The sequence below is a fragment of the Hemicordylus capensis genome, chromosome 6, assembly GCF_027244095.1.
Source record: "Hemicordylus capensis ecotype Gifberg chromosome 6, rHemCap1.1.pri, whole genome shotgun sequence".
In the NCBI taxonomy this organism is placed as follows: Eukaryota; Metazoa; Chordata; class Lepidosauria; order Squamata; family Cordylidae; genus Hemicordylus; species Hemicordylus capensis.
Window position 1 is genome coordinate 96,004,701 of NC_069662.1, and position 238,261 is coordinate 96,242,961.

Here is a 238,261-nt window from a genome sequence, read left to right on the forward strand (position 1 = left end):
TGTTTGTGACCCACAGTAACTTGCCTCCTGGTATGAAGGTTGTGGACATCACACAGTGTCTAGGTAGGCAGTGATGGGGAGGAGTCAGCTGTCATGGTGCATGTTGGCACGAATGATGTTGGAAAGTGTAGTCAGGGAAGTCCTGGAAGCCAAATCAGGCTACTAGGTAGTCTAGGACCCCCAGGGCAGCATTCTCTGAAGTGCTACCTGTTCCATGCGCAGGGCCAGCAGGGCAGACAGAGCTGAGGAGTCTCAATCCATGGATGAGACTGTGGTGTCAGGAGGACAGGTTTAGATTTGTTAGGCACTAGGATGCATTTTGGGGCAAACAAAGCCTGTACAAAATGGAGGGGCTCCACTTGAACCAAGACGGAACCAGACTGCTGCTCCTTAAAATAAAAAAGGTCACAGAGCAGCTTCTAAAATGATGCCCCTGGGGGCTGCCGGCAGGAACTGGGTGGTATCTGGTTTGGCAAGCAAAATCCCCTATGGTGCGAGAGTGCAAATGTTTCAGATAAACCAGAAGGGGACAAAGTACACAATTTGTCCCCCACAAAGAACACAGGGCTGTTCTTATATTCATTCTCACTCTCTTCCCCCCCCCTCCACACACACACAGACATATATACTTACATACGTGTATGTATACACACACACACACACACACACATACATATATAGCTGTTTGGGCCCAACTCACACTCACTTGCTTACTCACTGAGATCAAACATCCAAACCAAAGCATGAAAGATAGAACATGCAATTTTTGCAGGTAGGTTTCAGACCTCACCCACACTACCAAAAAATTGGGAAACCCTGCAAAAATACATTAAGTTCCCAGAAAATTATCTCATTGGGAAAGCATGGGTTAGGATTAGCATTAGGGTTAGAGTAAGTGTGTGGGTTAGTGTTAGGGCTGGGATTGGGTCAGGCTTGGGGGCAGAGTTAGGATTATTGTGAGGCTTAGGTCTGAGGGTATAGTTGAAGTTTGGGTTGGTGGTAGGGTAAGGATTTGAACAAACCTTTGCAGTTTTCTCATGTAGTTTTACTCATATAAAGTCTGGAGTTTGTGCCACAGGACACATGCTTGCAAACTGCAAATGTGTGTTTGTGTGACCTTCTAAAACAATGAGATATCATCCACCTTGCAACTGTGGTATAACCCAGTCAATCTTGCCTCTTAGCATCCAGCCTCTCCTTTGTGTTTCAATCAGAAGTCGGACCTTATTTTTCTGGGCAATGTTGTTGTTTCTGGGATTGTCCAGCTGTCAGCCACACAATGGACTGCAACAAGAAATCTTGGTGCAGGCTTATTTTCTCGCCTTCCCTAATGATGTCACTTCCCGTATATTTGCTAAGAGGAGAGATAAAGGGATCACTTTAAGGACCACCTCCTTGCCTATTCGTATGAACATGCAAACATATTAATACGATCAGGAGAGGCCTTGCTCTGTGATCCATCACTGTCGGAATTGGCAGATACATAGAATCTTAGATTTGGGACCTTACATGTCTTGTAGTCCAACCATCAGCATAAGACTGCTGTGATTCAAAATAATATTCTCTGGCCACAGGTTTACAATCTAAGACAAGTCCATAAGGAAAGGAGAAAAGAAAAAGCAGAGGAAAGAAGAAAGATACTGTAAGTTGAGGTGCCAAAAGAGTCAGTAGAACAAATATGTTTTCAAACGCTGTTTAAACAATTTCAAAGAGGGAAAACTCCAGACGTTGTGAGGCAGTGTATTATAGAAAAAAGGAGCAGCAAAAGAGAAAGGCGTTATCTTATATCGTGAACTCAGAGACGCTGATCGACCTCAGTCCAAGAAAAAGGAAGTTGAGGCCATGAGGTCAGAGTCCCCATGAGTGTCTATGACTCACCCATCGTACAAACCAATAACAGATCCTATCAATAAACTGTGAGTTATTTTCATCTGTATAAGTAGAAGTTAAGCCTGGCTGATGAAATACCTCTATGATTTTGTTGTTGTTTGTATTTGTATTTCTGTTTTTAGGCACAGCTCTGCAGTCTTTTATCACAAAATTCCAGATCTAGCTTGCAACAGTAACTAAAACTTAATTCAACAGATTGTTTCAGTTGGCTTATAGGAATGGTTTCTTTGATAAATCCTGTGACATGTAACTATTAATATAATATAATAATAATAGTAGTAGTTCTACTATTATTATAGTACACTATTCATATAGTAGTAGTTTGTTTAGTTCAGGAGATGGTTTGTTATTAAGATGCCTGATGCAATATTCTTGAATTCCAAATCAGACCCTGTTTATGCATTTGATGAAATTGTGAGGTTCTCACTGTCCTTTGCTTGCAACCATTACCACCTTGTTCCTGATAACATTTACAGCCATGCAAGCAAGACAGCATGGCTAAACTGGATTATATGGTTATATACTAGTTCATCATCATACTAGTGATGCCTGCCCTACTATGAGATGTGCTACTAGCCTACTGCATAACCACACCATCCACTCTAACCAAATTGGTGAAAGTTGCAGACATTACCAGGTGTGATGTAGGAACAGCCATGGAATGGTGGCAACCATGTAGCTCCTACCTAACATATAAATATAGCTTCAGTTCCCGTGCACTTGTGCTATACTACAACAGTTCCAATTGTCCCAATATTTCAAAGGGCCAAAGGATGGTCAGGATGATGGTTTCCTACATGAAGGAAGGAATCTGTCCAGGCCATACTCACCACCATGCCTTTAATTCCTCTTCCCACTATGTTTTAAAATGAAAATGGTAGTGTTCAAAAGAAGATTGCTTGTGAATGTTTTGAAAAGGCTACCACTAAGTAGCAGTTTGGATTTAAGGGATTACACAAAAATATCACAGAAGGAAGACCAGCATATCCTTGAGTGGATTTGCCAAGCCATCATTTTGGTCAATCAACTGTATCCCCACAGCTATCTGGAGAAGACTGAGGACAAAGATTCAACACAGTACATTCTCCAGGTTCACTCATTGTGTGGAATGCAACCTTGGATAATTGGTTTTCCTAAGGCAGTACTTAAAAAAAAAAAAAAGCGAATCAGATTATAAGAGCATGCCCAGAATCCCAAATGCTATCTTGAATTCTTGGTATAATACACACAAAGAGGTCAGCAGTGCATGTTACATATACAGGGCATTCTTCACACAACGGACTTTGCCATGAGTTTGAAGTTGGCCCCTGAAGTGGATATTTTTAAAACCCTGAGTATAAATTTGGCTACACTCTAACACACAATGAAAAACCCAAATTGTGTGTGAAGGGCTCCTTGAAAGCTCGCAGGGACTTCAGGGTAAATCCGGCCTCTATGTGAATGCATATCCTCCATTCTGGAGGAGATACAAACTAAAAGCCCTGTGTGAAAATCTCCCAGCAAGTTTTTCACACCAAGCTTCATGCCTTGGGGTATCTGAAGAGCGAATCTGCTTTGTAGCAGATTTGCAAGATGTATATTTCGGGTTAGAAAATTGACAGTTCCAGGAGCATAAGGAGGCTGGTGGCGGCCCGTGTACAGCCGCTGCCACAGCCCCCTGACCCCGCCCCTCATCCCTGACATCAAACGCAGGGGGGCAGCTATCCACGCCCCTGTGTCTAAAGTAAGATATGTGGGGCGTGGTCTCCCTCTCAAACAGGGCTGTGTGGCCCCATTTGGAAGGGAGATAGTCCATGCTGCATTAGGCAGCGTGGGCTGGAGCAACGCTCCCTGCCTTAAAGGCAGGGAGAGCCATTCCGGCCGCGCTACCAATGCAGTGTGGGCCGATTTCTCTCCTACACGGGGCTACACGGCCCTGTTTGGGAGGGAGATCGATCGGCCCTGCTGCATTGGCAGTGAGACCAGCGCAGCTCTCCCTGCCTTTAAGCCAGGGAGAGTCACTCTGGCTGTGCTGCCCAACACGGTGTGGGCTGATTTCGGCTCCAAACAGGGCCCCATGGCCCCGTTTGGGACCAAAATAATGCCCCCATGTCTGACATCAGACATGGGATGTGTGTCTGGGGCCACCCTCACAGGCCCTGATTGGTGGCAGCCCGGGTTCTTTGAACCCGTTCACCCAATGGTGGCTCCGCCCCTGGACAGGTCACATCATTGTTGGCTTGTCCCGCACTCCCTGCCACACTCCCTGCAGTCTTTCTCCTATGTGTGTTCCCACGGTTGGTTTCAATTTTCTCTCTCCAAACAATCACATCCCAGGAGGAGGCGCGAGACGCCTGCCTTCAGTATTACTTTTTTTTTTAGTTTGACAGTCAGTGCTACGGGTATCACCATTATTTCTGAGCCTGGTTCAGTAAGCATCGTGTGCTGCTTGATTTGGAAAAGAACAGTGCAGGGGGTGGAAGAGAGGGGGGAAATGTTCAATTTCGAAAAGCAAAAGCAGCAGCAACAGTGGCAGGCAGCAGCAGCCTGCGGCAATTAATATTGGTGCATATTTGTGCATGCATGTGTATGTGCCTGCACATCATCTCCCCTCCATGCCCCTGCATTTTCAGCTTCTCACATTTTAAACTCTATCCTGATCTACAAAGCTAGGAGCCTTTGAGTCACCACTCCCAGCCTTAGCCTTCCGCCCGCTCCACACCCGCTCTTGCTTTTTGCAAAAGAGCAAGTGGGGCGTTCGCGTGTGTGTGCATAATTGACAAGATCCCTCCAACCCCGGCAAGGTGGGAGGGAGGGAGAGCGAAAAGGTTTTGTGTTGGGAGAGGAGGCCCATGGCCTCTAGCATCTTCCCCCCACCCCCTACAGCTCCCGGCTGTCTGCTGCGTGATGACTGAGCTGTCAAACTTTCCTTTGTTGACACCTGGGTGGATTTACAGAAATCCATCCAGCAGACATTTAAAAACAACAACACAAAAGTGCAAGTAAGCCAAATTGTCAGCAATGGCCCCTCCACACTTCAAAGGAAAATGATAGGTTTTCTTCAAAAGCCACAGGAAATACAGGATTTTTTAAAGCCAGACGTACTTCGGGCTAAGCCAGAATGTCCAGCCTCAATTCAGGGGGAAACACAGTCATATCTGTACTGGTCCATGATAGCCCACAGAGAGATTGGGTTAAATACAACTAAAATGTGGACTGGCACACTCCAATCCGGAGTGCATTTGAATTAAAAGCCATGTATGTAAAGCCTCCAGGTGAACATTTTAAAATATTGAAGAACAAAACAAGGCTTTGAAACAGGATCTGGTGGCCATCAGAGGGAGCTCTAATGTCATCAGTAAAACACAAACATCCAATGTGTCAAGGAAAAGTATATTAACATTATGTAGGTGTTCAGGAATTCAGTGTCAGCTTAAATGCATGCCAAAATGTTAATACATATGGAGCTTAAATGAAATCATACTAAATTTATATACACTGCTTCTCCAAATGGCCAAGGATAAAGCAAAAGAAATAAAATATATTAATATTTATTAATGTAATATTTATGTCCCATTTTTAATGGTGGCTTTCAATAAATTAAAATGTATTTAAATTTAGATTTTAAATAAGACTGCCATGCTGCAACTGGGATCAGGCTTTTGAGTGTTGGGTCCTGGGACCATGGAGAGGACTGCCTGTTGGTTCAACCAGCCCTGAGGAAAGGGTGTGGTCTCAAATAGGCATGTCAGATTCCAAAGCACGAAAACATACATTAAAGGGGACAGAGGCGGCAGCAGGCACAGGCAGGCAAGGGGAATCAGGAAAATTCAGCAAGAATTAGGCAGTGGCCTCACTAGCACATAACATGGGACTGAGGGGCCAAAGGATCCACTGTTCCATCCCCCCCCCCCACACACACACACTTATCTGTCCATATTCAGATGAAATGGACAGGAGCCAAACTGCACTCAGGGAGACTGCAGAGAGGCGGGGGAATTGGCTGCTCAGACTTCCTTCCAGCACGAAGGACAGCCCCAACAGCCAATCACAGCCAGAGAAAGGAAGGAGCTTCCTCCTTAAACTCCGGTTTCAGCCAGTGCAGTTCTGTATTCCGATGTACAGCAGGCAGCTGGAAACCCCAGGTATGAGCAGCAAAACTCACTACAACCCAAGCTTTCAAATTGGAGTTTGGCAAGTGAAACCTCAGGTTGCTTTTCGGATGGGACCGGGGTTTCACACATTCTTACATACAGGTTTGTCAGCAACGGCTCCTTCAACACCGTTTTCCCATGACATGCTAATGTGGCCAGTGTCTGCAGGGGTGGATCCAACAAGAAATTAAAGGGGTGCAACAGGAATTACTTTTCTCATTAAAAAAAATTTCATATTAAAAATATTGGGGCTTGGATTTTCTTTCTCTTGCAAATGCACTATGCAAGGGGTACGACACATAGTGTGTGGAGAGCCACACATAGCCACACATAGTCATGCGCTGCCTTCTATCACCTTGCACCCACCTTGCACCAACTTCTCCCACCTATTTTTCTCACTCATTCCCTTTCTTCCCCCCTCACTTAAATTAGCTGAATGCACTACTTTGTACACCAAAATACACTCAGAAAAAGATTGATTTTTTTATTTTTATTAAAAAAAAATAGAAGAAATTCTGAACGACGTACCTGCCGATACCAGATTTTGCATGGACAATCCTACCACACTCCCCTCTTCCTCTCTCCCTTGCATAGGTGTTGCTAGATACTTAAAAGATCCAGGGCTTGGGCCCACAGCACCTACCTGGTGCCCACAGCCTACCCACATTTTGACAATTAAACCCTTTAATGCTCTCTAAAGATATCCAACACTCCCCTCCCCACTAGTTTGCTTCACTGCTAAAAATCAATCTCCTTTTTCTCCTGCATCAGATTTCTTCTACAATCAATACCTACACAGTTGAGAACCAGTGTGGTGTAGTGATTAGAGCATTAAGACTAGGATTCGGGGACTTGCATTCCCCATTCAGTCATGAAACTCACTGTGGGACTTTAGATGAGACACTCTCTCTCTCTCTCCTCCAAACCTGCCTCACAGGATTTTTGTGAGGATAAAAGTGGGGAGAAAGTACAAGTACACTACCCTGAACTCTTTGGAGGAAGAACAGGATATGTGTCATAATAAGATAGATGTATAAATGTCTATAACACATACATATTTAGAATGACTTTTACCCACATGTACTCCAGTCCTAAACTTGCAAACTCAGAAGCAAATTTAAATAGCATTTTTACACCTATCACAGTACACCTATCGCAGTTTGATCTCTTCTATGAACTACATTTAAACAAAAAGCATATGCAACTATAGTGTTTGTCAATACATTACAGTATATGTACAGTGCATAGTGTGTTATGCACTGTACAGGTTATTTGGACGGAGGAGCAAGCTTTGATATCAGGGCTTCACAGAGTTTGGTAGAGCAAACTTGGCCCTTGGAGTCCATTGACAATGCTCAAGAAGCTGGTTCTGCAGCCTATATGGCACCTTGACCCACATTGCTCAGTCTGCTGGGTTGGGCTTGCACTGAGACCAGTGCACTGATGATGCAAGAGGTACCAGAGCCTTTCTCCTGGAAGCTCTATACTAAAAACAAACATTAGCAGTCCAAACAATAGATGCAGCAGGGAGTGACCAAATAACAATAATTAAAGCAGTATGCATAATCAAAAATGCTATACAATCATAAATACGTTATTGAAATGTGCATCTGAACCATAAAGTTTTTAGTTCATTTTCACTTTTATATTCTGCTCTTCCTCCAGTGAGCCCAGAGCAGTGTACAAAGTTATGGGAGCAGAGAGTTATGGGAGCAGAGCTGGGCAGTGCTGGGGACAGGAGCGGTGAGAGGTAGCTTAAAAAAGTAATTACCAGTGATACTAGCTGCACTTATAAGCCCCACCTGGCATCCCACACTGTGGCTACCCCAACTACAGTACTCACCTGGCCTCTGCGAATGCGTGATGGCTATTTGTGTGGTCAGCATGGTATTGCTGACCACGTAAATGGCCAAGTGCATGCGCAGAGGTCGGGTGAGTGCTGCAGGTGGGGAAGCCACCATGTGGGATGCATACCTGTCAACATGTCCCTATTTTCCCATTCACATGGGAAAATAGGGACATGTTGGCAGGCATGGGGGTGCTGGGCAGGGCGCTGCTGCTCCTGGCATCTTGCAGATGCCAACGGTTTTTCTGGCAATGACTTTTTAAAGGTACCTCTTGCCGCCCCCGCCCCGTGCCACCCTCACTGACCTCCTCTGCCTGTGAGATAGGTTAGAAATAAGTTATAAGTGACTGGCCAGTTTCATAGCTGAATGATGATTGGAACTGGGACCTCTCCAGTCCTTGTTCAACACTCTAACCCCTACACTATGTTGGTTCCTAAAACACATGCTTAAGGTGATAGACAAGTATACTTACTTAGCAGTAAATTCCATTGAACTTAGTGGGGCTTACTTCCAAGTAAATACGCTTGGACTGCACATCTCTCTCACTGAAATCAATGGGATTTAATGTTGGCTGGATTGTGACCTGGATATGGCTGAGCTTTATTACGAGAAAAATCAAACTCTGAGAAATGACTTAATTATCATCTAAAAGAAATATTTATTATTTGAATGGTGTCTACATCTTAATGTATTTGGCAGGACAAAAGACCAAATTAATGTCTTAACTAAAAACACGGAAAACACAGCAGGTATTAATCTGCCCCAAAGTATTTAAATTACATTGGTTTTGAATGCTTCATACAGAGCAGAAAAAGCATCGGCCCATTAATTTCTACTTCATGAGCAATTACATTTCTCATTTTTTAAAATGATGGTTCTATCATAAATACTTTTGTTTCAAATGAGGCAGATTAACTGTCCTATTTCAATCCGAATGTGGTATTAGGATACACCACTGGAAATGCGCTCCCAAATCACAAAATTGCATAAACAGTTTTCATTACAACTTCAGCTTTAAGCGTGTTGTCAAGGAATTTTCCAGGTTTAATTAGGGTCCACAACTAGGGTCCATATCCTGTACAAAGACTTCCCTTTTAACAAATCATCCTTTTAAAAATTAAGGTAGGACTGCTCCCAATATTTCATTATTATGGCCTCACTTCAAATAATATTGAAGATTTTACAGACATGGTTATACTCCAATTCAAAATACAGAGGCTCTCCAGATGAGCAGTGTGGAAAGCCTTACCGGGCTCTGCAGGGAGAGCGGGCTTGGCCCGATCCATGAGACCGGGAGGCTTGTTTTAGCCTCCCAGCGGGGGTCTCCTCACGAGTTGGTGCAGCGCCACAACATGGTGACTCACGATCGGGAAAACGGGGTTAGTGGAGTACTCGTTTAAGGGGAGGGCTTCTTTGGCGGGCTAGTCTCCAGAGGAGCCTGGTGGTTTTCATGATGGCGGGAAACCAGGAAAGGAAAACTCCTTTAGCCCGGTTTCCCCCCCATCATGAGAATAGCCTCAGAGTGTGAAAAAACAGATACCTTTACAATTTGTTCCTATGCATCTTTTCATGGAAGCAAGGCCCACTGAGATTAATAGTGCTTAAACCCAAATAAATTAGTACAGGATTGTGTACACTTGACTGCATATCTGTTACCAGAATACTGCATATCATGAACAGAACTACAAGCAAGCGTAGAGTAACACTGAGCACAAACTGTCTTCAGCTCAAAGCTTATATGACAGAGACTATAGATGCTAATTGTGGCTTAGGATCTGGCGTAAGCCCTGTTCTGCCATTGCTGCAGTTCTTGTGGAATGCTGCACTGGCATACCTGTTGAGGGCCCAAAAAAGGAAATCTGAGCTGGATCGTGACATGTTGACTTATGACAAATTCTATGCCCCCTCAAGTTTCTGGACACAACATAACAGTACGCCTTCTGAAGTAGTGCAAGTAAGAAAGCTCCCATTGAACTCAATGGAGAGCAGAAACCACTACCATCACTACCACTGCAACCACCCTCTTCTGCTTCACACACACACCCCAGCCCTCTTTACCATGTGTGTTGAATTTACACTAACTTTAGAGCCAATTGCAACACACCTATTCTGCACTGGCTGCTGATATGTTTCAGGGCAAAATACAAAGTGCTGGTTATTACCTTTAAAGCCCTGAACGGCTTAGGTCCGAGTTATCTAAGAGAGCCCCTTCTTCTACATGATCCCCACCACATGTTAAGGTCATCTGAGGAGGTCCGTCTCCAGTTGCCACCGGTTCATCTGGTGGTGATGCAGAGACGGTCCTTCTCTGTAGCTGTTCATGGGCTGTGGAATGCACTCCTGGCAGAAATTCGTAATTTGAGATCATTGCTGTCCTTCAGGAGAGCCCTTAAAACCTACCTATTTGGCCTGGCCTTCCAGGGTTTTAAATGATTGACTAATTATTTTAAATTGTTTTAAATTGTTGCCCTGATTTCCAGGGCTTGGAGCTGTTTTATTGGTTTTATTGTGTTTTAATAGTTTGATTTTAATTGGTAACTTCTTTTAATTGTTTTTATTATGCTGTAAAGCGCCCTGAGCCATTTTGGAAGGGCGGTATACAAATCAAATCAAATAAAATAAATAAATAAATAAATTCCTGTATATAAACCCCTGATAGAAAAGCCATCACTCAGATTATAGGGCATGCAGCATGGCCACCTCTCTGGCCTTGTGTTCTGCATACTTAGAACACACAACAATTAATGTTGGTGATTCAAACTGTGGAGAAAGGGCACTTTGCACAAGAAGGGAGCATTTGCACAAATAGCCTGCTGACTTCAGATGTATAGGAAGATCACTTTACTAGTCTTCTCAAATCCCTTCCATATACTGTGCCTCAGGAGTACTCTAGGCACAAATGCACTTAACTGGATCTTCTACTCTACCATCCCAAACTGAGGATGCAAAGACTATGCACCCTACACAGGTAAATGAGGGGCGGGGGTGGAATATCATGCCTCAAAGTATTACTGCTGCAAATGACTCTCCCATTTCTCTTCTCACCTTGAGAACTGTCAGCTGATTCCAGTGAAACTATGTTTGCTGTGCTAATCATTTTTTTTTTTTTTGCCTCAACAGTTAGGAGCAGTATAGAAGCATGCAGGAGACCCAGTATAAGTATCTTCAAATCTTGTCCCAGGGCCCCTTCCAACTTTGCTATGTCTCTGAGTAGCTGGATTGCTTCCCCTCTCACTCTCTTCCCCACATGCCTTCCACCAACAGATTTTTGTGTTGTGCTTTTCTCCCCAAACAGAACAAAGACTGGACTTCCACATACTCAGGGCCTGGCAAAGCCCACATCTTGCTCTGCAGCACTGCCTAGGGGCAGAGTCACCATTGCACACCTGGGTTCAAAGAACCAGGGCCGCCATTTCCGTGGAGCTGCCCCCACAGCTAAAGCCACGCCCCTGTATCTGATGTTAGGCACAGGGGCATGGTCAGATGTTTGCGAGCTGCTTCAGCCAACGCTGGGATTCCAGCCTGGCTGGAAGCACATCTCTCTCTGCTTTGAAAGGGGTGCCAGCAGCGGGGTGCACCTTCCATGTGCTTCCAGCCAGGTTGGAATCCTACACCGCTAGCACTGCCCAATGTCATCCCAGCTGTTTATCTGTAGAGATGCTAACCTACTTGTTCCAAAGAAGTCCCTGCAAATCCCATGACAGACAGTTCTGTAATAGGTGCAGCCAGACCCAAACAACACTTGCTACTCTGCTGTTTGTCATGCAGTGTGTAAAGGCACAGGAGCCGTGCTGGACTGCCAGCTCCATGCATCGCTCTGCCTTTCAGATTCTGCTCCATTTTTGATACTGTTCAATAAAAGCGTTCACATTATCATAGTTGTAGTTACTTTGCTACCAGGGGTTAGCAGATAGGACTTCCTTAGCTGTTTCTTAGCTTAGCTGACCTCAGCATGGGACTCTGGAGGGGAACTCCGAACTGCTGCAGAATTTGGAATCACACTGTTCTCTCATTCCATGAACAACATAACCCCTGCGGTGGAGCAGGGGGTGGGCAGGTTCTTCAGGACTCACGAGCAGCTGGGTAACTGTTGCCATGCTGAATGGGACAGTCAAGTTGGAGTGGAAGAGGGATTGTCAAGTGCTGCTGCATGGTTCAGCAATCAAGCCAATAAGCATGCTCCTGCTCACTGCTCCAGGCAGGTTGCAAATGGGCCACCCTGCCCTCCTCCCTAACCCCACCCTCCTGGTTAGAGATCAGCACTGACCAAAGCAATGTCCACTTTGCCCTTGTCTTGGGGCCAGTGTGTGCCATTCCTTGCCCTCAGTTTTGCCAGCTCTTGCAACTTGCTGCCACTGTACTCTTCCTTCCAGCACAAAGTTCACCCACCTTTGGTGCTGGGGAGAGTGCACATCAGTGAACGGCAGGACTGGTGAAACTGCATATGCCAAAAGGCCGGGGGGGGGGGCAGGGGAGAGAGTTATGGCATCAGCACCAGTCTCTGACCTGAAGGCAGGACTAGGAAAGAGAGGATCTATCCGGACTGGGAATACAGGTACAGCAGTGGCAGCAGAGGTGAAGTGAAGCAGGTAGGTGACAGCAGCAGCAGGGGGCAGGACTCACACTCATTTCTCTGCCCCATGGTATACATGCCATCTGAGGCTGTCATCTCACTTTGCCCCATGGAAGAGCTTCCCCCGGCATCTATGGCTAGATGAGATACATTGGCTCCTGCAGTGCTCCCTCGGACTGCTCGAGACACTGTCGTCTCTCAGTTGTGGGGACACCTTCCAGCCCTTTCCATTGTCTATCAGATCTACAGTTTACATCTCTGACCATTTGTCCATTAGATCTGTGCTGCTCCATGGGGTTAGGACTCTATATGCAGCCTCTGCCTTGGACTGAATTACAGGCAAGTTGCTGGGTGTCTGTGTGAAAAAAATCCCTCTTGATACACTATCATCAACTAATTGTAATTTTCTTAATGGCAGCTAAATTCAAAATAACACAAGGCTGGAAAAGAAAAAACACTCCATCTATCTAGTTCAATAGAATTAAAGTAAAACACTCCATCTATCTAGGACTAGTTTAATAGAATTTGGGATTTTTTAATTATGGATAAGATCTCTTCACAGAATAAAAATAATCATCATCCAAGGATGAGTTTTTACCATGTTGGATTCCTTTATTGAATTGCATCAATACATTTAAAACAACATACACTAGACCAGACCACTTGAAATCTATTTTTGTTTATTAAAATTTTAGCAACATTTCATAAATATGCAAAACATTATAATATAAGCAGTTGGTATAATCAGTGGTATTTGATAACTTTTGATTTGACAAATCAAAAGGTTTGTTTGATAACTTTGTTTGAAAACTCTTTTGTATTGCAGTTTTTAAAAATGTTAACATCCCATAATGTGTCTTTCTTCTATCTGTGGCTGGGTGGCTAGAGAACTATTTTGTAGGTTGAGCAATAAGGGTTTGAGACCTGTCTGTTCCTCCTCTTTTGGTTTCCACATGGGCATTTCTGGCCAGGCATGGAAAGGGTATGCCTAGCCTTAGTTTTACCATTTCTCCAGCTAGGCTTGAACTTGTATTGCCTGCTTCCCATTCTCAGTGCAGTGAGCTACAAGCATTTTGCCCTGCCTGACTACAATTAGGGCTCCTCTTGTGTCTTGTCCCACTTCCTTCCCTAGCAAAAATATGTTTTCTTGGAGATGGACATTGCTTCCCCAGGGAGATTTGAGCCCTTGCTCTTGGGAGACCTCACCTCTGTGCTTATTGCACATGTTCCTGTTCTCATTCTGTTTGTTTAATGAGCTGAAAAAGGTAGCTATTGGTGTGTGTCAGTGGTATAAGGAGATTTGAGCACACCTCTGTTGGGGCCCTGCTGCTTCTTTGTTTCTAGCCTCCTGCTGCCAGCGCCACAGTAGGTGATACAGTAAAAACTTCAGTGGTGTCCTTGCACAATTGTGTTTTGGAGTGGTGTTGTCTTCTGTGTTCATATGATGTGGATGTGTCCCCATTGCCTGGATGGGTTCCTTCCATGCCTGGTCTACATGGAAGCAGGGATGGCATGCCATCCTATGGTTGGTACATGCTGGAAGTGTTGTCATGAACCCTGAGGGGAGTGACGGGCAGGACTGCACCTCCCTGTGGTTCTCTTGCCCTCCATCCCCCCCAAAGCCTCCCCCAGCTCTTGATTTCTCCTCCCTTCCTATTCTGGATCCCAGCTATATTATAGTGAAATTAGGACAGCATAACTGGGGAGCTGGTATAACCAGCATACACGATTGCCAAGCCTGGAGTGGAGCTGTAAAACTGCTGGGAAACCTGTAACATTAATATAAACAAAAGCCTGAACAACAATTGATACATTTTAAAGGACAATGTGTAAAAAAAACAACCCATAATCACCATCTGTTATTGGTTATTGGGTTGGTACTGGTTGGTATTGGGTTGGTACCAAAGAATACATAGAGATGCAAAAATCCAGACCCTTTATGGCACCTACAAAACTGGTGCCTGGCAACCTTAGCTGTTGAAGGTTATGGCTTTCAGGCAAGCATCTCTTAACTAAACACTGCCTGAAAAGAAGGCCATATAGGAAGAGGAAGTCAGTGATCAAAATGAACAAATAGGTTCTATATCCTCTTACTGGTATACTCAAGCCACTATTTTTCTCTCCTTCTAGTATAGCTTTTAGAAAAACTTGCAGGCTCCTAAGATCTACAAAAAACAACAACAAGTGATTTCCCTGCTAATACATCTTGTTACTATTGAAAACTTGCAGTGAAATTTATGTGTCCAGCTGCGTTTGTTTTAAATCTTCAACAATATTTACACTAGTTTAATTAAGTATTCTTCAATCACCAATGCCAGTCAATGATCTTCTGTTTGTTTTCTAAAACAGAGCACCGAATGCTGCTTCCTTCTTCTGCTAAAATCACACCCTCAATTCCTTCCTTCAAATCTCAGCTCCTTTCTTCCTTTTCAGTGAGAAAATGAGCAGGCAGAGGCGTAACTATAGGGGGGGCAGGGGGGGCACGTGCCCCGGGCGCCATCTTTTCAGGTCACATGGGGGGCGCCGCCATGACCAAAAATTTTTTTAAAAAAATTTAATACAAATTTCTCCTGCTCAGTGCAGCAGCGCTGCAGCAGTCAAGGGAGCGCGTCGGTGCCCCCTCCCCCATGAGCGGTCCCTTCCACGCCGCCCACGCCCCCCCATTGCTTTGCTTGCGGCCAGTCAGTGGCCTGGCTTGGCGGCAGGCACCTTTCATGCTGCTCACTGCGCCTGCCCTTGGCTGAGGCTCGCTCGCTCTGTCGCTCGCTTAGTCTGGAACAGCCAGAAAGAGGCCCTCTAGTGGCTTGCCAGCCAGAGGGTCTCTAGTCAGTGATGCACGCATGCGCGACTCGGCCGGTGTGCCAAGTCGCGCTGTGCATGCGTGCGGTGCGTCCGTCCTCCTCTGTTTGCCTGCACGTGGTGGCACGGTTGCCGTCGTGGAGGTTGCTGGGGCTGGGGCTGGGGCTGGTTGCTGGGGCTGCACTGCAGCAGGCGCAGGCAGGACGACGAGGACACACACAGACACCCGCACGGAAGAAAGGATTCGGCGGCGGGCGGGCGGGTGGAAGCAGCAGACCAAGTGTCAGGGTGAGAAATTGAATGAGTTGCAAAAACTTCAGAAGCCACATGTGGGGGGAAAAACATATTAAAGAATCAGGCTTTTATTTAGCTGCCCAACTATGGTTCTCAGGTGCCTAACAGGTATTAATGTTTGCATTATACGCTCCTCTCTCCGCCCCAAAAGAAAGAAAAACAATCATAAAGATTCTTTGGCACTCAATCTTAAATGCATGCATGTATATGGAACTGAGAGTCAATTCCCACAGCCTGGGTGAGTTGACTCAAGCAGTGTAACATAGCTGACTGTGCATTGTTACAAGGTGTTTCAAGAGAGTTTTACTATGAGTTCTGCTTGCTGGCATGCTCGTTTTTGCACTGTGAAAGCTTGCCTTGTGATCTCAGTTTACGCTGAAGTGCTCCTATAACAGCTCCATCTCAGAAAAACCTGCAGTGTTAGCTTTAACAAGTGCCTGTGGTATCCTGCTAAAGACACAAAGTTTGGCAAGAAAAATGGGGGAGGGGGTTATATGCCAGGACCTTTGGAGATATTCTCTTGCTTGTAAGGAAAAACCAAAGTATAATGTGGTGTGTATCATCAATCATTGCATCATAATTCTGTTGTTTGAGATACAGGCCAACTCCACAGGGTTGTTGCTTGTGAGGAAAAGCCTAAGTATAATAGCAATAGCAATAGCAATAGCACTTACATTTATATACCGCTCTATAGCCGAAGCTCTCTAAGCGGTTTACAATGATTAGTATATTGCCCCCAACATTCTGGGTACTCATTTTACCGACCTCGGAAGGATGCAAGGCTGAGTCGAGGTGTGGCGGGGGGGGCCGCAATTTCAGTGCTTGCCCCGGGCGCCGTTTTCCCTAGTTACGCCTCTGTGAGCAGGACAAGCAGCACGGTACCATTTTGCGTTCCTTCCTCTGGAAGGGACATCCATGGAAGGGGCTGTTAGCTGGACTGCCATGTTGTCCTTGAAAATTGGCCCACATTTCGCTGCCTGAAACAGCCTGCACAGTAAGGCTAGTTCTATCAACAACAGGGGCCAGATTTAAAGCGATATTCTTGTTTTCGTAAGTGTACTGTATATAAAGAGCTGTTAACTTTCTGAGAGAGTAGAGTTAATCAGTTGCTTCTTGGAACAAATGGTAGTTTGTAGCATGCACACATACATGCATGCACGTACTCACAAACTCTCTCTCTCTCTCTCTCTCTCTCTGACTTCTGGAAGAAAACATGTCCAGCTCAGGAGAGAGGGGAAAGGAATTTGAAACGTGGCATAAATCAAGATCTCAGATTTTATTGCTCAGATTTTATCAGATTTTATTTGTGCGGGGATCGAGAGTGCTGGAGTAATCTTTTCCACACCCAACTAAAAAAGAAGCTATTGTCTCTCAACCTCTGAACGAAAACATTTTCCTATGTTTCTCAAATATTTCAGAACATGATACTACATGTAGTAGTAGTTGATGTTCTAGCACACTTTGGGTGTGTGCAGAACAAACAGGTTTAGTATGAATTTCTGGTTAGAAATCTATGTTGCTGAAGTCATTTTCATTAAACCAAATGCCTTAGCAGTGTTGTAATATTGTTCTTTCTAACAAAAAAAAATTCTAATCAGTATCAAAACTGACTCAGAGCTTGATCTTACACTCACAAACACTTTTTAAATCATACACAAACCTGCTGATTTTCACAGAATGTGTCTCAGTGTCTAAATAGGTACTTTGCCTGGACCAACTGGTTTAAAAAAAACAGGGGAAATGTTCTCCAGTGATACATTCTTTTTCATGCATATATGTGCATATAAAAAGGGTTAGATGCAGGGGCGTAACTATAATACAGCAAGGGGAGACAGTTGTCTGGGGGCCCACTGCCTTGGGGGGAGCCCAGAGGCAATTCACATGACTGACTCCCCCAGCCGCGCACCCGCCTGGGCTTCCTTCAGGTGTATTCATTCTCCGAAACTGATGTGAGTGTTAAGACCTGGAGCTACCAGAACAGCAGGTCTTTCTCTTGTACCATGCAATGACTTGCATCATCCACAATTAATTAGAACAAAAAAAAGCAGTAGTATTAATCTGATTTTACATCAGGTCACCCAGATGGCCAAAGCAGTTGGGGTGGGAATTAGGCTCAACTTTAAGGCAACTAATACTGATATATTGCCAGATTTAGTGACCATTTGCAGGTTCCGAGCTAGGTGGTCATCTGGTTCCAGCACAGGTACAGAGACACAAGTTTTGGGTGGTATAGAAATATTTTAAATAAATGAATAAATAAATAAATACATCAGGGTTTAAAGCTGATGGTCAAAGACAGGCTGGTAATCTGGTTCTGGAACAGGCAGATAAAGAAGGGGATAAAAACAGCTTCTCCCAACTTGCTCAGTCTGAGGAGCTAGCTTAGCGGTCAGGAATGTATATAGGGCTCAGTTGGTCCTAGTCAGCTGTTTCTGCAGCTCAGGAAGTACCTAAGTCTGCCAGGCTTGCAGAGGAGCCAGAATGCTGATGGCACAGGAGGTAAGATTTCAAGGACTGGCTGTTGGAGGCCATGGTTTGGGAAGCTATGTATATTATGAATGAGACTTAAAGCTAATAAATACTGTTTTATCTTTAATGTCTGTAGCCCAAAATCAAGGAATGTCCACTGTTTTAAAACAATGACATAAATGAATCAGTCCCTAAAGTTATTTAGGGAATCCATACAAATGCTTAATTAAAGTGTCACTCAAGAATCTTGACAATGACATTTCGAATGGAAAAAAGTAATTTTGCTAGTAGCAGAAGTTTGCAAAGAAATGTTTGGACAAATCTTTTTGGGAGAATCCAAGTGATCACCAGTGATTGCTGAGGAGGATATTGCTGAATGCAACTTTGAATCTGAAACCAGGCCTTAAATAATAAATTAAGACAAATTCCATGAGAACTGTATTAGTAAAGTTTTGGACCATTTGAGCGAAACCCAATGAATAATCATAATAGACAACTTTGTTAGCTGCCCTGTAACAAATTGTTCTATGGGTGGCTCACAACACAGCATGAAAACATACAATAAAAACACATAACACATTAAAGCCGCTGCTAACTTGGCAAAGAGGCACCTTTTAACATGGTGATTCTCTTTTATTTAGCAGGGGGAGAGTAATTGGCCCTATCCACCCCCAGCATAGTACTTCCAGTGACTGTTGCTGGTGTTAACCTTGGGGGCAAAAGGCACCAAGGAGTCTGTGGACAAGAAAAATGGCCCATCTGCAAGCTTAGAAATGCAGATTGTTTTAAGAACACAAGAATACAATGTTTCTTGATAACACCAACTGACACTATGCAGGAGATGGCTTTCATCTCCTCAGCCTTCCCTCTGACAAACAATTATCACTAGCTGACCGGGCGCATAGAGTCTGTGCCCCTAGTTCTACTCCCCCCCTTCAGCCCCTTCTCCCTGTCTTCCAGCAGGCATCTCTGATGCCCACCTGGCCCGCGTCTCCCCCCCACCCCGCGGATTCTCCTGCCTCCTACCGCTGCTTCCTCTTCCTGGTGGCCCAGCCACCTCCTGACCCTGACGGGCGCGCAGGCTGCCACTGTGGCTGGGGCCGCTGCCGCCGCCACCACCATTTCCCCTGGCAGCAGCTCAATGGCCTCCTGCTGCGTGTGAGTTCCCGCCACCTCAGCCTATCAGGCGCCTCCTCCACCCAGCCAATCAGCTGGGCACCGGGACGCACATTCTAAAGGCTCACCCAGGAGGATTATAGATATAGATGAAAAAGAGATTTTATGGCATTGACACTTCTTAGATTCATGAAGGATGTCTGTTATCATGAAAGGACCTGTGGTTGAGATCAAAAGGTCGAACTATAAGATCTCCGGACAGAGCTTAAGCAATCTTGGCCAACAAGCGATACTTGTTCATGTGTGTACCCCAAGTGCCTGCTTTCTAGCTGTGGAGCTAGTAAAATAACACAGTAACACAAGACTTCCATTTGAACAATCATAGAATGGGAACTACTTGAATACATTCTTGGCATTATCTTGTATGCAGCCACACAAAACTTGGCAACATCTAAAGTTACACCTGGATGTTTATCTGGAAGCAATAAATAAATAAAAGTCATTGGTATGTTCTTGAGAATGACAATGAAAATCAAACTCTTTCTAAGATTATGTTTCATTTTATTTTGATAAAGGCATTTTGAAAAATGATCAGTGTTAGAGATGGGATGGTACACTTGTTCATATGGAAATGCCCTATGGATTCCTTCTGAAAAGATGTATTTTTAGAATTTAGTCTTATTGTTAAAGCTGAAGTGCTCACTATGCAATCCTAAGTATTTTTAGTCAGAAGAGTTCAATGAGTCTTACTTCCATGTTATTATACATAGAATTGCAGTGCTGAGCACCTTATTCTGGGATGTTTTCCTGCAATTAGGAAGTGCCCCAAACCTACCATATTCTAGATGCCCAGAGCATCCTATGTAACAAAGCTTATCATTTTAGCTTTATAATCACATTCTGTGGCTATGATTAAAAATTGAGTTGAAAATATTTTAGACTTGTCCATTAAAGAATGCATCACGTATTGCCAGATAAATAAATCAGAGAAATTCAATGCACTTTGGCCATCTTTTCTAGAATTGTTCTCTAACTGAATGATAATCTTCTGCTGGAATCTCACCCTTAACCCTTCTTATTTAATATTTTCTCATTCGATAAAAACATTTTTAATATCATTTTCAAAACTGACTGTCATTAACTGGGGAATGTTAATTGGGTAGGAGAATTGGGGGAGAACTTCATAATTCAGATGTCCCGATGGTTATCATTTTCTTGACTAATCAAACTGTTTGATCTTTGCTAATTTCCTGATATGGAAATAATAAAAATATTAACAAAAAGATGAGTCAGTGTTAGTACTGCTGCTGAGTGCCTCAGGCAAACAAAGGAAAAGAGAATGGGTGGCCTATCTATCAGCTGAGCCAATGAAGAATCACACAAAGTGGATATGGGATGGGCTGGGGCAGGGGCGTAACTATAATAGGGCAAGGGAAGACAGTTGTCTGGGGGCCCACTGCCTTGTGGGGGGCCCAGAGGCAAGTCACATGACTGACTCCCCCATCCACGCACCTGCCCGGGCTTCCTTCAGTTGTATTCATCCTCTGAAATTGATGTGAGTTTTGACATGGAGCTACCAGAACAGCATGTCTTTCTCTAGGACCATTAAATGACTTGCATCGTCCACAATTTACAAAACCTTTGTAAAAATAATTTAGCATGAGCTTCAGTGAGCGGGGTGGCATTTTAAAATCTTGTCTCTGGGCCCACTACAACCTTGCTATGCCCCTGGGCTGGGGATGTGATAAAGTGAACATGCCCTGATGGATCAGGCTCAAGGCCTATTTAGTCCAGCGTCCTATTTCACACAGTGGCCCACCAAATGCCTCTGGGAAGCCCGCAGGCAAAAGCTGAGGGTATGCCTCTCTTCTGCTATTGATCCCCTGCAACTGGTATTTAGAGGCATCTTGTCTCTGAGGCTTGAGGTGGCCTATAGAATTCCACCAGACTAGTAAACATTAATGGACCTGTCCTCCATGAATTTATCTAAACTTCTCTTAAAGCCATCCAGACTACTGGCAGCCACCACATCCTGTGGCAGAGAATTCCATAAGTTGATTATGTGTTGTGTGAAAAAGTACTTCCTTTTGTTAGTCCTCAATTTCTTGGCAGTTTCATCAGATGATCTCTGGTTCTAGTGTTATGAGAGGGGAAGAAAAACTTCTCTCTCTTCACACCATGCATGATTTTATAGACCTCTAAAATCAGTTGAGTTTTTTCTAAACAAATGCAACCCATCAGCTTTTACAGACAGGGCTGTTACCCCGAATCTCCTCCAGAACAGAGTGTTTGCATTCACACACCAGCCAAACCTACCCCGAAGTCCATTCAAGATCCTTGGAAGCACTCCACACACAAATCAAGCTTTGTCTTCCGAAATCTAGCTTATCTTGATATATTTCCGGGTTTGTAAAATGCTGTTTTTAAGAGTTTTTCTGAAAATGGTGGAGCAAATAGGGAGAGGCACTGATGTAGAATCATTAACATGAAGGATTATATCCTTCAGCATACAGAATTGGATTTCAGGCGGGTGGAAAAACACAGGATAAAATTTGTCAAACAGAACAGGAAGATCTGAAGGAAAACCAGGGGTAAAATGTTGACAAGAAACTCTTCAAGTTTTATAATCTGTCTTTCCTGACGGACAACTAACTACATTTTTGTAGACCCCAGAGAGGATCTAAAGCCCTACAGGTGTCCAGTGCAGTTCAGTCACAAAGCTCCTAGTATGCTCCCCCATTCAGTACAATGTTTCAGATAGTCCCACAGGTATGGAGCTGTGTCTGTGAAGCAGATGCAATGAATTTGGAAGCTCTTGTATTGCAACAATTGGGACCAATATCTATTGGTTAAATATTCCAAAATTATCAAGAGGTGACATAAACTGTCTTCAAGATCACATAATACTGGAAGACTTGTTAGTCAAGACATGGGATATAGTGTGCTTAATTAAATTTACTCATATCATAATAAGGAAATGAAGATAACCAGAAAATAAGTGTATTCATTACTGGTGCCTCTAGCAATTATGGGAACAATAAAGTACAAAATAATGCTCAACTGTTTTGTCTTGCTAGGAATGATGAAGATAAACCAAAGATATAGCATTACTTACACACACACATAGTTGCATGTATGATGTGTACTGGATACAAGTTCATATAGGTGTACATATTTGTGTTAATGTATATATTTGTGTATGTGTACATACGTACATAAGTATGGGTGTGTGTTTATGGGTGTATGGGGGTGTGTGTGTGGTGTGTGTATTTTCAGAACTTATTCCATATAAAGGTTGTTTTAATGAGCAGCCAAGGCTTGCCTGCCAATAAGAACTGCCAGGATCCGTGTGGATCCCGGCAGTGTCTCGTTGCTAAATCTTGCACCCAAGCCCAGCTCTTACCTGAGGTTAAGGGTGCCCTTAACCTTGTTGCCATGGAACGTGTCAGCACAAGCTGTTTGGGGAATTCCCACAGGGGACTATCCCCCAGTGCACTGCGCTCGACCTCTGTTTACCAGTGCTTCCAAGAACAGCACGGAGAGTCATCCACGCTGTTCCAGGCAGCACTGATGGGTGCAGCTTGTGTGCTGCAGGGGCTTGGCATGGTCGTCTGGGGGAATGTGGGTTGTGCCCTGCCTCCCCCATCTGCCCAGCCACGTGTGAGCGCGCTTGTGTGAATAGCCCCATACTGTTGTAGAGTTTTATATTAAGTAACTGTTTATAAATATTTTGTGTACAAGTACTTGTTGAAATAGTATGATACGTGCTTAAGTATTTTTTGTTTCCAATTGCTTCCTTTTCGTTGTGTTTTATGATTTGGAATAAAAATAATAAAACATTCTAAGTAGTATGGGGCCAAGGTATTTAAAGACCTGCCTGCTCTGCTGTGTTCCAGTTGGTGGGTAATATGGTTGGTGGGTAAGCAGGAACGAAATGAAATCTTTATTTCAGTCATTGACCAGACAAAATACAACACAAGAGAAAAGTAGTAACCTCCAGCAATCATGGTTCTGCCACTAATTTCTTACAGAACACCATTATAACAATATATAGTACAATCAACATTCATTATTTTACCAATTGCTTCCTTAAACAGTTTGCAGTGTAGCAAAATTTTGCCACCTTGATGGAAACATTAATCACTGTCGGACGAAAGGAGAGACACATAAAAGACCAATGGCCTACCTAGGAATCTAGACAAAATATGAGTGTTAGCCAAATATATCTATAAAACAAACAGTGAAGCAACATATGATCAATTGTCTCAATCGCTCCTGACTGACACGGGCATAACCATTGAGCAAAAGGAATACCAAGGTAGCTACCTTCTAGAGGAGCTGAGGGCAGCACATTCAGGCATGCCAAGGCAAATGCCCTTCTCGATTTGGCAAGAACAAGCTCATGTAAAAATGTAGCTGGTCAATGAGGGTGAGTTGCATTATCTAGGAAAGGTAAATGTCTGATTCAGACCCAGTCTTCCTGAGTCACTATGTCCCACTCATGAGCGTAGCAAGGTTGGAGTGGGCCCAGAGACAACCCCTCCTTCACTGAAGCTCAGCTCACGAAGTAGACAAATCTTAAATGAGGCTGAATAGTGGTAACAAAAAGCATAGTTATATATATTGTGTGTGTGTGTGTGTGTGTGTGTCTCTCTCTCTCTCTCTCTCTCTCTATATATATATATATATATAGTGGCATATATATATAACCTATGTGCCACAATAGAACATCATCCTACATTATTTTTTAAATGGTTTTGTAAATTGTGGCCGATGCAAGTCATTTAATGGTACTAGAGAAAGACGTGCTGTTCTGGTAGCTCCAGATCTTAACACCCACATTAATTTTGGAGGATGAATACAACTGAAGAAAGCCTGGGTGGGTGTGCAGCTGGGGGAGTCAGTCATGTGACTTGCTTCTGTGGGACCCCCCCAAGGCAGTGGGCCCCCAGACAACTGTCTCCCCTTGCTCTATTATAGTTACGCCCCTGATCCCACTGCTTGATTATCTCCTTGGCTTTTAAGATCCCAAAGGAGACGGGTAAGTAGCACAAACTCTGGAACTCCCTCTCTCAAGATGCCTGGTGTTGAGCACCTTTCCTGTCAACTTTTGAAAATTTCGTAAAGACCATATTGCTGAGCCTTCAGTGTTGGATAACTTGTTCCTCTTATTAGATTGTTGTTGACTATGTGGCTGTTGGTGCTGTTTTTTCTTTATTCTGATGCTGTTGAGTTTCCATTAGGCTTTATGTTGTTCTTTACTTTCTTAATTATTATTGTTGTTGAACAGCACTTGGAGTCCTTGGCTGGAAAAAAAATCCTCGTATGAAAATTTTAATATAAACATATAGTAAAATCAGGGAATGAGAGAACAGTTAAGAAGAACATTAGAGGGAAACAAAAAATAAAGGAATCTGCAAGTGTCTCTGTGTGGTAGACAGATGAGGCACATTTTTTTTAAAATGCAAGACTAAGGAAGGATGACCCAGAATAATAACTGCTGTAATCAATGTTAATAGTATTGCAAATCTTTTGGATGGCATCCTGATTAAATTACTCAATAGAAATTCCACCAAAATTCTTAAGTGACTAAATTGGCCTATTAATTTCAGTGGGACTATCATTGAATAATTTAGTCAGGATGTCAGCCATTACCTTGTGATTAAGATAATCACGTATCTGTAATGTATATTCATGTTATGGCCATTCAGATTGTAGGTTCAGATTCTACTGATCTTTCTTTCGGAATGTTTACTAATAGAACTTTCATCTATTTTTACTCTCCCCTTCGAAATCCAATGTACATTTTTCTTTCAAATATCTACTTTCGCCAAACACCTCCAGAGACGTAGCCATGTTTGATGGTAGCAGCAAAAACACAGAAAGCCTCCTGGCAACTTAAAGACTAACAAATTTATTGTACCATAAGCTTTCACAGACTACAATCCACTTCATTAGATGTATGAGATCATAAGCCGTCATAATATTCACTAGATTCATTCAGTCATTAAATATATGGCAGAGAAATATATGCATAAAAAGAGAGAAAAGAAGTAAACAGGCCAATGGCTATGAAATGCAACAGATACAGTCTGGCAATTCTATGTAAATAATCACAGTGACCATTCACAATTGCAGTCATTTGTGATTTAAAGACATCCTTAACAAAATTGTTAAAGACATTGAAGCAGACACTTCCCTTCTTGGACCCCATTTATGTTTAATCTGCATATTCATGTTTGGAGAGAGCACACACTTCAGATACTAGAAGTGACTCTTCATCCACATTGGATGGTGACAGAACCATTCTTCCAAAAACAAAACAAAAAACCCAAAAAACTTTTCCTTGATAAAATATAGGCTTTTTCTAGCAGAACTCATCAGATATTTACATTTACATTGTTTCCACAGTCACATGCTGCTGAAAACCTGTGCCAGCTGATTTCTGGAGAACAAGACCTTGCTTTCCATTAATTATCTGACAATCTATAAACATTTTGTATTGCATCCTGACCTGAATTATCTAAACATGTTAATGATGACCACATTTTGGATAAGTCTGAACTTATATTCTGTTTTGCTGAATACTGAACAGTTTATTTGGCTCTGGATTATTCAAACCTCTGCTTCAGCCACAAAGCCTTGACCCTTGCTTGCACAGAGAAATACAGAGGAGAGGTCCATATAAAGTTAGAAGGCCATTAAAGTTAAATAAGAGACAAATGCATAGTCTGACATCCCCTTTGTTTTTGTATCCCCACAAATTCCCATGTACCTACATGTAAAGATGGAGTGGCTATTATCTTACTATTGTAGTCTTAACTGTAAATGTAAAAAAAAAATCCCGGAGTAGTTCAGAAAGTGAAATACTCTTTTTTTCCAGAGTATTGTTATGCTGCTAGTGCTCCGTCACTATGCTGAATCTGACAATCAATTCCATTGATGAACCAGCATTCTATAAGAAAGAAAAACTTCTGTGTCCAACATCTTCCACACCACTTAGTTTTCCAAATGTCTGTCCCATTCCTCCTTAGCCACCTTTTTTCTAAACTAAAAAGCCCGAAACATTGCAGGAAAGTTGGTTACCTGGTAGAGTGAATTTCGATTCACAATGATCCACCACCAGAGATGAATGGCTCCAGATGGATTCCTTTCTGCTTTGGAAGATTTTTCCATCATCTTGGTTGGCAGTCTTGTTGAAAACCTAGTAGACCCCTGGAATTATGAAATGACTCAGGCAGTTGATTGCATAAGCCACTGCTATTGGCACTGTTTAGCCAGGCAAGAAAACTCTGTCCCTTTAGGTTCTACAAAGCCCTGAATGCCATCATGAAGCACAAAGACCCAGCACATCAACTTTAAAACCTACAAATTTTAAAAGCCGAAAAAGCTTGGGTGAAGAGATGGGTCTTCAGAAGTTTTTTTTAAAATAAAAGATAACAAACATCTGTCATGAATCTCAAAAGTGTCAAAGGCTTGCGCCATAAAACTTATTTCTCATGACAATTGTTTGTCCAAGGAAACCTGGAGAGAAGAGGGCCACCTCCTGTGTAGTGTCAGTCAGTGTTATTTGGAAACATTGTATTCTTGTGTTCTTAAAACAACCTGCATTTCTGAGCTTTGCAGATGGCTGTTTCTGAGCTTTGCAGATGGCTGTTTCTCGCTTGGAGAGCGAGCGAGCGAGTTGCTGGGGGGGAGAGCGAGCGAGCTGCTGGGGGGAAAGTGAGCGAGCGAGTTGCGGGGGAGAGCGAGCGAGTTGCGGGGGGAGAGCGAGCGAGCGAGTTGCTGGGGGGGGAGAGCGGGCGAGCGAGTTGCTGTGGGGGAGAGCGGGCGAGCGAGTTGCTGTGGGGGAGAGCGGGCGAGCGAGTTGCTGGGGGGGAGAGCGGGCGAGCGAGTTGCTGGGGGGGGAGAGCGGGCGAGCGAGTTGCTGGGGGGGAGAGCGGGCAAGCGAGTTGCTGGGGGAGAGCGAGTTGCTGGGGGGAGAGCGGGCGAGCGAGTTGTGGGGGGAGAGCGGGCGAGCGAGTTGCGGGGGGAGAGCGGGCGAGCGAGTTGCGGGGGGAGAGAGTCTAGCCTAATGCAAGATTTAAGATCCTTTATTAATGTGGGATATCCAGTTTCCTGTAACTCCTGTTAAGGGAAGGACTGAAGGATCACTTGAAATTAATTCACTTCAATGTGAATGCACAGGATTGGGTTGCATATGTGTGAACTATAGTCAGGAAGTTCCCAATTCAAGTATCACTTTAGCTCTGAAGTCACCAGGACTGCAAGGCTATTTACACTTGCTTAGTGGTAAGTCCTATTGAACATACTCAGGACTGGGCTGTTAGTGGCCCGAAACAAGACACCATTCTCAGCCCCTTGCTGCATAGAAGAGTAGACAATACAGGACAGGGTGAGCCAGTGGTTTATTTTCTCTATTATTGTATCTTATATACAACAAGTATTTTTAAGCCCGTTTTAATAACGGGCTCTAGTGGGGGGGGGTGCTGCTCTTGCTCCGAAGCCCAATCCTCTTCTTGGGCCGCCAGCGGGCCCAGTCCCCCATTGCGGCCGCCAACGCCAGCGGGCTCAGTCCCCGCGCTGCACCCGCCGCCAGCGGAGCCAGTCTTCTAGCCGCCGCCGCCAGTCCTTCCTGCCGCCGCCATGCCGAGAGTCAACATGGGCGCCATTATGTTTCTGCCGCGGCGGATGGGCCGGTCTCTTCACCCCGCTCTCATCTCCCTGCCGCTGCAGTTTAGTATTCCCGCCGTTGCCATCTCTGCCCTCCTGGTTCCCCCGCAGGCCCGTTTTTTCCCCCTTCTCTTTTCTTCCCGTTTTTTTCCTCCCCCACTGCCGCCTCTGCCCTCCCGGTTCCCCCGCTACCGCCTCAGCCCTCCTAGTTCCCTGCTGCCGCCTCTGTCCTCCCAGTCCCCCTGCTGCTGCTTTTGCCCTCTCCGTAGGCAACATGTTCTCAACATGGCCGCCCGTGTCTGGGCGGCCGTATCTTTCTCGGCCGCTCTGGGCATGCACTCCGCACATGCCCAGAACGGCCGAGAAAGACATGGGCCAGAAAAGGACACGGGATCACGCTCAAGGCTTTTATTATAGAGGATGCCTTACAATTTAAGGATACAAAGAGGGAAAGGGATAGGGGGAAATGTCTTTTTTTTAAAGCCCAAGTACCACAAGTACAGTTATATAATAAAGTTTTATTTAAGGATACAAAGAGGGAAAGGGATAGGGGGAAATGTCTTTAAAAAAACACACACCAAGTACCACAAGTACAGTTATATAATAAAGTTACATCATGACCAGGTGAAGTGGTCACAGCAGGAGACCGTTCTGGGAGGAAAGGAGTCATGCGTGCGTGTTGCTTCTTATGTTCTTCCGCTGCGACCAGGCAGAATGGCCACTGTTAGACACAATTCATAAGGATGCAAGGATTGCTAAGATACACACATGGACACCCAAAACAGCGTCATACAAATACCGACTTTCATTATTTTTATTATCCTCACTGCCCCAGACAGTTGCGTACAAGTCTGTCCCTCTGCACGTTAAAGAAATGCAATGCCGAGTTTAACTTACACTGAAACTAACTAGTTACCTAAAAGCCTTGCAGCAAAACCCAACCCTCCCCCCCCCAAATAATAAATCAATAAATAATAAATCAAACTCTCATTCATGCGCAAGGCGAACACCTACTTCCCCACAAATCACGCAGCGACTAAGAAAGACCACAAACAATGCAGTCGCGCGAGCCCTATCACCCAGCACGCGCGTGCTACGATAGGGTCTGCGCGCGCTCTCTCTTTGAAGTCAGGCCCCAGCGAGGGACGTTCTTTTACCGCCTGAAAACGAAGACTCCTTCAAAGAACTTCCAAAACCACCTTCAACCCCTCGTTCGTTCTCTATATTTTGCTCTTTTTCACATCTACCCTGTTCACTCTTGATTATACCAAGACATACACTCTGTACAGGCACCACAGTGGGCTTCTAAAACAAAAGCATTCTCTTCCACAAACACGCACATACTCCACGTACGATTGGTTGAGAGAGCTGAAGGAAGTTGTGATGAGCCGAAGGAAGAAGAGGCGCAGTGGCTGTCCTTGGGCGCATGCGCAATCGCCTTGTTTGAGAATCGTCCTTGCAGGATGCGCGCTCTCACGGGAAGGAGGTCCACGCGCGCACACGCAGGAAAAGGATGGAGGGCGTGCCGCAGTCACACACATGCGCAGGGCGTGGAAGGAAGTGTGTAGGGTCCTCTGAAGGGAGACAGAGAGAGAGAGAAAGAAAGAAGTGGAGCCGTTGGATTCAGTGTTGTAGGGTTGAGGGAGCGCGCGCGCGAGCGCGCGCGAGGAAAGGAAAGGAAAAGGCGGGGCCTCCGCAGCGTGAGTGACGCCCCCGGTGTGTGGCTGGTTGGCGGTGACTCGAAGTGGACGCAACTTCCATAGGACGGAGCAGCCGTCGCCGCCGCCTTGAGGAAAGACCCGGCGCAAGCTCATTGCCTCCTCCCGGGCCACTCTCTCCTTCGTTCCCCGCGCCCAGCCCGGGACCGGCGTGGGGAGCATGAAAGTTCTGTCTTCTCCCCAGCACCGACACGGCGGTCCTGGCCGCTTCCTGCTTCCCCCGGTCAGGGAAGGCGGCCGCTCCTCGCCGCTGCGGTGAGAAGACTGCGGGACATCCAGCGGCGCCCGAAGTGGAAGGGACGCAGGCAATTGGGTGGCATCTGCTGCAGTCCTTTGCCCGGCCTCGGGGGAGAGCCCCTCGCCTTCCAGCCGCTTATAAAGTGCCTGGCATCTTCCTACTGTCTTGTCCCAGAAGATTTAGAAAAGGTTTATTATTCTGGTGTGTGTGTGGCTGGAGCGGAACGGATTACGGAGAAAAAAGTGGCAACGAAGAAAGCAACACGCACATTACTGCTCTCCTTCCTCCACTAGCCCAAGCGCCCGTAGGATTTATTCTTCCCCTTCTCCTTCCACGCTTGCATCATCACAACTTCAATCACTGAAGATTTTTAAAAAACATTTTTATGCGTCTTAAGATGGTTTAATGTTTTGTGTCGTCAAAAACTCTCTTTTACTTTGTGGGCTCCGTTTTTGGGGGGAAAAGAAAAGCAAGAGATCTTCTTCCCCCTTTCTGCTGGTCAGACTTCTGGAGGTGAGAAGGGGAACTTTCCTGAATACCCGAGTTGCCCTACTGCTGGGAATTGCTGTATTAAGATATTTTCGATTTCTTTCCACATATAAACGCTAGGTAGAAAACTAAGGCAGGACCGGGTGGTGTTTTTGTTGTTTTCCCCGCCGATTCTGTAAAGTTCCAGTCTAATCAACGGTGGAGTTTGGCAAAATGGATTACTTCTGTGATCAGGTTCAACAGAAAGATGTGGGCCGCAGGCTGCAAATCGGCCAGGAATTTCTGGAGTATCTGAATGATCCCAGGGTTTCCACTGACCTCGAGCAGGATCAGCAACTCCTTGATAAAGTGATTGATGAGCTGACAGGATGGGTCAACTCCAGTAATTATAAGGTAAGGTTAAACTAATTGTGCCCAGTAGGAGACATATATGGGATGTGGCCCTAGTCCTTCCGAATTGTTTCTCTGGGGATTGCCCTTGCACTGAACCTTCTGTGGGAGAAAAGCATGATGTTGGTTTTTAAACTAATGCGGTTCTTAAAACCATTGTGGAAATCACAGTGTTTGCTTTCAATACTAGTTTCTTTAAACGTTAATGTACCGGCAGAGGGTTGGAGGAAGGGCATGTAAAATCTGCTTGCTATCACACTAGGCTGCCGTTATGTGAATATACTGAGGAGACCACTGAGCTCAGTGGGATGTCTGAGTAAATATGCCTAGAATGTGGCTGTACATCATGTTTATATATTATCTAGTTTTAGATACTTCCAACTCCACTTGTTAAGGTGGCACTAGGTTTTCTGTGGGTCTTTCAAGTAGCCAGTGTAAGTGTTATCTGTGGATGGCTGTTACATCAGTAAAAAAGTATGTGCTGTCTCGAAGGTGAATTATTTCCCCATTTTTAATATTTTAATTCAGAACTTTACATCTTACATTGCAGAATGTTCATAAATGACGTGGGCTTTATACTTTCTAAGCAGGTTTTTCTTGGCTATCTCACAGGACAGTAGTAATAGTTGAGGCATGAAGTGGAGCAGTTGTTTAAACTTATAAGATTGCAGAAGAAACCTTGAGATGCTGTTGTACTACCAGTGATGGACTTGTCCAGTTCAGTAGCTGTTCTGCAGTGTATTAACTGCAGTTAGTTTATCCTCTTGTCATCTGGTGGCGGTATTGCTTTGCAGTACAGGCTTTAGATCTCTTAATTGATTCCCTGAGTACTTCCCCAGGGATGATTCTTTGTGTATTAATGCATCACATGTTTAATAAGTTTGCATCTTGTGCACATTACACACATGCACTCTTCATTGGTAGGCACTCCTGGGTACTATTTTTCTCTCTCCAAATGAGTTCACTTGGTAGCCTAGTGGTCTTTCAAGTACTGTACTAAAGCAAGACAGAAACAATTAGCTAATGGAGATGTCATACTGCTTATGTTTATGTATAGAAAATCCGTGGAAGACACCTTTAGATAGGACTTTTTTTCATGTTTGCAACAGTTAAATTTCAGAAAGTTGTTTATATAAAGTCAAAGGTGACTATTTCCCAATGTGCTTACTTGATATTGCTAGTGAGAGAGTCTCTAAAAGGAAATAGCCAGGATAATAATGGAAGTTTTGTTGTAAACAAAAACGAAAGAGTGAATGGGAAGGAAAGACTTTTGTGTAAATATTTATATGATGTGGAAACTGGTAAAACACAGATGACTGCTGGTAAACATTTTCTAAGTACTAGAATCAAACTTTGAAGGCATTATTATTTGAAGAATAACTAGCTGACCCGAGGGCCGCCGCCGCCCTGCAGGGGCCGAGTGCGCACACCGAGTGCGGCCGCCGCCTCGCCTCCGCGGCCGGGCCTCACGTCCCACGCCAACTGGATCTCTGTTTAGTGGCAGGGTCATGAGCAGGGCCTGAGATTATGAGCAGGGAGCCTTGGCAGATTCATATGGGCAAATGCGGTCCGACAGGTACCTCGGCCCCAAGTCATGTAGGGCTTTAAAGGTCAATGCCAGCACCTTGAATCTAGTCTGGAAGCGGACCGATAGCCAATGAAGCTGACGCAGGATGGGTGTAATACTTGTGAAGCAACTTGCACCCACAAGCTTCTTTGCAGCAGCGTTCAGATGCATATGTTTGTTTGTTGTAAAGGTAAAGTGTGCTGTCAAGTCGATTTCTACTGCTGGCGCCCACAGATCCCTGTCGTTTTCTTTGGTAGAATGCAGGAGGGGTTTACCATTGCCTTCTCCTGTACAGTATGAGATGATGCCTTTCATCATCTTCCTATATCGCTGCTGCCCGATATGGTACTAGCGGGGATTTGAACTGGCAACCTTCTGCTTGTTAGTCAAGCATTTCCTTGCTATGCTACTTAAGGTGGTGGGAGTTGTGCTGTACTTTAAATGGCATTTTGGCCTCATTGTAGGTTGTTTTGTCCAATTATTTGTGTTAGAGATTTGTATCCTATTGAACAAACTTCCAGAGGAGTTGACAGTGAACACAGTGGGCAACATGCCATGACTAAGTACCAGTGAAATCAATGAAACACGTTAGTGATGACTAACTTAAACGCAATTAATTTCAATGGTTATACTAATACTAACAGTCTAGATGTTGGCCAGAATGACTATTATTATTATTATTATTATTATTATTATTATTTTACACAGTCAGAAAGGTGTTATTGACTGGTTTGTTTTATCCAGACATCCAGTCCTTCCCAAGGACCTGGGATGCCAGAATTTTATTGTCAATGTTGTTGCTGTTGTTATAGATGATATTGATATTATTATTATTATTATTATTATTATTATTTATCCCCTTTAGAAATGTACTTCCCTGACCCTATTGCTTTTAATGTCATAACTGTTACTTCCACAGTTTCTGTGGTATTGTTTTCTTATGCTGGTCTAAGACTGAAATAAATATATTGATATTATAAACATAAAAGTTAGATACAAATCTCTAAAACAAATAATGGAGGAGGGAAATGGTAGAGGCCCAAAAGGCTATGAAATAATGGGTGATAACCGTTTTCTTTTGCTATGCTAACTTAAAATTGTTGCTCAATACTTGTCCAAGGAGGAGAGGAGAGGTCTTGTGGTAGCAAGCATGACTTGTCCCCTTAGCTAAGTAGGGTTTGCCCTGGTTGCATACGAATGAAAGACTACATGTGCAAGCACTGTAAGATATTCCCTGTAGGGGATGGAGCCACTCTGGGAAGAGCATCTAGGTTCCAAGTTCCCTCCCTGGCATCTCTGAGATAGGGCTGAGAGAGATTCCTGCTTGCAACTTTGGAGAAGCCGCTGCTAGTCTGTGTAGACAATACTGAGTGAGACGGACCAATGGTCTGACTCGGTATATGGCAGCTTCCTATGCTCCTTGTTCAGCAGTTTCATGGTGGAGTCTCTCTTGAAATACTTTTGTTTGAAGAATGGTGACTTTAAGATCAGCAGCAGTGTTTCCTGGGAGACTGAAATGTTTGTCAGTGTCATGCCCCTTTATTATTTTGCATAGAAAACCGGTTTTCATTTGTAGGCAGAAGGGTATTAATAGCACATATTGGTGATCTTTACTATTTTCAAGTGGGGGACAGTTTGGCAAAAAACTCTTCAATGTGAGAGCTATTTTCCACCACACTGATCTCCGTGCAGTGCTGTGCTTTGCCTCTTAAAGAAAAATGAAGCCCCATTGAATTCCACTGCCATCTTGGAAGGCACACACTGAGCAGTGGGAAGTGTAGTCCTTCCCAGTACTTTCCCCATAGAGGTCTGTGGGAAGGGCTACCCCCCCCCCCCCCCGCGATACTCGGTGCACATCTTTTGGGAGCCCAACCTGCTCCTACTTAAGGGAGCCCCACTTGCACTGGGCAAAGTGCAGCACTGCATGTTGCTAAGAGGGCTGTACAGAGTATTTGGCTTCAGCTGAAGTTTCACATAGGCCTAGCAAACAATTAAGGTGTTTCACTTCGGGTCAGTGGGAGCTGCCACTGGCTCCTGTGCTTTGCAATGAAGAATGCTGGCATATAGCATGTTGGAGAATTATCCGGTGAAGAACTCTCTATTGAAATGGTTGATGTTAATAGGTCCTTCAGTAGTATTGTCTGGTTTGATACAGAGAGAGAGTTGGGATCTGGGTTTGTGGGGCCTGCTCCTCTGAATTTGTTTCTGCTAGGTGGTGTGTTACTGGTTAGTAGTGGTTTTGGATTAAGGGGCTGTCTGTAAGCAAGGACAAACCTGTTCTCCAAGGTCTATAAGAGTCGGACATATTATTGTGCAGGATGGCTGTCTTAGGTAACTGATGTATTGGAGCAATTTTAGATGGAAGCAAGGGATGTAAATATTATTTAATAAAGTATCCATATAAATGATTAAAACTCTATAGTTAAACCATGTAGATGTTAATAGAGGGAGACAGGTGGTGAATTCCTGGACAGACCAGGAGAGGGTGGAAGAGGCAGGAGGGCTTCTGGAACACTGTGTGTGCCTGTAGGGAGAGTCCACGAGTCACCGTGCACGCACTATGGCCCCAGTGGTTTTGGGAGGAGGACTGCTAAGAGGAGGAATCAAAAGGGAAGTTCACAGGCAGGCTGAGAGACTTGATGGAGAAATGATGGAGACTTTCCCCCTAAACTGAAACCATTACTAAACATTTAATACCAGTAACATTTAAATGTAACATTTAATATTTTACATCCCTAATAGAACTGGACTACTACAGTGTACAGCAGGGAAATGACTTGACTAGCAAGCCAGAGGTTGCTGGTTCGAATCCCTGCTGCTATGTTTCCCAGACTATGGGAAACACCTGTCTTGGGCAGCTGCGATACAGGAAGATGCTGAAAGGCATTATCTCATACTGCTCGGGAGATGACAATGGTAAACCCCTCTTGTATTCTACCAAAGGCCCTGTGGTCACCAGGAGTTGACTCAACGGGACACTTTAACTTTTAATAGAACTGGTATGTGACAACCAGCAATGGCTGATATCCTGACTGAATTTACTAGATGAAGCCCTATTGAAATTTAGTAGAAATTTAAGTAACTCCTGAGGAGTACTGTTAAGTAACTAAGGATGTCATCCAATGATCTGTTAACTTTTTCCTCTGGGCTTGTCCTGTAGTATGCTACTTCTCTGCCAGCCTAACCTTTTAAATCTGTTTCTTCACTTTGTTGGGTTGGTACTGTAGTCTTAAGCATGCCTGGTGTGTCATATTTCCTTACACTTGAAATCCTTCAAGTGTAAGTAAATATAAAACAAAGACAGTTGTTATATACAACTATATTATAGGTTGTGCTGTATAAACAATTGATCATGTGTGCTTTGGTTGGTATTGGGAGTTTATAGATATGTATAGTGAACAGTGGGTTTCTGGTATTAGGTGGTAGTGATATGTACATTGCACAGTTGCTGTGTGGTGTCCTGCTGCATTCGTATTACAGATCACTTATGGTTCATAATGCAGTGGTAAGTGGAACCATACTGCACTGCCACATGAGTTCCTGTTCCAGGAACAGAGCCCAAGTACTGGCACCTTTCTCTTCGAAAGATAGCATATGAAAATACAAAGAAACCAGTCTCTCTCCTAGTGTAATTGAAGGAGTGGTTTGTGACATATTTTGAATAATTGCATAGGTTGTAAGCCAGAAATAATACAGCTAGTCCATACATGCAGGTCTAGCATGTTGTAAATGTTGAGTTGCATATAATGTTGTATACTTACCTCTGCAAAATCTTTTATTCCACTGGCCAATAGTACATTCACCTTGTTCTGCTAGGGTCCTTGTCTCTTCCAAGAGACGGTGCTCTTAAAACAATTACTTTACCAGGTGGCTAATTAGGTGCAAGTGTTTACACATGCTTCTCTGCAACTGCAAGGCAGGGGTCTGTGTATGGTTAGTCTTGTACACTTGATGGAGAACCACCTAATTCAGCTTCCCCAGATACATCTGACCACCTTGCTTTTGTTTATGGAGATACAGGGGAGTGCTGATGAGTTCCCAGCATTCTGTTCATTTATGAATAGCCTAGGAAGAAGGTAAAAATTTAATTAATTTAAATTAAATTAATCATGTCCAGGAATATGAGGCTTCAGCATTGCTCATTTATGATCAATTTCTTGGATGGAGATTATTGGAAGCTCCATGTATGACTATATAATAGGCTTGTTGTGTTATGCTTTATGTTGTGTTATGTTAACACATGGCCAGCATTCATATTCTGCAGCCATGGATAGTAGGGATGTGCATGGAACTGGTGGGGAACAGTTTGAAGGTGAGAGGGGACAACTTTAAGGGTGGGGGAGAGTGCACTTTTCCCCTCTCTGTGTTTCCCCCATCGATGCTCACTTCAAAACCAGGGCGGCAGCATACCTACATGCTGCCCCATTTACTTGTCGGACTAGAAGTGACCCGTGCACATGTGCATGTCAGACATGTGTGCTCACTTGCATGCATGCCGGGTGTGTGTGAATTGGGTGCTTGCGCGTGGGTTACTTCTGGTTCAAGGAGTGGATGGGGTGTCAGGGAGGTACACTGCTGGACCAGTTTTTTAGTGAGTGTCAGTGGGGGAGACACCGGGGGTGGGAGTACACCCTCCTCTACCCTTAAAGTTGTCCTCTCCCACCTTCGCACCTCCCAAACCGCCTGGTGTTTGAACCTGTTCGGAGACCTGTAAAAGGCCCTAATGATGATGATAAATGAAATTATTCTTGCATCTCTTCATTGTTCGTAACAAGACTTCTGAGTTCAGGTTCTTAATGGAATTTCACTTGGGGTAATTGATGTTTTGGAATAAGGTTGTTATAAACATTGCACAAAATAGTTGTTTATCATTTCATTTCTTCCACTTCTAATTTGATATGTGCTTAACAATAACTTATTTTAACTAGTCTCATTTGGCAAACAAAACAAAGAGCACTTCAAATAGCATCATTTTCAATGGGAAAAATTAATCAAGTTGAATGTGGTGGGACTTGCAGCCCATTCCTAACGATGGTTGGGATCCAAAGAGCCATGTGTGGAGTTCCATGTGTGTGCTGGTGGTCTTCCCACTGCAGCCCTTTCCACACTCTAAAAAACTGCATGTGAACATCAGGAAATTCCTTGTAACATTAAGGGCTGGGTTGAAAAGCAAAATTGGCAACCATGTCCCAAGCCAAAGTACTTTCTGCTTCTGCATGGGGCTCTGAATCCGGGTTGTTTTTGTTGGTTTGTTCCAGAAGTGTCATTGTTTTCCGTGTGATCAATTTTAAGTATGCATGTTTAGAAATACAGTCTAAAAATCGCTTCAACTTTGACTATATTTTGTTTTAAAGACTTTACTCAGCCTCCTCTATCTGCATAATTCAGAGCAAGAGTACAAATTTTGATATGCAGTTTGGTGTTGCCACATTTTTGCTTCTCTTTGCTGCTTTGTGCTAGCTTAAAATTGGCAGTGGGAAGATGGGAGGAGTTTGTCTTCCAAACACAGTCAGTTGTAAATAAAAATGAAAAGTGTTGTGGCTGGACAGATCCTCCTCTGGGATTAAGCTATGCTGGCTCAGTTTCTCTCCCCCAGTGCAGATAGGGTAAGCCCTTTGGTTTGCACAGTGTGAATTAGATCTGCATTACAGTAGAAGTAAGCACATGTAAACATTTTAGGATTAACAGCCTCTCCTCCCCCACCCAACTATTTTTTTAATTGTTAAAGCATATACATTTGTAAAGTATTTGGATGGCTGGACTCAGAGTTATGCATTGTTAATACCTATCATTATTTTCATAGGTGTCATTACTTGGATTAGATCTTCTAGGTGCCTTTGTCGACAGATTACTGGGACGCTTCAGATCCTATATAGCATCTGGTGAGTGGATTTAAAATGTTCTTCATAAAATAACTGAAGGGGTGGCATCAACAGCAGTGCTTGGAAAGTGCCTTCAGTGGTTTTCAGAAATTCCTCTCCTCCCCTTCAGCCACCCATGTGGCATCCTGCATCATTGGCAAGGGTCCCTTGATCCTCTGGAATGACTTTTTGAGGGGCTGCAGTGCTAGGTTAATGGATGATGATAATGATGATAAGGAAAGGGCTTGTTCTTGCTTGAACACTGGTGGACGCTACCAAAATTTTTATGTGTTTTTGAATGATTTGGTCTGTAGTTAGCATCCACCCCACCACACACACACTATATAACAATAGTTCATGCCCTATTTTGTTCTCTGATTTATGTTTAAGTACAAAATACATGCATACATATCAGTGGACTGTAGTATGATAAAAGTGAACATAAAGAAGCTTGAATAATCCAAATGTCACTCCTGTACAAGTATGCTAGTTCAGAGAGTGATGTTGGAATATTGGTATGCATTATAATAGTACTAATGAAATCCTCATTGCTATGAAGGTATCTCTATATTGCTGGGATCATCTCCCTAATGGATATCTTTTGAAGGCCATGGAGCTTTTCGCATTACGTTTTAGGGATATGCACGGAACCAGCAAGGGCCAGTTTGAAGGAGGGGCCAACTTTAAGGGTGGGGGAGGGTGCACTTACTCCTACCTCTACTCCCCCCCCCCCGCTGGCACTCATTTGTAAAGACTCTGTTGGGGTGGCAGCATACCTCCCTGCTGCCCCGTTCCTTCCTTGGCCAGAAGTACTGGGTGCGCGTTCGTGCACATCCCTATTACATTTTGCACTAGATGCAGCTCCTTACTCTGTCAGTTGTGAAAGGGAGCTTACATGTGAATTTCTGTTTGTTTAAGATATATGGAGTGGCAGCTGGGAAAGGATTAGGCCTTCCCACTTTTGTGTATTTTCAAGGGGAAAGTGGTGATTAAAATATATATTTTTATCTTTTCTCTAAAACATTTACTACTGTGTTACACTAGAAAGAATTGGAAGCTCTCCTCAGGGAGGATTTTCAAATTAAAATCTACCTGCTTTCACAGCATAATTCTAGGTATGTCTACAGAACAGTTAATTCTGCTGAATTCCATGGCACTTACTCCCTAGTAAGTGTGCTTAGGATGCAGCCATAGTTAACTTATCACACTCTGGTTGATATGCTTTTGTATGAAGTTATGTCATTGCTCATTCATTCATTCATCCATCCATCCATCATATTTTATTTATTTATTTATCAATCAGTCATATTTTTATACTGCCCAATATGTAAATCTCTAGGCAGTGTACAAATCCCAACATTAAAATCATAGGTTAAAATACATAAAACACGATAAAAACAATATAAAACAAATTATTAAAATTCTAATTAAAAGCTTGCTAGAACAGAAAATTCTTGAGTGTCTTCCTGAAACAAACAGAGAAGGAGATTCTCTTATTTCAGCAGGGAGCATATTCCAAAGCCCTGGGGCAGCCACAGAAAAAGCCCAGTCTTGAGTCGCCACCAGACAAGCTGGTGGCAACCATAACCGGACCTCTCTAGAAGTTCATAGAAGGTGGCAATGTACATGACAAAGGAGGCGCTCTCTTAAATAACCTTGCCCCAAGCTGTTAAGGGCTTTATGGGTAGTAACCAGCACTTCGTATCTCACCTGGAAACATATCGGCAGCCAGTGCAGTTCTTTCAAAACCGATGTTATATGGTCCCTTTGTGTTGTCCCGGAGACCAATCTGGCTGCCGCATTCTGTACCAATTGTAGTTTCTGGACTATGTACAAAGGCAGCCATGTAGAGCATCTGAAGGTTACCAGCATATGTACCGCTGTTCTAAGGTAATTAACCTCTAGAAATGGATGTAGCTAATGTATCAGCCAAAGCTGATAAAAAGCGCTCCTTGCCACCGCCTCAACCTGAGAAACGAGGGAGAGCTTTGGGTCCAGGAGAGTAACCTCTTCCAGAACAAGCAGATCTAAACCATCTCTCGGGTCCCAACGCCCCCACAGTCAGTAAAGGTAAAGTGTGCTGTCGAGTCGATGTCGACTCCTGGCGACCACAGAGCCCTGTGGTCTTATTTGGATTCAGCTTCAGTTTATCATTTATCCAGCCCATTACCATCTCCAAGCAGGCATTTAGGGAAGATATGCCATTTCCTGATGGGGTCAACATGGAGAAGTAAATCTGGGTGTCATCAGCATATTGATAACACCCAGCACCAAACTTCCTGATGTTTCCCAGCAGTTTCATGTAGATGTTAAAGAGCATTGGATACAGTATGGTGCTTACATACTGTCCTTACAAAGGACAGTACACCTTTGCTTACAAACGTGCTTGGAGGTCACTGGAAAAAAATCGTCGCAAATGTCACTTGTAATCTGTTCTGGAGATATGGGCCATGTCAAGATGCTTTTCTTCTCAGTATGAGAGGGAGTGAGCTGTAAATTGGTCCTTTGCCCCTCTTCTATCTGCCATGTTCTCATTGGGTAGACAGTAATATAGTTCTGGGTTTGTCTGTACCAGGACCTCCCTGAACCACTTCCACAAACCACTGTTTGTGGAAAATACTAAGTATTAGTGAACTTAGCATTGTGCCAGTATATTACTTTCTATCCAAAAGTTGGGGGGGGGGGGAGAAGGGAAAGACAGTAGGGAGGGCATGCCCCTCTCATGCCAGGTGGAAATGTGTTTATCTGAATAGTGACTTGGAAGATTTGCGTTATCGGATACACTGCTCCCTTAGATGCTCTGTTGGTCTCCATTATGGACAAAATTAGCTCTTTGTCTTCAAAACTATGTAAACCTAAAATAAAGATCTATGTTTCACTAGAGATATCTTGTTTTGCTCTGGCCCCAAGCAAAATTAGGACTAAGTTAAATGGCTTATGACTCAATGAATTCATTTAGGAAGCTAAATTTCAAGATGCATTCCAAATTAATGTTGTAGCTTTTGCATGTATCATTTTGTTTTTATAAAATTATGTATATAGTGTAAAGCTTTTGTAGCAACCTTTTCTTCAAGACTACTTTTTGGCTTGTGCTTTAATATAGCTGCCTGTCTTGACAAAGAACTCATTTGTGCCAGCATAACATTTTTAGGTGACTAGAGATACAAGAAGTTCCAGCCCCAAGATAGAATATATATATATCTAGGCTATGTTGTTGTCTGCCCCTCCCCCCCGATGAAAAGAGCTGGATTCATGTGAAAAAAATTCTAACTATTGCTTTGAAATTATGGCACTCTTCCCATTAGCTTGCCAATCTTAGATCAAATCACAGCATGACTTTGGTCATGTAAAAATCACTTATGACATTAAGTACCATTCAGGTTCATTATTCTAGGATTAAACTTCTGACTCATAATAGCAATGTTGAAAAGATCTACGTATGCTCTACTTGTCTACGTGTGTGTAGAATTCTTCTGGTCTCTTGTTTGCTGCTTTGTTTAGTTCTTAAAGAATGTTCTTGATGATGTTAGCAGAGTTAACAGATCCTTTCCCGTTTAGTTACCCGTGCATTTACTGTGACTTTTGTTGTACTTGGGTACGGAGAAAAAAATTAGTAATGCATTGGCTCACATACCACGCACTACAGTGTGAATGGTTGAAACCCCATCCATGCTGCTGCACAAGTATAAACACTGTCGACAGAGTAGTGCACCAGGGCAGCTTTCCTCAGGTGTAAAGTTGCTCAAATGCAGTAGTACAACAGAGAGGCCTGTTGTACAACTGCATGAGGTGCCCTGTGGTGCAGCTGCATTTGTACAACTTTATGCTGGAGCACAGTTGCCCAGGTGCGCAATGACTTCAATTGTGTTTGAACATGTGGAGCAGTGTGGACGGTGCTCCATCTATGCACGTTGTGTTGCATGATATGTGAGGCACAGTTTTTAGCAGAAAATAGTGGAACATTTCCCCTAAATAACAGAAATTAAACTCATTTGCGTCCGTGGTTCCCACAAGTAAGTGAATCAGAATCGGGAAGTCAATTATATGGCTTTCATATAATGTTGAGTTTGATTGTTTAAGTGCCGTCAAGTTGGTGCCAACTCTTAGCGACCACATAGATAGATTCTCTCCAGGATGATCTGTCCTCAACTTGGCCTTTAAGGTTTCTCAGTGGTACATTCATTGCTGTTGTAATCGAGTCTATCCACCTTGCTGCTGGTCATCCTCCTCTTCTCTTTCCTTCGACTTTCCCCAGCATTATAGACTTCTCAAGGAAGCTGGGTCTTCACATAATGTGTCCGAAGTATGATAGTTTGAGCCTGCTCATTTGTGTCTCGAGTGAAAATTCTGGATTGATTTGTTCTATGATCCATTTGTTAGTTTTCCTGGCTGTCCATAGTATCCTCAAAAGTCTTCTCTCTCCAGCACCGAAGTTCAAAAGCGTCAATACTTTTTCTATCTTGCTTCTTCGAAGTCCAGTTTTCGCATCCATAGAGTGTCACAGAAAAAAAACATTGTCCGAACGATTCTAATTTTTGTAGGTATAGACATGTCATGACATCTAAATATCCTTTCCAAGGCCTTCTTTGCAACCCTACCAAGTGCTAGTCTGCAGCGTATTTCTTGACTGCTGGATCGGCAATGATGTCTCTTGTTCCTCAGGCTTTTCTGAAACCAGCTTGAACATCCAGCATTTCCCTTTCCACGTAGGGCTCTAATCTGTGTTGGAAGATCCTGAGTATTATTATGCTAACATGTGAAATTAAGGATATTGTGTGCTGGTTTGCGCAGTCTGTTAGGTCTCCTTCCTTTGGTATGGGTGTGTAGACTTACCTCTTCCAATTTGTTGGCCACTGTGTCATTATCCAAATTTACTGGCATGGTTTGATTAGAGCCTTGGCTGATTCTTCTTCTGTTGCCTGCCATATTTCTGTAGCTATCCCATCAATTCCTGTAGCTTTCCAACTTGGTAATGATCGGAGTGCTGATCTAACTTCATCTTCCCGTACTAGCGGTTCTTGCATGTAGGGAATATCTTCTAGAGTATCTTGGATGTTGAAGTCCCTGCTGTACAGATTACTCCTTCCATCTCTGTTTGATCTTCTTTGAATCAGTTACTATCTGTCCTTTGGCATCCCTTAACATACCAATTTGAGGTTGGAACCTCCCTCTGAGTTCAGAGATCTTTTGGAAAACTTGACTGGTTTTTCCGTGTCTGTTTCCATCCTCAAGGTCTTTACAGATGGCATTGTAGTACTGTGCCTTGACTCTTCCAACAGTTTTCTGAAATTCCCTATTAAGTTCCTTCCTGAGGTCTTTATCTTTCTTGACTTTAGCTTCTTTGACCAAAGGAGAGCTCATCTTGTGGTGGTAGCAAGCATGACTTGTCCCCTTAGCTAAGCAGGGTCTGCCCTGGTTGTATATGAATGGGATTCTTGATTTGGCAGCTCTGTGAGATATTCCCCTTAGGGGATGGAGCTGCTCTGGGAAGAGCACCTGCATGCAGAAGGTTCCAAGTTCACTCCCTGGCATCTCGAAGATAGGGCTGAGAGAGATTCCTGGTTGCATCCTCGGAGAAGCCACTGCCAGTCTGTGTAGACAGTACTGAGCTAGATGGACCTATGGTCTGACTTGGTATTTGTTCTCTCCTCTTCTTGGCAATTCCCACCATCTGTTCTGACATCCATTTTTCTTGCTTCTTCTTGGTCTTCGGCAGTCTATTTTCAAATCCATCCTTAACTACATCTTTGATTTTATTCCAATGGTAAATCCCTCCTGTATTCTACCAAAGAAAAACCACAGGGCTCTGTGGTCACCAGGAGTTGACACCGACTCGAAGGCACACTTTACTTTACTGTCTTGGATAATATTAAATTTTGAATAAACTTCTATATTGTTTCAAGTGCAGAATTTTAAAAGCTGTTACTAAATTTTTCTTCTCTATTCTTAGCTGAAGAAATTCATTGAGACCCCTAACTTGTAAATGTTAACTCCTTAACTATCAAAGAAAATGTTTTATCTAATACAGTTGTAGTTTGTTTTAATTTAAGAGGCTGTTTTTGTGAGTTCTGAATACAGAGACATGGGCGTTTGACATGATTATAGTCAAATTTCAATGTGATTGGCGGTCATATAAGAATAACTTAACAGTGCAACTTTCAATGTGCTCAGCATCTCATTTATACCAGGTCAGCTTGCCTGAATGTCTAGTGCTCCATACTAAGGATCTGTGGCTTGGATAGATGGCATGCATCTGTGGAATGCGTAGTGGTTGAGTCAGCTTTACTTGTTTAATGTGAGGTAAGGTGTGTAGAATAACACAAAGATGACAATTTCTTGGGGCCTCCGTTTGAAGCAGTGGCCACTAGGAGAGAAGAAAGCATTTGCAAATACATTTATTGCATTCTGTGACTTAGACTTTACATGGGATTGCTTTTATGGGTACACCAATAGTACCTTGAAAATGTAATGTATGAAACTTCCTACAGTTTGCATTAGTTTGAATATGATACTAAGCAGAATGGGTGTTGTGATCCACAGCAACTTCGTATAAGTAGTACTGGATATAATTATCAGTCTTCACATGAAACATACATGGGCTTGTACAGCTTGCATGAATGGAATTCCACAGGTGGGAAATAATTTTCCTGGTTTTGCCTTCAATCCCATGCATTCTGCTGAAAAGCCACTCCTGGAAGTTGGACTCATTAGAATGGGACAAGATGTGACATGAGGGCTACAGCTGGAAAGGGGAATGGTGAAAATTGCAAACACTCCCTTATACAAGCAGAAGTGCCTTCTGTTTATGCAACAGCATGTCCCATGGTGAATTACCAATTAATGATGAACAAAAGCTGTTTTGGAAACGTTTTGGATGAAGACACTTCACTTTACAGTCCAAGTTACACTGGCTGACATTCAGGCTAATGTTATGCCAAAGTACCAAGGTTTTCAGTTTTATGGAAAGGGGTGTGTGAATTTTTTCAGCAATGGCTGAGGGTTTGCTATAATTTTGAGAGGCACACTTTTGCAGGGGGGAAGGGAGAAGCCCCCCTCATGTGATAGAAAATCCTGCACTTAAACACAGCGCTGATCTGAATGTCGGTAACTTCAGGTTTTTATTATAGTAATTAAAAGCCAAACTAATAATGAAACTTGTAAAGGTATGATAATCATTGGTTTAAATTTAGTAAAACTACATGTACAGCTTCAACATATTAACAATTGAAGGTTTGAAATTATAAAATCCACTGTGTCATAGTTATAATTCTAGTGAAGCCACAGCAATTACAGTCAGCAAAGAATTTATTTTGGATGTTTTTGAATGACTCTTAACTTGCATGATTCTGCTTGTGGACTGGCCATTTCAATAGTACAGCAAAATCAGTAATAATTCCTATTAATAAACTAGTGGTGTGGTTAGAGATTAAAGAGTGAAGTCAATTTAATCACAGCCAGACATTTGGATTTGATTACTGCACCTGTATTGCCCCTCGCGTGTTTTGCTTGACATGGTGAAATTCCTGTTTTTCCTTGCTGGAGAATGTTGGAGGATAATTATGCAGTGTCTCTCATAAGAAGGTCTTTGATAGGCCTACACTTAGCCGAAAATGTCAGATTCTGATGAGACTCAATGTGACTGGATAGTAGCACTGACAGGACAGGACATTTTGACCCCTCCCAACTGTCAGGTCATGTCCTTTTCACTGCAGAACTCTGACATTCTGTTAGACCCCACCTTCTTTCTTTTTCCTTTCTCCTTTACCTGTAACTGAGAACAGACTGCATTGCTTCCTCTTCCTCCAGAGGAGCATTAACCAGGTGCCTTGCTGGCTGACACATGATTTTAAAAGTGACTCTCCCCCACACACTCTCTTCCAGAGTGTCTGAGTAGCAGTGGTAACCCCAGAAGCAACTAGGCAACTCAGGCACCTAATAGGGCAGTTCTCCCCCCCCCACCCCCGGACCCTCAGTAGGATGCGAAGTTGGCACCTAGAAGGAAATGGACCTTGGAGCCTAGCTGCTTCTGCGATTATCCAGGCCATTCGGGCACCTTGCACTCTAAGCAAACTTGTAAGGTGCTTGTAAACAAGTTCTATGCTGAGAACTCGGAGTCTTAAAGTAGTCAATAATTGCACAATATTTGCTTTCTCAAAAGGCATGAGGAGCACAGTTATGAATAGGGGAGATGAAAGTGACTGTAAAATTTCAGTTGTAGTAATTGATCAATTGATATGCTGTTGGTAATGGATCAAAAACTGAAATCAACTTTGACAGTGATTCCTGAGATACAACCTGATATACTGAAATCATGCAACTCATTCTTACTTCTGTCACCTAGTTCTTCCAGTGTTGATGGATCGAATGGGAGATGCCAAAGACCAGGTTCGAGAACAAGCACAGAATCTTGTTTTGAAGTTAATGGATCAGGCCGCTCTACCAATGGTATGGCATTTCTCATAGGTCTATCTGTGCCATGTCTAATGTAAATTATATTGTTGCTCTAGTATGACCAGGTGCAAAGGAGGATGAGGCTCCATCTGTTTTAATATTTATGTAGAAGCAGTAGTTTTGGCAGAAGTATTTTTTCATTCCTCCATGATTAGTTACACCTGCCAACATTCTACATCAATATCAGAGGAGCCCTGTCCTCTTTTAATTTCAGTCATTTTCTGTGAAGATATGTGTGTGTGTGTGTGTGTATGTATGAGAGAGAGTATGGGAGGGAGAGAGGTTGGTTGGGGTGTTTAAGTTGCATGCTAGTCTTTAATATATATACTTGGAAGAAAGTTCTATACATTTCACAGAACATACTTGTAGTAGCCTACATCCAGACTAGTGTTGTGCTAGCCTAACTTCATAAGTGTTCACAACTTCTCACATGCTGTCACAATACTAGCCTGGAAGTCAGCTAATGTCTTCAGAATTGCAACTTTTAAACTTGCTGATCATATTTAAACACTGTCCTTCTTTAGTTAAAGATAAAAAATCAAAGTATAGTATGTATTTTAATAACAAAACCATAGAGAAGATATTGGTACAGATTTAAACTGGAAATACATTTACATGACAACAGAAAAACAAAGGGCCCTGAAAAACCCCTATTGTGTGAGCATAGTGCTGTTATTAGCAAAATAATTTTATGAGTTTTAGTTGATCTGGTAGTACTAGGTGAAATCTGCATACATTTGTATATGTCAACCCATACTATGGAAAGAGAACAGTGTGCTTGATTCTTTAGCTGGAGGCATTCCCTCCTGTGAGAGACTGGGGAATCCCTCTTTTATGGAAGCATATGCCATCTGCAATTGTTAAAAGTCCTTGTACTTTGAATACTTTGAAGAAGCAAGATAAAAAAAGTATTGACACTTTTGAACTTCGGTACTGGAGAAGACCTTTGAGGATACCATGGACAGCCAGGAAAACAAACAAATGGATCCTAGAACAAATCAATCCAGAATTTTCACTAGAGGCACAAATGACCAGGCTCAAACTATCGTGCTTCGGACACATTATGCGAAAACCCATCTCCCTTGAGAAATCCATAATGCTGGGGAAAGTCGAAGGAAAGAGAAGAGGAGGATGACCAGCAGCAAGGTGGATAGACTCGATTACAACAGCAATGAATGCACCACTGAGAAACCTTAAAGGCCAAGTTGAGGACAGATCATCCTGGAGAGAATCTATCTATGTGGTCGCTAAGAGTTGACACCAACTTGACGGCACTCAATCAATCAATCAATCAATCAATCAATACATACTTAAAATGTAAAAAAAACCTACCCTAGATAAACCTAGATAATCTCTTTAGGATATCAAAGGGATTTAAACAGTTCAACTGCTAAGCAGCTCTAATTGATTATTTTACTAAAGTACTTCCATGACAATATTTTTTTGTTTGCTTGCAGACTGTAAGGATGTTATTCATAGCTGTAATTTCAATTTTATCCATGTAAAATTGAGGCACTAGCTTTTTTCTTCTGCTAATCATACAACTTTTTTTGGACTTAGATGACCATTTCTTGTGTATGATTTTGTTCTTTGATGGATATTCCTTTGTTCAGTCTTCATTTGCCACTGCTGTTTTTCTGTACTAATACAAGTTCCAGCAGTATTCTTCCATTCTTCTTCCCTCCTCACCTCAGCAACTCCTATAGGCCGAGAACCCTGCAGACATAGGAATCTATATGGCAGCACTGAGTGTAGAAAATACCAACATATTCCTGGAAATAACTGCCCTGAGCCATTCTTGGAAGGGCGGTATATAAATTAAATCAAATAAATAAATAAATAAACAACCCATTTAGTACTGTATGGTTATTTCACTTACTTAGATTTCTCTCCTACTCATACCAGAAGTAAAATGTGGGCTGCAATATATCTGCACCTAATTGTATCTTCTCAGTAGTGCTATGTCATATCTAGTTTCTAACAGTTGTCACAGGCCACCTAGAGCCTATGCAGACATAATATTCTGGATCATTCAACCAAGTTTAAAGAAATCTGAAGAAGGCGGTGAGATTCCTCCCCTCTCTCAAATTCTCCATGTGTTGACCTCGCTGGCCGAAACTCTAGTTAAAGGCTACATTGGCACTGCCAGAGACCATGGATAACACTAAATATTTGTTTTACTGGTGACCAGCTAAAGGGGGTGCTGCTGAAATCCCTTAACTATGGTCGAGGCCAGTATGGGAGTTAACAAAGAGTTGAAGGAGAGGGAAGTGGCATGTGATCCTACAATCAGTTGTGATCCCTTCATCATGGTTAATGGACTGAGAGTAGTACATCTACATAGGCTTCCAGTAGGCACCCTGGATTTCAGTCTGGATTTCTCATCCTGCATCCTTGTTCAGTATTACTCTAGAATTCTTTAGCAATGTTTAAAGACTTCTCAAAGGGTAGGAAAATTAATATCAACACTGTAACACTTGGTGGTTTAAATTTGCAGTAGTCTCATTCAGATGTTCTTCCAAATGCCCTGACAATTAGGCTAAAGTCAATAGCCATCACTTGTTGTTTCCACTGCTTCCCATAGTATGTTCTATATAAATATCTCCCCCATTCCATACAGTGTTCCCTCTAAGAGGGATTCCCAGATGTTATTGACTACAACTCCCAGAATCCCCAAGCAAAAGCCATTGCAGTTGGGGATTCTGGGAGTTGTAGTCAACAACAACTGGGAATCCCTCTTAGAGGGAACACTGGTGCAATATTTGTTTAGTCTGTTCAGTTTACTGAGCACCTCACTTTACAGATTCTTTGTTTTCCAGTTTATATTCTGTACCTAAAAACTAAAGTGCTAGCACTTGTTTGAATGTTGTAAGGAAAATGCTGTTTAACATACCATTAACTGTTGCTCATTGTGTATTAATGAGAAACATTTTCCCTGGCCATCTTGGTGTGCATTTCTAGTACTTTTGAATCTTGTTGTTTTACACTTCTGTTCCACCCTTCCTCCAAGGAGCTCATATACATGCCCCATCCAAAACTAGTGTTTGATAGTAACCTAAACTACTATTTCTCCCCTCTGTTGCCAGGTGCTTTGCCTGCACTGATTCCAACTGGGCTTCTGCCAGCCCAATACTTGAGGATTACAAAGCCATCATAATTGAAAATGTAATGCCTGTGAAATGTTGGGATTTTTTTTCTTGCTGTAGGCTACTAATTGAAAATGGCGAGAAAGTTACGCTAAATATAAGATAATCTTGGCAATATATTGTAAGATAGGGAAAATTGTTCTGTTTTTATTTTACAGAGATTCTAATAAAATGTTTCAACATTAGACTATTTAAATAATTTCAGTAATTATATTTCCTTATTAGCCTATCTGGTTTATCTTCTGTGCTTTAGTCTTTTAAAGAAGAACAATGTAGTTTTAATATGTATTACAAATACATGCGACATTGTCTGTTTTGATCATGCTAGAGCATGACTTGAATACTGGGAGGATCTAAATCATAAAATGCTGCAGTCTGGGAAATGTGCTATTGCTCACTGTGCAGCAGTTGCTAGGCAACCTTTTTCTCCTGAATGCCTACTGAACGGCTGAGATTATAATGGCAGCATTGCAGCTGAAGGGAGTTGCAGTAGTAGGATTCTGCTTGCTTTGAAATATCATTGCAAATCTAGTCTTGTAAGGTTCAGGTTTACAGCATTGGCAGTTGTGATTTAGAACTTCAGAACTCCTGGAAAGTGAAGAATTATAAAGACAAACAAAGGAAAAAACAAATGCAGATTAAACATGGAAAGATGAATGTGCATGGGAACAAATGAGTGTAGCCCAAGAAATTCGTAATTGAAGAAAGATCCAGAGATCACCACAGAAGCTCATTGAAGAATTGAAGGGCAAATAGAACCAGGAGTACAAGTGTGTAGTGTGCAATTTTTTTTTAAAAGTTATTGAAAATGCATTTTTAAAAATCTGTTGTAAACAAATTAAGTATTGTAGGAAGTTTCTGGATGAGGGACGTAATCAAGTCAAGATGGGAAGATTTTTTTTAGCAGGGAAAGACTAAGCTGGGAGAAAATTGACTTGGACCTTCAGTTGCAGTTTTTACTTGGCCTTTGTAGTAGCTGAATAACATGTGATATTTGATTTGTCAAATACTTCATTTTAGTATAGTTGTGTATCAGTATTAATATTCATAATTTGGAGTAGTATAAAATATTCTATTTTAAATTTATTCTTCAATTATTGTAAACATTCCTGTAATAATTGTAGTGTGAATTCATAGTTGTTGCCCAGCACTGAAAAATAGCATTTTTACCAGAGAATAGATTTCATCTCAATAACCTAATCTTTTTTTTTTAATAGTTCATTTGGGAGCGTCTTGCTTCTGGCTTTAAACACAAGAACTATCGTTCTCGAGAAGGAGTCTGTCTGTGTCTCATTGCAACCTTAAACACGTATGTATTTCTATTTTTTATGGAAATGAGCTACTTAATGGAATGTTCTTCCTTTTCTAGTGGGCCATGTTTTCTTTCAAGTTAGTAATATAAGGAAAGCAAAATAGCTTTAAATTGTAATCAGTGTACAGAACGTATTCAACTTGGACTTGGGAATATATTAAAAGTGTCCAGCAATCAACAGATCAGTAGTTAAAAAGGTGCTAGAGCTGGCTTGTGGTGTTTTCTTATATTATGTGAAGGAGAGGGAAATGATGCTTTCTTTCATTTTTTTTTTCTAGCTATGGTGCACAGTCATTAATCCTCAGCAAACTGGTACCACACTTGTGCATCTTGTTTGGAGATTCTAATAGCCAGGTAAGGATTACAATCATTTAATGGAAATACATGCATTATGATTTTTGGATCATAGTGGACAGTCTTGCTTGCTCTTTCTCCATGCATATCTTTTCAGATTAAAGGAAAAGAATTGTCAGAGCCAATGGGTTTCTTAGTGTTGGTGATTCTTAAGAATTGTGTAAATTCTTCCAAAGACAGCGCACTCTCTGCTTAAAATAAAGTTTAAAGAGCCATTGGTCTTGATATTGCTTGTTGCTTTGGCAGAACAGAAAGTTGTCTGTCTTCTGGAACTGGTCTAGGTATTTCAAATTTTATCCCATATATTTATAGGCTTATGTTATATTTTAGAATTCTAGAAATATATGTATGTATAGTGTGTGTTTTTGTTTATGACTTCAGATCAGATGATAAAGGAATGTAAACCCTACCATTACTGTCTTACTGTTTTACTACTTGCTGTAGTACTTTCCTTGTTTTGATTTGAAGTTGCTATTCAAGTGTAGATGCAAGATAGAAGTTCCTAAAATGAGAGAGAATTATCTGAGCTAAAATGCCAGAAGTAATAGTTTTTTATTTAAGTATCTATATTTTATTAAATAAAAAAAGTCAATGATAAAGAGATTTTAAAAAAACAAACATTGTGGGAAGGATCAAAAGACATACAGCAAGAAATAATTCTAGGGAGTTTTCACAAAGTTTTTTCTATTGATCCAATTTAGAAATGAATATGATAGTAACAGGCTGCCAGGATAATTCAAACAGAATGGGTATAATAAGATACATTGGTACAATGCCTTTCAGCACACAAACTGATATATTATTCTCCAGCTGCACTTGTCATACCTGCAGTTCCGATGTCTGTATTTGATCTAAGATTGTAATAAATTTTGATGATACTTGCAGTTAGGTAGCATATCTTGGTTATGGGTCAGTAATGTCTAATGCTCTGCAACAGGTCAGAGAAGGTTAACTTGTCTTTTTGGGAATGAAATTTGACCCTTCTGGTTGCCCCAGCCTTGGTTTCCTTGGACTTGCTGGTCAATGTGTTGGAAAAGATCTAGGGACCAACTCCTTAAAGACTGTGTTCCAGTTTTCGCCCTTCCTTAATACTTGGCAGATGCTCAAAGGCAAAGATGTGAGGAGTTGGTTTAAAAAAACCAATGGTAAAGTGTATTTTTTATACCATTATTCTTTATAAGTTTTATTTTTAACTTTATGATTACAGGTGAGAGATGCTGCAATATTGGCAATTGTGGAGATTTATAGACACATAGGAGAGAAAGTAAGAGTAGACCTTAACAAAAGGGGAATTCCTGCTGCAAGGTGAGCTTTGTATTTGTAGTATGGGTTATTTTACTTTACTTCTCTTGCTATAATTGTATAATGTGTATAAATATACTTAAACTTTAGGTTTTGTTCTCAATTATATAGACAGTCCATATGACAGCATGGAAGTTCAAACATTTTGCTAAGGAATGAAAGAAGCAAACAAAATAAAATACACTTTGTAATCATCTGTTATTGAGTTGGTTCAGACGTTGCTCAGAGACATGGATTTTTAAAAACTAAAATTTGTTGAACAAAAAAAGCTTGGCGCCATGACTGATAGGTGAAACTACAACTCACATAATCCCCAGACACAGTGGCCAATAGCCAGGGATTATGGGAGTTGTAGGCTAACATCTAGCTACCTAATGGTGCATTGGGGAAATGACTTGATTATCAAGCCAGAGGCTGCAGGTTTGAATCCCTGCTGGTATGTTTCCCAGACTATGGGAATCACCTATATCAGGCAGCAGTGATATAGGAAGATGCTGAAAGGCATTATCTCATACTGCATGGGAGAAGGCAATGGTAACCCTCCCCCCTCCCCCGCATTCTACCAAAGACAACCACAGGGCTCTGTGGTCACCAAGAGTCGAAAACGACTCAACAGCACACCTTACTTTAGGCCAACATCTGCAGGAGGACCAAGGTTGAGCAGGCCTGATGTAGGAGGACAGAAAGTTCTGCTCCTATTCATTCCCTTCCCCTTGTAGGGATGCTTGCCTACTGCAGTTAATTCTTTCTTTCCCAAGTCTTTGAGGAAGCAATTTATCAAAGGTTCTATTGTGAAGCTGTGATTTGGAACACCCACTGCACCCCTTCCCTGAGAATCCCTAGAACACCACCCAAAAGTATATCCTGGACACTTGCAACTTTCCAGTATCCTGAACATCAGCTGTTGAATTCCTAGAAGTCATCCCCACTTCACCATAAGCTCCACTACCCATGGAGATCATCCAGAGAGTTTCATTTGCAGTGGCCACCAGTTCGTCTGGTGGCTGCTGAGGCATGGGCCTTTTCTGTTGCTGCCCTGAGACTCTGGAATGTGCTCCCTGCTGAAATAGGGCCTCCCCATCTCCCACAGCGTTTAAAGAGTCTCTAAATAGTTATTCTTTCACCCAAGCATTTTAACTATACTGTGGTCTTAAATTGTTTTAAGGTCTTTATTTTTAATCTGTCTGTTGTTGTAAACTGCCCAAAGGCAGTCTACAGAGAAGTTTGGGGCAGTCTACAAATTTGAAAAATAAATAGAGGTGAGGAGGCTGGAACAACTAGAAATGTCATTACTTTGTGCAAGCTAGCATTCAGTGTCAACTCATTCACTTTAAATAAATTGTTTGCTTTAAGCACATATCACCAGTGAAATCGTCAGAGAGGCTGTGAGGTGTGTGTGGTGTTTTTGGCAGTTGTGGCCAAAGTTTTGCCCCCAGTTTAGAGGAGGAATGAGTTTTAAAGGATACATATAGCATGGGCCTGTAAACTGCAGTAGATTCCACCAGCCACTTCATGAATGTCTATATAGGTATCTTTCACTGAAGCTACAACAAAGCCATCTTTTGTGGGGACCCATGCTTACTAACAAGCTGGAGTAAATTCCATGAAGCATGCTGTGCAGATGGTTGCATTACTACGTTGGATTACTTCTGCCTTTTGTATGACGGCTCTACATTGCTGAGTAAGACTTGAAGTATCCCATGTCTCCTAGGTACACCAACAATTAATAATTGGTTTAAAATCACCCACTGGCCCATTTTCTTTTGTGAGTTTGGTGGTAGGTAGCGCCCATCATGCCCTACAGCCCAACCCACTTTGGTGTCCCTAGGAGCTACCCCTGGGAAACAATGGCGTGTTTCAAGTTCCCAATTTTTACCTATGGACAGAACAAGCTGCACTTGGAGTGTGCACAAGTTTTGCATTGCAATTTGCAATGCATTTTGCAACCCTGCCTTGAAAAACACTGCAGAGGCACATAGTAAAAGGGAATCTGTCCGACCCAACACAGAACACACATTTCAAACACAGTCCAAAAAAGGCCAAAAAAGAATCACTGACCCAGAATCCACTGCCAGACACAGTGCCTACACTGCAGTAACAAACAACATTGGCACAAGTTACACACACACTCTTATGACTTCTTACGTTACTTCCTAGCATTGCGACATCTGCCATAACAGCACTCTTACTTAGCAGAAAGCACAGCCATAAGCTCAACTAGTGCAGTTTCAGCCACATTTTGACTGAGCACACGTTGCAATGCAGATTGCAGAGCAGGTGCACAAGTTAGTCTCAAGGCCAGACATGAAGCTCTTTATAGCAATCACCAAGAAATATTACACACACACACACACCTGCCACTGTCCATTTCTCACCACAACACTATCCCACAAACAAACCAAACGACAACTCAAGGAAGGAAGGAAGGCATCCAAGTTCTGCCTTTGTCAATTTGAGGTCCAGCAAAACCAGATAGTTATAGCAGCAATAGCACAGCATATTATACTTGGTGCTGAGAAAACCACGGAATCAAAACTTGCTTCCTTTCATCCTGCCTGCCTCAGAGAGACAGGAGGACAGAGTACTGTAGTGTAGACAGTACTGCACTCGATGAACCAGTGATCTGACAAACAAAGCTTCTAGACCCTTACCATTAGAAGAACTCTTCTTCTCCAGCACCTTCCTTATGAGGTAAGCCTACAACACCTGGAGCTTTTTACTTTAGAAAAAAGATGACTGAGGGGTGGCATGATAGAGGCCTATACAATTATGCAAGGTATGGAGAGAGAGAGAGAAATTTCTCTCCCTTTTGCATAACACTAGAATGAGGGGTCATCCCGTGAAACTGATTGCCAAGAAATTTAGGACTGGCAAAAGGAAGTACTTTGTCACACAGTGCATAATTAACCTATGGAATTTTCGGCCACAAGATGTGACAACCACCAGCCTGGATGGCTTTAAGAAGAGCTTAGATAAATTCATGGAGGAAAAGTCTATCAGTGGCTAGTAGTTATAGGCCACCTCCAGCCTCCAAGGCAAGATACCTCTAAATACCAGTTGTAGGGGAGCTGCAGCAGGAGAGAGGGCATGTCCTCGGCTCTGGCCTGAGGCATCTGGTGGGCCACTGTGTGAAACAGGATGCTGGACTAGATAGGCCTTAGCACTTAGCAATAGCACTTACATTTATATACCGCTTTATAGCCGGAGCTCTCTAAGCGGTTTACAATGATTTAGCATATTGCCCCCAACATTCTGGGTACTCATTTTACCGACCTCGGAAGGATGGAAGGCTGAGTCAACCCTGAGCCCCTGGTCAGGATCGAACTTGTAACCTTCTGGTTACAGGGCGGCAGTTTTACCACTGCGCCACCAGGGGCTCTTTATAAGCCTTGGGTCTGATCCAGCAGGGCTGTTCTTGTGTTCTTATGGTTCTCTTTAAGCAGGCTTCCCTGTGTAAAATACACACAGAGATACAGCTATTCTCTCACATTCTTGCAGTGCCTTTTACAAGTTCTTAAGCTAATAGCACTTTATCGGGTTGTTTTTTAAACTGTTCCTTAACTGTGTTGCCTGCTGAGCATTAGTTACTTGCCATCTCCCACCTCTTCTGGGAGAAGTTGGTTCCTCTACTCCTTGAGGAGCCATCTCTGAGGGCTTGTAGGCCAGCCAGTTCATCTCCCACAGTTTCAGCATCAGCGTCAGTGTCTGGCTTCACACCCACAGACTTGCCTTTGAAATAGCAAAGCACAAAAGCTCTCTGTATTGAAAGCAGCTTTGTACCAGAACCTAGGGGGATTCAGGAAAGTTTGCACAACTATGTCCTGAGGGACAGATTTAGTGAAAAGTGCATAAGATTTTTGGTGACAATGAATTGTCCATTGTAACAAAGGTAATGTGTCTTTTAACACTAGACTTATAAATGAAACATATGAAAGGGATGGGATTAGAAAGCATACATGAGACAAATAATTTTAAAGGCTTTGACCATCCAGTCCTTCCCTCTTCCCGCCCTCTCTGTGCTTGCTTGGCAGCAGGAGAAGCCTTCACCTCAGGTACTCACTGCAGCTATGCAGCCCTTTCACCACCCTCCTGCTGCTGCACAGTATGTGGGCCATAGTCCTTAAGCTCTATGTATCTGCTGAAAAACTAGAGCCCCTGGCTGTGGGGCTTTAGTTACATTACACTGGTTATGTTCAACACTCTTACAATCTATGTATAGTATACACAAGTACATTTGTTCACGTGCTGAACGCAGATATAGCGGTACACATCCTATCTGCATCCTGTATTTTAGGGGCTCTGTACCCAGGTTCGCTTTTAAAATGAACACAGGGACAGTCATTCACACACAAAAATGTATGAGTGTCCAGACATCTGAACAAAGATACAACATGATTTCTGAACAGGGCTTAGGTTTGGATCTGGATCGTGATCCATTGCCCTTCATAAGGATTGGGTTCTGTGCAGGGACCTCATGGAAGGATTAGCTAGCTCTTTGCAGCACTCTTTCTGCCCTGCATGTGGCCTGTGCTTCCACTGGTATTAGCAGTTTGGGTCCGTTTTTCTTAGTTCCTTTCTGACCACCAAGGCGTCATTACCTCGTAGCAGAGCTCCTCAGAGTGAGTTTGGAACTATTGTAGAATATGAAGAGAAAGGATTTGTTACTCGGTAATTGGACTTTAGACGGCATTTTGATTAGTCTATTTGGACCTGTTTTGGTGTGGGAACAGACTTCGGACTGGCCTTGATTACTCTGTCTGATGGATGACGGCAGTGGGAACTTAAGCACTGCATCCAGTGTAAAGCGACTTTACCATCTACAGGCTACCATGATTCTTGCCTGATGTATCTGGGTGAGCAGCATGCCCCTTCAACATGCAAAATCTGCTGCTTCTTTTCAAAACAACCTTTTAAAAAATGGGCACTTAGACTGTATGCAGTGCTGTTTGAGGGCGCATTTAGTCCCCAACACAGAGACCTAATTACCTGTTGACATCAGGATCAACATTGAACTCAATGTCAGGAAAGTGGGCTTTGACATTGGAGTGCCTGACAATGGAAGAACCACTAAGGAGTATGCGTGCAGTTGAAATCCTTGGTTGGGGCACAATCCCTCCGTGCTGCGGAAGATGTTCTTAAGCGCCCGAAAGATATGGCTAGAGCGGTGTGAGACATAAGGAATGAAAGAAAAGGAGATTGGTTGAAGAGAAGTCGACAGCACCTTAAAAAAAGCACAGATCAAAGACAAGGTCGGTGCTGAGGGAGAGAGCACCCTCTCCTTCAGGACTACAGTCCGCTTGTCTGTCCTCTCTGATAACAATAGAGGACTCAACATCAGAGCCTACTGTTTCAGGGTTGACCATTGTGACTGTGGGGGCTGTATTGACTGATTCAAGATCCCCTTTGATGGCTGTGCCTCCACATTGGACTCTACAGTTTTTGCCTGCACGTACACCGCTGCAGTGCCCCTAGGCAACCTGATTCAGAGGTACTGGTTGACTTCGAAACTGAGCACATGTTGGGGGCTGAGCCGTCACTGGATCCCAGTACCACAAACACACTGCTCTCGATGTTGGACTCAACGCCAAGCACCCCATTGGGGTCGACGTTTCAAGGTTTCCTCAGTAGCGGTCTCAGCATCAAGCCTGACGTCGAGGAGATTCCTGCACCAATACCAAAACCACCATTGATGTCACCTGTGTGTTGCACCTTGCAACAAGCTTTAGTATCAGGGGCAGAGATGGTGTCTACTCTTCCATTAGCATTGGTATCGGCTACATCCTATGTCGCATTGACTTGGAGGTCACCATTGCAGTATGTTAACATGCAAGGACTATCAAGCCAGAGGGAAATAACATATGCACGTGGATTTCAGCAGCTGCAGCTCTAATGGATGATTATGCCAAGTTCCAGCTATGGAAGGCGCAGAGAACAGCTCAGCATGTTCCAGTGCATGAGCCGCCTGCTGTGGCACAGACCACCTATGCTGGTAAACCCGCAGCTGCGGACTGTCAACACGCAACAGCAACTTCCTAAGACTCAGCCACCAGCACACCCACCACTTGTCATGACACAGCATGCTTCGCTTACTGCGACAATGCCAAAATCAACTTAGGCGGACCTTCCAACTGCACCCAGGAGACAGTTGCAAAGTCTAAGGAGGTCCCACAGAAGAAGCCAAAGGAGAAGTTGATGCTAATTATGCCACTATCGGGATGAAGGGGACACCGCGGATTCTGAGGCGGAATCGACCACAACACTTGATCCCTCTGACCCCCATCAGATGTCCCAACCTTCTATTTCTCCTTTTGAGGAAATGAAGGCCTACAACAAACATCTGAGTTGGTGGAAGCATTGGGTCTCGAAATCAAGCTTCCAGAAACAAGAGGTCAAGGACCCTGTTTATAGCACGATGCCTCAGCGAAGTCATCTCAGCCTATGGCTCTACTAATGTTACTGTTCATCTCTCAGGCTGTTCAGTCAGCATGGGAGGTACTGCAAATGTCCACCTCAACCCTTAAACGTATTGAAGGGTTATACAGAATCCAGGAAGAGAACAATTCCTACCTGCTTAAACACCCATCGCCAAACTAATTGGTAATAGATTGTGTGTCATCTGTGAAATCAGGTCGCAGGCATATGACTCCAGCTGAGAAAGATGGCATAAAATTAGATGTGCTGGGTAGGAAAATATATTCCATGTCCAGCTTAGCAATAAGGATTGTGAATTACACTTCATGTAGAGCAAAATGCAACCACTTGCTTTGGGATACTCTTCTACAGGACTCCACCAAGCTGACACCAGAAAAATTTCTAAGCAACTTCCAAGACACCTATGTGAAGTCAACAGCCATCACTAGACAGCTGCTGAGTACGTTCAAACACTTGGCAGAGGCAGAATTGCGTGCAGTGGCTACGGTGGTTGCTGTTTGGAGGCATGCATGGCTGTGGTCGACCACTTGGCAGGAGGACAATGAAAGAGCCTATAGAGGGCCTTGGATTTGGTGGGAAGGGCCTGTTTAGCGAAAATACAGATTCAGTGATGTAATCTTAAAAGTCTCTACTGCCAAAACTTTCTCCGGTAGGGATGTGCATGGAACCTCCTGGCCCGACTCTGTTCGAGTCCAGACCGGACTCTAACCTGGCTGGGCCAATTTGGTCTGGCACCCCCTCGAACCCCCCCCCCCCCCCGGTTCAGATTGGTCTGGTGGGTTCGGACCTCTTTCTGTGCGTGGTGTGTGTGCGCACACACACACACATATACAGACACCATTAATCTCCTTCTCCGGGTAGTTGCTGGAGGTGCAGTGTGTAGGTGTGCAGCCTCCAAAATGGCCGCCGGGCCGAAGAGTGTCAGAAAGGGCAAAGAGCTGGCTGAATCGGTTGGAGGGGGGCATATCAAAGGCCGACGGGGGGAGGGAGAACCTCCATGGACACTCCCCCCCCCCGACACTTCTAGCAACTCCCCGGAGGAGAGCAAAGGTAACTTATTTCTTAATGAAAAAAGGTCCGTAAACTCCCCGAACATTCAGAGGTGGTCCGGCTCGATGTTGAGCCGGTTTGCACACCCCACTCACCTGTGCCTCTACATCCACCTATTCAACGTCACAAAATGGGACATTTGGACACCAATGTGATATTTAAAAGGAACAGGACAAACTGGATTTCAGGCATCAATACAAGCCTTACCAAAGACAGAGAGGGTTTGGACAGAAGCAAAAGCAAGGTGTGTACATACCCCAAAAGTTATTGGGGTAACTCCAAGAATTATTATGTGGTGCATCCACTGCAAAAGTATCAGAAATAAAATCAATTAGAACAACATTCTGAAGAAAATGCCATCTGCTTTGAGGTTGCCAAATCAGACTGGCAAGCCATGCCCAAGCACAACATAACATCAGATCAGTGGGTACTCAGGATCATGTCCGCTCATTATGCCATAGAATTTAAAGTTATATCTCCATTTTCAGGCATGAAATTTATTCCAGCAACTCCAATTTTGCAGGAGGAAATACAGGTTCTGTTGGGAAAGGGGGCTATTGTTCTGGTGCAGTGGGTGCTGAGGATGCAGGGCTTTTATTCCCATTATTTCCAAATTGTGAAAAGGAATGGTTGAATAACGGCAATTATGGATCTGAGAGATATGAATCTCTTTATAGATGTATGCAAATTCATGATGATGACGTTGCAGAGCATACTACTTCTCCTAACCAGGGAGGAGTGGTTGGCAACACTAGATTTAAAAGTTGCATACTTCCATATAGGGATCCAGAAAAACTACTGGGAGTACTTGAGGTTCACAGTCGGAGACCAGATATCCCAGTACAAAGTGCTCCCCTTTGGATTGTCCATGGTCCCGAGAGTCTTCACAAAGTGTATGGCAGTGATTATTGCCCATCTTCGGACTCAGGGTCTGGTGGTGTTTCCATACTGAACAACTGGCTCCTGGCAGGACCAACCAGAGAAGAGTTACTTTTACAAGTCCGTTATGTGTTGGGCCTTCTGTGGGAACTCTGTGTGCAGCTCAACATAGAGAAATCTCATCTGTAGCCAGAAAAAATGATAGTATACATTGGTGCGATACTGGATGTACAAACCAAACGGGCATTCTTGTCGAGAGAAATATCTGCATAACAGTGCCATAATTCTCAATTTATGGCCAACCCGGTATAGAGAGCATATCTTATTCAAAGACTGATGGGCTTGATCGCCTCCTGCAATATGGTTATAATGTATGCACGACTGATGCACAAGCTTCAGATGTGGTATCTCAGGTCTTTACATCCCAATATGGACAGCCAGAATATGCTACTGACAATCCTGGAACCTGTGCTCCACTCATCACTAGTGGGCACTAGAGAAAAATCTTCTAGGAAGGGTACCATTCCAATCTTCAGAACCACTCAGTGAGTATCTATGGGTGCATCCTTAACAGGCTGGTGTGCCTACTGTGGGGGTATCAAATCCAGGGAGTATGGACCCACCATCAGCATACATTATATACCAATTTCCTGGAGCTGCTGGCAGTGTTTCTGGCTCTGAAGGCTTTTCAACCACTTTTGCAGCCAGGGTTGTTCAATTTCAACTCAACAATACAACTGCCATGGCGTATGTCAACAAGCAGGGTGGAACTGTGTCCCGATCATTGTGTGCGCTAAGTATGCAGATATGGAACTGGTGCATACTGCACTAAATATACCCACTGGTCATACATATAAAGGGAACGGAGAGTGTGCAGACAGATTGTCTCAGTCGCAAGAACCTCCTGAACTACCATCACGAATGGGAGGTCAACTGCCGGTACCTGACTCAAGTGTTCAGATTGCTGTTCACAACAGCAAAAAACAGAAAGTGCCCTCGCTATTGCTCATGGGCAGGTCTCTCTGGGGGATGCCTTTCAACACATTTGGGGAAAAGACCTCATGAACCTGTACCTACCTCAACTGTTAATCAGCAGGATCAATGGGCACAATTGATACAGGATGGAGCAACAGCAATCCTGCCATGGTGACCCTGCCAGCCATGGTTTGCATCTCTACTCAAGACTGCCCACATAGAATGTAATCATTTTCCCCAGCACCCAGACCTACTGTTGAGACAGGGAGCGGTTCTCTATCTCGACGCATGGACCCTCAAGCTGACAGCCTGGAGAGTTGGTTACTGAAAAAGATAATGCTGAACAATAGGAAGCCATCCATTCGTAAGAATTATAACAGTAAGTGGAAGCGTTTTCAGATTTATGCCAAGACAAGGTTTCTTACCGAAGCAAGCAACTTAAATCAGGTGCTCTGTATCAGGGATTCTCAACGTTGGGTCCCCAGATGTTACTAGACATCCCATAATCCCCAACCCCAGTGGACTTTGGTCGTGGATTATGGGAGTTGAAGTCCAATAACATCTGGGGACCCAACGTTGAGAATTCCTGCTCTATATGACATCTTACATGACATATTCAAACTAGCTGGCCTGGGTGCAGAACATCTGTGCCTCTAGTTGTCCCTTTTTTCTTTTCCTCCTTCCTTCCTCTCATTCTTGGCGCTCCCTTGGCTCCTCCCTCCCCCCTCCCTCTCACACCCCCCCCTGGCAGCTCTCTCACAAGAGCTGCCACACACAAAGCTAGCCACAGATACATCTTAGATAAAGACACTTACCTCGGAGTGGAACACAATTACTGATCGTCGTTTCATGGCAGTCATCCAGGAACTGAGGAAAATGGCACCCAGTCTGCCAGTTCCAGGAGAAGCACAGACCACGTGTAGGGCAGAAAGGGCGCCATGAGGAGCTAGCTAATCTTTCCATGAGGTCCTTGAATAGGCACAGAACCCAATACTTATGAATGGCAGTAGATCACTACCAGGTCATTAGTTTCAGATAGGCAACCTGTTTTTGGAAAACATACTTGGAAGGGGGAAAGGATTTTAAGTTTCATTCACCAGTCACTGATCTGTCTGATCTGGGAGTCAGAAGTAGAAGAAAAAGTACATCCTCACCTAAACATGAAATGTACATCAAAAGGAAGATTTTTGTAACAGATTCTGTGTAACAGGTATTAAAGTTGATTTCTAATTTCCTTTAAAGTTATATCTGATATGTAAGGTTAGGACAAGCTGGGCCTCCCTTCTGACATGGCTGTGCTTTGGCTTGTCATAAAAAAGTAAGATCCATCCCTTAAAAAAAATATTGTGCAAGTATAGTCCCATATTCCTCAGTGTTCAAGGATGTCAGAAGTTGCTGATCTCATCAGGAATCTGTTAAAAGCACAATTTAAGTATTGTGAATATCATGTTTTGTGTTTAAAATTTTATATCGCTCCTTATAAAAATTCAACGCATCTTATAAATGTTAAAATAAACAAAACATTACAGCCAGTAAGTAAAAGCCATTATGAAAGCACAGTAACCACAACTAATGAGGGGTAGGGGGATATCAACTGAAACCAAATGGTCTTAAGTTGGTGAAACACTAACATGGACAGAGCCACCTAGGAACATAGGAAACTTCCATATACTGAGTCAGACCATTGGTCTATCTAGCTCAGTATTGTCTTCACAGACTGGCAGTGGCTTCTCCAAGGTTGCAGGCAGGAATCTCTCTCAGCCCTATCTTGGAGAAGCCAGGGAGGGAACTTGAAACCTCTGCTCTTCCCATAGCGGCTTCATCCCCTGAGGGGAATATCTTGCAGTGCTCACACATCAAGTCTGGATCTCCAAGGGGAGGGAGTTCCACAGGTTGAGAGCTGCCACCCAGAAAACCCTCTCTGATGAGCTGCTGCTGCTGCTGCTGCTATAGGGTGGAGTTAGAGGTCCTTGGTGGTGTGCAGTGGTTGCTGAAAGCAGCAGCCCCACATGCCCTCTCCCTAATAATATGAAATAAAATAAAACGTGTGGGATGATGCTTTGCGTTTCCTCATAGCGGCAGCCCATGAAGTAATGCAGCGACAGAGAAGTACAAACTGTGATGTTGCTGCATGTTTTTGATTTTCTATATGTTATCAGGCAGAATGGACGAACAGGAGTGGAGCTGCTGCTTTTGGCAGTCACTGCTTGATGGCCCAGCTTCATCCTTGTTCTCCTGTGTTGGGATTTACATGTACCTTCTTCCATCTCTGTGTGTGCATCTGGACTGTCCCTGTGCATTACCTGGCCTCCAGGAAACACTGGTCACCTACTTGATAAGGGAGACGGCTGTATTACAGTTGGCTGTCTCGAGAACTGGACTGTTGGTTATTTCCCTGGGTCATTCTATAATTAACCATTATAGGTCATGGTTCATGAGCAATAGCTTTATGGCTTGACTTCAAAAGTAATACATCTCCCAGTTCTTATCTATTGCAGTAGGTCAGAAAATTATAGCACATTTCTGATTGCTTTTGTGTGGTCAAAATGGGAATGCAGCCATTTATATTGTGTTGTATCCTATTTGGCTTGTATTTTTGTCTGGTCAATGACAGAAACAAAGATTCCATTCCATACTTGGCAAGGAGAGTATATTTCTGCCTAGGTTTAAAGAGAAGAATGTATTGGCAGCTCCTAAATGCTGTTAACTTAAAACACAAGAACACTTCAATTGTATCAAATGGATTTTTACTCTCTTACAAAGAGCTAAATTGTTAATGGTGCTGACATTTGATTGTCATTTGGCATTTAAGTCACAGAAGGAAATTAAGATTTCTTGATAGTGATTTGTAGGTTGTAAATACATGGAAAACTTCAACTAAAGTGTCTCTGTGTACACAATAGACAAATGCGTGCATATGTGCACATACAGAGAGTCCTTCAGATATAATTAACCAGCTGTAATGTTGGGCATCTTGCTAATGTATGTGTGTTCAAATGTTTTTAGCCTAGATGATCAGATAAAAGGGTCCATGAACCCAGTGACAACCAGCCCTCCCTACATTCTTAGCACAATACTCCCTTCCCTTGAGTTCTTTCATGGTTCTTTTCTAGATAAACTGCTTTGAGAATGTTTTGTTGAAAAGTGGTATATAAATAACTAGTTTAACTGGTGCAGAGCATTTGTGCGCTAGTACTTGATTGCTCCCCTCACCCCCTGCCACGGCCCCCCTCACCTTAGAGATCTCTCCACCTTCACCTGAGCCTCACTCCTGCCCCTCCTCCTTCTCCATCCCGTTGATTCCATCCCCTTCACCCCCTTGGTCACTCCTTCATAGCTTTACTCCATCCCCCTCACCTCTCTTGGTCACAGCTGCAGTGTTGCTGGCACCTATTGGCCAAGCTGCAGCCCCCTATCCCCAGAAACCTCCTCACCCGACCCCCACTCCTGCTCCCCTCAGGAACAGCAGCAGTTGACCAGGGCCTTCCTTGCTGCCACCACTGCCATGGCTGCTCATTCCCCTCAGGCCGCTGACAGGCTGGGGCCCGTCCCTTGCCTGCCTGCTTTCCTCCACCAATGGCCTCAGTAGCCCCAAACAGAAGCAGTGGTTGACTGGGCCCTTCCTTGCAGTCAATAGGCGCCACCATTGCTGCTCATTCCCCTCAAGCTGCTGAAAGGCTCGGGCTCTTCCTCCTTTCTCTGTTCTCTCTCTTTTTCCTCTTTCCCTCTCCTCTCACGCTTCCCCTCTGTCTTTCTTACCCCCTCCCTCCCCCCCCCTTCCTGAGTTAACAGATATTGTGACCTCATCTAATTCACACAGTGGCAGCCTCCTTCTCCTAAAAGGGCTCTTTCCTTCCTCACGACCCGTCTCTTTGCAGACCCCTGCCCACTCTCCTTTGTATATCTATATCTTTATAAATTCCTCTCCTTTACAATCAAGAACATCTTCCAACCAGTAACAGTTGCATTCCAACTGACCTTAATCATTACAGGCTGCTCCTCCCTATCAGCATATGGAATCCCCCACTACCCAATCCCCATGGTGCTTCTTCTCTCACAGGCTCCTCCTCCCTATCTGCATATGGAATCTCCACTGCCCAGTCACCACGGTGCTTCTGCTTGCAAACTCTTGCAAGAGCTGCCAAGCATGGGAAGTATGCCTTAGATAATTTGTTTATACACACACACAAGCTGATCAGCGCAGAGCATCTGCGCCCCTAGTTCGCCACTGCCACCCCTGTTTTCTCTGCCCTGCTGCTGCTTTTTTGCTTGCCTGTCTCTGTCCGTTTCTTCCCCCTCTTGCAGCCACCGCTGCCTTGTTCAGTGCCTTGTTTTCTGCTTTCCCCCACTCCTTCTTTTGCACCTCCCGGCTACCACTGCTTTATGGTTGCCCACCTGCTGGAACATGCCTTGTCAGCCGCCCACCACCATTTTCTTCAGCTGGCTGTTGCCGCCGTATTCTCTCTTTGGCCCGTCCCATGGCTATCTGGCAGCTCTCCAAACTCTCATGAGAGTTGCCACGCATGGAATTAGTCGTGGGTATGCCTTAGAGAATTAAATATATAGATAGAAGATAGATAGATAGTTCTGTGTAGATTGCAGTTTCACCATACCATTCTAACCCTTCTCCCACTTCAGTTCTCTGATATGTACAGAGACCTTGGAGGAGGACTCATCTAAATAGCACTGTGATGGGTCAGGGCTCAAGGCCATCTAGTCGAGCATCCTATTTACCAGAATGGCCAGTCATATGCTTTGAAGAAGCCCACAACCAGAACACAAGGAAAATAACTCTTCCCTTCTGTTGCCCTTTTGAGAGGTGTGCTTTCTCAGAATGAAACTAACCCTACTTTTTTTTTTAACATATCCACCATGCTTCAAAATGGCCACTCAAAGACAATGCCCCTTTGCAACCCATGTACTGACAGTTGAATACAAACCAAATTTACAGCACATAGGAAAGAGATCAGGTAAGAGTCACAATGTTAAAATAAGCAGAGAGTAGGCTTCATTTGTTCTTAGGGCTACTTCTTAATTCTATGGTTCCTTTAGAGTGAGAGAAGTAAGCATTGGTTTCAGAACATTATGCTATTGTGGTGTAGTTGTGAAGTCTGTCATAGTGGGGGCATCACTTCTGTCCTCACTCTAGGGGATCAAATTTTTAACAGGCTATCAGAGGTGTTGTAGCAGAGCTGCTGCACTAGTGGGTAGTTTCACCTCTTGAAGAATCCCCAAAATGACCCTGCAACTTTCCGCCCAATGAATTGAAGTGATGAAATTTGTGCGGGGGTGTGTGTGCGCGTGCGCATTTTAGCTCAACTCTAGTTGATAGCTGTATCCTTCATGAGTTTGACCTGATTGTCACTGTGTGCTGGGCTTTGGAGAACACAGAAGCAGCAAGAGAGAGATTTGCTTCTGCCCTTTCAAAAAATCAGTGCAAAAGTCAGCCTTTCTTTGAATTCTGTGTTCATATGACAGGGCTGTTGGGAGAGGGTGGGATTGAGGATAGTCAAAAAACGACTGGCTAACAAACTCTTCCAACATTTGTGGACTCTTGTGGACTCCTGACTAATCTGGTCAGGACCTGACCAGATAGTCAGGAGTCCACAGGACTCCTGACCCAAATAGTCAGGAGTCCTGCAGAAAATTTGATTATTTGCATGGAAGGACAGGGCAGAAATACTGGAAATAAATGGAATGTATTGTGATGGTAGGGAATATACAACTTACTGTCAGATGTCTAGTTATACTTCCAAAGTGGTAGAGTCAGTACAGTCAGGGTTGAGGCCTTTACAATATTTCTCTTTTTAATCTGTATTGAGAAGAGGATTCTTGTGACTTTCTAGGATAAACCGCTTTATATTGGAGTATTTGGAACTCTTGATAAAGTCTTGCCAGCGAGGGTGATTTCTCCCCCCGCCCCCGCTTCCCTTTTTGATATGCCTTAAGGATTATAATTTTCTTTGGAGTATTTACAATCGTATTGACAACATGTTTCTGAAAGGTTTAAGGAATGATTTTTGAGAGACCTATGGAATGAAACTGATTTATCATTTTTGCTTTATGGACTAATTACTGCACCTGCTCAGAAGGATTTCAGGTTCTTTGATCCTGAATATTTTCAGAGTTGTTAAAGTTTGGTACTTTTCAGGAAGAAGGTTTTATTTTCCAAGGAAAAAACCTTGTCGGGACTTCTTTTGCTAACAACTGTTTTTAAGTGAACCGTTTCTCCTCATTCAAGGTCAGCTGTCTTTTTGTTTTGTTTTGTCTGTTTATCTGTCCAATGGAATTTCTGTGGATTACAACCACAGACTGTCTTTCTACAGGAAGAAACCAGAATATTCCCAATTCTTTCTGTTTGAACATTTCTAAGTGCTTTGAGAAAATTACTGTTTAAATTAAGCACAACCCTTTACTGGAGAGGACAGTTATATTATAAACACTATTAGACATTAACAGTAACAATTTTTAAATCAGATATTAAGGTTTATTACCTTTTTATACTTTGAACCTCTTCTAAAGCATTGCCTTTACTGGACTATGGTCTATAACATCATAATTTGTTTTTGGTTTAACTTTTGTGTTTAAACCAAGCACAACTTTTTACAGGGTTTTGGCTTGGTATACTTTGAACTTGATCTTGACAATAATTTTATTAGACATTAAGGTTTATTACCTTTCTGTACTTTGAGCTGCTCCCAAGGCATTGCCTTCACTGGACTATGGTTTATAATTTCATAGCCACGCTATCCTGAGTGCGCCTGATCTCGTCGGATATTGGATTTGTCCCTGGTTTTGCTTTTGTTGGCAATTAATTTAGGGATTCCTGTTATGGCTTTCTCTCTTTACTTCTTGTAGTGACTATATATTTTAATACAAATTTTAAAGATTGAACAGTGATATTCCCAGTAATTTATTAATTTATTTATTGATTTGATTTGATTTATATACCACCCTTCCAAAATGGCTCAGGGTGGTTCACAACATGATAAAAACAATTAAAACAAATTAACAATTAAAATCAAACTATTAAAATATAATAAAGTAGCTAAAAGCCCTGAAAATCAGGGCAACAGTTTAAAACAATTAATCATTTAAAACTCTGGAAGGCCAGGCCAAATACGTACGTTTTAAGGGCTCTCTTGAAGGACAGCAATGATCTCAAATTACGAATTTCTGCCAGGAGTGCATTCCACAGCCCATGAACAGCTACAGAGAAGGCCCACCTCTGCGTCGCCACCAGATGAACCGGTGACAACTGGAGACGGACCTCCTCAGATGACCTTAATATATGGTGGGGATCATGTAAAAGAAGGCGCTCTCTTAGATAACTCAGACCTAAGCCATTCAGGGCTTTAAAGGTAATAACCAGCACTTTGTATTTTGCCCGGAAACATATCGACAGCCAGTGTAGCTGTTTCAAAACAGGCATAATATGGTCTCTCCGGGTTGCCCCAGAGACCAAACTGGGTGCCGCATTCTGAACTAACTGAAGTTTCCGGACTACGTACAAAGGCAGCCACAAGTAGAGTGCATTGTAGTAGTCAAGCTGGGAGGTTACCAGCTGATGCACCACTGTTTTTAGGTCATCCTCTCCGAGGAATGGCCGCAGCTGTCGAATCAGCCGAAGCTGATAGAAAGCACTCCTGGCTATGGCCTCCACCTGAGATACCAGGGTGAGGCCTGGGTCCAGGAATACTCCCAAGCTGCACACTGCTCCTTCTGGGGGAGTGTAACCCCATCCAGCACAGAGAGATCTAACTCATCCATCAGATTCTGAGCCCCCACAACGAGCACCTCCGTCTTGCTTGGATTCAGCTTCAATTTGTTCTCCCCCATCCAGCCCATTACGGCCTGTAGGCAGGCATTTAGAGAATGAGTGCCATTTCCTGAAGCTGAAAAGGAGAAGTAGATTTGGGTCAGCATACTGATAGCACCCAGCACCAAATCTCCTGATGACCTCACCCAGCGGTTTCATGTAGATATTAAAAAGCATTGGTGACAAAATGGAGCCCTGGGGGACTCCATATAACAGCTCCCGTTTTGAGGAGCAACTGTCACCAAGCTCCACCATCTGGAATCTACCCGAGAGATAGGAGCGGAACCACTGCAAAGCAGTGCTCCCTATCCCCAACTCCCCCAGGCGATCCAGAAGGATACCATGGTCGATGGTATCGAATGCTGCCGAGAGATCCAGAAGAACCAGCAGAGTCACACTCCCTCTGTCGATTCCCCAGTAAAGGTCATCCATCAGGCCGACCAAGGCTGTCTCAACCCCATAGCCAGCCCTAAAGCCAATTTGAAATGGATCTACACTGAGGGGAATAAGTATTTGATCCCCTGCTGATTTTGTCCGTTTGCCCTCTAACACAGAAATGACCATTCCAATATAATTGGAATGGTAGGTTTATTGTAGCTGTGAGAGACAGAATAACAACAAACAAACCCTCAAAAGCCCAGTGCCCAAAAGTCAGCGATGGATTTGCATTGTAGTGAGGGAAATAAGTATTCGATCCCCTATCAACCAGTAAGATTTCAGGCTCCCAGGTGTCTTTTCACTATATGCAGGTAACGAGCTGAGATGAGGAACACCCTCTGTAAGGGAGTGCTCCTAATCCCAGCTTGTTACAGTACCTGTATAAAAGACACCTGTCCATAGAAGCAAGCAATCACTCAGCTTCCAAACTCACCACCATGCCCAAGACCAAAGAGCTGTCGAAGAATGTCAGGGACAAGGTTGTAGACCTGCACAAAGCTGGACTGGGCTACAAGACTATCGCCAAGCAGCTTGGTGAGAAGGTGACTACAGTTGGCACGATAACTCGCAAATGGAAGAAACACAAAATAATTGTCAATCTCCCTCGGTCTGGGGCTCCATGCAAGATCTCACCTCGTGGAGTTGCAATGATCATGAGAACGGTGACAAAGCAGCCCAGAACTACACGGGGGGAACTTGTCAATGATCTCAGGGCAGCTGGAACCATAGTCACCAAGAAAACAATTGGTAACACACTACGCCGTGAAGGACTGAAATCTTGCAGTGCTCGCAAGGTCCCCCTGCTCAAGGCAGCACATGTACAGGATGTACAGGCCCGTCTGCAGTTTGCCAGTGCACATCTGAATGATCCAGAGGAGCACTGGGCGAAAGTGTTGTGGTCAGATGAGACCAAAATCGAGCTCTTTGGCATCAACTCAACTCGCCGTGTGTGGAGGAGGAGGAATGCTGCCTATGAGCCCAAGAACACCATCCCCAACGTCAAACATGGAGGTGGACACATTATGCTTTGGGGGTGTTTTTCTGCTAAGGGTACAGGACACCTTCACTGCATCGAAGGGATGATGGACGGGACCATGTACCGTCAGATCTTGGGTGAGCACCTCCTTCCCTCAGACAGGGCATTGAGAATGGGTCGTGGATGGGTATTCCAGCATGACAATGACCCAAAACACACAGCCAAGGCAACAAAGAAGTGGCTCAAGAAGAAGCACATGAAGGTCCTGGAGTGGCCTAGCCAGTCTCCAGACCTTAATCCCACAGAAAATCTGTGGAGGGAGCTGAAGGTTTGGCTTGCCAAACATCAGCCTCGAAACCTTTCTGACTTGGAGAGGATCTGCAAAGAGGAGTGGGACAACATCCCTCCTGGGTTGTGTGCAAACCTGGTGGCCAACTACAAGAAACGTCTGACCTCTGTGCTTGCCAACAAGGGTTTTGCCACCAAGTACTAAGACATCTTTTGTGAAGGGATCAAATACTTATTTCCCTCACTACAATGCAAATCCATCGCTGACTTTTGGGCACTGGGCTTTTGAGGGTTTGTTTGTTGTTCTGTCTCTCACAGCTACAATAAACCTACCATTCCAATTATAGCCTGGTCATTTCTGTGTCAGAGGGCAAACGGACAAAATCAGCAGGGGATCAAATACTTATTTCCCTCACTGTAGATAATCAGTTTCCTCCAAGACTGCCTGGAGCTGGTCGGCCACCACCCTCTCAATCACCTTGCCCAACCAAGGGAGATTGATACATGATATATACATGATATATAATCATGATATATGATTATATAATCATGATATATAATCATGTAACAATGCATGAAATAGGGATTCTAGATTGTGAGGCCTCACTTAGTTACATAGGGATCGGTGGTATTCTCTGTAATATAATCATTAGTAATGCATAAATAGGGATTCGGATTGAGAAGTTTTACTTAGTTATATGCCAAAGGTAAATGTCTCATTTGTCGTTTGCCTCTTCTTGAAGAAAAACTTACAAATAAGAAATTATTTTATCACGATTAATATACTTGTAAATAATAAACAAACCAATCAGGTTTTCAAACTCAAGGAGAATTCTTCCACGGAGGGACTTAACGTGGGAGAATGTGGTTCAAGACCAGAGATTAAATCCCTCCCTCCAATTTTTTACAGGTTATTACTGTGGAGATTAATGAGATTTTTTAATGGGTAGATAAGAAACCTAGGTTTAAGGCTTTAACATTATCTCCTGGACAAGAGATGATTGAGAGCAACTCTTGGGGTTAAAAAATTTCCTGTGAGTAAATATTAGCTGTGCAGAGATATTGTTTATGGCAAGATCATTCTTTATTTGGAGTGGAAAATGAAGATGTATGTTGAGGAAAAGTTATTGGTATTATCTTTTGGATGGGAAAAGAATAAATTTAACATAGCTGGCATTTTCTATACATGCTTAAGCTCTAATAGACTCCAATAGATATTTAAATTTATAACTACCATTGAGACAGCCATAATGGCAATCAATATTTTTTTACTATTGAACTTAGATTTACAGGTGAAACTCGAAAAATTAGAATATCGTGCAAAAGTTCATTAATTTCAGTAATGCAAATTAAAAGGTGAAACTGATATATGAGACAGACGCATTACATGCAAAGCGAGATAAGTCAAGCCTTAATTTGTTATAATTGTGATGATCATGGCGTACAGCTCATGAAAACCCCAAATCCACAATCCCAGAAAACTAGAATATTGTGAAAAGGTTCAACAGTCTAGGCTCCAGGTGTCCCACTCCTATCAGCTAATCAATCCATAACACCTGCAAAGGGTTCCTGAGCCTTTAAATGGTCTCTCAGTTTGGTTCATTAGGAATCACAATCATGGGAAAGACTGCTGACTTGACAGTTGTGCAGAAAACCATCATTGACACCCTCCATAAGGAGGGAAAGCCTCAAAAGGTAATTGTAAAAGAAGTTGGATGTTCCCAAAGTGCTGTATCAAAGCACACTAATAGAAAGTTATGTGGAAGGGAAAAGTGTGGAAGAAAAAGGTGCACAAGCAGCAGGGATGACCGCAGCCTGGAGAGGATTGTCAGGAAAAGGCCATTCAAAAGTGTTGGGGACTTTCACAAGGAGTGGACTGAGGCTGGAGTTAGTGCATCAAGAGCCACCACACACAGATGGATCCTGGACATGGGCTTCAGATGTCGTATTCCTCTTGTCAAGCCGCTCCTGAACAACAAACAACGTCAGAAGCGTCTTACCTGGGCTCAAGAAAAAAAGAACTGGTCTGTTGCTCAGTGGTCCAAAGTCCTCTTTTCTGATGAGAGCAACTTTTGCATCTCCTTTGGAAACCAAGGACCCAGAGTCTGGAGGAAGAATGGAGAGGCACACAATGCAAGATGCTTGTAGTCCAGTGTGAAGTTTCCACAGTCTGTGTTGATTTGGGGAGCCATGTCATTTGCTGGTGTTGGTCCACTGTGCTTCATTAAGTCCAGGCTCAACGCAGCCGTCTATCAGGAGATTTTGGAGCACTTCATGCTTCCTTGCGCAGACGAGCTGTATGGGGATGCTGACTTCATTTTCCCGCAGGACTTGGCACCTGCCCACACTGCCAAAAGTACCAAAACCTGGTTCAATGACCATGGGATTACTGTGCTTGATTGGCCAGCAAACTGGCCTGACCTGAACCCCATAGAGAATCTATGGGGCATTGCCAAGAGAAGGATGAGAGACATGAGACCAAACAATGCAGAAGAGCTGAAGGCCGCTGTTGAAGCATCCTGGTCTTCCATAACACCTCAGCAGTGCCACAGGCTGATAGCATCCATGCCACGCCGCATTGAGGCAGTAATTGCTGCAAAAGGGGCCCAAACCAAGTACTGAATACATATGCATGCTTATACTTTTCAGAGGTCCGATATTGTTCTATTTACAATTCTTGTTTTATTGGTTTCATGTAATATTCTAATTTTCTGGGATTGTGGATTTGGGGTTCTCATGAGCTGTACGCCATGATCATCACAATTATAACAAATTAAGGCTTGACTGATCTCGCTTTGCATGTAATGCGTCTATCTCATATATCAGTTTCACCTTTTAATTTGCATTACTGAAATTAATGAACTTTTGCACGATATTCTAATTTTTTGAGTTTCACCTGTATATTGATATTACATTAATTATTTAAGTACACACTACTTAAGTAGTTATCTGTTTGATTATTTACAATTATTATTGTTGCTTTTTAGTCTTTTACTAATGTTTCTAGTTTTTGTTTATTGTTATCTTACTTTCCTTTACATGAGGGTTTTTCTCAAATTTTATAGACACACTTTTATTCCTTTGCTATCTGGGAGTTTTGCAATATGATTGCTATGGATTGTCATTTTGTAATACCATCTGTAATTTAGAATGTCTGGACTTAACTATGTTTTTATTTTAACTTTCTATTAAAAATAAACTTTAATTAAAAAATATTAGTAAATGTCTGAACTTGACTGGTAGTTGAGATAGCTGTGACTGTACAGAAGCTTTCCTTTCATTACAGTGGTCCCTCGACTTACGAAAAGAATCCGTTCCGAACGCACGTTCGGAGGTCGAAATTTTCGTAAGTCGAAAAGTGCATCCACGGAGGTCTGAAAACATTAGTAAGTCGAGGAAACCGCATCTAAAAATTCGTAGGTCGAGTAAGCCACATCTAAAACAGCAACGACTTCCGGTCTTTTTTGTCATTCATAACTCGAAAACATCGTAAGTCGAGTAGTTCGTAGGTCGAGGGACCACTGTATATATATTAGATGCCACAGGGTAGTGTTAGTGTGATTGTGGTATGTTGCCTTGTAGGTGATGAGCTTGTACTCCTAGATGAGAGAGGTTTTGTTTGATAGTCCTGATGCCTACAGGACTGAGAGACACATATTTTGTAGTCTTTAAAGGTATTTCCTGATAGCTGATGGCCACAGTTACTGTAGCATTAGTGAGGTATTGGGATCAGTGATGCAACTGAGCTGATGTTTAGTGAACATGGGTGCTAAATGAGCAGTTTTTTGTAGTGTTTTGAGTTGCCCTGAAATCTAATGCACAGTGAACAAGAGACAAGTTCCAAAGAAGATGCAGTCCTGGTCCTGTAAGGATCTTGCTACTATTTCAGAAGCACTTATATGACCACATCAAACTGTTCGTTCATTGATAGGAAGTATAGTGACATGCTAGCAAGTAGTTAAACTTGGTCCCCGTTATTTTATATAGTAAAGCAGTCTAACCTCTGGAAACCAGTGGAAGCAAGAGAGTACAGCTTTTTAAAGTGTTTACAAAGGCTGTGTAATGTAGCCTTGATACATTTGGGTAAGTTCATTTTGAACTGGTAAATGTAACTTGCTCCAGTGCTCAAAGGGTTGAGAAACCTTATCTAGAAATACACCTTTCTTCTCTGCAGCACACACGTTTAGGTATTCTTAAGTCATGTTTTCTTCAACATCAAAATGCTGCAGTAATCACCGCCACTCCCTTGTCATGCATAATGTAGATTGGTTTATTTGTATTTGTTTTAATTTAAGGTAGTAGATTGCAGTATTTGTGTTAATCTGGGAAGAAAAATTGTCTTGATTTTGAGTTCATGTTTCCCCCTTTATGTTGAATACATTGGACACATTTTAATGCAGTTAATTTAGATTAGTTTGTGCTTCCCTTTCACAATCAAAGTTTATGGTTGGATCACCAGAAGAACTGTAGATCTAAAGATGACAGTAAATGGCTGGGGTAGGCAGCATTCTCAGCAGCAGCGGTGCAGCATAATGGTTGGAAGAGTGTGCATTAGTTGCAGCTAAAACTAGAAATATTAAGATGCTGAGGGATAAATTATTAATTTATCTTTTTTCTGGAGATCTAGAATGGGAGAGAGAAATGACCACTTTCATAAGAGTGAAAAAAAGAAAGTGAGTAAAATGCTTCACAAAGCAGGTTTCCGTTTCCCAGGCTTTTTCTTGATCCATTGTGATTGGGCCTTAATTCTTGCCTGCTTAACCTGTATAACCCAACGAGCACACAGAGGCAGGATTATCACCATTTTACAGTGATGTGGACTGTGGTAGATGATTATGCAAGATGTTAGAATTCTTTCTTTCAGTAGCAAACAAAAGAATGCCCTTCCCACACACTACTTGGATCTTAATGAGATTTTTATTCCTACTTAAATTCTTAGAAATCCTTCAATCCTCTACCAAATTATAATAGTAAAACCTTTCATATGTGCTGCTTCAGCTATTCCTTGGAAGAGGGGTTCACAACTTTTTAAAACAAGTGTACTGCTTCTGTTGCAAATGTTCAGCTCAGGTACCCCTTACAGATTTTGTGTGTATGAACGCGCATGCGCACGCGCACACACACTTAAAATTTGTTTTTCAGACAGGCTACTCCAGTCACTGGCTTACATCCAGATTAAGTTACTCTTGAATACTTCCATTGGAATTAATGGGACAATTTTACTTGTCGTATTAATTTCAATGGGAGTACTCAGTGCTAATTTGCTAAAGCCTGTCAGTCATGCTGACGGGAGAGGTACTCTGCAGTTCAGCATGCAGTTGTTACTTCTGTAATTACATCTTTGGAAATATACTATGGCTTTGAACTTCTCCATGTGTCAGTTGTAGTCCAGGTAACTTCTCTCTTCAAAAATAAAATAAATCTCACTCTGTTCAGAACTGCATCATATACTTACTAATGCCTCTTAGCTGTTCTGTCAGGTTATTCCTAAATTTAAAAATTACTTGCAAAGGACATTGAATACTTACTTGTTGTTCATAATAATAGGTTCTTTGCCCAGAATTGAAAACATTGACCAAGAAAATCCTTTCTGAAAGGAGATATGAAACTGAGCTAATATGCTTTATAAATCTTACTAGTATCACCTTCTAGTCATATATATACACTCAGTATAATATATATTTTTTCCATTGAAGTAAGTAGTCAGCAATATCCACTCACTTGTAGATCTTCCTGAAGAACCGTTTGACACATTATGCAGAGGCAAACCTGGGCTTGCCACAGTGTACACTGGACACAGAACTGTGACCATTCCTGACTCTGTCGGGATGCCATCTTACCTGGTCGCTTGGGTGGCCCTGTGGAGGCTGGAGAAGGGCGTGGCATCCCTCCTCTTAGGCTTTCATTCTCTTTAGGAGCCAGTGGAGGGATGAGAAGGGCCCAAGCTGATTGGATCCCAGTGGGGTTGAGAGGGCAAGGCAGGGAATGCTGCAGGAGACAGCTAGGTTGGGTGTGGCAGGAAACAGGAAGCAAGGTCAGGAAGGGGGGGGCAGGGCTGGAAGTAGGTTTTAAGCCCTGTCAGCTCTGCACTGAGGTATTTAAAGACATGGCAGCTGATGAGGAGGAGCTGCTTCTGAGTATGGGAGCCAGGAGTTCTCCAGGAGAGGGAACTGGCTGAATGCAGCAAAGCAGGAGAAGTACTCAGGTGACAAGCTAATCTCTTTCCCTGGCTGTTCCTGAGGCTGACCTTTTTGGGGTTGCTCCAGTCATTCTGGTCTTGGAGCTCACCTCGTCCCCTGGGAGTCTGACAGACTCCATGAATCGTATGATAAACATGTTTACAAGACATATTTGCTGGAGTTGCACTTTATAGTTTTAGATGTACACTTAAGATCCAGGGCCTTAATTCCCATTCTCTGCTATAACTGAGCCTAAGTGCATATCTGTGAAATAAATGCACATTTTCCCTGTCTATCCCATCTCCATTCCTCTTGCAACTCTGTTGTCTTCTCTGTGGCAAAATGCAGGATTGTAAGTTTTTTGGAACAGGGACCTGCCTCTTAATGCATTGTAAAACACACTGTCCACACTAATGGTGCTATTGGTGATTATGATTATATTATCATTTATATTTTATATCATTCATATTTTGTATAAAGTGTGCTGTCAAATCGATTTTGACTCCTGGCGCCCACAGAGCCCTGTGGTTTTCTTTGGTAGAATACAGGAGGGGTTTACCATTGCCTCATCCCGCGTAGTATGAGATGATGCCTTTCAGCATCTTCCTATATCACTGCTGCCCGATACAGTATCAGCAGGGATTCGAATCTGCAACCTTCTGCTTGTTAGTCAAGCATTTTTCTACTGCACCACTTAAGGTAGTTCATATTTGAATACTACCTGATAGCGCTCTCTCTAGGCGGTGTACATAATCCAAATTATAATGTAAAAATAAAATAAAAATGATCAATACACTTGCACAGAATGCAAACAATTACTATAAACAATTCACAGAATTAAAACAATTTCTAGTCTGGGACAAGCTCTTGATTGCAATTGGATAGCATTTACTACATTAATCTAAAACTAAGCAGTACTCTATAGTCAACACTTCATTTTTACTGATCGAATATGAATTGTTGAGAAACACTTTGATCACTTACTCATTGTTTTCATACTACTCATGTTCTTATATTTTAAGTTGTTCATTGCTATGAGGCTTGCAATTTGTATTCATGTCTGCAACAACAGTGGGCAGTTCAACTACACAAGTTTTGGACTTTGTTTTTCCAATAAAACATAGTCCTATATACATTATCCTTTTGAAGTGAAAGTAATACACATGGGGTGCTGTAAAAATTATACTTCTAAGCAGTGAAACAACATATTAGAGTATGCTTTCCCACAATTGAGGACTTGTGATGCAACTTGCCCCACAAGCTGCTTTATCTTGGCATATATTTAAATATGTATAATACAGTTGTAGGACTTATGGAAAAGATATAGCTTTGAAACTTGGGCTATAGATTTTAAATAATAAAACAGGGCATAAGATTATGGAATACGTAAAAAGAATTAGCAAATCTAACATCTGGAGGATTAGAAAGCTCTAGGAACAGCAAGCACCAGGAAAGCAGCCAACAGTAGCTACTGAAATTAGGACACAGAAGCTAAAATGGCTTGGACATGTAAAAGAATGATCAGAGCTATCTGCAAATAGAATATGGAAATACCAAAGGAACAACAACCTGGAAATAGATGAGTGAACTTAGATTTGAGTGTGTTTTGTATGGATAATTGAAGAGCAATTCAGAACATGCGTAGTTGGGAAAATACAGTCTTGCTACTTGGAAAGTTATGGATATATGATATTTTACTTGTAATTAAAGTAAGAAATGTGTCTTGTTCCAATCTTCATTTAATTATATGACTTTTCTTTCTGTTTGTACATTAAACTTAAACTAGACCATAGCTCAACACAATCTTGCAAGCTGTGTATCTCTAGTGTTTCATTCTTTGTGTTTGTAGTATTGCTGGAAATTTCATAAATTGTTGCTTGAGCAGAAGTCTACTACTGCTACTACTACTACTAGTACTAACAATAATAAAATAATTGGATGAGGAGGAGGAATGAGGTGTTTTTATTTGGTCTGATGTATTCTTTTCCTTCCCCAGGTTACAAACAATATTTATGAAATTTGATGAAGTGAAAAACTGTGGCAATATGATTTCAGGCAACATCAGTGGTGAGTGTTCAGCAGTGCATATGACCTCAGTGTCAAAAGTAGTTGATTTTAAATGGCCTTAAAGAGGTCTAACTTTGTATTAGGAACGTTTTTTAATTATTCTAAAATCAAGTTTAGGGTGTTACGCTGCCTTCTATTTTATAATAATTAAATGTATCAAACAAGTTTTATATCAATATCATTGTACAAATACATAGTAGCTTAAGTGTACAAATAGTTCTGTGATGAGTTTGTTTCACAGAATCTTTCTTGCTGGAAATGAGGCTTTGGTGCAGTTTAACACACATAACATTCAGAAATATCTGACCAGAAATTTTGACCTAGGAGATCTTGATTCAGAAAATGTATCTGATAAAAAATACAATAGGGGTTAGTTGTCCATTTTTATGGATGAGACAATATCTTGTTACCTAGAAAGCTACCTATTTTTAGATACAATTCTAGTTGTTAGGAGTATCTGAAATACTTTTTCCTGTAGCTTAATTATTAATTACTTAGTGATGCTTGAATTTGATACAGGATATGTGAATTTTGTTCTTGTGTGTTTAATCTTGAATATTCAGAATTTTTCATTCGATTTCATTATATTGCACACCTATCATTCCTTTATTTGGTGATTTATATGTGAGACTTGTTCATGTTGCTTATATTTTTGTTGCCTTTCCAGCTCTGTTATATTTTCTAAGATAGTTATCATAGGAGTATGCATTTGTCTTTCAGGCATGGGAATGTTTTCGAAGACTTCCTATCTCCCCTTTTTGCCATTTTAAAATTTTGCTTAAATCAGCCAAGTGTTTCAAGCAAAGTTCTTTCCAGAATGTTATAGGTTAATTTATGACCAAAGATTAAGAACATAAGAACAGCCCTGCTGGATCAGGCCCAAGGCCCATCTAGTCCAGCATCCTGTTTCGCACAGTAGCCCACCAAATGCCACTGGAAGCCACAGGCAGGAGTTGAGGGCGTGCCCTCTCTCCTGCTGTTACTCCCCCGCAACTGGTACTCAGAAGCATCCTGCCTCTGAGGCTGGAGGTGGCCTGTAGCCCTCCAACTAGTAGCCGATAATAGACCTCTCCTCCATGAAGTTATCCAAACCCCTCTTAAAGCCATCCAGGTTGTTGGCTGTCACCACATCCTGTGGCAGAGCGTTCTACAAGTGGATCACGCGTTGTGTGAAACAATACTTCCATTTGTTGGTCCTAGACCTCCTGGCAATCAATTTCATGGAATGACCCCTGGTTCTAGTGTTGTGTGAGAGGGAAAAGAATTTCTCTCCATTTTCTCCGCACCATGCGTGATTTTATAGACCTATCGGACCTCTGGAAAGTATAAGCATGCATATGTATTAAGTACTTGGTTTGGGCCCCTTTTGCAGCAATTACTGCCTCAATGCGGCGTGGCATGGATGCGATCAGCCTGTGGCACTGATGAGGTATTATGGAAGACCAGGATGCTTCATTAGCGGCCTTCAGCAATTCTGCATTGTTTGGTCTCATGTCTCTCATCCTTCTCTTGGCAATGCCCCATAGATTCTCTATGGGGTCAGGTCAGGCGAGTTTGCTGGCCAATCAAGCACAGTACACTGTATACTTTTCAGAGGTCCGATATTGTTCTATTCTTCAATCCTTGTCTTCTTGGTTCCATGTAATATTCTAATTTTCTGGGATTGTGGATTTGGGGTTTTCATGAGCTGTACGCCATGATCATCACAATTATAACAAATTAAGGCTTGACTTATCTCGCTTTGCATGTAATGCGTCTGTCTCATATATCAGTTTCACCTTTTAATTTGCATTACTGAAATTAACAGACTTTTGCACGATATTCTAATTTTCCGAGTTTCACCTGTAAAGGGAAAACCTCAGCTGCAGAAGCTGAGGTGCAACAAATCACATAGAGTGGGAAAATGTGTTGTGTTGGTGTAAGGAGGAACTAAAAATTAGGAGTAAGGTCTAGAAATGGAAGTGTGTTTAGCTGTATTAATGTTTAGAGTGAAATGACATCTGAGAGACTTATGATTAGAGACACGAATTCTGAGTTTGACAAAAGGAATTATGCAGCTGGTTCATATCATACCATCCAAGTAGCAACTCTTTGTGTGAGAAAAAGTGAAAGTTGCCACTCCATATGATCATGCATCTATAAGCTCTGCATCCATATGATCATGTGGGGCTGGATCTTCTGAACAAGCTCCTAATTGCACAGTATGCATGTTACAGTATTTAGACCGTATGATTAGGGGCCAGTTCAGATGTTGCAGCCCCACATGATAATGCAGGTGTGGAGCTGGCAGCTGGATAGGTGAGGCCAGAATGACATGCTCTCTCTTTTCCTTGCCTTGTGGGCTATTGCTTTAAAAATATTGTCTGAATTGGCCCTAAGTCAAATGTGGAATGGGCTATCTGAAGTAACAGCGTGCTTATGTGCTCATCCTATCTAGAATCTAGATATATTTGTCTGGGATGTTCTTGACTCTAAAAGCTGATTCTTGTAATGTTGATCTGCTCTAAGTGAATAGCTGCTCATAGAAGATTCAGTGACACTGTCTGTAAGCAGGGAATTTTATCGCATCCAATTTCTGTGAGATGCCTTGCATCTTCTGTGGGCAAGCTTCTGTACCATTTCTCTGCTTATATGTGTGAACCAATCATGTGAGAAAACAGTTATGTATGTAAGATGAGATACCAAAGTGTGTATAATTATATTTTGACTCTGCTTTTCTTCAGTCCTGTTAGTATCATATGGATAATTCTGTGTCGCTTTTATGGCCGAAGCATATTATGACACAGGGAATAACATTTGCTCTGTAGCTTCTTTTTAAATTTACATCATCTTCCAGTAAATGCAAGGTGGCATACTTTCTGTTGCATGTCTATGCAAGTATCGGAACCATAATAAGTACCTTTTGTTTTCAAGATGTGTATGTTGCATGGTGTCTGTGCTGCATGACGCTGCTAATGTGGCTACTGGCGAATCCCAAGTCTTAAGGCTGCAACCAGCTGTCTCATTTTTAACCTTATGAGAATTGATTTGATATTTTTGCAAGCGAGAGGTGTGTTAGGCATCTCCTATTTATCAGCAAATGAACAACCATTTCCATGGAAACAGACATAGCTGACAGCAGCAGAGCTTATAGAACTCCTATTTTTGGAGACCTGAGATTTGTAAATGTTCCTCCTTCTACAGGATGTAAGAGGATTCCAGTATGGTGTGTTAAATGTTGGAGAAAGGTATTGTGATTAAAAATGGTTGAAGCCTTCAGTGTTTCTTCCACTTCACAATGCCCAACCAAAATCGGGACAATCAAAGTGGATTCTCTAGTCATCCTTGTCCAGCCATAGAGAACTTGCCTGCTGTCTTAATGCCCATTTTATATGGTATTGGGGGAAGGGAAGACCATATTGCATTTTCATTGCCACAGACTTGGAACATATTTGAAAAATGTAGGTTTTTAGAATTGTCACTACAATTGCAGCACACTAACTTGTGTGCGTTTACGCCACAGATATTTGTCACTTAATTAATTCACAAACACCTCTATTTGCTTTATATCTCTTTTTTTAGCTGACATCTGGACGAAGAGTTATGTGTGGGAGAGCACTTGTGCTCCTGCATGGAAGGGAAGGGTGAATTTCAGCGATACTAGCTAATATTTGCTGTTGCCTTTTCATCCTGATAATGTGTCCTCAAAGGGCAGGGCACTCCTGTTAGTTGAATTGTATGACACAGTGGAAAACGAACTGGATTTCAATGGCTTAAAGCAGTGATCTTCACTATTGTTTAAGCAGATGTTTTTTCATCTCTCAACCTGGTTTCTCAGGCTGAAGTGTGGCCAGGAGCACTTTTTATTAGCTTCGGCTGATACATCAGCTGTGTCCATTTCTAGAGGCGAATGACCTTAAAACAGTGGTACATATGCTGGTAATCTCCAGACTTGACTACTGTAATGCACACTTCATGGGGCTGCCTTTGTACATAGTATGGAAACTACAATTGGTACAGAATGCAGCAGCCAGATTGGTCTCTGGGACAACACGAAGGGATCACATAATACCAGTTTTGAAAGAACTGCACTGGCTGCTGATATATTTCTGTGTGAAATACAAAGTGCTGGTTCTTACCTATAAAGCCCTTAACGGCTTAGGTCCAGGCTATTTAAGAGAGCGCCTCCTTTGTCATATACCCTCCCGCCTTTTACGATCTTCCGGAGAGGTCAGGTTATGGTTGCCACTAGCTCATTTGATGGCGACCCGTGACCGGGCTTTCTCTGTGGCTGCCCCAGGGCTCTGGAATATGCTCTCTACTGAAATAAGAACATCTTCTTCTCTGTTTTCAGGAAGAACCTCAAGACTCCCCTATTTTTGCAGGCTTTTAATTAGAATCTATTTTGATAATTTTAAAACTTTAATCTATCAGGAGCAGTTGTCTTGCAATAAGCCTATTTGGAGTGCTGGATTAGGACCGGGGAGACTCGAGTTCAAATCCCCATTCAGCCATGATACTTGCTGGGTGACTCTGAGCCAGTCACTTCAGAGGAAGAGCAGGATATTTAAAATGTAAAAAAAAGAAAAGAAATACTTTCAAATGAAAAAATATTATTTAAAATAGGGATGTGCCGAAAAGCAATTCGGCATCAATCAGCAGCAAATTCCTTTTAAAAATGAGGGCTTCCACAGCCCCTTTAACAGAGGAGAGCAGATCCACACCTGCTCTTCCTCCCACTCTCCCTGGATATCTTCACGTGCTGGTGGGGTGTCTCCCAGCTGCCCCTGCACACGACGCCAGCACGCACATGGCCACCGTGCATGCATATCATCTCACCAGTTGGGAGAGGAAAGGCAGTATGTACCAGGGCACTGGCCATTCAGTTGTCTGCCTGCTGATATTTCCAGTATGGTGTGGGGGAGGATAAGGGTCCTTGGTTCACTCCTGCCCCTGCACCCTTGCTAAAAACCCCAACTATCCATTGCCACTTTTTGTAAGTGAGAGAATCTCTGGTGATTTCAGTTTTAAGGGTATAGGGGAGCAGAGTATATTTCTGAGTGTCTTGTGTGTGAATGAACAGACTGTGTATGAAGATTCCCCCCCTAAATTAATGCTCATTAAAATGTGTGGTTGTCCACTTGCATTTGTTATAAAGGGAATGTTTTGATCATGATCTGAATAGAGTGGTTCTCTTATTGTTGCCTCTCTACTTGCTTTTAAATTTCAAGCCGTATAAATTGTTTTGAGCACTGCATGTGGAAAGTGGGATATAAATATTCTTAATGAAATACATAAATAGCTCGATAATGCAGGGATTTAATATTTTTAATACTAACACTTTTCTAAAGTTGGCATTTTTATATATAATTTTTAAATTATATTTTCTTTAAGGCATTAGATTGTGTTTGTACATTTGTTTCAGAATTCTGTGGCATGTGATGAGCTTGTCTTCAGTGTATGACTGAGAAATGAAACTATTGTTGATGAGAGAAACACTGCAGACTTGCCTCATATGTGGTTGGTTCAGTTTTATGTCGCTGTCTCTACCAGAAGCAATCTTTGTTGAGCGACACAGCTTTCTTTGAACAAAAAAGCCTTTGACGTGATTTGTTTACAGCAGCCAGTTAAGGCTGTACACAATGGGAGATTGAGAAGACAGGGTGGAAAAAAAGGCTAAACAGGAAAATGGCACATCTTTGGTTTGTAGATATGTAAATCAGATTATAATTGGGTCATGTGACCACTCCCAATTACACACAGATCTTTAGGGAATGGAAGCATGATTTTTGAACACATGCCTTGTGTTTTGATGACTGCATTAAAAGTCCCTATAGAATAATGTTGATTGGTTGTGAGCGGTGTCTTTAAAGAAAAAGTCACACAGCTAGTGGAGTGGGAGGGGGGAATCTTACTCTAACAGGGAGTATCTTATTCTAATGGAGTACATCTTTGGTTTAGCAAGAATGAGGCTGGCTGCATTGGATGGAAGGAGTTTCCTGTAAGAAGCAGGACTTCTATTTTGAAGTGGTGTAGCAGCTGTTGCTTATTGCAGTATAGAACTGCAGATCTGACTGGGTCACACAGTGCTCCGTCTTCATGCTGCACTGGATTGAGAGTGGCGCAGGCACATATAGTCATTCGGAGATTATTGTTGGATCGTTTGAAAAACCTGGTAGCTTTTCAACTGTGTAATGGCTGTCGGGGATGGTGAGTGCAATTTTTTTTTAATTGCTCACCCTGGGCTTCTGAGCACTTTAATGTTGAAACAACCTTACCGTGTTAAACATAACAAACACACGTTTGTGTTGTACCATCATTTACTTATGGCTGGTTTTTAGGTTAGAGACTTTAAATTAAGCTTCAGCGGCAGTAAAAATGTGTAAATAAAGACTAGCATTGTGCTTTTCATCTGTGTGTCCTGGGCTGCTTGTGGTTTTGTGTGGTGATGAGCAAGACATTTCATCTTGTCTGCGTATGAACAGTGAGAAAGTATCTACACTTTTCAATGAGAAGGCAGCACCTAAAGTAATTACAGAATATTTTTAAAACAAGGTTTGTTTTAAGTATCTTAAAAGTCCTTGAAATGTCAGATAGATGGCTTAGTTGGATTTTAACCTCATGTATGATATTGTGCAATGATGACAACAATCTGCATAGAGGGTTCTGTGGATCGAAAGATTAAGACAGTTTATTTTGTGTGTGTGTGAGAGAGAGGGAGAGGGAGAGATAGTGTGAAATCTTTTACTTTAAATGCTGTGGCAGTGTAACTAACTACAGATGCTGCTTTAAAAAATGGTCTAGCCTTTGTACAATTGGTTATACTATTTATCTGTCATTAATATGTGTATTAAATTGATTTATATTTAGTGACCTAGATAATTTGTTCAAGGTGCAGCAGTTTTTCGGTCAGAAATGGTGTAGTACCTAAAATGACACAGAGGTAATGTACATAGGAAGTTGCCTTGTCCCAGGCTATTGGTCCATCTAGCTCAGTATTGTCTACACTGACTGGCTGCTCTCCAGACAGATATTTCTTAGTCCTTCCTGGAGATGCCAGGGATTGAACCTGGGGTCTTCTGCATGCAAAGCATGTGCTCTACTCCTGAGCAGTGATTTCTCCTCTGTATTTCTTATAGATATTACTTATACATATATATTTGCAAAATGGAACATTCTTACATTCTTGAATCCTCAAGATGTTTGATATGTTCTAATCTGTTGGAAACTAGACTGTAGTGTAAATTTTGTTGTTTAAAACTGTTGCATAATTCTATAACATTTATGTTTCTATTACTGTATAGTTAGCATGACAATTTAAATAGTTGACTGAAAGCTTCTAAATGTGGCTTGCTTTATAACTGCATGGCAGTCTCTGTAATTTAAACTATTTTAAAAATAAGCTTTCTCAGTCTTAGTCGAACAAAAATGATATTTTTTTGGATTTTTACTGGCAACTCCAAAATTGACATCTTTTTAACATTCTTAGATTGGGTATGAACTTATTGTTGTTAAGTTACTGCAACACTTGCTGCATGGCACTTGCCATTACTACCATAAATAGCCCTTGTGTCTATTATTGCGTGTGAAAAAAGGCTATTGCTTTTAAAGGAAATGCTGTTTCTATTTTGTTAGTAATTGTTTAGGTTGTAAACATTTTACGTAGATTATATTTTAACTGAGTTTCTTTCCACACAAATGGGCATTATTTTGAATTCCTATTTTAAATCAAGATGTTTAGCTTACACCTCAGAGAAAATCTGAAGTTTAAATAATTGTATGTCTTGGTTATGGAAGGATTTATTTCAGCTTTGTGTTGGTGACTATGTCAACTAGATCATTAGCAAAAGTACTAAAATACTGTTCCAAAAGTTAACTGACACTGATGTGGAAGAGCTTTGAGTAATATCTTAGGTGTGTGTAGGATGATTGTGTAGAAGTTTCTCTTGAGTTTACTTTTTATCACATTTTTGAGGAATTCAGTATGTTGATGTTTTGTTTGCCCATTGCAAAGTTCAATGTTGCTATATAGAGTAATAGTTGAAAATAATACTCTTTTGTGAGTTACTAAATTCTTTTTCTTCTGTGGATCCACAGAAGACACGTTAAGAAACACACAATTATGCTTGTGCAATGCTTCTTTCTTTTCTCTGTAGCATGCTGGGCCCCACACCAAAGCTATTTCTGTGAGCTGGGGGACTGGCCAGAATGGTTGGGATCTGGGCTGACACAGGGAGGCTTTAGCTGGAAGGCAAAATCAGCCAAAGTCTAAATCCCCGCCCCCTGCCAATCCTTTCTAGTTCTGAGTACCCCTCTATTCACACAGGAAGCTCTTTGGATCCCAGTGCGTGTTGTTCCCCTTTTAAAAGGGAACAATGCAAAACATTTCATATGCAAAACTTTTGGTTTGGCTTTTGTTTGGTTAAATATTCATTCTTTGTTCAATGATAACTAAACATATTTTTAAGAGATGAGTAAATTTGCCTTAAGCATGCTGAGAATTGAAATGCAAGGAAGATTGTTTTGGTATACTCTTAATTGCCACACATAGCTACTGACTTCGAACATGAATCTTCATTGCAGCTACCAGGGGTGGAGCCACCATTGTGCCATACGGGTTCAAAGAACCCAGGCCGCCAATGGAAAGGGCTGCTGAATCCCACAGGAGGGCGTGGTTTGGGCTCCAGGAGAGCCCAGACAGAACTTTCCCCGCCTATGCCTGGGCTGCAGAGAGCCCCGGGCGAGATCTCTCCCCATCGTTTACAGGCAGCACTTGCTGCCTGACAACCTTTATTTCCCTTTCTCTTCCTCCAGCAAGGACTTCAAATTACATGGGGGTGGGGGATAAACATACGTGTCCTATTTTGAGAATGTGCAGTTTCTTACTTTCTAAAAATGTCTGATGTTGTAGAGATGCAGGTTTGGGTCAGTATATAAATATGTTAAATAAAGTGCATCTTCAAATCAAATTTTAGGGGTTCTGAATAAAGTTGACCGAGAATAGTTCTTGACACTGGATTTTTTTTTTTTTTTTTTTTTGGTGAGCTGTTCCTTGAAGAGGATAATGTTATATCCCTTGTTAACCAGATTAGAGCTTTCAGGCTGTAGCTACCATAATTGCTGTGTACTGCTATCATGCAGGGCACAAGATCACACTATTTTGTTTAATTTGGAGATTTAGAAGACTGTTGAAAGCTAATTAATATTCTTCTGTTTCATCAGCATGCTGTTGAAACTTAAAATAAATTGTTATTGATTTTAAAAGTGTAACAAATAGATTTGCTGAGACAAAGTTAAGATTATATTATTAAGAAAAACTAATGCTAGATTCTAAGTTAGGCTATAGCTCAGGTCAGATGGCCTTCTAAACCATATTCCTGAAATGAGCCTCAGGCCTCCCTTGTTCTGCTCAGGTTTCCTTTCCATCCCAGCTAAGTGCTAACCATTGTTTACTTTGGCAACTGAAGGCAAAATCTATGTGTTAGTGCTTGCTTTCCAAAGCATGATTGGTTGGAGGTTCTGTTTATATACTTACAAAATCTAACCAAAATTAAGATCATGGGCTTGCTTTTGAGCCAGCAAGAGTCTTCATACTTTGATGTATTTAAAATATTCTGCCTTGCTTTCTGAAAAGAGGCTTCCAATGTAGTTGCCAACTAGAGGAAAATACACAATGCAATCTATGTGAAATGTATTTTATGTACACACAAACATTTGTGTTTGTAAACATAACATCTAAAAAAGCAGTGGTGATTTTATTAAGACTTTGGGGGATGAAGACCTAAACTGTCCACTCCTCTGTCCTTAGATGTCACTGCTATGACTGTTCCATTGGTGCTCTTCAAAGATTCCATGGTGACTGGAAGAGAATAGTCTCTCTCACATATAAGTATGATATTTAGAATCAGAGCCAGGTAGTGCCAGATTATTTTTGTCCCAGGGCAGGTGGGCAATCTGCCACTCCAGATGATAGTAGTGACTGATGGATTTCACGGATACAACAATGTAAGATCTCCTCTCCTCACTTCTTAGATTTTGCTTCTGCTGCTATTATGGCTGTTTGGGCTAATTATGGAGAAACACATTACTGTGTAATAGTCACGAATTTTTCTTAAGTGTATCTTAGAACTCATGGGATGATGCATCATTCACTGTCATTGAGTATAAGTTTAACTTCTGCTAACTTGTTTTGAAATGCCAAATCAAAGGTTGATCCCATTTTGAAAGACAGAGTTTAATAGGAAAAATTGTAGACTTTTAGTGTGACCATACACAATTGCATAGCTTTGGTTCCGTCTTTCACTTCAAAATCATACACTTTGTATTCTAAAAGTCAATTGGAAAATGTTTTGCAAGAAAAAGGTAAAACTATTACAAAACATATTGGGAATTAGTCTCATATAAGAAGACCCCCGTCCTTAAACACATCACTGTTAAGATAATGTACAAACAAGTATTATTGCTTGAACATGTACATTTTTAGAGGTCAAGTTGGGTTTTTTGTTTTACTTAATACTAGCTTAACCTATCTAGAGCATCTGCGTGCTAGTACTTGACTGCTCCCGTCACCCACTGCCACAGCCCCCCTCATCTCAGAGATCTCTCCACCCTCACCTAAGCCGCACTCCTCCTCCATCCCATTGTTTCCATCCCCCTCACCCCTCTTGGTCGCTCATTCATCATTTTACTCCATCCGCCTCACCCCTCTTGGTCGTGGCTGCAGCATTGCTGGAGCCTATTTGCTAAGAAGTAGCCTCCTATCCCTAGAGACCTCACCACTCTCACCCACAGGAGCAGCAGCAGTTGACCAGGCCTTGCTTCGCTGCCACCACCGCCATGGGCGTTCATTCCCCTCAGGCTGCTGACAGGCTCAGGCCCGTCCCTTACCCCCACCTCTCTTCCGCTCTGTCTTTATTTTCTCCCTCTCCCCCCTTTGCTGACTTAACCGATCTTGATCATCTTGTTTCTTCATCTAATTCACACAGCGGCAAGCTCCTTCTCCTGAAGGGGCTCTTCACATGACCCCTCTCTTTGCAGACCCCTGCCCACTATTCTTTTAAAAATATATACTAGCAGACTAATCGCTAATCACTCCCCGCCGCTTCCCTCCTCCCTTCCTCCCCAGTCCATTCCCCGCCACTTCCCCTTCCTCCGCCCCAGTCCATTCCCCGTTGCTTCCCCATCTCCCTTCCTCCCCAGTTCGTTCTCCATCATTCCGGAGGTCCCCGTTGTCCTCCCGCCACCGGCAGGTTTCCCTCCCTGGCCATGCTTTCTCTTCCCGCTGAGCTCCCTTTCTCCCCACCATTTTCACCCGCCTGGCCATTGGCCACCTCCTCTGCCAGGGCCCGCCACCGCCTCCTCCTCACCCCACCATCTCCCTCCTCCGCCGCTCTCCCAGCCCCCAGCTACAACAGTCCCAGTTCGTTCTTTGTCCTTGGAGGCTTGCGCAGCCAATCTGCTTGCTGCGCCATCCTCCGTCCGGCCGCAGGCCTGGGCAATCCGCTTGCTGTAGAACTCTCTCTGCCTCGTATTGGAACAGGCTGCGCATGGACCATCTACTGGAATTTTATATAAAATTCTGGTATACGGTCCATGCGCAGCCTATTCCAATACGAGGCAGAGAGAGTTCTACAGCAAGCGGATTGCCCAGGCCTGCGGCCGGGCGGAGGCTGGCGCAGCAAGCGGATTGGCTGCGCAAGCCTCCAAGGACGGAGAACGAACTGGGACTGTTGTGGCTGGGGGGTGGGAGAGCGGCGGAATGATTCCTTTTCTCTACAATCAAGAACATCTTCCAACCAGTAACAGTTGCATTGCAACTGACCTTAACCATCAGTCTCCTCTTCTCTATCTACATATGGAATCCCCATTGCCCAATCACCATGGTGCTTCTGCTCTCACGGGCTCCTCCTCCCTATCTGCATATGGAATCCCCACTGCCCAATCACCATGGTGCTTCCACTCTCGAACTCTTGCAAGAGCTGCAATGCAGGATTAGCCGCGGGGTACACTTTAGAGAATTAGATAGATAGATAGATGTTGCTAGTAAACTGCTTAAGAACACTGTCTAAAGCTTTCTTCAGAGTAGGAACTCCTGCTTTCTGAAAGTTAGTCTTTTCGAAGCAGTGTGCTACATTCAGTTATCCAAATTGGTTTTATTTTTGGTGTACCAATGAAGTTGCCAATTGGTACAGTGATTGATTTGTTTCTTTCATATAGGCAACTGTCCATTTTTAAACTGCACAGAGTCCAACCATTTATTTCAATTGAATAACCAAACATTGACTATAATTCAGTACTTCTTCCAGGAGCATTTTGAAGTACTTCATCAAGAAAGTAAAATGCTCTGATAAATGTACTTTAAAGCCCTATAATCAGGGGTTCAAATGACTTTTAGGACTAAGTACTCACAGATATCAGACATCTTGCTAGCTCTTCCTGCTCTACCACTTGGGTGATGCAGCCCTTTGCTCACCATGGGCAGCTCCTGCTGCTGCCTTTAGTGTTCCTGATGCCCTTGACATTTCTTAGCAGTGGTTTTCTGGGCCTCTCAGATGTGGGGAAGGCCCCATTGCTGTTTGCAGACAAGAATGGGGGCCTTTCCCCTTCCGGGCAGCTGGAAAGCTGCTGGGAATGGACTGCATACCATCCGTACCCATTGGCTCTCCTGCCACTCAGAAGGGGAAAAGCCTCGTTCCTGTCTGCGGACCAGAATGGGCCTTTTCTGTTTTTGTGAGGCCCAGAGAGCAATTGACAAGTGAAGCAGTGGTGAAGGTGCCAGGAGTTACAGCGGGGGAGCGGTGACAAGCATTGTTCCCTGTAACAAGGTTTCCCAGATGTTGTCGACTACAACTCCCATAATCCCCAGTCAAAGACCATTGCAGCTGAGGATGTTGGGAGTTGTAGTCAACGACATCTGGGAATCCCTGTCACAGATAACCCTGGTGACAAGGGCAGCCAGTGGGAGGAGGGGACAGGTTAGTGAGGTGACCCCAGATGGTATTCATCACAAGTCACAAGTATCTGAATACCACTTATGTGCATCCCTGCCTGTAACCTCTCTATGCATCTTTGTAAAACAGAATATTAACAACATTTTAAAAGTTAAATGATCAGAAATATTGATTTAAGTCCTAGCTTTCTCTTTTCTTTGATCTTTCGTTATTGCTAAGATTGTGTTGCTGTTGCTCCTTGTGGCCAGTCATTCCTCCTTATATTGTCAAGTGCCTATTGATTTAGAAGTAAAAGAGGGCACACAAATGGACGTGGTTTCTGCGCAATAGAGAGTTCCTTATGTATGCAAAAATGCTTAAATTGGTAAATAAAAAAACTTCAAAAATGACCATATGAGCTTCCACAACCTTGATTACATTGCATAACAGAGATAAGAAAATACTAAAGTAATTCATCTCACTGTCTGAACTAATACACAGGTTTTCACTGACATCCAAAGACAGGAACTTTACTTTCTGCTATCATTTTTTTTAAGAGGTTGGGATATGCTGCTGCCTAGTTATATCTATGCTAAAATTCTGTGTCATTCTAATGTTACTATGGACAGCTTTCATTTCCATCACAGACAATGGCGCATTTAGGCACTTACCATGGGGCGGGGGGTCCGTGACCTCCTGCCTCTTGGGGGGCCAGGTGGTGGCACACATGGCGGGGGCCGGGTGGCCCAGGAGGTATTTCTTAAAAAAAAAAAAGGGCGGGGGGGGTGTCTCACAGCGGGGGAGGGGGCCTCCAAAGCACTTCAGCCTCAGGTCCGACGCCAAAAATACCTAGGTGTGCTCTTGATGGCAGGGGAGGGAAAGTGTGATGGGTCTAAAGAATGAAAAGCTGAGCAGACTGTGAGTCTAGCATTTAAGACTATTGTTGAAGGTCATTGAGCCATTGAATGGTTAAGTTGTCATTTAGTGAAGGAGCCCTCTTATATTTTTGCTGAAGATGAACATTGGGTCAGGGGGATGCATACATGCAGGTTTCAAAAAAATCCACACTATATAAAGCAGCTTACTGCAATTGTAGAGCAGCCAGTCCCAATCCTGAACGGTGCAGCCCTCATTATTCGTGGGGGTTCCGTTCTGGCCTATAACCATGGATAATGAATGAATTTTCAATGGGAATTGGTGGGTTAGGTTCCAGAGTGCAGGAAAATGACTGAAAAATCACTGAAAAAACAGGGTAAAAGCAGAAATAAGGATGGAGCACAGCACTGTACTTTGGCCACCTCTGCTCTCCCACTCGCCAGCTCCTCCAGCAATGTCCCCACTTCTCCAGTAATGCGTAATCATGATGTTTCCTCACCCCACACTGAAGTCCAGCACCCAGCAGCACAAGCCCCTTGGCCTAATTGGTTGGTAAGCTGGCCAAAGAGGCAGCACAAAATTAAATCCAGTTCGAGTAAACATACAAAGAGGAGTGTGAGAATCAAGGAAAATCAATTTTCAATGGATAATTAAAATAAATGTTTAATTTTAATGAATTTTTAATTGCAATTTAATACAGTACTATAATTATCAAAATTATTTTTATTTGAAAAGTCAATTAAATGTATTTGATGAATAACATTTCATTAAAATTAAAATCAAATTTATAAAAGTGATAATTAGCATCTTACAATGCAGTACAATGATGCAAGAGGCTCCACAGAAATGGCTCAAATAGGCTTCACACGAATGGCTCAAAAAGCTCCAGTGCAATGGTTTCTGAGGAGCACAGCCATGTAAGGGCAGAACTGAGCTGCCAAAAACTGTGGATATGTGAAGCTATGTACTGCAGATAACTAGGTTGGATATATATTGCCCAATGGCAGATATGTGAAACCACGAGTGCCGAAACCACAGATAAGTGCCGAAACTACACTATTGCTGTTCCAAAAAAGAATATAGATGCCCCCCCCCCCCCAAAGACCAGAACAAGAAACTAATGTAATAGGCTGCCAAAAATTCAAATGGATATCTTCTTCTTTATATATATTTCTCCTAGGTGTACCCGTCACTAATCCCATCTGTGGCAGCTCTTGCAAGAGTTCTGGATAGCGATGGGACATCCGGGAGGGAGGAGAATGGTGGCGGCGGCAGCTGTTTGGGGGACAAAACGCTGGCGAGAGGTGGTGCAATGGGTGTGTGGGGTGAAGAGGGTGGCCGGCTGGGAAGAAAACAGTGGCAACAGTGGTGAGTGGGTGAAGCTGGGGCGGGTGGGACAGTGTTGGAGGCGGGTGGGGAAGGAGGCGGCGGCGGCAAACTAGAGGCCGGGAGAAGCAACAGAGGGCAGGGAGGAGGAGCCTAGCCACCAAGGGGGAACAAACGGGTGGGGGGAGAACGAAATGGGGCTGAAGTGGGGGAGAGACAGGGAGAACTAGGGGAGCTGATGCTCTATGTGAGGTCACCTAGTATTAATATGATTTACATCAGAAGCGTTTCAGTGTATGTCTTCCTCAGTGACCCGCACCTTCATAAAAACATAACTTTTTTTTTAGCAGTGGTAATTAGGGATGTGCACGAAGTTTCTTCGGCATCGGCGGGGGTAGTCCTTTAAGGGCGGGGGAGGGTGCACTCACCCCTCCCGCCGCATATCCCCCGCTGGCGCTCCGTCACTTTTAAGCCCCTCGGGGCGGCAGCGTTCCTCCCTGCCGCCCCATTTTTGTCATCGGCCGGAAGAAGCAAGCGCGCGTGCGCCCGTTGCGGGCGTGCACACGCCCATCTGCCATGCAGGCGCACGATGGGTGCACGCACGGTTACTTCTTCCAGCTGATGACAAAAACGGGGCGGCAGGGAGGAACGCTGCCGCCCCGAGGGGCTTAAAAGTGACGGAGCGCCAGCGGGGGATATGCGGCGGGAGGGGTGAGTGCACCCTCCCCCGCCCTTAAAGGACTACCCCCGCCGGTGCTGAAGCACCGAAATGGCCCCCGGAGCCGAAACGTTTCAGAGGCCTCCATAATGGCCTCCGAAACGTTTCGGGCACAAACCTAGTGGTAATGATTTTATTTACAAAGAACAGCTGAAAGCCCTTGGGAGTATATTTAAAAGATAACTGTGACTCACTCTATGGCCCTTGTTACTAGATAAGAGAAGGTTACATTTTAAGTTGATGAAGATTCACTTTTTATCTTTTCTATTACAAAATCTTTTCTAGAGAGAAAAAATGGGGCCTTATAGACAGGAGGAACAGTGTACAAATGTGTGAGTCAAGATAAATCAGTAAGCTTGTGTTATTCTTTTCACTCAGTGATAAGGATAGGGATTGTGTGTGGGATCATAGCAACTTTCATATAATTTGTTTATTTGTCTACAGAAATCTGTAAAAGTGATGTTTTTATGAAGGTATGGGTCACTTAGGAAGGCATACATCGAAACACATCTGACCCATTGGAAATGACCCACTGAAAAGATTTTTACACTTGGAAAAGACTTCTTATTGCTTGGTGGAAAGGCATTTGGTCTTCATAAGGACTTTGGCTCACTGTGAGCCTACTTTGACTATTCAGGGACATTTTTGTATATATTCCTTTATGTGGTTTTGTATTGTTGTCTGCACAGGAATGTTTTAATGGTATGATTTTAAATGTGTGTAGTTCTATGTAGAAGAATCTACCTAATGGCACAGCGGGGAAATGACTTGATAATCAATCCATAGGTTGCCGGTTCGAATCCCCACTGGTTTGTTTCCCAGACTATATCGGGCAGCAGTGATATAGGAAGATGCTGAATCATACTGTGTGTGAGGAGGCAGTGGTAAACCCCTCCTGCATTCTATCAAAGTCAACCGCAGGGCTCTGTGGTCACCAGGAGTAGAAACAGACTTGATGACACACTTTATCTTTAGTTCTATGTAGAACTTGTAAATTATATTAATATATATCTATTTTCAGTTACATTCTGAATTTTTGGCAGCCTATTATTTTCTTCTGGTCTTGGGGGGCGGGGGCATCTCCCTGTATGGCACAACTGGGGATGTTTTTAGGCAGGTGGGGAAACGGAAATTCTCTGCAAGCCCCATACAGTACTACAAGGTTCCTGTTCTTTGCTGCTTGGAGTCCTGAAGTGGATCACTCATGTCAGGGCCTGGACATGGATAATTCATCTTTTTGTTGCTAATCTCCACTTGATGAAAACCAATTGCTCAGTGTCTGCAGTTGAGAACTTGAAAAGCCCCCAGTCAGCTCCAAGATTTAATTCCATCCCAAGAAAAAGCTGTATTATAGGCAAACCCACTTGTATCAATTTGGGTTGTGTTTACTCTTGTTCTAGGATTTCTACACAATTTTAAAAAAACACCGCTCTTTCAGGCTTTTTCTTGGATTTCTCTGAAAGTTCAGAAATACTCCAGCCATTAAAAACCAAGATGAGTAAAATCCTATCATATCTGACAAGCACGGGAGAGTCTCCTCAACTCCTTGCAAGGTTCTTCTTCCAAATTTACCTTCCTGCAGCAGCAGCGGAGGCCAAGAGGGGTGCAAAGGAAGGACTGTGCCTTAGGCCTTCATCCCCAATGAGCAGCCCTTTCTGCTGTAATGCAAGTTTCGGGAAGGGGCACCCAGAATGGGCTAGTTACAAGCCCAGCTGAAATGCAAAGAAATTTGGTCTTAGATAATAAAAAAACTCATTGTTTCTGAAAAAGTGCTACTTTAAAGTTGAGAATACTTGGTATCTCCATTTTTCTTACAAGATATGACACTCCCTTGACCTGTTAGGCTTTTACCCTGAAAGCACTCAAGGATTACAGTTGCTGTCTTATTTCTGGAGACAGGCTTTAGCTTAGCAGCATCTGACCTGCCTCTGTTATATGCACCAATATATCATCATATTTGTTCATCTCATCCAAACCTGCAGCCTGATATCTTCTTTAAAAAACATATACTGCTTTCATCCTGCGCTATCCGATCAAAATAAAATGTCAACTAAATTGCCTGATGGATCCTGCTGCTAGTAGCTGCTTAAATGTATACTGCTTCACATTGCAGAGAGATTACATGCAGCCATTTAGTATGTTTTGCTTTGTATGTCTAACAACCATCGCACTGTGCAGTACATTTTAAAGTAGCAACTTAAGTAGCTACATTTTAAGTAGTTACTTACATGCATAATAATCATCCATTTCCCACCTTTTAGAAACTAAGTGTTGAAGCATGTAGGAATGCTAAGGGAAATAAAAGGATAAGTAATGCATTAGGCATGTTCCTGTAACTAGTCCCCTACCCAGTGGTTTTGATGCCTGAAATCTTCATAACCCATTGTCAAAAGGAAAGTAGAGGTCTAATACATTGGTGGGAAAGGGTACAAAGCTGACTTCTCTTCTCATTTATTTGAAGATATGAATTCATCAGAATCAGCTGCTATCTCAGCATGTAAAAAGCTGCTTAGATATATACATTTCAGGGAAGGACTTGGCAAAATGATATGAGAGGGTAAATCTCCCAAACAGATGAGGTGGTAAAGCTAAAAAATGCCCTGAAGGTCTTAACTCAGAAACTGAAACACAATGAGAGAGGAAACTGGTCCTATCTTTTATTGGGTGAGGTCACTAATGCCTGATAGTGGTTTGTGACAATTGTATAGAAATCTCACATCGGAGATCAGATCTGAGATTTTATTTTATAGGAAGTAAAAAATAAAAATGGTCATCTTCCTATATAGTTGTCAAAAACTAGTAAACTATCAGGCATTGGAGACCTTGCCCAATAAAAGATGGCTGTACTTCCAGTTCAGGCATGCACGTCTGTGCACGAGGAAGCTGGCAAGACTGTTTACGTGTCATTGTACATCAGGCCTGCAACATAGGCCTCCCAGCTGTTTTTTGGACTAGAGCTCCCATGATCCCCAGCCACTGTGGCCAATAGCCAGGGATTATAGGAGTTGTAGACTAACATCTGCAAAAGTTGAGCAGTCCTGCTGTACACTGATGGGTGTGAATGAGGTGGGAAGAGTATGGCCAAAGAGCTCCTCTGACACCTTGGTGTATTGGTGATTTCAGTGGTTCAGGTACCCATTAAACTACTCCAAACGTAGAAGAGAATGGCTGGTATCCAGCCTAATGTTGCATACCCTGAAAATGTCCACACACACACACACACACACACACACACACACCAACAACAGGACAAGGGTAATTTTTAAAGCTCTCCCCTTTGTAGTTGCCTTTGCCTCCCAAATATTCCTGAAGGGTCCCACAACCCCCAGGCATATTCTTCTGGAGGCACAGTAGGCTGCAGGAGGAAGGGGAGAGCAGCAAAAATGGCCCTTCCCCTGTTGTGCTTGTGAAATGCTTTTCAGGGCATGCAGTGTTGATCTGGATACCAGCCACTACTCTTGCATCCCTTACGAAACCAGAATTTGTCAGTCAGCTGGAGTGTTAGGATCTCTGCTACTCCTCTCTGGTGGTGTTGTCTTGGCTTTGCATTAGTCCTTTATGCTGCACTTAACTATTGAAAGCTATATTGAATATAGGTTTAGAGGCATGGGAGTATTAAACCTCCACAGAAATGTTTAAAGTGTAAATCCATAATATTGCCCGAGTCAGCCTCAAATGGCTTGATTGTAGAAAAGGTGATTAACCTTTTTTAATTCTTTATTGTTTCTGATAACCATATCCTAATGCCTTTTCTTAAATAAAAAGCCTTAAATCAGTTTTCACATCCACATCATTTCACTTCATGAATGCCCTTTTATCGGTTGTTCTTCCTGAGGTGTAAAAGTTAATATGACTAAAGAGAACCTGTAATAGCTTGCTTGAGGTGTGGGTAATATATCCCTGCATTATTTAACACAGTCAAACTGTTTGGTGTGAACACAGCTTTAAAGAACATCCTAATATTAAAGCTTTTATAGAGGAGTGACTGAGTCTATTCAAATATGAGTTGTTAGCTCCTAGAATTAAAGATATTTGTGGGTGTGAAAATGCCTGCACTTTGAGTCTGTTTCTTGGATTGCTCAAACATATACAGTGCTAAAATGCTTACTAAGCAAAAGAATTTGATAGTCTTTTATGCTATGTCCCCTAAAAAAGTTTGAATTGGGGGAAAATGCACTCTATAGTGCACTCTATTTCAGAACCCTGTCCTATCTGCTAGCTTTGCAATAGTGGCTACTCAGAACTGAGGGAGTTTGTCAGCAATGAATGGTGTGCATCTCATTTAGCACTTCCTATAGTCGAGTCAGTTTAGGTCAATTTTTTTTTTAGGGGGGTGGGCAGGGGATTCCAGTTTTGAAAACTGGTATGACTCTCAAACTGTTGCTCCAACAGGAAAATATAAAATATACAAAATTACACTGCATCAAATTCTCTATAAATATATGTTGTTCAATGAAGATTTCAACCAGTGGTTTTGCCGTAAAGTGAAGGTTTCTGTGGAATGCTACTTCATGGCGAATTCACCATCCACTTTTTGGCTGTAGCCCACTCATATGAACTTTTCCTGAAAACCAAGCTTAAAAATAATTAAAGGTAAAGTGTGCCGTCGAGTCGGTGTTGACTCCTGGCAACCACAGAGCCCTGTGGTTGTCTTTGGTAGACTACAGGAGAGGTTTAGGAGCATGAAATTTACTGTCAGCTGCAGGGGGGGAGGTGTGGTTCCCACTTCTTCCTTTGCTATGTAATTAAAGAAACACATGGAGGACAGAGTTCATGCAGTTTGTGAAACATGCCTCCTACACATACATTTCCACACCACTCAAGAGACAGAGTACCAATGTATTTTGAGTGCTTATGAGACTAATGCTTACAAGAACACCCAGCATTCTGTGGGTGTCCCCTTCCCCCCACCCTACCAACTTCACAACGCCTGGCCCAATATGAACCAAATCGGGTGCAGCTGTAGGGACACATAGGGATGCCCTAATGGCATGGTGTTTGATGATGTCATCCACTCCAATTCAAAATGGTGGCCACGTGAACGTCTGAAGCACAAGTGGGCTAATTTGTGGAATGCCTAACCTATTTGAACCAAATTGGGTTCAGTTGCAGTGAGTGACACACAGGGACACCTCAATGGCATAATGATGACATCCACCCTGATCCAAGAGGGCGGATGCATGAACATTTGAGGCGCAAGAGATCTAACTTGTAGACCTAGATTTGCATCAAATTTAGTCCAGATATAGAGACAGTAAATGGAAAGTAGGCTGATAAGTTCTTACTAGAACTTGTTTTAATGTGGTATTCCCATTAGGCCTAATCTACAAGCTGCAATTTAGAAAAATCTTACTTTCTTCACAGCTTGGTTTGTACTGGGTGTATCAAATTCATAACTTTGCTCAGAGACATCACTTTCATTTGTATCAGAATGTTGAAGTCAATGGCATGTTGGACTTTGCTACTTCGTTTTTAGTTGTAAATGACTGGAAATGTGTGGTTGTGTCAAGGCTAGGTTTTAGAGGTACACAGAAGGACCCCAAAAATGGCATAGTGAGTGTGGCTAGTAACACATTCTCAGAGTCTACCTGTTCAACACACTCTCTGACATTCCTCTTCCGTAAGCAAGTCCTGAAGTTTTCCTTGAACACATCAATGTTTGTTTGGTCATGTCAAACCAAATTCCTCCCCAAAACATGTTTGTCCTCCTGATAGTGAAATATCACAACTCCTCTTTGTCCATTTTTATCACAAGGTTTAACATGTCTTGCAAGTCCTGTTGGCATGCTTTTGAGTATGTGAAGTGGCCATTGGGGTGAACATATGGAATTATGTTTTGCACACAATGAATATGTAGGTCCAATTGCCCATTCTTTCTGCTTTCAAAATAGTAACCATACAAAAATATTGAATCCACAGTTTTGCAGTAGCACTTACGCTTTCCAAGGTTTGCAGTTGCTCTTTGAATTTTTCTGCAATCCTTCAAGGGGAAGCGGGACTTCCACTGCAATTTATTATATTAATTCTCCTGGGTGGGCCTTGGAATGTGCGTCCCAGAGCCCAGCTGATTGGCTGGGCGGCAGACGCGCCTGATTGGCTGAGGCGCACCCAGGAGGATTGGTTGCCATGGTGGCAGCCCGGTCGTGGAGGCCAGAGGTGGCGGTCCTGGCCCCGCCATGGAGGCAAGGCCAGGAGGGGGGAAAGAAAGTGTGTGTGTGTGTGGGGGAAATGGCAGTGGGGAGTAGAGGTGGCTGGGCCCGGAAGCAGAGACTGCGGCAGAAGGGAGGGAGAGGTAACCACCGGCCCCAAATTGCACACAGATGCTCTGTGCGGGGTCGGCTAGTAATGAAGAATTTCCTGAGTTGTCTTACAATCTTCAAAGGTTGGATGTTCATCCTCTAACATAATAATTGCAAGTGCTGTGTGAACCAGAAAGTGACCCCTTATGTCCTTTGCAAAAGCAGGGCCTTTCAATGTTTTGTCAGTTTTCATGGGTGTTCAAGATCTCCTTCAATCCACTTCTTCCCATGATGCAACCAATTTAGCCAACGAAAGACATCGGAAGATCAAAACTATCAAGTCTAACCACAACTTTTGATAAGGATGGGTCTTCACTGCACATGGAAATGTCTTGAGCTTTTATATACAAAGGTTGATCAAATGTCATGAAGCAAGTTTTCAGGTTCAGCTCGGCATGTCTTTAAGTTGCTAATTGCAATGCTGTATACACAGCATCATAACTGCTTGGTGGAAAGTCAACAAATGGTAAAAGTACATGAGCCATCTTCAGTCACTTGAAACTAAAAACAAAGAAGTTTAACATTATCATTGGCTTTCAACAATGTGATTTGTAAAGTTATGAATTGGATACTTCCAGTACAAACCAAGCTGTGATTAAATTAAGATTTTTTCTAAATTACAGCTTGTAGATTAGGCCTGACTGGGATACATTTTTTTAAAACACAGCCTTTGAGGGAGTCTGTACTAGTGTTTTTCACAAAGGTGTTTGCCCCTCACAAACATGACCTCCCTTTTGGGGGTCTTAGAACTATGAAGCTTTATGTGGCACATTCTGACTTTTCACAAGTACTTGGAAATTGTTTCTATCATATCTCCTGGCCTTTCTCCAAGGACCTCCAGAGAAGAGTATCATAAAACATTTTTCAATAATATTCAGGAGTGTTCCATGACAACTGATAGTAATTGTTTATTGAATTCTGATGTTTGTCAGTTACTAGTCCTTTTGGAAGCAAAAAATTTAAGGGCTTTTGCTATACAGTAGTCCCAGTGACTTGGATGTGAGATGCTGTAAAGGAGAGGTCATTGAGAGTCTCACTGACTCTTTTGAAAAGACACATTGACATCATTTGCTTGAGGACAAGTCCAAAGTATTCCAAAGTCAAACAGTCAAAGCATTCAGCAGACTGACAATGCTAAATTTTAAGCTTTCGTTATAGTCTTGTAAGTGTCCAATGAGAAACAGGCATATCAATTGATTCTGAGTTTAAATGGTATTTTGAGTTAAATGGTCTTCATTGGGCACAAATTTTAGTAAAGGAATCCTATCCATATTTTGTAAGCTAACAGCAATTCACAGAGTTTTTATTTTGTCATTTTAAAGCCTTACCTTTAACACTTGTAAAGAAAGTGTTTTAGTGCTAATGAGAGAGAATTATTTTAATCACACATTGTAATACTTGTTTGTTTTTTACTATATTTAGCATCTAGTCTGGAGACCATATATAAAACATATTTGTAATTAATGTACAAGATGAAACTACCCCTTCTCTAGTTACTGTTGTGACTATTTTTCGATTAATAAAGTTCTTTAAAAAGCAATATCATTTTCATCATTCACATGATAGTCCAGTGACTCATACAGTTGCTGAATTGCTGGTGGATATTCCTTTTTAAAAATATATTCCAGTTCACATTATAGCTTTTTAAGTAGCTAATCGGGAAAAGATGTAATAATAGCTTTTACCTTGAAATGATATATAAATGATTTATTGAATGGTTTGCAAGAACTGGGCCTAACAGTGTTAATTCTTAAATACATCCTACCTATATTTTGTTATATTTTCCAGTACTTCTAAGGCAAATCTTACTTGGCAGCATTGATTTTAAATATTCAGTAATGTCCACATTCCATGTACAGAAAATAGAGATTCAGGGGTCTTAAGTTACATCTGTATAATATATCAAATTTGTTTTCTACAAGTGGGATAGCTATTTCCCCCCCCCCCACTAGTTTCAAATAACGTTGCTTCCACTATGTAGGACACAGAAATTTATCTGCAGATGCTAGATACAGGAGAAACCCATTATTTGTGGGGCCCCCTTCGGCTAGCGAATCCGTGAATTAACGGGACATTAGGGCAATAGTCATAGTCTTTAGTCATAGAATAGGGCAATGGGAATCGGGGTTAGGTTCCCGGATTCAAAAAAATCATTCATTTCTCCCCTCTGCAATCTCCCCCATATGGTCCCTCAAAGTGTTCTACTGTATCCTGCTGTGCTGCACCCTCATCCACAGGGCCAAACATCGGCCCCAAATTGCGGTTTCTGTCTCCAGTTTGAGCCACAAAGTGGTTCCTGATCTCTCTGGCATGCAAAATGGTGGCCAGAAATGTCCTCCAAGATTATTTCTGTCCACCCCCAGCCCATGGATTTAACTTTTTTTCTCAGTTTGTCTGCATATATTGAGGTTGGGTGCTAATTAGCCACCCACGGATGCGTGAAACTGCGAGCGCTGGCCCTGCAAATAGTGAGGTCCTCCTGTATTTCATGTATTGTATCTCTACAATACATGAAAGCTAGAATGCTGCTGCGATTTGTTTGTTTTTAAGTCAAAAGTTAGACACATGGTTGAATCTCCCAGTTGTATTTCTGGTTCCCTGACTGTCTGTTGTGTAAGACACATACCTCACTTATATTTGTTTTCAGTTAGGCAATATACTCCCCAGTTGCCCCCTCTTGACCACCAGTATAAAGTATTTTCTCTCATCTCTACCAGGCAAAAGTGAGTATATTCATTTCAGCCAAATTCCATGATAATGTTCACTACCATTCTCTTTCCAAGAGTTTTGTGGAGGCAGAGAGAGAGCGATTTATTGTTGCCTAGGGCTGGGGTGCTAGTCTACTTATTAACTGACATTTAATTATTAGATCATAGTCAAATGTTGTTTTTAGAGCATTGGAAATCACTGTGAGATCTCTGAGTGAAAAGGCAATTAAAAATATAAATATAGCTACCTTGCTGAAGTTAACCAGGTTTAGATTTGCCTTAGTAGTTGACCATCTGGGAGCCCCATGTAAGTAGAGTTCCATGTTGGAAGGAAAGGGAGAATATAAATGTAATTAAAAATATAAGTGGTCATCGCATGACGTGCCCAGTTAATCAGGGCTTTTGTTGACTCCATTACAACTAATGTGGGGAAGAGAGGCTCCTCAAGTGATCCTGTGTGATACTTACAGAGCTCTTGGGACAGACTGTGGGGACTTGGAAGAAGCAGTACTTCTAGCAAATAGCCTAGTTCTTATTCTTCGCTATTGTTTTTTGCAGGGGTGGAGCCACCACTGGGCGAACGGGTTTAAAGGACCTGGGCCGCCACCAATCAAGGGCTGCGAGTGCAGCCCCAGACACGCCCCCCCCCATTTTATGTCAGATGTAGGGGCATTAATTTGGTCCCAAACGGGGCCACAAGCATGGCTAGCCGGCCCCCCGCATCTGACATCAGATGGGGGGGCAGGGCCAGGGGGTCGCCACCTCACACAGGCCACTGCCAGCCTCCCTACACATATGGTTCTTTGAAATACTCTAATATTGGACTAGTCTAGTCAAATGGCAGCTCTTGCGTTGCTTGCTAAGAATGTAAACCTCCAGCTAATGAAGCTACAGTGGTGACCAGAGAACAGTGTAGCCTAACTATACTGTTGATGAGTGTGAAGGGAATTTGCCCTGCTGTTCTAAACTGTCTGGAAAAACTGAAAACTAGCATATAGCCAGAGCTGGATGGCATCCAACCAAGAGTCCTCAAAGAACTCAAATATTTAAATTACCAATCTCCTTGATAAAATATGTAACTTCTTCCTGCAATAAGGCTCTGTACCAGAGCACTGGAAAGTAGAAAATGTAACACCGATTTTCAAAAAGGGATCCAGGGGCGATCTGGGAAATTACAGGCCGGTTAACTGAACGTCTGTTCCAGGCAAATTGATGGAAAGCATCCTCAAGGATAAAATTGTAAAGCACATAGAAGAACAGGCCCTGCTAGGAAAGAACCAGCATGGCTTATGCAAAGGTAAATCTTGCCTCACAAACCTTTTGGAGTTCTTTGAGAGTGTGTGGATCAAGGTGATCCAGTTGACATAGTATACCTGGACTTCCAAAACGTTTTGAGAAAGTTCCTCATCAAAGACTCCTGAGGAAACTTAGCAGTCATGGGATAAGGGGACAAGTACATGTGTGGATTGCTAACTGGTTGAGAGACAGGAAACAGAGGGTAGGTATAAATGGAGAGCTTTCACAATGGAGGGAAGTAAGAAGTGGGGTCCCCCAGGGATCTGTACTGGGACCAATATTTTTTAAATTATTCATAAATGAGCTAGAAATCGGGGTAAGCAGCGAGGTGGCCAAATTTGCAGATGACACCAAAGTCTTTCGGGTAGTGAAATCCAAAACAGATTGTGAGGAGCTCCAAAAAGATCTCTCCAAACTGGGGGAATGGGTGACACAGTACACTGGTACTGTGTACAATTCTGGTCACCACATCTAAAGAAGGACATTGTAGAACTGGAAAAGGTGCAGAAGAGGGCAACCAAGATGATCAGGGGCCTAGAGCACCTTTCTTATGAGGCATGGCTAGAACACCGGGGGTTTTTAGTTTAGAAAAAAGACTGCGGGGAGACATGATAGAGGTCTATAAAATCGTGCATGGTGTGGAGAAAATGGATAGAGAGAAATTCTTCTCCCTCTCACATAACACTAGAACCAGGGGTCATCCCATGAAATTGATTGCCAGGAAATCTAGGACCAACAAACGGAAGTACTTTTTCATACAATGCATAATCCACTTGTGGAATTCTCTGCCACGAGATGTGGTGACAGCCAACAACCTGGATGATTTTAAAGGGGTTTGGATAACTTCATGGAGGAGAGGTCTATCATCGGCTACTAGTCGGAAGGCTATAGGCCACCTCCAGCCTCAGAGGCAGGATGCCTCTGAGTACCAGTTGCAGGGGAGTAACAGCAGGAGAAAGGGCATGCCCTCAACTCCTGCCTGTAGGCTTCCAATGGCATCTGTTGAGCCACTGTGTGAAACAGGATGCTGGACTAGATGGGCCTTGGGCCTGATCCAGCATGGCTGTTCTTATTTAGTTACACACCCCATTGCTGATTTAGGTTATTGATACATGGTGAATATATTTTATTGTAAACAGTGATGGCCAATGTTGGAGACAATGAATCTTGTTGTTCTTGAAGAACAATGAAAAATTTGGTTGAGGGGTGATGGAACACATGCACTGATTAGTAGAAGATGCTATGTAACCTTTGAAAATTGAATTTAAGGACTGCTAATTGTCTTGGATACTTCTGGCCTTGTGAGCCTATGCATTTCCTCATCAAATACAGGCCAGTTTTGATTGATTAGACATGCTGCTAAAATCAGGCACTTCATAGGGAACAGCAGCAATTGGACTTCAGACATCTTTGATTCCTTTGCAGTCTTCTAATTAACTGAGGTGTTCCCTTCATTTCTAACCATAGCAACAGATACTGTAATACAAGTTTATAAAATTCATTGTAATATGGTCCTCAGTACTGGCTTTATACAAAGTACCATCTTGATTCTTTTTTCAAGTTCCTCAGGAGTAGGCAGATGTTGACTTACAGAATGGGTCCTGTGAAACACACACTTCCCACTTGGCATTTTGTGACTTCTCTTTGAATAGCCACTGTCTGCTGCCCCTTCCCATTAAACTCATTTCACTCCCCCCTCCCAATTTAAATCATTGTAACAGCATTGCTGCAAATGGTTGCCTAGCAATATGGTTGTGAGGGAGGGGAATCAAAGCAGTTCAGACATTTAGACTTATTTCTACTTCATTTATTTGCGAAAGAACTTATGCTATCTAGTTCAAATTGTCTATTAGACTGGCTGCTTAGGGTCAGTTACATTTCCACCTGCCGCCTGGTACCCTTCTTTCTACATGGAGGAAGTCGCAAATGCCAGAAAGAATCAAGTGTCTGGTAAAGGGAACCTAAATACATACAAACCTTTGATGAAGTTGTGTATCAACAAAGAACAAACAAAACATGTGCAAGTTGTGTTCTTTTAAACAGTTAGCTTTTTATAGAGAAAGAGCAAGTCCATATAGTTAGTGCTGGGTATTTAGTTGTTAACAGAATAGTATCCCATGTTTGTGTTTGGGTGTACTATGATAATCATCACTGCTTCCATGATTTTCTTTGTTAGGATATAGTTGGACTTTTTAATTGAGCAGCTGCTTATTTTGCCCTGGATTACAATGTTCTATAAATAGCATGCCAATTTATTTATTTTTTGCCTGCTCACTCCTTCAATCAGAAAAAAGGGTTAGTGAGTGTACTGGTGGCCCTCATTGTTTGCGGGAATTCCATGCTCACCTATAGGTGTGAATACAGAAACCGCAAACAACGAAACTGTGAGTCAATGGGAATTGGGGTTAGGTTCCTTGAGCTTAAAAGGTCCGAAAAAGCAGAAATAAAGGGACTAAAGTGTAGTACCTTGCTCTCCAGGCCACCCGCTCTCCAGAAAGCCGCCCCCCCCCAGCAACCAGCAAATCCTCCAAATATTTTTTGGAGATTGCGTGGGGAATTTCCCCCCCAAGACCCACAAAATGGCTATATGCTGCAAAATGGTGGCCAGAAATAACACTGCAAGTCATTTCCAGCCACCCAGATAGTGGAGATAGGTGGATCCCAATCACTACAGATAGGCAAATTTTGCCTATTTTAAGACCACGGACAAAGAACCTGATGGGAGGGAGCTGTGGTACAAGACACTTGTCAGTTTCAGGTCCATGTATGCATGTGCTTCTAGACTGGTAATTATTTATTTTAACATTTTATATACCATCTTCCTCTGAGGAGCCAAGAGCGGTGTACATGGTTACATTTAGTCTCAAATCAATCCTCTGAGGTTGGCTAGACTGAGACATGTGATTGGCCCTGAGTCACCCCTGAGTTTTGTGGTCTTTTGAGATTCTTGATAACTTGCAATTGTGACAATTGCAAGTCATGAAGCTGCTACAGTTGCTCCAAATGCATGCAGGTGTCAGCTATTTCTTTTAATTGTGGCATATGTCAAAGTTACCAAATGTTTTCTGGAACCAAAATGTATCTTGTACTTGAAATCATCAAATTAAGAGCATAGAATAATACTCATATTATGCGCATGCACACACACACACAAATATTTCATTGTGTGTGCCTCAAAATGCATAATTCAAAGTTGGAATGTGGTGACTAAATTTAAGGCATTTTGGCACACTTCAGAAATTACAGGGCTCCAGTGTTAATCCATGTCCCATGCTTTGTGGTACAGTTTAGAGTTTTGAAGTGTCCTAGACAATTGGTTATCGACGGCTATGTTGGTATTTCATTGGATGCTCATTAGCTTTGTGCATGGAAAAAGAACTTGGTGAATGGGAAGAATACTATACCAAGCCAAAATCTGTGGACTCTTGATGACAGTTTTGAATAACAGATTGCAGTGAGAGACTTGGCAGATTTGCCAAATTTGCAGATGACATTAAATTATTTAGGATAGTGAAATCCAAAACAGATTGTGAAAAGGTCCAAAAGGATCTCTCCAAACTGGGTGAGTGGTTGACAAAATGGCAGATATGGTTCAATGTAAGCAAGTGCAAAGTGATACATAACCACCTTAGGATTGTTTTAATGAAAGGCAGTATATAAATTCAACAATAAATAAAAATACATATTCTGGCAAAAAAAACCCACCCCACTTCACATATACACTGATGGGGTCTGAGCCGTCAGTGACTGTCCAGGAGAGAGATTTTGGGGTGGTGGTGGACAGCTTGTTGAAAGTGTGAAGCTGTGAAAATGGCTGGGGAAATTTCCCCCCGATCATTAGGAAGGGGGATGAAAATAAAAATGCTAGTATTATAATGCCCTTATACAAATCTGTGGTGCAGCCACATTTAATATTTATTTTACATATTTGTATACCACCTTCTACCAAAGTCTCTAGGCAATAAAAACAAACCAAGACATTTTTAACAATTAAAACATATTAATTAAACATTTTTAACAATTAAAACAATTGAAACATATTAAAAGATCAAATTAAAATAAGCATAAAAATTACCAGATAGCGAAATACCTTGGCTGACAAGATGCATCTTTAGTTGTTTCCTAAAAGCCAACAGGAATGAGCAGCTCTAATCTCAGCAGGAAGTACATCCCACAATTTTAGGGCAACCACAGAGAAGTCTCGCCCTTGGAGTACTGCGTACAGTTCTAGTCACCATATCTTAAGGAGGACATTGTTGAACTAGAAAAGGTGCTGAAGAGGACAACTAAAATGATCAGGGTCCTTGCGCACTTTCTTTATGAGACAAGGCTACAGCATCTGGGGCTTTTTAGTCTGGAAAAGAGACAGCAATGGGGAGACATGATAGAGGTGTATAAAATCATGAATGGAGTAGAGAGAGTGGACAGAGAAAAATGCTAGGGGTGAGTCCGAACCGGTCCGGCGGCCATTCTAAGGAATGGCCGAACTGCCGGACCGGTTCGGCCCTTGCTGGTCCGGGTCCAGGTGGGGGGTATAACTTTAAGGGCGGGAGGGCTTTCTTACCCCTCCCGCCTCTTCACCCCCTCCCGCCTCTTCACCCCCTCCAGTGCCCGTATTTAACTGAATAACGGGGCGCTGGAAACCAGCCGCCGCTGCCCCCCCCCCGAGCAGATTCACATACAAAAGTGCCCATGCCCCTGACGCCGTTGCCCGCCAGCCAGCCAGCCAGCCCTCCCTCCCAGCTGCCCGCCCGCGCGCCCGAGTCCTTACCCAAAGCTGCAGGAGAAAACGAGAGGAGCTCCCAGACAGAGCTCCTCTCGTTAGAAAGGCCTGCTGCAGAATGAAGGCGCTTTGCGCGCGCCGCAAAGGACGCCGGAGGCCCGGTATATCCGCCGGGAAAAGGCCGGGTAGACCAGGCCTCCGATCGCCGGAGGCCTGGTCTACCCGGCCTTTTCCCGGCGGGTAGACCGGGCCTCCGGCGTCCTTTGCGGTGCGCGCATGCGCACGCGCGCAAAGCGCCTTCATTCTGCAGCAGGCCTTTCTAACGAGAGGAGCTCTGTCCGGGAGCTCCTCTCGTTTTCTCCTGCAGCTTTGGGTAAGGACTCGGGCGGGCGGGCGGGCAGCAGGGAGGGAGGGAGGGCTGGCTGGCTGGTGGGCGGGCCGGCAGGCCGGCGGCAGGGGCATGGGCACTTTTGTATGTAAATCTGCTCAGGGGGGGCGGGGGCGGCTGGTTTCCAGCGCCCCGTTATTCAGTTAAATACGGGTGCTGGAGGGGGTGAAGAGGCGGGAGGGGTAAGAAAGCCCTCCCGCCCTAAAAGAAAGGGCCCCCCTTCGGTGCCGGTCCGGACCGTGCACATCTCTAAAAAATGCTTCTCCCTCTCTCGCAACACTAGAACCAGCGGCCATCCCATGAAACTGAAGGTAGGGAAGTTTAGGATTGACAAGAGGAAGTACTTTTTCACACAGCGCATAATTAATTAATCTATGGAATTCTCTGCCATGGGATGTGGTGATAGCCACTAGTGGATGGCTGTGGATGGCTTTAAAAAGGGCTTAGACAAATTCATGGAGGAAAGATCAATGGCTACTAGTCTGGTGGCTATAGGCCACCTCCAGCCTCAGAGGCATGATGCCTCTGAATACCAGTTGCAGGGGAGCAACAGTAGGAGAGAGGGCATGTCCTCACCTCTTTCCTGTGGGCTTCTCGGCATCTGGTGGGCCACTATGTGAAACAGGATCCTGGACTAGATGGGCCTTGGGCCTGATCCATCAGGGCTGATCTTATGTTCTTACTTGGTTATATTACTATAATCTATCTATCTATCTATCTATCTATCTATCTATCTATCTATCTATCTATCATACGCTAAGGTCATGCGTGGCATGCCTCACCCACACAGTGCTTTACCAATCAGAGGTAACAGAGCAGAAGCACTGTGGTGATTCCATATGTAGACAGGGAAGAGGAGCGGGAAGGGGGCGAGTGAGTGAGCAAGCAGCAGGGAGGGAGCGAGTGAGCGAGCGGGCAGGGGGCGAACGAGCGAGTGAGTGAGCGAGTGGCGAACAGGGGGTAGTGGGGAGGGAGCGAGTGAGAATGGGTGGCTGACTCTGAGCAATAAAGCAGGGGCTGTTGTAGCGGGCAAGGAGAGCATCAAAATTCTAGCGTACAGATGCTCTGTGCAGGTTCAGCTAGTAAATCATATTCTCTTAGATATTGACCAAACTATCAACACGAAATTAAATTTTCATGTGGGATTTTTAATTACATACATAGACAATAGTCAAAATTCCTTCTCCTAACCCAAGGATAGTATTTGGTAAACTGCAATTGCATATATGACAAATGCATCTCGCTCTAAGCGAAGATTTTTCCTCTGTAGCTAGCCTTGCAAAACTGCTTGCACGTGCAGATATATCTCGTCCATTCTTTAGAAAATCCAAAATACATTTGAGTTTAATTACAGCCTTCTTCATTTGACCATCTTAGTATGTTAAGATGGTATGTTTTTCATTTATGTTCTTCATTTGACCATCTTCCTAGAGAAAGCAGGGGGGTGGGGTGGGCTGAGAGAAGGGAATGCATGATTCTACAACCTCTCCTGTATTCTCCGATGTTCAAGGGATGTTTCAGAGATTGCTGTCTTTGCATAGGTTTAAGATGTCAGTAACCTACACATTTTAGACTAATCTAGAGACAATCGTTTAATCATGGGCAGATAGTGCAGATATTTATTGCATATCTATCCAGACTATATCATCTCAGTGTTTTTCTCCAGTAAATCACTGTTTTCTAGCAATCATGCTAATGTCAGCCCTAGTGGTAGAGGGATCCTCCACCCCACTCCCAGTGAGCACAGTCACACACACCATTCTGTGAGTAGGTACCTACCTATTGATTGGTGCCCTAGGGCAGTGTTCTCAACCTTTTTGGAGTCAAGGACCGCTAAATTCCTCGTGCAGAGTTTCAAGGACCGCTACATTCTTCTTGCGCAGTTTCCCAGACCAGCAGTTAGTAAAGGGGTTTCAAGTTTAAGTCTATCTGTCTATCTATCAGACTTCTATACTGCCCAAAACTTGTATCTCTGGGCAGTTTACAATTAAAATAATATAAGCATTAAAATCATTAAATTTGGAATCTTTTGCAAACATTAAGGGTTCTCAGCCTTGGGTCCCCAGATGTTGGTGGACTTAAACTCCCATAACCCCCAACCACAATGGCATTTGGCCATTATGGCTGGGGATTATGGGAGTTGAAGTCCACCAACATCTGAGGACCCAAGTTTGAGAACCCCTGAATCTAAAAGCCTGGGTGAACAAACATGTCTCCAGTATGTCTTCAGTATGTGCGGGGTGGGGGTGTTTGTGATTACTCAATGGAGAGGGGATGTTGGGCCATTAGAAAAATTCAAAAACTACGAAACCAACATACAAGCAAGCTTTTGAATTCCCCAAAACACTTCATCAGGCTGGATGTCAAGCAAAGCAAAAAGGAGGTGAGTAGAGGAGAGCTGGGCAAGTTGCCAGTAGAGCCCGAAGTCTACAGTTTAACTCTCTCTTGATGGAGGTGGAGTTTTAGCTGGAGTTGTGTAGTTGCAGGGCTGGATCCAGACCACGTTAGTCAGGACCACCCACTGAAATTAATTTAGTCATCTCTCATTTGTGTCAATGCTGCTTGGTCATGATCACCTGGCTTGATCTGGATCCTGCTCTTAATTGTGCACTTTGTGAGGCGGACCTAATGAAACCCGTGCAGCTCCTCCAAAACTCCTTAAAAACAGTTACGTGGTAGGCGCTGGGAATGTTTTTTGTTTTTTTTTTAATGGTGAAATAAAACATGAAGAAGAGCGGTGGGGACCTGTTGTTAAAGGGAAGGGGGCAATTCTGAGATGGCGGGGGGCGCGCGGGGCGTTGTAGTGGTGGATGGCTCGTCTTCCTTGCTGGAGAGACGAGGCACTGTTCAGGGTGGGCGAGGCAATGGTGCACCAGGTCGCCTGGGTCCAAGAGCTGCTGCCACTGTGCTTGCGCACCAGAGTGTAGCAGGTGTTCCATTTTCTCTCACAGCACACGCTTCTGTACCTCTTCCCAACTCCCCTGCATGCGCCAATCACACCAGCCTGCCTTTGGGGCCACGCAGCTCACGCTGTTCCACATGCTGCCTGTGCGTCGCTGCGAGGCAAGCCAAGGCAGCCCTCTTCCCTCCCTCCACTGCTTAGCCCTCACCGCGGCGTGATCTTGGCCAGAGGTTGTCCCCCACCCCCGCCTGGCAAGGTCATAAATCGGACTGCTGTCTTCCACCGGCAGTGCAGACCAGGGTTATAGGGGGCCGAGGGACCACAACGCCCCACCAATGCAAGAGGGAAATGGCGTTCCCTCTCAAGGTGCCTTGGCTGCAACAGGCAGCTGGTTTTAAATTGGTTGGGATCTGACACGAACTGCGCTGGGCATCAAATCCCCAGGATCACTTCATTCCAGTGCCATTCATCCAATGACCCTTTTGCATGAATGCACAAAATGGTCTCTTGCCTCTCCCCCACACCACGCCGCCTCCCTCTGCCTCTTAGCCCTCCTTGGTATGTGTGCTTGCTCCCCCTCCCCAAGGAAGGTCCACTTGCACTCCCTTTCTGTAAAGCCAGAGCCAAGGTGGCACTCCTCCCTCTCTCCAACCCTTAGCCCTCACCACGGCATGATCCCAGCCAGAGGTTCCACCCCCTGGCAAGGTCACAAAGGGGACCACCATCTTCCACGGGTGGTGCAGACCAGGTGGTTACAGGGGGCTGAGGGACCACAACACCCCACTGATGCAAGAGGGAAACAGGGTTTCCTCTCAAGGCGCCTCGGCCGCAACAGACAGCTGGGTTTCAATCAATCAACCTTTAGCTGCAAATAATGAGCATGCAAGAACCAGCAGCCCTTCAAGTGGTGCCCACTGCCATACCTTTTCCTTGATGCCCCCACACCACATACAGTTTGAAGTTGTAAAGATAGCTGTAGGAAGATCTCAGCAGCACGTGGAGGCAAGGCGGAAGCAGGGTCCCATGCCTCCATGATACTCCTCCTCTCCCTCTTCCGTGCCATGTGCAAAATTGAGGAAGTGAGTGCCTTGATTGCAGTTGTTTGGGGGGTGGGGTTGACACCCAGTCAGGGACTGGCACTCAACCCTTCGGGGACCGGCAGCGGTCCAGGGACCGGTGGTTGAGAAACTGTGCCCTAGGGCAAGATTGCCAGCTGTTTCAGTAGGTTCCTCCTGGTTTTATCTGCACCAGTTGAATTTCTTAACAATTTTCTTCACTGCCACCACCACCACAGTGGGCCACTGTGCGAAACAGGATGCTGGACTAGATGGGCCTTGGGCCTGATCCAGCAGGGCTGTTCTTATGTTCTTACAGTGCCTACAATATGTATGTGTGTTTGTGTGTGCACTGAAAAAACATAACAAAACCAGGTTTCCCACACCAGTAAGGGTAGTCTTGCTCCTTTCTATGAGTGAGAATAAGGACTGTTGCATCTTGTGGTTAGTGGTACAGCAGAGCAATGTGATACTTGCTTGGTGAATGAGCATTTGTAAGGCCATTATGAGGTGTGTGGATGTGCGCCTGCCTCTTTTTGTGTGGGTGTGTGCGCACCTCCCTTTTTGCATTTACAAACTAAATTCAAAGTAGTGCATAGGAGGGGGTCCGAGGGGGTCACAGCAGGGTTTTTTGTCTGATCTACCATGTTCTTTCAAGATGGTGGCCACTTAAATGATAGATAATGCTGCTTTGTAACTTATGTGCTGTCAGTTGGATACAAACCAGATATGCAAAATGTTGGAGATCCTAGGTGTAAGAGTCACCAAGTTAAAATATATGGGAAGTAAGTTCTATTAGTTCTACTTAGAATAACTTGTTTTAAAAGTTTGGCCTTAAATTAGTACTTTCTGTATAGACTGAGATGGTAAACATTTTATTGTATATTATTACATACTCCTTATTAACAAATTAATATGTTAAACTTTAACTTAAAAAATAAAACCCTCTATTTTAAGTATGGAAGGACCCTAAATCCTACTAGTAAGTATTCTTACTAGTACCTGTGTGTGTGCTGGTTGGTAGGAAGATGTGTGCCTTTTACATTGAGTAAAAATCTTCTGAGGAGTCTTAATGCCCCAAGTAAGCTGTGTGCTGTCTTCTGTAGTGAGCTTTTATAGCGAGGTTACACTTTCTCCATATATTACTGTAAGTACCTAGGAGTATAACTACTACACAGTCAAAAACTATGTTTAATCTTACTCTTGCTAAAGATGTAGAGGTTTCATTTATATGTTTTAAAATAATCAGCAGAATGCCCTATTAAATCTTTAAGCTGTAAGGGTTAACCCAGTCTCGTGTAGTTAAAACTGAAATGTTGTCTTCCAGTTCATGTGCAAGGGCAGAGTACAGTTTCCATGGAAACTCAGAATAATGTGCTTTATGTCTTCCCCTTGCATTCTGATAGTAACATCTCCCTGCATGCAAAATGCTCCGAGTCATATTCCTCTGTAATGACGATTGCCTGGAAGGAAACAAATTTGATATTTTTAGATCCAAAAGAAAAAACTTTTAATTTGGGGTGTAATTAAGAAGCATAATTATGTAGGGCACACAGTTCAATGGCTCTCTATTCAAGTTTGATCATGAGCTATTGTTTTGAACAACACACTTTCAAGAATATCTATTTTTAAAAAATCTAATCAGTTTAAAATCACTGAAAACCACAGGTTAAAAACATGCCCCCCTCCCTGTTATGATGGAAATGCAGCTTCACTCGCAGGAGGTTATCTGGATTTTCCCCAAAACAGAAGAAAATTGTGGATAAACAAAATAATTCAGAAATTGGAGTAGCCCTGTGAGAGGATGAAAATCACAATAAAAAAAGATTTCAGTAAAGGAAAATCTGCTAAATGGGTGTGTGTCGCGTTACGCAGCTGTGTGTCAGCCTCGCCCATCTTGTTTGTGAGGGAAACTACAGGTTGGCTTTCCCTTATGCTCTCAGGGTCCTAGAGAAATTCAGTTTCCTTTTACCTGAATTGTAAAATGGTCACATTTGAATTGAGGAATGCTGGTTTTTTTAAAATGTTTGAGTGTATATAGAATATACTGTAGTGAAAGCAAAAAGGATACAGATGAGAGAGAACTTTACTAGGCAAAGATTAATATTATGGAAATATTCTTGACCCTTGAATATTATGGAAATAGAATCTCTTAAGAGTATGTGCCTCTAAATTCCCTTTAAAAGGATTATAGAATAGTGGCTGCAAATGTTTGTGCGTGGGAATGAATTGATATGTGTGAAGAATTTTCACCTTTTCATCTGGCAGTGGCTACCAGAAGATGATGTCACCTTGCAGCCGATTGGCTGTTTCAGCACCTAGTGCAGGGAAGAGAGAGAAGGATGCCGGCACAAATCTCTGTGGTGGATCTATGGTGTTTTCTGTCAGTTTTATATGGAATCTTTTGATTAGTATTGAGATTGTCCATCCGTGTGGCCATGTGAGCAGATGGGAACATCTTAGTGTGAGGGACATTGAGAGCTGTCAGAGGAATGAGGCGGCTGATCTGCAAGCGGATCTGTGATTGTAAGTGTTAAAATCAGGGTGGAAGAAATGAAGCAGGGAGTGTTAGTAGACACATTGTGGGAGGATGTGTAGCAGAAAAGGCATGCAGGAGTAGTAGAAAAGCAGTGGTTTTTTTCCTCCTTTTTCATGCTGGAATAAATTGAGAAATGTAAAGGTTTAATTTGTACAACAAATTATAAGTGGATAGGAAATATTTACCTCATAACAGTTGTTTTTTCCTCTTGCTGGCTTGCCAAATGCTAACCTTTTAAAACATATATTTCAGTTCAGTGTCATTTGCAAAGCCACTGTATGAAATTAAAATCCACATTTTAAATGAAATGTTCCTTTGATCTCTTATTTTTCATTGGCTGTCTTCAAGGCTGTGGACAAAGGATGTAATAATTAGTATTGATTTTGTTTCATTTTTGGGGTGGTGACTGCAAAGCACCTTTTTTAAATGGAGTTCTAACACAAGCTATTGTTTAAAATATTCTTTACAGATAAAAGCTTTGATGATGAAGAGTCAGTGGATGGAAATAGGCCATCTTCAGCTGCCTCAGCCTTCAAGGTTCCTGCACCTAAAAAACCTGGAAATCCCTCAAATACTTCAAGAAAGCCAGGTTCTTCTGGTGGGCCAAAGGTTGGAGGTAAAATTCAGCTATTCAAACTTGGCTATGCTTTTGTGGCTTTTGTGCTGATCATGACTCAAAATTGTATCCAAGAACTTAGAAGGGTAATGTTTAATTCATAACTGCAGTGTTTTTGCAGATCAAGGAAGCATGAGGCACCTTGACACACTGTCTGCTTATATGAGTTGACATATATGTGTAGGTATATACTGTCTCCAACCTCCTATAGTTAGTCAAGGTGGTTGAAAGGTGGCGTCTCTGCTCCAGGCAGTCTTGGAAGAAACAGATTTTCTGGGACAATTTCAAACTGGCTTTCGGGTGGGCTATTGGGTTGAGACGGTCTTGGTCGGCCTGTTGGATGAACTCTAATTAGGAATCGATGGGGAGTGTGACTCTGATCCTTTTGGATCTCTTGACAGCTTTCAGTACCATCGGCCATGGTATCCTCCTGGAGTGCCTGAAGGGGTTGGGACTGGAATCACTGGTTTACAGTGGTTATGCTCCTACCTCTCAGGTAGGTTCCAGATGGTGTCGCTTGGAGATTGTTGCTCTTCAGAATGAGAGTTATTTTATGGGGTCCTGCAGAGCTCCATGCTATCTCCAATGCTTTTTAACATCTCTGTAAAACTGCTGGGAGAGATCATCAGGGAGTTTGGTGCAGGGTGTTATCAATATGCTAATGACACCCAAATTTATTTCTCCATGTCAACTTCATCAAGAAACGGTCTAACTTCCCTAAATGGGAGCCAGCGTGGTGTAGTGGTTAGAGTGCTGGACTAGGACCAGGGAGACCCGAGTTCAAATCCCCATTCAGCCAAGATACTAGCTGGGTGACTCAGGGCCAGTCACTTCTCTCTCAGCTTAACCTACTTCACAGGATTGTTGTGAGGAGAAACTTCAGTATGTAGTACACCACTCTGGGCTCCTTAGAGGAAGAGCGGGATATAAATGTAAAAATAAATAAATAAATAAATAAATAAATAGTCTGCCTGAAGGAGGTAAAGGGCTGGGTGAGGGAGAACAAACAGAGGCTGAATGTAAGCAAGATGGAAGTACCCATTGTGGGAGGTCATAACTTAGGAAGTAGCTTGCTCTGGATGGGGTTACACTCTCCAGAAAGAGCAGGTACATAGTCTGGGAGTACTGGACCCAAAACTCTCCCTGGTTTCTCAGGCAGAGGCAGTGGCCAGGAGGGCTTTCTATCAGCTTTGGCTGATACGCCAGCTACGTCAATTTCTGGAGATAAATGACCTTGAAACAGTGGTGCATATGCTGGTAACATCCAGACTTGACTACTGCAATGTGCTCTAGGTTGGGCTGCCGTTTTTCGTAGTGTGGGAACTGCAGTTGATACAAATTGCAGTAGCCAGGTTTGTCTCTGGGGTTGCCCGTAGAGATCATATTACATCCATTTTAAAAGAACAACACTGGCTGCCAATAAGTTCCCAGGCAAAAATACAAAGCACTGGTTATTATCTATAAAACCCAGAATGGCTTGTGTCCAAGATTTTTTTAGAGAACTCCTTCCTGTTGACAAATCCCATTGCCTGTTAAGATCATCTGGAGAAGTCCGGTTGTGCTTGCCACCAGCTCAGTTGGTGGCAACTGGAAACCGGGCCTTTTCTAGGGTTGCCCTTGGACTTTGGAACACACTTCCTAACAAAATTAGAGCCTCCCCTTCTCTGGATGTTTTTAAGAAGGACCTTAAAACATACCTGTTTAGTCAGACCTTTAGTTTATAGTTTTAAAGTTTTAGAGTTTTTATCTATAGTTTAAACTATTTAAATTGTATTAATGTTTTAATTGTTGTGTTTTTAGATTGTGAACCACCCAGGGACTTGCATTTGGGGCAGCACACAAATGTGTTTAATTAATTAATTAATTAATTAATTAATTAATTAATTATACTAGTTAATACTGCATACAGATGGCTATACTTGGCCCAAAGGAACTTGATTAATGAAATAATTGTAAGGTCATGTTAGTTAACTAGTTAATGCAGAATGAGTTGGAGATTTTAAAAATAAGATGCATATGAGGCCCCAATAGCTGAAAGTGCACACAATGTTCACTTGCATTGTATAATGCTGGATCTAATATTTTTCTACATTGTTTGATCTTAAAGCTTCCATGTTGTCATAGAATAACTGGAAAAAACAAATATAATATAACATAATCATCTTATAAGCAAAATGTATGAATACCCCATAGAGATAGCAATGACATCAATACCAGTCCAAATCTGGCACATTGGTTTCAGAACTGAAGCTGTTTTATGTTTGCTGTGTAATGAATTATGAGTGGAAGACATTAATTGTTTTCATCTAAAGTTGATAGAAATGGAAAGATTTGTCAAAAGGATACCCCTGCTAACTGGGCAAAGAGGCACCTTTTACCGTGGTGATTCTCTTTATTTAGCAGGGGGAGAGTAACTGGCCCTATCCACCCCCAGCACAGTACCTCCAGTGACTGTTGCTGGTGTCTGTCTAAGGTTTCTTTTTAGAATGTGAGCCCTTTGGGGACAGGGTTCCATCTTATTTGTTTGTTATTTCTCTGTGTAAACCGCCATTTTTGGAAGGGCTGTATAGAAATCAAATAATAATTATTATTTCTTCTTTACACAGTCAGACAGGTGTTATTGACTGGTTTGTTTTATCCAGACATCGAGTCCTTCCCAAGGACCTGGGATGCCAGAATTTTATTGTCAGTTATTATAGATATCGTCGCAGAATATAGGCTGTTCCCAGTAAAGCTGCTTTTTGTAATTGGCTGAAGGTGATTTCTGTGGCCCCTATGGTGTTGAGGTGCTCTTCAAGGTCTTTTGGAACTGCACCCAGGGCGCCAATTACCACTGGGATTATTTTGGTCTTTTTTTGCCACAGCCTTTCCATTTCAATTTGTAGATCTTTGTATTTGGTGATTTTTTCTATTTCTTTTTCTTCTATTCTGCTATTATTATTATTATTATTATTAAAAGGAACAAAGCTTTCTGTCACTAAGATTTCTTTAAGTAGCATCTCAATATAAGATGCAGAGTGGAGACTAAGTACCACAGGTGACACACTGAATGTATGTCTAGGATCCACTACTGTATCTGAAAGAGTTGCCTTTTTATTTGGTTGTAAACTGTACAGAGATGTAAGTTTTGGGCAGTATAAAGACATGTAAAATAAAATAAAATAAAATAAAATAAAATAAAATAAAATAAATAGAAAATTCTATTCTCCACTTAGTGTGTTGTGGCTTTAAAAAGTTGTAAGGTTGCATCATAAATGCTGGAAGATTTGTTACTCATGATGCTTTCAGTAAGAAGTGGGCACACCTTAAGATTATATTTGCGGGGATCCAGGAAGTGTAAACAGTCATACATAATAATTGTAAAATTTGTCTTCTCTTGTGTAATACTGTATATTAACACTGGAAAGCATAATATAACCATGTTTGTATAAAGTTGCAAAAGGTGTGCACTGCAAGGATGTGTTAAAGGTAAAAGATAAAGTGTGACGTGGAGTCGGTGTTGACTCCTGGCGACCACAGAGCCCTGTGGAGGGCTTTTGCCAGCTCCCACACAAAATGAGATGATGCCTTTCAGCATCTTCCTATATCGCAGCTGCCTGATATAGGTCTTTCCCATAGTCTGGGAAAGAGACTATTTCCCATAGTCTGGGAAACATACCAGAGGGGATTCGAACCAGAAACGTCATGTTTGCCAGGCAAGTAATTTCCCCACTGAACCATTAGGTGGCCTAAATTTGGCTGTACTCACAGAGAACAAAAAGGTCTGGTATTGAATATGGATTCTTAGGTTAATATGCTTTTTGTGTTTGGATGTAAAGTAAACTCTTTGCTCTAGGCTTATTCAAATAGTGATTTAGTTGCTGCTATTCCCTATGCGATTATGTACAGAATTATGTATGAAAATCTAGTACATCTGAAACCCCAATCTTCTTTAAAAAAAACCAAACCAAACCTAGATTAATGCCAAAAAGCAAATCCTTAGACCCTTAGAGTTATTTCCATAGATCATCCTACTTGTGATGTGTGAATAGGAGTCATACTTCATATATTAAGTCAAACTCAGCTTTTCCTTACATGGTGGGTACCTCTGCAGAACAATAGTAAGCTGAGACATTCCTACTTCTTTCTACTATTCACTGCTATCTAGTTCGTACTGTCTTTTTTTTCATGCCTGTCTACATGTGTAATTTGTTGAGACAACTTGGAGGGTCATTGTGGTACAGTGGCTAGTGTGTTGACCCCCCGAGAGATGTGGCTTCACATTCCCACTCTGCTGCAAAGCCTACTGGGTAATTTGGGGTCGATATTTCAGCACAACAAAGCTTATTGGGTGCTTATAAGGATAAAGGGAAAGGGGAGCCATATATGTCACCCTGAGCGCCTACGAAGAAGGGTGGAATAAAAAAACATATAAGTGGTAGTTAAACAAATTTGTAACAACGGGAGTCTTCCTATAGCACAAATGAAGTTATTTCATGAAAATTTAGTTCTAGAGTCTTTCTAGTGGTAGCTCAAAGTTGTGGTGATAATTAAAATGCAGATCAGACCTTAGTGCCTGTTTTAAAGTTTTGCAGTATTTTGTCATTGAGGAACCAGCTGTTTGGTGCATTATATGTATATACTCCTTACTTCAGTTTGAAAGTGAGTACTGAACGAATTTCAGTTTTTCATAAGAAAAAGTGATGTTTCTCATCTAGATTATTTCCCATCACCTGTAAAGTACTTGGTTACAAGGAATTCTAGAGATACCACACTAATGGTGAAACTGCTTGTAATAACTAATTTCTAATCATTTTAACTTCAGATATTATTATTATTATTATTATTATTATTATTATTATCTCAAATCTAAAAAAAATTCTCATATTATTGTAGATTCATATGTACAGCCCACAATGGAAAATAATTATATTTAAAAGCATGTATAGGGCTCCCCATCCACCCCAAAAGGTGGTTCACTAGATCTATTGAGAGAGCTCATCACTAGTTGGTTTTGACTGCTACTGTATTAATTTGACATGAAAATATCATCTGTGTAATATGTGGTAACCATTTCATTCAACTAATTGCATAACTGTGAACAGGGGAACCAGTTCAGAGACTTGGGTTCTGAAGTCATATTGACTTAGTGACAGCATTCAAGCAGTAGTCCTAACTCCATGTGGAAAATCACAGTTGAAAGCAGGGGTTTTTAAAGCTATCTGTGATACCACATGATGTCTGCTGTTCAAAGAAAAAAGGTCAAAAATCACACTGAGCTAGCATGAGCCATTGGACACTCCTGTCAGCTCATTCACTCTTAAGAATTCTTCAGAGAGCCTGCAGACTTCATAAAAATAACTGGTTTGGCCACATGGGGCCCTTGTTACCCACTTTTCCACTACTTAAAAATACTACTTAAAATACTTGAAATGTTTTGCATAGGCAGTGTGCAGAGATGCAATATAAATTATTATGAAACAATATCAATCTGGAAAGTTTTATAAGGTACAATGGAAACTGTTGTTAATATACCATCAATGTACGTGATAGTTTATAGAGTAACATATGACCACTAGAAGAACCCAAGTTACAGGTAAGCAACCTGTCGTTCTCTGAGGAGCTTATAAAGTTTGCCTATGGTATAAAGTTTGCCTATGGTAGGGCTACACTACTTCAGTCTTCCTGCAGATGTTGGACTAGAACACCAATAATCCCTTACTGTTTGCCACTGCGGCTGGGGATGATGGGAGTTGTAGTCCTATAACAACTGGAGGGCCCAGGTTATACAGCCCTGGCCTATGGGAAAGAAAATGGAGTGGGGGAGGGACAAACAAGGATTGTCAGGTGAGTATAGTTTTGTTCCAATACATGTAACTGCTTTGCTAAGAAAACTAAGGGGTTAACCCAAAGGCTTCACAAGGGGTAGGTTTGGGGATGTGTTTGTAAGAAGAGAGGTATGGAATAAAATGAAGGATAAATTATATTAATTTATTTAACATATTTGTATACCGCCCACCACCAAAGTCTAGTGGGAGTTTATTATGGGAGTTGCTGTCCTATACAAGTTAATATTCAAGACTTCAAAGTATGTTTTTAAAATCACATTAGTAATTCACATATTGTTTATCTTAAAAAAGGTCACAAAATGCAAGAGAGCAATAGTGAGTCTCGTCTCATGTATTTGTATCAAATTTAAATATTTATGAGATCAATCATAAGCAAAAGTGTACTACAGTGTATACTCATTCAAGTGGTTACAATTTTTATTTACTGACTCTCTGGAGAATGCAATGTGCTATTTCACCTAAACTCTCAGAAACATTTCTTTAATTTGTTAAATGAGTTAGGAACATAGGAGCATAGGAAGCTGCCATATACTGAGTCAGACCCTTGGTCTATCTAGCTTAGTATTGTCTTCACAGACTGGCAGCAGCTTCTCCAAGGTTGCAGGCAGGAATCTCTCTCAGCCCTGTCTTGGAGATGCCGCCAGGGAGGGAACTTGGAACCTTCTGCTCTTCTCAGAGCGGCTCCGTCCCCTGAGGGGAATATCTTACAGTGCTCACACATCAAGTCTCCCATTCATATGCAGCCAGGGCGGGCCCTGCTTAGCTAAGGGGACAAGTCATGCTTGCTACCACAAGACCAGCTTAGGTGACTTTTAATGTATGGAAATAAAGCATTTGGTTTCTTAAGCTTAGCTGGTCTTAATACTTTTCATATTTTAAGTACATGATTACACACTGTGTGTGTGTGTTATGTGTTTTGACAATGGAAGTGGAATATCGATACACTAGCCCAGTGTCTACACATACCAGAATTCAGTCTTGAAGTGATCACATGAAGTACAATCATTTCAGAAAAGCTTGGTGACTTTGCATAAATGTTCCTTATTACTTTGGTGTTCTATCTTGCTAATGTATGTGTGGCCAGTGTTTTCCAACTTTGTACCTATGGGAAACACCTATATTGGGCAGCAGCAATATAGGAAAGATGCTGAAAGGCATCATCTCATACTGTGTGGGAGATGGCAATGGCAATCCCCTCCTCTATTCTACCAAAGACAACCACAGGACTGTGGTCGCCAGCAGTCGACACCGATTTGATGGCACACTTTTCTTTTACCTTCATGAAAACCTTTTTTCAAAAATACTTATTTGCCAAAGGACTCCTGAATATTCAGTCACTGCACACAATGAAAGGTTCTGAGGCATTTTCTAGGATTTACACTTGCATGAAATGAATGTATGTTGTAGAACATACCCAATGGTCATTTGTGGCCTCACATCTCTCAGGGAAGCTTGTCCACTATTATCCCCTGCTAATTGGGCAAAGAGGCATCTTTTGAAGTGGTGACTATTATATTGAGCAGGGAGAGAGCAACTGTCCTATCTAGCCCCCCATAAACCATTAAGAGGAAGTGGTGGCTTAGAATTTTTTGTTGAGATAAATTTCCTTCTTCAGGGATGCATAAGTGAAAACAGAGTTGTAAAATGCATTAGAGAGAGATACTTGAACATGGGCCATTTTTACTTATAATTCAGTGGTGACAAGCCTTTTCGAGTCATTCACCTGCCACTTCTTTGTGATGACTAAAACTAACTGTACACAGTACAACTAAGTACAGTAAATAAAGAGCCGTTCTGGCTCTTGCAAATGCTCAAGTTCTCAGATTCACTCTCTTGGACACCCACACAACTAAAATCTCTAATCATGGCTCTTCTTGCCCTCTACTGCTTTAGATTGGCCTGGGGGTGGGGGTGGGGACTGTCTTACCTGTCTTGCTTATTCCTAATCCTTAAGACCATCCTAATCACTGCTGCTTAATTCATTACAAAGCCTTCACTTCATCTCATGTGAATGTATCCACTTTTATTTCACTATATTATGCCTACAGGATTTCATTTGGCCCTTTACAAGACATTTCCATTCTACCTTACTTTCTGTATAGGTATAGACTTCCATTCTGGCTTACCAGTGAGCCCAACTTTTGTCACTTATGTGATGCCAGTGTTAGTGGTTTTGTTTTGTTTTTTCTTTGACAGTTGAACAGAACCACAAAAATAATAGTGGATATCTTTGCCTTCTGCTGGGTAGCAGAAGCTGAATAAGTTATACAAATTAGAAAAGCCTGCTTAAATTGCATAATTATATGGGCTATAGAATTCATTTTTTTCTTGGTTCACAAGTTGTTACCTAGACGAAGAAGGTTGAATTTTTAGTGTCAAGTTACTAAGCTGCTTGCAAATATTGAGCAATAGCCTGTAACAATTAGAAATGTTTAACCAACTTGGATCTAATTTTAAAAATGTTGTGACGTGATAAAAATTTTTTCACTTGGATAGTGGTCACTTTAATTCCAGATAACATACAATTTTTAACACAGGTGTATCCAAGGAAGGAGGAGCTGGTGCTGTTGATGAAGATGATTTTATAAAGGCATTTACAGATGTTCCTGCTGTACAGGTGAGATGCTCTCATTTAGTTTGAGATGTTTTAATTTAGTTATATTGTGCATTGGGTTTTTCCCCATTCCTCTGTGTTGTCAGATAATTTATGCATAAAGGCTATGACAGTCTTCTCTTTGGTAGGTATTCAGGTGTTCCAACTACTCTCTGATAGTTAATTCATTTGCATGAATTAAACACCAGCATTGCATGTGGACTGGGAAGAAAGAATCTTCCAAGTTTAGCTAGTGACTGAGTCATTGGGTGACAACCTTTTTTTGCAATGTGCAGCTTATCTATCGGAACTAACTAGAATGGATTGTCCTTCAAGAAAGAGAGTCCAACTAGTCAGGAATCTGTTGCATAAGACTCTCAACCACATCTGCTGTCTCCTTGTAGCATAAGGCAGCTATTGTAAGGTGGATTAATCTATAAGTGGCTTAAATACATGGTGTGGAGGATTCTGCACTGAGCAGGGAGTTGAACTAGGTGGTGATCAAGTCTTGCTCAATCCTTGGTTCTGTATAATACGAATTTGAATTCTGAAGTCTTATTTCTGCTTTAAACCAATTTGACTTATCACATTTGTGCTGCTTCTAGCACATTATGTTGTGCTGCAAAATAATTACTGACAAGTCGAACATTGCTTTGTAAACAAAGGCAGGAAGGGGACTGTGTGTTAACTAGGTTTGTTGTAGTTAGTTTGTGCTTGGGAGAAAATTTTGTTGTAGTTAGTTTGTGCTTGCCAGAAAGCCCACCAAACTCATTATTAAAATTTGTCTGAATCATAGATGCAGCAACAGATGCATAGATGCATGACCCCTTTGTTCTGAAGGATCAGTTTCCCTAGTTTTTCTATGCAGTGTATTTCTAAGCATACGTGTGACAGAGTGGCAGACATTCAAATTTTACAAAAAGAATGACTTTATACATTAAGGTTATGTGCTTCAGTATTTAATACATTCAGCAATGTATGCAGTAAATGCTTTAATTTAAAAATGCACACAATTCTGCATTAATATGTTCAGACATAACATCACACTATGGTTGAACTGTCCCCGAGGAGTCTCAGGCTCACATCCTCCCCATTGCCATTCTCCTTGTGCATGGCAATTCCCTCCTTCCAATCCTTGTTTGCAGGAAGCCAACAATTGTTGAATTGTTTGAACACGCAAAACATGCTTTACGCAAGTCCACAAACTCGGATCTTGGTTTGCAGGCAAGCACAAACCATAATTTGCCAGTCCAAACAATTGAACAATTCAAACTATGATTTTCTGCAAACAAGGATCGGAAGTGGGGAATAGTTGTGCATAAGGGGAGGAGGGTTTGAACCCTAGCTTCTTTACCTTGCTTATGTGTTTTGTCTGAATTCACCCATACAGTGAAAAGATAAGCACTGCTGTTCATGGACAGTTACATTAATGTTTGGGTGGGAGGGCTAAACACAGACCATGGTGGAGGCAGCATATCTTGTAGTCGTTTCCAAGATTCTCTCTGCGTCTAAGAGATCTATAACTTTCATAAAGCTACATGGCTTGAAATCTTAGTGGTTCCTATCTTATCAATAGCTATTGTCTTCAAACATAATATCATTTCGATCAAATACTGTATCTTTATAAATCCATACTCCTGTTTGTTTCCCTCACTGTGACTAGAAAACTTCACTACCATGTACTTTCTATCATGGCCTCTTTACTTCACCACATCAGAATTGATTTTCATTAGCCCTAAATTGTCTGTGTAAATAGTGTGAAATTAAAGCTTAAACTGTATTGATGGTAATTCCTGTCTTGTATTAACTTTCCAGTGTGGAGTAAAAAAACCTTCCTGCTAATCAAGAAAATGCTGCTGAATAATATGCTTTTTGGACAGTCTCTTAATATTGGAGTTTTAATATTAATAAATAAGCTTGACATGGCCTGAAACTGCTATTGCTTGGTGGCCAGGGCTGTGCAGTGTTGGCCCTTCAGCTATTGTTGGACTCCAGCTCTCACAGCCCCCATAGTCAGGCATGGTGGGAACAACAGCCAGAGGACCAAAGTTGTGCAGCCCTGGCTGAGACATTGCTGGAGCTTACACCTTGGTACAAATGTGCAAGTCCACTTTGAAATCTGTGACTGAATTACCAGTACAAAAATGCTGTATACGGGGGGAACTAGCATTTATATCTGATCACACATCAAAAAATCCTTGGCTAAATGATCAAATATTGGTCAACTATTACAATTTAATGTCTTTAGAACAGTACAAAAGAACATAGAGAATTGTGTGAATTTAATCAACTGCTATCTTCTGAAAACCTCCAGAGTCCAGTCCCTTCCAGAAGCTTTACAGACGTGCCATGCCAAACTATATGAAAGTCCTTCCTTATCATAGCAAATGCACTCAGCCCTGATTCATGATCTGTGCTGGAAAGATGCTTTCTTGAACGTTTGTCTTAGTGCCTCTGAGTATGTGGAGTCTTCCTCCCCTCTTTCTGAGGGGGAACAGAACTCTTTGGACTGATTCAGATATAATTCAGAACCACAATTAAACCTGGTTCCATTTGAATCAAGACTCAGGAGCGAGTGCATTCTCCGCCCACCTCATGTCCATGTGAGCATCTTCTTCCAGTTTAGGTTAGAATAGACCAAGATTAGTTGTGATGTCTGAATGGACCAATCCTACTTACTTGAAGTAAACTGCAATCCGTGTCCAATCCATAACTCTTTTGAAATGAGTTAAAGATTTTAGTTTTTCAGGTAAGTAGGTTAGAATAAACTGACAGTTTGGATGTCATGACCAATCTTGGTTGATTCTAACCCATGTTGGAAGTAGATGCTTGAATGGGAGAGGAGATTGTGCGCTACTGAGCCTCAGGGACATTGTGTCTTGATAATCTGCAAAGTTCACTTGCTTTGTGAAAGGAATACTTCCTTCCTAGTTAGGGATGGGCCCGGACCGGTCCGGAGGCCATTAAAAAAGCCTCTGGACCAGTCCGGACCTGGGCGGTCCAGTTCGGGTGGGGGGGTACCTTTAAGAGTGGCGGGAGGGTTTACTTACCCCTCCTGCTGCTTTCCTGCTGTGGCGCCGTAATCCTAAGAGTAATTGGGGCGGCAGGACACCTTCCTGCCGCCCCTTCCCCAACGTTGCTTGAAAAAACGCCCAGGAGTCCTTTGCGTGTGCGCGCTCGTCTCTGTGACGTGTGCGCGCGCAAAGGACTCCTGGGAGTTTTTTCAAGCAACGTCGGGGAAGGGGCGGCAGGGAGGTGTCCTTTCGCCCCAATTACTCTTAGAATTACGGTGCCACAGTGGGAAAGCGGCGGGAGGGGTAAGTAAACCCTCCTGCCGCTCTTAAAGGTAGCCCCCCACCCCAGTGCCGGACCGCAGTTGGCGGTTCCGTGCACACCCCTATTTCTAGTCTGAAGTCTGGTTTCCTGTGAACAACAGGAATTGTAGTCACCAGTTGTCACCAACCTCATGTGCTTTAGTTCATATGTATGCGCTGTGACGTACATTAATAGCAAACGTTATTGACTGGCATTTTTAATGTCGTCTTCCAATTTGGCAGCAGCCTAATACTAATAGTAATAATAACTTTATTTGTTAACCACCCCATAAGAAATTGTGTAGTGAACAATATACAATTAAAGCACATAAAACAAAACAAAAAACTTTTTAAAGCTTAAAAAAATCTATTTTAAGGCAAGCTTTACTGGGGAGGCTATTCTGTAAATGGGTTCCACTACTGAAAGGGCCTTCATTTCAAGCAGGGACTCTGAAAAAGATCTCGAGGTTTGAGTCGGGACATATGGGACAGGGCGCTCTCTCAGCTAACCTGTTCCTGAGCCATTAGATAACCTGGTCTTGAGCCATTTAGGGCTTTAAAGCACTTTGAATTGGGCCTGGAAACAGACTAGAAACCATTGCAACTGCTGAAGCACTGGTTTGATATGATCAAAACCACCAACTCAGTTGTTAATATGGGGTCCAGCTGAAGTCTCTGGACCACTTTCAAATGCAGCCCCATGAACAACTCATTGCAATGATCTAAACAGGAGGTTACCAGAGCATGAGTAACTGTGGCCAAGATATCTCCATCCAGGTAAGGTCGTACTGACATATTATTTTATTTATTAATTATTTATTTATTTAACATATTTTTATACTGCCCAAAACGTACGCCTCTGGGCGGTTTACAACAAAATAAAAACAGGAAGTATAACATTAGTTAAAACAAAAACAAGAAGTTTAAAACATTACAACAATTTAAAATTTTAAAACAATATTTTAAAACAGCATTAAAACCATTAAAACAATATTAATTAAAAGCCTGGGTGAACAGATGCATCTTTAAAGACTTTTAAAAAGCAGTCAGAGATGGGGAGGCTCTTATTTCACTAGGGAGCGCATTCCAAAGCCTCGGGGCAGCAACGGAGAAGGCCTGTCCCTGAGTGGCCACCAGACGAGCCGGTGGCAAATGCAGACGGACCTCTCCAGATGATCTCAGTGGGCGGTGTGGTTCATGACGAAGAAGTCGTTCTCTTAAATACCCAGGGCCCAAGCTGTTTAGGGCTTTATAGGTTATAACTAACACCTCTTATTTTGCCTGGAAACATATCGGCAGCCCGTGTAGCTCCTTCATTACAGGAATTATATGGTCTCTTCGAGATGACCCAGAGACCAACCTGGCTGCCACATTCTGGAGCAACTGTAGCTTCCGGACTGCATACAAGGTCATCAGCCAAAGCTGATGAAAAGGGGCAGAAATTCTGATTATTAGTCTTTATATGTATTTGCTTCATGATTTCTTTCTGTAATCTTAGTCTCTGATCAGAGATGTTTGGAGTTAAAGCATATGGCCAGTTTGAGAAGATGGGCCATGCAGCTATAGAGGGCCTGTAGAGGGGGTGTATACAGATACAACTTAGAATCGTTTAGAGCTGAGGGGTGAGGGCATTCATATAATTGCTATCAACACAATAATACAATCAAAAGATAGGGCATTGTTGATTATATGGATTATTTGACCATATCTATCCACAGGTCAAATAGATTGTCACTGGACAGTATTTGAACGTTCACTTGACTAGCATGCGAACCCTAAGTTGGACATCTTAAGTGCATAATTCTGTGAACTTTAGACAGGAATTATTAACCTGAATGAAAAATCATTTAAAATCAAACTTGAAATTAGTGCTTCTCCATCAATATAGCTTAGAGTTTTTTTTCTTGTAAAGCATCATGCTTTAATGAGAGAACAAAAATCCCCATGTAGTGTTCAGAGAACTTTCCAAACCTCATGCTTTTTATAGAAGTCAATTAATTCCGTGTTTTAATGAATTTTATTGCTTTGTGATACTATGCTCTTGTGATACTACATTGCCCTCTGTTGGCTGACTGCAACAGAAACATGGTTATTTTATAGCAGTCTGAAAAGGTATATCCAGGTCAGCACTCGTTTGTTACATTTATTTCTATGTTGTCCCTTGTCATCCCTGTATTAATATTTGTGAATTTTCCATATTTATGCACTCTCTTCTTCCCGAATTATGCATTTAGGTTTTAAATTTTGTGAATAAAGCTGAATTAGCACAGTTTTATTAATTTGGTTACATTCATCTATAAAGCCCTAAGAAGTTCTGGCCCTTAATACACAGGACTGCCTCCTAGGATTCAGGGAGTCAGATGGTTAAAAATTTGGATTCAGTTCCTGTTCAGGTGCAACATCATTTTTAACTCTCTGGATCAGTTCTCATCTAGAGTAAGGCGTGGTTCAGTAACTGGTTCAGCGTACATTTCATGTAGAGTAATATCAGACTACTTTGGTTGCAGTGTAAATCTACAAAATTTCAATAATGACTAATAACCTGAGCCAGAGGCGGGGTGGGGAGGCATTTCTTTGCCTCCTGTCCTTCAGCAGTATAACATTATTATTGTTCTGTGGACAGTTAAGATTCATCCCTAGGTCTTGCTTTTTTAATCATCTTACTTTACCTGCAAATCTAAAACGAAATATGCAAACAATATGCAGTGTTTTTCTATATTAATGGGAAGAAAGAATCTTCTAGTCTTAGTGGCCAGAGCAGAAAAAACTGGAGCCCCAGCCTAAAGGGGAAACTTCAAGTAAAGTAATTATTAATCAGGTTTTCATATCAGTCTCCCCTCCTCCAGACTCATTAGGGCTCTATCTAAATCTCTATCTCCCCTCTCTCAAGCAGGATTCTTTTCTCACCTAACAAACGGAAACAAATATACCCTGTTTAGGTTGTATGGTAAAGAAATAATAAAATATAAGCTTGTAGATAGTTACCACAGAGTCTGATGAGGCCTTGTTGCTGCTGAATAACAGTCTGTGGGTGGGAGGTTTCTAGGTGGGCAACAGACAGCCTACCAATCTCTACTGCTTCAGCTCCTCGTCTTTTGAAATGACTTACTGGGAAATATAATTTCCTTAATTTATAGCTGGAACAGAGAGGAGCTTTTCCTGCTCCTTGAAGAAGAATCTCTTAAGTGCCTGATTATTGAACCACGTATTCTGAACTGGTTACCGCTTTTTTGTTTAGGAGTTGTGTTCAAGTCAATCTTGAGATTTTAGGATCTGGTTCAGTTGCAGTTCACTGGGATGGGACCCTCTTTGAATTAGTTCTCAGGTTCGTGTTCTGTTAAATTCTGTAGGATTAGCATAGAATATCCTCCCTGCCATCAACATGCCATGACAGGAATACCACAGAAAGGTATTTTCAGTTAGGGATGGGCGGACCAGTCCAGCGGTTCGGTTCGGGGCTTCGGGGTCGAACTGCACCACCACCACCCTGGCCCCGTTGGACCGGAACCAGACTGCCAGGTCCGGTCTGGAAGGTCTGCGAACTTTTCTTTTTTAATTTTTTTAAAAAGTGAATAAATACCTTTAGCCCTTTCAGGGGGCTTGCTGAGGCCATGGGGGGAATGTCCATGTGTGTTCCCTCTCCCCCCCGCCAGCCTTCTTCATCACCGCCGCGGCCGGGTAAGTAAATCCTTTTCGGCCCTCTCGGAGGCCACCGAGAGGCCATTTTGGAGGCCACCGCACATGCGCAAATGCCCTCTGTGGACAGGGCATTTGCGCATGCGTTGCGGCCGCCAAAATGGCTGCCATTCGCTCTTACGGCGGCTCGAGAGGGCCGAAAAGCATTTACTTACCTGGCTGTGGCAGTGATGAAGAAGGCCGGCGGGGGGAGAGGGAACCCGTGTGGAAATACCACCACCACCCCCGCGGCCTCAGCAAGCGCCCCCCGAAGGGGCTAAAGGTAATTTATTCACTTTTTGAAAAATTAAAAAAAGAAAAGAAAAGTTCACGGACCGGTCCGGGGGGGGGTGTTGATTGGGGGCCGGACCGAACTGGCCCGGTTCCATTTGAGGACAGTCTGGCCTTGAACCAGGCCAGAGGGTTCCGTGCACACCCCTATTTTCTGTAGCTCCCCTTCAGTTGTTCAACTGGATTTTATAGACTGAGTAGAGAGGAGAGCATGAAATTGACTGGGGTATTTTTTGTAGTAGATAGCTGAAATTTGGCACACAGGTAGTCCAAAATGTTCTGATGACTAGAGAAGTCTGGAACAGACACTTTTGTATTCATTGCCTACAGTGTATTTCTTGCCTGCATTGTGACTTCTGCTTCTTACTGTTGCAACTCAAGCCATATTTGATAGGAATATAGAGTAAAGGACTTTGTTGTCTGTGTACGTTAACACTCCTCAGTTTATGAGAGAACCAGAATTTTTAGGAGCAGCCAGAAAAAAGATTTGCAGACTGTTCATATACATTTACAAGACACAGAAAGTTGAAATTATTTTAAATACTCAAACGAATTTTCTGCAGAGCAGATTGGCAAAAAACCCTGTAAGGGATTGGGAGGGAAGATTGCTAGTCATTCCTGTAGAAGGTTGCTTGGCTGGCTTGAACTAACTTGGGCTATTCACTTGGCAAGTCTCCAGTCTTAATCTCATATTTTTTTTAATTTTTCAGATCTATTCTAGTCGTGAACTTGAAGAAACGCTAAATAAAATCAGGGAGATCTTGTCAGATGACAAACATGATTGGGATCAAAGAGCCAGTGCGGTATATATTTTTACTGTTACATTTTACACATTATTTCTCTATGACTTGAAACAATAGTTTATTGTTCAGTACATCTGTTTGGAATCAGAAATGCTGCTGTTACATGACCCAACTTTTTTTAAATCCCCCTAGCTCAAGAAGGTCCGGTCATTGCTTGTTGCTGGAGCGGCACAGTATGACTGTTTTTTCCAGCACTTACGGTTATTGGATGGAGCATTTAAGTTATCGGCTAAAGATCTCAGATCACAAGTGGTTAGAGAAGCATGCATTACAGTAGCGTAAGTATGTGCTAAGTAAACTGAGATATGTAACTAAACTGGTTTGACAGTGGTAACTTTGAATACATTAGGGCTGTATAACAAAAAAAAAATGGACACACTATTTGATTATTTCCATACTATCTTAAAAGTTGCATGATTGACATACTACATACATGAGCACTATACAGTCCAGAACGTTGTTGTAGGATGCGTTAACACTTCTGCAGTGTGTTTTGTTACATGTGGCAATTTCCATTTCTTTTGCAGACTGTTAGTTTCCTGCTATTGCAAATTCCTTATTAAATGTACATTGATAAAAATGTTTAATCATAGGAATAAATAGCACTGCAGAACAGTGTTGAGACTACACAATATTGATATGCATTTGATTGTCCAAAGTGGAATTATAGTGATGAATCAAACAGTAACAGGACCGCTCCCCCTCCACTAGTTTTAATTCCAAACATTCAAAGTCATGAGCTGATATTCAGATAGGCTTAGAAATAAAAGACTTATTTCTCTCCTGGTTTTATAGCAATTGAAATATATATATATATATATTTCATGTCACACTTTGACTTTGGTTTGCAATTCTCATGGTAAAAGCATTATGGAAAGTCTGAGCACTAGTAGTGTTCAGATTGTGAGTTGGGCTAACCTGCCTCCTGACCTGCCACCTCAAAGGCTCCTTGCCAACCGATGTACCTGCTGGCTATGTATAATGGCTGCCAGCCTGTGAGCATGCACCATATTGTAAAGAAGCATAGGTCAGACTTCAGCAGCTATTATTTACAACAGAGGAAAGTGAGTGTTCAGTGGCACTGAGCATGGAGAATGGAGAAGAGACCAATATTTTGAGGACTTCCAGTAACCTCTTAAACAGTGCTCATCAAGGATCAGGAACCTTAGTTCTCCCCCCCACACCCCATTACCCAATATTTATGTTAAAATTATACCTCCACCTAGCTGAATATATCAGTTTGTCAATAATTGGCCTCTTTGTATTATGTAACTGTCAACGCGTTTATTTTGTAAAAGCACTTGAATGCATTGTGAAATAGGCATAACATAAGTGTTTTTACTTTGAGAAGTAATAATTAGTCCATAAGTCATTCAGGTCGTGATTTTTGGCAAGGTTCCAAAGAAATGGGAAATAGATAGCAGACTTACAGCACACATCGGTTGGGGTGGGGTGTGTGGGTGGGTGTGAGAGAGAGTGTAAATGAATGGAAAGAAGATTTGTTTTACAGTTATTTTAATGGAGACGCTTACCCCTTTTCTTCTGATGCCCTTAACATTGCTGTTTTCCAGTCAAATTACATACTATTTTCAGGCCTTGCCCTATTCTCTTAAGTCATCATGGCTGCCAAAATTTCAGTTAGTTTGTTGGGTTTCAAGGAACCCATTTTATGGACAATTATAAAAGACACACACTAGGATAAAATTTCAGTTCATTTTAATGAGACACCAAGCAGCTTTTCTGCAGCTGTTTTCCCTATCCTATTTGCATGAACTTGCCAGGTATTCTACAGCTCTCTTAAGACATCATATCTGAAAATGTTCAGATACACAAAACAAACATTTTTTACTCTCTAGGCAGTTAAAAAAGGGGATACAATTAGAATGATCTTATATTAATTTTGATGGGAAAGACTCAGCCGCTTTTCTGCTGCTTTTAATTTCAGTTTACCATGCTACTGGCATGAAATGTCTAGGTCTGCGGCCCTTCTAAAGGATTGGACCTTCCAAATTTCAAAACACAGAGGCTAAAGGTTTCCTGTTTTACAGGCCATTTAAAAAGGTGCACAACTAGTATAACCTTTGCATTGACTCCTAAGCAGCAGTGTGCACTAGGCAGATGGTGTGTAGGAGGAGAAGCAGCAGCACCAGCTACAGGAGAAATGTGTTTGTTTACCAGGACATTGGAGCAGGAGCTTTCATTCCCCCAACAGGGGATCGTGCGCTACCGGTGGTTCAGTTTCTTGCTGACTCCTGCCCTATTTTTTAAAAATGCAAAGAATTGTGTTGTCTTCACTGGGGAAATATTGCCATGGATAAGGGCTTTCCCCTAAAATTGAGTTGTCATCTTGAACTGGAATTAGATTAACCTTTGGCCTAACACAATAACACAATTGTGTGCACATTTGAAAATTTCAGTAGTATACATTATTCCCACATTTCCAGTAGTTCCATATTTCCAGTAGTATACATTATTTGGGAAAGTTAGTATTTGCAGTAAGTAATTAGCTATAGCAGGAGTTCTCAAACCTGGGTCCCCTGTTGATGCTGGACTAAAACATCATATGATGTTCGACTACAACTCTCATACTCCCCAGCCCCAATGGCCAAAGTCCAACATCTGGGGACCCAAATGTGAGAACTCTTGAGCTACAGTTTTTATCTTGGGCTGCTAAATTATTTCCAATAACCAGCTTTTTAAAATTATTTGCAGTCATCTTTCAACAGTTCTGGGAAACAAGTTTGATCATGGCGCGGAAGCCATTGTGCCTACTCTATTTAATCTGGTCCCTAATAGCGCCAAAGTCATGGCTACTTCTGGGTGTGCAGCCATTCGATTTATCATTCGTGTAAGTTTGTTTCTGTAATATTTTAAAATATACTTTGATATTATACATCACATACATTAGCTAGAGACATGTTATGCTCTTGGTGTGTACTGCTTTTGTGTGAACTGATTCCCTTTATGTGTCAATAATAAATATTGTGGCATGGAAATGCTTTCTTGTTTAAAAAGGGGGGAAATGTAAATTGCAAGTTGACTGTGGGCAACTTTCAAATACAAAGGCTGCTGGTAAATTTTATAGAAGTGCAAAGTAATGCATAATTTGGCAAAATACCTAATTTCATATGCTGATGGCATCTTAACTGTCTGTGACTATCCCGAAAGGAGATCTTGGGATCATAGTGATCTGCGCACAGGAAATGTCAACTCAGCATGCAACAGCAGTCAAAAGGGAAAAGAACTGAAAATAATGCCACCAGTATCATAATGCCTTCATATAAATATGGTGCAGTTGAATTTGAGTACAATCCTGGTCATCCCATCTAAAACAAATAAATTGAGTCCTGGAAAAGCTACAGTAAAAAGCAGCAAAGATAAGTGGGTTGAGACATTTCTTTATGATGAAAGTCTAAAGTGCAGGGGTGTGGGGAGACAAGTGGAGAACACATGTGATACAGGTTTATTAAGGTTTAAAGTGAAAGAATACACAGTATGTACAATGACTATGTTTATACTGCTTTTCAGCAAAAGTTCCCAAAGCAGTTTACATAGATATCTAACAAACAAATAAAATGGCTCCCTGTCCCTATAATCTAAAAAAGAAACATAAAATAGACACCAGCAACAGCCACTGGAGCCACCTAATGGTGCAGTGGGGAGGTAACTTGCCGTGTGAGCAAGAGGTTGCCAGTTCAAATCTCTGCTGGTATGTTTCCCAGACTATGGGAAACACCTATAGCAGCAGTGAAATAAGAAGATACTGAAAGGCATCATCTCATACTGCATGGGAGATGGCAATGGTAAACCCCTCCTGTATTTTATCAAAGATAACCACAGGGCTCTTTCGTTGCCAGGAGTTGACACCGACTCAGTGGCACAACTTTACCTTTACCAGCCACTGGAGGGAAGCTATGCTGGGGATGGATAGGGGCAGTTTTTCTTTCCCGCTAAAGAGAATCACCACTTTGAAAAGGTGCCTCTTTGCTCAGTTAGCAGGGGTAAATAGAGTAACTTATTTCCTCTGTCATAATACTGGAACTCTTGCCCACTCAGTGAATGAATCAGTGGTTGTTTTAAAATAGGCAAAATGATGTAATATTTTACAAGATGCGTAATTAACTTGTGGAATTCACTGCTGCAGGAAGAGACGACTAGTTTAGATGGCTTAAAAAAATAGAAAAGTGTAGAAAAAGTTAGTAAATTTCCTGAAAAGAGTTAGTATTAGCTACAATGGCTAAATCGCAGTATTCTTCTGAAAACCGAATGCTGGGAATATACAACGAGGAAGAGCTTTGTTGGGTTTAAGCCTTACTTGTAGGCTTCGTGGAGGCATCTGACTACCCTATTTTTAAAACAAAGTGCTGGATTAGATGGCCATTGGCCTGATCCAGATTGTCTCTTTAGTTCTTATTGGGACAGCTGCTTACATCCATTGAGCTGAAGAGTACATTTTAATGGTCTACTTTCGTTGAGTCTCTTACTATATTGATAGGCATAATCTTAGTGTAGTGTCTGAAGCACCGTCTGATGAACTTGCTAAAACTGCCCTCCTGTATTCTTAATCATTCTTGCTGATTGTTTTAAGAGCTCTATACAGTGTACTGAGCAGCTGTCCTTCACTGCTCCCCAAACTAGCGAAGCTCCTCTGACAATGTGTGATTGACATCAAGTGCCTTGTGGTAGATTTTTGAAAAACATTTTTCTCTCTTTTCAGCATACCCATGTGCCCAGACTCATACCTTTAATAACTAGCAACTGTACTTCAAAATCTGTTGCAGTCAGGAGGTGAGTGTATTAAGACTACCAAGCACACAATACCCAAGTTGCAAGTCTTTTATAACTCTAGCTGGTAGGTTCCTAAAACCGATCAGGGTTGATGTTAAGATATGTCCTAATTGATTGGTGTAATATAGTGTTCAGAGGTGTGCCAGACACCTCTCAGTAATAATTACATTATCTTAGCTTTGAAATTAGTAAGATTTCATTTAAAATGAGACCTTTTTTAATATGTAACATGCACGACTTGGTACACTAATATGTTTTTAAAAATATTTCTGTGTGTGCATGTCATGTTGGCATGGATTAGAAATTCCTGAGCTTCCAGTAATCAGAACAGTTTTGGTTAAATGTCAGATTGTTACCTGCCATAATAGTTCACAGCAATTTAGAATTTTCTTTAATTCTTGTATTTTCCAGGCGCTCTTTTGAATTTTTAGACCTGTTGTTGCAAGAGTGGCAAACTCATTCCTTGGAAAGGTATGATATGTGCTTATTTTTCCAGTCCAAAAAAAAAATTAGCTCCTGCTTTAATTCCAGAAATAGAAATGTAGCTGCTGCTTCTTTTTTGCATCAGTTCGATCTGGACTGGTTTTACACAATGTCCTCCCAATATCTCTCAGCTGCTCCATCACAAAAAAGAGTCAAGAGCTGCATCTCATCAAGCCTGCATGAGGAGAAGCCCCACCCCTGAGTGACAGTTACATCCGCTGCTGTGTAGCAGCGCATTGACTGGGCCAGAGCTATTTCCACATGGATTGTCCACTATCCCTAAGGACAGATGCTTCCTGGTTTTTTGGTGTTTTTTTTTTAATCCTTTTGGCAATGTGTGTTCTTGCTGCTGCTTAAAACATAACATTGATTTAGAAAAAGGCAGAGGGATGGCAGTGGGGAAGTTAAGAGACATGGGAGGAGCGTGGGATCAAGTGGCAGGAGCAACTGAGTAAACACAGTTTGAATGAAAAATGGAAGAAATTAAAATAAAAGAGATCAGTTTAGAATTGGGATGCAAACTAATGTCTTCTCTTTTTTAAAAAAAGAGGATAGTAGTAGAAGCTTTTTATAAGTCGTTTCAGTTAGATAGTGTTTGTAACTTCTTCATTTCTATAGATGAAATATATAGACATCCATATACATTTAAATGCTGATGTGCTGCAATACAGGGAAGTCCTTTCAACAGGCAGATGGATATGTGTGATCTAATCTGCTGTATTCCTAGTTCTAGGCATTTCGCTATATTACAGTTTGATGTTCTGCGGTGTCATGTACAGAAGCATTTATTTTTATTTCAGTTGTTTGCGATGTGAATTGTGTATCCCTTGGTTATCACAGCAAATTATCTCTGTGCAATTAAATTGCAGCTATAAGCAATGAACAACTTCTATACATCCTGCTAAAGGATAGATAATATATATTATTTAAAGATAGATTGCTAGCATCATATTTTTCCTTAGTCAATCAATCAAATTAGAACTCGTTATGAGGAAAAAATATTCAAGAAGCAAAGCTTATCACAAGATAATTGTATAATATTCTGTGTCTAACAGTAGGCTTGGGTTTTCTCTTGTAGGCATGCAGCTGTCTTGGTTGAAACTATTAAAAAGGGCATGCATGATGCTGATGCTGAAGTAAGAGTGGAGGCAAGAAAGTAAGTAGGGGAGTAGTTTGGCGGCATTATGAGTTCATGAACATTTAACTACTCTTGAAATTTTTGATATCTGCTAACAGGAGAAGGAAAATTGATGTTCTAAGAGGCCATAGTATTTCTAGACATGCTCGGACTCACTTTGAAATGGATGATAACACTTTTCTCAACTTTATATCAGAAATGAAATTTCTAGATTACCTTTTTATAATAGATCATACTGTATTTTGTATCAGAAAATGCTTGAGTGACCATACCATTCTCAATAAAGACTATTTGTGTTTACAGGACTTACTTGGGTCTAAGAAATCATTTTCCAGGTGAAGCAGAAGTACTGTATAATAATCTTGAACCATCTTATCAAAGAAGTCTCCATACATACTTAAAGAATTCTGGTAGCATCGCATCACTTCCCCAGTCAGACAGGTCATCTTCCAGCTCTCAGGAAAGCCTCAAGTAAGGGTCATTTTAGAAGAAAATATCCAGTCCCAACAAGCATGTACCACCTGCAGGATCAAGAACTGTGGTGTAAATTTTAAAATGTGCATTCCAGTCCAATCTGTATAGGTGGCATCTGAATTATTTTAAATGGGATGTGCATTCAAATGTGCATCCACATTCTGGCACAATAGTCACATATAAATACTATATTTACACGTGACTGTTTCAGTATTGTATCTTCTTAATCTTAACCTTAATCATTGTGATTAAAAATTATTAATAATCAGAACTGGTGTTGTATTTCCTGTTTTAGTTCACTAACTCAAGCTGCAGGAGTGAAAGAAACATAGAACGTAGGAGCTGGTCTTGTGGCAGTGAGCATGAATTGTCCCCTTTGCTAAGCAGAGTCTGCCCTGGTTTGCATTTGAACGGGAGACTATGTGTATGAGCACTGCAAAATATCCCCCTTAGGGAATATTCCTAAGAGATCTTCCCAGATGCTCTGCATGTTTGCATAGGTTCCAAATTCCATCCCTGGCATCTCCAAGATAGGACTGAGAGAGACTCTTGCCTGCAATCTTGGAGAGGTTGCTGCCAGTCTGTGTAGACAATACTGAGCAGAGATGGATCAATGATCTGAGTCGGTGTAAGGCAGCTTCCTATGTTCCTATGATCTTAAAGTACTAAATTCTATAAAATAAAGTAGGACTAAAAACTCAGGTCAGGGTATTATTTTATTTTACCATCCCAATGTTTTTAAGGACCTCCCCATGCAACAGTCTTGAAAATGAGTCTGTGGTCCATGTTCTCTTGTTTTGTAGTTTTTATGTTGATGTCAGAAAACATCTAATAATACCTTTATGGGCCATGGTTCCTGGTAGATTACCAGGGTGTGTTATAAGCTATTTATTAGCTGATAGACTGCCTTGAGTCTCCTTGGCAGCAGCTGAAACTTCAGCGGTATCTGTCAAAATCAGAAGGCAGCTGAATTTAAAGAATGAATTGTGTGGATCTGCCCAGGGTTGGTGGGGGCATGATAGTTTTACTATTAGTACTTCTCCCTGTAAAGTTTTTTATTTGGATACTAATATTACTGTTTTATGTTAAATCTGGTCTATTGATTGTAATAAATGTTTGCTTATTAGAAAATACGCAAGGGGAAAAGCTGCTTTATCACACCTACAGTAGTATTATTCTAGCTAGTAATATGGATTCACATGCATTTCTTACACATCCATAGCATTATTAAAAAAGAATATAATTTGCTGTCCTACAACTATTGTTGTTGTCTCCGTTTCAGTCGTCCTCTCTCTTCAAAATGGTCCACATCCAGTTCAGCAAACGTGGCTGGCAGAGGTAATTTTTCATTCTTTCATGCAACATTTTCCAGTGTACTAAACTAGACTTCATTTGAAAGTTCTAAAGGTTGATAGCTTAATCTTACCAAAGATTAATTTCCTTGAGAGCTGTATGCAGCTGTATGAGCCCCTGGTGGCGCAGTGGTAAAACTGCCGCCCTGTAACCAGAAGGTTACAAGTTCGATCCTGACCAGGGGCTCAAGGTTGACTCAGCCTTCCATCCTTCCGAGGTCGGTAAAATGAGTACCCAGAAATGTTGGGGGCAATATGCTAAATCATTGTAAACCGCTTAGAGAGCTTCGGCTATAGAGCGGTATATAAATGTAAGTGCTATTGCTATTGCTATTGCTAATGTCTTTAACGTTGCCACTTTTGCTCATAGTTGCAGGGGGTACGAAGACTGCTCCAAGCCCAGGAACGCTGCAGAGGTCTCGTAGTGATATTGATGTTAATGCTGCTGCTGGCGCGAAGGCACGTCATGCTGCTGGTCAGCCAGCAGGAGCTGGGCGCTTAGCAGCAGCTGGTTTACCTCCAGGATCATATGCTTCACTAGGTGAGAGAACCCTGTTTCACAGTACAATTCGCTTCTCCTTGGAATTCTCTGTGCATTTAAATGCATATTTTTTTTAGTCATTTTCAGTAATGTTATTGGGATATCCAGCTGTGTGAACTGAGAAACTGATGTCTCCTGGTGGGACATGACGACCTTTGGTTAAACTGCAGTTTGTACGCTCTTCAAACCTAGTTGTTTAAATGAAAAGTTGGTGCAAAGGAGCATTTCAGCATAGATAATGTTTAACTTGGTTTCCGTAAATAGAGGGAACTACAGATATCTTGATAGTATTGGGTTATCCTCTTTTTCTCAGGTTTTGAAGAAACAGTTCCATTTGTCATGCCACAAAATATATCAGTTTGAGAAAAGTTAGTGTTGTACCTTATACAGGCTGGAGTTGGAGGTCTGCACCATTGGGTAGCTGTCAGGGGTCCAAGGTCCACTGCTGATTCCTGAGACCACCTCTGCGCCTATAGCCTTCATGTGGTGGTGGAGGAGGAGGAGGAGGAGGAGTGCTTTTGGTGGAGGAGGAGTGCTTTCTGACCATCCCAAGTAATAGGGCATCCATGGAGGACAATTTGTTGAGGACCACTGAAACCTAGAGCCAGCCCTGACCTAATGTATGCTGAGCAGTTGAATACCTGGTGTGGATTTTATATAGCTACTTTTGTTACTGTGAACAAGTATGGCTTGAATGTGGTGGTCTTTCACATCAGCCTTTTGCAGATATTGCTTAAAGTTATTGGCTCTCATGTCTTTCATCACTTCGAATGATGTCTAATGATTTGAAGCAGCTTGGATATTGAGCAGGGGTGAGCAAGCGTTAATGTTTCTCCTTATGGTGCAGTTTGCAGTAAGAATAGAAATAAAGTAAAGTTGTGCTATCGAGTTGATGTTGACTCCTGGTGCCCACAGAGCCCTGCGGTTTTCTTTGGTAGAATACAAGAGGGGTTTACCATTCCCATCTCCCATGCTGTATGAGACGATGCCTTTCATCATCTTCCTATATTGCTGCTGCCCGATATAGGTGTTTCCCTTCGTCTGAGAAACATACCAGCAGGGATTCAAACCGGCAACCTCTTGCTCCCTTTGCAAGTTACTTCCCCACTGTGCCAGAGCTCCTGCTTATTTGTGTGTCTCCCTTTTCTTATTTGTAGGGAAAATTTCAAGTTCAGTCTCTTGCTTAAGAATTTATTTGAAAGCCTCATCTTAATTGTAGTAATAATGGAGAACAGAAAGCGGCAAAGAAGATGAAGAACTTCTGAGAACTTAACATGTGACTAACTGTTTAAATTCAAACTCATTCTCCCTTGGCTAACAGGGAAGGTTCTGTTGTTCTTCTACTAAATAGGGAAATATGCTTCTATAGCAAAGTTGTGTTGAACATAATTATTGAAGGGCTATAAATGTTTTCCAAAGCTATGATGACACACACACAAACTGAAGATTACAAATATTTACAAATGTATGCAAAATACGTAGGAGGAAAAGACTTTGACACTTCCTGTAGTATAGCTTTGTAATTTGCCACTCATCTGGTCCTGGACAAGCACCAAATAGCAGCCTACATAGCACTCTCACTCTCGATGCCAAGCTTGGCATCTAGCCTGAGCAGGAAAGCCACTGTTATGCCAGGCAGTGTGTTGTGTTTTGGGTCTCGTTTTGCTTTAAGTGGTACTACAGGTCGAGTATCGCTTATCCGGACTGCTTGGGACCAGCAGTGTTCTGGATTTTGGACTTTTCCAGATTTCGGAATTGTCCATAAACAGTACAGTGAGGCGGAACTCTTGCGAGAGCGCACGAGACTTCCAGCGGGAAAAACAATGGGGGCAGCGAGGAGGGGAGCGGAGGAGGCAGGCAGCAGCGGATGGTGAAAACAATGGCGGTGGGGCTGAGGGGGCAAAAACAATGGCGGCAGCAGGGGGCAAAAAACAATAGTGGCGGCAAGGAGGATGCGGCGGCAGGCGGCCCTGAGAGAGGCGGCGGGATGGCCCTGGCCCTGAGGAAGGCGGCTTGACCACATTTTAAAAGTGAGCTGAGGCGGTGGGGGTGGGTGTTGTTTTTTTTAACGGCATGGTGGTCCAGATTTTGATGTCCGGATAAGGGATACTCGACCTGTAGAAGAAAGAGATGGGTGACATATATACAGTACACTCACCAGTAATTATTTGCAAGGCTGCTACAGTTATCAATTTCAGTTCTACACTAGCCTGCTGTATTTTTAAAAAAGAATCTGTTTCACTTCAGTACAGCCTTCAGAAGCCACTCCAGCCTAGCAATTCCAACTTTCACCTGTTCCTTTAATCAATGGACAAACCTTTGCCACTTGGTCACCAGACTAGTTGTTCTACCTTGGCTTCTGCCTCTGCTGAGAAGCACTGGGGTACTCTGCTTAGGTGCTTCTTACTTAATGTAATCATCTATTTACTTCTGTATTACATTTGCTAATTGTCCTGTCCCCTTGTCCGCATCCAACCAGTCACTTCTGTTTATACCACAGCAGATAGGATCACACATGGGATCATCACAGCCCGTAAAAGTCAACATTAAAGATGCAGGAGGCATGAAAATACATCATCCTGGTATTTAATGTAGAAGGCAGCCTAGAATCAAAATTTCTTCAAAAGATTCATTTGAGAGGATTGAACTCAGTGAGAGACAGGGGAATAAATTGGGAGACCAGTCCACTGATCCTTTGTAGTACTGTATGCAGCATGCTTCTGTTGTTGCTTTATGTCCTGCCCTTCAAGTTAAAAATCTCTCAAGGCAGCTTACAATAAACAAAACTAGATTGAATCAGTCCCATCCGAATAAAGCAGTATAAATGTCAGTTCAAACAAGATGAAGTCTAAATGCAAACAAACACATCTTCACCTGTGTTGAAAAGAGAACTTGATGCCAGACCATTCTCTCTAGGGAGAGCATTCCACAAGTAGCAATAGAAGTTTATCTCATTAGTCTCCACCAGATTCCCCTTAGATGGAGTGAAAACCTTTCATTTGCTACTTCTTCTAGGGATGTGCACGAACTGGTTCGGAGGCCCTTTTATGGCTTTTACCTTTTTCAGCCAATGTGATGGTTGCAGGGGGTGTTGTTACTTTTTTAAGGAGCAGAGAGGGTGTTGTGTTTAAAAGGGTCTGGCGGGGTGGCAGCATACCTCCTTGCTGGCCTTGTGCGTGTCGGCCCAGGGAGATGATCAAAGGTTTTGCTCTTTCACTTTTGAATAAGTCACAATTTGCCATTATGTTGGAACTCAGGGAACTGTAGTTTGTCCTTACATGGGTAGTTAACAAGCTAGCATCTGAAACCAAAATATGTTCTGGAAGTTCTCGGTTGCTTGATTTTCTTGGAGTCTGTTCACCCTACAGTGACAAAACCATAGTTTGCATTGGTGAATGGAATTTGAAAGTAGGCAGGGCCATGAAAAACATGGTAAACATAAAATAGGGCATTCAGTTTTTAGGAAAGGAATTTCCAAATGGATCAGTAGGCAAAAGATGCATGTCAACGTTCTGAATGTTTTATAAATATATTCTAACTCGTAGTTAAATAGAAGATACTTGGTATAGTCTTGTGTTTTGGTGATTTATAGTAATAGCCAGAATCTAGTTCTTAATTTCTCTAAGCACTCATACTTACAAATGAACTGATCATTTTTTTAACAGATAAAATAACATGCTGTGTGCACTGTTTCTTTTCTCAAGCCCAGGAGTGGAGCTATAATTGGGTGGATGGGTTCAAAGAATTCGAGCCACCCAGCTTGGGGGTCACCTGGCTTGCTCCTCACTCCTCCCCCTGAGCTCCAGTGGTTTCATTTCCCAGCTGGCTTGATTGTCTGTTTGGTATTCTGTTCTCTCCCTCACTTGGACCGAGGGAGAGAACAAAGAAAATACCCAGCAAGTAGGGAAGTCAGCTGGGAAATGAGCTCTGTAGGCTGAGCTGGCCCTTAGGAATATAGGAAACTGCCATATACTGAGTCAGACCATTGGTCTGTCTAGTTCAGTATTGTCTTCACAGACTGGCAGCAGCTTCTCCAAGGTTGCAGGAGGCAGGAATCTCTCTCAGCCCTATCTTGAAGAAGCCTATCTTGAAGAAGGAAACTTGAAACCTTCTGCTCTTCCCAGAGCGGCTTCATCCCCTGAGGGGGAATATCTTACAGTGCTCACACATCAAGTCTCCCATTCATATGCAACCAGGGCAGATCCTGCTTAGCTATGGGGACAAGTCATGCTTGCTACCACAAGACCAGCTCTCCTCTCCCTTCTGGGTGGTGACTACACCTCATGTGTATGATGTCGCGCAGGGGACATGATCAGCACCTGGAAGGGCCAGCCCGGCCCTGCAGAGCTCATTTTCCAGACTGCTTCATTGCTGGCTGGGTGTTTACTTCGCTTTCTCCCTTGCTCCAAGGGACATCACACACAGGGGGCATGACTGGTGTGCGAGGGGCCTCCAGTGAGAGAGGCAAACATGAGCCCACTTTCCCCTAGCTACATGCCTGCTTCTGCCATCTTTATTCTCCTGGACCTTTCTTCCTTCCTTCTCTTTTCAGGTCTTCATGATCTCAACCAAATTATGGCAGAAATTATTTAGTTAACACTATAAACATGAGCCACTGTTGGCTGTTTGGCATTAAGCCATTCTCTTACCTGAAACAGCACAAACTTGGAAAATACTTTAAAAGCTCTTAATTATAGCAGGGATTATTCTGACGACACATTATGACTTTGCACATATTAATTTGAGAATTCCTAACTGCTGGAGTTGGCAGTGCATGAATTCAATGTGTACAAGTGTCTGCAGTCTGTATTCATACAGATGCCTTAATAATGTTTTATGGCTCTTGTGTCAATAGTGTTTATCTAACACACTAAGTTTTCCCTGTTTTTTGCTTCCTCTTCCAACAAAGAGGATACTTCTGACAAGATGGATGGTAAGGCACTGTTTTGTCTACTGTTTTCTAAAACCATTAATCTTTCAATTTGTATTTACATAGCTGTTTGATGTTTGTATAATACACTCATCTAAATTGTAACTGAGTTTACATTTTTTTCACTAACATACTTCATAGTAATTTTGAAGTCTAAATTGTGGCTGTTTGTTCACTTTTAATATGTTTGTATAGTGTAGATCTATTAATACGCCTAGTGTTGCTAATTTTAACGAATCGAATCTCAGTGTTTTTATTTTAGCAACCAGCAGTCAAATGAACAATGAGTCTTCATTCTGTAGATTTTCCATTAGCAGCAGCAATACAGTTACAATGGTTTTCATTATTCTGCCTTGTGTAACTGGTTATCTTGTTTGTTACACTTGAAAGCTTTTAGGCTGTGATTTTAGGAAAACAGAGGTTTTCATGTGTGCATTGGGGATGTCTCATGTCGTCTCCCACCCCCCAGAAGTTTTGGGTACTGCATTGAAGGCTGTTTCTGAAGTTTCCCTAACTTCTAAAAGTTTGGAGTATTGGAAAGAAGGATGCTGGATGAGATGGGTGTTGATTCTGATACAGCAGGGCTCTTATGATCTTAAGTAGCTTGCTCAGTGGTATTAAGAGCTGTTTCTGATGAGGATGGGCTCATAAACCCTACTGTAGATTTGGAATCAACTGGTTATTCCCTTATTTTCAGATGGATTATTGGAGTATTTTCAAACAGGAGTTTTTCATTTTTAAAAAAACAAATTCAAGGTACACTACTTAAATGTTTATATTTGAAGCCAAACGACAACAGCAGATTACAGTTCCGCTTGCCATGACAAGTGTGACAAGATGAGCCCTGTGTACCTCTTCGTCTTGAGGATGGGGAAGGGACAGGGGTCTTCCTTGTAGTTGTGCTGTGCTCAGAAGCTCATTGCAAGTACAGGAAAGATCACTGCTCTCTCCAGCTCCAAAATGGTAGGGAGGGTGGTGTTGCTGGTTGTTTTGGTACTTGGCTGCTGAGTTACAAACCCTGATTTTTCCTTTGGTGCTGGCTCTGAAAAGAGAGAGACCATGGTTGCCAGATGGGCACTGGCTGGCTGCCTAGCCACTCTGTAGCCCAGTAGCCAAAGACACAGTACCACAGTAGCCCAGTACCAAAGACACCCCCTGTTTCCTTCCCCAGATCCAAATCTGGAGTTTGAGATGAAGGGTAGGGATTGTCCCTGCAATAATATTAGGCCCTTTGTGGGGGCATTCCAAACATAGAGATAAGGCAGGAATCGAGGTATTGTTCCTGCTCTTGTACAGAGGCCATATGGAGATGGGGAGAGGTGCAGGGTCCTGCTGACTATAAGTGTTGGCATGGCTATCAAGGTCAACAAAAATTTATGAACCCCTGACTTTAAATGCTCACATTACATGTTTCTTTTGAAGTAAACTTTGAATATTTTAAAATATAGGCCTATATTTGTACATCATGGAGTGCTCAGCTCAAGCATCTCCCAGGGCACCATGCTGCTTCCAATGCTTTTTAACGTCTACATGAAACTGCTGGGAGAGATCATCAGGAGATTTAGTGCAGGGTGTTATCAATATGCTGATGACACTCAAATCTATTTTTTCCATGCCAGCATCATCAGGAGAAGGCACTAGGATGTGCACAAACCTGTTCAGAGGCCCTTTTACGGGCCTCTGAACAGTTCTGAAAGATCGGTGGTTTGTCCAGTTCGGGGGGGGGGGATACCTTTAAGGACTGGGGAGGGTGCTCTCCCCCCCGCCACATTTACCACACCAGCACTGCAGTGGCATGCCTGCTCGACTTCCAGTCTGCTGAGACAACGGGGCAGCAGTGAAGTATGCTGCTGCTCTGCCAGACCCTTTTAACCTCAGCACCACTGAGGGAAATGAAGTGGTGGGGCAGGGGGGTAAGAGCACGCTCCCCAGTCCTTAAAGGTATCCACCCTCAAGCCGGACCCCGTCCCCATCGGTTCTGTGCACATCCCTAGAAGACACAATCTCCCTTAATGCTTGCCTGGAGGCAGTAATGGGCTGGATGAAGGATAACAAACGGGGACTGAATCCAGATAAGACGGAGGTACTTATTGTTCAGTGTCAGAGCTCGGGAGATGATTTTGATCTGCCCATACTGGATGGGGTCACACTTCCCCAGAAGGAACAGGTGCACAGTTTGGGAATACTTCTGGATCCACATTTCTCCCTGGTATCCCAGGTTGAGGCATTGGCCAGAGGTGCTTTCTATCAGCTTCAGCTGATATGGCAGTTGCGTCCTTTTCTTGAGATGAACGACCTCAGAACAATGTGGTACATATGCTGGTAACCTCCAGACTTGACTACTGCAGTGCACTCTATGTGGGGCTGCCTTTGTATGTCGTCTGGAAACTGCAATTGGTGTAGAATGCGGCCGCCAGGTTGATCTCTGGGTCATCTCGAAGAGACCATATTACTCCTGTTTGAAGAGCTACACTGGCTACTGATAAGTTTCTGGGCAAAATACAAGGTTCTAGTTATAAGATACTAGTGTTTTTTAGCCCGTTACAATAACGGGTGCTAGCGTTCTCCCCCCCCCCCCCACCTCTCATTTCCTCCGTCTCTGGCCAGCGCCAGAGTTCTGCCTGGGAGTTCCCGCGGCCGCCGCTGACCGACCGACCGCCCTCCCAGCTGTCTGAGTCCTCCTCAACCCCGGCCCACATCAGTCGGGCGATCAAAGACCATATTCTGAGAAGGAGAGAGGAACTCGCAAACAGAGCTCCTCTGACGGAACTGGCGCTTTGGGCGCAAAGGACGCCTGTTGCGTCCTTTGCGTCCATAGCGGCAGTTCGGGCAGAGGCTTTGCACAGAGAGGAGCTCTGTTTGCAAGCTCCTCTCTCCTTCTCAGAATATGGTCTTTGATCGCCCGACTGACGCGGGCCTAACGGGGTGAGGAGGACGCAGGCAGCTGGGTGGGCGGCTGTGGCGGCAATTGTTTGGGCCGATTTGGCCCTTAATCATGGGGGGGGCGGGTGAGGAGGACTCGGGCAGCTGGGAGGGCGGGCGGTGGCTGCGGCTGCGGCGACAATTGTTTGGGCCGATTTGGCCAACGTGGCCGCCTGTGTCTGGGCGGCCGTATCTTTCTCGGCAGTTCTGGGCATGCAAATGAGCAAATTGTTCACATATTTGTCATCCTGTTTTTCTCCACTCCTTCACTCAGTTGTTGTTGTCCAATGGGAGGCAGCTGAATTAACCTGTGAACAGTAAACTTTGGTCAAACTTGCATCATACCATCCAGCCTTTCACAGATCCAAATAGGGACTTGTAGTAATCCTCAGTTCTAATTCAAAGGATCACTTCCTAAGGTCCCATCATCACGTGCCAATAATAATCTTTGCTGAAAGCTCTCTTCTGCCTGCTGTATTTTTTAGACTACAATAGCCCATCCCTTGCTGTTTTAAAAGACAGAGGGAGGCGCCTCTTTCCCACCTGTTTTCTCCATCTTGTTGGTCCATGGAAGATAGCAAGCGGAATTCTGTTGGGAACAATGCTATATACATATCATATCCTTCAAATCCACAGTGACCTGCTCCCACTGAATTAAAAGCCAAAAGATGATATTCATCTTTTTTGGCTAAACATTGTACTTGAAAACTTTGTTGACAGCATGTTAACAGTTCAAAATATTTCTCAGCAACTGCAGTGTGTAAAATGTCAGGCTTTGCACTGCATGGTGCTTCAATGTTCAGGCACTAAAAGCATATTTAGATTTATGTGCACTGGATACAAGGTGAATCCATTCCACAGTCAGAGACTTCTAGTGTGACTTCTAGCGAAGATTTCCTTTTTTCAGGCAGAGGCGCTCTTACCCTTGGACTTAGGGGCCAAGGTCCAGGGCCTCCGCAGCCCCTGCCCCCCCCAATCCTTTTTAGTCTCCACTAAGGCGACATCCCTATAAGACCAAAACAGGGACAGTGAGCACTATCCAGACTAAGTTAATGATGACTAAACACCACTGAAATAAATGAGCGATGACTAACCTAAGTCCTATTAATTTCAGTGAGAAGTAGTCTGGATTCTACCCAGTGATTTTCCCAGTAATAAGTACATCTCTGTCACCTTGTTTATTTCTTTCCCAGTAATTGTGTGCTCCTTTCTACTTAGTTTAGGAAATGATATGAAATAAGGAGTTGGAGGTGTTGTCTTTCCCTGTGAAGTGGGGAGAAGAGGTGGCCTGCCTACACTAAAAGGATTTGAATCCAATCCTTTTGTCACAAAACTTTTGTGAATCAGCCTCAGTAGCTTTGTGTCTGTCTTTTGCTGCATACTCTTTGTTAGAGCTTGGAAAATATAGTGGGTTCATAATTAATTTGGTTTGAAAATGTCCAGATTCAATGTCGATAGCTTTACATTTCCTCCTAATAGAGGAAAGCCAGTTTGGAAACTTTTTTTAAAATTTAGTCTTGTGAACCTTTTGCCCTACATTAGATAGCTCTTGTGCTTTTGCACATGAAACCAAATCTGGTTGAAACCAATTAGGTATAACAGTAGTTGGTGGAAAGTGCAACACTGTATTTTTTTTTAATCTGACAAGATAATGTAACTTTGTATTTTGGGGTATAATTTCATTGAATTCTAGTCTGCAGCAGTTTTCATTTTTGCATAATATACTTTTTTTAATGCAATTTGGCTTCCTAAGAATGATTACTTCTTTTAAAAAAAGGAAAAGGGGAAAAAACACCCAGTGAAGATGTTTTGTTGGAATATCATTGTATTAATATCTTTCCCCATTTAGGAACAGCTTCTGAAGATGGTAAGAACATGAATCTTCTGCTAAAAACTAAATGCTTCCATCTTCTATTTCCATCATCATCATCATGAGCAATAGTCTTGTACAACAGAGTGTGCAGTCATTTATGTGGTCCTTGGGGTTAATTTATTAGTTTGCTTACCTAATGTTTTGCTATTGCTGTATATTTCTTCGCAAAATAATTTATGTATTTTTGTTCCAAGTAACCATTTGCAATAAACAGGCATTGATTCCCATTTTATTTTATACATGCAAGCTTTTTTTTTTTTTTTTTTTTGGTCAAGTTATCAATGGAGATTACAAAATGCTAGACAGATGTTCTCATGCTTTTGGGAAGCAGGTGCTACTATTTATCAGGACAGTTTCTCCTGACATTCAAGTATTAACTAGCACTAACGAAAAAACTTCTAGATTTCAGATAAAAATCTGAATAGTTGCCATGTGGATTTATGTGTTGGAGTAGAAGCGGGATTGTGCCTGTGTAATTACTTAGAATAAGAAAATGGTGGCACTCTGTATTCCTGCCCTTAACAGGTCAAAGGTCTTGATGCAATTGCACACCCATTACAGTGGATGGAGGAAATACTGTTGCATGGGTTTGATTGTGTTAGGTTTTGCCAAACCCATCTGTACATAATAAATGTTCACTGATAACATTGCTTTTTAATAACTGACTGAATAATTTCTTATGCTGACTCTCTTCTCATAGACTTGCATCTGGGGACTTTCTTCTTTACTTGGGTGAATAAACCCTTCTGTAGGAAGCCTAAAGAGTCTGAACTATATCTAACAACTCTGTATGCTGAACTGTATTGGGCTATTTAATTTTGTTCAGCATTTTATTTTAATCTTCAGCCAGTCTGAACATTTGAAAGACTGGCATTAAATGCTGGAGTAATGAGATTTTATGCAGAATTTTCACTCTTTTACTTTAAACTTACTTGTAATGCATCCTGCTTAATGCTTCTCTACAGTGGAAAACTTCTGAATAGATTCAGAAATGTTTGATTTTTAGTTCTTGGAGAGAAGAGGAATATGCATTTGGACTGAATGTGGAGGATAGGTAGATCTTTGTTTTGTTTCCAATAGACTTGCATATACAACTTCTGATAAAATAAGTTATCCTGTTTCTCCTTGTACAATAATTAAATAAACAAAAAATTGTGCGCACACATAATTTTGTTATATATCTAACAAAGCACAAAAAAATAGGAAATTTTGAATTAATCCATATCAAAGCTGTAATGGAAACCATTGATATAGTAGACTGCTGCCAACTGTGTCTAGAGATTTGAGCTCTAAGCTGCCTGTTGTGGAATAACTATTTAAACCAGAAAAGGAATTAAGACCTCTATCATATTGATTTCTCACAGATTAAAGTAATGGACCTAAAATCAGTTCATTGTGAGCAATAATAACTTGCCACTACTTAAACTATGCTGCTTTAACTAATAGTAGTTCCTTCTACTCAAACTATGCTTTAATACTTAGATAATAGGTATTGGTGGTAGGCTGTCAAAATTTTGAACTGAATGCAAGACTGGTTTTAAAACTCATTCTTGTATTCTTATTACAATTAGTATTCTGTAATGTTACCTCTGTCCTGTTGGAAAGCTGTGGTGCAGATTCCTTCCGGATATATTTGCATTCAGCCAATAAGAATCTAACATTAGTCTTCTGCATTTTAATCTCTAATTGGAAGTTGGTAGTACTTGATTAAAGCAACAACTTGATTTGCAGTTTATTCTGCTTACTTTAGTGCTTTCTCTGTGTATTTGTTGAGTGACTCCTCTAATTTGTGTGGCTTTCTTTTTTTAAATATTATAGGACGTGTGCGAACCAAGCTTTCAACCCCCTCTATTGGCATTGGGAACTCAAAGACAGATTCCAGAGGCCGTAGTCGAACAAAAGTTGTGTCTCAATCTCAGCGTATGTATTACTATGTGCCACCTTACCCTTGAAATAACATTAAGCCCTACACACAGAATACAATCATTGACCAAAGGAATTGGTCAAAATATATATTTTTAAGAAAAACACTACATACTGAGTTGTTGTTCTGTGCCATAGGTTCATCATCGCCAGACAAAAATGAAGGTATTTTTTTTCAGTGTTTCAGTGTTTTGGGTCAGTAGTCTGCATGCTTTTGAAGTCTTTTATAGATGGTGTGGTGTTACTTTGAGCAAGATATAAACTTAACGTGAAAAGTTGCCATTTTCAAGAAGCAAAAGAATAAATAACTCCTGCCTTCAGACAGTGTGGAGCACACAGACTCCTCAGCACTGTAAAACCCAGAAGTAATTGAAGGGAATAAAATAATGGATGAAGAAAGTGTCCATGTAACCATTTGATAATCTTAAGAATAATGGTTGATTTCAACATTCTGAAACGTTTTAACAAACAAAAATGTAAAGCTGCAGTTCAGTTATTGGAGTACTTTCCAAATCTGCAGTACAATTCCTTTGCTTTATATATAGTTCAGTGTAGTATGTGAAAATACAATGCATTGGCACCATATAAGATGAGAGAAATAAACGGATTGTATTTTAATTATTAGTCAGGGTCATCTATATAGTACTTTGTTTAGGCATGTTCTGACTTTCTGCCATTTTCACTTGGAAATAACTTATGGATACCACTCATGTAGCTTTAAATGTGATCATTTGTTAATAGTTTGCATTTAAACAATATATATTGTTTATCAAAGAGCAGTAGTATAGCATGTATCTCAACTCAGTATCAAAATGTCTCTCATTCCCTTAGTTGTCATAACACCACCATCTCCTTATTCCACTATTTGACTATCACTTTGGGACCAGAGGTTGTTAATTGGGAAGAAAGCAAGGGCTTATTACAATTGCTTTTCCTCCACCAAAAGGAATGGTGGTTATACAGGAGAACCCCATTATTTGTGGGGGTTCTGTTCTGCAGGGGTGTTGGGGTGGAGATAGTGAATCCACAGATAATAGGGCTTTAAAGTCAGTGTAAATAGGGGGCTGGTTAGCTTCCTGAATTTGGGGGAAAACACCCAAAAAAGAGAAAATGGGACAAATAAAGTGCCTTACCATACTCTACTGTCCTTCAGGAGACCAATGATGCTCTCTACAAATCCAAGCATCACCGAAATTCAGCCAAAATTTGCGGGTTTTGCCTCCCCCCCACACCAAATGAGCCATAACATGGCTCCTGAATTCAAAATGGCAGCCAGAAATGACCTCCGAGATCATTTTCAGTCACTTCCAACCCACAGAAGCCAATTTATCCCTTTTTTGCCTGTTTTTCCCCACGTATACTGAGGTCGGGTGTCCATTACCCAACCACGGATGGTTCGTCCACAATTAACAATGTTCTCCTGTATGTGTACAGGAGACATGCTTATTTTTGCCAGTATCTGATATAGAAGGATATAGAATGGATATAGGTGCAAACAGTAGTACAATCAGAAAAAATGATTGAGAGGCGGGAAGAACAAAGTGAAAAATGCACCATGGGGAAGATAGGTTTGGCCCACATCGTATCAAAAATCTAATGAAGCACTCTACAAATTCTTCATATAATGGCACTTGTATGATGACATTGGTCAAGTAATAGGTGGGTGTGGGAGCTAATTGTTGTGGAGTGTGTGTTCCCTTATCCAATCCATCTTCCCAGTGCCACTAGGGATACAGGCGGGTAGTTCAATGAGATTATTCCCCACATTGCAAATTATATATAGGGGAAATGTCTTTTGTGGGGTTTATATCTGTGGAATATATACAAATGAAGAATACCATAAGATCCATGGCTAAATATCTCATCAAAGGCAGTTTTTCTCAGCATAGAAACTTGTTGTTAAGGAGAAAAGGGTAAATATCACCAATTAGAATATAATTCTAAGTTCTCCTAGTTGCAGAAGAAAAATGTTGAAAGAGCAAGTGGGATAAATTATTTGTCAGGGAACCTAAATAAGCATATTCTGATTTAGACTGATGTCATTTTTTTAAATAACAAAGACCTATAAGGCCAAGGCAGCTCGATGGTTTTCTGTGGAACGGGGCAAATTTACCACAGACCTCTTAATGATTAACAAACATGAGCTAGAGCCTATTTTAGGGCCCATGCAGTGTTGACAGTGAGGAAATCCTACTTCTCTGCCACGATTACATCTGTTCAGTGTCAGCCAGAAGTTGTTCTGAGGGTTCGAGGGCTTGTTATCAGAGTGTTGTTATCAGGCACTCTGATACTGATGAATTTATAGCAACCCACCCGGCCCCCCCTCCCTTGCCACACAAAGGTTGCCACTTGCACTGCATCCATCTCCGTGCAATTTCTCTCATTTCTTGTGCTGGGGAGGCTCTTCTATGTGAACTAGACAGCACAGGGTGGGCTGCAAATGGGATTTCCCCATAGGGATTACACTGAGAGTAACTACAGTTCCCAGATGTCCACATGTGTCTTCCCAGTGGGCCTACACGCTCCAGTTCCAATAGTGGGGGGGCGGGGTCTGACTTTAAGCTAATAAATCAAAATAGACAACCAGGCCCAGACCCAGATCTTCAAAACACCCAACTCAAACCTTAATAATACATTGGTACTCTAAGTAGAGCCCTAAGGAAGTCATTTTGAATCACATCCATAGACTTGTATGAAGGAAAAGGACCAAGTTGCGCCCCATATAATAGCTGGCTCCTAACTTTGGCCACAAATAGTTTCAAGGCAGCCAAAATGATCTCACCTCCTTTAGAATAGAAAAATCTCTGGATAGCCAGAGAACTTCTTGTGCCGTAAGAATAACTTGATCTATATGCACCTTCCATGAACCTGTTGCTTGCAGGGTCACACCTAAATATCTATAGGTATAGACCTGTTCTAACTGTTGATCCTCAATCGTCCATCTTAACTGCCTAGGTCTCCTTGCAAAAATCATTACTTTGGATTTCGAGTAATTGATCAAAAGATAATTGGCTCTACAATAGAGGGCCAATCTTTTCAAGGCTCGCCTCAGGCCCACCGAAATCCTAACTAAAATAGCAGCAGCATCTGCATAAAGAAGAAGAGGAATACACACACCTGCTGAAGATGGCGAATGTAGGCTAGAATTGGGTAAACAAGGGGCCAAGTTATTGAGATATAAATTGAAATGCGAGGGGGCAAGGATACATTCCTGCCTCATTCCTTTATAGGTAGATATAGGTTGTGAAAGCTCCTCTTTAGGATGACATCTAACCCTGATATTCGAGCCTGCATGAAGCTGTTGCATTAAGAAAAGAAGCCGCTTATCGATGTTCGTTTGAGCTAGCTTTTCCCAAAGCAGTCCTCTAGATATAGAGCCGAACTCCGATTTAAAATCAATGAAAGCCGCATACAAAGCCGACCCAGGCTTATCTCCATCTTTTCCAATCAGATGACAGAGGATAAAGACCTGATCAATGGTAGATCATCCAGTTCTAAACCCGGTCTGCTCATCCCGCAAAACACTCTCATCCTCCATCCAGGCATGGAGTTTGGCTAAAAGGTGCCTAGCATACAGCTTGCTGACTACACTTAACAGTGAAATAGGCCTATAGTTTGAGGGGAAATTTCTTTCCCCTTTCTTATAAATTGGCACTATAACAGTCATACTCCACTCTTTCGGAATTTGTCCAGTGGAGTCTATATAGGTGAAAAGCCTGGCCAACACAGGATCCCACCATTCAGTATCCAATTTAATAGCCTCAGGGTTAATACCATCAGATCCTCGGACCTTACCAGTTTTCATTTCACCTATTAATTTTTCCATCTCCAATACCATAACTGCTGGCCATCCCAGAACAGAGCTAAAGTCCAACTTACCAGAAGCTGAAGCGAACTCCCCGAGATTATAAAGATCACTAAAATGAGTCACCCAATTGTTCATGGCACCTTTGCACAGTTCAGCTTGTGTGACAGCTTCAGCTCTCTCTGGAGAAAGTAGAACTAACCATAAAACATGCCTTGGTGACATGCAGACTTGATTACAGCAACATGCTTTACTTGTGGTTGTCCCTGAAGAGTATTTGGAAGTTGTAGCTAGTGCAGAATGCAATGACCGGATAGCCCATTTTGCACAACACATTACACCAATATTGTGTGAATTGCGCAGGCTCACAGTGTGCTTCCAGGCAATTAAATGCACTGGTGTTGACCTTTAATGCACTAAACTGTTTGGGTTTGGGTTGACTGAAGAACTACCAGACTCCATATGAGACTGCCTTCCCTCTAAGACAGGCTGAGGTGATTTTGCATTGGATTCTGTTGCCCACAGCAGGGTTTCTCCTCAGTCAGCACTGGTCTTTCTCCCTGCCAGAGTGGTGCAAATGCAAGTTAGTCCCCTGCTAACTTGGCAAAGAGGCACCTTTTAACGTGGTGATTCTCTTTATTTAGTAGGGGGAGAGTAACTGGTCCTATCTACCCCCAGCACAGTATCTCCAGTGACTGTTGCTGGTGTATATCTTATGTTTCTTTTTAAATCGTGAGCCCTTTGGGGACAGGGATCCATCTTATTTATTTATTATTTCTCTGTGAAATAATTCCCTGAGCCATTTTTGGAAAGGCAGTATGGAAATCGAAATCAAATAAATAAATAAAACACCCCCTGTAAAGCGGGGCCTGCCAGAGGGCTGATTGGTTATCGCTCACACACTCCCTGAGTGCTGGCCTCTCTCCCCACAGTGGGGGTCAGCAAGAACACGACATCCCCTCAGACCAAGAGGCTGCCAGAAGCAGGCCAGGGCTGGCATAAGCAAGGTCTTGCTCAGACTGGCCCTAATCACTGACCGGCCAGGGCGTCCTTATTCCGCCCCCCACCCGCCACCCTTGAGGTCAACGTAAGTGCAGGATTTGGACAGATTCCGGGTCTTCTGAGAAGCCTTGGATGGTATATAAGAAAGCCTTGGCCAGTCAGTGATGAGGGCCAGTTTTCCAAGGACAATCTCACTCATGCGGGCCCTGCCCTGCCTCAGGTGCTTCCCCAGTCCACTGAATTGTTACGTTCTCACTGACCCACACTGTGGGGAGAGAGGCCAACACTCAAGGAGTGCATGAGCAGAGGCCAGTGATTGGGCTTTTGGCAGCCCCCACTCTATGGTGGAATGTCACATCTGCTCTGCCTTGGCAGGGAGAAAGGCCAGCACTGAGAAGAAACCCTAACTTCTCCTTCTCTGCTTCTCTTCCTCCCGCTGTGGGAGAGAGCCCAGTGCTGGATGTCATGTTTGCGGGGGCGGGGGGAGGCCAGGGCTCCTTTTCTTCTTTTGTCCCCCTTCTGGCATTTTGGAACCTAACCCCCATATTTTCATTGACTTAATGTCCCATCATCCGCAGTTTTGCTATCCGCAGTGGTGGGCCAGAACCTGACCCCCTGGATAACGAGGTCTGCCTGTATGTCACAATCAGAGTCCCATATCACTTACTGATCTCTTGTGACTGTAGACTTGTGTGTGACTGCTCTTCTGGTATATGTATAAGTAATAAAATAGTTAAGTAAAAATCATGTCCTATTGCTAGGACATTAAAAGAGTAAAATACCTTTTAATGTCCTAACTGTCTTGCAAGAACATAAGAACCCCCCTGCTGGATCAGACCTGTCTAGTCCAGTATCCTATTCCACACAGTGGCCCACCAAATGCCTCTGGGAAGCCCACAGACAAGCCCGCTCCCATGCAACTGGTAACTTGTGCAAAGTTAATAGTATTTTAAGAACGTTGGCATTTAAAATGGGGTTGTAATTTGATGCAAGTACAGTAGCTGCAAAATAGGAAGTTGCTTGAAAATTCAATTTTATTTTCCACATTGCCTTCTATAAAGACTAAATCCTAAATGAAATTATCCTAAATGAAAATTTTTAGAATTTCAGGCTGTTGCTTCTGAAATTATATGCATGAATTTTCTGAGAAATGCTTGTTAATGGATAACTGAGAGAAAGCATGACCCCTAAGTTTTTCCCACTGGAATTAATGAATTCTGAGGGTACTGAAAGCTTTTTTTTGGGATGGCGTTTAGCCATGGAGTTCTATTGCAATTGAGAGTTCAGCAATCGATATAATTCCTACCTCAAGTGAGTAAAGCAGTGAAACATTTGGCAGGCAAGGAGCATTTATGTGTATTTTTCCTTTCAGAACTTTTCGTTATTACACAGATCTGTGGCAGCAAAGGGTGTAATAGGCTGTGTGCACGAACCACTGGTTTTCCGACTGTGTTAGGGGATCCCTGGCATTCTTTGGAAGTTTATCAAGATTCTTTAGTGATGATGGACCAACTTCCCTGGGACTATTGGCCACCACTACCAGTCTTCCCCTGCAGTGTACAGCCACTATAGGAGTGATAACATGCATCTTCATGTGGAGCATTGGTTCTAAAAGACCTGATCAGTACCTGTGTGAATTGAGTGTGCATTCTGAACATATTCCAGATTCTTTTGTATGTAGTTCTTCCTTAGTAGACAAGGAAAAATGGAAATGTTCACTGAACATAAGTTTGGAAGCTATTGGCATAAACATATTTTCACACTCTCTATATTTGTATCCTATTGACCCCAATTCATACATTCAGTATGAAGAGCATCTGCAGTAGCATGGTAGCGCCTCCATTCATTCTTTGAGTCTTTGAATTGGTGAATGGGAACTAACTTGTGGGTGCACAGAGAACATTGTTGAAGTTCCTTTCACAGAATTGTTTTATCTGAATCTACATGTTTTTCTTGAAAACTGCTTTCATGAAGAGTACGTGGAAACCAATGCTAAATAAGTGTGGTAGTATATGTCATCTCTGGTGGTCTTTCCAAGCACAATGTACCAAAAACACAGCCAGTATATATAGACTTATAAGGCTTACTTGAAATAATTGTAGTTGGGCAGTCATCTTGAATTATTTCTTTAAAATTTCTATGTGCATGACGGATACAAATGCTCTGTATCCTTTTCCCTCTCGCCACACTACCACCAGTTTCCTTTCCTTTCATTATTTTATTATGCATATGTATATGTCTCAAAGTAATTTACATGGCAAAAGATTTATCTAGATTGAACAAGTTGTTACTATTAAATCTTGCATTTGCAATTTAATTTGAAGATTTCATGAAACCTTGATCCAGTGTTGCAGTTCAGTTCATTGCTATGCCGTTCTTCGTTCAAGAGCTGAAGAACTGTAATCGTGCAGCTTCTGTTTTGTCTGCTTTATAGATGAACATCCGAGCCCTGTGGAGGCTACTAAAATGCACTGCTTTTAGCGCTAACCCTCTTATGGCATTTTCCCCTTTTATGTGAACTGATTAAAGCTTTTTTATTTCCATTTGGCATCCATTTTTAATCTGCTCTGCTCCCTCCCTCTTCATGGATTTTAAACCCTTACCCTATTCCTGCCTTTACACTTGTTCAGGATCACAGTCTGCTAACCCACAGTCTGGTGGTAAGGCTTTTCAGATTTTGTGTACATCGTTGTTTGACCATCCATCACAACAGGAGTCTATTCAGCAGAAATAATCTTTCGTATTTTTTTCCTGTTGAATGGTAGTGTAATACATTCTTATCTGGAAGTTGTAAACTTTTTTCAACTTCTGCTGTTTTTTGTGCAAATGATATTTCAGGGTAGCTTCCTGCTTCTGAAGCACATTTCACCAGCATTGCCAAAATCTGATGATAATGGTAATCTAGTAGCAAGTTTATTGAAAGAAAAATAACAATTATATGTTCACTTATGTTGTCTGATATCTAACAGGACCTTCCATATCTAAACATATCAAAGATATATTAAATATGCCTTCAAAAAACCCAAATATTATGAACAATGCAGACACTCAAAAGGTCTAGGCTTATCAAATGAAATGAGCAGGCAAGCAGCATCAAGAGCAGGGATTAGAGACATACTTTGTAACACCACAACTTCTTGAAGTGGTTCCAAACTTCCTACAGAGAAAACGCTGCAATGATCATTGCTTTGCACTCAGAAGACTTCTTCAGCCATTACAAATGTCCCATATTAAAAGGACAAAAGTTGTGTAAATCACATATGCTGTCATGTTGTTGTATATTCATTAAAACAGAGGGTATGCTCCTCAGACATGATAACCTTCATGGAGTTCTCATTATTTTTCTGGTACAGAGATGTATAACACTGCAAACAAGCTGTAATTTTATAATTTGCTCCATAGAATTTGACATTGAACTTAAAACTCAGTATCCTAAAAATCTCAGCTTTCATTTTAAAAAATCCACACACTTTAAAACAAACATCCACTTTCTATAATGAAAACAGATTTGAGAGTTAACCTGAAATAAATAGGTGTGAAAGTGTGTGGACAATGCAGTGTTGCAACCTCCTTCAGAGATTTTATATTTGCTCTTAGAAGAAGGAAACAAGTTTTGACCATTTTGTAATCACTTAAAGTGGCCTATGTGCAGAGACCCAAAATTGATTCATTTATTTTTGCTGTTAAAAGAATGTGCACATTATAGATGTGTGCTTATTTTGGTATACATCATTTTTGCTGAATAGACTCCTGACTAGAAGTCAGCATTCTGCTACAGTGTTTCCCAGAGTTCTGAGAGCTGAGGCACACTTTTGTTCCTGAATTAAATTTGGGGACATGCTTCACTCTTACCTTTTTAGAAGAGTGAAAAGATTACCTTTTAGAGTTTGTGAAGGAGTAAGAAATACCTTGGGTGGATGGGTGCTTTGGCCTCAGGGAGGAATGCACGTCTTATCTTCCTCTATGTCATTCTGAACGTGCCTCCTGATGGGAAATGGGAAAACCCAGAACAGAAACTCTTGTATAAATGGCACAAGACATCTCCTCTGAAGTCAGATAATTTTGCTGCATCTCTGCATCAGGGCTGGTTGACTCCTTTCCATTGCAGAGAAGCAGCAAGGCCAGAAGAGTGAATTATGCAAAGATGCAGCCGGTGACCTCAATGGATAGATGGTTTGGGCTCATAGGAGCCTTTAGTTATTACATTTAAATTTCTCACTACCCTCAAGCAGGTTCCATACTACAAACTAGTGTGACCCAGCACTCAGTTTGGAAAATGCTGTTCTACTGTCTAAGCATATTATATGTTAAGGCAAACAACGACCCACATAGCACTTGCATGGAGCGTATTCTCGTCTCACTTTCCTCCATGCTGATCTTGTTTCAGACATTTTTTTCTTCCATATTTGTTAATGGGATACATTGCTTAAATTTGTGGGGATATTTTTATCTGTCTGTTTGGGTGAGAGGGCCTTGGTAATGTTAGGCTGAGCAAGTGCTAATAAACTTCATATATCATAAAGTTGCATGGAAAGCCAGTAACCAGCTTGTTTTTAAAATGGTTGTTATGCTATAAATGCATTCCTGTGAGCTCACAATGTTAGTTTAAATGTCTTTCAATTCGCTTTTGTCACTTTTCAAGTGTGGTTTTATTTAGAGTGGAGCTCAAGAAAGACAACAGTTTGTAAGCTGAGAATTTGAGATTTGAAAATAGGTTGTGTCTATTTTCTTAGTGTAGATACATACGCTAGAAACATGAAACTTGATTTTATATCCAGTTCTAACATGCAAAACTGAGTGTCAAATAGAATTTAGTAATTGGTCGTAATTTTATAGAGTACCTTTAGGTGAGTGCAAATCCTGTGGTGTGTTGTTTCCAAACCACATTTCCTTGCAGGCATCAGAGGCTGTTCCCCAAGCGTCAGGAGTGGCTTGTTGGGTAGCACAGAGGATTGCTTTTGGAAGTGGAATGTCAGAACCCGCTAGTAATATAGGGTTCATCACACCAGCCTAGTTAATGCTGGAACATTATGCAAAACAAATGGGTTTTTCCAGGAATGTCTCTGGAGTATCCAGAGTCCTACACATAGTTTCTAGCCTGAGGTACTGGCTTCATATTGGTATTTTTTAACTTTTGAAAAAAGAGTTCGTCATACTTGAATATGTGTTTAAGTAGGCACAAATATTAAGAGTATATCTCAGCCTGAACTGAGAAAACTTTGTGTGTATACCATTTTTGATTTTTCAGATCCAAAGTTGTTTACCATCTTCAGATTTTTTTTCCAAATAACTGCTCAAATCATTTTAGTTACCATAGCAGTCTCATTATTTATCTTCAATTTCTTTTAAAAATGGATTCTTACTTGTTTGTATTGTAACATGTAGCTTATTCCTATTTACTTTCCTTTAGCTGGCAGCCGGTCTGGTTCTCCTGGGAGAGTTTTGACTACAACTACACTCTCAACAATGAACATAGGGGTTCAGAGAGTGCTAGTCAGTCCTGCAACAGCCCAGAAACGCAGCAAGATTCCTCGAAGCCAAGGCTGCAGCAGAGAGGCCAGCCCTTCAAGACTGTCAGTTGGTAAGGCATTCTAAGTAGTCATAGGCTTCTGTTCAGGATACTGCTTCTAGACATTGCTCTCTCCTCCACCTGATGACTGAGTCCAGATTCGGTGAATGTATACCTAATATGCTGTACCCTTGGGCCTACTAAATCTTGAGATTTGTAATGTGTTCATTGGAGCACAGTAAGCCTGTACCTTACTATTATTTAGCTTAAGTTCAGTAAGTATAATCAATCAATATAGCAAGTACACTTAAATATGGAGTAATGATCTCTCAACTTAAGGCTGCCCACACATTGTGTGGTGACAAACTCAGGTTTGTTGTTGTGTGTGGCAAGGTTCCATCCATCCCTGTGCCTTGGCATAACTGAATGATAAATGTTTGAAAACATGAGTTTGTTGTATCCACACTTCATATTTTAGTTGTACATGGAAAACATCCTAAAACACAGGCTGTGTGAAAAATGTAACCTGGTTTTTTAAAAAAACAGTACTTTGCTGCCTTGTCTACATGTGAACAAGTCTGTAGTGTATATTAATGCCTCCTTTTTAATCTGAAATACATGTTTCAGCTGTCTTAAAATGTACCATACTGCTGTCTTTTCGCTTGCTCTGTAAAATCTCTACCTGTTGCTATGATGGATAAGTGCACAACCATTGTCAGCTTGAATCCTAAGCTATTATATGCAACATAACTGCATAATTTCATATAACTTGATATCTACTATCTGTCAGAATCTCTTCTAATTTTCATTCATACTTGAGCATTCCAAATTGACATTAGTTTAGATAAAGAAATGTTTCTGAGGGAGTATTTGTGCCCTCTTTAGTTCAGTATAGGGAAGAAAACATATTCTTAATACAGAATTAATAAAGATGACATTTATATTTTAGAAATGCACAGTCTTGTATGAAAGGTAAACAGTAGGACTGCATTAAAATCTCAACTTTTTCCTATGTCTTCTCCCTTTCTCTGCTGCTGTTGGTCTGTACCCTGAATCATACTAGCACGAGGTAGTCGTATTCCTCGACCTAGTGTGAGTCAGGGGTGCAGTCGGGAAGCCAGCCGTGAAAGTAGCAGGGATACAAGCCCTGTCCGCTCTTTTGCACCCCTTGGTAAGTACATGGACAGCTTGTTCTGCATGGCTGTGTTTGCCCTATTTGCTAATATAAGCTAAATAAAATCTTGGCATTTAACAAGTAAATGTTTCTCTGCCTATGAGCCCCAAATCCTATTTACTTTGGCTGAAGATTTTATCCGTGTGAGGAACTTAAGAATGTCCTATGTAATTCTAGAGTGATGGCACAATCCAGAAGCGTATGCACAGCAACCCAAAGTTGTTTTACATGTGACTATCGGCAATCTCTCCAATATACGTGCTTCCTAATGAATTTTTTCTAAAAGCGAAACCAACTTCAGTGTACACATGTTGTTTTTCAGTTATTCTATCTGGAAGCTTTGCACCAAACTGGAGTTCAAAAAGCAACTTGGGAGTTCTCTAGGGCCATCGTCTTATGGGGAAACACTCTCTAAAGTAACTCTGGTTACAGGCACTCACCTCTGGATTGCACCTGGGGCTGCAAACGTAATTCGCTTTGAAAAATGATGATAAAATTTGTCTTTTGAGATTCTAGATTTGTTGTTGGTTACGTTTATTAGCTTTTTCTTTTACAATTCTAGGTATTTGATATTTCTCTATGGTATGGATAATCATTGAGTATAAAAATCAAAATGCAATTAATAATTCTGTAGCATAGCAGTTGCAATGAAGTTTCAAAGGACTTACAAACTTACAAAACCAGAGGGTTCACAATCCGGTTAAATGGATTATAAATAAAACAACCAATTATTCCGCTATAATCAAATGTAGTAGTTTTTATAAATAACAGTTTGCATGCTGCACAGTCCATTATAGAACCAAGCAATATGTACCCACTCTGCTGCGATCTATTCAAAAACATGCCCACACTAGTTGCAGAGGTGGGCTCTTTTGTGCCTACGGTGCATTGCATCATTGCTGTTCAGATGCTGCTCCCATCATTCTCAATATGTAGTAGGCATGAAGGAGCTCTGCCACACTGTAGTCAGTGCAGGCGTGCCTTTGAGTAAATCACAGCAGTGTGGGTGCATATTGCTTGGCTCTATGGTGGATTATGAAATATGTGAGCCAACTAGTTAAAATGTACATAATGGCCCTACAAAGGTGGATAATGGCTTTAAAATGTATTTTTGCCTTTTAGGCAATAAAATGACCACTGGCTAACATCTAGACTAACAAAGTTTGAGTGCTACGTGAGAAGTACTGGTGCAGGAACTGGCACTCCTTGTCAAAGCATATCTTGTCGTTGACTGTGTGCCTGTGCCTGGCAGGCAAGCGCCGCTTCAGTGCTGGAGGAACCAGGCCAGGCCAGAGCAGGCTGGAGGGAGGGAGGGTGGAGAGGGCGCATTACGCCCACTGCACAAAGAGCCCCACAACCGTGGCCGCCGCCACCAGAGAGGAGCAGGGGCACTTGCCACTGTTTGTGGCAGCTGCTAGCAAGGTTGCCTCAGGAGGCACCGCTGCTGCGGCCAGCCATCGCACCAAATGGGCAGCAGGAACAGCCACCAGCACAGCTGCTGCTGTCACAGCCCGAGTTCTGGAGTGGGGAGAGCAGAGCTGAAGTTGGAGCCAGTGGGCTGATCCTTCCACCTCCCAAAAGAACTCCGTTGTAGCTCACCCACTCACCCAGTAAGAACTTGCTGAGCATACCTCAGCTAGGGAATGAGCAGGTTGATCCTGTCACCACCACTGCCCAAAAGAACTCCCTTGCAGCTCTCCTTCATACTCCTGGGCATAATACTCCCACATTGAGGTTTTGGCAGCATTTGTTGGCTGAGGGAGGTTTTTCTTTTGGGTAGGGAGATTGTGTGTGTGTGGGGGGGTGTTAATTAAAGACTTTTAAAAGAGGGATCTCATTGACTCTTGTTGATCCTATTTGCTGAAATCTCTCCTTGATACGCCCATTCCCTATTTATTGATTGAGAAAAGTTTCTTTTGGGGTAGGGAAATTTTGTTGGAGGAGAAAAGGGGATTGATTATTTGTTTACAGCCCTATGGGGTAAGAGGTGGGGGCTGCCATGGAGCGGGGCAAACACAGGCCCAGCCTCCCCTAGCTATTAAAATTTAAATTATATTTTAAAAAAATTAAAAAATAATTTATTAATTTTTAATTCATTGATTGATAACTTAATTTTTTTTAATTTTAAAATTGACCTCAGCCCCTGCGTGCCAAGTAATGTTTGGTTTTGGCCCACTAAGGCATTTGAGTTGTGCACCCCTGAGCTAAGGCAACTTGTCCTTTTCAGCCTTTCTTCCTAGATGTGCAAGATATTTGTCATCTTAGGAGGAGATGCTATTTTATACACTTTTTAATGTCTAAATATGTAATGTGCACTTATGGCTATTATTAAGGCAGTGTTTGTTTTAACAAGAAACATTTGTTTCCTCTGCTGCTTTTACTAAGCTGCCTTAGCTGTCCTTTTTTGAAGCTCTCTTAAATGTGATCTTTTTTCTTTAACTTTTGCATGCTATACATCATTTATGTATTGGGTCAGATCAAATGGATGTTGTGTTTGCCAAAATTGAATTAACACTATATTTTATAGTTTCGACATATGCTAGTTGAATAAGAGCTTGAAGGTTTGATAATGGAACTTCTAACTTTGATACTTAGATTCATATGCTATTAGTTTCTGAAAACTATGCCTCAAAGGAGAATAGACCATTTCTAGAAACACGAACTAAGCGAACGTATTCTTGAAATAAATAAAATTTGTTGGAAAGGGAATCAGCCATCAAGTTTTGGACCAAATAGAAGTTTCATAAACCAGTTTGACCTATTGCAAAAACATTTTTCAAGCCAAACTATGGTTGGTTTGAATTCCTGAACCTGGGCCAATCTACAAACCATGTAGGTTTGTGAGAGGCTAACAAGACAACATATCAAACTACAGTTTGAAGCCAGTTTTCAAACTACAGTTTGCGCTAACCATGGTTTGGCATTACATTCAGATTTGGAAATCATGGATTCTTTGATTGTTTCGCCCTCACAGCCTGAGTGGCTACAGAGACTGGAAGTAGAACAGCTGCAAAACAAAATCTGTCCAGCCTATTAGGGATGTGCACGAAGCGGTTTGGCGCTCCCTTCATGGAGTGCCAAACCAGTCTGATCAGCTGGCGTTTGAACCAGTTCAAAGGGCGGGAGGGTTGCTTTAAGGGACAGGGAAGGCGCTGCCTACCTGTCAGCCCCCGCCCCACTGCTTTGCCCTGCCAGTGCTCTCCAAAACAGCTGGTGCGCTGGGCTGCAGAGTTCCTGCTTGCGGCCCTATCAGCACTGCAACACTCATGGCCAACACGCATCCTTATCCTACACTCTCCCTTTGGGGCAGTGCAGTGGTGGGGACAAAGCCAAATCCTCTCTGTCATGCCACTGAGAGAGTGAGGAAGCGAGAAAAGGCACTAGCCATGTAACCCAGACCTCTCCCATATGCCACCCAAAAAGAGAGTGAACACAGTCTGTTGTTACTGTCCACTTGCTTGCCTCTCTCGGAGGTATGGTGGGTATAATTGGGTGGCTATAGAGTGAGAAGATGGAGGACTAGAGCCTATACCACAGGCATATTGACAAGGGTGACCCACCCAACATAATTTGGAACTGATTCTGAGCAGGTAGATCACCAGTAAGATTTGTTCTTCACAGTGAAGGGAAGTAAACAGTTGTAAAAAGCCTCTTGGAGACTGAGCAACCTGAGACCTCTGAAGAAAGGCGAGCTCAGCTCCATTTCTTCTGCCACCCAATAACCAGAGTGACTTTTTCAGGAGTTTGAAAAGCTTTACCAAGAGTTGGACAATACTACTAACTACAATGAATGTTTATATACCGCTCTTCAACCAAGTTAACAAAGCGGTTTACAAAGAAAAATACATAAAACAAAATTGTCTCCTGTACCCAAAGGGCTCAAAATCTAAAAGAAACATAAGGCACCTACCAACAACAGCCACTCGAGGGATGCTGTGCTGGGGCTGGATAGGGCCAGTTGCTCTCTCACTGCTAAATATAAGAGAATCACCACTTTTAAAAGTGTTTCTTTGCTTATCAATATTGAGGGGTTTGGAAAAGCAGCAGGTATTTCTAGGAGAGGAAAGAAATTGCACTAACCAAGATTTAACTGATTGTGACAGCAAAAGGAAACAAGCTATGGTCTGGAATAGACCATGGTTTCACCTTGTCTGAACTGGATCAAAGTTGACCAGTTTGTGAGCCTTTGTCTTCCTTGTGTAACTGAACATTACTTAGTTTTGTTTTTTTATTGGTCAGTTCTTTGTTTTGTGTACCCTATATTTTGATAGGCGTCTTCTAGTATATTGTGTTGCTTTGAATTTTTTTAAAATTTCATCTTACATGTTCATATAGGACAAATTATTCCCCTATACATTGCTCACAGTCTCTTGAAAACATCTCTTCCAAGTCTAGTTGGAATACCCATAATTGGGCATGTTATAGGACCTTGAAAATCATGTGTATTCCAGTTGCTAGCCTATGGCAGCCGTTCAGATAGAGCTTCTACCATACACAGGACTTTGTATTCTGTCGCAAACATAAACTTTGAGTATTCACAACAGCCTAAATATGAACATGATGATGATGATTAAAAAAAACCCAACCAACCAGAAATGACTGGTTATGGGAAATGGAACATCGCAGGATTTTCTAGCACTTATGCCACACCCAATGATCTTGTTAATCAGCCCTTAGTCAGCCTTGAATATAAGTGAATTTCATGCAGCAAATTCTTGCAGCAGATTCCATTAGACTTGTTCTGGAACTTAGTCTGTTGCTCTTTCTGCATCGATCCCTATACTGTAATGTCATAGTAATAGATAGGGCTCATATGATCCTGTTATTTGCAGCTTCCAGGCATCACTCAAGATCTACAGGTGCCCTCTACTCTCCAGATGTTTATGGGGCTACAGGTGAAGGATGAGTACACTTTCCTATCATCTGTGCAATCATCCTGGATTTTTTTAAATCCCTCCTTGGTTTTTCACACAGTTCATTTTTATCATTCTCTGCGCTAATTTGTGTTGTGTATTTTGAAAATACAAAGCAGATAAATAGTATGATTTATCCCCATCCATTCTTCTTTCCTCCAGAGCAATTTGTTTTCTAAAATTACGGATGGCTTTTATTGGTTCTTTTAAACGTTATCTTGTATTGATAGTTTTATTATTGCATGTAGCTCCATCATGTTATGCTATGCACTTTATTGACTGTAGTTTTCTTTAATTTGCTTTATAGTTGTTAAAATGTGATTAATGTATTTTAATAGGAAAAGAAATAAGTTGCAGTTGTGTCAGCCCCTATACACTGTCACAAAATGTTTTTATCACATGAGGTACAGTTAAATAATTTCCCTTAAATTTATTTTAACTTCATTAAAATGTTGATGCCACAATCCAGTGAAGCTATATGACAATGCCACTGAGAAGTGTATGTGGCAATCAGAGCGTTCTTTGAAGTTCTTGCAGCTACAGCTTAAGAACTATAGACTAGCCATTTTTAAAACTGAACATTTGCCCATCTGTGAGCCACTATGTAAAACCTGAAAGAGAAATCTGTCTGCATACACAAGACTTGTGTGAATTAAAATTATCTGGATTGTGGCCAGACGCTGTCTTGAGCCATCTGGTACACAGGGCTAGTGAAAGTGTACCAGTTTTGTGTGGCAGGAGTCTGATGTGGCTAGCTTATTCACTTGACTGTCATGTTTTAATAAATCAGCAGTCCCTTTAGGTAAACTGGAGTCAGCCAGATTCAGAACAAATGGGCTGTGACCTATATCTTCCAGAGGCTCTTGACCACTTCCAAATGTTGGAAGGCATTTCGAACTTTCAAAATATTCTGTATCGCATTGGGTTTCTAAAATAACTAACATCATTCTAATCATTCCAGGACTATGTTGATTAACTTTTTCTTGTCATTATAACAGGCACAGGTTTTGGAATAAGTCAGTCAAGCAGATTGTCTTCATCAGTTAGTGCCATGCGAGTCTTGAACACGGGCTCAGATGTTGAAGAAGCAGTTGCAGATGCTTTGGTGAGTATCTGAAATTCACCACCACCGTTTTTGTTTTTTAATCAGTAAAAACTTGGCCATATAATTCTAAAATATGTAATATGCTATTATCCAGTTTTGGTTACTGATTATGCTAAATAATATGGAACATATAAGTAATCCTACTTTTCTCTCCCTTCTTTCAAATCCTTCCTTAAACTCATTTTTTCACAAGACCTTTGGCTTGACCTCTTAATCTTCATTTCCCGGTTTTAAGAACATGTTAAATGTATTTGCCGTCATCTATCACTTGCTATCCTTTTCTTTCCCTACTCTCTTGGTTTTCCCCCATTGTCTATTTTTTATTGTTCATTTCTTGGAGTCAGGGACTAGCTTTTTTGCTTTTTACATTGATGATGCTGTATAAATAACGTCACAGAAGAATAAATGGATAAATATGAGGTGTCTCTCTGATGTAGAGAACTAGGTATTAGGTCAGATCTCATTGTCTACTATGAAACACATTTAGTGCAAATTACTCTTAAGTGACAATGGGAAAATTGTTAGCTAAGAGAAACGTCTGGAAACAGTATTCCTTTACTAGCTCTAATGTGCCCAATAGACTCAGCAACGTCTCTTCCAAACCCTACTATACATATTTGATGCCTGTGTCATGTCCTAACTTTACTATGAAATGTTATAATTATCAAACTAAAATATATAGGGGAATTAAATGGTCAAATATTAAATTACTTATTGAAGTTATCTTTTGGATTTGTGCATCTGCCTATATTGAATTTGTCTTGGATAATCATAGTTTGTGTGTGTATGCAATTATGTTCTTCATGTTTTTCTTCTTCTTGAGACTGGTGAAGGCCAAGTTACAATCTCTACTTGTTAAGGAATAATTGCCGCTAAATACCATGCCAAAGCTAGTTTGTTGCAAAGGGTACCATAATTATATCAGTGTCATCAACACTGCTTAACAATTTTCACCAATATTCATAATTTCTTTTTTTCTCTATAATTCATTGCTCTCAGCTCTTAGGAGACATACGGACTAAGGTATAATTACCCTTGTTTCCATGTTAATATGTGCATAGGGAAGTGCTCTTGAAATTAAACATAATGCCCCTGTATTGTAACAGTGTTGCATTGTACCCAACATTCCAAAGTGCTGAAAGACATTGAATGAAATGTGTGGTTTTAAATGTCGTCGTCCTTTTGTGTTACAGTTTGTAGTCACTGGTGGAGAAGTTTCTAAGTAATTGTGCAGTGCCCTTGTTGAAAAAGATTCTTGTTTCATACCAAGTATCATTGGTTGAACCCCATGAAGAAAAGTTAAAATTAGCAATATAGATATAACTAGAATTTGGATCCTCAAGATAAAAGTTGTAGCTGTTACAGGATTTGTTTGGACATTAGTTCCCCCTCCTCCCTCTCTCTGCACAGTGAGAATGGGATTATCTTTTAGAATTTGTGGCATTGCTCCTGAAGCAGTTCTGTCCATGATTGAGGGAGATCCTGGCATTTCCCACACATATACAAGGCATTACCTTGTATATGTGTGGTGAGAGGAATGTCAGAGGAAGTGCATGAACCTGCTGCTTGCTCCAACTGCACCTTGGGGGTAGGAGGTTAATGTCGGAACAAGCCCATAATATTAGTGGGGAAAGTATAGCAATCTGTGCCCATTGCTCATATGAAGTTTTCTGCATGACAGAAAAAGCCAGTGCGAAGGAGGTACGAGTCATATGGAATGTACTCTGATGATGATGCCAACAGTGATGCTTCTAGTGCTTGCTCAGAAAGATCCTACAGCTCTCGGAATGGCACCATACCAACATATATGCGGCAAACAGAAGATGTGGCTGAGGTCCTCAATCGCTGTGCAAGCTCCAACTGGTCAGAAAGAAAAGAAGGTCTTCTGGGACTACAAAACTTATTAAAAAATCAGAGGACGTTAAGGTAAGACATCCCTTTAGGTAAGATTTTCTATTTGAGCAAGCTCTTGTTCAGCAAAGCTTCTTTCAGATGTAATATTTATGATATGCTATATGATGAATATGATAGTCACAAGCTAGCCAGTGTTTCATTGAGTTCACTGGGGACTAAAGTGAACTTGCACATACTGGCCTAGTGTGTACTATTAGAGAAGTGGGTGTTAAGCCATGAGCTCCCTGCTTCCCTCTTGTTTGTGAATTCTCTCCTGAGATAACTACAGGGTAGTATTAATCTGCACTAATGTTAATTATGTTGGTTCTACACCAGAGAATATGTATAACTGTGGTTGCAAACTTAATTTTGAAGCTGACTGTGGCTAGCATTTACATTGGTGCAAATTTAACACCTAGTTATTTTGGATAAGGTACTAGAGAGAGGAATTTACACACAAGTGGGATGGAAGGAGTAGCTAGCTCCCAAAAGAAAACAGAGGGAAGATGGAGCACATTGGACCATATGATGCTCCCAGCCTAACTGTGGTTCAGAGATTGGGAGGTTTGCGCCAGGCCCAGGAAGTTGCCTTTTGCAAGCCCCCTTGATATGATCTCAGACTTCGCAAGAACTGTGGTAGCACTCTTTTGCAACTTGTGCCCGTAATTCATAACAGGTTATTTTTATGGCCATCAAAACAAGTGTTCCCCCTTTCTACCATCATCCACATAGATAGACCTTATTATGGTCGTTGACCAGTACATATATAACTATATGTACATGTGTATATAGATGAAGTTTATCTACTGTAATCAGTCTTTGATTTTATACAGAACTACTTAAATACTTTTATTCAAGAGCATGCTTGAGGTATTCAGGAATTATAAAATTTACTATTGTGACCATTTGTTTTTCAGTGGCTCTTCTCCCTCAGGAGCAGTATAAACAGGCTGGACAAGTGGGAAGTCACTACCCTGAGAAAGATAGGAAGGAGGATCAAAGTTGATTACTTTCTTCCAAGGCCCAGTCCATTTCCTACCACAGAGGAGGCAGCAAAATCTTACAACTGGAGTCCTACCCTGCCATTGCTCCTCCGCTTCAAAAAGCAAAGCAGAAACCCAACAGGCATAGTGGCCAGTACAGAACAGTGGCTCCGTCTCCCTTTCCAATGTATGGTTGGAAAGGAAGTGGCTCCCTCTTTCTTCCCTAGTATGACTTACATGTCGAGAATCCTTTATCCGGACTGCTTGGGACCTGAGGTGTTCCGGATGTCGGATTTTTCCAGATTTCGGAATATTTTCATAAATGAGATACCTTGGGCATGAAAAGTTACTGGCTTTGGTTTTTTCAAAGGTTTGATTTAAAGTATATAATCAAATAAGCATTGAATTCACTCAAACATGGCATTTTAGGTGAAATAATCTCATCATCTCAGTTGCTGAAGCCTAGGCAGCATTTCTCTCTTTCTCTTCTCATCTATTCCTGTTTGTTCATATTTATTCTGCTAGATCTTTACTCATCTGTTTCCTGTGTGCCCCTGTTATCTCTTAAACTCTTGTGTATATATACCTTTTAAAAAAAACTCCTTCTTTCGTCTTCCCCCCTCCTCCCCCCTCCTTTCCTTTCCTTCCCTCCTGCTGGGAGCGAAGTTTGAGAGTAAACAAAAGGCAGATAGCAACTAAAAGGAGAGCTTCTCTCTCTGTCTCTGTCTCTCTCTCTCTCTCTCTCTCTCTCTCTCTCTCTCTCTCTCTCTCCCCCCGGATTTCAGGGCTTTCTGGATTTTGGGAGTCCGGATAAAGGATTCCCGACCTATAGTTGGATAGGTGTAAGAAAGATGCAAGGCAGCAGCTCTTAGAAGGCTCAGCCATATGTAGGTGGGAAACACTCTAATGGTCATTTCCTTACTCAGTTTTGCGGATGTTGTACTAATGTATTGGACAGTATGAACTTCAGTTTTCCACAGAGAGTATTTCTGACTCCCTCCTATCCTTGCTGCTTCTTAAAATGCTGCCTGCAGTTTGTCAGAGGTAGAGTTATTTGTGCTTGGGAATTTCCCAGAGATGCCAAGTGGCATCTTAGCCACAGCAGAACTTTCAGCTGCAAGTCTTCATATGGGCTGATATTCCTCAAAGAGTATGGTATCAATCCACTCTGAATTCTTGCCTTATTTAGGGCCTTCGTAGGCCAAGAACAAAAAGAAAGAGAAAATGGAAAGCCTATTCTGAAAACTGCGGGAAATCTTTAAAGGATAGTTAAAGTATAGACATGAGCTGCACTCACCACTGCAGTAAGCATCACTTAAGACAGAAAAGTCTGTTCTCAGAGATGCTGAAGAGCCAATGAGGATGACAACTAGGCTCTTCCATCTCCTCGAGGCCAGTGTGGTGCAGTGGTTAGAGTGCTGGACAAGGACTGGGGAGACCTGAGTTCAAATCCCCACTCAGGCATGAAACTCACTGGGTGTCTCTGGGCCAGTCATGTATCTTTCCACCTAACCTACCTCACAAGGTTGTTGTGAGGAGAAACATAACCATGCACACTGTTCTGGGCTCCTTGGAGGATGAGTGGGATATAAATGTTAAAAATAACTAAAAATAAAAATAATAAATATAACCTCTCCCCTCTCTCAGAAATGTCTGAGAAACCTCACTCACTCTCTCAGAAACCCCGCTACTAATACAAGTTCCCATCTCCCACCCCAAAACAATCTGGTCTTAGTGTATCTGTTTAGTTCTTCTGTTTAGGTTTTCTCGAGGTAAGCTTTGCAACACTAGCCTTGCAAGAAAGCCTTTCCCTTGGGAGGAAGTTGGCAACTTGGATCCTGCCTCCTGTCATGCCAAAGGGCTTGACTTCCCATTGGCTCAGTCTTTTATCCCGCTCCTCAAGGAGAATGGAGATTTGCAGGTAAACTACAAACTAAATCTCAGTTTATCTAGTGGAATTGTGAGCGGTTGTGTTCTGCATCTTATTGTTCCATAAGTAGTTTCCTTGAACTTTCTATTGCTGTACTATAGTTTTAAGTGTAAAGTATAGAATAATAATTTCATTTATTGAAATTTAAAATTTCTGCTTTAAATATGAATTTACAAAACATTGCATTAAAATCTATTTCATTAAAATGTTACATTGATAAAATTTTAAAATGGTTCATAACATTAGCTTTCAGTTGACTAATTAACACTATGTCATTTTAACAGTCGTGTTGAATTAAAAAGATTGTGTGAAATCTTCACAAGGATGTTTGCAGACCCTCATAGCAAGGTGTGTATTATTTTGTTGCTTATTGATTTGAGAACATCTTCAAGTTTTATGTGTGAATGCTGCTATACAGAGTATTTTCAACTGTGAAACAGAAAAATAATTTTATTATGTCTATTATGTAACCATTCTTTAAAAAACAAACACACCTACAATCATTAGCAGAAGCATATGAGTTTTAAAAAATTATTTATAGGTTCGCAGTCAGAGAAGGTAACCAACACCGCCCATAACATTTTTTGACATAGTTATAATTGCTGGTGGTCCAAATCTTTTAGTGGTGCAAGAATTGAGATGAAATCAAGTAATATCTTTTACTGGACCAGTGTTTGACAGAAGCGGAATATGTTCTTCTTTGTCTAAAAAAGATAAACACTGAATCAGTAACAAAGTGTGCGTAAAGAATCAGCTGATCACTAGGACAGATTTAGTTTTAATAGCATAGGAGTGGTCTGGAAAGCATTCTATTAACCCATTAATTTTGGTATTCCAGATACATGTGTTGCAAATACCTAATGGAATGATGAACTTGTGAACCTCATAGGGTTATGTAAAATATACCATATATCGTATCTTTAGACTTTCCTTTTGTGTACCGCATAGGGCATCTCATTGACATTTATTTCCCTCACCTAAGAGGAGCATGGTTCTTATGATGGGTTTGGAGAAGTTTAAGAGGACTTCTTGAAGGCCAGAAAAGGAGATAGTGCTGGTTCCAATTCAAAGTGCTGGTTCTCACCTTTTAAAACCCCTCAGGGCTTAGCACCTGTTTACCTTCAGGACCGCTTCTCCTGGCCAGTCCCGTCCCATGAGATCTTCTCAGGTTGCCCTTCTTTTGGTCCCTGGTCTCAGAGAGGTCCATAGTACTATGGCCTGTGGAAGGGCTTTCTCTGCTGCTGCCCCTTCACTTTGGAATTCTCTTTCCTCCCAGATTCGGTCTGCCTCTTCCCTTGCAGCCTTTAAAACCTTACTGAAGACATTTCTTTTCTGCCAGGTGTTTGCCCTTTAAATCTTTTTTTCTTTTTTTAGTTCTCGGATGCTTTTCTTGTATTGTACACCACCCTGAGTCTGTGGATTGGGCGGTATATTAAATCTTTTAATTAATAAATACAGGAAACATTTCCTTTGCAATATCTTCCACTGAATTACAGTGGTCTAATAATTTGTGAATTATAGTATCAGTGATATATGACCATGGTGATAGAGTTTTCTTATAGCAGATTGTTCAGAAGTATTTGCTAATTCTGAATTACAGCTAACTTCTCTGTGTGTGAAAGTGATTTTTAGTCTTAAGTAGATATATCAGACTTGCTCCTTAGAGCAGATTATTTTGTACCCAAGGGCTTTGTAGAGAAGATCTTGGTGAACTGCAGCTGAGGTCTTTGTGACCTGTGTATTACTTTTGTGCAAGAGGTTCCACTGTTAATATTAATTGTGGTAGAAAAGATCTTGTGGGAAGCAATTGGTGCTTCATTGTCAGGTATGGAATCTGTTACTGTCTGGGAATAAGTTGAAATTGTCCAGTAATGTTTCTTCCAATTACGTGCTTTTTCTGAGTAAAAACTGTAATCTAAAATGCACCCAAGGCATGTTGTGAAACTCGTCCACACAATTGTAGCCACCACAGTAGACTAGCCTCTGTTCCTATATCCCAGCTACTCAGTGCTCTGTTCCCCTTTATCTGGCAATATGGCAACAGAGAGAGAAAACTTCAGTCACAACAATTATTTGATTATGTGAGCATAAACACAGTTTACTATGTTAAATAGCTCAACATGCACAAATCAAGTGATAATTATTGAATCTCCCTGTTTAGATGTCACTGTGTTTGTGGTGAGAGGAGAGTGGAGGCTGGGAGGAACAAGAATGAAATATGAGTCCAGGACCTGTGTGTATGCATGTGGGAGGTGGGAATATCCCAACCTGCTAGTTTGTTTCCCAGGCATTTTAACAGACTGCAAAATTGGAGACACATTGCTAATCACCATCCTGCCTCAGATGTTAAGCTGTATATGTCTTGAAAACTGGAAAGAAATATTTGGATCCCAGTTGGATCAGGGTGTTAGCACATTAATAGCATAGTCCTTTTACTGTTGGCTAAACAGTAATGGGATAGTTCAGTATTTCAACTTCCAAGTCAATACGTTTATAATTTACAGAGACACAGGGCCTTGCCAGCAGCTGCCCTGCACTGTTGCCTGCCTGCACACAAGCCACACCTCCAGTTTCAGCGTCAGGTACACGTTGACGCAGGGGGTGTGGCTAGCACTTGTAAGGGAGGACGCATTACTCCTTTCCTGCTTATTCCCAACTGACACTTTGTTTGACATCTGGGTGCTTTTTCTGTCTCCCTTGCTCCAAGAGAGGAAGCAGGGGGGAAGCACCTAGATGGCAAACGAAGCGCCAGCTGGGAGCGGGCAAGGGGCCTCAACTTGCACTCCAAGCCAATGAGCACATCACTTGCAGGCTGAGTGCAGGAGGAAGACTAGGTGGTACTCGGGGAGAGGAGCGAAGGGGCCTGTGGCAGGACCCCCGGACCCAGATGGCCCAGGAACATTTCTCCCCCTTTGTCCAACGGTGGCTATTGCACTGATAGTTCATGGTTTTTATAGATTATTTCTTGCAGTGATGTTCAGCAGTATTAATTTGCAACTTGCAGAAAGCACACATTTAATGGGGATGTGTCCTAACAAAAAGCAATTACAAGTCACCTGGTTTTTTGTTTTGTTTACTTTTTTGCTGACATATGCTCATATGGAACTGAAATCAAGACTTGAAATGCCTATTTGACCACACACCCCAAAAGAGACAACAGCCATGTTGACTGTCCTGTGACATCAGCGATGCTGTCTTTCTTTGAGGCCTGGTCATTCCAAGTATGGAGAATTAAGTTTCCTGCAGTAATCTGACCCCAAGCAACCATGATTTTCAAAAACCCAGAAGGTACAAATGTTGTATAGTACCACTGTGCAACAACACAACAAGAAGTACGGGGGAGGGGGTATTTTGCATGTACTTACTGAAAAGAAGCAGTGGAAAGCTTGGGTAGATGCAGTGAGAAGAGAGAAGGTATTCATTGAGAAATCTGTGGCGTTTGTATGTCAGGACCATTTAAGTGTTAGTACAAATATATTATGAAATGCTTATTATCCTCCAATATTGTATTTTTATTTATATATTTGTTCTATCTTTAAAAAAATGGAGCAACTGTATGGATAAAAGGTGGGTATGAACAGTTTCATAGGAGTGGAGATGAGGGGAGTGAATACCACAAAATTAGTATTAGAGCTAATTTTATAACGCAAAAAAAATCCTCTCCCTACAAAATTGCCTTCATATCGCATACCACTATGAGGGGGTAATAATTTTTATGTTTTCTGCCTCTAAAAAGTGGGACAGGGAAGCAACTATGTGGATAAGGGTGGGATGAACAGTGCCTCTTACCTGCTTTTCTTTTTCTTTCTTTCTTTCTTTCTTTCTTTCTTTTTCTTTCTTTCTTTCTTTCTTTCTTTCTTTGCCTTTTGCCCAAGTAACAGCTGAGAAGAATTTCGACCAGGGCTCTTCCCCAGGAAAGAGAAATTCCTTGAAAATAAAGGGCAGCCATTACTACATTTGAATTATTTAACCCATGTTTCTGAGGTAAATTGGGCCTAGTCTATCACATAGGCCTCAACTGCGGCTTCTATACAACAGTGACCTCTTCCTTCATTTTGTTTCATTTTACCATCCTCATGGTAAAGCTGCACCATTTGGGTGTCTGCCATCATGACTAAAAGTCCTGAGCCCTCTGACCCTTACAAGGAACTTAGCAACCTCTTCTGTTTATGACTAACAAGGCTGGACAGTTGTAAAAGCCAAATAGGAGCACTGAGGCCTGGCAGTTCTGAGGTAATATGAAAAAAGGCCACTGTCAGATAGAAGGAATGAAGGAAGAGGCTACTGTCACATCTAGGCAGCCAAGGTCTATATGATTGAGCCTGTTCCCCTATTTACCTCCAAGACATGAGTTAATCATTCAAGTGTAATTATAGTTGGCTTTTATTTTCAAGAGATTTCTTATTCCCTGGGTGCATATTTTACCAGCCCTGACAAAAATTTTCCTCAGCTGTAACTAGTGAAAGACAAAAAGAGCAGGAAACAGGCACTGTTTACCCTCTGCTTTTCTTTGCACAGACACTCCTTTTGTTTTTTAAGGGGGAGAAAAATCAAAAGTATTTTTCACTAGCATGCCATGTAAGAGGGCAATATTTTGGGGAAGGGTGATTTTTTTGAGTTATAGAACTAGTTCTAATACTATCCTTTTGGTCTTCACTCCCCTCATCTCCTCTCCAACATGATCTTCATTGCCAGTGAATAAATTTGTGATCGTGCAGGAATCTACAAATGGCAGATTTTCTGAGTTTTCTTTTATAAATATTTTCCTGGCCATTTTCAGCCATCAGTGCAAAACAAATCCACACAACTCAGTCAGTCTTCACACACATATCAGAAGGCTGAGGTTTTGATCCTACAGGGTAGCACCAATCATGCTCTACCACACAGCCTACTTTGGTATCCCTAGGAGCTGCCCATGGGGGGAAACTGGATGTTTAGAGTTTCCCCATTGCTCCCTATGGTCAAAACAAACTTCACTCACAGAGTGCACTGCAACTTCACAGAGTGCAACTTCACAGAGTGCAACTTCACTCACAGAGTGCTCTCACTTCAGAAGCATACAGTAAAAGGGAATCTGGCCTCCCAACAAAGAACACACATTTCAAACACAGTCCAAAAATGGCCAAAAAAGAATCACTGACCCAGAATCCACTGCTAGCCACAGTGCCTGTGCTGCAGCAACATCAGTGGTACATGTCCTCACACACACAATTAGAACTATTTGAATTACTTCCTTGCATTGCAACAGCTGCCACACTAGCACCCTTAGCAGCAAGCATAGCCATATGCTCAACCAGAGCAGCCACATTCTGACTGAGTATACCATGAAGTGCAGATTGCAGAACAGACCAGAGCAGTGAGTGAAGCACAAGTTAGTATCAAAGCCAGACATGCAGCTCATCACAGCAATCACCAAGAAATATTATATGCACACACAGAGAAAGAGTTGCCATTGTCCATTTCTCATCACACCACTATCTCACAAACAAATCAAACCACAACTCAAGGAAGGTGGGCATCCAAGTTTTGCCTTTGTCAGTCTGTGATCCACAAAACCAGATAGTTAAAATAGCAGCAATAGTGCAGCATATTATACTTGGTGTGTAATGACCTGCATTGGCCAACTGACCAGCAGCTGAGAAACCACTCTTTTCAGAGGGTAAGGGAAAGCTGACAGACATGAACAGAGATAAAGTGTAGTCACAAAATGTTGCAAGAAGTCAATACCAGGGATTCCACAGTCGTCAAGATCAGGGGTGAACATGAATTGTGGTTAGTCACAACAAACAGGTCCAGATTTCCAGGTCAAGGTTGCTCATGGTAAGGGCTGGTCACCGTGGACATTGTTTCCAGCACAGACCCAGCTTTCTCTCTCTGTCCATTCAGTCATGTCCAACTCTCGGTCACTCTATGGATAACTGCACTCCATGCCGTCCTATCTCGGACAGCCATAGTCATTCCAGTGTCATTTTTTTATAACATCCAGCCACCAAATACAAAGCCGTCCCCGTCTCCTTCTCCCACTGATTGTTCCCAGCATAATTGTCCTTTCGAGTGAGTCAGCTCGCATGACATGACCAAAATATGTCAGTCTGTGTTTGGTAATCTTAGCTTTTAGCGATATTATTGGTTTAACTCGATCTAAAATTTCCTTATTTGTAATTCTCACTGTTCATGGGATATGCAACAATCGCCTCCAGCACCAGCTTTCAGGCTGCTCTAAATAGGCATTGTGCTGAGAGTCCTGCCCATGATTGCAGCTGAGCCTTGTAAGCAAGATGCAGCCGGGTCAGAGCTGGAACACCTGTTCCTTCTGGCCAGCCTCTCCAACCTACAGTGTTCCTCCCTCTGAGCCTGTACTCTGGCCAAACGTCGCTGTCGGGGATTTGGGGCAGGCATCTCAACTTCAGCAGCCTCGGAGGCTTCATCAAGGGGAGGGAGGAAAGGAGGCAGAAGGGCCTGCAAGCCTGTCAGCTCTGGCTCTGCTGAGTTGACCGGAGTTTTAACTTGCTCTGGGTCTTCACCTAAGGAATCTTCCTCCACGACCCCCATGGAAGTAATCACACAGTGCTGAGAAAACTATGAAATCAAACCTTACTTACTTGCTGATTTTATCCTCTTCAAGAGAGCCACACTATAAGGGCTCTCTCTGCTTCCCAGTTCCTATACATTCTGAAACGCCCTTATTTTGGATTCTGTCCATTCCTCCTCCCTCCCCCTAGCCAATGGCAACAGTTGTTGCCCATGGCAACACTTGATTTGTATGATAACAATCCAACCAAGAAGCAAGGAGATCACAAGCCAATTGGAAGCCAGTGCCAGAAAACCAATCAGCATGGGGAAAACCAGCCTCCAAAATGGCACTCGAAATGTTGAATTGTTTCTACCCAAAGCAGGGTTGTTTTGTTCTGAGCTCGAAGCAGGCTTTTTATTTATAGGGCATTCCGTTTTGTGCTCGAAATACTCCAAACGGCCCATTTCAAGTCGAAAATTTTTGACGTCAAAATGTTTTGCACATCCCTAGTGTTTTTGCTCTGCCGGGGAAATGTGAATCTTTAATCAGGGTTTAAAAACAAACTACTTCACTAAAGATGAAAAAAATCGCGTGCTGCTTAATGAAATAATATTATTAAAAATACTGTATGAGATTTAAGAGGCATCCTCATTACATGAGGGACGTAATCAACATCTGACCGATCTCATTGTAAAAGTACAGTATTTTCAGTGTAAATTGTCTGTGTCTAAGTATTTCAGCTACAGTTTGTGAAACTTTTGAATGTGTTTTTTGAGTTCAGTAGGCTTTCTGGTAAGTATGTATAGGCTGCAGCCCTGAGATCTTGTAACCGAGGTTCAGTTGAGGCTGTTCACAGAACCACACTCTGGAATCTTTCCCTGATTAGATTAGATGCAGTTATAGGAATGCCTTGCTTGTGTACCAGGTTCCCACTCACTCAGTCATCCATGTTGATTTATTTTAGAACACCATTATGAATGTCTCACACAATAGAATTTTAATGGGAGCCCATTAGATGTTCGTTGAGCACCCACTTGAAGCAAATACTTGAGGTCTTTTGCATATTGCAGAAATATTGCTTCAGTGTCTATATTGCAGAATATCTATATTGCAGAATATCTATATTGCAGAAACATGCTTCAGGCAGTCATAATCGCCCCTAGCACATTTCTGTTGGGTGCCTAAAGTTGTTTTTTCTTAAAATATGCACTTCAAATGTTACGGATTTAGTGGGTGTCCAGTGCAGTTCTGTATTATAGAGTTGTTACAACTACAGTGTTTGAAGCAAGACTTTCCTAAACGATTTTAGAAAATGCTTATAAGCAGTTTTTTTCTTCAGATACCTGAGTGAGTTTTAAAGGTTGGAGCACCTGGTGAGGTGTGGGGGGCGGGGAGAAAAACAGACAGGGATAGACAATGTGCTTATATACATTGAAATTTGATAACTGAATTTAATCATTGTGAAAACCATTTATCATATTTTCCTTGTACAGGAACTATGCGGACGGCAACTAATTTGTGTGTTTTATCTTCCCCCTCCCCCTTTTTTCTTTTTGCATGCTGTCCCCTGTGTTGGAACTCTCTGTAGAGAGTAAGTTGGTTCAATATTTGTTGGAACCCTAACCTTACTGCATGACTGAAATTAACCCCTTTTCTCTATTTTTCTCTTTCAAAGAATGTGTGCAGTCTAGCTATTTGCTTTATAAAATCCTTGCAATTATTATGCTTATTATGCAGTTAATTATGCTGAAATGATTTTGGATGTGCTTTTCTATACTAATTAACTGACTTTTTTTTTGGTTTGGACTTCTGCTGTGTATTGTGGTGATTGGCGCATCTGACTTTCACATCACCTAAGAAAAGATCTTGTTACAGCAAACTATACAACATTTTTTTCCCCTTCACTGTTCAATTTCAGCTGCAAATATATGATTTCCAGGACTTGTTTTTAGGAGACTGTATCAGTCAAGGCAGTAATAAAATAAAAATTGACAATTCATACTATAAACTTCAGCTGTCACATTTTGGTTCTCACTTCCTTGGTTGCCTAGGCTTTTCCTAAACACAGTACTAGTCCTTTCCAGAGCACACAGTGGTGACCCTCTGCATTCCATTGCAGCTACGCTCTGTGCACAGAGTGAAGGGAAAGAGGAAATCTTGCTAGGTAGTGAAGGAGACATTGCTAGCTTTGTGCATGCTCTGTTAATGGAGCATTTAGTGTGTCAGGACACCACTACTGCTATCCAGAACCACTTTGATCACTTTCAGTGTTTTTACATTCATAGCCATAGTTTAAAATGCACTTTTTAAAAAATGCAGCACTTACCTGTCTGACCCTGTTAAATTGGCTTCCTCAGTCTTAAATTGCATTAGCATCGCAATATGTGCATCACTTGAAATTCTGTGTTTATCAATTTTAATTTTAATGTCAGGTGTTGTATTTCCTCTATTAGTGAAAGTTGCTTTTAGGAAACTGCTATGTGCAATTTTCCACTATTACTCTATTTCATTTGGGTCCATTTAAATAGTACCTAGAGGCATATGGCTAGCATTGCAGCTGCATGTATTTCTGCTGCTTGTCTCTGAATTGGAAGTCCCAAGTTTGAGCAAGTGGTGCCCTGAACCTGTTCTCGGTAGACAGGTTCAAGAGACCTAGTCATGCAACATACCCTCCACTGAACATTCTTTAAGGCTGGGGATGTGGTTAAAGTTTAATTGGCAGTATGCATAACAGCCTTTGAGGAGACTGTTGGACAGTAATAGGATATGGAGGCCTGTGACCCTCAAATATCTTGGCATGCTTGGGCACCCTCACCTGTTTCACAGTCACGTGAATTTTATTCTCTCTCTCTCTTTTTGGGGAGAAAATATTGTAGTTCATTTATGTACTCTAACTAAACTTAGAGTAGTTCTTTGAGCAAAAGATACAACTTTTTGAATTCCAATTGAAACGTATTTTGTACTTGATAAAAATGTTGGATTATGCCTTGGAAGAAAAACAGTGGCATATAGTGGGGGGCGGGGGGGAACTGAATTTCTTCCTAGGAAAGGTAATATCTTCTGTTGCTACAGAATTTTTTTCAAGTATCTTTTTGGTTTTTGGACTCAGATACAGGCTTCTCCTTGGTCAACTTCATGATTTTGTATCCCTGATAGCAGCCCAAGATATGTTTGAACCTCAAGGAAGGTGTCAAATCCCCCCTTATCTCTTCCTCCCCTCCACAATATACCCTTCATGGAAATGGAGGCAACTTATCTTTTAAAGGCTATGTTAGGCAAAGCAGCATGGGGGGGAAAGTTAGAACAACAAAGATAGGATTTATGGCAAATGAAAGAGCTACTGTGCATGTCACTGACAACAGCAATACAGGGTGAAGACGAGGGATGTCTGCCTGCCTATAGTTATGCTGCCCATGGGGTTGGGCTGCCTAGAGTGATTCTGTCACTGGCTCTGCTGGTTGGAACAGAAGGTAGCAGGTAAGGGGTAGTGGTAATTCCAAATCTACTGCTCACCCAAATTCGCTGCTTGAAGGTGCTTCACCAGTCATTATTAATGAGATGGCCCTGGCATTCTTCATGATTTTCCTCTTCAGCAATGATCTTCCAACATCTACAGATTGTGCAGTTACCATTGTGTAGTTCATTGAGAACTTGTAGTGAAAGTTTTGTATCTTGTCTTCCAAAATAGTAGTAATATTTCATTGTAAAAGTATCAGAAGTGCCTTCTGCTGTTTCCACCTGCCATTTTTAATTGAAGACTTTTGTATACCAGGTTTAAGGACAATAAACCTTATCATACTTAACACTGTACTTTATTTGAGAAGGCACTTGTACACTTATCCTGCTTTAAGACTGATAGTGTTTTGTATGGAGGTATCTGCAAGTCTGTTTCGCTAAAGACTTGTCATAACGTCTTGGCTTTTGATTTGTTTTTTTAAAAATATGTGGTGTGTGCAAGACTGCACAACTAACAACCTAAAGTAGTGTTTCTCAAATGGTGGGGCAAGATCTCTTCCCCTAGTGAAACAAATTATGTTGATGACTAATTGGTAATATATACTTATTAAGAACCTAGGCTCAAGGTTTCTCCAGAATACAGACTCTGATCCCACAGGGATTATTGAAAGGGAAACATGTATTTTTTCAAGTATTTGACTGCAGTGCTTCAGGTTGGCAATGACTAATCGAGTTGTGGGAGGATATGTGTGTAGAAGTTGTGCAAAGGTGGTGGAGCAGTATAAGGGAGTATAGGAGTTACGTGGGTAGTAACGAGCTGAGCAGGGCAGACTTACTCAGGAGGTTTCTAAACTGATGTGTATGGGATGATCTAGTACATCTAGAAAGGGGCACCCTTTCTTAAAGTTTGAGGGAAACTTATTTAAATTATATCCACAACATTCAGTGCAACAGAAAATACCAAAGCTGTAAGAGAAAAAGTTGCGCCAGTCATCACAGCATTTCTTTACCCAGTGAAGCTGCATGAAGTACTAATTTTCAAAATTGCATAAATACTCTTAAATTACAGATTCTCTGATGAAAGACAGGACAAAATGTTTTCCTGCTTGGCTGTGTGAATCATTGCCTCTGTCCGCTTCTATGTGTGGTGCTACATTATTCTTTTGTGAGTTCAGCACAGACCTGCATCATCTCCTTTTCTTCCCTACTCTTTCTTTTCTTTTCTTTTTTCTTTTCTTTCTTTTTTGCTTTCCCCCACCCCCTTCCCCTTCGTGCCTCCTCTAGGTCTTCAGCATGTTCTTGGAAACTTTGGTAGACTTCATCCAGGTCCATAAAGAAGATCTACAGGACTGGCTGTTTGTGTTGCTGACTCAGTTACTGAAAAAAATGGGTGCTGATTTGCTGGGGTCTGTTCAAGCAAAGGTTCAGAAGGCACTCGATATCACAAGGTAATTTATTCTTGGTTCTCTGAAAATAGATGTTCTGCGTCTTTGTATTAATAGTTCCCTGTTGCTGCCTTAAGAATGGTATCTTCCCAAATGCACTCAAATCAATGTTAGCTCAATTAATAAGAGCATTAGAAGCAACACGTGTTAATATATCTTTTCATATACACTAAGTCATTCTGAAAGTATAATGGAACACGTGATTATCAAGACTGACCTCAGATTTTAAAGGAAAAATTCCCACATACTTTATCCAGCTTCTTTAAGCATTTCAACATTTCAAAATCCCTCAATCACATGGGAGCAACTCATTACCAATATTCTGTTCTGCTTTTTCCAGCCAAGAACTGCAAGCTATGTATGAAGCAAAAGCACCTGCAGTACTTCTTAATCACTCCCTTTTTTCTCTCTGATTTTCCACAGTCTCTTTTCAACATCAGGAAACCGTTGTGGAATGAGCTTTGACCTCATTCCTCAATGGTTCTAAAATAGTCAGATTTTAAAATTTGACTATTTAAAATATTTTTTAAATATTTGATTTAATATTTCAATATAACATTAATGCATTTTTGCAGGGAATCTTTTCCAAATGATCTGCAGTTCAGTATTTTAATGAGGTTCACTGTTGACCAGACCCAGACACCCAGCTTGAAGGTAAGAAATCTGTTCAGTTTAGCTGTAAACAAGACTTGAAGAAATTCTACTTTATTATTTGTTTGCTAATTTCTGTGCCGCTTTTTCTATAAAGCTTAAAGCGGTGTGCAATAATAAAGGTAAAATTAAAACATATTAAAGTGCAAGCATTAAAAACAATGTGTGTGTCTGTGTTTCATAAGGTTTTCAATTAGTGGGTTTTGTTTTTATAAAATTTCAGACAGTCAAGCCAGCACTACAGGACCAGCTTCGCTCTTTTTGGAGCTCCAAGGTTTTTGTCTGCATTATTGCCTTTTTAACCTCCTATGTATACATTTACATTTTTATTTGTATGCATTCATAAGCAGCTACTAACCTTTGCAAGGAATTCTGAGCATGCTTTTTGTCCGATCAATGTCGAGCGTTAAGCTTCTGTTAAAATGTTTGACAGTAAACCTTACAAGAAAACACAAGATGAACAAAATAAGAAACAAGTGTATGGCTGTCTAACACCAAGCTGGTTATGCAAACTCACTCTATCAAGTCTTTTCTAATGTTATGTTTGTGATTTCCCAATCCTCATTTATTGATCTAGTAGCTTTCATAACTGAATTTATTCCTGAGCTTCCTGTAATCATGTGGTATTTTTGCATATTCCAAATTAGAGAAACATGCCTCTTTTTAAAAATAAAATTAATGTAAGCGTACTTTAAGGAGCTCTGAAGATAGTGTGTTACAGTAAATGATACAATGGACTGAATTCAAACATTGATGTGGAAGCTGAAAAGATATCATCCATTGGAATATATAAAAAGATAGGCTACTCTCCTGTAAATGTGCAATTGGAGAAACTGCAGCCTTTGATATTAATACAGCAAATATTAAAAATGAAAACTGAGGCCATTTGGGAAAATAACAAGCATATATAAAACCAGTATTTTCCCCTCTATCCTGCACGCAGTTAAATGTACACAATCTGTTAAAGCTTTTCACAAGATAGCACTTCTGTATCCCTGAACACAATGGTGCTGAAGTCACACGCAAATACCTCTTGTTCATTTGTCTAAAGTTCAACAGAATTTTATAATACATGCTAAAGACATTTTGTTTGATGCTGTTTATGAGTGGGCATTTTTCTGGATTTGTTTGAATGGAATAAAAGAACTCTACCAAATGAAGAGTCAAATGGGGAGTTTCATTAGCTTAAAAGCTGAACTTTTTCTTCATTGCTGGATGGTCGTAATATATGTCCCTTTACAACTGGTGTTCATAAGCCTCATTGAGATTCTATGATGTTACTGTAGACATGAGGGCATTCTGAATATTTATTTACACACACTTGTGAAGATTTGATACTAGAGTTCTAAAAGTGACTTGACAGAATTTCTGATGATGAAGTGAAAGAAAAGACTGGTGGGAGAAAGCTCCTCTGTCTAGGAAAGTATGTAATTGTTCGGAATATATACTTGACTCTTGAAGTAAGGGAATAATAAGTGAAAAGCCCCTTTGGTCTGTCTATGTGAAGCTAACATCATACATTATGGTCCATTCAGGAATTTTTCATAAATGAACTAAAACAGGCGCTTGCTTTTTGTGTACTGCAGTTTGTGCTGATGTCTTTGTCAGCAGGGATGTCTAGAATTTTCCTTACAAAGAAAGCAAAGGTTGGAGTGCTATAACAAAATGTAATCTCATTAGATAGCATTGTCTGCTGTTTGTATTAATGTATGTCGCTTGTGCTGACATAACATATTTTTGAAGAGATGAAATGTTGAAGATCATAAAAGGAGACCACTCAAGCTTTAGCAAAACTTAGAAATATTGGTATATACTTTAAAATGTTTAGAAGATAAAGTATGTGTACTTAAATGTGTGTTAAAGAACATAGCAGCCCTGCTCGATCAGCCCATAGGTCCATCTTGTTCGGCTACCTGTTCCCAACAGTGGCCACTCGGAATCTCCAGGAAGCTTGCAGGTAATGCATGAAGGCAAGAACACTCTCTCCATTCCTTAGATGTCCGCAGAGCGCTCCTCTTCTACATGGACAGAACTAAGGACTTTAGAAAGTCTTGTAGACTCTTTGTTCCCTTCAAAGGTGAAAACAAGGGCCAACCTATATCTAGACAAAGACTTTCTGACTGGTTGGCCCAACTTTTCTTTACTTGTTATGAGAAACAAGGGGTTAAACCTTGTACTGTGATTAAGGCTCATTCTACCAGAGCTATGGCCACCTTGGCAGCTCACCTGTCCAGTATTAATTTTGCTGACATTTGAAAAGCTGTGACTTGGTCAAACTTCTCCTTTGTTAAACATTACACCTTAGACATCCATTCTGTGTGAGGCTAGTTTTTGGCGTTCTACTGTCTATATACTTATTTCTTTTAGACGGGCCGTGCGCGGCGACGTGGTAGGAAGGAGGCGATTGGCTGAGTTAGCAAGCAGAAGCACCTGATTGGGCAGTGGGGATTCCTTATGCAGAGTTTGCAAGCAGAAGCACCTGATTGGGCAGTGGGGATTCCATATGCAGATAGGGAGAAGGAGCCTGTGAGAGCAGAAGCACCATGGTGATTGGGCAGTGGGGATTCCCTATGCAGATAAGGAGGAGGGGCCTCTGATGGTTAAGGTCAGTTGGAATGCAGCTGTTACTGGTCGGAAGATGTTCTTGATATAAAAGGATAGCAGGCAGGGGTCTGCCAAAAGACAGGTCGTGAGGGAGGAAAGAGCCCCTTCAGGAGAAGGAGGATGCCGTTGTGTAAATGAACAAAATCTGTTAACTCAGGGAGGGAGGAAGAAAAAACATGAAGGGAGGGAGAAGAAAGAGTGGAGAAGAGCAAGTGGAGGAGAGAGAAAGAGAAAAAGAAGGGAGGGGGAAGAGAGACAGAAGGAAGGGCAAGGGATGGGCCTGAGCCTGTCAGCAGCCTGAGGGGAATGAGTGGCCATGGTGGCACTGGCAGCAAGGAAGGGTCCAGGCAACCGCTGCTGCTGTTTGGGGCTACTGAGGCCATTGTAAGAGGGAGGCAGTCAGGCAAGGGATGGGCCTGGGCCTGTCAGTGGCCTGAGGAGAATGAGCGGCTATGGTGGTGGCAGCACGAGGAATGGCCCGGTCAACCACTGCTGCTGCTCCTGAAGGGAGGAGCAGGAGCGGGGCACGGGTGAGGGTGGGGAGCTCTCTGGGGATAGGGGGCTGCAGCTTGGCCAATAGGCAGCAGCAATTCTGCAGCCACGACCAAGAAGGGTGAGGAGGATGGAAGCAACAGGATGGAGGAGGAGCAGGAGTGCAGCTCAAATGAGGGTGGGGAGATCTCTGAGGTGAGGGGAGCAATCAAGTACTAACGCGCAGATGCTCTAGAGCTTGCAAGAGTTCCAGCACTGAAGCAGAGAGCAGTAATGGCAGCGGTCAGGATGCAGAGGTGGAGGCCCGGCAGGTGAAGCCCCTCCGCCCAGAAGAGTTGGGTGGACGGCGGGCGAAGCCCGGCCGGCCAGGAAGAGGAGGAGTTGGGCAGACGGCAGGCAAAGCCCTACCAGCTGGGAGGAGAAGGTGGGAGGTGGCGGTGGGATGGCCTTGGCCTGGCCCGCCCAATGGGGAGAGCTGCGGGCGGGAGCGAGCGAGCTATGGGGGGGCAGGCGAGCAAGCTGCGGGGGGCCGGCGGGGGGGAGAGCGGGGAGCGGGGGAGAGCAAGCTATGGGGGGAGAGCAAGCTGCGAGGGATTCACAGGCTCAGTACACAACTGTGCAGATGCTCTGTGCGGGGTCAGCTAGTTTCTACTAAAGAAAGTTCTCTAACTTAACATCCTCTGGCCTATTTCCTTATAGAGGGAACTCGCAAATCACCCATGTTGTGAAGGATACCAGATCATATAGGTACACAATCTGGTTTTTGTTGTTTTTCACTGTAAGGCCCAGGGACTGCCCCCATCAACCCTACGTGCAGCTCTCTTCCTATATTGGGCCTCTGTGAAGCTTTGGCCAAAGCTGCAGTCATCCTGGCACATGTGGAGGCAACCAAACCCACCATGCAGTGCTGCACTTTGCCTAGAGCCAGGATGGATCTTTTGGGGGCCTCATGAGCCCCTGCAGTAAGTCGGAAGGTGTGCGTAGAGTGCTGGGAAGTGTAGCCCTTTCTCAGTGCTTCCCGTAGCCCTCTTAAGAGAGGACTCTGTCTCTCTTAAAGGGTCCTCCCAGCACTGAGAAAAGTGCAGTACTGTGTGGGGGTCAGCACAGTAAGAAATGGCTTTCACGTTGAAGGGTTTTTGCTGAAGTGGCCCTCACTTGAAAAATAGTGAAGATCACTAAAATAAGCCATGTAGATTATGTGTTATTTATGCTGTTATCCTGAAATTTTTATAGTGTTCACTTGAACATTTATGGCTTCTACAACCTCCAGTTTTGCCCTAATACAGTAGTTTTATTTTAACAGTTGATTCCACAACATCATGCAAAGTGAGCAGATCATATTGCTGAAAGAAGACAGACTTTTATTGCTGCTTTTGTATAAGCATATCTATTCAAAGTAAATTTCTTCAGAGTGGGAACTACTGGTAAAATGTCTGCTGGCCTGTAGAATTGGCTAGTCTCTGTCATGCATCAACATAAACTTGTTCAGTCTAGAATTTTGAAATTTAGATGATTAAAAATGATTTAGCTGTGGTGCTCAGATACAATAAATTGATTGGTTGCTCCCAAGGACTTTAGAGTCCTGTGATGATTGATATATATATATATATATATATATATATATTTTTTTTTTTTTTTTTTTTTTTTTTGCTTAGACTACCCCCAATTTGATAGTTCAAAGTGCATTGGAAACACAGCTTCAAAAGTGGTGTGCTATGTAGTATTGTGGAATTGCTTTCAAATAGTCTTTGAGATGCTCTTTGGGGATGCAGAACTAGTTACACAGGGGTTTTTTGGTTCTTGGACAGTATAATCTTTATTTTAAATAGAAAAATACTACCCTTCCTGCATTTATAAAGTGTATTTCACTCATGAAAGCATAGGAACATAGGAAACTGCCATATACTGAGTCAGACCATTGGTCTATCTAGCTCAGTATTGTCTTTACAGACTGGCAGCGGCTTCTCCAAGGTTGCAGGCAGGAATCTCTCTCAGCCCTATCTTGAAGAAGCCAAGGAGGGAACTTGAAACCTTCTGCTCTTCCCAGAGCGGCTTCATCCCCTGAAGGGAATATCTTGCAGTGCTCACACATCAAGTCCTCCCATTCAGATGCAACCAGGGCAGACCCTGCTTAGCTATGGGGACAAGTCATGCTTGCTACCACAAGACCAGCTTTCCTCCCTAGCAGTGGTGGAGGGATGCTGGCAGCAGCCTGCGTTTGGCTTCCGTAGCCCCCTGGCCCCGCCTCCCGCACCTAACGTCAGACGTGGTGGTGTGGTCTTCCAAACGGGGCCACGCAGCCCTGTTTGGAAGGAAGATCGGCCCTGCTGTGTTGCATATCATTGCTATGATATATCTATGACATATCTTTAAAAGGCAGGGAGAGGCACTCTGGCCGTGCTACCAACGCAGCGTGGGCTGATTTCATTTGGGAGTGAAATAACACACACACACCATGTCTGACATTTGACATGGGGTGTGTGTCTGGGGCTGCAAGGCGCGCCCCTGGGGGCGGCTGCCCAGGTTCTTTGAACCCATTCGCCCAGTGGTGGCTCCACCCATGCATGGAAGAGCTGTTAGAGGAAGGTGATGTTTTTCTGCTTGCACAACTTATGATGTAAACAGAAGCATGAGAACTGCTATAAAGCCGAACTGTTTTAGTAGTGAGCAAACATCCAGTGTTAAACACTAGAACAGTACTGACAACTAGTTGCTTTCAGCTCACAGTTTTTTGGATCCCTCTCACTGATTTCATATCTCTTGTTCCAAGAAGACTTCGACTTACAGCTTCTGTTGAAATCAAATGCAAAGAAAAATTTTCTCCTTATTTATCCTGGATAGCATTTCTGGGTGACTTACTAAGTAACAGAACTTTTCTTCCTTTCTAACCTGTTGGGCAGTGACTGACACAGTTTTCTGTACATCTACTTCACTCTTCTTATTTTTGTAGGTAAAAGTTGCAATTCTTAAATACATAGAGACTCTTGCACAACAGATGGATCCAGGAGATTTTGTGAATTCAAGTGAAACTCGTCTGGCAGTATCTCGAATTATCACTTGGACAACAGAACCTAAAAGTTCAGATGTTAGGAAGGTATGTCACTTTATGCAAAAATATGTAAAGGTGTTTATAGGAATGTTTTTCTCACTTCTTTCCTTGAATTTTGTCTATTTGTGACCACATGAAATTTTTCTTCAAGATACTTCAAACCTCATCTATTTTAAGGTTTGTAATAGTGTTTACTAAAATTATCTTTGTCTTAATATTACTATTAGAAAGTCCATCTTTCTGTAAAGGAGTGTGACTGGTTAACTAAACTGGAATCTAATGTTGTAGGATATAAATAAAGAATTTAAAACATGCATTTTTAAGAGAGTCTGGAGTGTGCTTAGATCAGATATTTGATTCAGAAATATATGTATTGATGTAGTACATGCATATTGACTATATGTATTTGCAAAGGAAAAACTTGTTGTAGCACACTTTGCATAAAATGTGTGCAGTGTGTACACTTCTTAACTTAAAGTAATTTATTTTTATTTTTAAATTAATTTCCGTGTAGGGAATATAACGCATTTGAAGCAGCCTGATTTGCAATTGTAGAGGGATGTAAGTTCTTCCTACAAAACAATTTACTGATATGACTTGCAGGAACAGCTAGATGAAGTTAACGTTGGACAGAGTCCAGACAGTGGTCCCACAATTGAAGGACAGAGTTTTGTAGCATATAGATGCCAGATGCTTGGCTGCAAAGCTGGTTACACCATCATCCAGAGCAGGCTCCAGAAAGAACATATGCATAGTGCTCCCTTTTAACTGCATTGTAGTCATGCTAGGTGTGTAGCTGTGCAGCAAGATATGTCATAGCAATGGTAAGCTCTCATCAAGAGATCAGTTGCCTTGGCCACCTTTTTGCTGTTGGGACTGCATGAAGGGTCTAGCCCTCTTGTGGAGCTGGGAAGAGATACGGCAATACAAGAAGAAGGTATCCCATACTGGTCATATTTATTTTTATTATTTTACACAGTCAGACAGGTGTTATTGACTGGTTTGTTTTGTCCAGACATCGAGTCCTTCCCAAGGACCTGGGATGGCTGAATTTTATTGTCAATGTTGTTGCAATATTTATTATTATTATTATTATTATTATTATTGTTGTTGTTTTATTTTATTTTATTTCTGTGCTGTTTCTATATGGACCAAGGCAACTATATGCCATTCTGTCTTGCACTTTCAAGCAACCTCCTAGCCCTTTAGATGCAATCTGGTAAATTCATGACCCCTGATAAGGACTGAAACCCTGCAAATGGATACCTTTCTACCATGGACTATAACTAGAGTGGGGCCAGTGGAAGCTGGCCCATATGAGCAACTTGGGCAGCGTCCTACCCACAAAACTATCTGTGGCTGTTGGAAGAGAGCAGAGGGTTTTTATTTTAAAAATTGCTGCCTTACAGAACAATAGGTTACAATAGTATACTGGTAGAATATACATCAATAAGAGGAATAGAGGATTTCCCTTCCCCCTTGTTGAAAGAGAGCAGGCTTCCACCTTACCAGCAAGATGTGGGGTGAATCAGAGCTTTTCCTTAATTATCCATTTTAATTTCATAGAGATCCATCCTTCTTTTTACTTCCCCTTCTCTCCCCACTAACCACCCCATGTCTTGAGGAGATGGCTGGCTCTGCCAGCAGACCTCAGAGGCTGCAAAGCATGGGGAGTTTAAATCCATCTTCTCTAATCTGGTTCAATATTTGTGGCTGATCCGTTAGTTGTGTGTCTGTGACTAGGAGTTTGTGAGCCGCTTCATATTGAGCTAGGCTCCAACAAGTTCGGGATCTAACCGGACCGACCTCGGCTGGTCCAAATTCAACCCGAGCCAGCTTGGAATTCTACTGGTAAAGGGGAATCTGGTGAGGATTCCCCTTTACCAGGAAAGGGTGGGGCAGGGAGGCTCTTCTAAAGGTAGATGGGGCGGGAAAAGAGTAAGAAATTACCTTAAAAGTGCCACCTGTGGCAGTGGCAACTGCGGTGGGGGGGTCAGTGGCTCCTCCCCCACCGGCCTCCCCCTGAATAGGCAGGCCCGGTTTGGGCCTCTATGCAGGTGTGGAGGTCATTGAAATGGTCTCCATGTATGCGCAGAGGCAATTTGCATGGGGAGCTCTCCCCCCCCCCCAGCTGCCTGTGTTACCAGCAGTGACACTTTTAAGGTAATTTCTTACTCTTTCCCTGCTCCATCTACCTTTAGGAAAGCCCCCCCCCACTCTTTACTGGTAAAGGAGAATCCTCACCAGTTTCCCCTTTATCACTATAGCTCCAAGCCCCTTCAAACCAGCTTGTTTTGAACTCAAACCGGGTCCAGTTAGATGATGAATGGAACCAGGCTGGGTCAGCTTGAATCTAGTTCGGATTCAAGCCAAACTGGCTTTGCCAATTTTGTGCACATCTCTACCTGTGACTATACTGTACTTCTAGCTCCTTGCTAGTAATTAATCATACTCAGAACACACACACACACACGCTCAACACATTTCTTGCTGTTGTGGTTTATTCTTTATTTGGAGAGGGTCCATTTTTCCTTTAAAGCCGCTTTGTGGATCTCAGCAAAGTTATATTGCCTTCCTCTAAATTTCCGTGGTGGGAAACTTCAGGGTTTTGTTGTTGTTTATTGGGGTGGGGAGAGAGAATGCTACATTGACAAATCAAATGGAAGCTGGAGCAATGTGGAGAGAGGCAATCTGCGTTTGTGTAAACAAACAAAAAACCCTCTATAACACCCCTCCCCAGCAAGCTAGATCCAGCTTGCCTGAAAGGTTGCAGCAGCCGCAAGAACAAGTCCAGTTCTCTAGGTGCCTTGAGCAAAGGGGTAAACGAGGGAGGGAGGCATCATGTTAGACTTTCAGATCAAGTCCATGCAGTCTGATTTTACCTTATGGGTGGAGTGTGTTTACCTGCATTATAAGTCTTTTTCCTCAGTACTGCTTGCAGATATGACATGCATGCACAACTCTTTTGGTTACAAGTGTGTAGGTAGTTAAATCACTTGCCCTTTTAAAAATTGTATCCCATTAAGTATTATTATATAAGTATTATTATACAATTATTAAAATTGTATCTTAATAGGTATTATCAAGAAAGGCAGTGTGGAGTAGTGATTAGTGTGTTGGAATAGGATCAGTTTAAAAAACAACCCGATAAAGTGCTATTAGCTTAAGAACTTGTAAAAGGCACTGCAAGAATGTGAGAGAATACCTGTATCTCTGTGTGTATTTCACACAGGGAAGCCTGCTTAAAGAGAACCATAAGAACACAAGAACAGCCCTGCTGGATCAGACCCAAGGCTTATAAAGAGCCCCTGGTGGCGCAGTGGTAAAACTGCCGCCCTGTAACCAGAAGGTTACAAGTTCGATCCTGACCAGGGGCTCAAGGTTGACTCAGCCTTCCATCCTTCTGAGGTCGGTAAAATGAGTACCCAGAATGTTGGGGGCAATATGCTAAATCATTGTAAACCGCTTAGAGAGCTCTGGCTATAGAGCGGTATATAAATGTAAGTGCTATTGCTATTGCTATTGCTTGGGGCTTGATTGTGCACATAAATGGCAGCTTGGTTCACTGAGCTGGAAAAACAAATGGCAGTTAAATATGATACTTTTGATCCTGGAATCTGGTGTGCCTTATCCAAATATTAAGTGGAGGTTTTTAATGTCTGGGATGGTCAAACTGAATTCCTTATCTGCCAGGTGTGTAGCTGTGCAGTTATGACTTTTTCTTTTTCTGTATAGACCACTTTGAGAACTCTTTTACTGAAAAGTACTATATGAACAACAACATTGTATTTTACATAATCTTGACAATTCTATCTCAGTTCTTCACTTCTTAATGTCTGTTCTAAGCCTGGCTTATTTAAGTTCTAATGTTTTAATCTCTTCGTCCTAGGCTGCGCAGTCGGTGTTGATTTCTCTTTTTGAACTTAATACCCCAGAGTTTACAATGTTACTGGGTGCTTTACCAAAAACCTTTCAGGATGGAGCCACAAAACTCCTTCACAATCACCTCCGGAATACAGGAAATGGTGGCCAGGTATTTGTAGGCTTTACATTGTTCCCCATTAAAATATTTGAAAGTGTAATTATTATAATTAAGACTTAAAGCATGTGTGGCTAAAATTTGTATTACTGAAATTACTGTACTGGTTAAGCTTAGAATGGATTTTTCTCAGTTGGTATCATTATACCATGTTTATCTATGTGTGTGATATGTACATAGGAAGCTACCTTATACTAAGTCAGATACTTGGTCCATCTAGCTCAGTATTGCCAACACTACTGATAGATCTCCAAATTTGATGGTGTAGGACGATGTTAGGAGGAGCCACCTTGTAGTTTTCTCAAATTACATTCAGTACTAGATTTTCGCTTTTATTAATGAATGATGGTTTTTCTTCCATTATAGGGGTCAATGGGAAGCCCTTTAACAAGACCTATTCCACGCTCACCAGCCAGTTGGTCTAGCCCCCTCACTTCCCCAACCAATACATCCCAAAATACTTTGTCACCAAGGTAAGAAACCCAGTGTATAATTTTCCTCTTAATGAAAACATCTTCCCCCCAATCAATGTTAAAAACCATTAATTTGGAGATAATCTAAGAATATTTTAATTCAACATTTGAAAAAATAGTACAGGTCGAGAATCCTTTATCCAGACTGCTTGGGACCAGAGGTGTTCCGGATTTCGGATTTTTCCGGATTTCGGAATATTTTCATAAATCCATCCATCCACTTTATTATAGCAATAGCACCTAGCAATAGCACCTACATTTATATACCGCTCTATAGCTGGAAGCTCTCTAAGCGGTTTACAATGATTTTAGCATATTGCCCCCCAACATTCTGGGTACTTATGGGTAATTATGGCCAATTACAGCCAACAGCCAAATAAAATAAAACAACCACAAAATAATATAATCAGGTTACAGAGTAAAAGCAGATAATAATACAATAAAACAAAAACAAAGCAAATACTAATACAGTAAACCTTCACCAAATTTCTGCTACTCAAACCCTACATCACTCCTTTCAACCCTTCTCTGCCGTAGTTTGCCTGCTATAAAGCAGAACTTTGCAACTCTCAAAGAAATAGAATAGTTCTCCGCCAATAAAAAATCTACTTTCACTTGCTCTGAAGCTGACCCAAACTGACTTAATACAGGGGTAATTAACTCTTCTCTGAGATCCCTATAGAAACTACATTTCAACCGTATATGCTCGGTAGATTCCACTTCTCCTGCTAGACATGGACATAATCTCTGGTTATAGGGAACCTTATGTAATCGCCCTTCTATCACTGCTGACTGCAACACATTCAGCCTAGCCGCTGTTAAGGCCCTACGATGCTCCACATAAGTTATCTTTCGTAAGTATCGTGCCAAACATTGTCTATTTATTTGGGTTCCCATCCGTACTCTATACCCCACTTTACTAATATCGCTCTGTCTGGCTATGTCACTTATATGCTGATTTATAATATCTCTGACCTTGGTAAACCCTAACTCCCTTATTACCGGAATTGAAAACCCCAACCAGCTTAACTTCCTGTCAATTGCACTTTTCCATCTGGTTTTATAATCATCCAGCAGAACCAGTGGGGCGAGGCCAGCTGGGGAAAAAACCAATTTAAGCCAATAGCCAAAAATGGCTTTCCAGATTCTGGCTTCGACAAGAAGCCATCCCACTTCTAATCTAAAACAAGCATTGGGAGCCGAACGAGCTACCCTCAACGTACCCCTAAGGAATTTAGATTGAACCGCTTCTACCTTCCGTATGTCTGTGTAAGGTCCCAACTGTGCCCCAACCAGCAACAGGGCAAGGGCCTTAGCCCTAAACAGTTCAAAAACCACCTGTACTGTATTTTCATAAATGAGATAACTTGGGCATGAAATGTTACTGGGTTTTTTTAAAAAGGTTTTATTTAAAGTATATAATCAAATAAGCATTGAATTTAGTCAAACATGGTATTTTAGGTGGAAATGAAACTCAGATGAAAATAATCTCATCATCGTGAGAAGGAACATCAGAAGCAGTTGAGGGTCCTCTAGGGATGAGGAGTCATTCTGCTGGATGGCTTTTTTGAATGTTTCCTCCAGAGTCATCTGCCTCATTAACAATGGTTTTTGTCTTAGAAGTCTCTCTTTGATTTTATAAACAGCACTCACAGAAGCAAGCATGTGAGTGGCAGTGCGATCCCATTCACAAAACTGGCTTGGCTCTTCCCCGAAGGAGGACTCTTCTCAGCTGCTGAAGCCTAGGCAGTGTTTCTCTCTTTCTCTTCTCATCTATTCCTGTTTGTTTGTATTTATTCTGCTAGATCTTTACTCGTCTATTTCCTGTGTGCCCGTTATCTCCTAAACTCTTGTGTATATACCTTTAGAAAAAAAACCTTCTTTCGTCTTTCCTCCTCCCCCCTTTCCTTTCCTTCCCTCCTGCTGGGAGCGAAGCTTAAGAGTAAACAAAAGGCAGATCGGCAGTAAACAAAAGGCAGATAGCAACTAAAAGGAGAGCTAATGAGCTGAGGAATCAACAACAGCAAGTTTAGGGGCTGTAAGCAGTCGCTCCTGCAAACTGGAGGAGGTTGAAGCTACAAGCATTTCTCTCCCCCCACCCCCCACCCCACCCGGTGGTGTCTGGATTTCTGAGCTTTCCGGATTTTGGGAGTCTGAATAAAGGATTCTTGACCTGTAGTGCCATAATGACTAAATGTCAAAAGCAGTATCTCACCCATCTGTCACAAATATATTCAGTATCCTCTTTTGTCTACCTTCAATCATCCTCCATAATACCTGCAAACAATGGCAGAGTTCTCTGCTCATAGTTCTCATGTGAGATTTCACACATTGGAATGCCAGAGTGCAGTAATGTTGTAGTTAAAACAGAATTTCCTTCTTTATGCTTCATTATGTTCTATAGTGCATTTGATTATGACACAGAAAACATGAATTCAGAAGATATTTATAGTTCTCTTCGTGGAGTGACTGAAGCTATTCAGAACTTCAGCTTCCGTAGTCAGGAAGATATGAATGAGCCTATGAAACGAGATTCAAAAAAAGATGATGCTGATTCAGTAAGTATTTCAGTTACAGCTAAAATAAGATAAAAACATTGTAGTCTGGGGAAAACAAAAACACCTTGGGGACACCGCCATATTGCATGCTTGCCTACCAGCACACACTTCTGAAAACAAATCCTTGAATCAGGCGTCTGACATCTAGTCTAACAACATGCCTGAAGAGCATTTTCCATTACACAAGTGTGTGTGGGGGGGGGGGTTGACGCACACACACACACCCTCACCCTGCAGTCACTTGTCTCCTGAAAATATGCCCTAGAGAGTCCCATAACCCTCAGGGACATATTTTCGGGGGACATCATTGTTAATCTATGTCAGCCAGTGTGTTTAGTTGATTATAATCCTATAATTGCTTACCTATAATTTTAGTGTGTTGTCCTTTGTATACTTGCTTTGATTGACAAACACATCACTAATTTCCCTTTGCTTTGTAAAACATTCGGAGATAATATTTTTTTGTGAAAGGGCATATATCAATATTCTTAATGTTAAATAAGAATAAAGTATATGCCTGCTTTGCTGAAATGTTATCCTAGCCTTAGGGACTAAGTTGTTTATTTTAAGACCCACTTATAATGCAGGTTTTTTTCCTTTAAAAACCTTTAGCTCTGTAAAAGTGATCAATAGTTCTGAAAATCAGTTGAGTTGTTTAGAAGCCTAAGTGTGGGTATAAATAATGACATTCTGGATTCCAAACAGTTGCATTTTCTGTTAACTGATGATGTGCTCCAGGTCTCCTAGGGCAGTCTGCACATGCTCTGCATAAGCACTAGGAGTGTGGTACAGCCTCACTTGGGTTCCATATTTGTGTTGGCTATTGTGGAGAGAGACACACATCAAATTCCTTTAGGCATTTATTTAGAAGAAATAGAGAAAAGTGTATAATAAAAGGGGATGATAATGACCAGCCAGCTCACAGTCCGACTAGCCAGCTTACAGTCCAACTATCCATGATGGGGAAAATAAAATGGGGGTGGGGAAAGGGATGACGATAGAGTAAAATAGAGTCCATTCCACATATCATACCAGAGGCAACCACTTTTGATGTGTTGGGTATGCAGTTTCCAAAACCGGGGGAGGTGGGGAGACTCCATAGCCTGCAACTTGGCAAAGTCAGGAGGCTCAGCTTCCCTCTTATTTCATTCAGGGGTTCTCCCTCTCTACTCCTCTACTTTCCAAGCGCTCCATTTTTGTACTGCTGTTCTCCTTTTGAACGCTATGATTAATTGAAAATTCCATATTCTGTCTGTGACAGTCATCACTCCACAGATATCTCCCTCTGCTTGCTCCAGTGTGCAAAAATTGTCCTTGAGCAAAAAAAAAAAAAGCCCCTTGTATCTCCCTTTAGAGTGGTCTTTTTATAGTTAAGGCAGAACAGGGGTGTGAATTCCAGGTGAAGGAAGGAGCTTGGCCAGGCTATTCTGATACATGTCTGAGAGCAATAACCATACCAAAGAGGAGAAACTGGCCAGATGGCTCGGAGGCAATTAGGCAGTCTCAGAGATATTTACAGCCATGTCTCTAAGTAAGCAACTCTCTCTTGGCTCACAGATCTATTTCCACAATTTCCCCCAAAGTTCATGCCCCTAGCCATAGCCAGAGTGGTTCTGTTCAAAAAAAATATGAGCTGGCCCATTGTCCATGATGGTGTTAGAAGAAACCATTTGCAAGTGTTTTTTAAAGTAGTTTTATTTTCATGATTGCTACTAAAATTTTAAAAACATGTACCTGCTACTTACATATTACTAAATGGCAACATTGACCTTCAAATTGTGTTGGTATATATGTTTGTACTTCTGTTGTAGATTTGCAGTGGATCTGGAATCGTAGATCTACGAGCAGGAGGCAGCACTACAGATACAGGACGAACAGCTCTTGACAACAAAACCTCATTACTTAACACAATGCCTCCTCATTCTTCCCCACGATCTCGTGATTATAACCCATATAATTATTCAGATAGTGTTGGTTCTTTTAACAAATCAGCTTTAAAAGAAGCCATGTTTGATGACGATGCAGACCAGTTTCCTGATGGTAAGTCCCATATATTGTGAATAGCATTGCAGAAGGTATATATGGCAAGAGTGTAGGCAAAAGAAAAAAGAATTGTTATTTGATCCAAGAGATGTAGAAGAAAAAAGGCTTGTGGGGTGAAATGGATTCCAGCAGAATTCTTGAGCAATAATAGACTGAATAAACATCCGAAACTGGATATTCAAAAACTTGATTTGAAAACACATATAAAATAACTTTTTGTCATAGAGCAAGCCCAGCACTATCCTTGCAGTGGCTCCCCAGCAGACCTTCCAGGACTTCCTACCAGTATTCCCTCTAACAGGGATTCCCAGAGGTTGACTACAACTTCCAGAATCCCCAGCTGAAATGACTTTTGCTTGGGGATTATAGGAGTTGTAGTCAGCAACAACTGGAAATCCCTGTTAGAGGGAACACTGCTTCATACCCTTTTCTGCTCACCCCCCACTCCCACTATGTGCTTCAGACTAGAGGGAAGGGGATTTCAGTTACCCACTGCCACAGTCTCCTGAAGCTTCTGTCACTCAGCCCAGTCCCTCTCCCAAGAGTCGAGACTGTCCCTCAGGGTACATCTGCTGCCTCCTCAGCACAGCCCTGCTCATGTGCAGACCTCACAGCCTCATAAGAGCCTTCAGGCTTCTCGTGGTACTCTGCTCCTTCCCCAGATATCAGTCAGCCATTTGGCCAGCTGCAATCCTGTTCCTCCATGTTTGCTCTTGACACTGGGTTTGCTGCTGTTGCCCGGACTGTTTCTGATGCTGGGAATTGCCCAACTTGCTTAGCTACTTGGAATCTCCCAACAACAGAGCCTGATATGCAGATGTTAGATAGGGGGATGTCTGGAGCAAGTGGTGGCCTGCTGCCTACTCTTCTATCACCTAAAAAGCACTCATATTCTTGTCTGTCTGTCTGTCTGTCTGTCTCTCTCTCTCTCTCTCTCTCTCTCTCTCATATATGCATTCCATCACATCACACCCACCAACATTATGACCTTAATTCCCAAAGGCCACAAACAGGCAAAATGTTTAATCACTACCATAAATATCAAGGTTGAGGGGAGGGATGGTCTAATGTTCATGGCATGGGTGTGAGGATCTATTCCTGTAGTAGAGTCCTTAACTTGCATTTCCTGACCCCCACAATAGTATTTTGTGCTATCCATGCAGATAATGGTATTCATTACTAGAACAGTAATGGTCTACATAAAGTGTATGAATTAGCAAATTAAAAATAAAATTGCATACAACCAGAATAAGATATTAGTTTTGTTATAGATTATTTTAGTTTAAAAGAAACATGTGTTTGAGCTTTTTTTTAAATGGTAAAACCAATCCTGGTTAGTGGTGATATATGTTTTTAATTATTAAAAATATTTAAACCTCACCCCTTTTATACACTACTGTTGAGAGTGGCTCACAATATTAATAAAATAGAGCAGGGGCATAACAAGGCTGGAGTGGGCCCAGAGACAAAATTTTAAAATGGGCCCCTCGCTGATACACACACACACACACTTCACATGTGACTTGCCTCTGGGGGGGCCCTCGAGGTGTGGGGGCCCCCAGGCAGCCGCCTCCCCCTGCCTAATAGTAGTTACACCCCTATCTATTTAGATACAATATAAAGTAAAAAGAATAATAATTAAACAAGTTAAAAGACCAAGCTAAAACCACATTTAAAATTACAAATTTTAAGTTTCAAATTAGAAGTTATTAGTAAAAAGCTAAAAACTAAGAACTAAAAAACTAACCAGGTATAAGCAGCAGATAAAATATTTAAAAGCCTTCCTAAAAAGACATGTCTTTGTTTTTTTAAAGCACTAAGGGTGGGAACATAGTGAAAGTAATGCATGTTTTGCTGTCAAAATATTTCTGATTGAAACACTGAACTGATACATGTATGCTTAACTAAACCTTCACTTTGGGAAAGAGATGTATCAGATTAAAATATGCTATACTTTAAGCTTAGCATGGTTGTTGCAGAAATAAACTCTTTGGGGATGGGGGGTTAATTTTATGATATATTTATAACACTAGCCCCATTCAGTTGTGCTTCAACCAGCTCAGTATCCATGAGGTTGTGCTTGCCTCATGCTAATCCATGCTGAAATTTCACCCTCTCTTTATACCCAAGTATACCATCTGAGAAGATAAAAACTGTACTTGGAGACATTCTTCCCATGTTAGCCCAAGTGTTAATTATCACAGAGAGAATCTCTCCATGAGTCCATTATTTGTCTCCTCAAACCATTGCTGTACTCAGATACAGCATGCGGTCAAAGTTACAGTGGGTGAGGGCAGGACTTACTGATATACAGCATCCACAAGTTGAACACACCTGAAATAGGACTAGTTAGTAGCATATTACTGCTGCCACTCCCAATTTTTGTTCCCCTTTGCTTTTTCCGTTTTTGTTTCTGTTTTCGTTTTTGCTCCTACATTTAAAGCAATGCCTCTAGTAAAGATTCTAATAAAATGATACTTTCCCCAAAAACTTTAGTGATTTGAAAGCTTCAGCACCTTGAAGCACAGTACTGGACATCCTTTTTCAAAAAGAAATCTGATGCATCTGTTTCCCATGGTGAATAGAAGATTAATTCTCATGCATTACAAGTTTTTAAGAGGATTCCTGCATATAGAGGTTTTTCTTTGGTTGGCTAAATCTTAGAGAATGCCAGTCATCACAAGTCTCAGCGAACCTTGAGAGCTGCTTGGGCTAGACCTAGCAGGGTGCTCCATCCAAGCAAAGCTTTGGACAAGATCTATCCCTCTGCAGTTAACTGCAAATGCCTAAAATAGATGACCACCTTTTTGGACAATAGATAAACAAGGCAGTAATGGATGCAAGTGATATATTCAAGTGCAAGGTGCTATTTTTCTCCTATAAGCCCCCATTAGGTCCTTTTAGAATGATTAACATAACTGGTCTTGAGCCTTCAAATACTAATCACACCTGTGCTGGCCTTTCAAGTCTTCTAAGTAAACAGGAGTTGGCTCTCAGGGCCCTAACAAACATAGAGGGAAATCAATCGAATGAATGAATGAATGAATGAAAGAAAGAAAGAATGAAAGAAAGGTCTGACTGGTAAAGTACTCCCCTGAGACTGGAGATGTGGCACAGGACAAATTTGGTAGTCTTCTCATAGTTCATAATACCTGCAAAAGGAAGACTTATGAAATACAAGATTGTATTGGATCATTGGAACAGTGAATTGGTCCCCCATCAACAAAGAAGCCTTGTAATTGATTCTTTCCTGTTCCTTGTCCTAAAAAGAATGGCGGTGCAAAAACCATCTTAATTCCAAAGGGAATCAACATTGTGTCACTTCAAGTTGGAGACATTTGCATCCATTTTCAGGAGTTGTTCCCCATGAATTTCTCATGTCCATAGATCTAAAGCGGGGGTGTCAAACTGTGGCCCTCCAGCTGTTGTTGGCCTGCCATCATCCCCAGTCACCATGGCCAGTAGCCAGGGATGATGGGAGTTGTAGGCCAGCAACATCTGGAGGCCTCAGTTTGACACCCCTGATCTAAAGGATGTGTATTTCCAATGCAAGTTAGGCCAGCTCACTATAGATTACTTGGGTTTAAGTACAAGAGACAGCACTGAATACTGTGTTCTGTCCTTTGAGCTTGTTATTCAGGGGGCCATCTCATTTATGCTAACTGGGCAAAGAGGCAACTTTTACTTTGGTAATTCTCTTTATTTAGCAGGGGGAGAGCAACTGGCCCTATCCACCCCCAGCACAGTACTTCCAGTGACTGTTGCTGGGGTCTATCTTATGTTTCATTTTAGAATGTGAGCCCTTTGGGGACAGGGAGCCATCTTATTTGTTTATTATTTCTCTGTGTAAACCGCCCTGAGCTATTTTTGGAAGGGCAGTATAGAAATTGAAATAATGATGATGATGATGATGTATTATTTATTTTCTATGTAAACTGCTTTGAGAACTTTGAAGAGCAGTATAGAAATATACGTACTAGTAGAAGTAGTTATCTCTGCCAGGGCATGATAGCAGTTTGTCACAGACTGAGGGAGGCCTATGCCCATTCATATCTGAACTACATCCTTATGAAAGTCCAGACTCAATGAGAAGCACAGGGAGCTAACACTCTCACTTCAGTAGACAGATCAACTGGATTAAGTACCAGCTAGTTTTCTTCTAAAGGATGTAACATTTTTTTGTGTCTGAGGAGAGACCCACAAACTCACACACCAGCTCAAGAAAGCAACAACCTGCTGGGTCGTCACTCTACTACCTCTTCTAGGAATGCTGGTGCCAGGCAGATACTACTTCCACTTCTTTCAGTTACCTCTTAGACTACCAGTGTAGTCAAATGAGATTGCATAGATTCTGTGTCACAAGAAATCAAGTTCTCCTCCATTGATGGCAACAGAACAAGCAATTTCATGTGGGAGTGCCATCCTCCCATCACTATCAAGTCACAATGGCTGAGGCACATGCTGTGATTACAAGTTGGCTTAGAGCTATGGACCGAGATGAATCTCAGCAATAACATCCATAAGGATATTAGAATTAGTCGGTTTATTGACTGAACCATCGATTTGCATTTTTCATGAATATAAGGATCATGCTGTGACTCATTCCTTCCTATGGAACCAAGTATTAACTTTGGGAACAAAAGAACAGGCTCTCATCTTACTGATTTTCTGCCTCAAGCCTAAGCACCCCAGGGAGAATGCATAGCACTATCTTGATGTTAGGAGAGTTTTTAAGACCTTTCCCTGAAGGAAAGGGGTAGGAAAACTTCTAAAAGTTCCCCTAGCTAGGAGGCTTCAGATGTGTATTAAACCACCATCTGAAAGAATCCTTGCTCATTCCCTTTGGAAAGTGACTACATCTTGACCATCCAACTTTGAACTGTGAGAAAGTGTATGTAGGGCAGCCACTTGGGCTTCCCTCTACACTTTTGCAGTCACTACAGATTCAGTGTGTTGGTTTTGGTTAAAGGGTGCTTCTGAAGTGTACTGGAGTATTGATTTCAGGCAGTATTCAGATGTCTTATGCCCCAGTGTCTAAGCCACTGAATAATGACAAATAAAGTCACTGTCTGACCTGTCAATTCCCCTTCTATTGCTTTGACCTGGCATTTTCTTTTCTTCTTAGAATTATTTCTTTTGGGGTCTCACCAGTCGTGTGTCTTTTAAAAAAAGCAAAAAATCTCGCAGTTTGTTACAGTTAGTGTTTTGGCTTCAGTAGTGTATTGCTATATCAGTTGGAAGTGCTACCAGCCAAGTCCAGCCCATGGCGGAGGTTCTTCAGAGAACTTGCCTCACAGTGCATGGATAGAATGCCCAGTATCTGGATCATTGTTTGGCAAAGAGGAAGAAGATTTGACAAGTACAGTATGCAAATCCCCTGATCATCAGGATATATATCAAATTAAATAAAATTATACTGATTGTCTATTTAACATTTCCCATTTAGGAGCGGATATATGGTGGTTCTGCCATAGCCAGAGATGCATTTCTCCTCATCAGAGAATAAGAAGGGGGTTCTTTAGGTGGTTTTTTAAAAATGAACTCTATTTCTTTATTTCATTTTGCATAGAACCTCCCTTGGACCATTCTGATCTGGTTGCAGAATTGCTGAAGGAACTGTCAAACCACAATGAAAGAGTTGAAGAACGGAAGGCTGCTCTCTATGAACTAATGAAATTGACTCAAGAAGAGTCTTTTGGTGTTTGGGATGAGCACTTCAAAACAATTCTGCTTCTTTTACTTGAAACCCTTGGGGATAAGGAGGTAAGGCTTACAATGGCAAAAGGAAAAGCAATCTATATCTCCCCCTGCCCGCTGCCACTTTTCCTACAGTACTACTTATCAAGGTTTGCTCCCAAGTTCAGATACTAATGTTCTGCTGAATATGCCCATTATGTCAGGACTATTAAAGTTCAACCTTAGTATAAGACAGGGACAAAACCAAGTGCAGGCACACTTTGGATAAAATAAGCAGTGTTGATTAAGGATGAAAATGTTTCTTGGAAAAGGTACAGAGAAGAATATGGGGAGGTAAATATTTATGGAAAAACCATAAAGATTAGGAATCTTCAGCATGGAAGTAACACTACTGTGGAGTGAAGGGGATAAATAGGAATGTGTGAAGTTGAGTGGATTTAGAAAAATGAAAAGTGAAATAACCTCCTCTTATGGATGGACCAAGAACTATGAATATTAATTTAGTTACAGTAATACCAAAAGATTGTTGTCTACTGTATTTTAATAAAGTAGCTTTATGAATCCATTAAATGATTTACAATTAGAGATAAGTATATAGCCCAGTAGCATTTCTGGAAAATTCCAACAGCACTATTTGAACTATATCAAAAAAAGAATGCACTACGTAATATAGTGTGCACAAGTTAAGAATATCATAACCCAGCTGAACCCAGCCAGGCATCCTACTTCCTACAGTGACCAACCATATGTCTTTGGAAAGCCCAAAGGTTAATAAGTTCCCTCTCTCTTTTCCATCTTGCAAACACATCATCAGTAACACACAGTCTTCTCGGCTGCTGGGTGAGGACATCTCACATGGGTTATCCTTCCCGCACACTCCAGAGGCAGGACAGTCAATTAAGCAAAGCTTTTAAGAGGCGGGAGAGGATAACTTCTCCCAGTTCAGTTTGTCCTGCTAGCTCCAGAGAAGGTCAACATCGCCTTGCTTCTAGCTCTCCTCTCTTTTGTACTTTACCTTTCTTTGATTATTCACCTCTTTTCACAAATCCAGCCTTAACTCGTCCCTTCATTCTTCTAGTCTGCTCCTCCGCAAAAGCGTGTACTCTTTTCCCCCTCTCCTACATTTCCTCTCTCTTCCTTTTCATGGAGCCTCATAGGACTGGCATCTTACAATCCTCATGCCAAAGGGGAAGACAACTAAGTGTCAGCAATCTGGCCACTCGGAAGGGAAGTCCAGGAAGATAGTCCACAATACAAACTGGGCTGCAGAAACGAAAGACAGCTCGGAATAGTTCTCTATATCAGGCTTGGGCTGAAAGCTGTCGACACAAGGGTTGACAAGTGTTATATTCCAGCGGCTAACAGAAAGCTGTTGATGTGCTTTATAGTCCAAGCTGATAACTCTCAGCTGGCAGGGATTCAAGGCTTATTAGCCCTCTGCAAGAGGCGTTTACTCCTCCTGATAGTTTCCAGCTGTGCTCTTCGCCTTGTGACACGCCTTTGCTGTGGAGTCAGTGGGGGTTGCCTACACAGCTCATCTTCTAGTCCAGTGATTCTCAAACTTGGGTCCTCAGGTGTTATTGGACTTCAATTCCCATAATCCCCAACCAAAGGCCACTGAGGTTGGGGATTATGGGAGTTGAAGTCCAATAACACCTGAGGACCCAAGTTTGAGAATCCCTGTTCTAGTCTGTCCGTCGCTGGCTCTGCTGCCTCAGACTGCTGTGCCTGCTCTGAAACATCAGCCGGACCTTCCTCAGCCATCTCTTGGGAACTGACAGCCAGGCTCTGCCCCTCAGGCACCCCTGCATTGGCTGAAAGGCTCTCAGCTTCCCCTTCCTCCTCACTATCTGAGATCGAGGGCTTTGAATCATCTCAGTAAGCCCCACCATTACACAGTATTGGTGCATGCCACAGTAAACAACCCATCGAGACCCGAGCAGTCCACACCAGAGCTGTGGAGGGGCTCTGACCCTGTAGAAGCTGCATTGAGCGTTCCTCCAACATTGGTAACGTGCACTAACAAGCACTATTGCCCCACATCCCCCCCTCTTAGAGGGACAGCCCTGAGATCATGGTGCTGGAGGACACCCCAAGCACTGCCGAGACCCAGCTGCACCACCAGAAGCCCCACGAGCCACCTGCAAAATGACCGAGGGCCCATTGGGCGGGAAAACAATGTGCCAGTGGAGACTGAGCTGCTCCCTGTCGAGCTGCGTCATCTATCAGCGGTGGGAGCAACAGAGAAGCCTGCCGGGCCCAAACACCTGCCAGAGCCAGCAGAAATGTCGGTGCTACTTCCATTCCAGGGGCAAAGCCAGTAGGAAATGGGGGCAACAGGGATCCAAGCACAGCCTCACACCACCATGCTGAACCCCAATAAGGAGGAGAACAGAGGTTTGCTGCTACCAGTCAATCCACCACCACCAAGACTGGTGAGTCCAGGGCCATCAGGCCCATTAAACCCAGAATCTTCCTCTTCCCCCCCTCTCCACTAAGGGAAATGTCTGAAGCTTGGCAGGCTTGGTTTAAAAACATGCTGCATAACTCTCTGGAGCACCACAAACGAAAGCAACCTGCCAAAAAGCGTCATAAGCCGAGGGAACAATCACCTTCTTCATCTTCTGATTTGGATTCCTCTTCTTCCAAATCACATGTGAGCTCTCCTAAAAAAGGTAAAATGAGTCACAAACATAAAAGGTCTTCAAAATATAAAAGGTCTTAAAAGTCCAAAAAACAGTGCAGAAAACTCTCCTTACCACATTCATCGGGTTTCTCTGCATATGACTCTCCAGATCCACATCCGGGGAGGCCAGAACCCTTGAGGGGTCTGGGGACCTGCCCCGACAACACCGCAGTGAAGGCACATGTCAACCATCAAGGTGGGACACATTCCAAGTCGCTACACGATGAAGCAACACTCCTACTCTCATGGGTTGAAACACATGTATCCTTTCTCCTGGCACACCACGTGAGCAGGTCCCTAAACACTTGGGAGGATTGGCTGAGCTGACAGCAGCTAAATCTGGCAGAATGGAGCCTCAGACCTTCCAAATGCTTACCATGTGTACTAGGTTGCCCCAAGGTGGACTTGTTTGCATCACAGAGCAACACGCAGCTCCTGATGTTCTTTTCCCAATTCCCATGGAAGCAAACGGAATCAGTAGATGCCTTTTTGGCACCTTGGCCCACTGAACTTCTCCCCTGGTTCCCCTGGTTCCAGTTCTCAACTGACTAATATGATACATGAGCCCTAAAAGTGCAGGTCATACTAGTAGCACCCTTGCGGCATTGGTCACAATGCTCGTGCTTTCCAGAAATACATCTCGCTGCAGACAGTCCATGGTTCCTTCCAGTGCCCTCAGATCTTCTCAGCCAGGGACCAGTAGTGCATCACGACTCAGCGTGGTTCAAGCTTCCTCCTGGCGACTGAACACATCTTGAGACACCACAGATATGCTCCAAAAGTTCTGGACACTATCTTTGCATCTAGGTGAAACTCAATGAACAGGATTTACCAGACCACATGGAGAACCTTCCTACACTGGTGTTGCCAGCGTAAGCTATTGCCTGAAAGATATGGCACTGCCCAACTACTCCTATTCCTCCAAGACAACCTGGATAAAAGCCTTAAAGTAAACAACATCAAACGCCATGCTGCTGCCCTAGCCAGCTTACTGTTTGCATCCAAAGGAGAGTATTCACTCTCACCTCATCTTAAGCAGTTCTTAAGAGGTGTGACCCTGTCTTCATCTCCCATGGTACACAGGTTCTCTTCCTGAGAATTGCACAAGGTACTCAGGGTGCTGCACGCACCCCACTTTGAACCCATAAAATCTATTTCTCTATACTATCCTTGAAGCTGATCTTCCTCATCGCTGTTACATCAGTGAGAATAATTTCTGAGTTCAGGTTGCTGTTCTCCAATCCAAAATTCTGCATTTTCTCTCAGGACTCTGTCTGACTCATTCCAGACCCGTCTATCCTGCCGAAGGTCAGATCAGTCTTTCATAGATCTCAAAGACGTAGTACTTCCATCATTCTGCCCCAAGCCTACCCATGCCAAGGAGAAGCAGTCGCACAAACTCGATGTCCACCACTGCCTGAAAACTTTTTAAAACTTGTGTTTTAATAATTTTATTATATTTTTATTGTCATGTATTTTAATTTGTGACTTTTAAATGTTTTAAATTTTGTACACTGCCTAGATATGCATATCAGGCGGTTTAAAAATATGATAAATAGATAAATAAAATAAATCATAAATAACAAGTTCACCCAACCCAGTAGATGGGGACGCTCCAATCCTGGGCCTCTTAGCTGTGGCATGTCCTACGTGAGATGTCTCACTCAGCCACCAAGAAAGGAGCATTGGTCACTCACTGTGAAGGCTTCTTTTGGCTGCTGGTGTTGAGGATATCTCAACCCACCCATTGGGCATCCACAGCTACTGGTAAGCATTTCTGTTCTTTGTATTCTGTTGTTCTATTTTTATTTTCTTGTATTCATTCTCAACTTACCTTTTTAGAAGCTTGGCTTGACTAAACAGAACTTGGAGGGGCTATCCTCTCTCACCTCTTAAAGGCTTTGCTTAATTGATAGTCCTGCTTCTGGAGCATGTGGGGAGGATAACCTACGTGAGATGTCCTCAACACCAGCAGCCAAAAGAAGACTTCAAATGGGAAAATATAGCCTCTGAGAAACTAGGATGTTTTTTTGTTTTTAAGGCAGCTTTAGAGGGGGCACTAAATGAGTATTTCCATTTAGAGGTGAAATGAGTTTTTTAAAGGTGTTAAATGTTCAATACCTGCATGAAAGTGGAGGAAAAATCTCCAGATGCCCAACAACAAATGTGAAATAGCTGTGTATTTTTTACGCAAAGCATAATCTGAAAATGCCTTAATTTTTATAGGCTTCAAAAATTTGGAATTAAGTTCTGGAAACATGGAACTAACTTTCTATAGTTCCCCTTTCAGAAATAATCAGTTTTGAAACTATGCAAAGAAGTCTAAACTGAACATGTTTAAACTTTCAGCATGCAATTAGAGCACTGGCATTGAAAGTCTTGAGAGAGATTTTAAGGCACCAACCAGCAAGATTTAGAAATTATGCAGAACTCACAATCATGAAGACACTAGAAGCTCATAAGGACCCTCACAAAGAGGTTGGTATGAAGCTTTGTAGACTTGTATTATCTTCAAGGATGTGACTTGTTATCAATATGGTACCAAAGAGTGTTTAAATACCATGAAAGTGTTGTAGTACAAACCTCAGGGGACCTACTATCATTTATACAGATAACAAAATACTCAGTTTGAACATTAAGACTCTCATGCACTTAAAAAAAGAAATATTTGCACTACAAAGATTCTGCGACGAGGGACTGTTTCTCAAAGTCTGGTGGAGCAGGGGGGCCCTTTCAAACTTAGTTTCAGAAAGATGAACCCATCTTGAAACTTGCAGGTGATTTTCTGTCAACTGGATAGAAGTATACTTCAAATTGTGAGCATCTTTGAGGGTCAAATTAGTTATAATTTAAGTATGAGCTATGAGGGGAGCGTTCTGTGTAAAATAATATGCTCAGGGCAGGCTGATCCAAGTCAAGATTGTGGCATGGGATGAGCTTAAAGCTCTTGTCCCCACTTCCAGTCAGAAACCACCCGTCTCCCCCAGCTCTTATTTAACGTTTGGACCTGAGATGTGTTGATGTTAATATTTTTATTATTTTTTGTTTACACAGTCAGACAGGTGTTATTGACTGGTTTGTCTTATCCAGACATCGAGTCCTTCCCAAGGACCTGGGATGGCTGAATTTTATTGTCAATGTGGTTGCTGTTGTTATAGATATCGTCGCAGAATATAGGCTGTTCCCGGTAAAGTTGATTTTTGTAATTGGCTGATGGTGATTTCTGTGGCCCCTATGGTGTTGAGGTGCTCTTCAAGGTCTTTTGGAACTGCACCCAGGGCGCCAATTACCACTGGGATTATTTTGGTCTTTTTCTGCCACAGCCTTTCAATTTCAATTTGTAGATCTTTGTATTTTGTGATTTTTTTCTATTTCTTTTTCTTCTATTCTGCTATCCCCTGGTATTGCTATGTGGATTATTTTAACTTGTTTTTATTTCTTCTCGACTACAGTTATATCTGGTGTATTGTGTGACAGATGTTTGCCTGTTTGTAGTCAGAAGTCCCATAATATTTTTGCATCTTCATTTTCTACAACTTTTTCAATTTTATGGTCCCACCAATCTTTCGCTACAGGTAGCTTGTATTTTTTGCAGATGTTCCAGTGTATCATCCCTGCTACCTTGTCATGCCTTTGTTTGTAGTCAGTCTGTGCGATCTTTTTAGAATAGCTGATTAGGTGGTGCACGGTTTCATCTGCTTCTTTACAAAGGCAGCACTTGCTGTATGTTGTTGACTTTTCTACTTCTGCTCTTATTGCATTTGTTCTTAGTGCCTGTTCTTGTGCAGCCAGTATTAAACCCTCTGTTTCTTTCTTCAAGTTGCCATTCTTAAGCCATTGCCATGTCTTGGTGATGTCTGATTTTCCACTTATATTGTGCAAATATTGACCATGCAGGGGCTTCTTTTTCCATTTTTTTTGCTCAGTTCTTGACTTGTTCTTTCTTGTAGGCCTGCTTTGTTTCATTGGTGTTGAATAGTTTCTCATTATTGACCATCTGAAGTGCATCTTCTTCACTTCCTTTATATATTCTTCAAGGCTTCTTTTCTCCTCCTCTACTGTTTGATGGACTTGCAGCATTCCTCTTCCACCTGAGCTGCAAGGGAGGTATAGCCTATCTACATCACTGCGGGGGTGCAGAGCATGATTGATGGTCATTATTTTCCTGGTCTTACGATCTAGCGTCTCTAGCTCTGCCTAGGTCCAGTCTATTATTCCTGCAGTGTATCTGATAACAGGTATAGCCCAGGTGTTTATGGCTTGTATGGTGTTCCTGCCATTGAGTTTGGACTTTAGGATCTTTCTAACTCTCCTGATGTATTCACTTCCAATTTTTCTTTTAACTTTAGTGTGTGCAATGTTATCAGCCTGGAGAATGCCCAAGTATTTGTAAGGTTCTTTCTCTTCCAGGTTCTTGATGTTGCTTCCATTATTCCATTGAATAATTCCATTATTCCAGTTAATAATTTGAACATGGTTGGCAGGCAGGTTATCGGTCTATAATTACTTGGAACTGCACCTTTTGTGGGGTCTTATATTATGAGATGAGTTTTCCCAGTTGTTAGCCATTGTTCAATATCACCTCCTTGCAAAATGTGATTGAACTGTTTTGATAGTTGTTTATGAAGGCTTGTTAGGTGTTTAAGCCAAAAACCATGCAGTTCTTCGTCACCTGGTACAGTCCAATTTTTAATTTTCTTTGCTCTTTCACTTATTAATTCTGGTGTTGTTATTAGATCTTGCATTTGTTGGTTACATTTTTCGACCTCTTTCACCCAGCCTGCTTTTTTTATTATAATATATTGGATTGTCCCATAATTTCCCCCAGAATTGCACTGTTTCTTCTTTATTTGGTGTTTCTACGTTTCTTGCAGTTTCTCCTTCTATACTTTGGTAGAAACATCTCTGATTCAACTGGAATTTGAGATTCTGCCTGTGTTGTGTAATTCTGGCTTCGTATCTGCTAATCTTCTTTGACACTGCTGTTATTTGCTGCTTTTATTTTATTTGCTGCTTTATTATTTCCAGGACTTCTCTAATTTTCCTTGAATCTAGGTGGTATTTTTGGATCAGATACTGTTTGGTGTTTTCATTCTTCAGCTTCTTGTCTTTCATATCTTTCAATTCACTAGCATCTGATCTAAGCCTGGTGATTTTATTTTCTAATCTAATCTTCCATTTAGGTGATGTACTGCTTTCTTTTTTTACAGGTCCACTGATCTTATATCCAAGCTCTTGTGTTGTTGTTGTTGCTGCACTGTACATTAGTTGGTTTGGTTCTTGCAAATTATTGGTCATTATTTCTGCAAGTGCAGCATTTATATCTTTTAATGCCTGAGCAAGTTGTTCTTCGGCAACTGTTTTTAGAGCTAGAAGTCGAACCCTGGTAGTTATTTGGTTCATGTGCTCAGTTATTTTATGCTTTAATTATTGTTGCTTTTCTGTTAAATGGCATTCTGGTTTAATTTATTATTATTATTATTATTATTATTATTATTATTATTATTTCTTAAGCACCTAAAAAACAGGGTGGTGTACAATAAAATAGCAGTACTGCGCCTTCTAGCTGGACAAAGGTGGGGTGGGAAAGATGCACCTGTTTGTCCCTGCTTGTGGTGGTTTCATTTGCCCACACTCTTCAGTGTAGTAATTCATACAATCAATCACCTTTATTTTGGTCTTAGACAAGCATAAGAGTAGCAGAATATGTGAGGTACAGACGGGTACAATATAAAATATAAAACTGTAGTTATGAAGCTATAAAAGTGTAGTATAGTAATAAGGTGGAATTTTTAAAAAACCTTTAAAATAGAACTGAGACTATCTACGAGAGAGAAGTCTACATCCTAGTAAACAGTTGGCCACTCTGTATGAGATTCAGTGTAGTAACTTATTGCCAGCACGTGTCTTCCATGTCAGTATGAGTGCATGTGAATGGGCCTATTGGCTCTCTATTGCCCCTAAACCCTTCCTTATTAGTATGTCCCTTATTTAGTTTTGCTTATTTAAATATTTAAAAAAGCATGTGTAAATATAAACCACGCTTACATGTAAAGTGATTGTCAAGAATACCTAAAGCAGTAGTTAAATGATTGTCTCATTGTTGGGTGAAGTAATTACATGAAATAATGTTTGAAGCATAGCTGGGAAATCATGGATTAATTGTTTGAAGGGATTTGTGGGTATGCTCTTCTCTTTTCTGGCACAATTTTTTAAAGACTGTAAATCATCCATACCCTTGCTTAATGCCTTCAAATAAATTGCTAGATTGTTTGGAGACATCTACATGTTTTCAAGTCTGTGGTTGCTGGATTTTTTTTTTAAATTGTATTCCCATACCCCTCATTGATTTATTTTTGGTGGCAAATCTTGTCCCTGTTCTTCTGGTGCAAATATTAATTATAAATCAAAATTTATTTACAATGAATTTTCTGCAAACATGCCAGAGTAGAAATTGAACAAATACCATTCAGTTGCTTCTCCTTGTGTCTGCATCATCTTTTAGGTGGTAAGATCAGCAGAAGAGGCTGCATCTATGCTGGCCACATCCATTAGTCCAGATCAGTGCATCAAAGTACTTTGTCCCATTATCCAAACAGCTGATTACCCCATTAATCTGGCTGCAATCAAAATGCAAACGAAGGTGATAGAGAGAGTACCTAAAGAAACCCTTGCTCAGCTCTTGCCAGAGATAGTACCAGGTCTGATACAGGTAAGAAGGTATAAAATGCTTCAAACTAATGATATATGAAAAGTTGTGTATTTAGTGAGGAAAAGTATATTTGAACAAAACATATTTGTTTGGGACTGTTTATCTTCCTGTCTGTCAAGTACGAATATGATGAATATTTATATACCGCTTTTCAACAAAAGTTCCCAAAGCTATTTACATAGATAAAATGGCTCCCTGTCCGCAAAGGACTCACAATCTTAAAAAGACACCAGCAACAGCCACTGGAGGGATGCTGGGAATGGATAAGGCCAGTTGCGCTCCCCCTGCTAAATAAAGAGTATCACAAGGTTCTTCTTGCTCAGTTAGCAGGGTCTCCATAGGAAAGTGGATTCCCAGCAACGTATACATCTTTTTAAAAACAGAAATATCTTTATGAAATGATATGCTTTGAAATATTTATTCTTGCTTTCTAGGGCTATGATAACTCAGAGAGCAGTGTTCGGAAGGCTTGTGTCTTCTGCCTTGTAGCCATTCATGCAGTAATTGGTGATGAACTGAAGCCACATCTCAGCCAACTCACTGGCAGCAAAGTAAGTGTAGATTGGTCACATTCCAGAGCCTAGTTGGTTTCAGTAGTTGCTACAGAAGGATTGGATTTCATGAGTAGGCAACTTATCTCCATCCGTGGGCTGCTTGGCTACTATCTGGAAGCTTACTTGTTGGTATTTTCTAGGGATATGCATGAAGCTGAACACTCAAGATGGCGTCCACACATGCTCAGATGCCATTGGCTACCTGATGCTGCCCAAAGGTTGCTAGGAACAGGGAACTTCCTGTTCCCAGAAAGATGCAGTCAGGCAAACAGAGAGCCCGGCTGCTGAATACAAACAGCACCACTCAGGGGTGGCGGCGGGTGGCAGAGGACCAAGGGAGGGGCAGGTAAGACCTGCCTTTCTCCTTTTAAAAGTGCCCGTTTCCCCTTTCCCCCCAAACGATTTGGCTGGGGCAGCTTAAAGCATTTCGGCACCTCCAAATAGAGGTGCCAGAACACTTTGGGCACATCCCTAGTGTTTTCGTTGTAAAGTCAGGACTAAGTTAAAACCCTGTTCTAGAACAAACTAAGGCTCAGTTTATAACTTTAGTTGTAAGGCTTAGTGCAGCAGCACTGAGTGATAAACGTTTCCTGGACTGTGCCATTTCAGGCAGCATGTGAAGCACTGTGTGTTGAAATGCTTCCTGACCACAAAATGAAACTCTGTACATGTAGAAAAACTAATAGATCATGGGAAAAGGTGCAGCCTAGCCTTCTCCTACATACACTGTTTTTCTGTGCACAAGGATATTTTTCCCCTATGAGACATGTGACCTTTCAATTGCAGCTTCAGAGAGAAGTGTTACCACTTGATTCTGATGCATGTATAAATTGGGCCTTATTTGGTTTGAAATCTATTAGAATTATAGACTGCTTTTATAGACTGCTTACAGTATGTAAGCTGCAGTTAACAATTTCGCCAGCACTATATTGCCCACCCTAAGTACATATTAATGTTAAAATCAGTCAATAGCTAACAGTGGTTAAAGCTGCTACAGATTATGTAGAAACAAATAATGCAAATTAACGTCCGATAACATGTCAGATTATGGTTCAGTTCACATAATGCCCAATCATGGCTTGGCATTACGGGACCAAGGGCTATGCTTGTGTTTTCTCTTCTCTCCTTGCATGCTAATCTGATTAGTTCCTGGTTTATGGGAAATCATAGTTTGCTGTTATATTTGTACTGTCAAGATTTGATCCTGGTTTTACACTTGCCCTGTTGCTTTCTATACAAGACTATTTCTCAATCAATAAATCAATCAATCTTTATTACGGTCTCAAACCAGGATGATTTCTCTATGCAACTAGGATGCTATGTAATAATTCTAGATGAAAGATACCATACCAAACTGAGTTAAAGACTCTGCCCATAATACCCTAGGCTTTTAGAACAGAGGAAATGAAAATTGTAATATATAATATGCTAATTTCGACCCTTAAAGCCCTTAACGGTTTGTGCCCTGGATGTCTGAGGGACCACCTGCTCCCAAGGGTTTTTGCCTGCTTGACAAGGTCATTAGAGGGAACTCTACTCCACATGCCAACAATGAGGGAGGCATGGCTGTTGCATATGCGGGACAGGGCCTTCTCAGTTACTGCCCCCAGGCTTTGGAATGCTCTCCTGGTGGGCATCCACTCCTCAGTCTCCATCACAGTTTTTAGAAAGCAAATGAAATCTTGGCTTTTTACCCAAGCTTTTATGGGTGTGATTTTTTTGTTGCTGCTGCTCTGTATTTTATGGTGTGTGTGTGTGTGTGTGTGTGTGTGTGTGTGTGTGTGTGTTTAACTTTTTATTTATATTTGTATTTTTATATTGCAGTTTAATATTCTTATTGTGTAACTGTTTTGTAGTTTTATATTGTTTTAAATGTTTTGTAAACCACCTTGAGATTGTCTTAATGAAAGGTAGTAAAAAAATATCTAACAATAAATAAATAATATGGGTACTAGTAAGATTACTGAAATCATTACATTTAAAGCAAGATTTCCTCACTTGCTATCACAAGGTTTAAAAGTAGGTGAAGCAACAAACCCTAGTTTTCAGTTATTTTCTTTGCTATGCAAATAATTACATTAATAAGTCTTAGCTTCAAATCAAATATCGTAGTTGCTCAGTACGGGGTGTGTGTGTGTGCGCGCGCACACATGCACAATATGCATAAGCCTGTTTTCCACTCAAGAGGCCCTCAAGACGATATACAAAAAATCAAAGTCTATTTTTTCTTCATTAATGGTGTAAAACACTTATGCATTCATTCACTGTTCAGCTACAGTTACATTTTATTATAACTTGTGGGAAATAATTCTTTTTGCTCTACACATCTCTCTCCTTGGCAGATATGTGTTTTTGTTTGTTATTTCAATCCCTGGCATCTCCAGGTAGGACTATACTGGGAGAGACTCCTGCCTAAAACCTTGTAGAGCTGTTGCCAGTCAGTGTAGACAATACTAAGCTAGATGGACCTTCTGGTCTGACTTGGCATAAGGCAACTTTCTGTGTTCCTATTAGTATAATGATCCATTTAAAATGCCTGAAGTCTTTTTTTGCTGTTTTATTATTAAATTTAAGCTACCATGAATACTAAACAAACTGTTTACTCAATTATATCTGCAGATGAAGTTGTTGAATCTTTACATCAAACGTGCACAAACGGGCTCTGGAGCAGGTGATGCAGCAGATGTTTCTGGACAAAGCTAGTGATGCTGATATCCACAGAATAGGTTGAAAAGAAATCAGTAAAAGGAAGAAATCTCAAACACCTTTTGGAACTCTTCAGTTTTGTTGGAGGTTTTTGTGGGGGTCAGGTTTTTTTTCCAATGGAGGGCTACTCTCAGCCAGCATGTGACTGTTGTAGTTATTCCATATCCAAGGGAAAAACAGTATTAATATCACTTGATTGAAGCAAAATAAAATTTTAAAATCTAATCCTTCATGTTTTCTGTTCACACCCCTCTGTGTCTTCCCATTAATTTTTACCAGTATTACTGTACATTTTTCTTCTCTCTCTCTCTCTCTCTCTCTCTCTCTCTCTCTCTCTCTCTCTCTCTCTCTCTCTCTCACACACACACACACACACACACACACACACACACACACACACAGGGAATGCTTTAAGCTTTAAAATCTAAATTTCCTTGTTTTTATTCAGCTGCAAAGTAACATGACTCTTTATATTATTGCTGCTTTTGTTTAAGTACCATGTTCTTTGCTGAACACAGAGAGCAGCAGGATGCACGAACAGCAAGGCAGGACTGGTCTGACCTGCAACTAGACTAGGTCACTTTACTAGAGGGGTATCCTTGTGTCTTGACGAAGATAATAGATTCTGAAAACAAGCAATTCCTATTAAAAGCTGGATTGATCCAGCTTGGTAAAAGTGGTTTATAGTTCACATGTTTATCCCATAAATAAAAATTCAGAGCAAACTAAGAGGGCAACAAGCTCAGTTAGTACCTCCTATGTGGAAAGCAGCCTATTCAGAGTATAGAGTTGCAGAATGGAGTTGTGTGGTACCCTGCTTTCCTAGCTGCAGGTCAAGAAAAATCAGAATGGACATGAACCATCCTTGTCACCTTCCCTTCTTCAGGCAGAATGCTTCAGAGTGGAGTGCTCTGCACAAGCATGCTCAGTATGTATTTTATCTTTATCACTAGAATGTTTCCTCTCAAACCTAATTAATGGAACTAGTAGTTCTTCCATTTTAACTCACATAGGGATATATGGCAGCACTGCAGAAAACAAGTTACTTTTTGGAAGAACTGGGGATCTGGATCGTGATCCGTTGAGCCCATAAGTGAATGGGTTCTGCGCCTGCGCAGGCACCTCTCGGGCCGACTAGGTAGCTCCTCGCGACGCCCAACCGCCTTTCTGCACGTGCTCCTGCATTCCATCTATATAGTGCGGTTGGGCGTCTTCCGTTAGTTTCTGTTTGACCGCCACAGCGTTCAGACCTCGTGTGGGCTTCTCGGTAGACAGAAATAACAAACTTTACTTATACGGCTTGAAAATTGGTTTTGAATATTGGACAGGATAAACGGAATTGGATATTTGGCTTGTCGGACTAAGTTAGAAGACAGATTGGACTGATTTATCTGGCTTTACCTGGACTGCTAAACGGAATTGGAAACTTGTTTAACGGACTAATTTAGACGACAGATCGGATTGATTCTTTGGCTTTACTTGGATTGTTGTTGAATTTTGCAAATTGCTTCACGGACGGTGTTGACGAACTACAGTTCGGATTGCTTACAGACGAACTGCTTACGAAAAATGGAGAATAAAACAACGTTTAAGCGTTGTGGGAGGTGTCGGGCAAAGTTGCCATCCACCGACCATCATGATGCCTGCTTGTTGTGTCTCGGTGAGGAGCACAACACGGCAGCTTGTAAAATTTGCTGTGCATTCTCGAAACAAACGAGAACAAATCGGGCGTTGCGCCTTAGAGCCGCGCTTTATGAAGACGCACTCCGCCCGCCGACCCCGCGCCCTGTGGATCCGTCGACATCGACTATGGCATCGACATCGGCTGCGGTATCGGGTGCGGGGAGTCACGGAGCTGTCGCAGTACAGTCTAAAACCGTGTCTGATAAAGCTTTCAAGAGACCTTTGGAAGTCTCCTCGAAGGAGCACAAGCGGAAGGAAAAAAGGCATCGACGAGAGGAAAGCGTCGGGCATGAAGGTGAGAAGACTGGACGTAGGCTGAAAACCCCATCACCTTCCTCGGTGCAGGGATCGGAGGGCGAGTGGAATACAGAGCATCGAACTTCAAGCCCGGTCTCGACACCGAGAGCCTCGACGTCGACCTCGACATCGAGAAAGGAACGAAAAGACAAATCATCGGTACCATCACCCTCGACGCCGAAGCCCTCGACATCGAGGAGTGAGCACACCGGGGTCATTTCGACATCGAGCTCGACATCGACATCGAAGGCGAAGAGCAACCGTGACTCTTCGGTGCCGAGAGAGACTGTACACCGCGTCTCCCTCTCCCCTGCACACACTCCTCAACAGTCTCCCTCGACTCCACGGAACCAGGGAAGCCACCGCTCTGATAGAAGTGCGACTTCGGCACTTAGGAGCCTGATGGCATCGGATCCAAACACCCCTGCAGAATCCACATTCCAAGGGTTTGTGAGTGCAGGGTTGGATGAGGAGGAGGAGGAAGGGGAAGAGGAAGTGGAGTTGGAGCCGGCGCTCCCCCATCCAAGGACTCCATCGCTTTCCCCAAGAGTGGCAGCAGAACCTTTGATCCAGTCACCCTTGGCTGTGGTACCACCGTTGCCTGGGTATTTGGATGACAGCATACGCCATCCAACAACTCAACCCTCGCATACGTGTGGGTTCAGACACACACTCCCGCATGATTACGCGGAATATTTAAGGTGGAAGGCGCAACAACCCGACCCACAACCTCGGGTAGAGAGTCATCCACCTGCAGCCACTGCCCACAGGGAGAAACCAAGTGGGAAGCGGAAGAGAAAGAGCACTCCGCCACCACAGAGCCCATCGTCCAGAGAATCTTCTCCTGGGTCAGTGCATCAGGACTATGGTACTGAGGATACGGATTCTGATCGAGGCAGTGGACAGACAGAGCTTCCACCTGAAGTGCCACCTCGCCTTTCGAAATCCCCAACTGAAGAACTCAAAGCGTACCATGTAATGATTAGAGAGATGGCAGAGGCTTTGGGGTTAAATCTGCAGCTGCCAGATACTGAGTCTACCGACCCTGTTTACAACATGATTTTCCAGTCAAAGGCTTCGCATCCAGTATCTTTACCTATGATACCGACTATATCAAAGGCAGCAAAATCAGCGTGGGAGACAGTGCATTCAGTGAATCCAACTTCGAAGCGCATTGAAAATTTGTATCGGATATGTGATGGAGAGGACACTTACCTGCTGGAACACCCGGATCCTAACTCCATTGTGGTGGATTGTGCATCTTCATCCAAGGGCGGCCGTCGACACACGACTCCTGGGGATAAAGAGGGCAGGAAAATTGATGTGTTAGGCCGCAGGCTGTATGCTACTTCAAGTCTAGCTATCAGAATTGCAAATTACGCAGCGTGTATGGCGAGGTACACTCACCTCCTATGGGACAATTTACTCCATGATTCGACCTCCATGTCCGCGGAGGAGCTGCAAACTAGACTCCATGAGGTATACGAAAGGACGACCGCAGTAACAAAACAGCAGCTTAGTACTTTCAAACACTTAGCTGAAACTGAATCCAGAGCCATGGTGACAGCAGTCACCATGCGTCGCTATGCCTGGCTACGGGCAACATCTCTCCAGCCAGACATGAAAGACAGGGTTGAGAATCTGGCTTTTGATGGAAAGGGTCTTTTCCATGAGAGTACAGACGCTACCATGGAAACACTGAAAAAATCTAAATTTACAGCAAAAACTTTCATGGTATCCACTTCAACAACTGGCTCCAGAGCATACAATCCCAATAGACAAAGGCCATATCGTTACCCAGATAAGGGAGGCTTCAGGAGACAGAACAAGCCCTACCAGAGATCTAGAGGCTTCCGGAACAACAACAACAACGGCAGCAATAGAAACAAAAGCCAAAATAATCGTCATAACAACAAGGAGGCTGCAAAGCAGTCGTTTTGATTGCAATGTCAGCCCACTACACTTAGACACAATTGCCAGGACCACTACCATCGGCCCTGTAGTTGTCAGCTCAGACATCAGACTGGCAAGCCATGCTATGGCATGGCACAACATAACATCAGATCAGTGGGTTCTGAGGATTGTGGAGACGGGTTATGCAATAGAGTTCACAGCTCTACCCCCGTTCTCAGGGCTCCGTTTCACGAGATCAACACCAGTGTTGGAAGAAGAGATAAAGGTGTTATTGGAAAAGAGGGCAATTGTGACAGTGCAGTGGGCGAAGAGGTTGTCCGGATTCTACTCCCGCTATTTTCAGATACCCAAGCGGGATGGGGGGATACGGGCAATCATGGATTTGAGAGACCTCAACGATTTTGTCTGGGCCCGGAAGTTCAGAATGACGACGTTGCAGGAGATTCTACCCTTTCTGGAGCAGGAAGAGTGGGCGGCAACGTTAGACCTGAAAGACGCTTACTTCCATGTGGGCATCCAGGAAAATCACCGAAAGTATCTACGCTTTACGGTGGGGACTACGATTTACCAATATACTGTCCTCCCTTTCGGACTATCAACAGCTCCAAGAGTCTTTACCAAGGTGGTGGCAGTGATAGTTGCATTCCTTCGCACTCAGGGCCTAGTGGTCTACCCGTATTTGGACGACTGGCTCCTGGTGAGCAAGGACAGAAAACTGTTGGAGACTCAAATTCAAACGATGCTACATCTTCTCCAGGAATTGGGGGTAAATGTGAACTGGAAAAAGTCCAACTTGACCCCAAGAAAGAAACTCAGTTTCATAGGTGCCATCCTCGATTTAGAGCAACGAAGGGCATTCTTGCCGATGGAGAGATGCATTCAGATCATCGCGTTGGCAACTCGATTCCACAACCAACCGGACCAGAGAGCAAGGGTGATCCAGAGGCTTTTAGGCATGATGGCTTCGTGCAACACAACGGTTCGTTACACGAGACTACGGATGAGACCCCTTCAACGGTGGTTCTTGAACCACTTCCGTCTCAATGTGGACAGCCAGAACATGCTGTTGCACCTTCCCAGGGGTGTACAAGCTTCCTTGCAGTGGTGGATGAAGGGAGTAAATCTCTTACAAGGAGTACCGTTCAGACCTCTGCTTCCGAAAGTGTGGATCACAACGGACGCATCCCTACAAGGGTGGGGTGCGCATTGCGCCCGAGATTGCATTCAGGGTCAATGGACGCCTCATCAGGCAGAATACCATATCAATTATCTGGAGCTAATGGCTGCATTTTTGGCGTTAAGAGCTTTCGAACCACAACTAAGGGGATCTGTGGTACAGATCCAGATGGACAATACTACAGCTATAGCTTATCTAAACAGACAGGGAGGGACAGTTTCTCCAAGACTCTGCACCTTGTCGATGAAGTTGTGGGACTGGTGCATCGCCCATGCCATATATCCAGTGGCGATTCACATCAGAGGGGTGGACAACCACCTGGCGGATGCTCTCAGTCGGAGCACTCTGAACAACCAGAGACACGAGTGGGAGGTCAAGGGAGATTGTATCAGACAGATTTTCGATCGTTGGGGCACCCCTGCGGTGGATGTATTTGCCACGGAGGGGAACAAAAAGTGCAAGAGATACTGTTCTCGTGCGGGAATAGGTGTGGGGTCTCTGGGAGATGCATTTCAGTACGAGTGGAGCAAAGGGCTCCTTTACCTGTTCCCGCCGTTGCCTCTCCTAAATCGGGTGTTGGCACAGATCCTAAGGGACAAGGCAGACTGCATACTGGTGGCCCCGTGGTGGCCACGTCAGCCGTGGTTTGCCCTGCTGCTTCGCCTGTGCAGAGGGCAGCATTACCGTCTACCACCAATGTCAGATCTCCTGCAGATGGCAGGGGGCAGGGTACTGCACCCAGAGATAGAGACCCTAAAACTAACAGTGTGGAGAATAAACTTTTAAACAAAATTCTGTTAAATAGCAGACGCAGGTCTACTAGGCGTAGCTACTTCTGTAAGTGGAAACGATTTAAAGCATATGCTAAGGCGAGTGGATTCAAAGCACGGACGGCGTCTGTGCGCCAGGTGCTGCTTTATTTAACTAGCCTGAAAGTGAAGGGCCTAGCAAATGTATCATTGAAACTGCATCTGGCTGCTCTATCCTCGAGACTTCCGGGGTGGGATGGAAAGACAGTATTTACTCACCCCGAGTGTAAAAGGTTCATGAAAGGGCTGAATAATCTCTATCCTCCACTTAAGAGACCTTTGGAGCAATGGAGTCTGTCTTTGGTGCTTTCTGCATTAACGGAGAAACCCTTTGAACCATTACATGAGGCTAGTTTGCGGTTATTAACGCTAAAAACTGCATTTTTGATCGCAATAACTACAGCGAAAAGAGTGGGGGAATTGTCAGCGCTAAGGGCGGACAAACCTTACACACAATTCTACCCACATAAGGTGGTGATGAGGCTGGACCCTAACTTTCGTCCAAAGGTGATAACAGGGTTCCATCTGAATCAAGAAATAGTCTTGCCAACCTTTTTTAAAGATCCTCAGTCTCCTTTGGAGAAGGCACTGCATGCTCTGGACGTGCGTCGTACACTGCTATATTATTTGAAGGGGACTAAGGAGCACAGAAGGTCAAATAAATTGTTTGTGGCCTATAAAGGCAGGAACAAGGGGAGGCCGGTGTCTCGGCAACGTATTGCCCATTGGCTAGTGGAGCTAATCTTGTTGGCTTATAGACTGCAGAATGTAACGCCGCCAAAAACTATAAGGGCTCATTCTACTAGAGCCTACTCAACCTCGGCAGCTCATCTGTCAGGGATTAAGATGGATGACATCTGTATTGCTGCAACATGGTCATCGCAACAGCCGTTTATAAAACATTATGCAGTGGACCTGCGCATGGCGCGACAGGCGGAATATGGGCGAAGTGTGTTAAAAAGGGTGTTGCCTTAGAGGGCATTCTTCTGCACCCACCACCACGGAGGGTCAGCTAACTAATCACCCATTCACTTATGGGCTCAACGGATCACGATCCAGATAAACAGGTTGCTTACCTGTAACAGGTGATCTGGTAGTGATCCGTTGAGTCCATAAGACCCGCCCAGAAGCCATCCCCACTGCAGAAGTAGATTCATCAATTGGCAGATTGCGCATACAAGGCGGTCTGCACAGAAAACTAACGGAAGACGCCCAACCGCACTATATAGATGGAATGCAGGAGCACGTGCAGAAAGGCGGTTGGGCGTCGCGAGGAGCTACCTAGTCGGCCCGAGAGGTGCCTGCGCAGGCGCAGAACCCATTCACTTATGGACTCAACGGATCACTACCAGATCACCTGTTACAGGTAAGCAACCTGTTTTTTCTGCACTGATTTTTGGTGGGTTGGGGGAGCAGTCACAAGCACTATGGACCTTGACACCATTCATTTGGGGCTTTAATTGGATTGGATTGGGAAAGCTACACCAAATTTATTGCATGGTTTTCTTGAAATGGTGTCATCAAGACCATCTGGATTTATATGTGGAAATGTTTTCAGGTTGTTTCTGTAACTTCTTTTTAACTTTATTGTGAATAATGCTTTTTGTATTTATGGACTTAATAACTGAAAGAGAGAATGCAAATCAAGTCCCTGAAAGTCTTCTGTTTCTCAGAGGTAATCAACAAGCTTCTTAACTGAAGATGGGAGTGAGATCAGCATCTTTCTCACAACGGCTAGAACCCAGGTTTTGTGACCAAGGTTACATCATCTAGTTTTAGGAATTGTGTCTACAGGAGAGAAGACAGCAGTGCCAAGGATGATATGCTAGGCTAAAATTCTCTCTACCTCTTCAGGGTAAATACTTTGGACTGAGCTGCTACCCATAATGTCTTGTGGAAAATTTGTCTACAGAAATATTTTTTTATTTTATTTTTTGTTCCTTTGCTTTTGTGTATTCAAAGCCCAATTCTTTAACATGCAGCCAAATACCATTTTAAAAGAGCTAATAACACTTTACTTTGCTAATAACCTTGAAAAACAAACTGAATAAATGTGTTGGATACTTGCAATTACATAATTTAATAAGTTACTTTGACCTTGATCAGAAGGGATTCTGACTACGAAAGATGCGATGTGGTTGTTATTGAAGAAGCAATTTGCTGTTGCAGAAAGCTGTTTATTGGGGGAAAATATTTTAGAAATATATGTAAAAACTAAACTAAAAATCGTTGTTACTCATCACTAGCTTTTTTTTTTTTTAGCAAATGCATCAGGAAAATCGTCTCTCCTTCCTCATTCTCATATGTGTAACATTCTTGTTTTCTATTACATTGTTCTATTACATTATGTATTTATAGTTCTCTGCTTACCATTGTGCATATACAGGCAATAAAATGTATATAACATTACTTGAAAAAAATATAACTATGTATACAACTGTGTTTCTGCTTTATTTGGTAATAGTTATGGCACTTTAATTATTATAACAATACAGGTTTCCAAAGTATATGTGAACTTGCACAAATAATTTTAATGGAATGTAGAAATAATCTGCAGGCTTAGGATTTGTCAGGTTTAAACACATTCCAGTCCTAAAGGCCAATGGTAAAAACAACCCGGTTAAATTTGCAGTTGATTCAAAGAACCAACTTCATACTCAAAATCTGGTTCCTTGACTTGCATTTATCTAGAATCAACTATTCAACACATGTCCCAGCAAGAGATCCATGTGGGTAAGCAGGACCAACTCCAGGTTTCAGGTAGCCTTTGACAAATTTCCTCCATGGACCATTTTCCTACCTGTGTGGGTCCTGAGAGAGTTGCTGTGCCACTGGGACACAAAAAGCTATGGGCACAGAGGTGGCTTCAAGGGTCAGCAGCAAGGCCTTGGCAGCAGCCCAACAATGCCAGTCTCTGGCCTTCCATGTAAGCAGGCTTCCATCTGAATGCACATTCCTATCTGCACTGAGATGCTAATCAATGCCTTGTTGAAGGACTGGATGGGTCTTTTGATGAGAATTGAGATGCCCATCTGTATCCAAAGCCACCAGTTGTTATATGTGACCAGTTGCCTCAACTACAGCTGGATTAAGTCCTGCTGGATTCTGTGGTGGTGTGTGCCGTTGAGTCGGTGTCGACTCCTGGCGACCACAGAGCCCTGTGGCTGTCTGGTAGAATACAGGAGGGGTTTACCATTACCATCTCCCATGCAGTATGAGATAATCCCTTTCAGCTTCTTACTATATTTGTGCTGCCCAATATAGGTGTTTCCCATAGTGTGGGAAACATACCAGTGGGGATTCGAACTGGCAACTTCTTGCTTGATAGTCAAGCATTTCCCTGCTGAGCCATTAGGTGGCTTGCTCTGTGGAGGTACATCCCATATATTTTAGTATAACTTACTGAGATGTATATGGGAACACAATCCAAACATTAATTGGACTGTAGAATATCATGCAAGCTTTCAAAATCCCTTTTCTATCCTTTTTAGTATTGAACTATGGACTGTAATGTAATGCTAGCAATGTCAAAAATCTTGTGCATAGGCTTCCTTAGGATAGAAGCCCCCAAATCTAAACTTTGTGTTTAGATCCAGAGTTGAAATCTTCTGCCACTTAAATGTTGGTGAAATAATTCTGACATTGAAATTCATAGCCCGGATTATTCATAATTAATCAAATTAAGGCATATTTAATTGTAGAGAGAATTCCACGCGGCTTATTCTATGAAAATTCTCACCACTACCTTTAAATATATTTTATATTAAATAAATATATTTAAATATATTAACACTTTCAGGTTCTCCTATCATTACTGCTACTTGTTTCATCCCGAATTTAACTTCTCTGCCATGGATTGGAAAGAAGGGGTAGTACAGCCATGCTTTTTTGCACTTGATACACACCTGGGATCCTCTGAGCCACAAACTGGTAAAGTACAGGAGAGTGAGGGATATTAAAATTTCTCAGTAGTGGTCCTATTGTCCAACCACAATGAGGATGTCTCCCCATGCACAAATCCAATCTCGGAATCTTCCAGAGCAATCTTCATTTTGGTGGTAGCCCCACCCTCTCTCAGCAAAAGACACGCCCGCCTTCTCCCTCGCTCTTTTCCAACTGCCTCAGCAGCAGCAACATCAGAGGACCTTCCATCACTGTTATGCTTGAGAGAGCTTGTCATGACTCCTACCTGAGCCAGAGGGGGAAGTTCACTGGGGTTGAATCCTTGATTATAAGGGATTCAAAGTAGTCGGCCACCATCCACTTTATTTTGATGTGGGGAAACCCACGCTCCATATAAGGTTGGGGGTGTGTGTGTTAAAGTGGCAAAACCCTCCCAAGGGGGCTGAACAGTCCTAGGCTTTTAGATGCTAAAGCAAATCCAAATGAGAAATAGCACACTTAAACTAACAAGGGTTTATTATTAGATATAAAGAAAAGGTATGCAATATGAACAATTACGAGAGAGCTTTCATTAACTGAGGCAACACAGATTTCAAATTACACAGAAAAGAAGAAAGAACTTTACTAACACATCTAACTATACTGGTCCTTACTACTCAAAGGCTGCGGCCTTCCCAAATCCCTAGCAGCTCAGCCTGCTGCTACCTGAGGGCCCTCCTGGGATAGACTGAACTCTCACAGACCAACACCTTCTCCTCTTCAGTAGGTGGCCAAGCCAGAAATCCCTGCCCAGTCCACTTGATTTGATCCCTTAGATTTGAACTTCCTGGGCTTTTTTTTCCTAGTCCTCCCTCAAAGCCCTCCCATCACTACAAAGCTACACAAAAAGGAAAAATGGAAAACAAAACTTTTATCTCCTAGTTATTTTTCTTCTATCAATCAGTTTTACGTTATTTCACTTGGTAACCCCCCACGCAACTCTCTGTTCTCTAGTGCAGCCTATGGCTGCAAGGATTAGGTTTAAACTGTGCAAATTGTGTGCTGGGAAGCTCCCCTCATCCAATGGCCACATGGAATGCCTGGCTTGTCTCAGAGAAATGCAAAGAGTGGACGTGTGCAAGTTTTGTCAGGCATTCATGAGGCAAGCACAGAGAAATTGAGCCTCAAGGCTCTCCCCTAATTTTGGGGCCCGGCATTAAGGGCTAACTCGATCTTGCAGGGGAATCCCATCATATAATATTCTGAAGAGTCCTTACTAGTGTCTCAGCTATGCAGTGCTCAGACCAGTCTGAAATGCTAGCACCCAATGCAACACACCTCACCAAGCTGGTACCAAAGCCTGGCCCCGCCTCCACTCCATTGAAGGGGAAACTGACACTGCCAGTCCCAAGGACTGTAGTGGGTATGTCAGGCCAGTCAGCAAGACCCCACAAGAAAGGCAAAACCTCTGTGATACTGAGCACTGACAAGAAATAAAATAAAAGGCCTGATCTAAAAGCAGCGATGGCTTCAGTAACGACATCTCCAATAGTTGCAGCCCCATTAGACTCGGAAGAGGAATTCCAGCCCATCCTGGAACCAGACTTGGGGAGGGCAACCCAGATGGAGCGTGCAAAATCAACCAGGAATCTGAGGCTGATTGGGAATCTCCTGAAAGAGAGATGGACAGGGAAAGAACTCTTAAGAGTAAGCACTATATAAGGGACTGGGAGAGCTGGAAATACCGGTACTCCCCTGCTCCAACTTAAGAAGTCTCACCAGACAAATATGATATGGGCTACCACAGGCCCAGATGAGAATGCATGCTTGTGGAACCCAGACATGAGGCATACTGCTCTAGAGGGCACAACTACTTAGAGGCCAGATGACTGGGACAGATGCAGCCCTAGACAGTACAGCTCCCACTCTACCTCTAGGTCACCATACTCATCCCACACAGCCAAAGTCAAAGCAGTAGCACTGGTGAAGGGCAAAATGATCAAACAGCCCAAATCCTACAAGAAACCTAAGGATAAGAGTAACCAAATACATTTGATATCTACTCCAAATGTAGTGCAGGAATCAAAAGTTCCCAGCCCTGCTAATGACCCGGAGACAGGAGATACACCTTGTCTGTGCATAAGGACAGGATCTCCATCCAGACTCAACACAATCAGAAGATCTCATGGGTGAAGGTAAACCAGCTTCCTCAACAAAGAATATAGGCCCTACTCCAAACAGATACAAAGGATGGTGTCTTCCTTAGGCCAAGAGCCTCAACAAGCCTCTCGAGATGAAAGACCTGGTTTTTGTACTGATCTAATCCACATTGGCTACAGCAGTTTCTCTACCACTCCTGCCCACAGGCTCAGAAGTTGTGCAGGGCTCATGGGCCACACCAGCTTCAATTCACCCTACCTCCAAGCACCTCAAAAATTTGTGTCAGCTACAGCAGGACAATGCCTAGTACTTGTTCAATCATCCTAAACCTAACTCTATTGTGGTCGAATCCTCACAGCAGGGCACAAAACAAAAGTTACTATCATCACCTGCAGACCCTGATGGCAGAAAATTAGATACCTTTGGGAAAGGAATCTATGCTACAGCCAGTCTCCAGCTTTTCAACTACCAGGGCTGTTTGGCACGTTATACCTACCTCCTCCTTGAGAAATTCAAATCCTTTGTTAGTCAATTACAAACAGACCAGAGAGAGGCAGCTGTGACGTTCCTCTCCAACGGACTTCAGATCACCAAACAACAGCTGCACTCAGCCCACCATGAGGTGGATTGCAAATCACCAGCCATGGTTGCAGCAGTAGCCTTGCACAGACATGCTTGATTAAAGTCTACCTCGCTCACCATATTCGGGCCGACTTGGATTTAGACCCCACAATTACTGCAGTGTCTGAATCAGACGTGTCCAGCGACTCCTCTTATGTGGTTAGGCTGGATCAGTTTCAGTTTGTGACTCATGAAGATGTAGACAAGCTGCTTGGAGTGATGTGGCCTACCACATGTTCTCTTGACATGGCTAATACTATCTGGCAGGGAGGTTGTTTTAGAAGGATCATAAGGATCATAGAAGGATCTAGTAGAGATCATAAATGTTTCTCTGAGGGAGGGTAGGATGCCTCCTTGCCTTAAGGAGGCAATTATTAGACCACTTCTGAAAAAGCCTGCCTTGGATTACTTGAGCAACTATAGGTCTGTCTCCAACCTTCTGTGGCTGGGCAAGGTAACTGAGAGGGTAGCAACTCTAGGCAGTCTTGAATGAAACTGATTATCTAGACCCATTTCAGACTGGCTTTCAAGTGGGCTATAGGGTTGAGACTGCCTTGGTCGACCTGATGGATGATCTCCAATTGGGAAATGACAGAGGAAGTGTGACTCTGTTGGTCCTTTTGGACCTCTCGGAAGCTTTCGATACTATCGACCATAGTATCCTTCTAGAGAATCTGAGGGGGTTTGGGGTGGGAGGCACTGCTTTGCAGTGGTTCCACTCTTACCTCTCAGGTAGATTCCAATGGTGTCCCTTGGGGACTGCTGTTCTTTAACAACTGAACTTTGGTATGGTGTCCCTCAGGGCTCCATATTGTCTCCAATGTTGTTTAACATCTAGATGAAACCGCTGGGAGAGATCATCAGGAGATTTGTTGCAGGGTGTTATCAGTATGCTGATGACACCCAAATCTTTTTCTCCATGTCAACATCATCAGGAGAAGGCATAACCTCCCTAAATGCCTGCCTGGAGGCTCCCACGATCAGGCGAAATTGGGCTAGGCTCCTCTAGCCCGATTTCGCCTGATCATGGGAATAGCCCCATAGTATACCTGGACTTCCAAAAAGCTTTTGACAAAGTTCCTCATCAAAGACTCCTGAGGAAACTTAGCAGTCATGGGATAAGGGAACAAGTACATATGTGGATTGCTAACTGGTTGAAAGACAAGAAACAGAGGATAGGTATAGATGGAGAGTTTTCACAATGGAGGGAAGTAAGAAGTGGGGTCCCCCAGGAATCTGTACTCGGGGCTGGTGCTTTTTAATTCATTCATAAATGTTCTAGAAGTAGAGGTAAGCAGCGCGGTGGCCAAATTTGCAGATGACACCAAACTCTTTCGGGTAGTGAAATCCAAAACGGATTGTGAGGAGCTCCAAAAGGATCTCTCCAAACTGGGGGAGTGGGCGACAAAGTGGCAAATGCGGTTCAGAGCTGGCAAGTGTAAAGTGATGCACATTGGGACGAAAAACCCCAACTTCAAGTATACGCTGATGGGATCTGAACTGTCGGTGACAGACTAGGAGATGGATCTTGGGGTTGTGGTGGACAGCTTGTTCAAAGTGTCAACTCAATGTGTGGCAGCTGTGAAAAAGGCCAGTTCCATGCTAGGGATCATTAGGAAAGGGATTGAAAATAAAACGGCTAATATAATAATGCCCTTATACAAAACTATGGTGCGGCCACACCTGGAGTACTGCGTACAATTCTATTATTATTATTACATTTATACCCCGCTCTTCCTCCAAGGAGCCCAGAGCGGTGTACTACATACCTGAGTTTCTTTCACAACAACCCTGTGAAGTAGGTTAGGCTGAGGGAGAAGTGACTGGCCCAGAGTCACCCAGCTAGTTTCATGGCTGAATGAGGATTTGAACTCGGGTCTCCCCGGTCCTAGTCCACCACTCTAACCACTACACCACGCTGGCAATTCTAGTCACCACATCTAAAAAAGGACATTGAACAACTGGAAAAGGTGCAGAATAAGGCAACCAAGATGATCAGGGGCCTAGAGCACCTTTCTTATGAAGCAAGGCTACAACACCTGGGGCTTTTTAGTTTAGAAAAAAGACAACTGCGGGAAGACATGATAGAGGTCTATAAAATCATGCATGGTATGGAGAAAGTGGATAGAAAGAAATTATTCTCCTCTCACATAACACTAGAACCAGGGGTCATCCCATGAAATTGATTGCCAGGAAATCTAGGACCAACAAATAGAAGTACTTTTTCACACAATGCATAATCAACTTGTGGAATTATCTGCCACAAGATGTGGTTCACCCAGGCTTTTAATTAGATATTTTTAATTGTGTTTTAATAGTTTTAACATTTTTAATTTTAATTGTTGAAATGTCTTAATCTTTTTATTGGTTGTTTTTATTGTTTTGTTGTAAATCGCCCCGAGAACTTGCGTTTTGGGCGGAATAAAAATGTAAAAACAATAACATGGATGCTAATAGGATAGTGTGAAAAATCACTGTTGCACTCTTACCACATGCGAGCCTAGAAGCTTTAATTTTAATTTTGTTGCTGAATTTGCCCAGCTTAGATCTGGCACAACACTCTCACATGTGTTATAATTTCTAGTATATATTGTCATCTTGAAGCTCTGTGAACTTGGGACATTTCTTTTCCTTTCAGCTCCTAATAGGACCACTTCATACATGTGTTTCAAAGAAGACAGATGTCATGCTAGAGAAGACAGATGTCATTTCTTTCTA

The 238,261-nt window shown here is 42.1% G+C and overlaps 1 protein-coding gene and 2 long non-coding RNA genes across 46 annotated transcripts; 1 reads left to right on the forward strand and 2 right to left on the reverse strand.

Moving 5' to 3' along the window:
- Window positions 1-28,187: 28,187 nt before the first annotated feature.
- On the reverse strand, window positions 28,188-29,571 carry LOC128330456 (uncharacterized). Its single transcript, XR_008310099.1, has 2 exons — window positions 29,148-29,571; window positions 28,188-28,515 (listed from the first exon to the last, which is right to left on the reverse strand). It is a non-coding gene; the product is annotated as an uncharacterized LOC128330456 (long non-coding RNA).
- Window positions 29,379-223,225, forward strand: CLASP2 (cytoplasmic linker associated protein 2). Of its 42 annotated transcripts, none has more exons than XM_053263355.1 (42): window positions 29,379-30,632; window positions 38,000-38,078; window positions 46,399-46,502; window positions 50,872-50,963; window positions 51,245-51,320; window positions 52,528-52,625; window positions 79,655-79,725; window positions 117,933-118,079; window positions 126,445-126,524; window positions 134,491-134,583; window positions 134,716-134,861; window positions 137,296-137,431; window positions 139,301-139,371; window positions 139,783-139,842; window positions 140,933-141,010; window positions 141,296-141,463; window positions 142,749-142,804; window positions 143,189-143,359; window positions 148,269-148,292; window positions 153,061-153,078; window positions 154,903-155,004; window positions 155,146-155,172; window positions 165,225-165,395; window positions 166,387-166,494; window positions 171,330-171,392; window positions 172,409-172,515; window positions 173,515-173,538; window positions 174,197-174,441; window positions 177,606-177,669; window positions 188,576-188,739; window positions 189,312-189,390; window positions 189,611-189,661; window positions 195,434-195,577; window positions 199,422-199,568; window positions 199,938-200,044; window positions 202,449-202,602; window positions 204,414-204,642; window positions 210,215-210,408; window positions 215,378-215,506; window positions 219,534-219,740; window positions 220,175-220,291; window positions 222,914-223,225. In XM_053263355.1, the coding sequence occupies exons 1-42, from the start codon at window positions 30,453-30,455 to the stop codon at window positions 222,995-222,997; spliced, it is 4,665 nt and encodes a 1,554-aa protein (XP_053119330.1). In that variant the 5' UTR covers window positions 29,379-30,452; the 3' UTR covers window positions 222,998-223,225. The 42 variants fall into 42 exon arrangements, with proteins under 42 accessions (XP_053119330.1, XP_053119331.1, XP_053119353.1 ...); XM_053263356.1 differs by having other exon boundaries at window positions 199,422-199,565; XM_053263378.1 differs by lacking the exon at window positions 215,378-215,506.
- LOC128330457 (uncharacterized) lies at window positions 60,655-66,014 on the reverse strand. Of its 3 annotated transcripts, none has more exons than XR_008310100.1 (4): window positions 65,937-66,014; window positions 62,774-63,370; window positions 62,213-62,282; window positions 60,655-61,166 (listed from the first exon to the last, which is right to left on the reverse strand). It is a non-coding gene; the product is annotated as an uncharacterized LOC128330457 (long non-coding RNA). The 3 variants fall into 3 exon arrangements; XR_008310101.1 differs by lacking the exon at window positions 65,937-66,014 and adding an exon at window positions 65,761-65,919; XR_008310102.1 differs by lacking the exon at window positions 65,937-66,014 and adding an exon at window positions 65,194-65,267.
- Window positions 223,226-238,261: the final 15,036 nt, after the last annotated feature.

Bases quoted from the DNA above. Each gene is read 5' to 3' on its own strand.
- CLASP2 (XM_053263355.1), top strand. From the start codon at position 30,453: ATGGATTACTTCTGTGATCAGGTTCAACAGAAAGATGTGGGCCGCAGG. The intron at 155,005-155,145 runs GTATGTATTACT...TCTGTGCCATAG, and splicing joins AGTTGTGTCTCAATCTCAGC to GTTCATCATCGCCAGACAAA. The intron at 195,578-199,421 runs GTATGTCACTTT...TCTTCGTCCTAG, and splicing joins AAAGTTCAGATGTTAGGAAG to GCTGCGCAGTCGGTGTTGAT.